Raw genomic sequence first — 284,689 nt, 5'->3', positions numbered from 1 at the left:
TGTTTTACCCTGTCAGTGCTGAACCCAGCCTGACTCTCAGGCTTAAGTCATTAAAAAAACAGGAAAATCACTCCAGGCCATTCTTTCTTCCGAACTGATTCTCTGTTATAAACTTCCTGCTTTTGTTCACTCTCTGCTACCTCCAGGCAGGTTTTAAAAAATTTATCCAAGTGTATAGCTGTTATTTGTGGGAAAATTGGTCTGGCAGGAGCTTCCATGGCCTTGCCTGACATGGAGCACAAAAGGCATGGTTTTGCATTTTCCTTGGCTGGACTCACCAATTATTTCATGTACCTCAAATATATTTTCTCTTAATTTACCAGCTTGGGGGGGTCCATGACCCCCCCCTTTTTTAAGCTTATTTATTTTGAGAGAGAGAGAGAGCACATGTGAGTGGGGGGGAGGGCAGAGAGACAGAGCGAGAGAGAGTCCCAAGCAGGCTCTGAGCTGTCAGCGCAGAGCCTCACGTGGGGCTCAAACCCACGCACCGTGAGATCATGACCTGAGCTGAAGTCAGACGCTTAACCGACTGAGCCAACCCAGGTACCCCCACAACCTTTTGATAGTATTTTTGTATTATGTCGCTATGTGGAGATCAAACTAGGATTTAATTTTTCACAAAAAGTATTTTCTTTCCCCAAACCAGAGTCCCATGAGAATGGCTAGTTCTTTTGTGGTATTTCTGGCCCTGTTTGGGGCACATTTCTATTTCTAGAACTCTTACTGCGAACAGCATTCCTTCAAGAGTCTCGACATTAGGCAAATGTCTGTTTGAAGTTCCAAACCTTGTATACGTTTAAGACAATGTACTCTCTTCTCTTCTGGTGTGGGTATTAACACATACTTCTCTTCATACCTAGGAGATTATCATACACCTAGGAGATTTTCACAGCCTTTAACCGACTGAAAGAAATAGAAAAGTATCAAAAGAATTATAGTCCTTGATAAAAGACTCCTTGATCAATGAGCAGAAAAGATGGCCCCTGCTTGATGAAGCCACTTGGAATGTGATACGATGACTTATTTTCCAAGACTACCAGAGCAAAAGTTTCTAGATCCATTAGCGAGACAAGCCATAATCACAGAGTTTACAGATCTTGCTAAAAATAATGGGGACGTGTATGACCGTGGAATCACTACCCTATTCATCAGTGACTCTCTGAGATGAAAGGGAGAAGGGGCCAGAATGGCCACCAAATGTGTATTATGACCATGCTTCATGAGAGAGTGATAACATTTCTTGTGAATGTTCTGATGTTGTGTAAAGAGACCTGAAATATACTTTTTATGTAATAGTGAAAAACTTTTGAAAACCTCGATTGATGTAAAATTGTTTGCAACATCAAAAATCCCTACAAGAAAGTATTGTAACATTAAAAAGAAAGTTATTCTAAAACAATGACTCATGAAAGAGTGTTAAGTGCCATATGCTTAACTGCTGAATCATTCCAAGAAAATCTTAGTGGTTTGGAACGTTATTTTTATTACTGGGTTAGTGATATTTTTGAAAATCCAAATATGTAATTATATATATTATATATATTATATATTATATGTAATATGTAATGCTTTTAGCAATGCATTAAAATAATAAGTAGCTAACGCTTTTATTGTAAACAGGCTATATTGTGATAAAAATGCCTATCAGTCTGTTATTTTCCTAAAAACTCTAAGCAATACCATTACTCACTTGTGATTCATGTTTTCCTAATAATATTATATTCTGTATTGAGTTATAGTCTGTGGTATTGAGAACAAAGATTTTGCCTCTGGCTGTTATCTAAAAAGGCGAATAGAAAAACATTTTCTATATATTCTTATATAGAAAGAGAAATATAAGGAGAAATCCCTTCAACTATTTTGAACTTCGTGGAAGTTCGGATAATCAGGTGGTGAATTTATCATTACGATTATTTCCCAAACCAAAGCCCGGTGAAAAACAAAATAAACAGATTGCCTTTGAAGCTGGGTTCTATCCATCGCTGGTTGTGTAACTATGGAAATATTATTTAAGATCCTCATTTTGTAATTTGTAAAATAGGAGTCCATTCTATTAACTTCTTCAAAAGATTGTTGGAAATAGTAAATTACACGATATGTGTGAAAATGCTAGGCATAGTATCCAGAAATGAAAGAGTGTTTTTTTTTTACGCTTTTCCCTATATTCAGTTTGTAAATTTCATTTCATTTATTTATTTTTTATTAAAATTTTTTAATGTTTATTTTATTTTTGAGAGACAGAGAGAGAGAGAGCACAAGAAGGGGAGGGCAGAGAGAGAGGGAGACACAGAATCTGAAGCAGTTTCCAGGATCTGAGTTGTCAGCACAGAGCCCGACGTGGGGCTTGAACTCACAAACCGTGAGATCATGACCTGTGCCAAAGTTGGATGCTTAACCAACTGAGCCACCCAGGTGCCCCAACACAGTTTGCAAATTTTAAATACATTATATTTTCCAAAGCAAACCGTGGAATTTTATAATACATTTGATTCCCCACTAAATGGATCTTAACCACAAGGTTGTTTGAACAGACCTTACAGTCTAGCAAGATCAATCATAATAAAAAACTAACAAAATACGAGTTTGAAATCTCGTAGTGAAATGCACTAGCGAGGAATTCACAGATGGAGAAATCTATTGTGAGAAATGACCAATCTAAGTCATTTTGGTGCGAGTGTAATCTGCAAGGAGAAAAGAGCAGCCCACTCTAATATGCCTAGTAAATCATTATCCAGGGGATAAATTGTGCCTTTACGGTGGACCCTGAATGAGCTTGCTCTGCTTGTGGTCGATAGAGTAAAGACGGTGATTGCCAAAAATGTAGCTCTCCCAGTATGAAGAACGGGGCTTGCCTCTGTAGCGTATTTCCAGAAGGATGCTCCCACCACGTAGTCCAACTGAGGACTTCACATTTTAAGGCACTCTATTTCCTCTGAGTCTGGTAAGTTCAGAGTCATGAAATTACTTATGAGTCTGAAAAGATACGGCCACAGGAGGTCAGAGCGGGTGATGGAGGAACGGCCCCTGAAGCTCCTCTGCTCTAGGAAAGCAATGAGAACATGAGCAACGATGATCAGAATAGACTTTTTCAGAGCTCAGGAAACTAACCAAAGACAACAATCCAGGGAATGTTTATTTAAAAAAAAAAAAAAAAGAAAAAGCAAACAAAAACCTGCTTAATCTTGGTAAGAACAGCAAGTTTTGTGGAGTTTTAACAGAACTTTTCCCATTCCCCCTCCGCGCTCTCAGCTCTGTGGTGGCCTTGGAAACACCATACGCTCCTGGGGAAGACGGGCAGCCTGGCAGCGACCCATGGCACAAGCCCAGTTCCCAGACAACTGTCATTATTTTAACCGGCTGTGGTTCCCAGAAGACCCCACGCGTCAGCCTTGTCTCGATCTGAACGGACTCAGAGATCACCGAGAGCAGTAGCTTTTTGGAAGGCATTTGTTGAAATTGATCAGGCAACATTTTCATTTTCCAGTGGCCCTAGGGTGGGTGACAATATGCCCAACAATAGGCCAACCAAAACGGTTACAAGGAAAAGCTGGAGGAGGAAGATATCTTGTGTGTGGGGGGGGGCGGGGGTTAATAAAGCCCTGGCATATTCCTGGGCATCTGGAAGGCTCCGTGCACGTGCAGAACTGTGCTCATGCCCAGGGCTGTGCCCGTGCTTAGGGAAGATCTAAGTTGTGGAAGCTCTCACGGCTGGCTGACCCCGAGACTCTGCTCAAGTACAAAGTGAGGCTGAGGTAGAATTTTCAGACACCTGGCTGGGTCTTGAAGGCATTCGCGAACACCAGCACAGAGCCCGTCAACAGAGACTGAGAGCCTTCTTGCTTCCAGGCATTTAAGGAAATTCCTCTTGAATCATTAGCTGACCGCGAAGCTAACTGAGCACGAAGAATACAGACTTTCAGAACTGGTTCTGAACATTCATTAACAAAGAACAACACACACCGTGTGTCTGTATGGATCTGGTTTCCAGTGTTGACATTACATTATTTAAAATTCCCGTTTTAAACAAAAATCGCTGTATGCGCAAAGGAAGAGGAAGGTAGGACCTATACAACAGAAGAAAAGCCGTCAACGGAGACCACTCCTGAGGAAGCCCAGATACTGTGTTTAGAAGGCAGGGATGCCATTCACGAACCTGCTTGTCCTGGGTTTGGCAATGCCCCCCACCCTCACATCCACCCCCATCAAGAACTTCAGACAGTGAGCTTATTTGAAAATAGAGTTTTCACAGATGGAACTACCTAAGTCACAATGATGTCATCCTGGATGAGGGTGGGGCCTAAGGGTGTCTGTAGGACTCTATTCAACATCAGCAGAATACACAGTTTTCTAAAGAGCATCTGGAACATTCTCCAGAATAGATCATAGGATAAGCTGTAAAGTGAGACCCCCCCCTTTTTTTTTTTAAGTTTATTTATTTATTGAGAGAGCGAGAGAATCCCAAGCAGTCTCCACACTGTCAGCGCAGAGCCCGATGCATGGCTTGAACTCACAAACCATGAGATTGCAACCTGAGTTGAAATCAAGAGTCAGAGGCTTAACCAATTGAGTCACCCAGGAGCCTGAAATGCGACCCTTTTTACAGTTAAAAATACTGAAATGGTGAGATATCAACTCTGATCGTAGGGGAATGGTATTCGAAATCGGCAACAGAAGAACAATTAGGAAATTCACAAATCTGTAGAATGTGTCCAAGAGACAAATCCACAGAGATTTCTCTAGATCAGTGTTGTCCAGGGGCTGAGGGGAGGGGGGGAAGGGGCATTCTGCTAGTGGCTATGGTATTTCTGTTCTCTGGAGTGAAAATATTTGAGACGTATATAGCGGTGATGAATAAACCACTCTGTGAATAAGTACACTGAAAACCACTGATAGGTACACTTCAAAAATGTGAATTTCATGGTGTATTTTAATCTCATTTGTAAAAATGTATGCAAAAAAAAAGGCACAGCCATGAAATAGAGAAACAGACCTCTTGACACACACACACACACACACACACACACACACACCCATATATATATATTTAACAGGAGCACTTATGGCCAGAAATGGACTAGACACAGGAACCGTTTTCACAGGAAGATTACAAGCACTCATATCCTGTATTTCAAGCAATCTGGATTTGGTAACAAAACCCACGACGGCGTTCGTTATGTAACTGTTTGTTTTAAAATATACTGACTTAGTGGAGACAGTGAGACTTTTAATTCCCACTCATTTATGTGGTAGTCATAGCACCTCACCAAAACGTTCCCGTCTTAATCATAACAGGATTTGACATATTTGGGCAATTCTTTACATACTGTTCACATTACCTCATTTCATCCTTGCAACAACCTTTTCAGCTAGACTCAGCACTTTTGTTCTCATTTTATGTATGAGGAAACCAAAGAGCGGAGCATGTGAGGGTCCTATTCAAGATATCATAATACACCATTGATGGAGGCAGTCCCCAGCTCCTGATTCCCATTCTTAAATTACTTCCCAAACACACAGAAGGGAGAAAGAACTCCAGCTAAGAAAAGTGTCCATTAATTTAAACACTTGGCGAGAACATTTCTCCTACTGGCTTAAAAAAAAAAAAATCAAGCCAATATGTGGTTTCATTGTAGTGAATGAAATGTTCCCTCAGCTTTATTTTTAATGCCTCCCTCTTTTGAATGGGTTGAAGAACCTTTCATATCTAGCAGTTTTTACATTGTGAGACAGACTGTTCGTATCATCATGTTACTCTTTTATTTATTGATTTATTAAAAAAAATTTTAATGTTTATTTTTGAGAGAGAGGGAGAGAGAGAGAGAGAGAGAGAGAGAGAGAGAATGTGAGCAGGGGAGGGGCAGAGAGAGAGGGAGACACAGAATCCGAAGCAGGGTCCGGGCTCTGAGCCATCAGCCCAGAGCCTGACACGGAGCTGGAACCCACGAACCGTGAGATCATGACCTGAGCCGAAGTAGGACACTCAACCGACTGAACCACCCAGGTGCCCCATCACGTTACTCTTTTAAAAAGACATTTTGATTCTGGGTAGTTCACAGATGCAAATATGTTAACAGGCTGGAACTTCATCTCTGTTTGTAGAAAATCCCAAGACGCGTGGAGAAGTTATTATGAACAGAAATAGGTCTACGCCTCAGGAGGATTCCTGAAGGGGCATTCAAAAACCCACCAGGAGGCTGCAAACACCCTGTGAAACCTGGCCCAGGGAGGTGATGCTCTGTCCTGCAGACAGAATATTGGCAGGGAAAACTCTTTGAAAGCCGGGAGCCCCGTTGACAAGGGGCTTCCAGGAGTTTCTATCTCGGTGCTTTTTTCCACGCCACCTAGATTCGCTCGGCCGTGCCATCGGAATCTCTGACTGGAAACTGAATGGACCCAGCGTCTGTTTGAGGACTTCTGGGGCCCGATCAGCTGACATCACCCAGGGCCCGAAACCGAACTCCACCCGGAGTTGGAGGTGGGGAATCCCTGGGGACTCGTTCCCATGACTCACCCCTGCTGTCTGCAAACAGCCGCTGGGAGACATGCCTGCTGAGTGTTTACTTACCGCGGTGACCGTGCCCTTGCCACTCCTGAGTGATTTTAAGTTGGACTGAAACAAAAGGAAACTCAAATGAGAACACAGTGTGACAAAGACTTTGCCCTTTTCTCCAGAAACTCCGGATCTCGGGAGAGCCCTGTGCGGTAGCTGCCCTAGGCTGGGCTGGAGATTTGTGTTTACAGGGAACGTGAAAATCCAGGAAACTCGGACAGGGCTGGTAAATGTGAAGGAGGAAGAAACAGAAGCCAGGCTAGTTGGGCATGTGTGTGGGGCGGTTAACGTCATTGTAGTAAAAACATGTTTATTTGTGCCATTCTTAAATAGACAGGTGTTTTCGATAATGCTGAATGAGTTCATTCAAGCTTTTCCTGAAAAAGACTGCTTTAGGTTAACCTTTTTTAAAAAAGGACTTTGTTTTTTTAATTTTATTTATTGATTTTTTTACTGTTTACTTTTGAGAGAGAGACAGACCGTGAGCAGGGGAGGGGCAGAGAGAGAGGGAGACACAGGATCCGAAGCAGGCTCCGGGCTCTGAGCTGTCAGCACAGAGCCCGACGTGGGTCTCGAACTCAGAGACTGTGAGATCATGACCTGAGCCGAAGTTGGATGCTTAACCGACTGAGCCACCCAGGCGCCCCAAGGCTTTATTTTTTTAAGAGCAGTTTTAGAGTCACAGCAAAATGGGGCAAAATGTACGGAGATTTCCCATATACCTCCTGTCCCCCGCATCCCCCTCCAGCCCCGCCCCCCGCCCCATCAACACCCCTACTTGATGGCACATTTGTTACCAAGAATGAATCTGCACAGACTTGTCATCATCACCCTGAGTCCACAGTTTACATTAATGGTCACATTCTATGGGTCAGGACACCTGTGTAATGGCACATATGTACCATTATGATCCCGTGCGGAGTATTTTCACTGCCCTAAAAAGTCCTTTGCGCTCTGCCTGTTCATCCCTCCCTCCCCCAAACCCTGGAAACCACTGATATTTTTACTATCTCCCTAGTCGTGCCTTTTTCCAGAATGTCATACAGTTGGATCACACATGTGTAGTCTTTTCAGATTGTCTTCTCAGGTCACCTTCAGAAGTTTTTGGCTATTAAAAATTCAAGAGTGACAAATTTAGGAACTATTGCTATGAAAGAATAATTAAGACTTGCCATACTTTAGCACGTTATTATTGTAAAATGACATTTTTTTTCCCCCCTGAATGACACAGTTTTCTAAGGCACAGTGGGAATTAAAGAAAGCTGTCCACACCGACTCTGTTCCCAGAGAAGGACAGGAGCGAGAATGTACATGTCGCCCAGAGACAGACAAGAGGGATAGAGCTGTCTGGCTGTAAAGGGGACACTGGGGGGCCCAGAGCCCGGGCCGGAGGGAGGTGCTCTGCAAACAGTGTTAGGGGAGGAGACTTTATAGGCTGGACCATTTGGAGTCTTTGAGTCCCAAGCTCGCAGTTAAAACGGGACATGGGACACACGTAATCCCGCAGGCCGTTCACGCAGTCGGTGTCCTTTGTGGCCAACGGGGCTCCTGGGAGAGGAGCCCACAGAGGCGACACGTAGGACGAAGCCCCCAAAGCGCCCTTGGAGCTGAGCTGTGGTGTTGCCCTGAGACGCACGCCAAAGACTAGTTCTTTCTGAGAAGCGAGAGAACAGAAAAGGAGAAAGACAGAGTAGAAGGAGCCAGTGCAGACCTGGGTTGATCACCTCTGCTGCAGGGTCCGCTTATCTGCGCGCTGGCCACAGAGTAGGACACGTTTCTGCCAGGGTGACTGATTCCTGTTAAGGTTACAGTGAACTGTGTCACCACTGCCAGACACAGAGTATGAAGTGAATTCCTAAGTCTATCTGGCATACACCTTCGGTTAAGTCACTGCAAAGGAGATATTGCATAAATGCTTTCTTGGCTACTTTTGCAAAGCTGTGTTCTCTCAAGAGTAACAGAAACAAAATCTGCCTGTTTTTCATCACGTAAAGCAGTTTAGTTGCCATAATATGGCTTTTGTATATTGAGTCACTTAGCCTCCTCTGCCATTTGGTGCCCCAGTTTGGCTCCTGGATGGGCCCACAGCTCGCAGACTTGAGTAACGCCCCACCCCCACCCAATCTTTCCTTTCTGTTAATAGGGTCCGGTGCCACCTCGTGCCTGCTCATTGTCGGTGGTCACCCAGGGTCAGTGGGGTTAGAGGAGGTGGGAGGGAAAGAAGGGAAAGGGTGAGGAGGAAGAAGAGGAGGAGGTCAGCGGAGGGAGGGCACCGAGAAGGGGACCCGTGGAGGAATCTGCACGATGCAAGGCGCACAGGCTCGGCTTACTCCTGACTGTTCGTACAGCTTCATAACACCCATCGTGGGCAGGCTGCATTCTCTGTCACCTGTCCTCTGGCACCGCTGATCACCGTCCGCCCTTTCCTACTGATCTGCGATTGGTGACGCTGATCTCTGCCTACTGTGTTGCCCAGGGGCCTGTGCCCTCCGGCTCCTATAGGGTCAGCCAGGGAGGCAGGGACGGTGATGGGAAGGGGGGATGTTGGGGTGTTTATTCCCTCCCGACGCCCTGTGGCACCATGTTCCAGAAGTGGCTACCATCCCCTCGAGACACATCTTGTCCGCTCAGGCCCTGGGGTGGCTGTGGCTTCCTGTGGCTGCTGGTCCCTGGTCACGTCACCACCTGCGGGAAGGGCATTTAGATTCCTTCACAGCTGGCACACTGCACCCCCACTGCTATGCAGGCCACTGTCACTTCTGCTGTGAAAAAGTGTCACAGCCAACAGCTCCTGGCCCACAAGGTTATGCCACTCTCTCCTCCTCGGGAACAGCTGGTGGCCAGCAACAGACTGAAGAGGGTATAACCAGTTAAAAAATACTTATTTATTTTTGAGAGAGAAAGAGAGAGAGAGAGAGAGTGGGTTAGTGGAAGAGAGAGATGGAGACACAGAATCCAAAGCAGGCTCCAAGATCTGAGCTGTCCGCACAGAGCTCGATGCGGGGCTCCAACTCACGGACCACGAGGTCATGACCTGAGCCGAAGTAGGACACTTAACTGATTGAGCCACCCAGGTGCCCCACAAACAGGCCCCTTTCCGCAGAGTGAGTCCCCCGCTGAACTCTCTTCGGCAAAACCCTTTGCGAGTGCTGTCTACTTCCTGAATTTATCTGGCTGTCTGTTATCTGTTTAGCTTGAGAGCAGAGACTGCCTGACTATGGCTCATAGATCACAAAAATCGAAGTTATTGTCCAAGGGAAAGTAAATATTCTACTGTTTTGTTCAGAAACAAAACCACGTTTTTGGTCTCCTAGAACGTATTCTTCCCCACTGACATGATAGAAAAGTTGGCAGACTGTGAGTTAATACATAGAAAAAGATGCATTAAGTAAGGACATGTTTTCGGTCAAGTTCACGGTGAAGTCCATTGCGTGGAGGGAAAATCAATGCAGAGCTTGTGAAACTTTCTCCGTTAATATGTGCACAATATCAATATTGCCACCAGACGATTCTGCAAAATTTAATTGGCCAGGGCTGAAGAAAGCTTGCTGAAATCCGCATATCGCTCTTAATTCCTTCATTTTAATAGCAGTGAGGCATTATTAGCCCCGCATGTTTATACAGAGCTTTGCTCATTTCACGGCCTTTCACATAATTATCTCATTTGATCCTCACATCGCCCCATGAGTGACAGAGCACCAACCATGGCAAATATGACTTGCTGGTCCATCTTGCAGGATCCTGAAGGGACTTCCCACAGTAGCTTACATGCTCTGCGGGGACGGACAGATTCAACATCGGTGGGGGGAGGCATTCCATGAAAAAGAATCAATGTTTTGTTTGGAAATGACAAATCCCTGCTTCTAAGTATCACAAACCCTAATCTAGTATATTCCGGAATCATATATGATATATCTGGACTCGTTTTTAAAGCAATTATCCCAAGTTTTTAGAGCAAATTTGAGGGGCGCCTGGGTGGCTCAGTTGGTTCGGCATCTGACTTTGGCTCAGGTCATGATCTCATGGTTTGTGGGTCTGAACCCCATGTGGGGCTCTGCTGACAGCTCAGAGCCTGGAGCCTGGAGCCTGTTTTGGATTCTGTGTCTCCCTCTCTCTATCTGTCGCTCCCCCACTTGCGCTCTGTCTCTTTCTGCCTCTTGAAAGTAAATAAATGCTAAAAAAATTTTTAAAGCAGATTTGAGACTATGGTATAAAAAAGCCTGAACCAAATTTCAATATTTAACAGATAAAATCACACACCATAATGCGACAGGCACCGAAGCATTAAGACTTGACTTGGGTGTGTCCCATAGACTAGAATCTGCCATCAGGAAATACAGTAAAAGTAGATTTGCTTTCAAACAGATTTCCCCTTTGTTTTTTTCTCGATCTCTTTGGATCCGCCGCTGTGACTACTGATGTGGCTATTTTAACTTGGTTATGGCTAAGCCAGGACTGTATTTACACATTGTCTGCATTTCCCCTCCAAACCAGCACGTGTATCTGAATTTGGTGGCAACAGTTGAGAAAGACGTTTGCCTTCGATGTCTTTTGCTGACTGTAAATAAATTGCCTGTAGATCTGGAGACTTCATCATATCAAACCCAGCTCTGAGGAAATGCTGAATTTCGCAAAAGATAACAACAACAAAAAACCCCCTTGGCTGAGTCAACTTCCAAAACAAATTGGAACTTCAGATAACTTCAAAATGAGGAAAGGCTTTTACCAGCTGTAGAGTTACAATGCAGACGGTTGTCACAGTTTAGGCTCTTTATAAAAAAATCACACACAAAAACCTGGGAAATTCAAAAAAAATTATTAAAGTCTCTCTGTGCGTATACTCTCTGTATACTGTATCGTATATATATATGCAGTACTATATATTATATGTATATAACACTACATGCATATAAATATATACACAAACATATACATACATTTAAAGTAGAATACTATAAAAATATATGTGGGAAGTATATAGAGTATATGAAAGTGTATTAAAGTACATAAGATACTCTCAAAACTGTAAAACACTGAATAAAGAAATTAAAGACAACACAAAGAAATGGAAAGACATTCCATGCTCATGGACTGAAAGAACAAATATTGTTAAAGTGTCCATACTACCCAAAGCAATCTCCAGACTTAATGCAACCCCTATCAAAATACCAACAGCATATTCCACAGAACTAGAAAAGACAGTCCTAAAATGTCTATGGAACTGCAAAAGACCCCAAATACCCAAAACCATCCTGAGAAAGCAAAACAGAGCTGGAGGCATCAAGATTCCAGATTTCAAGTTATATTATAAAGCTGTGGTAATCAAAACAGCATGGTACTGGAAAAAAAACGGATGCATAGATCAATAGAACATACTAAAAAGTCCAGGGGGGAAAAATCACAATCATATGGCCAACTAATCTCTGACCAAGGAGACAAGAATATGCAATGGGAAAAAGACAGTCTCTTCAACAAAGGGTGTTGGGAAAACTGAACAGCCACATGCAACAGAATGAAACAAGACCGGTTTCTTACATCCTAAAGAAAAATAAACTCAAAATGGATTAAAAACCTAAATCTGAGACCTGAAATCATGCAAATCCCAGAAGAGAGCACAGGAAGTAACCTGACAACATTCTTAACATCTTTCTAGAGATGTCTTCTAAGGCCAGAGAAACAAAAGCAAAAATGAACTATTGGGACTTCATCAAAATAAAAAGCTTCTGCACAGTGATGGAAACAATCAATAATACTAAAAGACAACCTGTGGAACGGGAGAAGATATTTGCAAATGGCATATCTGATAAAGGGTTAGAATCCAAGATATATAAAGAACTTAAAAGTTTCAATGGCAAAAAAATGAATAATCCAATTAAAAATGGGCGGAAGACCCGAACAGACATTTTTCCAAAGGCATACACACGGCAGACAGATACATGAAAAGGTGCTCAACATCACTCATCATCAGGGAAATACAAATCCAAACTGCAGTGAGATATTGCCACGTATCTGTCGGAATGGCTAAAATCAAAAACACAAGAAGCAACACGTGTTGGCGCGGATGTGGAGAAAAAGGAACCATCGCGCACTGTTGGTGGGAATGCAAACTGGTGCAGCTGTTGTGGAAGAGAGTATGAACGTTCTTCAAAAAGTTAAAAATAGAATTACCCTCTGACCCAGCAATCACACTCCTAGGTATTTACCCAAAGAATGCAAAGACACTAATTCAAAGGGATGCGTGCACCCCTATGTTTATTGTAGCATTATTTGCAATAGACACATTATGGAAGTAACCCAAGCATCCATGGATGAATGGATAAAGAAGATGTGGTATATATATAATGGCATATTATTCAGCCGTAAAAAGAATGAAATCCTGCCATTTGCATTGACGTGCATGGATCTAGAGGGTTTTATGCTAAGCCAAATAAGTCAGTCAGAGAAAGACAAATACCAAATGGTTCCACGCATTTGTGGAATTCAAGAAACAAAACAAATGAAAGAGGAGAAAAAGAGACAAGCCAACACACAGACACTTAGTTCACTACAGAGAAGAAACTGCCGGTTACCGGAGGGGCGGTGGGTAGGCGATGGGTGAAGTAGGTGAAGGGGGTTGAGAGCACACTTCTCTTGACAAGCACCGAGCAGTTTATGCAAGTGCTGAATCACTGCATTGTCCACCTGAAAGTAATATAACACTATGTGAGCGAGGCTGGAATTAAACTTTAAAAAAAAAGAAAAGAAAACCTCAAGGTATACAGAGGCTATAAAAGTGCTTAAAAGTATAGGAAGTCGTATTTACCATAAAAGTATATATGTAATACATGAACATTACTAACCTGTTCAATGTGTTCACACACTAATATCAGTCATATATACGAAGCATTAAGCAGCATATTAAAATATATGCTATTCTAATATATACTCTTTTAAAATATCCTAATGTATTTTTAGAAATGGAAAGAGATCTGGTTTCGTTTCTGTCTGTGTTTCTACATGTGAGGCCCACATTTTGCTCGATTATTCCATCAGCAGTGGTCAAGTCGGTCCCTGATTCTGAGCCCACTTCCCCACAGGGTATGTGTGAGTTTGCCCCCTCGCAGGCTTTCTGAAGAATTAGCTCAGGGTTTGTAATTTCACACACAACAGTCTCCGCCACAAGAGATGCTTGCTAACAGCGGGTTGAGGACCACTGGACAACTTACTAACGGCGGACGGTAGGGGGCAGAGGTGTCCAGGTTTCTCTGATTTGGGGAGCTCGGCCTCTGTGTGGAGTCCCGGAAACCGTTTGGCTTCAGACATTTGCTACGGTCACAACTTTCGTAAGAAGATTTCTGGTCTGTTCTCTTACTTTCCAGCCTCCAAACAGGTAACTTTTTACCATTGTAAAAGTAATACAAATTTATAGAACAAAATTTGGAAAATACCAGAGGTACAGCAGCAGAAAACAAAACCAAACAAACCACTCAAATTCCTATTGTCGAGGAACAAATATTCGATAATATTTTGTCTTATTTGCCTTTATATTTTTGTGTGTGCATGTGCATATATACAAAATATTATAATGCATGAATACAATAAATACAAAAGAGCATTGTATATATCGTTTTCATTCACACATATACAGTTTTTAAAAATGCAGATCACTCTGTAATATTCAATTATAATTTCTGTTTCTTTTGCTGAGTTTTGGTCGTGAACAGATAAAATTCATTACAGAATACACCAGGCTTAAGCACTTTGCAAAAGGGATTAAATATTGCATGACCGCGGGCTGTGTGACGGAAATAGAAGGGGTCTCTCCTCTTCAGCATATCTGGGTCACAGAGACCCAGGCATGATGAGCTCATTACAAACCCACATTCTACGGTATTGTTGCAAAGAGTCTTAACTCAAGCTCAGGAATGTCAAAGTCTCAGCATATCTCACGGTCTATAAACTCTCACTTTATATGCATGTAAGTGTTTTATATTTTGTGCCCGTGGGATTTCCATTTTGAGATTGCTCTAGCCTTTTTCCTACATGTGCCCCACAGTATTTACTTAGAATAGTTTTCAACCATTTTAGTTTTCTGTCCTGTAACTTGGAAAGCTTGACTAATACAATCTTTCAGGCTGTCAAGAACTAATAGTCAGAAATTAAATCAGTTCAGTTTACTCTTTCTCTGAATAAAAATGTGTGAGGAGCTATGATAATCTAATTCATGGAAAAATGGTAAACAATGCAGACTATCAACTTTCTAGCCTGTGTGTGAAATGCCACTCTCAGAAAATGATGGCTAGGAAGTGATGATTTTCTCTGTAACTTTTATGTTCACTAAAAAATAAAGACTTGTTTCTCATTCAATAAATGTTGCTGGAAATCAGATATCCATGTGCAAAAAGTAGATAATATTAAAAAATAAATTCCACCTAATGTAGGACTAAATATGAAAAGCAAAACTTAAAAAATGTAGAAGAAAATATAGAGAAAGTCTCTTTCCATCCATAAGGAAGAAAAGAATTATTATTATTATTAAAAAATTTTTTTTAACGTTTATTTATTTTTGAAAGACAGAGAGAGACAGAGTGCAAGCCAGGGAGGGGACAGAGAGAGAGGGGGAGACACAGAATCCGAAGCAGGCTCCAGGCTCTGAGCTGTCAGCACAGAACCCGACCTGGGGCTCAAACCCACAAACCATGAGACCATGACCTGAGCCGAAGCCAGATGCTTAACAGACTGAGACACCCAGGCACCCCAGAAGAAAAGAATTATTTAAAGCAAATCCTGAATCATGAAGGCAATCCATCAATCAATAAAATACGTAATATGTTAAATATTAGACCAAATGTTCCACAGTAAAGATAACGAGCCACAGATAGGAAGAATAAATACACTGATAGTGTGTATAACCCATAAGAAATTAGTAATCAAACCATTTAAAGTTGTCTAACAAGTCCCCCAGGAAGAGACCTAAAAAGGGGAACAAAAAGTGAAGGAGAAGAAGAAGAAATTCACTGAAGATGAAATTTTCATGGTCAACCGAGAGATGCCATGGTGTTAAAAGAGTGGGGGTGGGCTGGGAAATAAATGGACTGCCCCTTAGCAGAACAGGTGAGTATAGTTTTGTGTAGTTACCAACTAGAATACGTTGCTTGGATTTTTGTATTCTTAAAATCGTTTGTTGAAATGGTCTCGGTCTCTCTTTCCAACAATTTACACAAAGCTACGAAACGGGATTCAGTGCTATGTATGTAAGTTACAATTTACGCGCCAACGGAGAGAACTGCACGGAGTATGATTTTGTTCGCATATTCTCAAAGCAATGTGTTCTTTACCAACACAAGAACCGAGAGCTAAAACAAACTAAATTTATATCAAAGAAAATGGCTGCTCTTGCTATGAGAAAGAAAATGGCTGAAATCTTAGGTGTCTTTGGATGAGATGGGAACAATCGAAATGGAAATAAAGTTGCTTTCTGATTGCAAATTTGTGTTGGAATAAAAGATAATCTCAGAATAGTGGAGAGTCCATGGAGTACTAAGAGCTGATGAGAGGTAATTCCTAGAACAAAAAACACAGGCTAGAACGAATGGGCCAAACGATATTGTCTTGCTTTGGGAGGCTAGGAAGGTGGTCAGGTTAAGGTCTGTAAGGAATTGTCATGGAGGGAAGGCTGCAGAGTGCAGAAAAAAATAAAGAAAAAATCCAGCCACTTGATGATAGCACCATCTTCCGAAAATAAGGCTCTGATCTTATTTCCGTTTAATAACGTTTGATAGCTCCCAATTTCCTATAGTTTCGGTCTCGTACTCTTTCAGTAGCGAGTTTGGTAGCATTGAAAAACCATCAGTGTGATTCCAAAAACCTTTGCAAAGACCATTCCTAAGAATCTGTCCCTCACCTCAGGACACTTTGCATGTTACTCCAGGTGTCCACTGAGCACCCTGGGCAAGAGATATCACCAGCGGCTCTAAGATTTAGTTTCAATTTAAAACAAGTCCTGGGGCGCCTGGGTGGCTCAGTCGCGTCCGACTTCAGCTCAGGTCATGATCTCGTGGTTCATGAGTTCGAGCCCCGTGTTAGGCTCTGTGCTGACAGCTCGGAGCCTGGAGCCTGCTTCAGAATCTGTGACTCCCCCCCCCCCCCCCAATCCCCTCCCCAGCTCATGCTCTGTCTCTGTCTCTCAAAAAATCAATAAACGTTAAAAAAATTTTTTAAATAAGTCCTTGCAATGAACTCATTGGTAAATCCTTTAAAGCCTTAAGATTCAGAGAGAAGATTCGGATCCTGGGTCCTGCAGATGACTCAGTGTTATACAAAGCCTAAAACCTCCGGGTGGGGCCAGGGAGGCATCCCACATCAGTACAATATGGAATTACCTAATCTTTTAATTATTGGTTAGGAAACCAACCAGTTGCGAAAACAGCAAGTCTTTTATGACTTTATGATGCCGTTGTGTCTGTGAGCTCTCACCATTGGCTTTGCAGAATTTCTGTGTTAGTGAAATTGTTGAGATTGCTGGTCAAGATTATTTTGTAAATTTTATTTATTTGTTGTTAAAATAACACAGGCCGCGTGGAAAGGATTATGTGGTGCCATTTAGCAATGGGTTGTGTCCCATTTAAATGCTTTTGCATTGTATACAAGTAATATTAAGATGGGGCAACTCATCCATCTTATCACCTACGAAATGATCACCTACGAAATGAGTGAGGTTCTACCCTGATAACTGACCAAATTTGGAAGTAAAATCTATTAAATCTGCTTGAAGACACATATGCGTGTATTAAACCAAGTGTGAGATAGTTAATTTCCCCGCTATCTAGCTGCAAATTTTTTTCATTTTCCTTATTTACTTTTTATTAATGAAAAACTCTTAACCATCAATTTTAGGTCCACATTTTTACATAGCACCTGACAGGAAATTAGTAAATAAACACCGATAACAGCAATACCCTGACTTCTCCCCTGCAACCTCTTCCTGTACTCTACCTGTTCATCCCTCTTTCTCCCTAGTCCCTGGCAACCACTAATATTTTTACTCTACATAGTTTTGCCTTTTCTAGAAAGTTATACAGTTGGAATCATACACTGTGTAAGCTTTTCAGATTTTTTTTTCACTTAGTAATATGTGTTTACGTTTTCTCCACGTCTTTTCATGGCTTGATAGCTCATTTCTTTTTATTTCTTTTTATTTTTTATTTTTTTTAGCTCATTTCTTTTTAGTGCTGAATAGTATTCTATTGTCTGGGTGGACCGTGGTCTATTTTCTCATTCACCTATTGAAGGTGATTGCTTCCAGGTTTTGGCAATGATGAATAAACCTGCTGGAAACACCCGTGTGCAGGTTTTTGCGTGAACGTTAAGTTTTCAGCTTCTTTCAGTAAATAGATGCCAAGCAGCAATCACGACAGTTTTAAGTAAAGAATGACACATGTCCTGGAAAATCGGGGAAGCAGAAGAAAAGAAAATGAAAACGTAATCTGAGATGGAGTTCTTGGGTTGTGCAATCTGTGTTCGAATCACTGGAAAGTAGGCCAGAGTGGGATCCAGGGAGCTTCTCACCCATGAAATGAGTGTTTTGTGAGCAGGTAGTCTCTCCATCTATTGGGTCAGAGTCTGGATTAGTCACACACTTCAGGTGACAGACCGGTGAAAACGTCGTCAGGGCTAATCAAAGGGTAACAGACATCTTTCCATCATGCACCTATTCACTTCCTGTCCACCGACTACCCTTCTGCATTGTATCGTCAGCCACAGCATTATGCTTGGCATGGAAACAGACACTGTATAAGCGGCAGGATTCTTTTCACATCAGGGGCCGCGCACGGCGATAGAGAGGTTTCTACGGTGTCACACTTTCCAGCATAAAAGTCACACATTTCCCCTAAAGTCATTTAATATTTCAATCCTGGAATACTCCACGATGTCAAACAATCTGAATCCTTTTACTTTTTGTTGTAGAAGTAGGTAAAGAAAACATCGACGTACATAAAAATCCCACAGAGGACCCTTGAAATCAAGCAGTAGATAACACTGCCTGGCAGTCCGTCACAGTGCTGAGGATTTTCGTGATTCAGAAAACATCACAGTCGGGTGAAACCAACAGGACTTTTTATTAAATGTCACTCAGTCCCAGGGCTCGTTATGCGTCTGCGTTCCACTCATGGACTCCAACACTGGGGCACACACACAAAAGAAAAAGAAAGAAAAAAAGAAAAAGAAAGGAAGCCATGTCTCATTTAGGACAAAGATGCACACTTCTCTGTGTTGTGCATTTTTTAAAAATTTCTTTTAACATTTATTCATTTTTGAGAAACAGAGCATGAATTGGGGAGGGGCAGAGAGGGAGGGAGACACAGAATCGGAAGCAGGCTCCAGGTTCTGAGCTGTCAGCACAGAGCCCGACGTGGGGCTCAAACCCACGAACTGTGAGATTGTGAGCTGACCTGAAGTCGGGCGCTCAACTGACTGAGCCACCCAGGCGCCCCCTTCTGTGCTGTGCATTTAAATAAAACATGCACTTCTGAAGCCTAAAATTAGTGGCAAAGGAAATTTACAAGTCCCACTTAGAAGTCCCCTTCATTTTCAGAATCTGTGCATTTTCTTCATGTGCACAGCACACATGTTTCATGGTGGCATTGCTGTGTGTGGTCTCATGGCAGTTGCGCACATAAACACACAAACTGAAAGGCAGGTAAGAGTCCTATCGTTCAGTGAGAAGGATCACAGGGTAAACAGTGGTGACAGCGAGCGGTATTGCCCGTCAGCACAGACGGACTTCTCTCCAAACCAGCAGCTGCTCCCAGGTGACCTGGCTGTGCTGTGCTCCCCCCACCACCTGCCAGCACCTGGCTGTCTACAGTCGCCGGACCCGGCTGTGCCTCTCCTGTCTGGTGGCGCACATGTGAAGTGTAGACGCTAAGCTCCTCGACCCACAGACACGCACCCTTTATCACACCATCAGCATATCGTGTTGCAATGATCAACTTGCTTGTCGCCACCACTAGGCTGCATGCGTCCTGAAGGTTGACCCTGGGTTTGGCGTCCGGTGGTGGTGCTCCATACGTATTCCTGGAATGAGTATGTTGCCATGGCAGCATGAAATCAACGTAATTTTGTGGTTGTCGTTAATGTGAAGGATGTAAATCACAACTGCTACTCTGTAGGCCATGACTAATATTAATTGGTATCTCCATTCCTAATTACACATTCGTGTTCCTGTTGATGTTTCTACAATGAATGAAACGCTGGCTCCGGGAAAATCCCCATTCTTTGGAAACAATGGCAGGAGAACACATGTGTATTCCCACTTCATGCAAGAGACTTCCATGGGTAAAAATAAGTTGTGTGTGTTTGATGATGAATTCTGGAAAAAGAAAAGAAAAGAAATGTCTGTTGTTCCGGGCCCTGAGCTGTTGTTTGAAAGTGTTTAATGGAGACGGATGTTGTTGCCATCACTTAGGGATTGTATATATATTTCAACATTTTCATTCTGTTCCGTTTTCACACTTTCATTGTGTTTGGCAATATTGGGCAGCTGTATGCACACACTGAATTTTGAGCCACAAAAGTAGGGTAAGTCACCTAAAACGCCTACTACGCTTGCCTTCCAGGATAGATAAATCATAGTAATTTCTACCTTAGATTCTTTTCTCAGACCTCCAATAATATTTCTAATCTAATTCTTAATTTCTAGTATTATTATTTATTTTACTTCTATATGGTTTCCTATGAATATCACATGGCTCAAAACTATCATTGGTTGTCATAACCAAATTTCGGTCATTTTGATAAAATCCAACATACTACTTAAAACTCTTCCTTCAAAATAACACAAATTGCAGAAATAGTCTTAATTCAGTGCAGGATATTTTATTTATATTTACATGGTTTACATTGCGAGGTGTGTAGTCAGGAAATTTAAATGATCATAGTTGTGGCGTGATTTCCCCCAAAGATACCGACAGAGAGGTAAAGGAAGGTGGGTTGAAGATCACTGAGCGATTACGAGGTTTTCCTCCTAATAAAGATTCGGCTGATGCCTGTTTTTTTCAAAGTCTGGCAGAGTATTTCACAGTAGTAACAGGCATCTGGTTTTGGATTTCTGTATTTGAAAATTTGCAGTATTTTCAGATCAAACTTGTTGCAAGGGATCTGAATGTGTAAAGTTCGTTATAACCGTAAAACGAGAGACGAGTGGTTCTGGATTCTCCCTGGGCCTGATCTCTGGATGACCAAGGGATTTGCTGACTGTGTCCTTCTCCGGGCTCCGAGCGGTGGGGGAGGCTGGCTGCCATTCACCCCCTGCTGAGAGTTGCATCCACCATCTGCCTGCTCTCGGCTTTGCTTCCAGAACAGCTGCCCGGGTCACTTATTTTGACTAAGATGTATCAGAATTGGAGAGTTTGAAAAATGGATGGAAAATGTTCATCCTACCAAGTCTTAGATGGTCATGATTCGACCACTTCAGAAACTCCAGGAAAACAATCTTCGGTGGTATGGAATCCCGTGAAGTGTCTGCACGACGATATTTGTGTGTTTGGATTCTGTTCCAGTTTCCAACGTTCTTCCTGTTTTCAAGGGACACTTCATCTCTGCAGCACTGGATTTAAAACACGTCTGCAAATTCTTGGACCATCAGGAGGTGGAAACTAACCCTTCCCCTTGAAGATGGTCTGGACTTCGAGACGAACAGAATGAGGTAAAAGTGAACTAGCCCCTAGAAAGCCATCGCATCTTGGCACCCCGACCCCCGGCCCCAATCTCTCTCTGTCTTCTGGGGTGTTTGCTCTTGGAGATGTGCCACCATACTCTGAGGGAGCCCCCACCGTTCGGAGAGGCCAAGAGTAATACTGCAGCTAGTAATGATATGAATGCTACGTGATTAATCCTGGCAGTGAAATATAAGCAGGGTGGGTGTATTTCCTTTCCAAGCAAAACAATGAACACCCCATGTTTCTCTTTTCCTACAACAAATGAGAGGTGCGTCTGGGGTGTATTTACACGGCACAGCTATCTGACGGCGGTGTTTTCATCTGTCTGGGTTCCTGAATGAGTAACAAGCAAACACATATGCAAGTCCTTGACTCACGGACCCTTAATTATTAGGCTTTTAAAGGAAATATGTGGAAACGTATAGGAATGCATAAAAGTAAAATGTGTAGGCGAAATAAAAAATCTAGAGCCTTTCTTCCTGCTGGTTCATCTGGCCATACCCTTCTTATTGTCTCTGAGACAACAACCTTGTGTGTTTGCTGAAAAAAATGCAGGGCACTTAAAGCCATTGAGGAAATTGATTTTTCTTCATGAGCCAAATTTTTCTTTTTATATTTTATTTTCATTTTTAAGTCTACAGAGAAGATGAATTACATGTTAGACAGGTTTTCCATCTTTTGGTACATCTAAGTCGAGGATAAAAAAAAAAATGAAGAATTGGAATGTGTTTCCATTGCCAGGAATGGAATTCATTAACATTTGAGATTCACTAATTCTATTGATCGGTTGCTGGAGGACTTGGTTTAAATTGGTCCACTTCTACCTCTGATGCGTAGGCAAGTGGGAAGCCACCAAAGCAGGAAGGAATGTGTGACACTCTTTATGTTCAGGGTGGAGGAAAGAATGGGCAGGGCCAGTGTTGCCTCTTTATTCCAATTTCTTCTTTTTCCTTTGTTCTTCCTTTTTTTTTTTTTTCGGTCTTTGCTGAGAAACCAGTTATTTGAATCCCCCTCACCGCACTCTCGTGGAACATGTGATTAGCAGGAGACCGTACATTTGCCCTCAACCGCATGCCTGCCAGGAGCATCCAAACGAGCTCTGGCATTGCTTCCAATTTCTATGGGACTGACTTTTCAGCTCCATTAAGACTGATGACAAAGGAACTATTTTTGGTGCCTCTATGAAAGAAACACTCCGGAGCCTGTTAGTTTTCAACCATCCTGCTGTTCGAAGAGAAAAGTGCCAACAAAGCCACTGTTCTCAAACAGCACTGAATTCTCTTACCGCTGTGGGTTTGCCCTTTAGTCTACCCACTTGGCCAAAGGTGCGGCTCATCAAGGTGAAAGAGCCCTGCTGGTTGCCTCTCCAAACCAAGGGACCAAGGTGTGCTGCTCCTTTTGTTATGCGCAGATTATGTATCTTCAAAACGATTTTTTGTCTTCAAGTGTTAAACAGGGGTGACATTTCGGTAGCTCATCATGGGAGATAGTTTGGAAACGCTCCCTCCTCTACTCTCAATCTCTGCTCCCACAAATACACACCGGTGCATATTCAAATTGAGGTTTGCCTAACTTCCCAGAGCAAGTGGAGAAAAATCCCTATGACCGCAGACTAGTAAGACTTCTCACGCTCTCTCTGTGTACCCATAATTCAACAGCATGCGCTTAATAACAGTGGGCAAAACTGTATCGGCTATTAATGAGGAATATGCAAGAGAGAGAATGCATGGGCCCAGAAACCCGGCGAGAAAAGCATAAAGTTGGTGAGAACTGTCAGTGAGAGCAGAATGGATGATTACGAAATCTCTAGCATGATTCCACAGGATGATGTGAGAGGCACAATGGAGATATAATCTGGAGAATACGTCAGTTGGAGAACAGAAGTTGAGGTAACGCATGGTTTAAAATTTGGATGGCTAATAGAAGGTACTGTCTCAGATAAAAAAAAAAAAAAGACTAATGGAAAGAGATTAGAAAGACACAGTACAGGCGAAGAAACCTGGGATCCATTAGGTTAGAAAAAAGAATACCGGTGGTACAGAACAATAACTCTGCTCAAATGATCTGAGTAGTGTTGTGGAGAAGATGGTGGAGCTTAGTAGACTTTGTGTTTCTATGGAGGGAATTCTTTTTTTTTTTTCTAACGTTCTTTCAACAAATATTTATTTATTTATTTATTTTTCAATATATGAAATTTATTGTCAAAATGGTTTCCATACAACACCCAGTGCTCATCCCAAAAGGTGCCCTCCTCAATACCCATCACCCACCCTCCCCTTACGGAGGGAATTCTTTAAGAAGAATCATAAACATTGAAATATATGGGACCATAAAATTTTTTAAAAGTATCTGTTGGAGAAAAACAAGGAATTGGGAAGCCTTGGTAAGTGGCGAACACGGGTGGTGGTCAAGCTGAAGGGATGGTCAGTGAACAGTCTCGTGCAGGGCAGAAAGTGCAATCCCCCCCTTTGCTCCTTGCTGTGCCTTGTCCTGTGGCTCAGCTCCCACATCCAGTCTCCGATGATGTCCTGTTAATTCCACGCATTTTTGTGTTAAACGAACAGCTTCCTATGTGTCGTACACCAAGGAAGTACAGGAAGACCTTGGATTGCGAGCAACTTGCTCTGCGAGTGTTTCACAAGACACGCAAACGTTTCTAATACATTTTAACTGGAGAGATGAGCGACGTCTTACCATACAAGTGGTTTGTGATGCCGAATGTCACACGATCACAAGTGAGACAACGGTTCTTGAAATTCACTTTGATATAGGAGTGCTTTGGACGACAAGCATGTTTCCAGAACGAATTATGCTTGCAAACCAAGGTTTTACTCTACGTAGGGGTCATCCTGGTGAGAAACACAGAGCGGTTTCATGCTGCTATGGGTCTTACACTCAGTGGCAAAGTAGAGAAAGATTGACAAAGAACATCATTTCATGCAGGTATGAGTGCCATGGAGACAAAGGAAAAAGCAGGCTAATGAGGTGGGTGGACAAGGTTAGTTGTTCCATTTTTTTCCAGCTTTAGTGAGGAATGATTGACAAGTGTAAGTGTATAGTTAAGGCATACAACGTGATGATTTGATATATGGACACACTGTGAAATGATCACCACAATCGAGCTAATTAACACACCCACCTCTCCACATAGCGGAGTGTGTGGCTGAGAACACGAAAGCTCTACTTTCTTAGAAAACTTCGAGTACACAATACAGTATTATAAACTCTAGCCATCACGCCATGACTTAATCATCTTATAACTGGATGTCTGTACCCTCTCACCAGCATGTCCCCCTCTCTCCCTCCCCCCCAGCCGTTGGCAACCACTGTTCCACTCTGTTTCCAGTTTCCACAGATAACCCTATTTGTCTCTCTGTGTCGGGCTTATTTCATTTCGCAGAATGTCCTCCAGGTTCATCCATGATGTCACCAATGGCAGGATTTCCTTTTCTGCATGGCTGAATATATTTCATTGTATATATATATATATATATATATATATATATATATATATATATGCCATTGTTTCTCTATCCATTTACCCAATGGTGGACACTCAGTTGGATTCCATGTCTCTGCTATTGTGAAAAATGATGCAATGAACATGGGTGTAGATAGCTCTTTGAGGAACTGATTTCATTTCCTTGGGTACATACTCAGAAGTGGGATTGCTGGATCATATGGTAATTCTATTTTTTTTTAAATGTTTTATTTAGTTTGAGAAAGAGAGCATGAGTGGGGGAGGGGCACAGAGAGAGGGGGAAAGAGAATCCTGAGCAGGCGTTATGCTGTCAGCGCAGAGCCCGGTGTGGGGCTTGATCTCACCAACTGTGAGGTCATGACCTGAGCCAAAATCAAGAGTTGGACACTTACCTGGTTGAGACATGCAGGTGCCCCAGTAGTTCTATTTTTAGTAGATGGGACGTGTGTACATTTCGGCAGTTCGGCCAACATGCCTTGTCGACTGACGGGCTGTATGTGGGTGGGGGTGTGGCCAGAGAAGGGTGGTGAGGGAAAGAGGAGAGGTTTTGTCTTGAGTGACTGAGTGATACTGACAGAGAGGAGGACAAATGTGGAATGAGCAGATCGTGCGTGTGGCAGGGACAGTGCAGAAGGAGCGAAGGAAGATGCTGTCAAGAGGGTTGTTGTGAAAGATGCTTATGAGATATCCATGCGGAGATCTTCCACGGTGTATCTACGTGGATGTCATTATCCATATCATCTGGAACCATATGTATACTTGACATACACATGCATTTCATGTATTTGATATTTAGGACATTAAGTTACCAGATACATATTTGGTATCATCAGGGTACAGAAGGGAAAGAATGAAAACAGCAAAAGAAAGATAGACTGTATCTTCACACATAGAATTAGAGGTCCATAAACTCCTGTCTGTTCAAGAATTTTGCTCCAATGCTTTTCCGTTTTCATCACCGGCATCACCAGTTTCTCCCTTGTCTCTGCCTATTGACATCATCTCCTCTCATTTTCTCTCTCTCTTTTTTTAATCTCACTTTGAATTCGAAACAAATTCTTAGGCCTTCTCTTTCCCTCCAGCTACTGGCCTCCGCCTCTGCCCCGCCCTTTATAGGAAAACTCCATGTTAAAGTGGTCTACCTTCTTGTTGTTCTTTCCTTCACACTCTGACCCGTCGCCCCACCAACCACTCCAATGCACCTGCTGCTGGGCAGTAATGTCCTTGACCTCCATTTTCCCAGGCGCAACAGTCAACTGTCCGTTTTCATCTTATTTAACTCCCTGTTGCTACAGTAAAACAGCTTTCCATTCCTCTATCCTACTTCCTGCTCCCTCTCAGTCCCCTTTCTGGGGTCCTCCTATCCGTCTAACTGCCTGCATTTCTGTCTTCCTTTATATACATTTTTTTATATGTGAAAGATATCTCAAGGAAGTTGTTTTAAATAAAGCTGTAATAATTTGTTACATAGCAATAGAAAACTAATGGGAGGGCCAGTAGATTCCTATGTTATTGGAGTAGAACGGTCAGAAAGTTACAGAGGAAGGACTCAAAGAATCAAATTCTCGCAATTTAAATTTTGGAGGTGATACAGCTATCCATGATAACACAAGCCCAGGGTGAACATAAAAGAGAGATGCTGAGGAAATCCGCAGGGAAAAATTTAGAATATGGGAGACTGAAAGAACTCTGGTTCTTCCAAGAAAGAGAGTGTGGTATCAGATGTTGGGCTTTTCTCTTCCAACGCTCGCCTGCACCGTCTACACCCTGCCTGGCTTCCTGGTCCCTGTAACCCTTCACGGTCTTCGCAGGGCAGCATTTTGTTTTCCTGTCCCTCCTATAATGTTCAGATTAACTTAATAATTGTAACATTTTATGTACTTATTTGCTTTATCAAACACCTTGGAAGCGGCACTGTGCATTGTTTACTCCCGCACATCCGGAGCTCAACTAGGCTTTGCCAGGTGGCAAATTCTCCTAATACTAAGCCAATGTTTATTAAAATTACAACACACTAACACAATTCTAAACTCTTTTTTTTAATTTTTTAATGTTTATTTATTTTTGAGAGTGAGGGAGACACAGAGCATGAGTGGGAGAGGGGCATAGAGAGAGAGGGAGACACAGAATCCAAAGCAGGCTCCAGGCTCCGAGCTGTCAGCCCAGAGCCTGACGTGGGGCTTGAACTCATGAACTGTGAGATCATGACCTGAGCCGAAGTCGGACGCTTCACCGACTGAGCCACCCAGGGGCCCCGATACGATTCTAAACTCTTAATGTTGTATGCTATTTTTCCTCTTTAAATTTAGCCTATTTGTATTAGTTAAGTAATTTACCTTACTTTAAGATTCATTTTGTCAGTTTTGTCATGGTGCACGGAGCTTGATGGCAAGCTGAGATGCACTTTCTGTGTCTATATTCTGTTTGTTGCCCTAACTAGCACATTCTCGATATCATATCATTACCTGCATTACCTTAATTTGGAGAAACAGTGGTCTGGCCAGAGTGACTCATCCTCCACTTTCATAAAAATCAAACATATTACATGCTGTTTGGCAAAAAATGGAGGCACATTTTGAATTTTTTTTTTAAGAGCACACCAAGCATATATTTTTGTGGCTTTTAAAAAAATACTAAGTGAAATTTGATCATAGAAATTTAAATCATACTAAAAGCAAAGCACTTAAACTTTAGATAAATTTGAGTTTCACTACATTGCTATTACAACTTTTCTAACCACTTTGGCAACAATTGGTAGAAAAGTCTAGAAATAGACTATACAAAAAATGAAAGCAAATTCATTTTTGTCATGCGGCGAATTTATAATCCAAAGTTTCTATCTATAATTTTCTGTGCTGTTAGTACATTGATCTCAACAGGATTATTGTCTGTGAAATGATAACAGGGTATAAAACGGAATTTCCCACTGAGACAAAGAAATCTCATTGAATACCTCTGAAAGGTGATATCTACCCTGAAGTTTATTGTAAATATATATAACCATTGGATTTTTTCTCCCTTTCTCTGTAAGCCCTGCTTTTCATGGGGTCACGTATCTGAAGCCCTGAGGCATTCTTTCTGTATCACCAGCACAGAGGTTCAAGTGTATTAGAAATTCAAGGCCTACCATAGTGTGGTGCACATAGCAGGAGCTTAATAAATAGATATACACATATCTCATTCTATATTTATATAGACACTTCTTTCTCCCTTTTGTATCTCAATTGGGTGACTTCAGTCTTTTAAAAATATAAACTCTGATTTACCCAAAAAGAATCTGTGTTTGCTTTACTCTGTTACTCTGTCTTTAGTATTTATAATTAGATGCATTAAAAAAAATTTTAGATCAGTTTTAGGTCCACAGTATAACTGAGAAGAAGGTACAGGGATTTCTCATATACTCCCTACTCCTACAGGTGCACAGTCTCCCCCACTATCAACATCCCCACTAGAGTGGCATGTTTGTTACAACTGATAGACCTACACCGACCCATCATCATCACCCTGAGTCCATGGTTTACCTTAGAGTTCACTCTTGGTGTTGTACGTTCTATGGATTTGCAGAAATGGATAATGACATGTATCCACCATTATAATTTAATTCAGGATGTTTTCACTGTCCTAAAAATCCTGTGTTCTGCCTATTTGTTCCTCCCCAGTCCCAAACTCTGGCAGCCACTGACCTTTTTGTTACTGTCTACATAGTTCTGCCTTTCCTAGAACGTCGTGTAGTTGGAATCATATGGTATGTAGATTTTTCAGAGTGGCTTCTCCCACTTAGTAATATGCATTTTAAGTTTCCTCCACATCTTTTCATGGCTTGATGGCTCATTCTTTGTAGTGCTTCATTATATTCCATTGTCTGGATGGACCACAGTTTATTGATCCCCCACCTACTGAAGGACCTCTTGGTTGCTTCTCAGTTTTGGCAATTATGAATAAAGCTGGAAACATCCGTGTGCAGGTTTTTGTGTGGACGTATGTTTTCAACTGTTTTGGGTCAACCAGTAATTTTCAGAGCTGTCCTGCTTCCCTTCCTCTCTGAGGTTGGTTTTGACTTTTTCTCACTAACTTGAGGTACACCAAGTGCTTCCAAAGCATTTCATTTTTCCTTGTTATAGCCACGTTTCTTTATGTTTCCTGCCAGCAGAGAACTCTGCTTTCAATGAACCAGACCCCACCAGCATGACTTCCAAAGAATTCTGTAGATAAATAACTCCAGTTGTGCAATTACAGCCTCAGAACTTTACTTGGGCCACTGACAGTGATCAATGAGAAGTCTATTCTTATTCGAGCGTATCAACTCTGTGTATTTTTAAATACTCTGTACAATTATCATGTAGTGTGAGTATACATTAATGACCTACAACTGGTCTCAATAAAGAGCTCCCCAACATATACCCATACGACAAGTTTGCATGAAGAACTAACTGCCCAGATTTGATATGCATTTTATACTTCATATGGATTGGAAAGGAGAGAGTTGGTCTAGAAGATCTCAGACCTTATCATAATGAATCACGATGCAATTCCTGGTGATGATTTTTGGGTCTGGAAGCTTGACCTTCTGTTGTAGATAAATACTTACTATTCTATCTGTTGTGCATGCTGACTTTGCTGACTTCCTTCTGTATCCTTTGGATAAGGACACCCTTTCTGGTTTACCCAAGTGCTATCTGTATGTGGATCTTTTTGTCAGTCTGAGCCAATTAGCAATGTGACAATCCAGTGGTTGAGTGTTCATATACTTGATTTTTATATATTGTTCTAATTTTTTAAAAAATTTATTTTAGGGGCGCCTGGGTGGCTCAGTTGGTTAAGCGTCCGACTTCGGCTCAGGTCACGATCTCGCGGTCCATGAGTTTGAGCCCCGCGTCGGGCTCTCGGCTGATGGCTCAGAGCCTGGAGCCTGCTTCCGATTCTGTGTCTCCCTCTCTCTCTGACCCTCCCCCGTTCATGCTCTGTCTCTCTCTGTCTCAAAAATAAATAAACTTAAAAAAAAAATGTAAAAATTTATTTTAATGTTTCTTTATTTTTAAGAAAGAGAGAGAGAGAGAGAGAGACATAGAGACAGAGCATGAGCGGGGGAGGGGCAGAGAGAGAGGGAGACACAGATTCTAAAGCGGGCTCCAGGCTCTGGGCTGTCAGCACAGAGCCCAACACGGGGCTCGAACTCACGGACTGCGAGATCATGACCTGAGCCGAAGTCACATGCTTAACCAACTGAGCCACCCAGGCGCCCCTGTATTGCTCTAATTCTAAGGGCTCTTGCCATGATTTTGTGTTCTGCGCTATTTCCTACATCCGCACATAGCAGTCTGCTTATTGGAAGAAGATAAGTCAAAGGTTTATATGTTAAAAGTTGCTCTTCCCAGGTCTGTTGTTGCTTATTTTTGTTTTTAAATAGAGTTGGCTACCTAGAAGACCTAGCTTCTAAATACAGCCTTTTACATGGCCTTGTGGACCTTTAATATTCAAGCTCAAATATGTTATTGTTTCAATCTACACTAAAAAGATCTGTTGTGTTAACTTGTGGGACTGTTGTGAAAACTGAGTGATGCAGAGTAAATTATTTCCATACATGGAAGAAAATTTTTATTATCGCAGTCCAAACCTTGCCATTGAATGGATATAAACTTGAGGCCCGTATAATGTGAACAAATTGCCAAGACCGTATACCTAATTAGAGCCCTTTGTAAGGATAAAACATATTTTTTAAATGTGACGTGAAATACGAAGCCTCAGAAACGGTAATGTGATATAAAATGGAAGACAACATGTTCAGTTTTATTTCTCGGAATACTTTTCTTCCCAGTGTTGTACATGGGATGATGTACAAGATGATAAGTAAAATGTTAGATGTTCTTTGTATGCAGTAAGATACCCCAATGCCAGGAATCCGTGTCAACAGTGTTGTACAGACTGGAAGGAAACCTCTCAGGAAGCTACTCACACCTGCCACCCAACATTTACTTTCGTATCTGTATCTTCCCCATCATGGAGGAGCATCTGTTGAAGTTGGAGTAGTGGCAAAGAAAAGGGACTTCTGGATAAACTGGGAAGTTTTCACCCTTGTATTTATCTTCATTCCCTCCTGAGAGGGAAAATATGAAATAGATAGATTGCCTAGTGTGCTTGACCTTATTAGGAGGTGTTTTGCATTTATATTGGAGAGTTTGAAAAGGATTAGAGATCGATGCTTAGAAAGCTAAGGACATCCATTCATATTTTAGACTTTCTCCTCAATAGATGTTGACGAAGCTTCTGCACCAAGCACCGCTCGAGATGCTGCAGACGCCATGTGGACGAGAAAGACAAGGCGGGTGGGATGGTGCGGAATATAGCTGGTATCTTGAAGGAACAGCCAGGAGGCCAGAGGCCAGGGGAGAGGCACGTAAAGGGATGGGGTTGAGAGGAGGCTGGGAGGAAACAGACAGGCAGAAGGGACTCAGGCTTAGGCCATTGCAGGAAGCTGGCTTTCACTCTGGAGGAGATGGGAAGGCCTTGCAAGGCTTTGAGCAAAGACTCATAGGTTAACAGGATCACCCTGGCTGTGTGTTGAGAATAGAATCTAGGGGAAGTGACAGAGGTAAGTGATTAGTTGGGAGGATTATTTGGGAAGCACAGGCAAGGACTGTGTGTGATTTGCACATACCCGGAAGCAAAGCGTGTGGTGAGGCAAGGCTGGCTTGTGAACATATCCCGAAGGTAGACCTGGCAGGACCCACACTTGAGCTGGATGTTGGATAAAGGAAGGAGGGAAAGAAGAATTCTTGTGTTTTGGCAAGAACAACAGGGAGGGTGGAGTCCCATTTACAGATACGGGAAATTTTGTATGAGGAGATGTTTTAGGGTCAGAGCTAGGGTCATGGAGAAGGTATAAAATCAGGAGATTTGTTTGGGGCATTGTCATCATAAGTACCTGTTGGACATCCAGGTGGAACTGTAGACGGTCTGATATGCAAGTGAGGAGTCAGAGAGAGATGTCTGGGTTAAATGCGAATGTGGGATCATTGGCATGTAGATCGTATTTAGAGCCATGCACATAATAGAGGTCAGGAGGGGAGTGGATTTGGTAGGTGGAGAAGAGCACAGACCCAAGGACCAAGCCCCATTTTGTCCCCACATTGAACAGGTGCAGAGAGAAGAAGTAACCAGTAAAGGAATGAAGGGAGCAGTCAGTGAGGCCCTGGGAACATGAGCGCTGTGTGCCATTTTTGAAACCAAATGAAGTGGGTTTCCATGAGAGGCAACTGACCCACTGTGCTGAGTGCTATTGTTATTTCATGTAAAATGAGAATAAAAAGTGACCACAGGATTTTGTAACCGTGGCGAAAAACTTATCTGATAGAATGGGAAGACAGGGTTTGGAGACAGCAATATATATACTTGTATAAAGGAGATTTTCACCCATATGTGTAATTTAAGAGACAAAAGAGATGGACATAGGGGAAGGGAAGGAAAAATAAGATAAAAACAGAGAGGGAGGCAAACTGTGAGAGGCTCGTAAATACAGAGAACAAACTGAGGGTTGCTAGAGGGGAGGAGGGCGGGGATTGGCTAAATGAGTGATGGGCATTAAGGAGGACACTTGTTGGGGTTGTTGGGATGAGAACTGGGGGTTGTATGTAAGTGATGAATTACTAAATTCTACTCCTGAAACCAATGATACGCTATGTGTTAACTAACTTGAATTTAAATAAATAAAATCAATTTTAAAAAATAAAGGAGATTATCTGTAGAAAGGAGCAGAAAGTGGAACGATAGAAGGCAAATCGGGATCAGGAGAGGTTTATTTATTTGTCCAATTATTTATTTTTAGTATGCTCGTACACTGATTGGGATGATTTCATAAGAAGAAAACAGAGAAAGAGAAGACTTAAAACAAAAACCATTGCACCTAATTGTTTTCCCAACTTGTTTTCTACAAGTTAATTTTAATTTTATGACAGGAAACATAGAAGTGTTCCCAGGCCCCAATCACTTGTTAGACAAAATGACATCTCTACCGGAAGTTGGATGATCCTAAGGTGGGTGTGTCAGAAATGCTTGAGCGTGATACTAAAAGTCACTTCATCCCTTATCTCAAAGCTGGGAATAATTACCCCGAATAGCGATACTTTCGGGATTTAGTGCACACTTGTAAGCGCACAGAGTTCGATGGTTCAGAGAAGAAGAGTGGAATGGTGTGGACGTTGACATTGGTCTGGGTGAACTTATTAACTTCTCATTCAAAGAAGACAGGCTGCCAGAATGAAGTGGTAAGCATGAAAAATTAGCACAGGTGACCCTTAAAATATGCGGGGGTTAGGGAACACCAGGCCCTCTACACACGCTGAGAATCCACAAGTAACTTTGACTCCCCCCAAAACTAAACTACTAATAGTTACTGTTGACTGGAAGCCTTACCAATAACACAGTCAATTAACACATATTTTGTATGTTGTATGTATTATATATTGTCTTCTGATAATAAAGTAAGCTAGAGAAAGAAAATGTTACTAAGAAAATCATAAGGAAATCACAAGGAAGAGAAAATCTGTTTGCAGTACATACTGTATTTATCAAAAAAAAAAAAAAAAATCTGCACGGAAGTGGACCCATGCAGTTCAAGGGTCAAGTGTAGTTACTCAACAGTGAGAAACAACTAGGTAGCTCAGTACTTCATTTAAGAGAACTGGGACCCCGACCACCGGGCAGATAAACATGAACCCCCTGTTCCTTCATCCTTGGATTCCCCAGCTGATGCTTACGAGCAAGGGCTCCCAAAGCCGTGGTAGCCACTGTGGGTCTCACGCTACCCCCACATACACAAAAGTGTGGTGGCGGGTTAGAGGCAAGTTGTTCTCAGGACTTTGCACAGACTCCTCTTCCTCGGGGAGGGCACACTTCAAATCTCAACCGACGGTGGCCAGACACCAAAGGATGTGAAATCCCCTTGCAGCAACTGCCCCCAGCCATGTGATCTGGGATTTGCCATTTCAGCTGGTGGGTTCCATTACCAAACTGTTTATTGATATGAATAATTAACTTTCATGGAATTTCTTCTATTTAAATACAGGAAAACATTTTCCCCTCCTCCCTATTCCCCCTCGCCCCCGTCAAAAGAACATTAAAATTTAAATCAACTTTTGTTCTTTTCTCTGAAGTCCAAAATTTAGGTCACAGTCTTTTTTGGGGTGGGTTGGGAAGTGAAGGAAGGAAACAGGTTTCACAGTAAACTACCACCATAACCTTCAAGGAAGTGTATTATTCTTTGTGACTACATTTTTTTTTTTTTTTTAACTGACACAATTATGCCAACGTGCATTCCTAACGTCTAGGTTTGTGAGATGTTACTGAATACCTACAGGCTCGCTACAGGAGAAATGAAATCTTAAATTTTGTTACTTACAAACTACCTTCTTTCTTATAGATTTCTTTTAACACAATTTATTTAGCACTAGAAATTTGTTACATAGCTGGAAAGTAAAGGAAAATGCATGTGTGGGTTTTTAAATAATACTAAGTTCACTTCCACTTTCCTACTTATTTACGTTTTCACGTTGAAGGTTAAACAGAGTAACAAATTATATGCAAAACGTGTGCCTGGGACAGTTAACTTTAGGTCATTTATAATTAGCATGTATTTGAAATCTTCAGAGAGCATGTTCTCTATGATTTAGGACCTAGATCATTTTTTTTTTTTTAATCACAGGCTTAAAAAATTCTAAAAGAGACATGAATAACAATTATAAGCTTAGCTTATTGGATATGTTAAGAGTTTGGTCATTAATCTAATAAAGCCCTTGAATTGTGGGGGTCAATCTTTCTCTTGCTTTTCGCATTAAATGCTGTCAAAACAATCAGGTGCTGTGGCCTTCAAAATGCATTAGCCAGGCATTCTGCATCCAAGTGGAAACATCCATAGACTGGACCCATTAAAGAAAAGGACACTCTCAGTTTCCATGTGCTTGGGTATAAACTTGCCTGGAGTCACTCACTGTGTATCCGGTAAACCTACGTGCAGGTATGGGAAGCGTCAGACTTCACAGCCCCATGATGACGGAAAGAAGGGAAGGCATTCACACTGGAGAACGCTAATAAAGAATGTATTGCTTTCAAACACTACAGAAACTCATTGTTTTTTCTTCTTTAAATTAAAGGTTTTGTGTACATGGAGAGTGTGACCACTGGTCGGGGAGAAGTAGTTAGTGTGCTAGCTGGCTTGTGACAGTTAAACATGGAAAAGGTAAAGCTTCTAGACAACTGTGCCACCCGTGTCTAAGAGAAATCAGACGAGGACGTTGTTTATGTAAGGGGCTCAGCAAAAACAAAAAGGAAGAAAAGGAAGAAAAAAGTTACTGTCTATTTTGGAGTCAATATAAAGACTAAATTCTTATAATATGTAACTTCTACATCTTTTCTTGTAATAATGAAATTTTAAAAAGCTAACAGCCAGAATGAGTGCTCTGAAGAACTAGAAAATCATCTGGGATGAGCATGGCAAAAACTAGCAAAAATTATCCAAAACACTTTTGGAAATGCTCAGTTGCTCAGTGAATCGAATTAACCTACCACCGAAAGACTGAATGAAGCTCTGTCTCAGAGGACTGGTCTTGGGGCCTCCTCTCCCACCCAGACTACAGGGTGTATCATGGGGTAAACGGCCAGGGAATTTCTGAAGACGCTTCCTGGAGAGAAGCATTGTCCCCTCCTCTGAATCGACCACAGTAATTTATCTCTTTCTTATGCCAGGGATCATTACCTCCATGTTTTTTTTTTGTTACGACTTAACATACAGTATTTTTCTTTCTTTCTTTCTTTCTTTCTTTCTTTCTTTCTTTCTTTCTTTCTTTCTTTCTAGAAAGAGAGAACATGAGCAGGGAGGGGCAGAGAGAGAAGGAGAGACAGAATCCCAAGCCGGCTCCATGCTGTCGGCACAGAGCCCGATGTGGGGCTTGATCTCATGACCATGAGGTCATGACCTGAGCCAAAGTCAAGAATCGGATGCTTCCCCCACGGAGCCACCCAGGCACCCCTCTGCTTGCCACTTCTATGATCCAATGGCACTTTGTACTGTCCTGTGCCGGTGATAACTTGTTTTCTTCTGTCTGTACAGATAATTCAAAATAGTTGAAGTGTTTACCAGAGAAAAGTCTTCTAGAGAAAAGAAGGACTCCAGGTAATTTAGGACAAGGATGTCCCCAACGATCCACTGCTACTCTTCTTTTTAATTTGATCTAATTTATACAACTTTAAAGACAGGTGTTGCACCCAGATTTTGTGTATGTACAACTGGACAAGAAAATGTTCAAGAGCAAAATTTGGAGAAAAGAATGGAATGTTCTTAACTTAGTGTTTTTCCAAGTAAGGACTTTGAAGACACATATATAGCATTTTCTTACACAGCTATATCAAAAAAGGGTTAATGTAGTAATACCTACAAAGTAGGAAGCGCATGATTTCTGAAAACGTTTTTGTCTTTTAAGTGTAAGAAATGCAAATTTATTAAGAACCTCACGACGGTGCTGTCATTCTGCCCATTTCTCTTTTGATCTGTGAACACAACCTCCCAGGACTGAACTAGTCCAGGGGCAGAAACACGTGTGCCAGAGAGGTAGGAGGGGGGAAGAAAAATAGGGGTGTATTCTCTCCTTTCTACTTGGAACTGTTAATTTAGCTAATCATAAAGATAGTAAATATTTACTTCTTCATCCTTTTTATTGTTATTCCACTTGCAGAGTATCATGATACCAAGTTTTACTGTAAAGGGTAATAAACAGAGAGCTGTGTCTACTGATTTCTTACCTCTACAAATAATAGTGGGATACCAGTCAATGTCCTATGTTCTGGAAAAAGGAAAAAAAGGCCACATGGCAGCCTGAGTAAGGAGAGCTGATAACATGGAGGAGAGGTATATTAAAGCCGTGTCTATAGTAGAGAACAATAGTAGGTCCCTCATCCTGGTGGGAAAGCCAAGGGGCACCTGGGTAGCTCGGTCAGTTGAGTGTCCAACTTCGGTTCAGGTCATGATCTTGAGGTTTGTGGGTTTGAGCCCCGCGTCAGGCTCTGTGCTGACCACTCGCGGGCTGCCTGGGTGGCTCGGTCGGTTAAGCGTCCGACTTCAGCTCAGGTCATGATCTCGCGGTCCGTGAGTTCGAGCCCCGCGTCGGGCTCTGTGCTGACAGCTCAGAGCCTGGAGCCTGTTTCAGATTCTGTGTCTCCCTCTCTCTCTGACCCTCCCCCGTTCATGCTCTATCTCTCTCTGTCTCAAAAATAAATAAATGTTTAAAAAAAAAAATGCTGTGCTGACCGCTCGGGGCCCGGAGCCTGCTTCGGATTCTGTGTCTCCCTCTCTCTGCTCCTCTCCTGCTCATGCTCTGTCTCTGTCTCTCAAAAATAAGTAAACATTTTAACAAACTTGACGAAATAAAGCCAAGTATTCGGGCGTGTGGTTTCACGTCGGGTGAGTCCGGTGTGCAAGGAGCTGAGAGGGGCCGTCGTGTGCCGACGTGGCCCGTGGCCTGGAAGACCTGGACGTGAGGCCTGGTATTGCTGAGAGCCATGGAGTCAGGCCGCGGTATCAGAGACACCGGATGGGGCCACACTACAATAGCGGTAACAACAAAGCTACAGCTCTCAGTTGTCAGTACATGCCTGGCGTCTGCTGAGCTCTGGACCTGACCCCATTAAGTCCTCACAACATACTATAGACTGAAGGTGCGTGTCTCCCCCAGATTCATATCTTGAAGCCTAACCCCCGTGTGATTGTCTTAGGAGGTAAGCCCTTAGGGAGGTGACACAGTCATGAGGGTGGAGCCCCCATGACAGGATTGGTGTCCTTGTGAAAGAGGTCCCAGGGAGCCCCCCACCCCCACCCGTCCCAGCGTGTGAGGACACAGGAGAAGACGATGTCTGTGGACCAGGAGGCTGGATCTCACCAGACACCGACCCTGCTGGAGCCCTGATCTCGGACTCCAGCCTCCGGACCGAGAGGAAGAAACACCTGTTGTTGATGAGCCACCCAGCCTGCGGTGTTCCGTGAGAGCTGCCCAAATGAACTCTTCAAGAGAGTTATAATTATTATTTATTAAATAAATTTGGACTTCTTGAGTAAGCTGAAGAGTCATCTACTAGAGACCTGTCCCAAAGCTTTGCACTGTTTCTAACAGCAGGAGCTGGGTGACACCACCATTGAGCTGGCCACCTGCTTCCACGGTCCCCTGACAGCGAGGGGCCACCCCCAGGCTCAGAGCTGTTCTCACTCCCTACTCCTCACTTCCAATACATGAATCTCCTCAGGAAAACAAACTTCCAGAGAGCTTCTTATTTACAATGGCCTCAAAAGCAGGCCATTAAGAACAGTGTGGAGCTTTGAGGCAGATGCTAACTGATGAACTCTGCAGCCTAATCAGAGTTCCAGAATGGGCAATCATCCTTGTGTGTGAGATGTCAAAATGCTGGTCATGCCGCCTGGTCCAAAGAATAACCGCATCGGCCAGTAGGTGTTCGAGCTAAATGAACGCTTAACAAATGCCAGGCCTGACAGGAGGTGTGCATTTGTGCGTTTACCCACGTAATGATAACAAGAATGTTGTGTCTTATTGGACTTATCTACAGTTTGCAGATAGGAAAGCTGAGGCTCAGAGAAGTTACCGATATCCAGGATTTCAACTAGAAAGTTAAAGAGGTTCAAAGTCTTCAGTATATCTGCTGGTTTTGTCGAGACTACATATCACCCACGATGGCAATTTCAAGAATTTGCCCCATCGGACGAGGAACCCGTAAAAGTCCTTGCTGGTCTCTTTCCTACCATGTTTCTACTTAGCACTTAGCACTCAGCTCCGTCCTCTGGGCCAGCCATGAAGTGACCTGGGGCCGGTGTTAGGTCTCAAAACCACACAAGTTTCCACTATTTCCTCCTCCCCAACTTGTCCAAGGCCCTGTGCAGTACTCCTGTTCCGTAAATGACCATCGTGTGGACCAACATCACTCCTCAACTTTTCCAAGGCCCCGTGCAGTACTCCTGTTCCGTAAATGACCATCATGCGGACCAATATCACATTCAGCAGGCACTTAGCCTTGATTACAGATATGCTGACTCAATCAAATCTCTCACCGCCCAACCGCTTCCCTGTAAATCAAAGTGGATTATATTTCCAGGAAGGGCAAGCCACCATCTCTTCATCTAGTGCAAAGGGGAAACATAGCAACATCCAGCGAGATTGCGAAAAGGGGATGTTCTGTTTCGTTTTCCAGGCGAGTGACCTGTTAAAGTTTCTGGAATGTGTTTTCTTGTTTGTCACAAGTTAAGAGTCACTTGTTCCCCTCTGGTTATGAAAGCGTTGGGAAATCTCTCACCAAAACCAATCGTTAACGTTGCATGGGAAACCGGAATAGTGAAATAAAGATCAATTATGCAGTCTCAGAATGAATGTTCTGCTGCTTCTCCAAGATGAGGTTTGGGTAGTAATGTTTCCCCATCAAGCAGAAAGAGAGGAGCGAGACAGAGAGAAAGTGAGTGAACCCAAAATAACCCATCATCCAATTTACAGATAGAAGGGCACAGTCTGGACCCTTGCCAATGGTAAGGATCACTGCCTGGATCACTTCGCTGTGCCAAGAAGCGGGACTGAGCTTACGGAGGTGATTTTACTGTGATCTTTATGACTACTACTACCATTCCTATGACTGTGTTCAAGCAATTAAGCAAGGAGGCCATTAGGCTGGAGTGGCTTTACTGCCTTGGGGACCTATGCAAGCAAGCCAAAACCCAAGCCAGTCAATGCACTTGAATCAAGAAAGTAAAACCCAAGAACAATCAGTCACCAGCAGCTAAACAGGCTTTCGCAAATCAGGTAACTCTTTACGTTATAGCCAAGCAAATCATTTCTTTGCTTCAGGATCTTTTGAATAAAAACCTTGCCCCTAGCTTCTGTCTATGGAATGCTGCTAATTGCCTTTGGGTCGGCACTGCCATTTTAAGTTTTTTAATTTTATATATATATAATTTATTGTCAAGTTAGTTAACATACAGTGTATATACAGTGTGCTCTTGGTTTTTGGGGTAGATTCCTGTGATTCATCACTTACATACAACACCCAGTGCTCATTCTGACAAGTGCCCTCCTCAATGCCCATCACCCATTTCCCCTCTCCCTCACCCCCCCACCATGAACCCTCAGTTTGTTCTCTGTATTTAGGAGTCCCTTATGGTTTACCTCCCTCCCTCTCTGTCTGAAACTATTTTTCCCCTTCCCTCCCCCCATGGTCTTCTGTTAAGTTTCTCAAGTTCCACACATGAGACGAATGGATAAAGAAGATGTGGTTTATATACACAATGGAATACTACTTGACAATGAGAAAGCACGAAACCCTGTCATTTGCAACAACGTGGATGGAACTGGAGGGTATTATGCTAAGTGAAATAAGTCAGCTAGAGAAAAACAGATGTCATATGCTGTCATTCATACGTGGAGCCTGAGAAACTTAACAGAAGACCATGGGTGGGGGGGAAGGGGAAAAATAGTTCCAAACAGAGAGGGAAGCAAACCCATAAGAGACTCTTAAATACAGGCACTGCCCATTTTAAATTGATGCATGCTCAAACCCCTGAAAAAGATTTTTTAAAATATGCCTCAGTTTACCTTTTCACACTATTAACCCACCACTTTCCCCAACAGGGATGCCACACTTTTTGCGTGGTGGTCCACTAAGGAGAAGCAGAAGTGTCCATATCGGAAAATCCACCTTTTCTCACTGTGCCTAGAAACAGACATCAGTGAAACACAAGGAGATGTCATGTCCAGTGACATTTTGGGAGAGCTAATGTCAAAATGATTTGAGTGAAATAAGGACAAGGAATAATTTCACCACCACACATGCATGGCTAAGGAGTGGTCAGTGAAAACTGATATAACACATGATGAAAATATGCAAGATTATACCATACTTTATGGATTAACCAAGTCACAACAAGTAACTTGAAAATGATAAATGTTATCAAATTAACAAAATTGTTAATTGTTAACATAAATGTTAACAAGTTAACAAAAAGGGAGAGAACCGCCACGATAAACTCCGCCTCAAGACTTACTGACACAAACACGACCGGAGTGTGTTTACTCCCCCACACACGTATTCCTCCACACTCTTTGAGCAGAAGGCACTGAATTCTTCCCCGACTGGTGAGGTGGCCAGACTTTCTAGTAGAGCAGTTCACTGAAATCCCCTATAAATTCCAGAAGTTTGCTCATTTTAGTTCAGAAATAAGACATCTTAATAGACGTCATCCTTTGTAGAAGGAACATCGCTGGAATTGGGTTATTTGCCGACAGTCATACGAGAAGGGTTATTTGGGGCAGATCTGGGCATATGTGACCACAGTTTTTATGATCCTTGAAATACCATCCAAGGAAGAAAGGAACCAGGTAGACTGCCATGAGATGTTAATGGCACTGCTGGGGAGAATGTACAGTCAAGGACCATACATCATCATTCATTCACACATTCATTCATCAAAAATGAAACTTAGATACTACATAACTTCCCTAAATTGAGCACATCTAATAAATTATTTCATGAAGTCACAATTGGGAAATTAGTTATTAATACAAAAGCTATAGCCAGCTGATTGCTTTAAAGATTCAGGGTCTTCTCAGACCGAAGAAGGAAGTGGGGTCAGGCTTTCTCCCACTCTGCAGTGCAAGCCAGACCCCTGGGGACTGAGCCTTGCTGTGGTCCTGGGTGCTGTCTGCTTGCCAAAACGGTCTGGAGACGTTTGACAGGAAGTGCCATGCAGCGATCAAGAAACAAAATGAAACCATGTCAATTTTAGGGTGAGCTCGTGAAAGGCGCAGCATGAGAGAACACGGTAAAACGTCTGCTCCCAGAACAGCTCCAGGACTGCAGCCGAGCCACACCCTCCAATCCCCAGGGATGTCGGACAGCCCAGCGCCCAAGCAATAGGAGAAGGAAAAGAAAAGAGAGCGTGGGTTGCTCCAGAGGAGCCCCCATTATCACAAGTAACACTGTCTTTGGTCTCCTTCCTCCCCAACTTTCTGAGAGACAGTGTTACAATAGATAGTTCCCTTTGGGGAAAGTTGATGTGACGGGGGACAGAGTGTACGAGCGTCCAGCACAGCTGTGGCTCGTGAGAAAATCCATCTGCGTAAGAGCAGAAGAAGGTTCCCAGACGCCAGAGACGCGAGGGGTCGCCTATCAGAGCAGACGCCGCTGCGAGCAGTGTAAGGGCAGGGGTGCAGAGGGAGGGCAGGAAAACATGCAGTTTTTAAGCTAAGGAACCAGAAGAAGTAGGGGGAGAGAATCTTAACAGCTGCTGTTAAATTTTATTCCCAAGTGTGAAACACGGGGGAAGGTGAGAGGTGTCTGAAGAATAATTTTGGAAACTTTGGATGTGTGAATGCCTATGTCATCCCCTGATTCACCACATTAGGAAGATCGATGGTAAATGTATCATTTTTCAAGGATGTTGATTTTAGAATATGGTTTCTTTTGAAGGTGTTATCGGGCCGAGAGCTGGCTTGGCCGGGACACATGTGGGTTTATTGAGGAGAGGTCCGGAAAGAGACGTTCCCATGCACGGTAGTGGCCACAGACTGGGCTCATCACCACCTCCCCCAACCCGGGTCAACGAAACATTTCAGGTGCCCTTCCCCTGTTAACAGCAGCCCTAATTTCCCAGCAGAAGAACGGCGTCCGCTGCTTTTTTGGATTCTCTTGTGACTGCCATTACCAGCAGGGGAGGAGCAAGTTATGATGGTTTAACACTACACCCGTATGATAGTTGGTTTTGAGTTCTGTCATAACCCACGTTAATAGTTGTTAGCAGTCAGGTCTGCTTCCATGGAATATTGCTATTGTGTCGAATTCACCCCCCCCCCCCCAACATACAGCAAAGTCAACAAGTTCAATTAACACGAGAACATTTACTAATTATGACTTAACGAATCAAGTGCTAAGTAAGCATGCCAACCCCGTGGTCCCCATGTTTGAATGTTCCAGATGTTTCATGTCCTCTGCTCTGCAGATAACGCCCAGCGACGGGAGGCGGGGCCGCGCAGGCAGCTTCAGGTGCTGTCCCTGCGTCCAGCCCTCCCTGGACGTTCCCGGAGCGGCTCTGTTAACTTGGCGATGACAAGGGAAAGTAACGACCCTCATTTCGTGCAGCCACCTTTGTGACATTTAACTTCCGTTTAAAATTCTATGTCCGATATTTACCCTCCTTTCTGTTTTCTTTTATTCATCCAAGTTTCACTTTTGCTCTTCTCTCAGGGGCTCCCCAGGAATTCAATGTGACACTCTGTTCTTTGAGATGTTGCTGTATTTTCTATCTCACTCGCCGTAACGCGTTGCAGATTTGCAGGACTGGGCCTTTTTATGTTCTTATCATGATCATGTGGATACTAGTCCAGAAAAAGTAAAAAAAAAAAAAAAAAAAAAAAAGGCAATATTAACCTGCCAAATATTACTGTAAGTTGCAGAAGTTCTGGAACTTGGCAGATAGTGCCATACAAAGAGCAGTGGCCAGGATTTCAAAAGACCCAAGTTTCATTGCTGCCCTTGCCTGTTAACAGGTGTGTCAGCCTCTGTGAGCTGCTGTTTTCTCAGCCTCAAAATGAGAACATTCACACTGACCTCAGTCCTCTAGAGACTTCCTGCCAGGTATTTCTGGCGGCAATGCAAGGCCCCTAGTCAGTCAATGACTGCTCCATCATCCGGGTTACTGGGTGCCGGGAGAACTGGCTGGACATGGGAGGAGGAAGTGGAAATGACACAGACCCTGGAAACAGGAGAAAGATGCAGCTGCCACGTGGTGAGTTAGTCACAAACACACTTCCCAGAAAAAACCGCCACAGAGGCATTTGCTGTGCAAAACCAGAAATACACAAGAATGAGGAAAAGAAGAAAGGCTAGCATAGGTCAATGAATAAGTAAGTGGTAGTTTTTTTCCACGTGAGGATAAATAGAAGTTTTTTATTTTTAACGTTTATTCATTTTTGAGAGACAGAGGGCGAGCGGGAGGGGCAGAGAGAGAGGGAGACACAGAATCGGAAGCAGGCTCCAGGCTCCAAGCTGTCAGCACAGAGCCTGACGCGGGGCTCAAACCCATGAACCGCGCGATCATGACCTGAGCCGAAGTCGGCTTCTCCACCGACTGAGCCACCCAGGTGCTCCAATAGAACTTTTTTAATTAGAAAAATTCATGATTGTAAGATAAGTGATGAATCATTGGGTTCTACTATGGAAATCAATACTATGCTGTATGTTAACTAACTTGAATTTAAATAAATAAGTTAAAAAGAAAAAAAAATATATATATAGGAGAAAAAGACCTGTTGGATCCTCACGTCATGATGAAGGAGCCAGAGACAAGTCTTTCTGCATTTAGAGGCTTCCTCCAAAGCATCTTCTAGCTACTCTCCACCGGCCCATTCACTTACCAAAATATTCATTCTTCCAGAGTCATGATGGAAAAGTAATTTTTATGAAAGAACACTTATGAAATTGTCAGGAATAGCTATTTCTTTTGAGCTATTAATACATTAATTTTATAATGACATGTTTGGAAAGAGAGAGTTAGAGAGAGAGAGATTGACACACGGAGAAGGAGAGAGAGAGAGAGAGGCAGAGACCTAATGTTTCTCATGAAACCAGAAATCAGAACCAAGGCTGGTAAATTGACAGGGTGATGCTGTGCTAACATTGGTGGGCATCCCAGCAATCCACGCTGGTTGCTTTGTGCTCTGAAATTAGCATCACTGGCAGCTGACACGTCCTATATTTCAAAGTCACTGCAGGCACAGGGGTTCTTAACTTCAGTGAAGGCATGGCTTTTAGCAAATCTCTCGCACATGATCAATGATTGTTTTAAAATTACAAGCTGGAGATAATCACCCTGTATGATCCATTAGAGTTTGGGCCTTTTTTCCTAAATGCTTTTAGAAACAGGAAGGGCATCATATTAATTCTTCTCGGTATTTCATTAGTTTCATGTCACTTGTTCCATTAGTTACGTGCTATTTCACATTGCTGTCAATGACACAACGCTAATTTCTTGACACGCACTTCTTTATGGTCCTTGTGAATTGTGCTCATTATGGAAAATGGGCTGAATTTTTTATTGGTTTATCCTGAATGAATGATTATATTGAAATAACTCACGTGTAATTGTTGCCAAGAAGATACTTTGGCAAAAGCATGTATATTTCTAAAGAAATGGTTTGCTGGGAATAAAACTTTACAGTATTCGGTAGACAGATGAATACGGACACCGTAGTCATAGTCACCATAGTCTCTGAAAATCACCTCCCCTGCTATTATCTCAGAAAATAAAGGTAATTTTTACAATCTAATTCAAGAAAATTCTTACTTTTTAAAACTGCTGATACCAGCCACAGTTAAAAAGCTAGAACACAGGCTCCAAAATATTAACGTGAAAAACCTGCCTATAGAGCATATGGACGAAATATAGTGACGGTATGTTTAGAAGGAGATACAATTGATACAGGGCATTAAAACCTTCAATACTAACTACCCTTGAAAACATTCTGGCAGTTGGACGATATATTAAACATAGAGTTGTAACAGGACCCAATGGTTCCGTTCCTAGGTGCCTATCTGAGAAGGAAAATATGTCCACACAAAAACTTGTGCGTGTATTCACAGGAGCATTATTCATAACAGCCAGACGTAAAGACAATGCCAACAGCTATCAGTGGTTGAACGGAAAAACAATGCGGTGTGTCCATTTAATGGGATATTATTCAGCCGCACAAAGACACGGAGTACAGATTCAAGCCTCATCGTGGATGAGCCTTGCAAACACTATGCTGCATGAGAGAAGGCAGACACGGATAGTTACACAGTGTATGATTCCGTTTCCGTGTCATGTCTGGAGAGGTACATCCCCAGAACCAGAAAGGCAATCACTGATTGCCAGGCCCTGGGAGAGGCAGTGAGCGGGGAGTGACTAAAATGGGTGTGTGATGAAAATTCCTTCTCGGGTGATGCAAATATTCTGGACTTAGTGGTGGCGATGGCACAATTTTGTGACTGGATTAAAATCTGCTGAAGTGTATGCTTAAGAGGTGAATTTTACAGTTTATGGATTTTACAAAAGAAATGAATGAATACATCAAAACAACTGAAAACTGATCGATATAAAATAGTGTTAGAATTCCAGTAATATCTTGGTCTTGTACATTTTCCTCTACTTCGTGTTAAAATAAAAGGTAGATTGGGATATGAAGAGCCTTTTCTATTTTCTTACTTTTGTCTGACTTTGCACTTCTGGGTTTGGATCTGGCAGACACAGATGATGCAGAAACAGAGAGAAGTAAAAATAAAGCAGAACCTGATGTTTTGCACAAGGAAGTAACAGAGATTTTGTCTTTTAATGCCTGAAAAATACCATGACATCTCTTTCTATTTTTCTTTTCTGGACCTCACATCTTTCTCACAATTAGTAGGAAAGGATGCATATAATACTGTCTCCATTTGAAAGAAAATGGCCAAATATCCTGCTGTAAAGTCATCTTCATTTGAAGGGCAAAAAAATACATTTTCAAAGTAGAATTCATTATAGTGTCCTTATGAGTTTCAAACTGAATTTAAAAGCTCTTGGGGTTTGAATTCGGTTTAAGCTTGGTGAAAGACAACTTGCTTCTTCAAAGAAAGACATCTACAAGGGGCTTATGGGGTTTTCTAAACATCAAATAGCTCTCGTTTGGATGATTTAATTGTAAACAAATTAAAAATAAGATTTTAATTTACTTTGACCACCCATGAAAATTTGAGAATTCAAAAGCTGGGCTGGGAAAGAGGTAAACAGAATGGAAAACTAGTACATGGAGATTTATTTAGAAATTTTTTGAAACCTATGGGGGGTAATGAAGGAAGACAATTTTCTTTGAAAGATTTTTTTTCTTTAAAAGATAAACCTCACTATGATCAATAAGATTACAATTTCCTTAAAAGACAAGGACCAGTTGGAAGATATTTTATAATTTGAGAGCGATGGAGTTTGATAGCACTTTGATTTGGAACAGACATAACGAAACATGAGTCCACACAATGGCCAAAGTTTTCATATGTCATTTTCCTAGTCCTTAATTTTCCTAGTGATTCAGGGAGGAAAATACAATTTTTTTTTCTGCACACACTTAGAAAGCTCTGGATGGAATGAGAATTTCATAAACAATACAGTAAACTTTAGTTTTTAATATTAGGCTACATCGAAAGAACACACCTGTTAGAAAAATCAAATGTATTATCCAATTATATCCTACCCAATTTGACTTTTTTTATAAGTCTGAAGGAAGAAGGGAAAAAGTGCTAGTTCATTTAACGAATCAGCACATTATTTGGAGTCTGCAGACATCAGAATCAGGTGCTCCTTATGGCCTTCTCAATGACCAAATATCTGGTCCAATCAGGATCTTGAATAAACGAGGTAGTTAACCAATAGACAATATGTACATAAAATGAGTGTTTGCATCGAGTTGTAATTTTATTTATCATTGGCCACATGTGTTAAATGAGAAAACGGACGTGGAGAATCACTGAAAATGGCAATAGTTGCAGACGCATAAAGCATGCAGCAAGAATCCGAGCTCCCTGCGCTTGGCTAATTCACGGATGCAGGCAGGATGCCAGCACCTATTACAGTTCCAGACGAGTAGCAATTAAATAGGTTTTTGTTGAATATTAGTAAAAGCAAAGAAAGATGAGAAATCATTAAAATGCAATCTCTCTACAATCCGAAGGTCCACGTTTAGCCTCTTATATTTACCCCGAGGCACCCAGGGAGGTCTCGTCTCGGTGGTTGAACACAGAGCATGTGTGGGACTGCACTTGGCTCTTTCCTGATATTCCCGGATTGCTTCCTACACGGAGTAAATGTGTGGGGCAACAGAATCACACACACAAAGGGACGAAAGTGTTCAGGCAGTTTCTGCTGACTTTAGGGGACGGTGTAATGTTTCCTTACGATTGTTTTCAATTCCCACCAGATTCTTAGGAAAAGAACGTGCTGTTCATGCAGAACATAAGCAATTGATCATAACATGCTCCCTGCATCCCTACCACCAGGATGAGGCTCCTGGGGGTGCTGGGAAGATTCTGGGGGTCTAGAACAACACACAACTAATTAAACTGTTAGAACAAATAAAATATGTCTTTTGATATTACGTGGATGGGTCTTTTTATAAGGAAAGGGTATGTTGGGACTTTTAAATTGCATTGACATAATGACTGGATACCTAAGTATTTTACTGAGTGGCCATAAATCCCAAATTATGAGTTCCCAAGAAGAGAAAAGTGTGTGTGTGTGTGTGTGTGTGTGTGTGTTAAATTTCCTTAGTAATAAATCAAACAGGTGAAAAGAATTTTAAGCCAGATGGAAATAAAGGGTGATTTGGGAATTGGACGGCATATGACCTTAATATGTCACTGTTAATTAGCCAAAAAAGTCTTATTTATTTTAGTTAAGTGGTTTGTGGTCATTCTTTTCAAATTTTATCGCATAGCTAATAGTGTCATTAATCATGTACTTTTGAGTGAGCATAAATTCAGTACCTTTGAGAATGAAAAATAAAGAGAAAATATACCCCCAAATCCAATGGCAACAATGACTTCTAGAAAGAGAGCTGTTACATGTGACACACTGAAATTCACAATCCAGGACAATTTAAAGAGCTGAATTAAACCGGCTTCGTTGGGCTGCCAGAGTGAAGGGGTCACCTTCTTTGACAAGCCTCGCTATCATTAAAACAGGCAATGTACTCAGCATGTTGCAAGCTGAGCCCTCAGAATGCTGGTGACAGGGGACACGGCAAGAAAATGTATTCCACGAGTATATGGAATTCAAATTTAAATCCTTTAATGTAATCAGCTCAAATATTCCGACTACTCGATTGTTAGTGGTTAAGGCAATTAAAATTCCTTTTGGCCCGTTTTGTATTTTATTTTGCCTTGTTTCATTTTCTTTCTGTCCTACACTGTCATCTGTTAAGAGGATGCTGTATTACATAAACCTGGTAACTGCTTTCATCAATTAAAAAAATGATACCCAAATCTAAACGACTGCTTTATCCTCCTAAATACTAGCACTGCAGACAGCAATTCAATAAGGGGAAAAACAGTAGGTTTGGACTTTCTGTTAAATGTAAATTTTGAGGGTTATTTGAGGTGTTCTTTGCAATTGTTTCATTTAAGGGGGGAAAAAACCCTCTTGAAAATACCAAATCTTAATTGCGTGTGATTACGCCAAATTACATTATCCTAACAATGGTAATAGGACTGACTGATTACGAAGATGTCTTTTTTGGTGAGACTAAGAACATTCTAATTCTAACTGTAGACAAATTAGATACACCAGGGATTAGGCACCCGAAATTTCAGACAGAAGAAGACACAAAATAGGTATATTTTTCTTTTGAGAGACTAAATTCTGAGGAGGCGTGTGTGCAAATGCGTGCGCGTGTGTTAAGCAGGCGACAGATGTCCTTGGAGCGTAACAGACAGACATGTATCTAGCATGGGGCTGTCCACTGGAAAACAAATGGAAGCCACATAAGTAAACGGAAATTTCCTTTTAGCCACATGAAAGAAAGGGAGAAGGACACACAGTTGCAACTAATTACAAGGCTTATTTAACCCAATACATCCAGAACATGGCATTTCAGAAAGTGGTCGCCAAGACAAAACAATCGAGATGTCTCACTTTTCAATGTTCGCACTAAATCTTCCATAACACCTCGATCTGGACTGGCGCACGGCAAGGGCTCCCAGCCACACGTGGCTAGTGGCCGCCTTAGGAGGCAGAACAGGGATGCTGGGGAGCACCTGTAAGTTTGCCTCTGCCATGGACGATGTACAATCCTACCAACACCCCCTGACAAGCCACCCTGCCATTGTACCTTCATTACCCCATCCGTCAAATTGGGATTATGTTTCCAAATTCCGGCCCTTTAAAGTTAATTAGGAACAGTAAAACTTGGCATGGTCTCCAGACCTAAATTATGATTATAATAGTTCTCGTAAGGCTTGATGACCGCTGATTCCTTGTTGCTAAACGTTGTCTTTTTTTTTAACTTTAAAAAAGCGTTTTGTTAAAGTAACGCTAAGTACACGTAAAGAGTGCACTGTTTGTAATTATATGGCTCAAGAGATTTTGATAGACTTAACAAACCCATGAAACTAGAACTCAGATAAGAAACAGAACACCCAACAAGTCCCCTTGATGCCCCAGTCTAGTTACCTAGGATATCCACTATTCTGAGCTCTAAATGCATAGATCAGTCTTGTCCTTTTTTATCCCTTACGTAATATTATGCACTATTTTACTCCTTTGGGTCTGACTTTTTTCATGAGACAGTGTATGTGTTTGATTCACATTATTGTACATAGATAAAGATCATTTATTCTCATCTATCCCATTATTCTAATGTTAATGGGTAGTCTTAGTAGTTTACTTACAGGTCAAAATACATTCCATATACGTTGCATTAACCTCTTCTCATTTGTAGCTACAGAGAAATAAAACATATGATTTTGGGTGTTTCCAATTTTGTATAATAATAAAGATTCCATAATGGGAACATAATATATTTCAATGTGTAAACATAGCTTGAAAAGGAGAAGTAGGATCATGAAGGAGTTGACATCATCCTACAATTTACAGAGAAGTGTAAAGGGTCAAACATAGCCAAGAATTTCTTGAAGAAAACAAAGTGGGAAAACAGGTATAAAGAATCATATTAAGAAAATATAAGTTGACTCTGATGCATTGATATATTAATGGAACAGAATAGAGTGTCCAGAAACAGACTCAAACATTTCTGGTCATTTCCTTATATGATAGGGGTAGCATTGCAGACTAATGGAAAAACAACAGAGAATTCATAAAATATCATATGATTTCACTCATGTGGAATTTAAAAAACAAAACAGATGAACATAGGGGAAGGGAAGCAAAAAGAAGATAAAAACAGAGAGGGAGACAAACCACAAGAGACTCTTAAACACAGAGAACAAATTGAGGGCTGCTGGAGGGGAGGTGGGTCGGGGGGATGGGCACTCAGGAGGGCGCTTGCTGGAATGAGCACTGAGTGTTGTATGTAAGCGATGAATCACTAAATTCTACTCATGAAATCATTGTTTAGTGTATGTTAACTAACTTGGATTTAAATGAAATTTAAAAATTAAAAAATATATTGAAAAATATTTCTTTACCCCCAAGTAATAAAGATACCCTTATATTTTATCTTCTAAAAGCTTTTTAGCATTTAGATCCTTGGTCCCACCAAAAGTAGATTCTGTATGATGTGAGGGATTCAGGGTTTTTTCCCCATATGGATGACCAATTGACCTAGGGTAAATGCCTTTTTTTTTTAATGTTTATTTTTGAGAGAGAGAGAGAGAGAGAGAGAGAGAGAGAGAGAGAGAGAGAATGAGCAGAGGAGGGGCAGCGAGAGAGGGAGACACAGAATCCAAAGCAGGCTCCAGGCTCCCAGCTGTCAGCACAGAGCCCGACGCGGGGCTTGAACTCACGAACCAGGAGATCATGAGCTGAGCCGAAGTCTGATGCTTAACTGACTAGGCCACCCAGGTGCCCCTAAATGTCTTTAATATTGTGATTGAAATGCGTTTGTTAAGGCCATGCAGTTTACCTATGTTAGCAATGACACCAATTAGTTTTTAGAAAAAAGTCAGACACTGTTGTTTACCTGAAATTCATTTTGCATTCTTCTTTGTGAACACAACACTGATTTGGCTTAAGAATCTCCCTGACGTGGGAAGTGACTGTTATCGCCTACACAGGGGTAAGTCCTGTCTGAGGCTCGGCTGCCCGACAAACAGACCCCAAGGCAGAGGGCTGTCTCTGCAGGCACTTACTGGAAAGTGCTCTCCTGACGAACCGCCCTGGGACAGAAGGAAGCAGGCGTGAGCCCCACAGGTGCAGCAGAGGCCTCGGCGGAGCCCATGGGGAGCTCGGAAGCCTGGGAGGCCCTTTGGACGGTGTCCCCAATTCAGGCGATGAGTCTGGCCCATGCACCCCATATGGGACAGGCATTGAATGTGAGCTGCACCCGGGATGGGACATACACTTGGACAAGGGAAGGAGCTCCTGCGGGGGTTCCCGGCTCTGAGCGCCCAGCCAGTGACCCTGCCACATGCTGGGGAACAGAGCCCCTCACTTTTGGCCAGTCCATTCGGGGCTGCTGTAACACAAGGCCACGGACTGGGTGGCTCCTAAAGAACAGACATTTACTTCTCACCGTTCTGGAGGCTGGGAGTCCGCCATCAAGGCGCCAGCGGATTCAATGTCTGGTGGGGGACTCACTTCTGGCTCACAGACGACATCTTGCTAGGTTCCACGTGGGCACGAATCCTACCATGCCCTCTCAAAGGCCGCACCTCCTCCCACCATCCCCTTGGGGGTTAGGCTTCAAAATATGACTTACGGAGGACACAAACATCCTGCCCATAACATTCTGGGGGTATCTGGTCAAGGACAATAGCACCTCAAGGATGCTGAAGAGTATAATCCAGTCCTTCCGGAACTACCTCCAATCTCTTCTAGAAAAATAAGAAATTACGTAGAGCACTGGGGTAGACACACAGGGCTGTTATCTATCCTAAGCAGTAGGAGGTCTTAGCTCTCTGGTCCTGAAGATGGAGAGTGCCAACGTGTGGTACACCTGCAACTTTTTTGTGGCGTGTGACGCAAACCAGTCACAATGGTGGGAAATTCTCATCAAAAGGGACCTTATTCTTCTTGCATAGAAATGGGCACAGTGTCCAGTTCTGACCGACAAGACGGAGAGTCTCCTGGGGAAATGCCCGACACGCTGAAAGCTGCTGGTGGCAATGAACATTTGCCCAATCCTTTGGTATAGCATTTTGTTAAGAGACAGAGAGAAAAAAAGAGAGAGGAGAAGCTAAACGAATTAGGTTAGGCACTGTTGATAGTAGATTCTGAAGTTTTAAAAATATCGAATTATCCTCTGTTTTCAGAACTGCAAATTCTGCAAGCGAGTTAAACACGATAGCAGGGACTTTTCTTGTCTTTTTTTCTCTTTTATTAAAGTTGAACAATATTCTTTTAGCAATATACCTGAAAGGTTGAGGAATATTTTAACGTCTTTTTCAGGTTAGGAGAGCGAACGAGAGGGAACTATGTTGAGCTCTCCCGCAGATGAGGAGGTGGGTAGGAGGAGGCGCCTAATGGCCACAACTGCCTTGTAAATCAGCAGGGAGCATGAACCACGGGACTTGGGGCGGCAGCTTTAACGTTGGGGTAACGAGCCCTGGGCTCTAAGCACCTGCATAAGTGAAAGCAGGCTATACCCAAGACCATCACACCAGGGCTGGGGAATCACAAGCAAGTCGTATCTGTTTCCCCAGCCACATGGCCACGTTACATTCGGTCTCAGGAGTGGACAGTTTGGAGAAATAAGGCAAAATGCTGAAAACCTTCATTTTGGTTTGTTTCGTCTCGTTGTAGGGAAAAATATATGCTCCGCTTAGTCGTGGCGGTGCTGGCCCAGTGTTTGACTCCTACTCGGTTCAGCAAAGATGGATTTTCTTCTTTGGGTTTATTACGTTAATAGTTATTCACTTGAGTAACTGTGTTTCTGAGGCAATTTTGATCATGTCATTGGACACACAGTTAAAGTGAGACAGGCTGACTGGGGCCTTTTTGTTTCTTGCTATGGGTAATTGCTATTTCTACAAATGTCAAAAGTGCCATGTTTTCACAGAGCTGTGAACAACGCTGTCAATTCAAGGGCAGCAAAATGTGAAAACTATTTCCATGCTTTATGGGCACTGATTTAGGAATAAACAATAGGGTTCCATAGTTAATACTCAGTATCGTCTCGTATAAATCTAGTGCTTATAAACCACAGATATCTGTTAATACAAAGGATCCAGAAATGGTAGGACAGCATCTTGATAACTTCTCACCGGAAACAATCACCATTTTCTCCAATTCTTTGTCAGTTTTTGCATAGCAGGCCTGCCGAGTTGTAGTCAACCAAGAGAATATCCTAAATCTGAGTCACGTTTCTACTCAGCTTCTGTGTTTAAAAGATCTTCTTGGAATGTGCTAATGTAATGAAGGGGAAGTTTTGGAGTGGAGATTGTGTCCACAAGGAAATTACAATTACAGGCCCCAAAACTGAGAACCGGTGGCTGTGGCTCAAGTGGTGAAATGATCCCGGAATATGTATTTCTGTGGCTTGATGCTCAAACAATCCACGCTTCAACCAGCAAAGTGTGCGTGCCAACACAGAGCAAAACACTATGTGCTAATACGGGATGAAATTTAATTTCTCTCCTCCATTCAGGGGGAAATCAGAAAAAAACTCCTTTGGATCCAGAGGAGGGGAGTGAGAAGATTTCTGCATGAGGGCATGGAGACAGCTTGGAATTTCCCCTCGAAGCTTTCACTCCTGAAGGACAGGTGACTGTCTTGGGTTTGGTCATGAGCCACGCGGGTCCCACGGACCCTGCTCACTCTTGCTGTGTCTTGGCCGACGTGGAGTCCCTGTGGGCCACTGCTTACACCCAAGGCAGGTAAAGATGTTGTCTAGCTCAATGCCAAGCCTGCTGAAGACCTTATACTATTAGAAGGAACGCAACGTGGCTCGAGAAAGAATGTTCGTAATTATCGTAAGCAGAACTTTTGATCTTGAGGTGACTCCTGCCTGGACCTAATTCTTTAAAGGGTAGCAGGACAAAGAGCCACACTCCCTGATCCTGAAGGTTCCTCCCATGAGGGTGAGAATTTTGAGGGTGCAACCGGGAGGAGATAGAAAGGCATTGGAGAGCTGGATCCATTTACCCCCAAGTATTATTCTTTGGTGTATGTTCTTCGTGCCTCTTCTGCTTTTTGCTTGCTCATTTTTGGTTTCTGATAACTGAAGTGCAAACAAAACGGTACAGAACCTACATCTTAATTTCCACCCATCTTAAAACCTGTACCGGGTTCTGCAGCGTGGGCTGGTTCAGGTGGTCGACCTTGTTGCCATAACACAGAGGTAGCAAAAGGAAGTTACCTCTCTCATGAGAATCCCCCTCTCTGGCTGTGGCAGAGAAGGGCAGAGGGTAAATGGAAGTCACGGTATCTTCTGTTGCTTAAAAATCTTCACTGTCCTACCCTGTTGTTTCAAGCAAATTTCATGCTTTATCTGTAAAACCCAACTGGATAGATTTGTGTGTGTGTGTGTGTGTGTGTGAAATCTTAATCACTTCCAGGGCCCTTTACTCCCACTGGTTTGTTTTCCCTTTCTTATTAAATTTTATAATATGAGCATTAGCTCTTTGCCTAAAAATCAGATTGCAGTTTTTGGCAATTTGCATTTTTTCTTAAGACTTTATCATATTTTTTAAGTTAAAATGTTTGTATAATTAAAGTTATATATATTTTATTTATGGTATGCATATTTGTGCCCAACTTAGAGAGAGCTTCTGTCCTTCATGTTTATAGATAAATGTTTTCTTCTAAAACTTTGTAGGTTTATTTTTAAAAGTTTAATATTTGTATGTCCGGGAATTTATTTTCGCATAAGAAATCTAATGTTATGCTTTTTTTTTTTTTTAAGAATTGGTAGGGAGTGCCTGGGTGGTTAAGCATCCAACTTCAGCTCAGGTCATGATCTTATGGTTTGTGGGTTCAAGCCCCGCATCGGGTTCTGTGCTGACAGCTCGGTCTGCAGCCTGCTTCAGATTCTGTGTCTCCCTCTCTCTGTCCCTCCCCTGCTTGTGCTTTCTCTCTCAAAAACAGATACATATTAAAAAAAAAAAAGAATTGGTGGAACAATTTCTCTTAACAAATTTACTGAATACAGGATTTAATATAGGGTGAATATGCACTCAAATAAATCCAATTACTTTCACTAAGCGAAACAAAAATATAATGCAAAATAAAGCCACAGTAGGCCAGGAGGGTAAAATCTATAATTGTGGGGATTTTAAGCTTTTGCACTTAGCGAGTACATCATTATTATCATATCTTACTAATTAATATCATAAAGTTAATTTTAAGCAAGGAGCTGATAACCAGGAAGAGGGCAGAGAAGTCAATACAAAGGAGGTAAAACTCAGCCTTAAGCGGCTAACAGCAATTTAGGATTAAAACGTTTAAGTAAAAAATCCATTAAATCTATTAAAGTAAAAATATACTGAATTCTGACAGCTTTGTGGTAGAAAAAGATGAAAAGAATTTATTTATTTATTTTTTTATATTTTTAATGTTTATTTATTTTGAGAGAAAGAGCAAGTGAGTGGGGAAGGTGCAGAGAGAGGGAGAGAGAGAATCTCAAGCAGGCTCTGTGCTATCAGCACAGAGCCTGATGTGGGGCTTGAACCCATAAACTGTGAGATCATGACCTGAGCCAAAACCAAAAGTTGGACGCTTAACTGACTGAGCCACCCAGGCACCCGAAAAGGATATATTTTAAAATACTGAAAATGTAAAATTCAAATGGTTTTATACACTTTAAACAAGCAGCAGATAAGAAGACATATTTGATATTTCTGCATTAAAGAAAAAAATATTGTTCATAGTATATAAGGAATACCTATTGCATCAGTTTCCTTCTGCTTCTATAACAACGTACCACAAATTCAGTAGATTAAAAAACACAATTTATTTTCTTATTGCTCCAAAGGTCAGAAGTTCAAAGGGGGTCCCACTGGGCTAAAATGAAGGTGTTAGCAGGGCTTTGTTTCTGACAGCTCCAGGAAGGATTCTTATTGTTGCCTTTCAAACTCCTAGAGCTCATCTATGTTTCTTTCCTCAGGGCACTTTCTCCGTCTCCAAGACCAGCACTAGCTGTTGTGGTCGTTCTTAGCATCCTATTTCTCTGGATGTGATTCTTCTGCATCTTCCCCATGTAAGTACCTTTGTGATTATGTTGGGCCTGACTGATAATCCAGGTTAATCTCTTGATTTTAAAGTCAGCTGGGTACTTCCTCTTGAAAAAGCTTTTGCAAATGTACCCAATTAGACATATATGAGAATGTCTATTGCAACACACTTCAATTGGGAATGAAAGGATAAAATGTGTTATAATATTCACACAATAAAATACCAGGCATTAGCTAGAAAGATCAGGATTAATCGATATGCCTAAATCTTAAAAACAATGCTGATGGTGCAAAGGCCTGTGGACAGGGTGGCAAGGAATCCAACAGAATGAGAAGACAGAGGAATTTACCCCAAAAGAAAGAAGAAGAAATAAGCAACATGCCTGATGGAGAATTTATAGCAACAATCATAAGGGTACTTACCAGACTAGAGAACAGAATGGAAGACATGAGGGAGACCCTTACCACAGAGATAAAACAGTTAAAAAGGAAAATGTGCTTGATGCAATGAACAGCAGGCTGGAAGAAGCGGAGGAATGAATTAGTGGCCTAGAAGACAAAGTAGTAGAAACCAATGAAGTTGAAAAAAAGAGAGAAAGAAGACTTATGCAGCATGAGAATAGACTTAGGGAACTCAGTGATTCTGTGAAACATAATAACATTCATATTATAGGAGTCCCAGAAGAAGAAGTAGAGAGAAAAGAGGCCAGAAAATTTATTTGAAGAAATAATAGCTGAAAACTCCCTTAATCTGGGGAGGGAAACAGATATCCAGGTACAGGAGAACTCTCATCAAAATAAACAAAGGCAGGCCAACACCAAGACATATAGTAGTTAAATTTGCAAATTATAGAGATGAAGAAAAAACATCTTAAAAGCAGCAAGACAAAAGAAGTCATTAACTTGCAAGGGAAAACCCTTCAGGATGCAGTAAAAGCGGTTCCAACACGGAAGTATATAGCAATACAGTCCTACCTTGAGAAGCAAGAAAAATCTCAAATAGACAACCTAACTTTACACTTAAAATAGTTAGAAAAAGAAAAACAAAAACAAATGAAGCCTAAAGGCAGCAGAAGGAAGGAAATAATAAAGATAAGAGCAGAAATAAATGATATAGAAACTAAAAACAACCAATAGAACAGATCAATGAAACCAGGAGCTGGTTCTTTGAAAAGATCAACAAAATTGATAAACCTCTAGCCAGACTTATTAAAAAGAAAAGAGAGCAGACCCAAATAAATAAAATCAGGAATAAAAGAGAAGAAATAACAACCAACACCACAGAAATACAAACACAAGAGAATATTATGAACATCTATATGCTAACAAATGGGGCACCCTAGGAGAAATGCACAAATTCCTAGAAACTTATAAATTACCAAAACTGAAGCAGGAAGAAATAGAAAATTTGAACAGACCAGTAACCGGCAAAGAAATTGAATCAGTAATCAAAAAACTCCCAAAAAGCAAAAGTCCAGAACCAGATGGCTTCACAGGCAAATTCTACCAAACATTTCAAGAAGAGTTAACACTTATTCTTCTCAAACTATTAAAAAAATATAAAGAAAAGGAAAGAAATTTTCAAAACTCATTCTGAGGCCTGATACCAACCGGATAAAGACACCACTAAACAAGAGAGCTACAGGCCAATATTTCTAATGAACATAGATACAAAAATCCTCAACAAAATACTATCAAACTGAATCCAACAACACATTAAAAGAATCATTTACCATAATCAAGCAGGATTTATTCCTGGATTGCAAGATTACCTCAATATTTGCAAATGAATCAATGTGATACAGCACACTAATAAAAGAAAGGATAAGAACCACACGATCCTTTCAATAGATGCAGAAAAAGCATTTGACAAACTAAACATCCATTCATGATAAAAATCCCCAACAAAGTAGGTTTAGAGGGAACATACCTCAACACAATAAAAGCCACATATTAAAAACTCCCAGCTAATACCACCCTCAATAGTGAAAAACGGAAAGCATGTCCGCTATGGTCAGGAACAAGATACAGATGTCCTCCACTCTCACTGCTTTTATTCAGCATAGTACTACAAGTCCTAGACACAACAATCACTTGACACGAAGAGATAAAAGGCATCCAAATTGGCAAGGAACAAGTACAACTTTCACTATTTGCAGATCATATGACACTACCTATAGAAAACCTGAAAGACCACCAAAACACAGCTAGAACTGATAAGCAAATTCAGTAAAGTCACAGGATACGAGGTCAATGCACAGAAACCTGTTGCATTTTTATACACTAGTAATGAAGCAGCAGGAAGAGAAATTAAGGGATAAATCCTATATTCAATTGTAAAGCAATAAGGTACCCAGGAATACACTTAACCAAAGAGGGGAAAGACCTGCACTCTGAAAACTATAAACACTGAATAAAGAAATTAAAGACGACACAAAGAAATGGGAAGACATTCCATGCTCATGGACTGGAAGAACAAATATTGTTAAAATGTCTATACTACCCAAAGCAATCTACAAATTGAATGCAATCCTCATCAAAATGCCAACAGCATTTTTTACAGAACTAAAACAAACAATCCTAAAATTTGCATGGAACCACAAAACACCCCAAATAACCAAGCAATTCTGCAAAAGAAAAGCAAAGCTGGAGGCATCACAATTCCAGACTTCAAGTTATATTATGAAGCTGTAATAATCAAAACAGTACGGTATTGGCACAAAAATAGACACATAGATCAATGGGACAGAATGGAGAGCTCAGAAATGAACTCATGCTTATATGGCCAACTAATCTATAACAAAGGAGACAAGAATATGCAATGGGAAAAAGACACTCTCTTCAACAAATTGTGTTGGGAAAGCTGGACAGTTACACGTAAAATAATGAAACTGGACCCCCTTCTTACACCGTACACAAAAATAAACTTCTAACCAAATCTTGCCATTTGTAGTGACATGGATGGAACTAGAGAGTATTATGCTAAATGAAATAAGTCCTTCAGAGAAAGACAAATATGAGATGATTTCACTCATATGTTGGAATAAGAAACAAAACAAATGAGCAAAGGGGAAAGAGAGAGAGAGAGAGAGAGAGGCAAACCAAGAAATAGACTATAGAGCACAAACTTCTGGTTACCTGAGGGGAGGTGGGGGGGATGGGTAAAACGGGTGATGGGGATTAAGGATGCACTTGTCGTGGTGATGCACCAGGTGATGTATGGAAGTTTTGAATCACTATATTGTACACCTGCAACTGACATTATACTGTATGTTAACTAACTGTAAGTTAAACAAAAACTTAAAAAAACAAGGTTGAGGAACAAAAGAAACCTTGTAGATTAATATCATCCCACTTTTATAATTTTGTGTATGTGTATATTAAATGCATACAAATATGTAAATGTGCATATGGTAATGTGTAAATGTATATATAGTATATATACTTAAATATGTAAAGTATGTTTTCATTTGTATATGTAAATGTTATATACATATAAATACGTAGATGTATATATTGAAATGTAAATGTGTATGTGTTATATACATGCAAATATGTAAGTGCATATATGTTAATATGCAAGTGTATATATTTGTGTATGTTATATAGATCCAAATGTGTAAATATGTTTATGTTCATATGTGTATGTGTCATACAGGGGTAAACTGAAAAGCTGCAAATTAAAGGCAGGGTGACAAGTGACTGGTAGAAACAAAATGGGACTGGGGAGGAAAGATAAAGAGAAAAAGGAAATTAAAAAAAGAGAAAACTATCATGGTGGTTCTTAGGAAATTAATAGCCTAGGGTTCACGCAAAGCTTCTAGCCCCAGAATGCATGAGTTTGAATCCTGCCATCACCACTTCCTAGTTGTGTGGCCTTAGGAAAACTAGTGGGTGGCTGTGGGCCTCCAACATCTTCCCAGAACAAACAAGGGGAATAAATAAGGTTATCTTTATTATTTCCTTCCTTCTGCTGCCTTTAGGCTTCATTTATTTTTGTTTTTGTTTTTCTAACTATTTTAAGTATAAAGTTAGGTTGTCTATTTGACTACTATAGGTCCCGGGGTTGGCCTGCCTTTGTTTATTTTGTTTATTTTGTTTATTTTGATGAGAGTTCTCCTGTACCTGGATATCTGTTTCCCTCCCCAGATTATGGGAGTTTTCAGCTATTATTTCTTCAAATAAATTTTTAGTTTTAGCTCTTACATTTAGGTCTTTGGTCTACTTTGAGTTAATTGTTTACTACGGTCTGAGGCAGAGGTCATACTTCATTATTGACATGTGGATGTCAATTTGTTTCAGGACCTTTTTTTGACCAGACTATTGCTTTCCCATTGAATTATCTTGGCACTCTTGTTGAAATTGTTTAACCATAAATGTAAGAATTTATTTATGGACTCTTGAGAATCTATTCCACTGCAGTATGTGGCTACCTTTACACCGGGATCACACAATCTTGATTCCTGTAGTTTGTTTGAAGTCAAAGAGTGAGCCGCCCAACTTTGTTCTTCTTTTCCAATATTGTTTTGGCTATATTTTCTCTACTTTATCTTAACTAAGCATTTTATTTGGATTATTGTAATTTACATCCAAAGAGAGGTATGTTCTGCCACTGAAGGGACAAACTTCTCAAACCACTGGAGGTAGCTCAGATTGAAAAAATCTACAGTTACGCCTAGTATCTCTGTATAATTATTAAGGATGTCATTCTACTTCTCGAAGAATCCTATTATAAATGCGAAAGTATTTGGTCATCCTCATTTGACATCACATGAGTTGCAAAGCTCTTTCAATACCTAACTAGGGAATTTAGTCCGTCAGAGAACTAGGTGCAATCCATAATCCATTCCAATTCCATGGAGCTATTTGAAATTATCCTTCACTTCAACTTTTAAAGATAAGCTTATCAATCACTTTTAATGTCAAGTTATCTCTCATAGGATATCCTCTATGTGAGTTAAAAAAAAAAATCAATCCCTTTCACCGACTTTCTCCTTTAGGACAAAGGGACAAAGCATGGAGAAAACATGCTTATGTAATCCCTCCTGTTATCTCCTCAATATTCTTACATTTGCTTTAGACTATTATTTCTTACTTAAATATTTTTCTTACTGTTGCAAAAAGAATTTGCATAAAATATGTAAGTTTAGCAAATGAACTTTTGTAAATCCTATCCAATGATACTCAACAACAAATAGTACTCAATGAAATGTTAGCATTGCATTAGTCAAGTATGATATAACAACACTGACAGTAAAATAAATTTAGCAAAGGAGTTCATGTGTAATCAAGCATTTAAAGTGAGTGAGGAATGAAAACCACCCAAGGAAAAGTAGAAGAGTCTCAGTTTTGAGCTCTAAAGCAAGCACGAGATCAGGAATTTATACCTACAGGATTTATACTTGAGTTGTTGGTTTTTACTTTTAACTTTGAGGTTTAAATTTTACTCTTCTCCCTCTCCCTGTCTCTCCCCTACTTGCACGCTCTCTCTCTCTCTCTAAATAAATAAACTTAAAAATTTTAGGCCTGGAATAATTTATGAATATACTCTGTCTTCTAATCCAATAACTGTGAGAAGTTGAAATAAAAAATGTGAAATAAAAGTCAAGAAAAATATTTGAAATTGGTACTGAATGTTTTGTTTATTTAGAAAAAATTTTAAAGTTTATTTACTTACTTTGAGAGAGAGAGAGAGAGAGAGAGTGAGCTTAGGAGGGTCAGGGAGGGGGAGAGAGAGAGAGAGAGAGATGGAGAGAGAGAGAATCCCAAGCAGGCTCTACACTGTCAGCATGGAGCCCAACTCGGGGCTCGAACTCATGAACCTTGAGATCATGACCTGTGCTGAAATCCGGAGTCAGACCCTTAACCAACTGAGCGAATCAGGCTCCCCCATATACTAGACATTTTCATTGTAGATGTGTTTTTGTTTCCTATCTGTCTTTGGACATTTACTTAGTAAGAGCGAGGCTCTTCAATATAACATAGCTACATAAGAAGACATTAATGTGCTTTACTAGGTCTGCTGAAGTATCGTGTAGTATGATGAAACGGTAACAGGTAAATAATATCAAACTTGTCTTCCTGTGGGGAGGGGGTAATTTGCGCCGTGAACCAGCATCAGTAGTGACTCAATCTGACACGTATTCAGTAAGGTTTTGGATCACTACATTATTTCAAGACTCAAAAACTTACTGCAGGAGTTTTCCTTCGCATGAGGTGACAAGTGTTTTAATATGAAAGCAAGAAAAAAAGAGTAGAAGAGAAAAAAAGAAAAGGATGCATTTACGATTTTATCCTTTCTCTTTCTGTATCTGCCCTGTAGGGAGTATTTTTTGTTTCAGACCATTCACCAGTGAATTCTCGACAAGGTCAGGACTGAAAGGAACGATGGTGCCCTGTGTTACAGAAGCTGAAGGAAGCCGCAAGATCACATCATGGGCTGTAGGAGACTCTTAACTTGGCTTTTGAAGAATGTGTCTGTGGACATACCAATTGAATATGTATTAAGTGCCATCATTTTTCAAGTTAAAGGTCACTTCAAAGCAGATGATTTCTCCTCTTACCTCCTTCTCTCCCCACCCTCTCTCTTCACACGTATACACACACACACACACACACACACACACACACACACACATACACACTTACACAGGCAGGCACACATATACGCACAGGCACACACTCACAGGTACACACACTCACACAGGTAGATACACAGGTAGGCGTATACTCACACAGGCGCACACACAGATACAATCACACAGACACACAACACACACACACACACCTACATAGAAACACACACACTCACGCGGGCACGCACTCACACACAATTACACTCTTCCTCCTTCATGTAAGGTGACACATGTAGATGGGTAAAAAGACTTAGTTTGCAGAATTTGTACCATATACTAACTGTTTTAAAGAAATGGAGGGTGGGCCATTTATTTTCACGTCTCTGACGATTTTAGCAAGAAATGATAAGGACTGACAAGGATTAAAAGAATGCTTTGCAACTAACTCGGTCTGGATTACCGAGGAGATTTCATGAGGTTATTCAAACAGTAGAGTAAAAACTAGTACACTTGGACATTATGTCTTGCTCATAAAGAATTAAAAATTCACTACACATAAATATCCTACATGTTTTAAGAAGTGTGGTATTCCACTTGAATAAAATCCACGTCACCCTAAAATATATCACCGAATTATTAGTATGTGACCATATATTTAGCATAAATGCTTTTTGGTCAAAATAGAAACAAGTTAACTAGAGCAGGAACTCAAGCCACAAAACGTGCATCTATCATAGGTAAGTCAGTGCACTGAGACAGCAGTTTTGGAGGCTTAACCCTTAACTACCTGCAAACGGGTTGGTGGTAAAGTTACACTCACCCCAGCTATGTGTTACAATGGAAAATGCACACAAAGAACTTTGGGAGCTAATAATAGCTATTTCTTTTTATTCTGACACTTGATTCTACTATTTAATTGTTACATATAATCCCATTCACAGTAACTGGAAACAATGACAACTTTCCTTTCCACTTTAGCAATTGCCTCATGAGTCAAAGAGTACTAGTAGACTGCAAAAGTAACGATCATAAAAATGCACCATAAATTTCTTGAAGCAATTGTCCTATTTCATGCCTTATTATTAAGTGGAACTTTAAAAAATGGAGCCATGATTTTTTGCTGTTGTTGAATAAAAGGTCTCTTACTCAAATGTACTGCAACGTGATCTACAGGACACAGGATTCCATGTGGGGACTTGTATCATTTGTGGTAACACAGGCAGAAAACTCAAATCTGTGTGCGGGTCCTTCAGCCCTCCCCTTTTCCGCACCCCCCACCCCACCGTGCTTGAGCAAACAACGCTGTCACAAACGACCCAAGTCCGAGCTTCCCACTGGACATCTTGTCTGGATCACTGTCTACAAGAAATGGATCGGGATCCTGTTTCTGACTCACGGTGCTCTAGGGACAGCTGGCTATCCAGATTACCAGCAACATGATGTGGTATTGCCGGCTTTCTTTGTAGTGATCCTTTGACAATCCTTATGTATCACAACCTATGGGGAAGGGGGATTTACTCATTCATGAAGGAATATAGAACATTTTTTGAAACACATCCTTCTTATGGAAAATAGAGTATGGACACTGTGTGATGTGGTAGGTAATGTTCTAAATAATGTCTTATAGCAACTGCAATAGGAGGTTTCTAAAGCAGTATACTGGCTGTCGTATTTTGAATAAATTCCCCTTGTAAATAAGCATAATACTTGCCAAAGTTGAATTAAGACTCAAATTTTGCATCGGGATAATCTGACTGTATTTCTTTGGGCAATTGTAAAGATAAGACAGTATAATTTATTGCTATAACATGCCAATTAAATGACTTCAAAAGAGTTGAGCATTCTTGTAAAATTGGTTGAGACATTGTGCTAACAGTCATATATATACACGTGTGTGTGTGTGTGTGTGTGTGTGAATGATTGTGTTTAATTCTTAAAATTGCTGCATAATGTAAGCAAAATTATCCTTGTTTTATACAGAAGGAAATTAGAGGTTATGAGTTCTATCACCTATTATTTGCAAAAACATCATCTCATTGAATGAAGGTGCACCATCTTGAAAATCTGAATAGGGGCGCCTGGGTGGCTCAGTTGGTTAAGCGTCCGACTTCAGCTCAGGTCACAATCTCACGGTCCGTGGGTTCGAGCCCTGCGTCAGGCTCTGGGCTGACGGCTCGGAGCCTGGAGCCTGCTTCTGATTCTGTGTCTCCCTCTCTCTCTGCCCCTTCCCCCGTTCATGCTCTCTCTCTGTCTCAAAAATAAATAAACGTTAAAAAAATTTTTTTTTAAAGAAAATCTGAATATTTTTACAATAGGCAAGGAATACATATGTAAAATATATAAGAAATATATGAAGCATTAAAATTGTATGTCGGAAGAGTAATATGGTCCCAAAAGACGTGTTTATTATTATCAGCATCTTGTTCCGTTTTTAGTGATACACCGCGAAACGCCGTATCAAGGCAGAAATAACGTAAACTGCAAACACACCAGGCACACAGATCTCTATCCTTAGCAGATGTTCAATGCCCAGAGATTAACTCTGTGGACACTGCAAGACCTTCTGTAGAACTAGGTTATACAGCTACCATATGAAACCAATCCACATCCATTTTCGAGACAAAGGGCCATTTGTGTGAATGTTACATTTCGCTCCAATGCCGACACTACGACTCTCCAGAAGGAACTCTGCTGGTCTACTGAATGATCTGGCCGGCTAATAACCACTCCCTCAGGCCAGCAGAACGCCTTCTGGTTTTGTATCTTGCACGGCACTATAGGAGGAACCATTTCCCTTTCCCCAGTCACACGAACGCTAGAGCTGCTGGCCTCTTTAAGCATCTTTCCTAATAAGTCCTTAATGCAAGATAAATGCTATGGAAGTTTCATCATCATGTTATACTGAAATAATTGTTACGCTGAAAGAGTATCTGAAAGCCTCCAGAATTCTTACTGTTGTTGCACGCTTCTCAAAATAAGTGTGCATCCATGAACTTATCAGTTACTACAAAATGTTTAATATGAAATGCTAAAAAGTATGAGGAAGAGGAAAACATTCCACCACACCGGGACAGCATTAATCAAGTGAACAACTACATACAAACTTTAAAACTAGGATCCTTTAGGGGCGCTTGGGTGGCTCAGTCAGTTAAGTGCCTGACTCTTGATTTCAGCTCAGGTCATGACCTCACAGTTTGTGGGTTCAAGCCCTGCATCCTCTCTCCCTCTCTCTTTGTCCCTCCCCCACTTGTGTTCTCTCTCTCTCTCTCTCTCAAAAATAAACTAAAAAAAAACCCCCCCAAAACAATGATCCTGCCATGTTAGATTAGAAGTACCTGAACATTTATCCTTGTTAATGCGTATTAGATAGTCTTCTAAATTCTCACTTTTCAGACTTTATCATAATTTATATGACCAGTTTTCTATTGTTAAACATTTACATTATTATTTATTTTGTACTCACATTATATACTGATGAACTTCTTTTGATATAAATCAAAATAAGTATAAAATAAATAAAATTACACCTATTTCTCTTTATTGTTTTCGAGTATATTCCTAATAGTATTTCTGGGCGAAAAGGTTTGAATATTTACTGCTTCAATGTATACTGACAACTACTATCCATCACAGTTGTATTAATTTGCAGCTTTGCCACCAGAGTACATGACCATTTTCCTGCATTGTTACAAATATGGGGTATTACCCTTTTTAATCACATTAGTTTGCCAGTGAAAGTTGTGTTACACTGATGTTTTAGTTTGCAGCTCTTATTGCTAAGACAATAGAAGGTTTTACATTTGAATGTTTACATTTGAAACTTTGTTTTACATGTTTACTTGCGTTTGCTGTTTCTTACATGTTCATTCCATGTTGATATTTTTCACGTGATTTTTATGGGAGTTAAATAGAGGAAGAAAGCTGACATTGTGCACATTGTAGACTTGTTTTCTATCATAATCTTTGCAGACACATTGCGAGCAATGAACTCAGGGACAAATTACATAGACCAATGGTCAGGAAAGAGATGGTTAGTAGAGCCCATTTGCAAGTGACTGGGATGAAAATGTAGAGACTCTTTTTTTTTTTTAAGACTCTTTTTTTTTAAAGATTGCTTTATTTGGAAAAAAAAATCCTTTTCCTTGAAAAAGACTTTAAAAATCAATGTATGACCCATGTTTAACCATCTTATTCAGTATATTTAAAAGGAAAAAGCCAAATAATAATAAAAATGATAATGCTGGTAACAGTTGACATTTACTATGAGTGTATGTGTAAGGCACATAAGTGCCAAGCTCTCCTTATTCTCAAAATGATCCATGAAACAGATACTTTATCCACATTTTATAGTCAAAGAAACCAACTCTTATAATGTAATATGTACAAGATTACTAGACCAGTGTATATTTTACCACAGTTTTACTCTGGCTGAGATGGGGGAAAATGTGTATAAATTTACCTTCTGTTGTCAAGGAAGAAAGAGATTTCCTAAAATAAAACCCTGGAATTAGTGTATTAAGTTGAATTCTTTGTAACGACTCCTTTTGTAGGTCATTAGTGATTGAATATCAGTAAGTTTATATGGTTCAAACTAATTCATTTGAAACTGTTAGAAACTATGTGGAAAAATGCGTGCAAACAACCTGTAGGAGAAAATTTGTTATGGGAATGTCATTATTAAAGCCCAGTGCATGTATTTTATAGTGGGCAAAACTCACTGACGGGGCACACAAATTTTCCAAGCACTGAAAAGAGTTGTCTTTTTTTTTTTTTTAATTTTTTTTTAACGTTTATTTTTTATTTTTGAGACAGAGAGAGACAGAGCATGAATGGGGGAGGGTCAGAGAGAGAGGGAGACACAGAATCTGAAACAGGCTCCAGGCTCTGAGCTGTCAGCACAGAGCCCGACGCGGGGCTCGAACTCACGGACCGCGAGATCATGACCTGAGCCGAAGTCGGATGCTTAACCGACTGAGCCACCCAGGCGCCCCAAAAGAGTTGTCTTTTTAGAAAGATTGCATCCTGCTAACGTCTTGTTGAGCATTCAATGACCACAAATGTTTCTATTCTTTTCATCACGCTGGTAAAAATTTTTTTGCCTCCTCACCATCAAACTTTCTCTTCTCACTGTACCTCACCACTCTTTCCCCACACCCAGCCCTACTCTCTCTCTCTCCTTTTCCCTGCTTTCTCTCCATCTTCCTCTCTGCTTCTCTGCCTCCCTTCATGTCTATGGGTGTTGACTGAGGAACTACTAAACAGTATGCTCAATGCTCAGTTCTCATACGTGGTGGCTGATGGGATAGTCTTTCAAGGAGTTTGTTTATGAGGCAGTGGAGAAGAAAAGAGGTGGCTTGTTTTCATTAGATATAAAGTCGCTTTGGAGTGGCAGTGGATGATGGTGGGGGGTGCCTCTCCAAAGGATGTGACTTTGAAACTGGGATGTTGGAGGGGAAGGACCCCCAGGAGAGCATAGCTTTCTCATTGAACTTACAGAAACTTGATTTCAAGACTGCTAAAATTAGCCCGAATTAGTGGGGCAGAGGACTGGACAGCACCATGCGTATAAAGGAAATTAAATTCTTAACTAAAAATCTTCCCACAAAGAAAACTATATGTTTAGATGGTTTCACTAGTAAGTTTTATCAGACATTTCAGAAAGAAATAGTACCAACGCTACTCAAGTTCTTTAAGATATTAGAGGAATACAGACTAGCTCCCACTCATTGTATGTGGTTAGGACCAATCTGATATCAAACCCTGACAAAGACATTTAGAAAAATTATAGACTAGTATCACTCATGAACCTAAATAGCAAGATCTTAACAAAATACTGGCAAATCAAATCCAGCAAAATGTAAAAATAACACATCTTGACCAAGTGGCTTTTATATCAGGAATATAAAGGCATTTGACTTTCACAAATCACAAATAAGCATCTTGTTAGAAAAAAAGAGAAGTTCTGTATGATAATCTAAAGAGATGCAGAAAAATGATTTGCCAAAACCCAAGAAAATACACATGATAAGCACTGTCAGCAAAGGAGAGATACAAGGGAAAGTTCTCAACTGATAAAGAGCACCTACTAAATTTGTTCAGCTAACACCTTACCTAAAATCAGACACAAGGCAAGGATGTGGGCTCTCACCGCCTCCCTTCAGCATTGTGCTAGACGGCTGTGTGATGAGGCTTAGTAAAGTGAAACCATCATCGCAACAGAAAATGAAGAGGTAAATTGTATTTATTCCCTGGGGTCATTATCATTTATATATGAAATCCTTGGAAACCTAAAAAACATCTCTCAGACTAATAAGTGAAAATAGTATGGTGGCAGGGTGTGTGGTCAAGAAACAAAAGCAATTGTATTTCTGTAGTGTGGCAGCAAAGACTTGGGAACAATTGTAGATATGAAGGGACTTTTTTTTTCAATGTTATTTAGAGTAGCATAAAAATCATAAAGCATTTGGGGCAAATTTGGCAAAATGTATAGAAGACCTCCCCACTGGAAACAACAACACTTTGAAGAGATACAAGAGATAAGGAACCACATAAGATGAGAGTTATACCATGTTCAGGGATTGGAAGATTCAATGTCATTCAGATGTCAAGTATGCTGTTTCTGGTATGTATCTGGAGATAGAGAAATGACCTCTGAATAGTTCCATGGACCCAAGGGACCCCACAGGAGAGGGTCCTGACCCTCTGACCCCCTCTCTACGAGAGCTCCATGACAGTGCTTCAGGTCCTCAGGTATGAAGGCAATGGTTCCCAGCATGTCTGGCTATTCCTCATAAGGTTCCCATCATGTATGCCTACTGACGTAAATAACTGTGTGCTCCTTTGACAAAGCACTGGAGGAATCATTACTGTATATACTGTATACTGTATATACTGTATATACTGGCTCATGCGTGTTGCAGGGTCCTGCATAATGGAGACCCAGCCTCTCCTTTTCCACTTCTGAAAGTTGTCACGCTCACATGTGATATCAAAATACACTCTAAGATAAGGCAAATGACTTCAGAATAGAGAGCCTGTAAGTCCCTTGTGTTGAATTTAATAATGATGGTACAACACATTAGAAGCACCTGGAATGTTTGTTAAAACTGCAGATTCCTGGGCCACGTTATCTGACCTACCAATGAGAATATGCGGTGGCACCTGCCAGAAGTGGGCCTTTTATGTAATTATTTAAAAAATTTTTTTCCACGTTTTTTATTTATTTTTGGGACAGAGAGAGACAGAGCATGAACGGGGGAGGGGCAGAGAGAGAGGGAGACACAGAATCGGAAACAGGCTCCAGGCTCCGGGCTCCGAGCCATCAGCCCAGAGCCTGACGCGGGGCTCGAACTCACAGACCGCGAGATTGTGACCTGGCTGAAGTCGGACGCTTAACCGACTGCGCCACCCAGGTGCCCCTGTAATTATTTTTAAATGTTTATTTATTTTTGAGAGAAGGAGAGTGAGCAGGGTGGGGGGGGGGGGGAGAGAGAGAGAGAGAGAGAGAGAGAGAGAGAGAGAGAAGGAGAGAATCCCAAACAGGATCCGTGCTGTCAGCACAGAGCCCGATGCGGGGCTTTTGAGATTTAACAACACCCAGTGCAGAGACCTCGAGTGGTGGTCAGGCAAAGCCGATTTGTGTTGTAGGAGAGCAATTTGTTCACAGTAGACCCTGTGTGGTACCAGGGTAAACGGGGAAGTACGTTTAGCCCTTTGAGGAAGGAAGTAGTTAGAACTAAATTAGGTGCTATTGCTTCCTGGAGTGGAGAGCAGAGCCCTAGTCTGAGGGGCAGACGTGACACAAGAGGCTGCATAAAAAGGGCCAAGTGGCACGTGTTTATTGAGAACAAAACCCTGAAGCAAGGACGGGGCTTAGGAGGTTCTGGGAGGCAGGCCCGACCCGGATATTCAGCCTTCTTGTTCAGTCACCAGGGAAACGTTTTCTTTGTACATCAGGGAAACTCCCTACCTCCAGCTCTTCATCTTCCACAAAACCCTCAAAAGCACTTTTTTTCCTCCTTCCTCTTTGCCTTGTGTCACTCATCCGTAACGGCTGTAGGTGAAGTTACCGGCCAGCACACTTACTGTCCCCCACCTCACGTCTACGCTGGGGATGAAGACCCGTCCCCGGCTCGCACGCCACAGTCTTGATCTGCTTCCGTGCCGACTTTCACGGGCCACATAGCCAAGGACAGGCAGGTTCCTCCTGGCTGGAACAAAAGGGTATCATCTCCACCACCGCTTCCTGCCGCCGGTGCCTTCATGTGGCCGAGGAACACAGCTCAGGTCTCGATTTCCAAAAGCCACGTGTGAGGGATGCCAACCTCACAGCCCACGCCGGCTTACTCACGGATGCCTCTCGTCCTGATCAAGCTGTCGGGTGCAGAGTGTGTTAGGGGGCATTACTGACCATCGTCTGTTTATGACACAGGGATGCTGCCCAAGGAACTAGGATCGGGAAGTGTTTCACAACGTCTCAGAGCATTTCCGAATCATCATTTAAAACGTGTGACAAATCCTGGTACTTCAAGCTCTGTGTTCAACAGTTGGCATCTTGCATTCTGATCATTGGACGAGCACTTCCTCCTGAAGGGTTGGTTTTTGTAACCTCCTTTGGGTGAGTGATGTGTGCTTGCGAGGGCTCTGTAGGGCGTGTTTCAGCAGTTCCACATCCTAGTTTCTTACGTACTCTGTTTATGCCACATCTGTAAAGACTTGAAAAACAGAGTCCCTCTCCTGGAGATGACTTTACAATTTCTTCAAGTCTAACGAAAGCTCAAGGAGATATTTTATAAAACAAAGAAATGGCGTAAAGTTCTAATTCACTTGAAGTGTCAGTTTTGCTCCGGTGGGGTTACTGATGTTTTCGGTACTGTCTCGTGTTCCAGTGGGAAAAGGAAGTGAGCTACCCATTTCCTTCCGAGCTGTAGGGCTGGCTCCATCAGAAACTAAAATTAGGACCTTGTGTAAACCATCGCCTGTATCTGGGCTTCCAACACACTGGTCAGAAAACTAAACACAGAATGGATCAGAAAAGGGGCCCCATGTAAGGGTCCTGCCATCTCTAAAATGCTTACCTTCCATGAATCAATTGAATGCACGGTGTTACCCTAAGTTTGTACCGGGGAGAAATCTTTTGTGAAAGTATAAATCCTCATTATAGCTTGATTCTTTCCCGCGTCTGGCTGGATAGGGTTTTTGTTGAATGGACTGAACAACAAATTACTTTGGCTTGCTTGGCACGGAGAGATGAACTCAGAGATGAACCTGCCACATGGAAGGCCTTCTCTGTCACCCCCAACCACGGTCTCTGCGCGTGGGAGGGCTTAAGAGCCCCACATGTAGATGGAAGAAAAGGAGGTTTGCCTAGCATCTGCAACTAGATGTGCAAATCGGCCAGGGGCCTCCTCGTCTGGACCCTGTTTCGCTCGTGGGGGCCGTGGAGGAGCTCTGAAGGTCCAGTCAGCTCTGTGTGCTGATGCATTAAATCTGAACAGAAACAAAAGGGGTTTTGCCCGGCTCTCTGTTGAGCATAAACAGCAGAGTGAGCGCTCATGCACCTTCATTATTGATCACGAGCTTTCTTACGAATTTCAGATCCTCTGAGGGCGCCATGAACTCTCAGGTGACAGACCAAGTGTGGTGGGGTTGATGTGTTTGAGCTGATAACAAACCCAAGAAGGTTTTCCTGTTTTTAGATTTCATGTTCTGGGCGTCTCCATCAAGGGCACAAGGCCAACACACCCGTTAAACATTGAAGTTTTCGATAAAGGAGTGGTTTGTTAAAAACTACAAAAATGAAAGAACCCGGGCTGGCTCATTTCTGTTTTACTCGTTTCCTTTCTTTTTCTGTTTTGGAAGGCTGTTTGCTACAACTCACCGAGCAGTTGAGTGAAGCAAGGGCAGAATTTCATTTCAAGTGAAGCTGGACTGAATTGCCCCTTTGGAAACTCCCCAAGTACAGGGTAAAGAATGCCCGGCATGCCAGGCCAATGACAGAGTGGGATGTGACCAGTTCCAAATGTTCTCTGCTTTGCCAGTGCTGGTGCTTTGCCAGTGCTTGGCCACCCCAGGAAGTGGCCGTTAAATATAAAATAGGCTTTTAGCCTGAAACAGAATCTCGATATTTCCTTCCTGACCCTCTTTCATGCGAATACTGTTTTAGCAACACCATCAGTGGGTGGGTATTATGCTTCAACTATTTTGCCTTGACTTTTCATGGTAAAATGACCAGTTATGAACATAATTCATACTCTGCCACAGAAGATGTTTTTTGATTATTTGAAAGAAGAATAGTAACTTTGAGACCCAGGAAACGATGGAAACACATTTCTCTCTTTTTATCCCATGTTGAATAACCAATCACTTAAAAAAATTTTTTTTTTAACGTTTTATTTATTTTTGAGACAGAGAGAGACAGAGCATGAATGGGGGAGGGGCAGAGAGAGAGGGAGACAAAGAATCCGAAGCAGGCTCCAGGCTCTGAGCCATCAGCCCAGAGCCCGATGCGGGGCTTGAACTCACGAACTGTGAGATAGTGACCTGAGCTGAAGTCGGACGCTTAACCGACTGAGCCACCCGGGCGCCCCATAATCACTTTTAAATATATTACATTTCTTTCCGGTTTGGATAAATACCGTTTTTAACTCTGTGTGTACATGTGTGTGGATACATGTAGGTACGTATATTTTACATAAAAGTTACATCTAAGCATAAATGTTTTATGCTTAGATTTTACACTTGAATTTTACATATTTTAGATTTGAATATTTATATGTATATCTGTGTCTAAGTATTTATATACTTATATTTGTTTTACATCTAAGCATACATATTTATATTAAATATACACCTGGGTACATGTAGGGGACCCCTTATTGTGTTTATACATGACCACATAGGGATATTATGCATTCATACACTTCACAAATATTTATTTGTTGAGCACCTACTTTGTCGAGCACTGTTCTAGATTTGGGGGATATTTCAATAAAAGTTCGACCAACGTCTGCTCTCCTGAATCTTACGTGCTGTCACTTTCAGCATCCTGGACTTAGTGTTACTCTCTGGGATCAACAAGTACATCTGTGGCTTTATTATAGCCACATATAGGATTATTACAGGAGATAATAGATAACTGGCATTTTTTCGAGCTCTAGTTTTATTGCTATCAATTATGGAGTGCAAGACACTTTTGTCTCGATCAATTCCATTTGCTGTTTTATAAGTACAATCTTTATCGGGAAGTATCCTGTGGCATTTATGATTTCTGTTTTAGATTTTAATAAATATTTAAAATATTACAAGCACATAAAATTCAAATAACTGTATAATTATTTCTCTTCTAAATTAATTTGTTCACAGGGAAGGTAGCACAGGAAATTCTATACTCTGTATTTCTAGTTCCAGAACTCAAAGTCAATTTTTTTCTTGCGAGTAATCTCTGTTCATATCCATCATGCTATGTTGTTTATTTAATTATGAAAACCGTATAAGGCAGGTTGTAAAAACATATAAATGATAACAAGAATGTTAAAATTGATGGTAAAACAAAAGTGGAGACATGTAAGGGCATACCTATACGACTAAAATGCATTCCTGATCATGGATATTCTTAACACTGTGTTAGTCCTTCTCAACCACAGTTGCAGATTAAAGTGATTTAGGCAGCTCAAAAGTATAGATATCCAGACTCTTCACCCTTAAAATCTGACTTGACTGGTCCTTTGAGGTGGGGACTTTGCAAGGTTAGATTGTTAAGAATTTCAAAAGCAGCTCTAATCTACGGCCAAGGCAGGAGACCCTCAACCGTAGAGCTGTCTCTCAGTTTCTGAGATGATCAGGCTACTTAATTAACAATGTTTATAAGGTTAAGATAAGTATGACATTGTGGCCCTAGAACTAAGTAGGTTTTTCCTGGGGGATACTCATAGAAGGACACCCTGTGACATAATGAACCACATTCTCTCTGTAAAAACATCTGTAAAAGATATGATGAAAAGAACCATTGAGCTCTTTTTTTTATTATTCTTATTTGTTTTTTAATGTTTACTTATTTTTCAGTGTGTGTGTGTGTGTGTGTGTGTGTGTGTGAGCAGCGGAGGGACAGAGAGAGAGAGAGAGACACAGAATCTGAAGCAGGCTCCAGGCTCTGAGCTGTCAGCACAGAGCCTGACATGGGGCTCGAACCTGCAGACCACAAGGTCATGACCCGAGCTGAAGTTGGACACCCAATCAATTGAGCCACCCAGATGCCCCTGAGCTCTTTTTTTATAATGATTCTGATTGGTGGCACTGCATTTTTCACTGCTATTAAATTTTCTCAACTACTGTGCTATTAAAAATAGAGAAAACATAAAATAGGTGTAAGCCTGTGGAAATGTACAGCACTGGAATTTACAACGTTATTACTTATGGCACATTTCTAGCAGACATGGATTGGATACAGACTAATTCTCACTGTATTGACTCTGCTATATTAAGCGAAAGGACACCCATCGTTAAATTAATGAGGGAAACAACCTATAAATGTAATTAGGGAGGAAAGAAGGATAAAATTAAGCCCAATAAACGGTTAGAAAAGGGTTTATTTTTAGTAAAACTTGGACACTTTACAATAACGGCGATAATGTTTTTAAGCACCATTAATCTTTGTAAAGGGCTGATACCAGTGGAGACTGAAAACAGTTAAGTGCCGAAGCCTGATCTGTGTGTTTCAACCATAGTCTAAGAATTAGATTTTATGAATCTAACCAGTAACTTAAAAAAATTTTTTTTAATGTTTATTTATTTTTGAGAGAGAGAGAGAGAGACAGAGCACGAGTGGGGGAGGAGCAGAGAGAGAGGGAGACACAGAATCCGAAACAGGCTCCAGGCTCCGAGCTGTCAGCACAGAGCCCGACGTGGGGCTCAAACCCACGAACGGCGAGATCATGACCTGAGCCGAAGTCGGACGCTCAGCCATCTGAGCCACCCAGGTGCCCCTAACCGGTAACTTTTTATGTCTATTTGTAATCACTTAAAAGCATAAAGTTGAACAAAAGTCAAAATGGCTGCACCACTGCTTCAGTGAAGCCAGAATTTAAAGTAACCTTTTTGTTTGTCTGGGAAAATCTTAGTCTAAAGGAGTCATGACCACTACACCAGCCCTGCAAGAGATCCTAAGAGAGACTCTGTGAGTATAAAGCAGGAAAGACTACAACGGACCAGAGGACATCACCATAAACATGGAATCTACAGGTAACACAATGGCACTAAATTTGTATCTTTCAATGATCACTCTGACTGTAAATCGACTAAATGCCTCAGTCAAAAGGCACAGGGTATCAGAATGGATAAAAAACCAAGATCCTTCTATATGCTGCCTACAAAAGACTCATTTTAGACCTGAGGACACCTGCAGATTGAAAGTGAGGGGATGGAGAACTATCTGTCATGCTAACAGAAGTCAAAAGAAAGTCAAAGTAACCATACTTATATCAGACAAGCTAAATTTTTAAACAAAGACTGGGGGTGCCTGGGTGGCTCATTTGGTGAAGCATCCGACTTTGGCTAAAGTCATGATCTCATGGCTTGCGGGTCTGAGCCCCACGTCGGTCTCTGTGCTGACAGCTCGGAGCCCAGAGCCTGCTTTAGATTCTGTCTCAGTCTCTTCTCTGCCCCCCCCCCCCAACTCATGCACTGTTTCTCTTTTTCTCAAATATAAATAAACATTAAAAATAAATAAATGAATAAAATAATCATTAAAAAATAAAATAAAGACTGCAACAAGAGACGAAGAAAGGCATTATATCATAATTAAGGGATCTATCCATCAAGAAGATCTAACAATTGTAAATATTTATACCCCCCCCAACGTGAAACACCCAAATATATAAATCAATTAATCACAAATATAAGCAAACTTATTGCTAATAATACCACAATTATAAGAGATTTTAATACTCCACTTATAGCAATGGACACATCACCTAGGCAGAAAATCAATAAGGAAACAATGGCTCTGAATGATACATTGGACCAGATGGACCTAACAGATATATTCAGAAGATTTCATCCTAAAGCAGCAGAATACACATTCTTCTCGAGTGCCCATGGAACATTCTCCAAAACAGTTTACATATTAGGTTGCAAAAAAGCCCTCAATGTGTACAAAAAGATTGAGATCATACCATGCATATTTTCAGATCACAACGCTACGAAACTTGAAATCAACCCCAAGAAAATAATTGGAAAGACCCCAAATATACGGAGGTTAAAGAACATCCTATTAAGGAGTGAATGGGTTAACCAGAAAATTAAATAAAAAATTAGAAAATACACGGAGACAAATGAAAATGAAAACATGATAGTCCAAACCCTCTGGGACGAAGCAAAGGCAGTCCTAAGAGGAAAATACACTGCATTTCAGGCCTATCTCAGGAAGCAAGAAAGGTCCTAAATGTAGAACCTAACCTTACACCTAAAGGAGCTAGCAAAGGAGCAGCAAATAAAGCCCAAAGCTAGCAGAAGAAAGGAAACAATAAAGATTACAGCAGAAATAAATGATATAGAATCCAAAAAACCAGAACAGATCAATGAAACTAAGAGCTGGTATTTTGAAAGAATAAACAAAATTGATAACCCCCTAGCCAGACTTCTCAAAAAGAAAAGACAGGGGACCCAAATAGATAATATCACAAATGAAAGAAGAGAGATCACAACCAACACCATAGAAATGAAAACAATTATAAGAGAATACTATAAAAAATTATATGCCAAGAAACTGGACAATCTGGAAGAAATGGACAAATTCCTAGACCCTCACACACTACCAAAACCCAAATGTGAAGAAATAGAAAATTTGAACAGACCCATAACCAGCAAACACATTGAATTGGTTATCAAAAATCATCCGACATATAAGAGTCCTGGGCTACACGACTTCCCAGATATTTAAAGAAGAGTTAATACCTATTCTTCTCAAACTGTTCTAAAAAATAAAAATAGAGGGAAAGGTTCCAAACTCATTCTATGAAGCCAGCATTACCTTGATTCCAAAGCCAGACAAAGACCCCACTAAGAAGGAGAATTACAGGTCAATATGCTTGATAAACCTGGATGCCAAAATTCTCAACAAGATGCTAGCAAATCGAATTCAACAGTACATTAAAAGAATTATTCACTATGATCAAGTGGGATTTATTCCAGGGTTGCAGGGCTGGTTCAGTATTCACAAATCAATCAACATGATACACCACATTAATAGAAGAAAGTGTAAGAACCATTTGATCTTATCAATAGATGTAGAAAAAGCATTGACAAAATGTAGCATCCTTTCTTGATAAAAACCCTCAAGAAAGTTGGGATAGAAGGAACACACCTTAACATCTTATAGCCATATATAAAAGGCCCACAGCTAATATCATCCTCAATAGAAGAAAACTGAGAGCTTTCCCCTTAAGATCGGGAACAAAACAGGGATGTCCTCTCTCACCACTGTTGTTCACCATAGTGTTGGAAGTCCTAGATCAGCAATCAGACAATGAAATGAAAGAAAAGGCATCCAAATTAGCAAAGATGTCAAACTTAATCTTCACAGATGACATGATACTCTACATGGAAAACTGAAAGACTCCACCAAAAAATTGCTACAGCTGATAATGAATTTAGCAAAGTCACAGGATATAAAATCAATGCACACAAATTGGTTGCATTTCTATACACTGGAAATGGAGAAGCAGAAAGATACATCAAGGAATCGATCCCATGTACAATTGCACCAAAACCCATAAAATACCTAGGAATAAACCTAACCAAAGAGGTAAAAGATCTGTACACTGAAAACTATAGGAAGCTTATGAAAGAAACTGAAGGAATGGAAAAAACATTCTATGCTCATGGGTTGGAAGAACAGATATTGTTAAAATGTCGATAATGCCCAAAGCAATCTACACATTCAATGCAATCCCTGTCAAAATAACACCAGCATTCTTCAGACCACTAGAACAAACAATCCTAAAATTTGTATGGAGCCAGAAAAGATCATGAATAGCCAAAGTAATGTTGAAAAAGAAAACCAAAGCTGGAGGCATCATAATCCCCGATTTTAACTTGTATTACAAAACCATAATCATCAAGACAGTACGGTATTGGCACAAAAACAGACACAGATCAATGGAACAGAATAGAGAACCCAGAAATTGCCCCACAAACATATGGCCAACTAATCTTTGAAAAAGCAGGAAAGAATATCCAATGGAAAAAAGAGTCTCTTCAGTGAATGGTGTTGGGAGAACTGGACAGCAACATGCAGAAGAATGAACCTGGACCACTTTCTTACACCATACACAAAAATAAACTAAAAATGGATGAAAGACCTAAATGTGAGACAGGAAACCATCAAAACCCTAGAGGAGAAAACAGGCAGCAACCTCTTTGACCTAGGTCACAGCAACTTCTTACCTGACATGTCTCTGGATGTAAGGGAAATAAAAGCAAAAATGAACCATTGGGACCTCATCAAGATAAAAAATTCCGCACAACAAAGAAATCAATCAATAAAACTAAAAGGCAGCCAATGGAATGGGAGAAGATATTTGCAAATGACATATTGCAAAAAGGGTTAGTATCAAAAAGCTATAAAGAACTTACCAAACCCAACACCTGAAAAGCAAATAATCCAGTGAAGAAATGGGCAGAAGACATGAATAGACACTTCTCCAAAGAAGACATCCAGATGACTAACAGACACATGAAAAGACGCTCAACATCACTCATCATCCTGGAAATACAAATCAAAACCACACTGAGATACCACCTTATCGGTCAGAATGGGTAAAAGTAACAACTCAGGAAACTACAGTTGTTGTCAAGGATGTGGAAAAAGGGGAACCCTCTCGCACTGCTGGTGGGAATACAAATTGGTGTAGCCACTCTGGAAAATAGTGTGCAGGTTCCTCAAAAAATTAAAAATAGAACTACCCTACAACCCAGCAATTGCACTGCTAGGAATTTATCCAAAGATAGAGGTGTGTTGATTCAAAGGGGCACATGCACCTCAATGTTTATAGCAGTGCTATCAACAATAGCCAAATTATGGAAAGAGCCCAAATGTCCATAGACTGATGAATGGATAAAGAGGATGTGGTGTGTGTGTGTGTGTGTGTGTGTGTGTATAGTATATATATATACTATACACACACACACACACACACACACCTATATACACTATATGTATATATAGTATATATATACCATATATATATGGTATATATAGTATATATATATATATGCATGTGTGTGTATAGTATATATGTGTGTGTATATATATGGTATATGTGTATATATACACAATGGAATACTACTCAGCAATGAAAAAGAATGAAATCTTGCCATTTGCAACAACATGGATGGAACTGGAGGGTATTATGCTAAGCGAAATTAGTTAGAGAAAGACAAATATCACATGATTTCACTCATATGTGGAATTTGAGAAACTCAACAGATGAACATAGGAGAAGAGAAGGCAAAATAAAATAAGATAAAAACAGAGGGAAGCAAACCGTAAGAGATCCTTAAATACAGAGAATAAACTGAGGATTGCTGGAGGGGAGGGCTGTGGGGGTGATTAAAGAGGTGACTGGCATTAAGGAGGGCACTTGTTGGGATGAGCACTGAGTGTCATATGTAAGGGATGAATCACTGGGTTCTACTCTTGCAGCCAAGACTACACTGCAAGTTGAGCAACTTGAATATCAATAAAAAAATTTAAAGTAAGCTTTTGATTGCTCTCTTCCACAAAGCTCCCCTCTTCCCTTCTCTGCCTCTGTCTCAGGAACCTGGCACCACCCTAGAAAAGACTAACAAGGCAGTCAGTGCTTCTACAACTCCTGTTGAAACTGACTAGCTCCTGCATTTCCCTATTAACCCCCGGGGCCCCTCCCTCCCTGGGCTTGCAGGTTTTGAAGATCACAGGCTGCTGCAGCCGCCTTTACCTAGCAAAGCAATAAAGCGACTGTTCCTCTTTATCTGGAACTCTGCCTCTGCGTTCTATTTTGGTTCTGAAGCACGGAGGTCAGTTTTCGACAACACATTCCTACATCTTTTGATGTCAGGGAGAAAGGATTCCTGGCAAAACCAATTAAAAAGCTGAGATTGTTTGGACGCATTAAATGCTCACCGTTAAGATCATGAAAACCAGCCTGTAAAAGTTTAACATTGTGACCTTCAAAAGGGCATATGCTACCATACAGAAATCACCATCCTTACTCATCGATGACTAGGGGATCCATTATCAGTGGTCTTATGTCTGAAGACGGGTCACTGATCATCTCCAGCATCACTGTTTCCATGCTGCTGTGAACCTGCTGTCCAGCCTGAATTGTGAGCACTAGCCAACCCCCCCTTCCCCAACCCCAGTGTCCAGTGTTTCAGGAGAATGGGGTTAGAAACCCAGACTGGAAAGGTTGCCACACCTTAATGTCAGATTTTTTTTTTGGTTTTACAAAATGTTTGCTGTAAAAGATATTGCCAGTATCTTCACATGTGTAAAAGTAATGAGATCTCAAAATCTATGCTAAAAATTATTTTCATTTCCACAAAAATCTGGAGTAAAAGCCTATTAAGCCACCCTAACACTTTTGGAGACTACGGCTGGCTACTGAAAGTCCACGTGCTTGGAGATTTTAGACTCTTGAGAGAAATGATGAGTTAAACAGGTACAGGTACAGGTAATAAAAATGTGGACTATCAGGACTGAAATTTTTGGGCAAAGGAGAGACAAGTGTGCCGTGTTTTGCAAGGTGAACATCTAAGTTGGGAGGGACATTTTCTGGAAATCAAAAAGTGGAAAACAAACCATAACATTCTTTTGGCCTACCATTTTGTTATTATTATTATTATTATTAATTTTTTTTAATGTTTATTTATTTTTGAGAGAGAGACAGAGAGAGACAGAGTGTGAGTGGAGAAGGGGCAGATAGAGAGAGAGGGAGACACAGAAGTAGAAGCAGGCTCCAGGCTCCGAGCCGTCAGCACAGAGCCCCACGCAGGGCTCAAACTCACGAACCGCGAGATCACGACCTGAGCTGAAGTTGGACGCTTAACCGACTGAGCCACTCAGGCGCCCCATTGTTATTATTATCTTTAAATTTTCACTGTTATTTAAAAAGTTGAATGTTACTCTTAAAAAAAATTTTTTTTTTTTAAATAGAATGCTTTTCTGTGTGACAGGGTCGAAGGACACTTAAATATGCTTGAATCCAGTTCTGCGTGAGGAGTTCAGAAGGGAAAGATCCAGACTACTCAGTGGCAGCCTGGTAAGTAACCACATATATAAACACAAACCAGTGTGGACGCTGACCACAGCATTAGCAAACATAAATACAAGAAATGAGTGAAGACAAATACCAGAGACAAACGGCAAAAAATTGAATCAATTGAAGGCCACTGATTCACTAACGAGAAAGGAAGTATTGGGGAAAAAACAGCAGGAAAAATCATAAAACCACTAAAAACGACACTAAAAACCACTAAAAACGAAAGGGAGCACGAGGTACTGGTGAGCCAGTGTATTACTGCTCCATAGGTCTCAGAATTAAAGACGACGTCCCTGTTGTCGGTCATCCCAGCCCTGGTCCTCCCCCCGGGGTGTCTGGCCTCTGGCTCATCTGCTCTCATGTCTTGCAAGATTACAGTCAAAGTGTGGCTGGAGCTGTGGTTTCCTCCGAGGCTGGACGGGAGCAGGGGAGGAAAATCTGCTTCTGAGCTCCGTGGCAGTCACACTCTGTTCCACACAAATTCCAGAGTGAGGGCTTCTGTGTATTGTTGCCCACAGGACGGAGGCTGTCCTAGTCTGCTTCCCATGTGGTCTTCTCCATAGGCCAGACCCTAACCTACAGCTTGTTTCTTAAAAGTGTTCAAGGGAAAGAGTCCCCTGGCAAGATGGAAGCTACAGTCCTTCAAAACACGATCAGGTACGTGTGATCAGGGAAACTCCCCCCGCCTTTGCTGCTTGTTTATAAAGGCAAATCACAGGACACACCTACAGTCAAACAAGGGGATTATGCACAAAGGATTCACAAAGGTCATCAGATTCACAAACGCTAATAGTCTAGGATTATGGGCCACCTTAGAGTCTGTCCATTGCATACATGGAGGGAAAACTTTCAATAAAGTGTTAACAAACGTAAACAGCAGTATGTGGAAAGGACTATACACTATGCCTGGTGGGGTTTATCTCAAGAATGGAAGATTGGTCTAACATTAGAAAACAGAGAATATTAATTCTCTTCATTGACAATATGAAGTAGAAATATCATATGACATCTCAGTAAATGCACTGACATAATTCCACTTTCATCAGTGATAAAAGCTGTCTGCCTAATAAGAATAGAAGTAGTCTTTTTCGATGTAGTAAAGGGCATCTAGGAAAAATGTATAGCTTATATCACAATTAACAGTGACAAACTGGATGCTTCCTAGGGAAGAACAGAGGTAAAGCAAACATTTTTTACTCCCGGAACTTCTGTTCATCATTGTGCTAGAAATCTTAGCCAGTACAACAAAGCAAGCACAACAAGTAAGAACCATAAAAATGGGGAGGGGAGGAGTACAATTTTCATTCACACATGATATGATATTATATGTATATGTATATGTATATGTATATGTATATGTATATCTATATCTATATCTATATCTATATCTATATCTATATCTATATCTGTATATAGTGGCTTTATGATTTTTCCTGCTGGTTTTTCCCCAATACTTCCTTTTTCATTCGTGAATATATATATATATATACACACACATGTATACTTATATATATATGTATATATATATACATATATGTATGTATATTTCTAGTAGTTTTGTAATATTTTTCTTAGGATTTTGTATATATAACATATATGCATATATATATAATATATATATTATATATACATTATATATATATATTGTATATATTATATTATATATATTATATTGTATATATTATATATATGTATATATAATATATATGCATATATATATAATATTGTATATATTATATTGTATATAATGTATACATTATATACAATATATTATATACAATATATAATAATATATACAATAATATATTATATATATAAATAAATATATATACAGTATAATATATACAATAATGTATGTATTATATTGTATATATTATATTGTATATATTATATATATAATGTATATATAATATATATGCATATATATATAATATATATAATATATACAAAATCCTAAGAAAAATATTACAAAACTACTAGAAATATACATACATATATGTACATATATGTATATATGTATATACATATATGTATATATGTATATAAAATGTATACAAAATCCTAAGAAAAATATTGCAAAACTACTAGAAATATTAAGTTAATTTAGCAAGATCACAAGAAGAAAATCAATATAAAAACAAAGTGTTTCTTTGTGTTAGCAATGAACTATCAGAAATTTAAAAAAGATCCATTCACAATATGAGCAAAAATAAAATACTTGGAGATTAGTTTAATAAAAGAGACACAAGGCATGTTCATGAAAGCATTTCTGAAAGAGAAAGGAGGACAAAATAAGTAGAGAGATATACCATGTTCATGGACTATAAGGTGCAATAATACTAAGATTTTAATTTCCCCCAAACTTATCTGTGGGTTCAATGCAACCCTAACCATAATCTCAGCAGAAATTTTTGTAAAAAACTGACAAGCTAATTTGATATTTATGTAGAAATGCAAAAACCTACATAAGCTAAAACATTTTTGAAAGTGACGAAAAGTCAGAGAAGTCATGGCACATGATTACCAGATACAACAATAATTAAGACAGCATGGGAAAAATAGGCAAATAGATCAATGGAACAAAATAGGTCATCCAGAAGATGAGTCACACTTAGTTCTGTTGTGGAACTGGGTGGCTGACCCTGGATTCAGTCCTGTGACTTGCTTTAGCCAACAGGAAGTTAGCAAATGTGATGCTAACAGAAGAAAAGGACATGCCGATTATGCTCGCTCACCTTGGCACCTCTGTCATGAGAGCTTGCTCAAACTAGTCTGAGAGAAGATGAGGGAGGGACACAGGGCCCAGATACTCCCAGATACGTCCCAGAGCCAGTCAAGAAAACAGCTCAGCTGAGACCAGTTGAAATTGCAAACTCACAAAGCCATGACTTTTATAAAAGCTTACGGTTTTGACGTGGTTTGTTAATACGGCATCATTTTTCAGTGGATAACTGATGTACTTATAACTTATCGGCCTCAAAATTTCACCTCAAAGGACTTCTCATTCATTTTAAGAAATCGCTAGTGTTACTGAAGGATGTGTGTGTGTATGTTCTGGTTGGGAAGTTTGGTAACTCATATTATGGATTTTGATTTTTTTTCTCCACTTTGGTAGCTCAGTCAACTTTTCTAGTAATGAAGCAAGTGCTGCTCCAGGATCTCAGATATCAGATATGAACTGTAGAGCGTATTATGTGTAAATATTTGGATTTTAGTAAAATTTCCTAGATATTAGTAGGATTTGTTTTTACCAAATTCCAGTATTCTTATCAGATTGCTTCTAATTTATGCAAGAAAATGGTATTTATCCAACAGGAGAGTTTCCATCAGATGGCAGTTGACATTTCCGTTCATGATCGAGACTTTTTTTTTGAAATGTGGGATCTGTACACTTATTGCCTCTCAGATTCTGTTAAAAAAGTCATGAGATCATGACTGGAGCCGAAGTCAGATGTTTAAGTGACTGAGGCACCCAAGCGCCCCCAAAATGTGTCTATTCTTACATTTCTCTTTTAGCATTTTCTTCTTAAAGCCTGCTGGTGACATTCCAAAAGATATTTTTTTAACCACATATTTTAATTTTAGAAACTGTGATAGGAATTTTGGGAAACCACATGACCTCTCTGAGCTGCAACTGACTATATTAGAATCCTAAATGGTACTACATGATGGGAAAGAATTCCAAAAGTAACCTCAAAGAATGTATGACATTCAGGAATAATCTTATTCTTTTTTGGGGGGGGAATAATCTTATTTTTGAGATTATTTCATGACCTGAGATTTGTTCAGAGACTGAAAACAAAGAGGTGCCTGGAGAGGTGCCTGGGTGGCTCAGTCGGTCAAGCATCCGACTTCAGCTCAGGTCACGATCTCAAGGTTCATGGGTTTGAGCCCTGCATCGGGCTCTGCGCTGACAGCCCAAGAGCCTGGAACCTGCTTCGGATTCTGTGTCTTCCTCTCTCTCTGCCCTTCCCCCACTCATGTTTCTCTCTCTCTCTCTTTCCCTCAAGAATAAATAAACATTAAAAAATATTTACAAAATTGAAAATAAAGCTATGGACTAAAACCACAATTTGCCTCAGTGGGGTAAATTGCATGTCAACTTAAACTTTATTTTTTTCCATTCTGTTGAAATATAATTAATTTATAGTAAACTACACATAGTTAAATTTCAAACTTTGAAAAATTTTGACAGAAGTATGCACTGTGAAACCATCACTGTAATCAAGATACCAAACACTTGCATCTACCTCAAAAGTTACTTCAGGCCCCTGGGCCATCTCTCCCTCTCTCCAACCCTGTTCCAACAATCAATGATGTGTTCTCTGTCATGAGGGATTAGACTGCATTTCCTGAAATCTTAACAAAATTCAATCATAGAGCAGCAATAGTGTTCTGTGTCTTCTTTCACTCAGCCTGGTTATTTTGAGATCCATCTACGTTGTTGTATGTACCTTTTTTTTTTTTTAATGTTTCCTTTATTTTTGAGAGACTGAGAGAGACAGAGTGCAAGCGGGGGAGGGGCAGAGAGAGGGGGAGACACAGAACTCGAAGCAGGCTCCAGGCTCTGAGTTGTCAGCACAGAGCCTGATGTGGGGCCCGAACTCATGGACTGGGAGCTCATGACCTGAGCTGAAGTCGGATGCTTAACTGACTGAGCCACCCAGGTGCCCCCGTTGTTGTATGTATCTAAAGGTTGTTGCATATTGGGACACCTGGGTGGCTCAGTGGATTAAGTACCTTGACTCTTGATTCCGGTTCAGGTCATGATCCCAGGGTCATGGGATTGAGCCCTGTATCAGGCTCTGGGATGACAGCATGGAGCCTGCTTGGGATTCTCTCTCTCCCTCTCCCCCGCTTGTGCATGTGCTCTCTCTCTCTCTCCCTCTCTCTCAAAATAAATAAATAAACATTAAAAAACGTTGTTGCAAATGATTACTGAGTGGTTTTTAACAGAATGAATATACTGTGTTTTGTTTACCTATAAGTCTACTAATGGATATTTGGGATGCTTCCAGTGTTTGGCTATTACAAACACAGCTGCTACGAACAGTCGTGTAATAAGTCCTTTTCTAAACATTTCCTTCTTTCTTGGGTAAACACCCAGCAATGAAAGGGCTGTTTCTTATGGTGAGTGTATGTTTACCTTGTTTAAGAACATGTCAAACTGTTTGCAACCTCACCCGCAATGTATGAGAGAGTCAGGGTTCTACAACATCAGGTCAGCTCTTCTGGCCATTCTAGAAGGTGGCTGGTGGTATCTGACTGTGGTTTGAGTTTGCATTTCCCTACTGACCGATGACATTCATCATCCTCTTGTGTATTTTGGGGGTTTTTACGCATTTGGTGGTATTTTTGTACCTTATTATGTGAAGGACTGTTCAATATTTTGTCCACTTTACTGGGTCATTTGTTTTCCTGTTACTGAATTGTAAGAATTCTTTTTTTTTTTAATGTTTATTTTTGAGAGAGAGAGAGAGAGCGAGACAGCACAAGCATGAGGTAGGGAAGGGCAGAGAAAGAGGGGGACAGATGATCTGAAGTGGGCTCTGTACTGACAGCAGAGAGCCCAATGTGGGGCTCGAATTCACAAATCACAAGATCATGACGTGAGCTGAAGTCAGACACTTTATTTATTTAAAAAAAATTTTTAAAAAATGTTTATTCATTTCTGAGAGAGGGACAGAGCATGAGCAGGGGAGGGGCAGAGAGAGAGAGGGAGACACAGAATCTGAAGCAGGCTCCAGGCTCTGAGCTGTTAGCACAGAGCTCCACACGGGGCTTGAACTCATAAACCATGATTTCATGACCTGAGCTGAAGTTGGAAGCTTAACCAACTGAGCCACCCAGGCACCCCTGAAGTCAGACACTTTAAACCAACTGAACCACCAGGCACCCCTAAATTGGAAGAATTCTTTATATAATCTAGAGAGTAGTCCTATGTTTGATAGTTGTATTGCAAATATATTCTCATGCTGTTAATTCCCTTTTTATCTTGATGGTATGGTTTTAATTCTTTTGAAGAAAAATAGTTTTAATTTTAATAAAGTTCAAGCCATCAATTATTTTTTCTTGTGAGATTCAGATGTGTGTATGTGTGTGTGTGTGTGTGTGTGTGTGTGTACCCAAAATCCTACAATTTTTATCCTCTCTTACATATTCTTTTAGATATTTTAGTTTTGGATTTTTTATTAATATCTGCCATCCATTCCATGTTTTTAAATGTGTGGTTATGAGTCAAGGGTCTATGTCTAATGCGCTGGTCTTGTTTGTCAAAATGACGTTCTACTTTTCATTGAATTGCCTTGGGATCATCGCCAAAAGTAAGTTTACCATATACGTGTAGGTCAACTTCTAAATGGGTGGTTCTGACACGGGGGGCAATTTTGTAGACCTCTTGGGCATCCCTCCTTAGATTTATTCTCAGGCATTTCATGGTGTCTTGTCCTATTTTTTAAAAAGAAATCTTGGATAAATGGTTAAAGTTATAGATGAAACTAAGAGTGGGCACATGGATAGTCTACATATATGGATTTAACAAATATGTTTGTCCTGATTTCTTTTTTTAAATTTTTTTTAATGCTTATTTATTTTTGACCGAGAGAGAGAGAGAGCTTGAGTGGGGATGGGGCAGAGAGAGAGGGAGACACAGAATCGGAAGCAGGCTCCAGGCTCCGAGCTGTCAACACAGAGTCCGACGTGGGGCTTGAACTCACAGACCATGAGATCATGACCTGAGCCCAAGTCAGGCGCTCAACCGACTGAGCCACCCGGGCACCCGTTTGTCCTGATTTCTGATCACTAACTTGCTTTCCGTGAATCTTTAAATCCCCAAAGCCATGTCTTCCAGCTCCTGGAGAAAGGCTCTGTCTTGCTGCATTTTCTTGGGTTGGTGTTTTTCTAGTTGTTTCCACATGTTGGTTCTTCTCTCAGTTGTTCAATTGGTTGGAGCTTCTTGTTTAGATTCTTTGCTGTTGTTGTTTTTTAATGTTTATTTAATTTTGAGAGAGAGAGGGAGACAGAGTGTGAGCGGGAGAGGGGCAGAGAGAGACAGAGGGAGACCCAGAATCCGAAGCAGGCTCCGGGCCCTGAGCTGTCAGCACAGAGCCTGACGCAGGGCTTGAACTCACGAACCATGAGATCACGACCTGAGCTGAAGTCAAACACTTAACCGACTGAGCCACCCAGGCACCCCTTGTTTAGGTTGTTGATCTGCTTGTCAGTCTCCGGCTCTCGAGGGGTGAGGTGGCTGAGAAGCAGTCTCATCAGTGATGTGCCCCGGGGTGGGGGGGTGGGCAGGAGCACGGCCAATCAGGACTCTTGTCTCTTCTCACTCCTGCTCTTCAGCTTTCCTAGCCTCAAGTTTCCTTTAATATTGAGGGGCTGTTTTTGCTAGTGGCTTTTCATTTCCTGGTTGTGATGTTACGTTCCAAGGTGGTTCCTCCTCGCGTAGCTTAGGGTTGGTGATTGGTTTATTTACACAAACTGGGCGCCTATAAGCCATTGCAGCTTTATGTTCGTCCCTGGGTACTTCACTTGAACTGCTTGCTAAGTCCTTGTTTTTGCTGGAAATACCCCATCCAAAAATGGGTGCCAAGGAACCTGCCATTTGATGGCTTCAGCATGTGATGGCACATACTTGTGCAACATAGAGCCAGGTTAATGCCAAAACTGGTACCCGATGTTAACATGGAACCTGGGAGGACACGTAGCTTGTTCAAATGCACTTGCCATTTGGGCACCAAGGGACGTATTTAGAATCAGAAATAAGTTTGTACTTTGTAACATCCCACGCTTTTTTGTCTCTTCAGCTTTCCAAAGTAGGTAGTACTAATACGTGTCCATGAGGGCTGTCACAGATTGCATCACGACGACCGGTTCCCAAGTCAAACACAGAGTCACATTTGGCAAGTGTAAAACCATAATTTGAGCTACGTCATAAAGGGGCCAGTTTTTGGTAACTGGACTCCAGCCCGTTCTCCATTTGTTGCTGTGAACTAATATTGGACAACGGTTGAAACGCGTCAATTAAAATTGCTCACAGCTCTCTTTACCAAGAATCTCTAAAAGCCATAAAAACAACATATGTCAGCTTCTAATAAATGGCAATAATTTTTAAATACTCCCTTTATTTACATAGAATATTTACTATTTGCTGTTTTGGCGTTTGTTTCTTTACTCAAATTATCCATGAAATGTTCAATAAAGATAATGTTTATGATCTGATTACTATTGTAACTCCATTATTCTAAAACGGATTCTGTGGGTCTTTACGGAAGGTCTTATAAAAGGAATGACAAGATAATTGTTTGATTGGCACATGGATGGTAATGACTAGAAAAATGGCGTTGACATAAAGAAACCCATTAAGATACATGGGGCGGTTGGATACAGAAAACAAGTCAGTTATAACACCAGAAGAGTGATATCTCATTAACCCTCAAAAACAAAACACTTTTTTTTTTTTTAAATTTCCCTAGACACTAAACCAAAAGCTACTGGTTTTTAAACCCATCGGGAAGCTCCTCTCCCTTCCCTACTTGCCTGATAATATGCCCCAGTCTATGTCAAATCTTGGTACTTACTAGGCTTTTATAGCAGATGAGAAAATAGTAAAGTTAATGTCCCTTAACAGGCATTTCATTTGTACCCGTTTCATTCTGAGTATGACAAATCCATCCAATACACTCAATCTTTACACAAAAATGATTTAAAATGGACGATTAGATGGGCACAGTAATTGAACTTTCCCCCTCGGCTATGAGAAAATCATGTCTCTAGTAATAAAGACTCTTTAAAACAACTGAATTTCAACACAAAGAATGACCTTAGAGACTGAGGGGTTAATTTCTCATTTAATTTCTCCATTTCCCCTCACTTGTACCCACCATTTGGAGTCTCTCAACCCAGCGTCTGTAATATCTTTTCCCTTAATGTCTGCACTCTGCTACTTTCCTGGTGGAAGACAGCCTTGTCCTTTCAGCCCTAGCAGACACATTATTCTACTTCCAAGTAGGTGAACGTGGCCACATATATTCTTTGTAGTTAGCGTGCTATGTGCATTTGACTCTAAACTACGTAGTGGGGGAGTTCTTCACTTTTAAAAGCGTGGGTTCCTGACTTTACTCTTTGATCTTTATAAAGCCATATGGTTCTCCTGACCTTGGATAATGTGAGAGATATTGAGCAATTGAGGATGTGCAGAGGCTGTTGAAAATCTGTCAGGAAATAACAGAGCACTAGCATGAAGGATGAAGACCACCAGCATGACCACTAGGATGGAGACCACCAGGATGGAGACCACTAGGAGGTCCACTAGGTTGGAGCTTGGAGACCACTGTCCTCACCACCCAAATCATCTGCATCTCAATTCCTTTGGATGCACCTGCAAGTGATCAGAATTGCTAGCAACAAAACAAAATATCAAACACAGTGCTTACTTTCCACTGCTGGCTTTTCCCCCTGGCTGGTCAGCAGATCACCCATGGGTGGTGGGGGGAGGGCGAAGGCACAACCAAACCGGGTGACTGAGGGAATCTGGGACCCTAAAACCTCCTTTCCTGGGTAGGTGAATAGAATTCAGTTCAATATGTTGAAATTGATTTGTTTAATTAAAATGGGAAGGTCCTCAATTTCAAGGAGTCTAGGAAACCCAATCAAAACTTCTCTTGAGTTCTTTATATTTTTTATCTAATTCTAAATTTTATTTTACTTTAGTCATAGCTTCTGTAGTTTTTAGTACAGGAAACTGCAAAATAAATTTTAAAAATTGCGAGAAAGTAGCACTACCCAAATATCAAGTATATACAAAGAATCAGCTTGTTTCGCTCGTCTGTGTAGTTTGGCCAAAGCTGCGGAAGGGCATCCAACATAGAGTATTTTATGTTTTATTTTTCTATTCTATGAACGGTTGACAATTCTATCTTTTCTGTCCAGTGGAATTGGATAGAAAATATTCACATGACTAAATTTTTGCATATTCTATGCACTTTGTTTTTTCCATGTCCATGCCCAAATACTATTCCCAAAATAAGCCGTAATGTATCTCTCTGAACAAAATCATAGAAATGTTATACGGATTTGAGAGTTACTTTATGTGTAGGAACATTAAGAAATTCTTTTGTTTCATATATATATATGCTTATAAAACAGAAAAGAGTATGACTGTGTTTTCCTATTCATTTAGAATTGTTTCTCAAAGCTTCAAAGGCAGGTGGAGAGGTCAAATACCCATATTAGTATTTTCATTTAGTGGCAATTTTTTCATTTCACAGTGAGTAAAATATTTGAAGACTGTGATTCCATGGGTTACTGGTCTCAGGTCAAAAATAGGTGCCATGCACTTTTACAGGCGTTTGCTACATAACCATCCATCTATAATGTACCCTTAATCTTTCCTCTATGCCTTCATGAGTCTCGACAATGAATATGCCATTCGCATGAATTTTGAGGGCCATCTGGATACCATGAGTGCCTGGTACGGCCAGAACACAAAAAGTTGTGTTATTCCTATCACACCATAACCAACATCTTCCACACTTTGCTGAATAAGGGAGCTAAGGGGCTGAAGGCATTTTTGCAATCAGAGGATAGCTTCGTAATTTACGAAATTGTTTTCAAAACTATTAAGGCCTATCATTTCTAAATAGCTTAGAAAACATTTGGACGTGGAAGCATGTGGTCTAGGAGGGCTTAAGGGACGGTGTCCTTTAAAGGACTCAACACAGATAACTACTGTTAGTGACTGACAGTGCTAGGGACACCTGCTTGGAGGCTCTGTGTACATTTCTAATAGGAATCCTCTTGGGAACATGCACATTGACATTGCTATAAATCCACGGTCTCCCACTTTGGTTAGAGCGAAATACACTGTTATAACCTCTTTGGTTCTCAGTTGGAATGGGGCTACTGATGGCTTTTAGCAGAGAATGGCTCAGCAGTAAACCACTGCCCACAGGCTAATGTGTCTGAGAAAGTGGTTTCAGAAAGTGACAGCAGGAGATGACTGGAAAGAACCAGATGCTCTGGGAAATAATGATGTAGGCGCAACTGTCCCTCCTCCAGCTACACCTGCTCACAAGATGAGAGGCTGATAAACAGTGCGAGGGGAGGCGAGCAGGAAAAATGGTAGGGTTTTCCATTGCTTCAGAATCTGCTGAGGAATATTCCATCTGCCTTTTACAGTTTCTACATCTCATCTCCAGATCAAATTTGATTAACTGCCAACTCAACCTCCAGAATCCACCTGTTGGAAAAAGAAGGTCATATTATGGGCACCCTCAACCAACTGAACCGTGATTTTGCCAATTCAGCAAAAGAAATGGGTTCAATTTTCATCAGACTGTAGGATTCCTCTCAGCTCTGATTTCTGTATACATTCCATATCTCTAAATTCTTTAAACTCAAAAGAATGTCCTTATGAATAAACTAAGTTCAGAGGTTATTTCTTAATAGGTTATTTCTGTGTAGTAAGGTTAATATATGAAATTCTTCATTTTTTTTTCTTTCCCCACTGGAAAAATAATGGTCCACAATTTGTCTTGAACTTCAGCTCTGTTTTGTTGGCTATATGAGGCTGTTTCTGGAAATTTCATTGTAAAAATGAAAACATCAGGTATTTGTAGGTATACAAATTTCTAGTAAGTCACTGGGTGAGTGAGTTAGATATTCTCACAAATAATGTAGGGGCCAAGGGACAGGCTGTCCTAAGACGGGCAACTTTGGCATAAAGATTATTGTGAGATAGAAGCAATCAAAATCCAGCAGAGTCAGGAAAAACTCTTCACCTTTCCCTCAACTGCCTAAAAAGAATCTGGACAGAGGACCCGCTCCAGGAAGAGAGCTACCATCACAGATAGCTGCATTATGATAGGAAGCAGGTATGCTGGACAGAGAGGAGCTTAGCAAGGCCACTTGGATCAAGGTCTCTTTGTCCCATGGTTTCTGCGTGGCTCGGCAAACATTTGTTTACCAAACATTGGCCCTTTTACATCTTCCTGTGGCTTGCATTCCTTACCTTTTAAGTTCCAGGTCTCTACCGCCTTTTCCTTAGTTCAGAATGACATGTATACCTCATTTTGCTTGACTGTCTTTGGAATGTTTCCATGTCTGTGTGAATTCCCCATACGTATGAAATTAAATTGGCTTTTCTCCTATGAATTTGTCTCATGTCCATTTGATTTTTAGTCCAGCTAGAAGGACTGTGAGGGGCAGAGGAAGTTCTTCCTTCCCGACAACAGTCATCTGAGATGATATAAAAGAAAGAAAACAAACTACTGCGACATAATTGCTCATGGTCTATGTTAGGTATAGCATGGAAAAAGTGTTTATTAAAAAAATTTTTTTTAATGTTTATTCATTTTTGAGAGACAGACACACAGAACAAGCAGGGGAGGGGCAGAGAGAGAGAGGGAGACACGGAATCTGAAGCAGGCTCCAGGTTCCAAGCTGTCAACACAGCCTGGTATGGGGCTCAAACTCACGAACCGTGAGATCATGACCTGAGCCGAAGTTGGACACTTAACCGGCTGAGCCACCCAGGCACCCCTGGCAAAAGGCTGTCAGAATGGGGCAATTTGACCAGAAATGTGTAATAAGCACTTTCTTATGCAAGTCTCTTTTATATCACACATATAAAACAGAAGATCAATACAATACAATAATATTTCTAAGATGTTGTTACGAAGGCTGGCCAAATACCTTTCGTTGTCATTAAAATTATAACAAACCTGGCATCAATCATGTTATAATGTCTCATTTTTAAAGAATGTGGGATCAGAATTAATAGGTTTTGAGCATTGTCTATTGCTCTGCAGTAAATTATTCCGAGATCTATGTACCTCTTTCCCAGAGGCTTTCTATAAAGAGAAAGAAATGCAAAATGTGTAGAGTCTCTTGGTTTGGAGATGTATAAGCCTCTATTCTATGTTTTGATTAGAGAACAGTGAAAAATACAGTCTCTTGGTGCCTCATTAAGGGAGTTTCAATCAGACGTTATCTTTGTACTGGCCTCAGATTAAATAAGGGAATTGTGACTAGACGGCTCCCATGACTGATCAGTGAGATTAATGGTATCGAATTGGGTCAGGTGTCCCTTTCCCAGCACATCCCTCTTATAAAAAGCTGTCAGCTGGTCTTCTGCATTAATTTTTTTTTTTTTTTCAACGTTTTTTATTTATTTTTGGGACAGAGAGAGACAGAGCATGAACGGGGGAGGGGCAGAGAGAGAGGGAGACACAGAATCGGAAACAGGCTCCAGGCTCCGAGCCATCAGCCCAGAGCCTGACGCGGGGCTCGAACTCACGGACCGCGAGATCGTGACCTGGCTGAAGTCGGACGCTTAACCGACTGCGCCACCCAGGCGCCCCTGGTCTTCTGCATTAAACTGAGCCTTGAGCTGTGGGCAAACCCCTGCCCCTACCCCTTTGACTGTATGAGCACGCAGATTTTGTGGGTTGGGGCCAGGAGCAGCTCTCCTGAGGTGAGCACAGAAAGCGGCAGGAACAACTTCGAAGACTTACCACAGTCGCCTTGAAGAGGCACCACCTAACAGACTATTGGACTGACTCTTTGTCTCTTCGTATCTTGAAACACTCTTCTCAAAGAAAGTCCTGGTCAGTCGGTGAAGAAGATCCCTAATTTTGCCAAATCCTAAAACGGCGCATGTACAAATTCATTTAAAGTTTTATGTGATTCGTTACGGAGTTGGTGCTGTCATGCCGTCGTCATGAACTATTGGTTGGCAAACTGACAGGGCACATTCTAATGCTGAGATAGAGGGTACCATTAGGGCACTCCCCATATGTGCAAATGCAGCTTTTGATCATCTCCCTTCCTACCTTCCTTGCTTTTATCTCATAAAGTCAAATTCACTCACCCCGCACTACGACCAAACACTGAACCCTGTTACTTTCTAGCCTTACGATACTGAAGGAACAAAATATTGATGCTGGGGATTATTTAAAGAGATATAATTGTTCAGAGAAAATTGCTTGAAAGATGAAATTCCTCCTAAAATCTCTATTTATAACAATTTGTAATCTTCTTTCTAGCTAATTTCATCCAGGTGTGACTGTCCTCATTCATTATTACCACTTGGCACTTTTAAACTCGGTGGGATTTATTTTATTCCTATCAATAATTATTATTCACGTGGGCATTCACAGTGAAATTCATTCTAATGGGATTCATTAATTTATGGAGGATGTTCTCGAGTCTTCAGGCAAAAACTTAACAATTATTTCATTTCCTACTTTTAAAAATGAAATTCATACGCAGTTAATAATGTAATTAGTACGGTGTCTGAAAGACGTCAGAATTCACTGCAGCCCTATGGAAGGCAGCAAGTTACCTCTTTTGAAGAATGGGTTAATATGCAGTAAGAAATAAAATACTCATCCAGCTTTAAATTCTACTCAAAACCACAAAGCCTGGAGCTTCAATATTAAATAATGACTTTATTGCTTTGCCTAAACCATTTTTCCCTTTTCTCCAATAATTTTTTTTTGTATTTTATTTTTTAATTCACCGAAATCATAGAAAATAACTCCAGATCTGTAAGCCTAAGGTGGTAATTTTAAAACTAGTTGAAGGGAAGGTTTAAATTACTCATGTTCTTTTTCACTTGTTATTTTTCTTTGGGAAACAAAAGCAAGGAGGGGACAGTCGGGATCATTGGGCCCAATTTACTGGGGAGACGAACCAGCTCGTGCTCGGGAAGACGCGGCAGGTGAGTGGCAGAGCGGATAGCCAGGCCTTCTCGTCCAGAGCAGGGCCTTCCCCCCAGCCTGTGTCCTCACCGACTGTAATATTAACTTATTCTCAGGGGTTCTTCAGTCGGGCTTTTCTCTCTATGTAAATGTAAAGTTAATAATGCAAATTTCTCGGTTAATAAAAGGCCTGTTGTTAAAATCTGCCTTCCACTTTAAAAACTGTGGAATTAGGAAATCTAGTAAGTTGGCATAATTTGTGTGTGGGATACCCATGGCTCCCTGGCCTGGCCCCCAACTTATTTCCAGTGATGTCTTCTTCTCAGACACTCTGAGATCTAAACGGGATCACTCCGAAGGCCTGAAGGTGGGTCCCTCTCAAAAGTATTTGCAATTCTGAAGATGCAATCTTCTTTGAGGAATGCCTCTATAGTGATGGCATGTCAGATAGTCATGTCTGTAATTCAGATGAAAAGTCCTGCCTGTGGTGTCCGCCATTTTGCCACATACACTTATTCATCCGCTGTTTACATCCTATCTTGTTTTCCAAAAGGATTCGTGGCCATACCACAGCCCAAAGGAGGCCAGTGTTTCTGCACAGGTTTAGGCAAGCCTTCTGCAACATTTAGAGACTTAAGGACATCACGAGGTATGAAGCATCTAGATATTTTTAGTCATTAAGTAGTACTAAGAGCTACAGGACTGTCCCTATGGCATAAATATAGAAAAAAGGATGAATAAGTTATGAAAACCACAGGCAAAAAAAAAAAGTACAGTTAAAGAAAAATAACTACAAAGAGTAAGAAAAATGGCTAAGTATCCAAATGGCCATGATAAAAAAGAAAAAAAGTTCTGCTTATACAAAAATCAATTCAAAGCCACATACTCTAAGTCTAATAAGCTCCTTTATACTAATACGTAACAACATTTTGTCTCTCTTAGTAAATGTTAATGCAATGCAAATGGTATTTCTCTATTTTAAATAAATGTACTCCTCTTGACTATAAATTAATAGAAATAGATCCAATTATAAGAGCTTAAAATATCCCCTGTTTTTGTTTTTAACCAACTTCTAAATTTTATAAATATTAAAATCTAGGAAGAAAACAGAATACATTATTGGGTCAATATCTTACCATAAACATCTCAAATTAATTATTAACTTCCTACAATCAACTAATTTATTTTGATACACTAACACATAAAGGGTTCCACATAAATTATTGTTAATTACATCAATTTCATCTCTAATGCCATATATTTTCTGTTGAGCTTTAATTAGAGCTATTTATATGTGTGCTATTATAAACATATTACATATTAGTGTTTTTGTTGTTGTTGTTGTTGTTTTCCGAGAACGGCAGCCATGAAGGAGGAACATGTAATCGGAAATCAAGAAGTAGAATAAACACCGTTTAATTCACCAGTGTTAGGAGCGGCAAGAGAACGTAAGTTGTTCGGAAATTGGTTTACTTTCCCTTTGGCCAATGTTTTGTCAGAGCCCTGGGCCCCAGCGTCCTGGTGAATTGCCTGCGAAGTGCTTCTCAAACTTCAACATGTGGAACGAGTGCGTGGGGAATCTGGCCAAAATGAAGATTCTGATTCTGAGGGTCCGTGGTGGGACCTTTGCATCTGGAGTTTTAACCATCTCCCAGGTAATGCCAAGCTGACTTGCAATCACAATTTGGGTAGCAACGTCACGGGGTGAAGTGTCTCAGATGTGGTCCTTGGCCACAAGCAAGATGAATTAGATGGCTTGTTACAAAATAAATGCAGAATAGAAGCGCTCACCCCAGACCCAGGGCAGCTGAATTCCCAGCTAGTTTCCGAGCTGGCCCTCCGCGTGAAGGTCTCTGCACATTGAGGTTTGAGAAGCACTGCTCCCAAGGGGATTGCACAATCTGTGGCTGGACGTGTGTGTGTGTGTGTGTGTGTGTGTGTGTGTGTGTTTAACGTTTATTTATTTTTGAGACAGAGAGAAACAGGGCATGAACGGGGGAGGGTCAGAGAGGGGGAGACACAGAATCTGAAACAGGCTCCAGGCTCCGAGCTGTCAGCACAGAGCCCACCGCGGGGCTCAAACTCACGGCATGACCTGAGCCGAAGTCAGCCGCTTAACCGACTGAGCCACCCAGGCGCCCCTGGACGTGTGTTTTAAGCCTGAATGTTACCTGTGGGGGTCAAGGGCCACTGCTCACAAAATAACCGAGTGAGCCCAAGGCTGTCAAAAACTAACATAAACGATTACTGCCTGAGACCAGTCACCACGTCATTAAGTTTTTAAGATGACTGTGTCACCTTGTCTCTTCACGTGGTAACGCAGACTCTGGCTCCTGGACCAGTAGCCTTCAAACTTCAGCGTGCACAGGGCCACCTGGAGAGCTCGGTCAAACCCACCCCCAGAGCTTCTGGGAAAGCAGAATTTGTGTTTCGAGGCTCCCCAGCGATGCCGATGCTGGTCTGGGGATCACACTGGGTCCCAGATTACTGCATGATCTTCATCACTCACGGCACCTAGAATGCCGATGTCCTGCTGCATTTATTTATTCAGTGCAAGTATTGTTTACAAACGGGTGCGTTTATTGAACACAAACTGTTTGCCCACATGCTGAGATGGCCCAGGGGTTTAAAAAACAACATAAGATACAGTCCCTGTTTACCGGGATTTTGCAGTCTAAGTAGATAGAACAAGTTAACATATAAAACCAGTCCAGGATACTTCAAGGGAGCGCACCGCAAAGGGTTAAAATGAATGAATTATTCCCGCTTTCGAATTCAGTGTGGGCTGAACTAGCTTCTATTGGTTTAATGAAAAACAAGGCATTAAACGTATTCCTGTTTGCAGTGATAGCAAATTGAAAGGACATTAGTTCAATATTTGCAGGTTCTTTGGCCTTTTCCATAGAGGCAATTATACCTCTTACAAATAATGATTGCTTTGTCCTTCCTTTCCAATCCTTATGCTTTTAATTCATTTTATGATTACTTTCTCTTTCCGTGTGACTTTTAAATTATGTAATATGTCACATGGTTCTAAGACAGGCGTGCTAAAGCACATGAGCTGAGGGGCGCCCTTTCGTGTCCTACTCACACGGAGTTCTAAGGGAATGACTCCCCCTCCAGTTTTGCTCTGGGGTGCTGTCCATTTGGAATCTGCTATGAGAGGGGTTGAAAGTGTGCAATAACAATCTTGTTCAAAAATAAATAAGTATGTGTATATGTGTTATGCCTTTTATATTGACACTTAAAGATGCACTAAGCAAAGTCTTTCGGTCACTGTCCCCAGGCCATCTGGCTCCTTCTCTAAGCAGCCCCAAGCTAGCCCTCTAGTCTCCCTGCTTCTGTGCCTTTCTAGAATTTCCACATGCCTCTTTAAGCAGATATGAGTGTGTAATGCTATGTTAGGCCTTCAAAGAAAACGTTTTCATAAAATACACATTGTCTTGTGTCTTGTTTTATTCACCTAGAAATATATGTATCCTAGAGGTTTTCCCTCTAATACTAAGCTCTTTTTTATTCTTTCAAACTTTCCACTCTGTAATTCAGCACTGCACAGATCCATCATAATTTACTTTGCCAATCTCTTATTAATGAACGTTGAGGTCGTTCACGATGTTTTGCGATTATAAGCAAGACCACAGTGAACGACCTTGCGTACGTGTCCCATGGCATGTATTTCAACTGATAAATGATAAATCATAAGAGCTACACTGCCAGTTCAAGGGCACTTAAGCATTTGCGATTTTGATGGGATCATCAAAATGACCACCCAGGTTTGCAGACGCAAACGCAGGGACGGACATGTCCCTTTTGCCAAAGCCTCACCGTCAGGGCTTACATCCACTTGGCATTGTGCCCATCGTGGGAAAATGGTGTTTCAGAGGATCACACCTTTCCTTTGCTCGTGGTCTCCGTGGAGTTCAGTATCTTTCCTTCAGGGCCACTGGTGTTTTCCTTCCCACTGACTCTTCACTCATCACCTTTCCTCAGTTTTCTTTAGACTTGATCTTTTCCTAATAAATTGTTTTGTTTTGTTTTGAAAGATAGAGACAGAGAGAGAGAGAGAGAGAGAGCGCAAGTGGGGGAGGAGCAGAGGGAGAGGAAGAGAGAGAATCTCAAGCAGCCTCCACGGTCAGTGCAGAGCCCAACTCGGGGCCTGATCCCACGACTGTGAGATCATGGCCTGAGCAGAAATGAACAGTCAGATGCTCAACTGACTGAGCCACCCAGCTGCCCCATCTAATTAACTTTCTGTCTTGTTTTTAGGAACCTTTAATTTTTTGGGGGGGTACCATTTTTTTTCTTGAAATATGAACCCAAACATTTTTTTCAGTTCTTGGGTTGTTTTAATTTTGGATAGGAAGAGCTTCCTTTTTAATGTAGTAGGTTTTTAAAGGTAATCAAGTTTGTCAACTTTTATTTATGTCCACTAGGTTTTCCATATTAGAAAAGGCCTACTTCACTCGTATAAAGGAGTACTATTTGTTTTCATAAATTATTTTCGTGGTTGCATTTTTTTCATAATTAAGTCTCTATCCATTAGAAGCTTCATCTGGTCTACATTCAGGGATACGCATCACATTTCCTTTTGTTTTCTTCAGATAGCTACTGGTTAGTCTTAATGACTTAAAGGCTCTTACGCATTGTTTCCTTGTCAATCACTGGTAATGGTTTCCTGTGTCACCTCCATTTTTTCTTGATCAGCTTCAGCAAGGACTTACGAGTTCTCTGAAAGGAACACAGTCTTGGCTCTGGTGATCGCTCTGTGGCCCATTTATTTTGTATTTTATTAATTATTCTTTTACTTTGTTTTTTCATTGTTCGACCTTTTGAGTTTTATTTGCCGTGGTTTACCTACATTCTTAATATGAATGTTTAGCGCATTGATTGTAAGCCTTTCTTTTTTTTCCCTAATATATGCACCCATGATTTAAAACTGAAAATGAAACCCCATAAGCATGTCTTTAACTATCCACAAGTTTTGAAATGGTCATATCATTTTAAAATTGCATTCAGTTCAAGATATGTTTCAAATTTTGGTGTAATTTCTTCTTTGATCTGTGGGTTATTGAGAAGTATATTGTGTCTTTTCCAAATGTTTAGGTGTTTTCTCATTTTTTGGTTTCTAGCTTAATTCCATTTTCTTCATGAATCATGTTTTGTATTATTTTAATCCTTAGCAATAATTGGAAACTTGATTTGTGGCCCAGAGTATACTGTGTTTTTGTGTTTTATGTGTGCTAGAAAATGGTATGTATTTTATGACATAGATATGTCAGCTGGGTCTCCTTTGCTAATATCTTTTACGTCCTTACGGGTTATCATTTTGTGTCTGTTTATTGTATCATTTACTTTGAGGGGTGTGTTAACATCTTCTGTGATGTGGATTTGTCTCTGTTCTCCTTTAGTTACTTATTTGTATCATGTATTTTGAGGCTATGCTATTACCTAGCTATTACATAAATGCTTCAAGGGTATGCATTTAAGTTAGTAACTGTTACATCTTCTTAGTGAATTGTACATTTTGACATTATGAAATGTCACCCTTCATCCCTAACACCACTTCTTACCTTGAAGTCGACTTGGTCTGAGATGAATCTAGCTACACGGCCTTTCTTTTGTTCAATGTTTCCATGACAAATATTCTCCCATCCTTTTACTTCAACCTTTGTTTGATCTCGTGTAATCTTTTGTAGAACCTTTATGTAATCTCTAGGTGAGTCTTGAAAACAACAAAGAATTTCTGTGTGAGTGTGAACACGTATGTGTGTGTGTTTCAATTCAGTATGACAATTTTTGGTCTTTTAAGTAGACCATTTAAAGTAATAACTTTTACATTTAAAGTAATACATTTAAAGTAATAACTAATGTATTTGTGCTTAGATTTACCACCAAACTATTCACTTTCTATTTTTATGCTCTTCTCCCTTAGAGTAAATATTTTAGACCATTTCTACTATTCTACATCCCATTCGCTTTTTCATTTCTTCCTTGCTTCCCCCTTTCTTTCTTTGTTAAATAAATTTATTTTTAAATTTCATTTATTTATTTATTAAATTTCATTTATTTATTGTTTATTTATTTAATTTCATTCATTAACATGCAGTGCAGTATTGATTTCAGGAGCAGAACCCAGTGATTCATCACTTACATTTAACACCCAGTGCTCATCCCAACAAGTGCCCTCCTTAATGCCCATCACCCATTTAGCCCATCCCCCTCCGGCCCCCTCCCCCTCTGCCATCAACCCTCAGTTTGTTCTCTATATTTGAGAATCTCTTATGGTTTGCCTCACTGTCTATTTTTAAAGTGCTTTTCCTTCCCTTCCCCTATGTTCATCTGTTTTGTTTCTTAAATTCCACCTATGAGTGAAATCATATGAAATTTGTCTTTCTCTGACTTATTTCACTTAGCATAATACCCTCCAGTTCCATCCATGTTGTCGCAAATGGCAAGATTTCATTCTTTTTGACTGCTGAATAGTATTCCATTGTATATATATACACCACATCTTCTTTTTCCATTCCTGGGCTCTTTCTACAAGTTGCCCATTGTTGACAGCAGCGCTACAAACATTGCCCCATTAGCTTTTTATCTGAACCATTTCTATTATTATTTTGAAGATTATCAGACACTATAGTATGCATTCTTGGCTTATGGACACACAACATAAACAGGCACTTTTACCCCTTTCAAGACAAGGCAAAGATCTTATGAACTCTTACTCCATTTATCTCTCTTCCAAACTCCTAAGCTATTTTGGTGTTTCCTTTTGATTCTAAATTTATTTTGCAATCCAGAAAATATTATTTTTAAAATTTTATGTAGTTGGTATTTATGTGGCTTGCCCAAATCTTTACCCTTTCTTCCTCACACCTTCTGGCAACTTTATGCCTTCCTCTGGGACATGTTTTCACTCTTCAGTATTTCCTTTAGTGCAAATTTAAGGGAGATAAACTGTGCCAGGTTTGTATAAGAAATAATAATTATGTGACCTTCATTAATTAATTTTTTAAAATGTTCATTTATTTTTGAGAAAGAGAGAGAAGGGGAGAGAGAGAGAAAGAGAGAGAGAGAGAGAGTGAGCGGGGAAAGGACAGAGAGAGAGAGACACAGAATCTGAAGCAGGCTCCAGGCTCTGAGCTGTCATCACAGAGCCCAACATGGGGCTTGAACTCACAGACTGCGAGATCATGAGCTGAGCTGAAGTTGGACGCCCAACCGACTGAGCCTCCCAGGTACCCCTACCTTCATTTTTGAAGAGCATTTTTGGTCGGGTATATGATTCTAGATTTGGAATGTCTTTCAGCACTTCAAAGACATTGTTTTCTTGACTCTCGTGTTTGTTCTCAGAAGGCAGTGGTTCATCTGAAGGTAATCTGTAGTTTTTTTCTGGTTTCTTTGAGGCTTTCTTGTCCCCTTGGTTTCAGTGAGGATACCATGAGGTTACAAAGCACTACCTAAAAATTACATAGTTATTTACTTGCAGTTCACATACTAATTTAACTGGTAGCCTGATTTGCTTTTTCATTTAAAGAAAATTACGAGTCTTTATTTTTTCAAATACTGCTTCTGTGTGGTTCTTTCTCTTCTGTGTTTCATTCACAACATTTTTGGCAAATCTATCTAGCAGTTTTGTAGTCCTCATTTTTTTTTCTGACTCTAACTTATTTTTCCCCATTTGGTGAGCCCCTAATTTCTGCTGTTATATTTTTCAGTTTTAGATTACCATTTGCTGCTTTTCCATAAAATCTAATTTTTTTGGTGAAGTTATTCATCAGGTCTTTTATTTCAAGGCCCATGAAGTTTATATCCATATTCTCTGCTTCTGTTTTCTGTTGCTTCTTGCGGTATGTATGTGTCTTTCCTTCTCGACTGCCTGATTATTATTAATCACATTAATAATGTGAAACACATTGGAAACATGTAGAATGATTTGTCATCTCCTTTGGAGAGGACTGTTCTTTGCTTCTTACAGAGGGTTAGTGACTCTACAAACCTGAAAAACATCTTGCACTTTCAGGGAGAGGCATGACCTAAAGCTGGCTTGGTATTTTTCTAAATATGCCTTATTTCTCAGGTGTGATCTTTGAGGTCCAGATCCAAAGCCAGGCATCTACCAGAAGTGACCTCCATTCTTGGGGCCCTGCTTCACCATTCATGGTGTGCAAGCACCTGTCTCTCTGACTCCTGAGTGCATATTCTGCTGAGCAGAAGATGCTTCTCGCTGTCAAATTGCCCCAAATCCCAGATCACTTCTTGGGGATGCCTTATCATCTCAGATCTTGGCATGATGGTTTTTCATAGATCTCTGATGACTTAAGCCTGATTCCTAGGATGTTTTATCCGGCTTTCACTGTTCTGTTCATTAGAAGAGTTGTCCTGAATATCTGAGTCCACCATCACCATAAGCATAGCTGCCTTTTTCTGCCTATTTGAAATGCCATCTTTTTAAATATATGACATTATTATATAAACTTAACCAAGTTTTTAGATTTTCCTTTCTGTTCCATAAGTTTTTCTGTCATATATGTGGCAGCAACCTACTGTTTTGTTTACTGAGGCTTTCTAACATGTTCTGATACCTGTTGGGATGATCGCTTTTCACTGTTGTATGATTTTTTAAATTAGTCTTCCTTAGTTCAGGTTTTTGTTTTCCTTTGTTTCTCTCTCCATGAACTTCTGAACATGGTTAGCTAATTCCCACTAAAAATCTGTTGTTACTTGAAGGGAGGGGATAATCTTTAATTTCCATATTGAATTAAGACAAGACATCTCTGTGATGTTGCATATTTTTACTTAAGAACATTGCTGATCAGCTGATATGACTGTAATTCTTCAGTCCTTCAACAGTTTTAATGGCTTTCTTCATAAGGATATTGATATTTTAGTCGTGCTAATCGTACGTAGTTTATTGTCCTGATGTCGTTGGGAAAGTGATATTTTCCTATCATGATTGGGCGTTTACAAAATGAGACCTATTTATTCACCATGTTGGTTATGTTATACTTTATACTTGATCTGTTTTGTGGTGTAGTTGTTAGCAGTAAAATTACCTTGGCTTTTGCTTTAACTAAAGCACTTTTCTTTTTAAAATAATTATAGACTCACAGGAAGTCGCAAAGATAGCGCCCTGAGGTCCCGTGTACTTTTGTCCAGTTTCCCTCAGTGGCTACGGCTTACATAATTATGGTGTCATATCAAGACCAGGGGTTTGCCATTGGTACAATGTGTACGCATAGCTCTGTATCATTTTATAACAAGTGTAGTCTGTGTAACTGCCACCGCAGTCAAAATATACAGAATGTTCCATCACCACAAATACCTTCCCTGTACTATGCCTCTTATAGTCATAACCTCCCACCCGTCTCCACCTTCCTCAGCTCCTAGCAAACACGAATTTTCTCCCCATCTATATAATTTTTGCCATTTTGAGAATGTTCCATAAATGGAAACATATATGACCTTTTGAGACTGACAACCTTCGCTCAGCACAGTGCCTTGAAATCCATATGAATTGTTACACATAATGAAAAGTGTTCTCCTTTTTAGAGCTCAGTAGCATCCCATGGAATAAATGTAATGGTATTTTTTTTCTTAGCCATTCAGCTATTGTAGAGCATTTTAGCTGTTTCCAGTTTTTTGATTATTTCAAACAGAACTTCTGTAAAGATCCATGTACAGGTTCTTACGTTGGCAAAGGTTTTCATTTTTCTGGGACAAATGCCCAGGGGTGGGACTGATGGCTTGTATGCTATGTATATATTTAGTTTTGGGGGAAAAATCACAGAGGGACTGAGTCAGTTTGAGGGAAGGGGAGAAAAAGTACATCCCTTTGCCCCCTCCCATTTATAATATAATTGTCTTCAGTATTTCCTCTAGGTACACCAAGAGCCACAACAGATAGCTGTAAGTTTCACCGCACCTGTCAGACATGATTTTGGAAACAGAACAGGGGAAGGAAAGGCAATTGTATCTACCCATATTTTTGCTTTCTTCCTCTTTGATGTTCTAAGTTTCCTTCTGTTATCTTCTTCCTGTTTAGAGAACTTCCTTTAACCATTATGTTAATGGAGGTATTCTGGAGGTATAATTTTCTTTGTCAGAGGATGCAATGACTTCCCCTTCAGCCTGGAAGGACATTTTCACTGGGCCTGGGATTGTAGGCTGACCATTCATTTCTTCCAGCTCTTGGGAAATGTGCCACTTCCTTCTGGCCTCCATGGTTTCTAAAGAGAAATGTGTGATAGTTTCCAACTGTGTTTCCTCCACAATAAGGCATCTCTGTTCTCTTGCTGCTTTCAAGATTTTTTTCTTTGTCTTCAGTTTTCAGAAGTTTAACTATGACGTGTCATGGCACGGGTTTCTTTGGTGCCTCCAGATTTAGCTTATTGGTCTTCGGCCAAACTTGGGGAATTTTCAGGCATTATTTCTTTGGGTTCCTTCCCAGGCAAGTGTCAGATCTCTTTTTACAGTTCTGCAGATCCTGGGGGCTCAGTGTGACTTGCTTTTCAGTCTGTTTTCTGTCTGTCATTCAGACTGGGTAATCTCTCTTGGTCTGTCTTGACGTTCACTGGCTCTTTCTTCTGTTCTCTCCATTCTGTTGTTGAGTCCAGCCACTGAATCTTTTATTTCAGCGCTCATATTTTCAGGTCTAAAACTTGCATCATGTACCATGGATCTCTGCCTCCTCATATGGCATTGGGGGTAGGGTGGGTCTGTCTCACTTCTTCCAGGGGAGGCGGCCAGGCTGAAGGGCACTTGTGTCGCAGGGCAGTGGTGGGAGCTCCGGCTCCCTGCTGCTGACTGCTCTGGCTGCAACACACAGAGGGACCTCCACCTGCCCTCCCTCCCCCCACCCCCATGTGGCTTCAGTGACATCAAGAGACGGGGGAACCTTTATGCCACGTGCAGTGGTACAAGTCCTGACTCCTTTTACTCTCTCGTTGGAGTGGAACAGTTAGTAGCTGAAAGTTTTCGTGTGTGGTTGCCCATTTCTTAGCCCTTTGCTAAGGCAAGTATGCTTTTCTTGGGGCTTTTTGTCTGCATCCATTGGTGTCTCCAGATTGCCAACTTCTCCATCACATTTTCCAGTATACATCTTTTCCCTCAGGTTCTGATATCCTTAGGCATTCTGACTTCTATTTTTCACAGTCTTTCACATTTGTTTCTTACATAATGCCCACAGTATTTAGCTGTACCTAGCGAGGTGTATAGGGAAAACTGTGTCAACTCCATTTTTTCGAGAACTTTCTTGATACTTTGGGTATAGAACTATCTTAGCTGAAATTCATTTCCCCAAATATTTAGATTTAAAATGCAACAGCAGTTGGAAGGTTATGCCACCAAAAAAGGTCCTCTAAATTTCAAAGACAGCGGTAAAATTGCTTAAGAAATTTTGTAGATTTATGCATTTTGTTTGCATTTTGTTGCAAAAACAACCAAGTTGTTTTTGCTGCTGTCAATTTCACTCTCTTCCTCGCACCTGGTGCGTGTGGTGTTCAGTTCTCATGTTCCAAGGCAGGATCTTGGAAGAGTCAGCAGGCCAGCTGGGGCCCTACCCCACAGCAAGCAGATAAGCCCCAGAAGAGGGAAGGAGAGGCTGAGTGTGTGTCTGAGCCCTCTGATTTACCTCCCTGCCAGTAAGAACACATTTTGATTTCCACGTGGGCTTAGGGGAAGGCAGTGTGTGCAATTTCATTTTGACGCGCATGTACTGGGCATTTCATTGTGACAGGCATTTTGCTTGCTGTCTGGAGATACAAATGCAATAAGAGACCAGAGCTCCTAATGTTCCTCAATGAGCTTTCCTGAGCAGCAGGCCACACACGACAGGGTAGGGAGTGACCGAGCCAAGCCTAAGATAGGAGAAAATAACAGCAGCAAGGAGAAAATAACATAGGACTTCATCACTGAAAGGGTAGGCCCTCTTCCCAAATTGGGAGAACCTAGAAGCAGGGAAAACCATGTTCAAAAACAGACATCATTTTAACTGTAAGTTGGCAAAGTTTTTGTTTTTGTTTTGGTGACTTTGTTCAGTTTTCCTTCCAGGAACTACCCAACCAGCCCTGCTTTTAGTGGCCTCATGTGGACAGTTAGCACCTGCTGAGAGTTTAGCAGTCTTATAAATTTCTTTTTTTAAAAAATATTTATTTATTTTTGGGGGAGAGAGAGCAAGCATGGAGGGGCAGAGAGAGGGGGACAGAGGATCCAAAGCAGGCTCCGCACTGACCGGTTCACAGCCGCGAGCCCAATGTGGGGCTTGAACTCACCAACTGCTAGAGCATGACCTGAGCTGAAGTCAGATGATCTCAAATTTTTAACTAAGGGGCTGCAGTCCAGGAGATAGTGAGCTAGTGAAAGACAGGTGGAGTCAGTATCCTCCAGTGTCTCTTATTTGGGAAAAATCCTGGGTTGGGGAGCAGTGGGAGGGTCGAAGAAATCTTTGACATAAACCACAATGTTTATGAAAGAGCTGCACGTAATCAGGCAGCTTTTTCATTGTTACTAGGAAGTGCTAGCTGCCAGCTCCAGGAACAAGGATTCAGATATTTTTGACAGAGAGAGAGAGAGAGAGAGAGAGAGAGAGAGAGAGAAACAGACAGCATGAGCAGGGGAGGGGCAGGGAGACAGGGAGAGAGAGAATCCCAAGCAGGCTCCGTGCTGTCAGTGCAGAGCCCGATGTGGGGCTTGATCCCACAACCCTGGGATCATGACCTGAGCTGAAATCAAGAGTCGGACACTTAACTGACTGAGCCACCCAGGCGTCCAAAGAACCTGTATAATAACTAAATGGGAAAATAAAGCTGCACTCAGCTCATTCAAGAGTCCAGCTTCCCATGCCCTCAGTTCATTGATAAAAAGTTGGGAATGATGTTGATAATCTCATGGGCACCTGCACTGTTTGTAGGAGAAGCAGCTGTAACTATTCAAAAGCACAGCTACTAAAATTCTTCCAACGCTTCCATTCCAGATGAATATCATGCTTTATTTATGTGGCAGGATTCGCTAGCGGTCTGCTGAAGCTACGTTTAGGGTGTTCTTTTAATTCACAAAATAATTACCATTTCTTCACACCAATAAATCCAAGTTCCTCCAAGCTTCTCAATTTCCAACCGATAGAGAAATTATTCATTTCTTCTGCAAAACACAATCCATTAAGGACAGTAGATAAATGGATTAAATTACATAACTCATTTAAATTTGTGTCTCAAAGTAGCATTTTCCCCCCCATAGGCTCCACGACCATATTTCATTTGTGGTCACTGGGAATGCGGTACCGTCTGCTGCTGCCTTGTTTCCATCACGCCATAAAAGTGGTCAGTTATTACCATGGTCACTTGATGATTTTGGATGCTCAGTTTCTCCCCCTGTACTGTTTCCAGGTCTGCACTTAAATTCATGCACTCAGGTGAAGGTCCACAGAGTCTAGCAAGGATCTTTCATCACATGAAAATCTGTTCCATCCAGGGTTCCCAGCGAATTCAAAATTCTAGTATGACTTCCAATTTATTTTGAAGCGTATCATTGATTTTATAATAATATTGTAGAATATTTCATACTTTTCAAAACTGCCCAAACTCTGTATCCATTTGCTGCCACAGTAGCTGCTAACAGAAGGAAATTAATTTCCTTTTTGTTTTTAGCCATACAACAGGGCTTAAGGGTAATGCCAGCTGAGAATGAAGGCACACCCTTCATTCTTCGTAATTCCTTTCCCCAGCAACCCATCATTGCATGAGTAATATGCTTCCACATTCTATGATCCACGTTATCTCTGGTCTGTTGGTCTCTTATGAAAGGAGAGAAGAACAGGAAGTAAGTTGTCAGAAGACCCAGGTTCTGGAAGGCTGGTCATCCCCATGCATTAGCCTCATGACTGCAACAAGTCACTTGCCTTCTCATGAATGGAGCTTCCATGCCTATAAACAAGAGAATGACCTCCATGTTTCCTTCCCAGAGTAGTAATGAGAGCGGAGTCACTCTTGAAATAGAAAATGGAACTGTCCCTAGTGGCCTTTGGGAGCCAGCGGAGACCAAGCTAGGTACAGAAGCAAGGATGCTGCAAAGTTGAACGTCTGCATTATTTGTGACCCTGAGACTGGCGATCCATTTCCTCAGGAGGGAAGAGGTCTTATGAAATGTTTGCTTTGGGTTTCTTTGGTTTTATCTTCAGTAGTAATGCCCATTTCCACATCCCCTTTGATGAACAAAACTATACAGACATTCAGTACTTGGGTGAAGTTCCCTTTCACCTGACCAAACTGCGTCACATCTAAAATGTTAACGTTCTCTGAGGTTACGTCACCTAACATTAAACAGATGTGAATTTAGTACAGTTAACTCTCCTCTCCCAAATATCACAAATTTCACAGCGTTCTCTCTCTGAAATTACAATCCCCAGAAGATTCAGGAGACACTAAAGAACATTCAGCAGCCAAAGGCCACTCTCAGACACAAATACAAAATGCACACTGGTGTTATTCCACGTCCCTGCGACCATCACCAGTGCTTTCTTTTCCTTTATTGGCTCTGCCCTGACGTTCAGGGGAAAGTGGGGACTAGCAGAGTAAGTAATAAATCACACAGAGTCGTCATTTATCTATTGGATCTATTACCATTCATATTTAATGTAGCCCATACTTGACTTTTAAAGGTTGCTTTTTTTTTTTTTTTTAATAAAAGAGCTCAGCTTCCATTTTCAGTGACATCCACAGAGTGCACCGTGTCCCAGAATTTCGCTCATTCTCTGTCTGTGTCGGTCAGGCACACATTTGGATTTTGAGTTGCCCTGAGCACTGGCTGTGGTGGGTGGGGACTTAACTCCTTGGCCAAGTCTCCTGAGCGCTTAAGTGCTTTACGCTCCAGTGTTGATGGGTTTGAAACCCAGTCTGTTCCTTGTTCTGTATTCTCTTTCTGGGAAGTACAAGGAGGTGGTCTTACAAAAAATAAATAAAAATAGGCAGCCCTCCCTCCAAAGAAAAGCCCCCTCCCCGCCCCTGCATTCAACTCATCATGGGGCAAAACCATAAGTTTCTGGCAAAATATCTACTAACTCCCAGATAGATTATCTGCTGGACATTTGTTTTTCTTCTTTTTGGAACAGAAACACCCATCAAATGGAAGAATGGTTCAGGATAACTCTTAGCTGGGAAAGGGTCAGAGCACTTGATATCATATCTTTATAGCCTCTCTCTAACACCTGATTAAGAATGGTGAGTCTTCTCTTCTTTTCTTTCTTTTGCCTTTTTACAAAGCATTTGCTAAAGTGTTTATGTATTTTCATGAATTCATAGGTTTTATCACTTCAAGGTTCAGGTCAGCCTCTGTGATATAATAGGTATGTTTATATCTGGCAATGGAGATATTTGGTCACATAATAGCAGTTTGACTAAAATGATTTTGTAACACGTAAGCTGGTTTTGGGCCCATGTGCCATGCTTTTTGTTAGTTCTTACCTTGCACTACAAAGGCTCCATAACTCAGAGACAGTTAGTGAGAATCAAGGTCAGAAAACTGCTAGTCTCTCTTGTGTACAAACATAACATGATTTGGATTTGTAATTCAGGACAAAAGAGAATTTAAAAGATGGGCATTTAAATGAAAATGTTAATCCATGAGGTCTCAAATTCCATCAGCTATAGATAATCTGTCTGCTCAGAAACCAAAACAGCCTTTATATACCCACATCAGAGTTCTCTGCCTTAATTCTGAAACAATGGGAGCTCATTTCTACTTGAGTTGTGTGGCAGACTCTGCTGTCTGCCTCATGGGTTCCTGCCCCACTGTCATGGCCTTGTTCCAGCCTCACCTCCTCCTGGAAGGCCTCCAAGATCCCTCCAGTCACGTAACTGCTATGATCACCCATCTAGAAAGCAGTAATTATTCAAGGATGGCATGAACTGTTCACATTTCCTTTTGCAGACGATCACCCACTGGCCGCATATGATTCTAGAGTTCAGTCAGTTCACAAAGCTAACTACAGGACTGCAGTCACTCGTAAATACTCAGTATTTGTGTTGATTAATTTATTTTACAGAGTGAATCTTGATATACTCAAGAGATAGCACTGCAAGTGGGGAAAAATCATTTTAACGTCGTAGAGGAGGCGAAATTTCACCTCTGCCCTCGAAGGTTTTCACTGGGGCTTGAGAATTCACACAAGACAGATCGGCAGGAGGCACGCTCACAGGGTCATTTAGTCTAAGTTTTACGTGACATGCAGCCTTCACACGGGATGAAGACCCAAAGAAGAGGCAAAAACCAAAGGCTTTTGCACCAGGCTGAACAAAGGGAGGAAGTTTTGGAAAAGTGACTAAACATTCAAGGATGCTAAATGAAGACGGGATCATATAAACAAGGGCTGTTTGTACAGAGTTCTCTCGGCTTCAACTGCCCGTCCTTGGTGACGGGGACGTCGTCCATGTGGGATCTTTTCTCCTGCTTCCAGGAGGAGGAAGGGGAGGTCAGAGCATCCTTCTTGGACCTGATGTTTTCCAAAACAGTCCTTATGCCCGAGTGGCACGTTTTCGGTGGCATATCCTGCCACCGTAGAGAATGTGGAAGTATATCAATTACTTTTCTTTGCCCTCTTTTGTGTCTTATTTGTTTTTTATCACTGAATGAACATGTGCTATTTGTGGATACTGTCTCTTGCCACACCACCTCAATTTAAGTTTGAACCCAGTTAATTCTGGCCAGTAGATTTAATTTGCTCTTGACTTGAAAGTGCCTCCACGTCGTAGCCAAGGGCTATCTGAAGCCCCTTCCGTCTCATTCTGAGGGTCATGGTGAAGCACAACTTGCTCCCCCAGCGGGTTCTGACAAGATTTCTGGAATGAGGAGGACAGATGTCCAGGCTGGAGGTTCTGCCTTGATTGGACATCTGGCCCCAAGTCTTCTGTGGAGCAGGAGCCCTGAAAAAGTCTCTCCAGGGATCTGGAAGCCAAACCCTATCAGGAAGCAGTCCTCCCGGAGGCCGCTATGAAATGCCCTGACCGTGGGGCTGTTGTCTGCAAGCCCGAAATGGAACCGCTACCTGGTACAGTCCTTCCGACCACCCGTGGTCGCCCTGGACAGCCTGTCCCCACTGGCTGTGCCTGCGGCTGCCCTGTCACACTCATCTTGTCTCCAGAACTTTCCTTCTGGGCATGTAGGACTAACCTAAGAGCGTGGCCACATGTGCCCTGTGGAGGCTTCTGGTTCTCCAGTCATGTCTGATTTCTTGTGAAGACAGACACATAGAGCTGGGCTCCCTAAGCCAATATGGGCACAACCGTGAGATCAGCAACATCGGAGGAGCCTACTGCTTTCTACCTCTCCCAGGGTAGGTCTTCATGCCAGGTACAGAGTAGGAGGTGAGTAGTGAAATTATGATCATTCCTGGCTCTGGGATCTGACATCATACGGTCCACAACCCTCTCTGGTGCTGACTTTTATGATGCCTATTAATTCCTATTTTATGCGATAGCTGTGGAGAGTAAGTAGGGTAAATCATGTGAAACATTTAGTACAAAACCTGCCATGTGGTGAGTCTTCAAATTTTAGTTTTCTTCCTTAAAATACAGCAATACAAAGTAACTGAGTTTACTTTTAGAGTTAGCATTGCAGCTTGGTTTCTTCTGTATTTTTGTTTAGGCTGGTATTTATTATCATTTATGTTTTGCAGCTTTATTGAAGTGTAACTGATATTCCATTAACTGCACATATTTTAAGTGTGAAATCATTCTCATAATAAAGATAATGAGCACATCTGGCTCCCGCCAGATTTCTTTGTGCCCGTCTGTGGTGCCTCATACACCCCCTTCCCTGCTCCCCTCCCTCACCCCTCTTCAGAGAGCCACCAATCTGCTTTCTGCCACTGTACGTTAGCATGCACTTTCTGTGTTTATAGAAATGGAGTTACACAGCCTGTACTCTTTTTCGGGATCACTTTTTTTCACTCAGCATAATTATTTTGACATTCATCAACTTTGTTGGGTGCATCAGTGATTTTCATTTCTGAACAGGATGCCATTGTATGGATATGCAATGTATTTATGTGTTAATCTGCTGATGGACATTTGGGTGGTTTACAGTTCTGACTATCACAAGTAAAGCTACTATGAACATTTGTAGATCTAAATGTAAGAGTTAGACGCATAAAGATTCTAAAAGAAAACATAGGGGAGAATTAGCGACTTTTAATTTGGCAAATATTTCTCAATTATAAATAAAAAGCAAGGATTATGAAGGAAAACACATCAAGAAAGTGTGCCTATCAGAAACAAAAACTTTTGCTCCTCAGATGACACTTAAAATGAAAAGGTAAGCCACACACTAGAAGAAAATATGTGTGAAAAATGTATGTACAAGAGAAAATCTGTATCTGGAAAATATAAAGAACTCTTACCAGAAGACAAAATAATTAGACCAGAAGACAAAATAATTACAAAAAAAAAGGCAAAGATTTGAAAAGACCCTTCACCAAAGATTGTATAAGGATGGCTAATTAACACATGAAACAATGTTAAGCATATTTCATCATTATGCAAATACAAGTTAAGACCACAATAAGAGGTCCCTACATGCCCACTATAATGGCTAAGTTAAAGAGTGATCATACCACATGTTGATGAGGATGTGGGCAGCGGGAGCTCTCTGCTGCTGGCGGGCACGTAAAATGGTACATCTGCCTTGAAAAATGTTTGGCAGTTCCTTAGAAGTTAAACATAAACCTAGCATATGACAAAGCCGTTCAATTCCTAAGCATCCACCCAAGAGAAAAGAAAGCATATGTCTCTCCTAAGACCTGTAGCGTTAACTTAAAAGGAAATAAACTGAGCTCAACCTACAGAAACCAACATCTTGAAGAGTGATGGAGGCTTCATAATACACCCCAGTCCCTCAAAGGGTCATTTAAAATTTTGTAACAAGAGAACACCTTCATTTTCATCTGTTGTTTTTTAAAATGTGGTAGAAACCAAGAGCTGTTAGAAATTATGCTGTAAAGGGAAGAAGTGCTATGGAAACAGAAGGAAAAAACCCCAGGGGTGCTCAGTCGGTTAAGTGCCAGACTCTTGGTTTCGGCTCATGATCTCACAGTTCGTGGGTTTGAGTCTGTGTTGGGCCCCACTCTGACAGTGTGGAGCCTTCTGGGATTCTCCCTCTCCCTCTCTCTCTCTGCCCCTCCTCTGCTTTCTCTCTCTCTCAAAAATAAATAAACTTGAAAAAAAGAAGGAAAAAACGCCAGAAGACACTATGTAGCACTAAGAAATGGATTTCAGAAAGATATATGCTCGTAAACACATCAACAAATGAAATAGCTTTGAGACATATATACTAATCCCATAGTGTTATTCAACTCAGTAGTCCTAAAATATCCAAGGGTAGTTTGCAGATACAGCTCATTGGGGAAATACACTGTGGTAGAGCAGGACTGACTTCAAGATGAGGTCTGGGTTCTAGGTCCAGCCATGTGACCTTTGGCAAGTCACTGGCCTGGCCAGCATTCAGCTCCGTGTCAGGCTTGTATGAGCCCTACAGTGTCTTCCAGTTCAACGATACTGGTTTTCCAGTGAACTGGCTCTCCCTTTTGTAAAATCTACCATTTGGGGTATCACGTTTCTAAGGACTGAAATCTTTGGTCATTGGTGCTGTTTCTACATCATTATAACATCATTGCTGCCACCAAACTGAGGAAGATGGGAATTGCCACTGATACCTGGAATGGCCATTTCAAAGACAAACTTTTTAAAGACAATCTTAAATACATAAGTGCTTTATATAGAAGCCCTACATGATGTATAGAAGTAAACTCTGATTTGGCCTATGCTTTGAGAACTTTGGAAAAGGTATGTTAATTCAATATATATATATATATATAATTCAACATATAATTGAATATAACCATGGATAGTATATGAAAGACACAAAAGCATGGGTGCCTGGGTGGCTCAGTTGGTTAAGCATCCAACTCTTGGTTTCGGCTCAGGTCATGATCTCAATGTTGCGTGAGGTCAAGCCCCTTGTCGAGCTCTGTGCTGACAGTGTGGAGCCTGCTTGGGATTTTCTCTCTCTCTCTCTCTCTGCCCCTCCTCCATTCACGCTGTCTTTGCATCTCTCTAAAAAAAATAAATAAACTTAAAAAAATATCTATACAAAAGCAGCAAACCCCTTCACTTGTTTTCAGTCATTCATGCACTATATTAAGCTGTGTGATTCACACCCCAATTGACAGCTACTAAGTAAACTCTTCTAGAAACATGAAATCTTAGTCTAATAATTCTCCCCATATGTTTCTGGCAAATAAATAATTGAGGCTTAAGAGAAATGGTAGCTCTGCTCTCATTTCAAAAGAACAAAGACTTAGTATCCATTTCCACTCTTAAAAGGATTATTCACAACACAGATCACTTAACATTGAAGGAAGCCAGTATTAAGATTTCCTTTTAATCTTACGGTGCTCGTAAAGTAGTTCAGGCCTATTTCCACACATCTGCAACTTAGATGTAGACGCACCACGTCCTCTAAAGATGTAACCCTCCCATTCTCGTGCTTTAAAAATTTCCAAAGGACTGCCAGCAGCTGTTTGGGCCAACTCAACTGGCTAATCAGCCGATGGCATTGGCCCAAGTCGATGGAAAGAGGAGGACAAGTCCGTCTTTGCTGTTGGACAGCAAGCAGGACAGGAATGAGACACCACCACGCGCCTGGTCATTTTGCTGAAAGCTCGCTCGGGCAATCAGGAATCTGGGCAAACCATGGGAAGCACAGTTCCTTCTTCATTAAGAGGAACCATGACAGAACAAAGGGCACCGTTGAGTGAGGCGGAGCCCAGGAGGCAGGTGGTGCCTCCACCGTCCCCGTGGCCCTGCCCACCCTCCCGAGCACACCCGGAGGCCGCGGCCCCAACCAAGACACCAACATGCCTTCCTGAAGGACAAACAGAGCAACTGAACGAGGCCCAGATACGAACTGGTCTGAGTTTCAGTTCTCCTGATATAAAATGAAGAAAATAAAGACACCTTGAACACATGCAGGCATATTGAGAAGACTTTTCTTTGACTACCTGCTTTGACGACCCCAGAGAGCCCAGCAAGCCCGGTCGGCACCTGCTTTGTGTCTTCGTAAGAAGGACTCACCTCCATTTCTGCCCCCGCCTCCTGCCTGGATCACTTCCGTGAGCGTTGTTTGTTCGGCATGTAGCCTGTCCCCATTTGGCAGTAATAATCTCTCTAAGTTTGACAAGATTTAAGTAATTTCAAATTGTTTTCAAGGCTTGCTTTCAACTCATGTTTTAAATCGCAGCATACGAAGCATGTAAAACACTTGTTTCAATGAGAACATGATGCTTGCACTTAGTATTTACACAATATGAAATAAATCATGTCAGAATTAATAAGGTCTAATTCTATTAATGTCAGAAAAGATTAACGTAGGTTCCTTCTTCTAAGCAGACTTACCCGATTCTCTTTGAATTATTCTTGACAGTGTTAAAATTAGACTAAGCCTACAAATAAAATAGGCCAGCAAATAAATTGAAGTAATAAATTAAGACGCTGTGTAAATAAAGGTATCTGTGGTAAAAGGAGAAGATTTGATTGAAAACCCTTAGTAGGTCTGTCATCAACGATGCACTTACTCGTCTCTGTCCCGGTGCTTCTAGCTGTCTCTGAATTGCGTTTGTTTTCTTTGTGTGTTGTGTATTAAATGAAATTCTCATACTTGGGATGAGAGAGTTAATGATAATTAGAAGAGGCATACCAAAGCAAGGGGTGTGATTTAACAACAATGACAAAAGAGGTTTCGCTCCTCGGGTGGGAAGCCATCCTGATTCGAGGGAGCTAAAATGTGCACATAAACCTCGTGAGTTTGCGTGGTTAGAGAGAACGTGCACGGGGTGGTGGGGCGGGGGGTGGTTGACTGGAGTTATCCCTTTTATTTCTATCTTGGTTTCCTCCTACAAATTAGTGCTCATGGACAGGTGTTCTTGTAAGAAGAGGGAAAAAGAAGAGGTCTCTGATTTAACCTTTTGCTGACCTTTTTCTATCCAGCCTTGTAAAAGCACTGCTTTTAAACAACAACAAAAAGTTATTACCTAAAAATATGGTTAGTACTCCCACGGGTAGTAAATGATATTATTCCTATAATTCACTGAGAGAAACACAGATCAAGCTGGAGGCAGAGGGCAGGACTGGCAAGGAAAGAGAAGAGGCAAAGTTGTCTGAAACAGTGTAGGACAATGTAAGAACAATATATGGGCTTAAACTACCATGTTCTTAAAGAACAAATATTTAAAATAAAGAAAGTATTTATTTATTTTGAGAGAGGGAGAGCAGGGGAGGGGCAGAGAGAGAGAGAGACTATCCCAAGCACGCTCCACGCTGTCAGCACAGAGCCCGACGTGGCGCTCGAACTCACGGACTGTGAGATCACGACCTGAGCTGAGATCAAGAGTCGGACACCTAACTGACTGAGCCACCCAGGCGCCCCTGCAATACCGTGTTCTCAAGGGGCAGAGTACTTGACAGAGGGTATTATGGATACAAGCACATTAGCTATTATGCATTTATATTATTAAAGGTATGTACTATTTAAGCTTAGTGTATATGGTGTTTATTTAAATTTCCTGGGGAACTTGGTGTAAGATTTATAACCCGTGAGCAGAAGTTAATCAACTCAGAGGAAAGTTTTTTTTCTAATAATGAAATAGAAGTAAGTCATCTTTTATTTCCCCCCAAGGAACATGGTTTGGAAACTGTGGGTTAATACACGGATCCAAACGTTCCGCGGAAAGGAATGAAAGGTGGACCACAGGGATGATCACTGCCAGGTGTATGTGGAAGTTCAACTTCATGATGTGCAACGGCAACGTCAACTCTCCCCGAAGGACTCAACTAGCACCGGGGGGGGGGGGGGGGGGGGCGCGTCGGTGGGGGGGGCCTGCCGGGCTGGCAGGTGCGAGCCGGGAAGCGCTCTCTCCACGGAGGAGGTGCTGCTGGGGCACTGGGGTCCGTCAGACGTTTACTCCGAGCACAGCACTATTCCCGAAACTCTACGTGACAGGGAAGGACACTGGAGAGTAGCCCGGCCCTCATTCAACTTACAAACAGATAGAATAGAGAAGACTTAGTGTATAAAAATTTGTGATGAGAATTAGCAAAAATGACTCCCGCAAGCCAGTGCCGGGGATGAGGCGCTGAGGACAGTTGCTGTAGGGAATTTCAAGGTTAAGGCGCTTTCGGACATGATGGAAAATTAGGATGAGAGCACACAGATGGTGAGTGAGCAGGGAAAGCTCCTAGAAACACATATTTAACGTCAATAGAGTAAATAAATGATGCTTCCTGAATGGAATGTGTATCTGTAAAGTGACGTTCCACACGGGGGTTTTATAGTAGAGCCAGACTGGAAACAATCCAGACCTCCAATAACAGAAAAACAGCATAAAAAGGAATACTTTACTCATATCATGTAATTATGTAGTAACTGATAATTATGTTTTCCATAATAACACTATTTGATAATTTAGAAAAATCTCATTATATAGACTAAGTGAAAATAAAAATCAGGATACAAAACTTTATGTGAAGAATATTATTACTTTATTTTAAGCACGCAAGAATTATTTCTGGATCAAAACGTCAAAGTGACCACTGCCTGCAATCCCCCCCACCCCATGTCCATGCACACACAGCACATATGCACATATAACGTGTCCGTGTTGTGTATACAGACATTTGCACGTGTATACACAGGCACACATCACACAACTATGCATGGCCACACCACGCGCTCGTACACATGTACACACAGCATGCGTGTACACAGGCCATGCACACACAGGACACACACACACACACGTGCATACAAATACACAGCATATTTCACACGCATGTGCACACCACTAACTTTATCTTTAGACTTTTGTGCCAGGGACTGGTGGGGTGGATTGCGACTTGACCCCTTTGGGCAAAATTGGGTTTGATAGGAACGCGGCTGTGCTGTCTGGTGATTGGGACAGGCCACCCGTTCCATTCCTACACACCCGACCCTATGTGAATGGGAATGGACCAAGGCAGGGGCACTTGGTAGACTAGTACTTTGACAAGCACAGTAGCCAAACCGAATGTCCCTTCCAAAAATGGACACGTTTGGGTAAAAATAAAAGACAAACAGAGAAAAGGAAGACCAGTAGCTGAGGGTAAAAGCATAAATAAATGGGTGATGCAATGAGGCAAATCTAATGTATTGATGCTTTATGAGAGGCTCAGAGAAAGAGCTGACGTTGTCTTGCTCAATTGTATCAGATCCCTGCAGGAGTGAAGCTTCATGATGCCAAGATCACCACTGCTCTGGAAACCAGAAAGGTCAAACAGAAGCCAAGAAAACCCCAAAACCCCAAAACTGGTGACATCACTGAGGGAGACGTTTTGGTCACATGATGGTGATGAGCTCTGACAACTGTTGGTGACTCAGTGGGACTCTACCAATGGGATGCTCTGCGTGCAATCCTGGTATTGTTGGGGAGACTGTGATTACTGATACTGGTGGTCACGTGTGCCAGGAAGTTAAGCCAAAGTCACCTCAGGCTGTAGTAGTACCGATAACATTGTTAGTACCAATGGAAACACCAAGGGAAAATAACTGGCCTCACCAAGAACCAGATTTAGCGAACCATCAGCTGACTTCTGTGCTAAATGGCACTGCAAATTGGACGAAATGGCACGAAATGGCACCTCTTTTCTAAGAATAAAATTATTTAAATTCAAGTTAGTTAACATATGGTACTGGTTTCAGGAGTAGAATTTAGTGATGCGTCACTTACACACAACACCCAGTACTCATCCCAACCAACAAGTGCCCTTCTTAATGCCTGTCACCCATTTAGCCCATCCCCCCCACCTCCCTCCAACAACCCTCAGTTTGTTCTCTGTATTTACGAGTCTCTTACGGTTGGCTTCCCTCTCTGTTTTTATCCTATTTTATTTTTCATTCCCTTTCCCTATGTTCACCTGTTTTGTTTCTTAAATTCAACATATCAGTGAAATCATATGGTATTTGCTTTCTCTGACCGACTTATTTTGCTTAGCATAATGCATTCTAGTCCCATCCATGTTGGTGCGAAAGGCAAGATTTCATTCTTTTTGATCTCTGAGTAGTATTTCATTGTATATATATGCCACATCTTCTTTATCCATTCGTCAGTCACTGGACATTTGGGCTTTTTCCATAATTTGGCTATTGTTGAAAGTGCTGCTATGAACATTGGGGTGCATGTATTCCTTCAAATCAGCGCTCCTGTATCCTCTGGGTAAATTCGTGGTAGTACAATTGCTGGGTCACAGGGCAGCTCTATTTTTACTCTTTTGAGGAAACTCCATACTGTTTTCCAGAGTGGCTGCACAAGTTTGCATTTTCAACAACAGTGTAACAGGGTTCCCCTTTCTCCACATCCTTGCCAACATCTGTTGTTTCCTGAGTTGTTAATTTTAGCCACTCTGACAGGTGTGAGATGGTATCTCATTGTGGTTTTGATTTGTATTTCACTGAAGATGAATAATCTTTTCGTGTGTCTGTTTGCCATCTGGATGTTTTCTTTGGAAAAGTGTCTTCTATTCATGCCTTCTGCCCATTGTTTCACTGGGATGATTTGTTTTTTGGGTGTTGAGCTTTATAAGTTCTTTATAGATTTTGGATACTGATCCTTTATCCAATATATCATTTGCAAAGATCTTCTCCCATTTCATTGGTTTTTGTTGTTTGTTTCCTTCACTGTGCAGAAGGTTTTTACTATGATGAGGTCTCAATAGTTCAATTTTGCTTTCGTTTCCTTTGCCTCTGGAGATGTATCTAGTAAGAAGTTGCTGTGGCTGAAGTCAAAGTGGTTGCTGCCTGTTTTCTCCTCTAGGATTTTGATGATTTCCTATCTTGCATTTAGGTCTTTCATCCATTTTGAACTTATTTTTGTGTATGGTGTAAGAAAGTGGTCCAGATTCATTCTTCTGCATGTCACTGTTCAGTGTTCCCAGCACCATTTGCTGAAGAGACTGTCTTCTTCACATTGGATATTCTTTTTTCCTTTGTCAAAGATGAGTTAGGCATACATTTGTGGGTCCATTTCTGGGTTCTCTACTCTGTTCCATTGAACATCTGTTTCAATGCATCTGTTTGTGTGCCAGTACCATAGTGTCTTGATGATTACAGCTTTGTGATACATGTGATACAGACTGAAGTCCAGAATCGTGATGCCTCCAGCTTTGGTTTTCTTTTTCAACATTACTTTGGCTATTTGGGGTCTTTTCTTGTGCATACAAATTGGCAAGGAAGAAGCCAAACTTGCACTCTTCGCAGACAACATGATACTCTATGAGAAAGCCCTAAAGACCAGCAAAAAGCTGCTAGAACTGATACATGAATTCAGCAAAATTGCAGGACATAAGATCAACATGCAGAAATCTGTCGCACTTCTATACCCCAATAATGAAGCAGCAGAAAGAGAAACCAAGGAATTGATCCCATTTACAATTGCACCAAAACCCATAAAATACCTAGGAATCAACCTAACCAAAGATGTAAAAGATCTGTATGCGGAAAACTATAGAGAACTTATGAGAGAAATCAGAGAAGGCACAAAGAAATGGAAAAACATTCCATGCTCATGGATTGTAAGAATAAACATTGTTAAAATGTCCACACTACCCACAGCAAACTACACATTCATGTAGCAATCCCTAACAAAATAAACACTAGCATTCTTCACAGAGCTAGAATAAACAGTTCTGCAAAACTTCTTAATAAGGTCCAAACAGCAGTAGATCAAAGGGGAAAAGGAATTATCAAATTAGTACAAAATACGAAAAATTATGGCTTTATAGGATGAATCGCTTGTTTCTTTAAATTAATCCCTACGCAACATTGCATCCTCCAAACATTAGGCATATGCAGAATGATACCATCGCTGTATCTTTCATATAAAATTTATACTAACTGTAGATGCTAAGACAAATGTGGTCATTTTTCTGTAAGAAAGCCAGAGACTCAACATCACTAAAGGCGGGCGAAGGGGAGTTGTGTAGTAAAGGACCAACCATACCCAGAGAGGGTGGGCCTTTGCCCTGGGCTCCTAGAAGGTCATCTCTAAGCCCCTGGAATGTCCTGTGTGATAGAACTATCTCTGTTTACCTGGGGCCTTGGCCACACTGATAGCCTAAGTGTAATTTTTCATGGGGGCTATGAGCCATGTGGTATCAGCTCAAGTTCAACCTTGAACACCAAGGTTCTTTCTGAACACCAAGGTTCAGAAAGCTTCCCTGGTTGGCAAAACTCCATGTGTATTGTCACATGTCATTGCCGGGAGAAGCCAGCCCTGCCCACAGTTCCATGGGACAGGACGGCGGGAAGCTCTAGGCCTGGGAGTATGGTCACTGCTCCCAGACCACTCTTCTGCTGGCTGATTTTAATCTCTATCCCTTCGCTATGACAAACCACAATTCTCAGTATAACAGCTTTCAGTGTGAGTTCTAGCAAATTATCAATCCTGACTGTTGTCTTGGGGGGAATCCAGAACTTACGATTGGTGTCAGAATGGAGGAAAGCAGTCTCACTTTGGCAGAGTGCTGACTCTGCAGAAATACACACAATCATTTATGGAGTATTCGTACCAAAAATGCATTAAAGTTGAATGTAACTGTGAGAAACAATTAGATCCAGAATGTGCGACAGTTAATGAAAACAAACAGGCTGAAACTTTAATTATGTCAGCAATCTGAAATCAGGTGCCAAAAAAGTGGAAAGAACTCTTCTAGTCTAAAGAGTTCATACATCATTCAGTGAAAGAGAGAAAATGTTTCTCCTAACCATGGAACGAAAGTCTTTTGTTTCAGACACTTTAGGCCAATGTGAGTGTCATGTCCATCCCTGGACCACTGGGATGGACCAGTGGGTTGCTGGTATGGCCTGATGTAAACCTGGATTTGGATGCAGTCCTGGCAGAGTTGATGGGGCTGCTCTGGTTTCTTAGTCTATTCAGAGACCACCGCCGAACTGAGATGAAGTTGTGTTTCCTTATCACCTATGTTCTATGCAGGAAAAGAGTAACAACACTGTCCAAGGCATACACATACTTTGTCCGGATTTTGGGTGCAAACACAGCAAAACAGTAAATTTAGGCCCCTTTCTTCTGAAACTCAAGTTGGACTACAAGCATGGAGATATGTAGAGAGTTTGGACTTCAACTGCAGAGACCTAATTTTGCTTTCATATAGCTCCTCATGACCCACATACCCTTAAGAGATGACGGACAAATAGTAGCTCCTTGTAAGCCACTAATTAGCCCTGCTTGGAATATCACTTTCTATATTTTCTACATACTCCTGCCTGAGATATTGTTGATGTGGATGGAAAATATCTCCAGCCATGAGTACCATGCTTCATCATGAAAGATGCCCCCTGTCCAACCACGGGTGGTCGAGAGCAAGATTCAGATGTGTTTTTAATTTCTAGAGCCAATCTAACCAACTGGAAACATCTCATTTACTTTCTGGTATTCAGTTTTTTAAAAGTTCTACTTCCTTGGATCACTTTCTATTTGATTCTGTTATTTTTAGAATCACAGAATTGAAGCTTCAGAGGTCATTTCAGTGGCCATTATCAATCAGGATGTGGACAACACATAAATCAAACCAATTACATACCCTTCTGCAGACGCTGGTGGCAAAAGGGCAGCCCTCTCCTTGAGCAGGGGTGAGAGGCACTTCTGAGAGCAAGGATTGACCCAGACTGTGTTTGGCCAGGGAGGCTACAAGTCAGCACTGGCCAATGACTGTTAGTTTTGACCTGGCCATGACTTTCTCTGGAGTTACCAACCCATCTTGATAACTGCCGCTTTTTCTCTACTTCCTTTTCGTGCCACATAGAGCTCCAGAGGTTAATTGATTTGTCTGTATCTCTTAAGTCACGGAGACATCCTATTGCTAGAGCATTTCCTAGAGTTTCAAGTACACATTTCTGTATTTTCTTAGTTTGTATTCTGCTTTACAGTCCTTCCTTTCATACAGGTAAATGAATACTTGAATTAAAACTCTGGTTAAACAGACAAACAGTAAAAAATTGCTTTCTTGAGAAAAAATCATATTGCCATCCTTCTAAGATTACATGCTACTGCCAGCTCAAGACCCACCTGTGTGCAGGCCAGGCTCCTGACTGTCGATTTCTTTGCTCAGCGATGCCTTGTCGCTCGAGAACCGGTCTTACTTGCCTTCTTGGTGGAATACATGATGTGGTGTCATTCACATTCCAAAGGCTCCTTATTTCTGGATAGCCTGCAAAACATTTTCCTTAGACATTATTCTCAAAATTCACATCGTAAGGCTGCATGGCCTAGAAAACAGATCGGAGGACCGATGTGACCCGTGTGTCATCACATACATGACACAGCCTAACTTGTTATGGACACTCAGATGATCTTGGGATCTAAAATCTTAGGATTTTAAAAATAACAGAAGAAAGCAAAAGTGATTCAAGAGAGTAAAACTTTTTAAAAAATTGAAAGCAAGTAAATGAGATGTTTCTAATATGTAAGATTGGATCTAGAAATTAAAAACACATCTGAAACACAAGTAATACTAAAAACAAAAGTGAAATTAAGAAGGAAGGAAATCACTTAAAAAAAAAAAACAGCAAGAATATCTCAATTTAAGTGAGTCAAATACTTGGTGAGACCATACCCATGAAAGAATCTACAGATGATTAGCAAATGAATATAATGTTTTAAACACATGAATCTAGGACTGCAGCGAGGAATGCTGTGGTTAAGACGTTGAAGTCAGAAATGATAGGTGTGTTGCCAGCAACGCACAAGTCCAATAGCTTTTAAGGAATCTATGGCATTTACTTCACAATATAATATGAAATTAAAATACAATGGCCATTAATCTGAAGTATTTTGTTAGAAAAGAAATCCAGATTTCGGTCATAGCAGTTTGGGTAATTTTGTCTCTGATTAGCCTAGGATAAACTGGCTTTATTTTTTAATTACAGAAAATAGGCTTATTTTTCTTTGTTTTGATAAAGGAAAAAAAATCAACACGATCAAGCCTTAAAATATTGTCTGAAATTCAATACTAGGACTAAATATGCAGACTGAAATAAGAAATCATAAAAGTGGCCCATTTTCTTTTATTAGTGGATTATACATTCCCTATAAATTCTCAAAAGACAAGTAAATACCAATTTGTAATGGTTCACAGCTACAGAATGGAAAGCTGGTCATAAAAGAGAATGGAGCAGACATATGTAGCGTTTCCACGGGAACACTGAACAGAAGGATGAACTATGGGAGCAAAATCAATTCTGGAAAAGGCTTCCTAACCTGTCTAGGTGAACATCAAACAGTGGCTTCTGCATCTGACAAACCTCAGTATCAATATTCACCACACAGTAGACTGCCACTCATTCCTTACTAGCATGACACAAAGTACAAAATACGAAAACCATTTCAATCTTTAGGGGAAGGATCCATTTTACCTGTAACTCGCTCAATCCTCTCCCTGATGTTCAATAACAGTTTATCCTTTTAAATGGTACTTAATTTAGCCTTAATTTATTGCCTGGTGAATGACGGTGGGCAAAACTGAATTCAGTAAGAACCCATCTTGCCTTCTTAGTCTGCATCCTTTCAAAGATGTTACAGCACCGATCACTGTAGCATTTTTAGCTTTACTTTTTCATGCAGTTTATTGAATGAAGACTACTAGAAAATCAAAGAATTAGTATAATCTGTTTCGAAAACCATATCAGGCTTCTGGTTGAAGGAGGAGGCATGAAGTGATCATGGGAACAATCGCTAAATGGATCGATTAAAAATGCATATATCTAAAGATGCCGGGAAGCATCCAGAAGCAGAGAGAAACGGGGAGAGCTGAAGCTCGAAAAATGAACTTGGAAGAAGGACGGAAAGATGTGATTTTGCAGTGCAGGCTCTGTGCTCGGCCTCTGTAGCTGTAAGTGCAGAAAAATGGTGGCGGGAGAGACCACGGTCCCGTTAGTGGACGGTGCCAGGCAGGGGCACACAGGGCTGGAAGTGAAGTTGGAAAAAGTCAAGGGAGGATTCAGGGCAGCATGAGAACCATAGGAGGAAAAGAATCTATAATGGGTTAATGGGCCCCAAAGATTAAGAGGCGATGTCGCACCTAGTAAATAAAAACAAGATAGTAAGAATAAGGGAAAGTCAAGACGTGTGAAAGATGCCACAGGACCTGGGCACCAGGGAAAGAAACTGACAGTTCAATACAAGGGTGGGCTGACAAAATCAGGACGATTTCTCTGAATTAGTATAAAAATAAAAGAAGAGGAGAACTATTTTTAAAACAGATGTATGTAATAAAATAGGAGTATTAAGCAGTTACATCCAGAATCCTGCTTATCTGTGCCTCTGTGTGTATGTGTGTGGGCATAGAGATGGACACAAATGCATTAAGAAAACACACGAGAAAAATCGCTGAACGGAAAAATTAAAAACCGCCCCATTAAAACCATACACAGCCCCCAGCAAAATGAACGCGATGGTTTAAACAGAGGCGTGCCTTTGTGAAATCTGAAAACACTAGGGCTGAAAAGACTCTAAGAGATTATAGAAAGAAAAATATGTTTTCCTGCAGAAACACACAATTCAAAACATGTTCATGTCAACATACAACATACAAGTCAATGCACAATAGAAGGGAAATAACGGATTCCTCTCATGCCTCAAAAATACTGGTGGCCAAGAATACAATGGAATATGCCCTTCACATTGGGAAAGAAAATCATTTTCATCCTGGAAGTTTATGCTCATGAGATGTGAAGACTGAGAAGAAAATCAAGATCTCTTCTGACATGCAATGACTCAAAACCCTGACCCCATGTGCACCTTTCTTTCAGAGCCTGGTTAGCTTTCCCCTGTGAATATCCCCCTTGCTAACCCTTCCACTGGAGCTCTCTTCGGTCATCTCTAAAATCTGTTTCCTCGAGGTTCCGGAAGATGGCGGCGTAGAAGGATGCGGGGCTCACAGCGCGTCCTGCCGATCACTTCGATTCCACCTACACCTGCCTAAAGAACCCAGAAAACCGCCAGAGGATTAGCAGAAGGGAGTCTCCGGAGTCAAGCACAGACCAGAGGCCCACGGAAGAGGGTAGGAAGGGCGGCGAGGCGGTGCGCGCTCCACGGACCGGCGGGAGGGAGCCGGGGCGGAGGGGCGGCTCGCCGGCCAAGCGGAGCCCCCGAGTCTGGCTGGCAAAAGCGGAGGGGCCGGACGGACTGTGTTCCGACAGCAAGCGCGACTTAGCGTCTGGGAGGTCAGAAGTTAACAGCTCTGCTCGGAAAGCGGGAAGGCTGGAGGACAAAGGGAGGGAGAGCTGCTGAGCCCCCGGACGGCAGAGCTCAGCTTGGCGGGGAACAAAGGCGCCAGCGCCATCTCCCCCGCCCATCCCCCAGCCAAAATCCCAAAGGGAACCGGTTCCTGCCAGGGAACTTGCTCGCTCCGCGCAAACACCCAACTCTGTGCTTCTGCGGAGCCAAACCTCCGGCAGCGGATCTGACTCCCTCCCGCTGCCACAGGGCCCCTCCTGAAGTGGATCACCTAAGGAGAAGCGAGCTAAGCCTGCCCCTCCTGCCCCCGTGCACCTTGCCTACCCACCCCAGCTAATACGCCAGATCCCCAGCAACACAAGCCTGGCAGTGTGCAAGTAGCCCAGACGGAACACGCCACCCCACAGTGAATCCCGCCCCTAGGAGAGGGGAAGAGAAGGCACACACCAGTCTGACTGTGGCCCCAGCGGTGGGCTGGGGGCAGACATCGGGTCGGACTGCGGCCCCGCCCACTAACTCCAGTTATACACCACAGCACAGGGGAAGTGCCCTGCAGGTCCTCACCACGCAAGGGACTCTCCAAAATGACCAAACGGAAGAATTCCCCTCAGAAGAATCTCCAGGAAATAACAACAGCTAATGAACTGATCAAAAAGGATTTAAATAATATAACAGAAAGTGAATTTAGAATAATAGTCATAAAATTAATCGCTGGGCTTGAAAACAGTATAGAGGACAGCAGAGAATCTCTTGCCACAAAGATCGAGGGACTAAGGAACAGTCACGAGGAGTTGAAAAACGCTTTAAACGAAATGCAAAACAAAATGGAATCCACGATGGCTCGGCTTGAAGAGGCAGAGGAGAGAATAGGTGAACTAGAAGATAAAGTTATGGAGAAAGAGGAAGCTGAAAGAAAGAGAGATAAAAAAATCCAGGAGTATGAGGGGAAAATTAGAGAACTAAGTGATACACTAAAAAAAAATAATATACGCATAATTGGTATCCCAGAGGAGGAAGAGAGAGGGAAAGGTGCTGAAGGGGTACTTGAACAAATTATAGCTGAGAACTTCCCTGAACTGGGGAAGGAAAAAGGCATTGAAATCCAAGAGGCACAGAGAACTCCCTTCAGACGTAACTTGAATCGATCTTCTGCACGACATATCATAGTGAAACTGGCAAAATACAAGGATAAAGAGAAAATTCTGAAAGCAGCAAGGGATAAACGTGCCCTCACATATAAAGGGAGACCTATAAGACTCGTGACTGATCTCTCCTTTGAAACTTGGCAGGCCAGAAAGGCTTGGCACGATATCTACAGTGTGCTAAACAGAAAAAATATGCAGCCGAGAATCCTTTATCCAGCAAGTCTGTCATTTAGAATAGAAGGAGAGATAAAGGTCTTCCCAAACAAACAAAAACTGAAGGAATTTGTCACCACGAAACCAGCCCTACAAGAGATCCTAAGGGGGATCCTGTGAGACAAAGTACCAGAGACATCACTACAAGCATAAAACATACAGACATCACAATGACTCTAAACCCATATCTTTCTATAATAACACTGAATGTAAATGGATTAAATGCGCCAACTAAAAGACATAGGGTATCAGAATGGATAAAAAAGCAAGACCCATCTATTTGCTGTCTACAAGAGACTCATTTTAGATCTGAGGACACCTTTAGATTGAGAGTGAGGGGATGGAGAACTATTTATCATGCTCCTGGAAGCCAAAAGAAAGCTGGAGTAGCCATACTTATATCAGACAAACTAGACTTTAAATTAAAGGCTGTAACAAGAGATGAAGAAGGGCATTATATAATAATCACAGGGTCTATCCACCAGGAAGAGCTAACTATTATAAATGTCTATGCACCAAATACCCGAGCCCCCAGATATATAAAACAATTACTCATAAACATAAGCAACCTTATTGATAAGAATGTGGTCATTGCAGGGGACTTTAACACCCCACTTACAGAAATGGATAGATCATCTAGACACACAGTCAATAAAGAAACAAGGGCCCTGAATGATACATTGGATCAGATGGACTTGACAGATATATTTAGAACTCTGCGTCCCAAAGCAACAGAATATACTTTCTTCTCGAGTGCACATGGAACATTCTCCAAGATAGATCATATACTGGGTCACAAAACAGCCCTTCATAAGTTTACAAGAATTGAAATTATACCATGCATACTTTCAGACCACAATGCTATGAAGCTTGAAATCAACCACAGGAAAAAGTCTGGAAAACCTCCAAAAGCATGGAGGTTAAAGAACACCCTACTAACGAATGAGTGGGTCAACCAGGCAATTAGAGAAGAAATTAAAATATACATGGAAACAAACGAAAATGAAAATACAACAATCCAAACGCTTTGGGATGCAGCGAAGGCAGTCCTGAGAGGAAAATACATTGCAATCCAGGCCTATCTCAAGAAACAAGAAAAATCCCAAATACAAAATCTAACAGCACACTTAAAGGAAATAGAAGCAGAACAGCAAAGGCAGCCTAAACCCAGCAGAAGAAGAGAAATAATAAAGATCAGAGCAGAAATAAACAATATAGAATCTAAAAAAACTGTAGAGCAGATCAACGAAACCAAGAGTTGGTTTTTTGAAAAAATAAACAAAATTGACAAACCTCTAGCCAGGCTTCTCAAAAAGAAAAGGGAGATGACCCAAATAGATAAAATCATGAATGAAAATGGAATGATTACAACCAATCCCTCAGAGATACAAACAATTATCAGGGAATACTATGAAAAATTATATGCCAGCAAATTGGACACCCTGGAAGAAATGGACAAATCTCTAAACACCCACACTCTTCCAAAACTCAATCAGGAGGAAATAGAAAGCTTGAACAGACCCATAACCAGCGAAGAAATTGAATCGGTTATCAAAAATCTCCCAACAAATAAGAGTCCAGGACCAGATGGCTTCCCAGGGGAGTTCTACCAGACATTTAAAGCAGAGATAATACCTATCCTTCTCAAGCTATTCCAAGAAATAGAAAGGGAAGGAAAACTTCCAGACTCATTCTATGAAGCCAGTATTACTTTGATTCCTAAACCAGACAGAGACCCAGTAAAAAAAGAGAACTACAGGCCAATATCCCTGATGAATATGGATGCAAAAATTCTTAATAAGATACTAGCAAATCGAATTCAACAGCATATCAAAAGAATTATTCACCATGATCAAGTGGGATTCATTCCTGGGATGCAGGGCTGGTTCAACATTCGCAAATCGATCAACGTGATACATCACATTAACAAAAAAAAAGAGAAGAACCATATGATCCTGTCAATCGATGCAGAAAAGGCCTTTGACAAAATCCAGCACCCTTTCTTGATAAAAACCCTTGAGAAAGTCGGGATAGAAGGAACATACTTAAAGATCATAAAGGCCATTTATGAAAAGCCCACAGCTAACATCATCCTCAACGGGGAAAAACTGAGAGCTTTTTCCCTGAGATCAGGAACACGACAGGGATGCCCACTGTCACCGCTCTTGTTTAACATAGTGCTGGAAGTTCTAGCATCAGCAATCAGACAACAAAAGGAAATCAAAGGCATCAAAATTGGCAAAGATGAAGTCAAGCTTTCGCTTTTTGCAGATGACATGATATTATACATGGAAAATCCGATAGACTCCACCAAAAGTCTGCTAGAACTGATACATGAATTCAGCAAAGTTGCAGGATACAAAATCAATGTGCAGAAATCAGTTGCATTCTTATACACTAACAATGAAGCAACAGAAAGACAAATGAAGAAACCGATCCCATTCACAATTGCACCAAGAAGCATAAAATACCTAGGAATAAATCTAACCAAAGATGTAAAAGATCTGTATGCTGAAAACTATAGAAAGCTTATGCAGGTAATTGAAGAAGATATCAAGAAATGGAAAGACATTCCCTGCTCATGGATTGGAAGAATAAATATTGTCAAAATGTCAATACTACCCAAAGCTATCTACACATTCAATGCAATCCCAATCAAAATTGCACCAGCATTCTTCTCGAAACTAGAACAAGCAATCCTAAAATTCATATGGAACCACAAAAGGCCCCGAATAGCCAAAGTAATTTTGAAGAAGAAGACCAAAGCAGGAGGCATCACAATCCCAGACTTTAGCCTCTACTACAAAGCTGTCATCATCAAGTCAGCATGGTATTGGCATAAAAACAGACACATAGACCAATGGAATAGAATAGAAACCCCAGAACTAGACCCACAAACGTATGGCCAACTCATCTTTGACAAAGCAGGAAAGAACATCCAATGGAAAAAAGACAGTCTCTTTAACAAATGGTGCTGGGAGAACTGGACAGCAACATGCAGAAGGTTGAAACTAGACCACTTTCTCACACCATTCACAAAAATAAACTCAAAATGGATAAAGGACCTGAATGTGAGATAGGAAACCATCAAAACCTTAGAGGAGAAAGCAGGAAAAGACCTCTCTGACCTCAGCCGTAGCAATCTCTTACTCGGCGCATCCCCAAAGGCAAGGGAATTAAAAGCAAAAGTGAATTACTGGGACCTTATGAAGATAAAAAGCTTCTGCACAGCAAAGGAAACAACCAACAAAACTAAAAGGCAACCAACGGAATGGGAAAAGATATTTGCAAATGACACATCGGACAAAGGGCTAGTATCCAAAATCTATAAAGAGCTCATCAAACTCCACACCCGAAAAACAAATAACCCAGTGAAGAAATGGGCAGAAAACATGAATAGACACTTCTCTAAAGAAGACATCCGGATGGCCAACAGGCACATGAAAAGATGTTCAACGTCGCTCCTTATCAGGGAAATACAAATCAAAACCACACTCAGATATCACCTCACGCCAGTCAGAGTGGCCAAAATGAAGAAATCAGGAGACTACAGATGCTGGAGAGGATGTGGAGAAACAGGAACCCTCTTGCACTGTTGGTGGGAATGCAAATTGGTGCAGCCACTCTGGAAAGCAGTGTGGAGGTTCCTCAGAAAATTAAAAATAGACCTACCCTATGACCCAGCAATAGCACTGCTAGGAATTTACCCAAGGGATACAGGAGTACTGATGCATAGGGGCACCTGTACCCCAATGTTTATAGCGGCACTCTCAACAATAGCCAAATTATGGAAAGAGCCTAAATGTCCATCAACTGATGAATGGATAAAGAAATTGTGGTTTATATACACAATGGAATACTACGTGGCAATGAGAAAAAATGAAATATGGCCTTTTGTAGCAACATGGATGGAATTGGAGAGTGTGATGCTAAGTGAAATAAGCCATACAGAGAAAGACAGATACCATATGGTTTCACTCTTATGTGGATCCTGAGAAACATAACAGAAACCCATGGGGGAGGGGAAGGAAAAAAAAAAAAAAAAAAAAGGCTAGAGTGGGAGAGAGCCAAAGCATAAGAGACTGTTAAAAACTGAGAACAAACTGAGGGTTGATGGGGGGTGGGAGGGAGGGCAGGGTGGGAGGGAGGGCAGGGTGGGTGATGGGTATTGAGGAGGGCACCTTTTGGGATGAGCACTGGGTGTTGTATGGAAACCAATTTGACAGTAAATTTCATATATTAAAAAATTAAAAAAAAAAAATCTGTTTCCTCTCATCACTCGCCTGCGTCTCACCCAACCCCATTCCATGTAGCCTTCCTTTCTGTGTGCTCCCTGTGCAACACCCTTGCGTTTCTACGTCTCAGGGCGTCACTCTTCGTCTGGAAGCAGATCGCCATTCCACGGGCCTGTCCCAAACCTTTCCCGTGGCTTCCCACTGCACTCAGGAGATAACCACAATAGTCAAAGTAGCTAATGACAAGCTGGCAGCATAGCTGGGACCGAGCCTTTTCTAGAAGTGGAACCAAGTTCTCCCAAATCACCTGAGTCCCATAGTTGCAAACATGATGTACCATTTCTGTTATTATTATTTGGAGCACATAAAGCGCTTTCTTTTTGCACCATCTTATCCATGATCCTTACTCTGCCCAATGTATTGCTCGCCCAATTCTTATTCTAAGTCTTGCGCATTCAAACTTCCTGTCTTCCACTCTACTGGGCTTTTCATTAAAGCAGTACTCGTGCCCATTTTTGACAGGGACATCCAGAATATCGCCTGATGAAAAGAGTGCTGAAGAAAAGGTGGCTGAAGAAATAAATCATCTGCTCTATTTGAGATCAAGATTGCTCTCTTTGAAGAACATTAGGACGTGTGTTTTTATATGAATTGAAAACCAGACCATCTTGGGAAGGTTAGGGCTAATTTGAACAGCATATTGGCAAGATTCAAAACAGTCAAATGGTATTATAAAAATACTTGAACTTTACTTCCTTTTTTTTTTTTTATCATTTCCCCATCTTTCTCTTCTTTCTTTTGGTAGTTTTTGGGCATTTTTAAATTTAGTCATGATACATAGATTTGGCACTGACTCCAGTGACTTAGATAGCCATGTTCATCAGAGCTCTTCAGAGAAACAGAACCAACAGGAGGTGTATATTTGTTTAAAAAGAGTATTTATTTTAAGGAATTTAAGGCTCACGTGATTGTGGAGTCTTGGTGAGCCCCAAATCTGCTGGGGCAGCAGGCTGGAGACCCAGGAAAAAGCTCCAGTTTGCAGTCCGAAGGCAGTCTGCTAGAGAATCTAGGACAGCTGATGCTGCTTTACTCCAAGTCCACCAGTTTAAACGAAAATCTCATCCAAAAACACCCTCAAAGAAACACGCGAAACAACGTCTGCCAGATAACTGGGCATCGAGGCCCAGCCAAGTTGACGTACGGTCTCATTCTTACGATCAGTACCGCCAAATCACTGAAGCATGAGTTGCTGACATCACGGCCCTTCAACCCTGAACACTGCCTCATCAACCCCCCAAGAACAAAGCCTTACGGTGCGGTTATCAAATTCAGAAAACTGGTCATGATACAGTACTAGTATGTGATAAAGGATTACATTTGTATTTCGTTAGTTGCCCTATTGAAGTTCTTCGCCGGCATTTTGTTCCAGTCAACATGCAGTCAGGTATCACCTGTTTCATTGAAGCCACCACGTCTCTCTAGTCTTTTCCTGGGACAACCCCTCCATCTCTGCCTTTCCTGACACTCACATCTTTCGGGGCGTATTTGCAAATTGTCCACAGACTCGTGGATCTCCGATTGCTTCTTTCTGACTAGACTCAGGGGCTGTTGCTTTGCTGGCAGTGATGTTCCCTGAAGTGTGTGCACTCAGCCCGTCTCACCAGAGACACCCCACTGTCCCATTCGGCGTGGGAGGTTAGCTTCAGGCTCTGGGCTGTGGTGCTGTCTGCAAGTGTTCTCCAGTGCAGTTACCAGTTCCTGGTGCATGAATAAGCAATCTCTGGGGAGACAACTTGAGGCTCTTTGATTATCCTGTTCCCAACCAATTTTACCCAGTGGTTTCAGCATTCATTGATTACTCTTGCCCGGATCAATTATTTCTACTGTGGTTGCTAAGGGGCAATGCGACTACCGCCATCATTCCTTCTGCATTTATTAGCTGGAATTCTACCATGAATAAGGAAGGCTTTCTCTCCCTACCTCCACCTTCTGAAGATAATTTAGTAAAATTAAATTATAAGATAGTGTATAAAACTTAATCAGTTTCATAAAGATTATGCTATGGCTAAACCAGGACAGACAGTAGATCTATGCCTGGATGGATGGGTACGACCAAACCATTGAAGCATGAGTTGTGTCACGTGGACCCCAGATGGAAAACTCAGTCTGAATTTAGTCCTGGTTCTACTGATAACATGCAGGGGATGTGTTAGTTAGGGAAATCACTCACATCTCTAAGTTTTAGTATTTGTCCTTATCCAATCAGTGTTTTGGGCTATTTAATATTAAAGCTTCCTTTTAGTTTTAATAGCCCATAGCTCTTGAAAAAAAATTCAGTCTTTGTGTGGCCTAAAGGATCTGTAAGAGAGGAAATTCCCCCTTCTCAGTCTTAATAACAGCCAGCTTGATTAACTGCAATTAGCCAAAAATTGGCAAAGAATTCTTAACCCCGTTAAGCTTATTTTGGTTCTCATCAAACTTTTAAATTCACTTACTTTCCTGTTCCCTTGTCTATTTGAAGCTTATTTTCATAAGTGTTTCTCTTTGGCAACCATATTTGGAAAATGCACAGATTGAGCACCAGTGTGGGAGGAATTACACAGCTAAAAAACATTCCATGAAATGAACACGGGTATTTCAGTTTGCTTCAGGATTAATTATAGCCTTACAATTCCCACATGAAAGCAGTCTGTGGGTTAGAAGGTTGGGCTGAGAGAATTGTCATCCCAGTCATGACATTCAAGGGGAGTGATTTACTCAAACAAAATCTGTACCAATTTCAACCTAAACTTTTTAAAAAGCCATATAAGCATTAAGAAAAATGGCCTTAGATATGTTCGTAGCAAATTCTGCCCTATAAATTCTAAAACAATGAGAAAAATGTGGTTGAAAGCTGAAGGCTGACAAAATGTATAACCTTAGGAACCGTTCAGGAATGGTAATTTTAATGTCGTTACTAATACTTAACAAGAATCTACAGAGCGGAATGAAAAATCATTCTGCGGATAACATGGGGAATGTAAAATAGTTAAGCATGTATCAAAAGTTTAAAGTTTCAATTTCATAAACACAGATATATTTGGTTGTTCCTCTTGATACTGTTTGGAGAATGAATTACATATACGATAGAACAATTTGTTATTTTCATGCTTGTCATTCTTAAATTGTAAATTGTAAATTGAAACGTATTGAGGAAGGTTTATAATTCCACTGTGATTTTCCTAGAAATAAAATATTAAAAAAATACATGATATATGGTCACTTTATCTATATCTATCATCTGTTTGATATGTATATGCATATGTGTACATAAATATATCTTTATAAATATATGAGCATAACAGACCATTTTTACTGAGTACTTCCTCGGAAAGGGGTGCTAAGCACTTCACATGAACGATGACTTTATATAAATTACATCATTTAATCTTTTTAACAATTCTAAGATATCTACTACCATTCTCCCATTTTGCAGTCAAGGAAATCAAGTCAAAAGTGATTGAGTGAGTTGTCCAGAACCAGACTATTAAGAAATGGTAGACCCTACTGGAGACACAGATCTTATGCAGCAAGTACTGTGTTTTTGCAGCTGACCCTTCAACAACACAGGGGTTGGGGGGTGCCCACCCCTCACACGGTTGAAAATCCACATGTAACTTTTGACTCTGGAGAAACTTAACTTCTAATAGCCTACTGTTGACCCAGAAGCCTCACCAATAACATAGCCGACTGACACATATTTTGTATGTCATATGCATTATCTTTACAATAAAGTAAGCTAGAGAAAAGAAAATGTTAGTAAGAAAGTCATAAGGAAGAGAAAGTATATTTGCAGTACCGTACTGTGTTTATTTAAAAAAAATCTGCATTGTAAGTGGTCCTGTGCAGTTCAAACCCATGTTGTTCAGGGACCAACTGTGTTCTTAAAATTTAGTTAATCAAATGACTTGATATGGATGCATTTCACTTTTTCTTCCAAGGCATATTTAATACATATATACATATATACATATAATTTGCATGTCTTTATATTTACATACATGTGTCTGTATTTACACTGACAAAAAACATCGTGTACAAATCCACCTCCATCTGGGTTTCAACATTATGAGGAGCCCAGCCTTGCCACGCGGGCTGTCCTGTTTCACGCTCTGATGGGCTGTGGCTGCACGCTCTGGCGAAGCGTTGTTCTTTTGGTCATTATTAGCCTTCAGAGCCTCTAAGGCCCAAGGCTACGGGGCTGTGAAGCAAAACTCTTCCTAGAGATCTGTTAATGTAACTGTGTGAGAGGCTGCTCTTACTCGGCCCCATGCTTCCCAGGTCTTACTACTGTGCTGACTGCAGAATACACTGGCTGTGAACTTGAGAGTCAAACAGAATTCTTGGGGACTGAAACCCAAACTCAGAGGAGTTGCCTTCTGGCTCTGAGCCTTCCACATGCCGTCCACCATTCTATCAGCTGTTTTAGACAACAAGGCACCTGACAACACGAGCCAATGCTATGGGTGTGAGCCCCCTGTCACCTTCCTCTGCTATAAAATGAGGTGTTTGTTGGTAGTGATTAACAAGACATTCTGAAGGTCTATGAATGTTGATTCTTGAGTGTTGTGGCGAGTGAAGGAAAATTTCTATCAATATTATAAACTAAAGTTTCTCTCTTCATTATGAAGAGTCCAGTGCAATCAACTTGACACAGAGTCGATGGCTGGTCCTTCGTGGAATGGTGTAATAGCAGGGCACTCAGAATTGGTCTCTCCTTTAAAACTCATCAACCTTGGTGAGTGAAACTGAATAAATTTACGGCCATTATTTTAGAAATTGATATAAGTAACTCAATTGCTTCTCTATTTTGTATGCTTCTCTTTCTCTCCACTCCCTCTCCCTCCCCCGACTCGCCCTCTTCTTTTCATTTAATTGTTAAAGCACTTCTCTGAAAGCTATCTAACCTTGTCAGAAAGCTTCCACAGCAATTTAAGGATTAGTACAAAAATTGGAGCTCCTGGATTCTTTTTTCAATTCTTATTTATTTGAATAAATAAACAAGAGTGTGAGTGGGGGGAGGGGCACAGGGAGGGAGCCCCAGAATCTTGAGGCAGCTCCAGGCTCTGAGCTGTCAGCCCAGAGCCCTATGCGGGGCTCGAACTCATGGACTGTGAGATCACGACCTGAGCCGAAGTCGGACACTTAACCGTCTGAGCCACTCAGATGCCCCTGAGTGCCTAGATTCTTGATCTGGTCATGGTAGCACCAGCTTTTTGTTAGACCAATCTCCCCCAGGAGTTATGAAACGCGCAGTAAGTTTGAGAAGTAGAAATCCAGGAAGGAAGATTTGAGGGCAACCGAAGTGGACGACACCCCTCCCTTTTATTTAGAGCTTTTGATCACCAGAGACCTAATTTTATATTGCAATTAAAAAGACTTGAAGAATACCTCATCAAACAGGCATGCAAAAATGAAAGCAGTGTGGAGCCAATTGGGTACAGTTAATTTTTAATTATACTCTCTTTCTGCTCTGACTGTATTTATTGCCAAGCAGCTGTAAGGGTAGAATCCACCAGAGGGTAAATCACTGGTTCCCTGTGAACAGGAATATTGTTATAGTACATCGTTCAGAAATAGAATACAAGTGAGGCACACAATTCAGAGCAGCCTGTTTTTTCCTCCTGAAATGTCACAGTAATACAATCCCATGTTGACAAAGTCAGGGTGCACAAAAACGTGCGGGAACCGTGGCTCTCAAATTTCCCTCCCTTCCGCTTAAGGAAAGGTCCTGTTCCAATCAAAAGAAAACACTAGTGCCTGCATTTAGAAGGAAACAACACTAGTTAGAAAAACAATCTTCCAACGCCTTTATATTCAGCTCCAGAACCATCCTTTATCCCTTAAGAAATAAAAGGGAAATTGGTGCTTTTATGAGAGCTGAAATAGATTCCAAATCCTACACATATTCAAGGTTTCGATCCTTTGTGCCCCAACACCTCAAACCTGCCCCAGGACCCTACCCATCTGTGACAGCTGGCAAGACACCAGGCTGGCTGCATCCTTCTGAGATGATGCCTCCTGAGGTGGGCAAACCCAGGGTTTGTCAAAGATGCTATCATACGTTTGGGTGTGCTGACTCCTATGCAGTGAGAAATGGGACCTAGGATAGCTTTCGGATCTATTGATCATGGATAAAATTATGCATAAAAATAAAAGCAAGACAATGACAGCTGTTGTCACTGCAAACTCTCTGAAAATACAGATTCCAGGATAAATCTTTTGGAACTACACGGGTTCTCAAATACAAACAAAAAGAACTACAGTCAGTTCCCAACAACATGGAAATCAGTCAAGCGTGCAAGTTCCTTGGGAGACGCGTTGATGCACTGATAAAGTGTTGATGTTTAAGCACAGCAGCATTATAAGATTCTTACTGTATTTGTACAGTGTTATACCTTATTTATCAAGGGCAAAACAACTTTTTTTCAGTTTCTCAAAGACACACATAAAATCTTAATCATCACTTTTAACATAAAATGAACCCAGCACGCTTCACCTCTCAGATAAGCCTCAACACAAGTGCCTACATGAAAGGTAGGACTTCCCACCGAACCCCACCCCCGCCCCCGCCATGTTCACATTGTTTTGTTTTTTCCCATTCTGGGGTGGCTTTGCTGCTTGGAAGAACTGTCACAAGGGAATGTTTTATGTTTTATTTTAAGTTATATTTAGACTTGTTTTTAAGAAAAATCTGTAGCACAAGTACTGAACATTAGATTGGTGAATGCAACTAACTTTTACTCCTATAAGGGTGTTAACTTTTTAGTTTACTTTTAAACTATTATCTTAAAGATGGACAGAGAGAGAGAGAGAGAGAGAGAGAGAGAGAGAGAATCTCAAGCAGGCTCCAGACTCAGCACAGAGCTGGATGTGGGCTTGATCCCAAGACCCTGGAATCACCTGAGTGAAATGAAGAGTTCAATGCTCAACTGACTGAGCCACCATGGAGCCCCAACTTGTTCTTTTTCAACCCTGTGTGATGTGTACCGAACTCCCCAGATTGGGTATTTATTAGGGGAGCTTTGGAGTGTTTCCTTTGTGACTGTTAGATCCAGGGACCATTTGGTACATGTGTTTCTAATTGACTCGCACTTAGCTCATTGGAGTCTGGTTTTGTGGAGGAAATGTGATGTCCAAGAAGGCGCTGGGAGGCACTTTTCTTGGAAAAAGGAAGTCATGTTCCTTTATTTTATAGTTTACAAACTGACTTCTAAAGATTGGCATTTACTTCTCATGTATGAAATCATAAAGTTCAAGTACGTTCTGAATTTGGCAAGGCGCTCTTCCATTTCTGACGAGGATGATGTCAGGGATGGGCTGTAAGGAAAAGAAACTGCAAACACCCCTGGACCAAGGAACCAGAGACTGCATTCCCAGGATTCCTTTCTCTTGGAACTCCCTTCAATTGAGGCCAAATCCCTTGTGTACAGACATGTCTACGCACGATGTCCTATTTCCCAGTAAGGCTACAACAAAGTTATAGCCTCCGGAAAATATCTGTTTAATATTTTAAAAATTCATTTCATTTTTTCCTAAAGATTGTATTGCTGCATGGCATCCTTCCAACCTTCAATACATAGTATGTTTAAATTTTGATAGTTCCACTGTAGAAAATAAGTCATGTGTGCTTCTCAGTATTATTGGAGACCAACCCAGTTAGTTGCATGTAAAGTTCAAAGCCTTCAGAGACACAGATTTTGGTTCTTCCTGCCTTCTTGGCTATGTGATTTTGAACAAAATGCTTTATGTATGTGTTTCAATGTCTTCATCTATACAATGGGGGGTGTTAATGCTCACCTGTAATTTTGGCAAAAAATAAAAAAATAATAATAAATAAGTAAAGGAGATCACGCCTAAAAAAAAAAAAAAAACAAATAACAGCAGGTGGCATACTAGTGACTTAACAAATGCTAATTTCCTTCCTCCTTAGCAGGAAATCTCCCCATCATTATTGACAGCCAATCCATACAATGAGTTCTGCTGGATAACAAAAACCACTTCTAATCACGGTTCTGGAAGTGAAATTCCTATGGCAACTGAGATTTATTATCTTCTTGGAGAATTCAAAGTGTTCGATGCAGAGTGAAACTACATTTCGAACCAGAATTTCAACATATTTAATTAAAAGTTTTAATCATGCATGATAGACTTTTTGACCTCCTTCCAAAGAAGAAAAAAACTGGAGAGCTTCTAGCCAGCTTTTGTTTCTGCCCCCTCGGCATTTCTTTCATCACTGCCGTATCTTCTGAGCATCTCATCAGCTCTGACAACACGGCCCAGGTCTGTGTGCTAATCCACCAGAGCATGCTCATTCCACCACAAATCATCTTTTGGAATGAAGGGAAGGTTAAATATATATATATGTGGGTGTGTCCATAACTTAAACAAATCTTCAAAATCCATCTCCAATGTTTAAATCTTAAAAATGTCCTTCATTTACTATCTCACCCAAGCATGTTAATAGTCTATGCAATATTTTATTATGTTGAAGCCACAGTGGAATTGGGCAGGTGTTTGGAATCCATAAAACCAGGGAATTTATCCCAAGTACATGTTGTTATATCTGATGAGGGAGCATAAGGAAACCTGACAGTAAAGCACAAGCTAACAACCCCCCCACCCCCTCAGGTGGGAGATGTGTGACTTCCCTCAGGCTCTCCGGGCTGCAGAAGAACCGAGAGAAAACAAATGGTTAACTGATAGCGATCTCGTGCAGGACGGGGGTCTCCATCAGTTTAGAAATGTCTTAATAAGTGACAAGAAAAAGGCAGTCTTATCAATAGCCTAATCTCCAAAAACCTATAGACTCAGTTTCCTGGAGCCCCGGCATCACCATCCCCTCCATAGTGATGTGAGGAACAAACTAGAGCGTAGTGGCAGGTAAAACTAAATTTCCTTATAACCTGCAGCCCATTGACAAATACTGGAGCTAGGCAGAGCAACACATTCTTCCAGAAACTCCTACCGTCTTAATGTTAATGCTTTGCTACAGAAAAAAACACCTTAGTTTGATAATAGCTCGACCTCCAGTTTCTTAGGAGTCCTCTTTAGCAAATGAAAGTCCTTCTGGAGGCCTCCCTTTGGCCTTTACCTCCTCCAACTCCATAGTATGTAAACAGTCACTGTGCACAACCCCAGGGCAGCTTTTCCTGCCCACGGGTCGTGTCTCCTGCTTTAATAAAATCACCTGTTTTTTGGCACCAAAGATGTCTCAAGAATTCTTCCTTGGCCATCAGCTCTGGATCCCCATCACTCCAAAACCCCGTCAAGATCTGTTCGAACACGTCAATATCTGTTGGGGCATCATCACTAACGGTGCTGCTGTGACCTTGCTTGGACCCCACTGCTGCGCCACACAGCCCTCTGCTGTGCCCAGTCTGTGGTCTTCAGTGACAGCAGCCTGAGTGGAGGAGTAGGCAGGAGACATGTAGGCAGGAGTAGTTAAAAAACAATCACCTTGGTGGTCTAGTTTGGGTTTCTATTTGTGTATTTTCCAATTATATGTGCTCATCTCTGTGCGTTCCATATTCTCAGACCCTCCTGACCAATGGTGGGGTATCACCTTTGTGTTGAGCCTTATTATTATCATTGCTGAATTTTTGCTTTTCAGTTGTCTGAGTTCACTTTCAGCCCATTCCCTCACCACCATAATTTGGAGGGAGAAGTATTAATGAAATTTTCTTGGCAAACCGACTTGTTTATTCATTAGCTTCTCTTCTCTTCAAGTTGCTTCTCTCTGTCCGCTCTCCTTTGCTACATCCTCTCGCCCAGCTTGCCCATAGCGTGGACTGGGAGAGGGAGAACCGAAGTGGTACGCACCAGTTTTCACCATGACTGTTTTCTCAACAGCTAAGGAAAGCCGGGGAATCACATACATGGTTTAGAGCAAGATTCTTCGACCTTGCACTACTGACACTCTGGGCCGGGTGATTCTTTGTGTGTGTGTGTGGGGGGGGGGGGGGGGGTGTCCCGTGTACCGTACGGTGTTTAGCGGCATCCGGTCCTCTACCGCTAACCGTCTGCGACAGCCCCCTCCCCCAGCACGGGAACAGACGATGTCTCCAGATATTGTCACTCTCATGTGTGTGGACAAAAACCCCCTCTCGCTTGAGAATGGCTGGTTTAGAGACATTGTCTGCTAGTAAAGAAATGACATTCAGAAAGGATATATTTACATGTAGTTACTTGAACAGCTTGGTATCAGATGGTATGGAAAATAATTTATGATTACCAGTAACTACAATGGCTCACTCACCCGAGCACCTGCCATGCCCAACATACTATGCCACATTCTGCACATACATAATTTTATCCTTAAAAGAACACTAAATGCCTTGCAGAGGTATATATACATCTAGGCAGGGTGTACAGAGAACTTCAAATTCTGTTGGCTTAGAAGTTACATGACGCATCCATTGGCAGACCCTCATATGTTTTCCTCACTTTTTTCACAATCAATTGATCTGTTTTTTTAAAAAATATTTTCCGCCATTGATTTCTAGTAGAATGGGTAGTCATGAAATGATACTTACCTTAAATTCCTTCTTTGAAATAAGTCCTGCCATTTTATTGGATTTTCCTGTGTTCTCATCAGTGTTGGGCAATGCAATTAATTGATTTTCTTTTCTGTGGACGTCAACTTGTGTATTTAAATGTATTCTTGCCATTTAAACTGTCACTTTAGGAAGTAAAATGACAATGGAGTTTGCCTTTGGCCCGTGGGGATTGTCAGTAGAATGATGTTACTTTGTTACACGGATTTTCTTCTTCACTGATGAAAATTGATTTTCAGTATGCAGTGCAGGATTTTCAAAAGAGAGAATTGCACAGTGAATACAATTACCATTTTATATGTCTCATGACTCATTTTACACTCACAATCTTCATGTAGTACAGAAGAAGAGAGATTTTTATTTTCATTTAAAAAGTCACATTTATCTAAGAATATTCCTCCAGAATACGGTCATGTTATCAGAAAATCTGAGAGCAACTTGTCCAGCTGAGCGAGTGAGAATTCATAACTCACTGTCAAGTCACTGATGCACTGGTAGAGGCTGAAATTAAAACCGCGTCTGAAGACAGATTGACATTCAAGGCCAAGTTTCTACCATCGCCTACAATTGATGATAGAATTTTACCGGACAGGCTCATCTGGACAACTTGAAAAATTATTTCATATCCTGAACTCAAATGATTAATAAGTATTTTATTCCTCTCAATAAATCACGGACTTACTGAAGATAAATGAACAGCCTTCTCTATGTCCAAAGTGCATCAATAAAGAATTCTGTATGTTAAAGAAAAAGTGACTCCCAAGTTATAAATGTTAAACATGCTCTTGCATTCCTAAGGGAAGACACCTTCTCCATCACAGCCCCTGGGTCTCGTTGGGCTGCTACCACCACATGTAACTGGGAACTAGTTCCAATGGGCTGCACCTCTTTGGCTTCTCAGTCCCTGCCTAGAAAGACATAAAACTTGGAAGAAACAACAGAAATTGTCAGCCACTGGATTTCCTGCATCATTTCCACCTACGTGCAAAAGCGTGTGGTGTGCTCAGGCAGTTTTTGGTCTTACGTAATCCAAAGAAGGAAAAAGAGAGTACTATGGCTGTATTTCTGTTTCGAATGTGACATACACCAGACAGAGATGCATCTTTTAATAGCAAATGAAGTAATAGTGAATAAAGGTCTGGATGGCGTGACAAGCAAGCAACACTGAACAGGACAGTTAATCAAAAGAGCAGAACTTTATGAGATCACATAACGGTCTCTAAAAACCCGTGGCTGTTGTTTTGAGCAAATATAATTTGAAGTGATTATTATTGGTCAAGAATTCTATACTATGCTGAAAAAGGAATATTTAATAATCTATAATACATTTCACATTTATTCACATAATATTTTCCACATATAAGAGAGTGTGCTAAGCACCTTCAAACAAATCACTACATAAGACGGTCACGATATTTCATTATTCACCAGCTCTTCACGACTCAGCTGAAAAAAGACTCAAAGTAATGGATTTTTTTTTTTTGCTGCTCCAGAAATTACAATAGATAACATACAAGGTAAAACCTGGTCTTCATCAAATATATTGAAAAGATAGCGGGAAGTTAGTTTCACAAAAGTTCTGAACAATTAAGTATCATATATTTATTCAGTAAAAAACAATTTAATTAGACTTTAGGACTATATATGTGCTGTTTCCTGTGACTGTCACTGGGTTTAAAATAATGAAGAAATCAGATGAGCTCTTCTCTGCCTCTGTGAATGGTCTATTCCAAACTGAGAAGACAAGCCTAGACACATTAACAAGGAAGCAGGATGGCCATCATGTAACGTGGATGCACTACAATGAAGGGACTCAGTGGGCTGTGAAATTAGTACAAAGTGTCCCAAAGGACTAACTCCAGACTCAATATTATTTCCAGTGGAGCCTCTTGGAAAAGCAAACATGTGAACTGAAACTTGACGTAAAATGAGGGTCTGGGCACGTGAACATTCCAGATAGAAGGAACGGAAAGTACCAAGGCCCTAAATGCAGAAAATTGCTAGAAGTTCTGAGAAACTGGGCGTAAACCAGTATGTCTAGGTTCAAGTCACTCGGGGCCCTCAAAGATTCTATTCTCGATGTATTGGAGACCACAGAAAAATAGAAAATTTTCTTTTGGGAAGCTCATATCGTCTACTGTGTCAAAGACGAATTTTGAGGAGCAGACACACCATTCAGCGGCTGTTTTATGTAGCACAGGTAAGAGATGACAGTGGCTACATCTAGCATTAGCAGAGATTCATAGCGAAGGGAGTTTATTGGGAATTATACTTGATATCAGTTACTGAGGCAACTCGACACTCAAGAGGCCTACTTCAATTTTTTTAAATAGTTATTTTACTTGAATGAGCTACTACCTTCGGTCATCCAACATTTGCCTAGTTTTTCCATGTCTATCCACTTTAAGAAACATATTGATAAGTTAGTCTGGGTTCACGCCGAAGTAACAAATACTTAAAAGATTATATAACAGCACTTATGAATTAGGAGCTGAATCTACTTAGTGCTGATGCAAATTTATAGTTCAATTTCAGCAGGAGCTACAAAACCAAGAAAGCCAGACATGGTCTTCTTCCCAATTCCTGACCAGATGAAGAAAGAGAAGGATAAGTCTACTGTAGGCGTGGAAAATTTTTTCTTCTATCCTTCTAGGTTCTTTGGCTGATCTAATAATTAAACTGACACCAGACATTTAACAGGAGAAAAACCAACTTTGTACATACAGGAGAGCCATAAAACTAGCCCCACAGGCAAGTCAGGCAGTTGAGACTTGTATTCCATTCTGAGCTAAGGAGAAGGGGGCAGGGGTCTTTGGCTTCAAAGGAAAGGAAGTCACTTCCCAGGAAGATGGGAAGAGCGGGTGTTTGGCAAACTGATGCTTGTCATGCATGCAGAGACAGTGACACACACAGAAGAATTTGAACTCCAGGCCCTGCCCAGCTGCCCCCAGATTACCACAACTGGTCCAGACTCTTTATAGACATCTCTGGTGCTATCTCTCTTCTTGAGCCAGGCTACCTATCTAAATTCTTTGGGGCAGTTAAGGGGGAGGTAAAAGCTTTTCCTGAGTCTTTTGGGCTTTGATTATCTTCAGCTCAAAATAATCCACACACCAAAGTGGCACATTTTGGGGATGTTCGTTCTGAACCGCTTCAGTACTCTAAGAGGTGGTATTTCTTTTAATGAAAATTTTGAGTTTGGTCTTAAGTATTGAATATAATTTTGCCAAATAAAGAGAGATATAAGATTGAAAAGACATGAAGATTTAACAGACTATCGCGTATCAGGGAATGAAGGAAAATATAGGTGGCTAGGTTCTATGACAAATGAGGGAGGGTAGCAGGACATAAAGCATAAAAGTTGGTTGGCCCAGCCTATGACAACCCCCACATTCCATGCTGAGGAGTTTGGATTCACTGGGGAAGGGCAGTATTTGGATGTTTTTAGATAGGAGAGTCAAATAATTGAATCTATATTTCAAGAAGATAACGCCAGGACAAAATGGGGAATTGGCACATGCTGCTAGACTGGTTCTTACCCCCAAATGAAGCTTGAAGAAGCTACAAAGTTAGAGAACAACATGGTCTGGGCAACACACACACACACACACACACACACACACACACACATAGTGAAAAACAAACTCTGGTGGAGAAGAAAGCCCGGCATAAACTGTTGTGTGTATGGATTGCAGGGAACGAGGTGTTATATTTGTTGGCTAGACAGAGCAGACAAATTGCAGAATAAAAAAAAAATCCACTCTTACTTGGCCTGAATCTTACATTGGGATGATTATTGGTATCCAATTATTACAGGAATTGGAAAGAAGAAGTCACCCTAGGGTAAGCTGCTGAGGAAGACAGGTTGACCAGCTGCCTTTGGACAGGTCCTCCTGAAAAATGTCCCCCCACAAAGGCAAAACGCTGAAGGAACACAAACTAAAACAAAAATCTGCCTGTCAATTCTGCATCCCCTTAAAAGTTTAAAAATAACACACTGGCTAGACAGATACACCATAGCAGAGATAAGTTATCAGCAGCGCTCTGTGTTCTTTGGCACATACTGCCTTGGCCACATTCTCTCCATTCTACTGGGTCTCACCTGAAGGCACACAGACTGGGGCCTGCCTTTGTCCCTCCTGCAAATACTTTACCAGACATGGCGGTGAGAGCCCCAGAGAAAATGGGCTCACAGGCCCATGGCTAAAATCTGGGGATGACAACCATAATGGAAATGACAATACGTGAACCACATACGTCTATAAGCCTGGCAGGTTGTAAAAGACAAGACAGTTTAGAATAAAAAAAATTCCTTGCAAAGTAAAGATGGGTATTTTTCATCTGAAGAAGAAATAAGAGTTTATCAAGTATCAAACAGAACTATTAAGCACAATGTATAGGGACTGGAATCAAAACAGCACGCACTGGGGCAAAAGCAAGATTGATAAAGCTGCGGAATGACTGATGTGAAGCACACAATTGAGGAATCCTCAAATAAAGCAGCAAAAAGGGATAAATGTTCCCAAGCAGAAACATCAACATCTAGTAAGAGAAGTCCTGTAAAAAAAAAAGAAAGAAAGAAACACTAAGGCGAAGAGGCAGAGTTAAGCTCCGCTATGCACACAGGACACTCCCGTTGACCAAAGGCCCCATGCTGCACACTAGATCCGGGACTCACGCGTGTCGGAGCTGGAGATCTGTGCCTTTTGCCCAACGTCTCCCCCTTGCCTCCCCCCATCTCCTGATAACCACCATTCTACCCTCTGCTTCTGCGAGTTCCACTTTTTTGGATTCCACCAACAAGGGACATCACACAGTATTTGTTTTCTCTATCTGATTTGTTTCTTTTTTTTTTTTTTTTTTTTTAATTTTTTTTTTAACGTTTACTTATTTTTGGGACAGAGAGAGACAGAGCATGAACGGGGGAGGGGCAGAGAGAGAGGGAGACACAGAATCAGAAGCAGGCTCCAGGCTCTGAGCCATCAGCCCATAGCCCGACGCGGGGCTCGAACTCACGGGCTGTGAGATCGTGACCTGAGCTGAAGTCAGACGCTCAACCGACTGAGCCACCCAGGCGCCCCCCGATTTGTTTCTTAACACAGTGCCCTCCAGATCCATCCATGCTGTTGCAAATGACAGGATATCCTTCTCTCTTACGGCTGTGTTCACTGACTTGCTTGGGGTAATCATTTGGCTCTATGTGTGTGTATACCTGCATCTTATAGCATCATATTCCACACCTTCAATATACACAACTTTGTCATCGATCTCTCAGTAAAGTTGGAAGAAAAGGAAGAAAGGAAATAGTTGAAGACAATAGGACGACAGGCTTCTTGGCTTTTCAAATAGTGGGTTTCGAATCGACAAGGCACCAGACCCTAGGTTTCTGATTCTGATTCAGTAGGTCTGTCTTTGGGCCCAAGAATTTGCATTTGGAGGACAGTTGAATCCTTCTGGCGACCATAGTTTGAAAACCACTGTTTCAAAAGAGGTGAAAGTTCTCTGATTTAAATGGCTTATATATTACTAAGGAGAACTGAAAAAAAAATCTGCACTAAGAACACATTAAAAGAAAACTGAAGAACATATTCTCCAACAATCATTTAAATGCTTCAGAGATAAAGAATGACCACCGATAAAGGTGAAAATCAGATTGACAAAACAGGAGCCAAGAAAATAATGAAGCGACATTTTAAAACTTGGAAGGAAAAGGCAAAACTTTGAATCTGTAATTTTATAGCAACTCAAATTGCTTTGTGAAATAAGGTCATAATACTTATTATCTCAGTTATACAGCGGTTTTGCAGTTTGCATCAAAGACCGTTTTAAAAAACCCTTCTGGATCCAGAAGGCTTCTGTCTTCTGCCAGCATCCGTGAAACTGCGGAAGGCTAACATCTTAGCTTATGGGTAGAATCTCAACCCTCACAGTTCTCAACATATATAAGACAGTTATTTTTGTAGAACACCCCTCAATTCGGTCATGTCAGATACGTTCTCATTACAAGGTTCTGGAAATTCCTGAATTCCTTCAATATAAACAAACAACAAAAAAAGCTGCAGTAAATATTATGTATTATCCAAAATGTCTGACTCATTTGCTTTATGATTAGAAACAAGTCAAAACTGTTCACTCTCACTGCTTCTGTGTTAGAAAGGAAGTTAGAACAGCCATTATTTGGAGATGATATGGTCCTTTGCATACAAAAGCCAAATAGTCAAACAAAAATTAGAACAAATAAGAGTTTATCAATGTTGCCTAGCAATAAAGTTACAAAAAATATGGTATCATCTACACCAGCAGTAAAAAAGTAGAAAATATAATACTAAAGATATCTCCATTAGCACTAAAAAATACAACATTTCAAAGTACTGACTGAAGAAAGAAGACAAAGCTCTCTCTGGAGAAAACATTTATATTTACTGAAGGAACTTAAAGATGGAGGGACATTCCACGATTACTTGGTATTATTATTAGTTACTAAGTATTGTTAAATGACGATTATCCACATTTTGTGTGGTCAATTCTATGATGTCCTATCAAAATTCCAGATGGATTTTTTCCCCCACATTGACCATTTACTTATTTATTATTTAACATCTGAGCAAGTGCAAGTGTTCTTAGTGCAAAGATTTGACAAAGCTTTGTGGTGGATATACAGCTGGGTGTATTTTTGTTTATTAAATTAAGATTTTCTTTTCTTTAAAAAAATTTTTTTTTAACATTTATTCATCTTTGAGAGACAGAGAGAGAGAGAGAGAGAGAGCGTGAGTAGGGGAGGAGCAGAGAGAGAGGCAGACACAGAATCCGAAGCAGGCTCCAGGCTCCGAGCTGTCAGCACAGAGCCCGATGCAGGACCCGAACTCACTGACTATGAGGTCATGACCTGAGCTGAAGTCGGACGTTCAACCGACTGAGCCACCCAGGTGACCCAAGATTTTATTTTCTTAGAGCAGTTCTAGGTTCACAGCAAAACTGAGGGTAAGGTACTGAGATTTCCTTATATAGGCTCTTCTTCCATGCACGTACAGCCTCCCCCACTGTTGGCCACCCCCAACCAGAGTGGCACTTCCGTTACAACTGATGAACCTACTCCGACAGTCATCACTGCCCAGAGGCCACAGTTTACCTTAGGATCCTTCCCTGGTGTTGTGCATCGTAGGGAGTTGGACAAATGTGTGAGGACAGGGATCTATTATAATATCGTACAAAGTATTTTACCTGTGCTAAAAATCCTCTATGTCTGCCTGTTCATCACTCTCCTTCCTCCAATCCCTGGCAACCACTGATCTTTTTACTATCTCCACAGTTTCACCTTTTCCACAATGTTATGTACTTGGAAGCGTGCAGTATGTACCCTTTCCAGATTGGCGTCTTTCACTTAGTAATAGGCATTTAAGGTCCCTCCTTGTCTTTCCATTGCTGGATAGCTCATTTCTTCTTAGTGCTGAATAACATTCCATTGTCTACTCACTCGTCACCTACTGAAGGACATCTTTGCTGCTTCTAAGTTTGGGCAAATATGAACAAACCTGCTATGAACATCTGTGTTCAGGTTTTTGTGTGGACGTAGTTTTTAACTCCTTTGGGTGCCTGTCGAGGAGCACGACTGCTGGATCACATGGTAAGAGCTTATATAGTCAGAACCTACCACACCATCTCCCGAAGTGGCTGTGGCATTTCGCATTCCCACCAGCAGTAAATGAGACTTTCTGTTGCTCTACATCCTTGTCAGCCTCCACATTCCGGCTCCACCTCGCCAGCATATGGTGGTGTCAGTGTTCTGGATTTTGTTCTTTCTAATAATTGACTTTTCCAATGTTGAACCAGCCTTGCCTATCTGGATAAATCCCACTCGGTCATGGGATATAATTCTTTTTATACACTGTTGGATTCAATTTAGTAATATTCTGTTGAGGATTTTTCACAACAGTGTTCACGAGACATGTCGGTCTGTAGTCTCCTTTTCTTTAGTATCTTTGATTTGGATAGAGTTTGATGTATTCTCTCTGTTTCTGTCCTGATAGAGGTTGTAAGAGAATTGTATATTTTTGTTTGGTAGAATTCACCAGTGAACCCATCTGGGCTCAGTGCTTTCTGTTTTGGAGGATTTATTAATATTGACTCAATTTCTTTAACAGGTATTTAACCTATTATATATCTACATTACTATCAATTTAACGGATAGAGGACTTTTCAGATTGTCTATTTCTTCTTTATTTGAGTTTTAGGAGATCTTGTCTTTCAAAGAATTGGTCCATTTCATCCTGGTCATCAAATTTGTGGTCAAAGAGTTGTTTACGATATTCCTTTATTATCCTTTTACTGTCCGTGGGGCCTACAGTGATGTCTCCTTTTTCATTTATAACACTAGTGATTTGTGTCCTCTCTTTTTTTCTTAGTTAGCCTGCTTAGATCCTTATCGATTTGATTGTATTTTTAAAGAACCAGCTTTTTTGTTTTATTCATTGTCTTTCCACTTCATTGATTGCTGCTCTAATTCATATTATTTCTTTCTTCTGCTTACTTTGGATTTAATCAGCTCTTCTTTTTCTAGTTTCCTAAACATAAACTTAGGCTACTGACTTTATATCTTTCTTCTTTTATAATATGCATTCAACATTTAAAATTTTCCTCCAGTCATTGCTTTCATTACACACCACAAATTTTGATAAATTGTGTTTTAATGTCCATTTCTTTTCTCTTGTGATTTTTTCTTTGACCCATGTGTTTAGTTAGAAATGTGTTGCTTAATCTCCATGTATTTTGTTTTTTTGCAGATATTTTTCTGTTCCTGATTTCTGGCTTAATTGTGTTGCGATCTAAGAGCAGACATTGCGTGAGTTCTGGTCTTTTGAATTTTTGAAGGTAAGTTTATGGCCCAGAATGTGACGTATTTTGGTGAACATCCCATATGAGCTTGAGAAGAGTGTGGATTCTGCTTTTGTTTGATGAAGTAGTCCTTACGTATTAATTTTATCTATAACTGATGATGTTGTTCCATTAAACTCCAGGTAGGTTTTTTTAAGGAAAAAATACTGTATATAAGTGTTTTTTTCCCTCATGCCCATCTCTAGGTATCGTTTCCATTCTTGCATTACTTCAGTGGTAACCAGCATGGCCACCTTCTTCCTAACATATTAACAATATCTAGAAACGATCACCAGTGCATTTTTGAGGGAGCATGATGTGAAAAGGTGTTTGTCGATGTAGGCTTGTAAATTTGGGTTCTTTTTTTTTAAATTTTTTTTAACGTTTTATTTATTTTTGAGACAGGGAGAGACAGAGCATGAACAGGGGAGGGTCAGAGAGAGAGGGAGACACAGAATCTGAAACAGGCTCCAGGTTCTGAGCAGTAAGCACAGAGCCCGACGCGGGGCTCGAACTCACGGACAGTGAGATCATGACCTGAGCCGAAGTCGGACGCTTAACCGACTGAGCCACCCAGGCGCCCCAATTTGGGTTCTAATATGAGGGCGATCCATTTCCGGTGGGGTCATTAAGGAAACACTGGGAGGAAGGAAACAGTCATGTTTGGCAGTGGCATCCCCGCGTAGTATCAGCTGTCACTCACATGGTAATTAAACGTCAACTGTGCATTGTTTTCCCCAACTGCTCCTGATCCGAGGGTCCTCCAGCTGGTTCTCCAGGTGGAAGTGTGGTTGGTCTCTCACTGTGCCACTTTTCCTGCTGGCAGATCTGATGGTGTCGTTTTCTAGTTGTTGACAACAGCGATAACATAATCTACCTATAGGTGGATTATGATGGGAACCTTGCTGAGGTTTGGGATTCCCTATAAGTAACTCTCTCTCTTTTTTCTTGTATAAAAATGTTAACTAAATATTTTAAACTATTTAAAACCCATATTTGACATTATTTATTATTAATGAAAATATACAAAACTTGTGACAAATTATTTTTATAACTTATTCTAATATTAATGGAGAGGGAATATTTGGGAAAGTACTACTCTACACTGAACTATTTTATTTAGAACTATCGAATGCTTTTAGGCAATGAAGTTTAGAGAATTTTGAGCTATCCATGTAGTTATCTTTTAAGAGTGCTGGGAGAAGTTATGCTAAATAACAGGTTTTTTGAGCACAGGTGGTGACATGTTTGATACTTATTGAAATTCATCTCTCTTCAAGACGGAGTTACTTGAGAGTAGAATTTTGAATGCATCAACCTGGTTACCTTTGTCTACTCATCTTTAAACTGGGTAGGTGTTCAATAAAAGTTCAATGAAGTAAAACAACATCCTGCCATTGGCCACTGCCTCATTTGGGGGGAGTCTGCCAAGGAAAAATGTACATCAGTTGATTTAAATCAAGATACTCTAAGAATTTGCTAACTGGCTTACATCCGTCAAATGAGAGCTATTCTATCCAACTAAAAGCATCAGTTATGTACCTACTGTGTGTTTCACACAGTAGGATCATCAGGTTGACACACCTCCTCAATAATTGCGACCAGATGGCATTAGCTGATATAAAAGAGCATGTGTTTTTCCCTCTCCACCACCCCACACACAAAGTAGAAAAATAGAATTCTCCATCATTTTTTTTTTCTAACAGGGACATGTTCAGATGTATTAGTCAAACTTGGAGTCCCTCCAACACTAAAGCTTACATCTATATTTAGAACTAATGAGCTCTCTGTATGTACCAGACTGGAAAGCACATATTCTCTCCATTAGCATCAAGGCACTTTTATTCGACATAAATCTATTGCCAAAGAGAATATTAATGTTCCTTACTTAGTGTGACTGGCTCACAAAACTAACTCTTTTCTTAACATGTTTGGGAATAACACAAATATATCCATCATGGAAGGACAGTGAGTTTGTCGAGAAAATGGACTACAGATAATCACAGAGATCTTCATCAAATGGGGCTTAGAGGTCTTCCAGCCCAACACTCCTTGACTGTTAGAATTCCTTTCAAAATACAAGGAATTATGCTTTCCTAGGTGATAACCCAGCACCTAAATATCTTCCCTGGCAAGGTGCTCCTATCCCCTTCCCCCTTTTGCTAGCTCTGACTGATAACTTCCCTGGCACAAAACCAAACTCCTTTTTGCTATTGCCTCCCAATTACTTCCAGATTTACTCCTTTGCACACACGGATTGATAACTCTTTCCTAGGACTTTTTTTTTTAAATACTTGGTGATAACCACTACATATCTTCCCTCTTGGCTTCCTATCTATCCCCTGGTGTCCCAGTCTTCTCTTCTCCAGGTGGAAAACTTCAGTTCATCTACCCTTCCTCACATGCTCCCATTTCAAGTTGCTTCGTCCTCCTGGCCACACTCTTGTTATGTTCCAAATAACACAACTGTCCTAACAAGGGAGGGCATCATGACTTTTAAAGGAAGTGAAGTGTGGCAGAAATGTGAAAAGTGGCTGCAGGGGAAGGGACTCAGTCCCCGACTAATGATTATGGTTGAAATAAATGACTAGTAAAACAGCACAGTTGATTTGGAGAAGAGAGTAAAATCCATGACTATTTTGCTAACAGAATCAAAGGAAGTCATGGTCACTCTGATAGGATGAAGCTGGGGAGACAAAAAACTCAAGGACTCCTTCAAGTCTATCTTAAGAGGTCACTACAAGAAGATACCACCACTTTTCATTGGAATAAAAAGGGTAGAGGGGCACGCGGCTGGCTCAATCAATTGAGCATCCAACTCTTGATTTTGGCTTGGGTCATGACCTTGAGGTTTGTGAGATGCAGCCCTGTGTCGGGCTCTGCACAGATAGCATGGAGCTTGCTTGGGATTCTCTCTCTCTCCCTCTCTTTCTGCCCTCCCCCGCCCCCACACTCTCTCTCAAAATGAATAAACCAACTTCAAAAAAATGTAAAGGGGAGAGTAAGTTTACCTATAGGAGGAAATGCATATACATTGAATATGTTTGCTCAGTGATGTTTAATAAAATTGCTGGTAGGTAAGTTTATAGAGCAACTGCAATGTCTATATGCTTCCTTTTAGTCGGTGGTGATCCCCAAATTTGGAACAGAGTGCTTTCATCCATGTGTTCTCCAAAACCAATTTGTTCTTCTGAAGTGAAAATCCTTATTTTATACTCCGGGATCTCTGATTTAGGGGAGGTAAAAAAATCTCTGGCAAATTGACTTATACAAAACCATACAGTAATGTAGATTTTTAAGACTTACAAAGCAAAATTCTCATGTTTCTGAGATGAAGACATTGGGTCGGCCGACATTCTGTGCTTTCATGCGGTTTTCTTTCAGGTGGCCAGATACCCTGAGAACTCAGGCTCCAGAACTCCGGCTAGCCAGAGAATTTATATTTGAACTCTCTGTTAGTTTTGTCTGTTGGCCAATTGTTAATTTTATTTATAAATGTATGGTTTATTAAAAGTTCCTCTTGGGGCGCCTGGGTGGCTCAGTCAGTTAAGCGTCCCACTTCGGCTCAGGTCATGATCTCACAATTTGTGGCTTCTAGCCCTGCACTGGGCTCTGTGCTGACAGCTCGGAGACTGATGCCTGCTGATCGGATTCGGATTGTGTCTCCCTCTCTCTGCCCCCTCCCCTCCTCCACTACTCATGTTCTGTCTCTCTCTGTGTCAAAAATAAGTAAACATTAAAAATAAAAGTTCCTCTTATAATTTAATCTGTTTTGCTTGAACTTTCTATTTCTCCCTCCCAGGCCATCTAATTTTTGCTTGTACTCTATTAGAGGCAAAGTTTTAGACTTTCTTTTATAGCTTATAATCATATCAGCACAGGTACATTTTGGCCTACAGAATTTCACACAGTTCACTGATTTAAAAACGCTGCTGACTTCTTCTTATCGAAAGTAATGTTTCTTTTGAAATCTCAAAATGAAAATGCATGGAAAACTGCCTTATTTTGCACATGGATTTGAAAACCATAGGACCAAAGGTCAAGATACCATCACCCCACCCAGTATGAGATACACCTGTCCTTTATTATCTGACATTTTCATTTTAACCGCTTTAAAGTCCCACGTCCAGCTATGTTTTCCTTACATTTTTGAAACATCAGATTTCTCAAATTGTTCACTCCTCTCTAGTCTCTAGGACTATTAGATGTTTTTACATTTTCATAAATTCTTATCTCTGTGTGAGAGGCCTTTCTTTGAGTATATGAAAAACCCACAGCGAACATCGTACTCAATGGTGAAAGCTTGGAAGCTTTTCCTGCAGAATCGGGAACAAGACAAGGAAACAAGATTTTCCCTCTTCGTTTTCAACATAGTTCTGGGGGTTCTGGCCAGAGCAGGAAAAGGAAATTAAAGACATCTAAATTGGAGAGAAGAAGTAAAATTATCTCTGTTCACAGATGTTATGATCGTATCTGTTGAAACTCTGAAGACTCCACAAACATCTTTAGGAACTGGTAAATAAATTCAAAAGTACAAGATACAAAGTCAACACACAACTCAGTTGAATTTCTCTACACTGACAGCAAACCATCTAAGAGAGAAATTATGAAACCACTGAAACTATAATAGCATCAAAAAGAATAAGACACTTAGGAATTAGCCAAGGAGGTGAAAGACTACGATACAAACTACAGAAGGCAGGTGAAAGAGATTAAAGAAGGCAGAAATAAAGGGAAGCACGCTCATCACAGACTGAAGGACTCTGCGTTGCCACGATGTCAGCCCTACCCAAGGCAATCTGCAGGCTCAATGCAACCCCTATCAGAATCTCATGGTATTTTTTGCAGAAATGCAAAAACCCATTCCAAAATTCATAGAGAATCTCCAGGGACACCAAGCATCCAAATCTTAAAAAAGAACAGGAGCGCCTGGGTGGCTCAGTTGGCTAAGCATCCCACTTTGGCTTAGGTCATGATCTCACGGTTTGTGAGATTGAGCCCCGCATCAGGCTCTGTTCTGGCACTGTGGAACCTGCATGGGGATCTCTCTCTCTGTCCCTCTACCTCTCTGCCCCTCCTCTGGTTGTGCACATGCGCTCTCTCGCTCTCTCTCTCAAAATAAATAAATAAACTTAAACAAAAAAGAACAAAGCTGGAGGACTCATACTTTCTGAGTTCAAACATTACTCCAGTAATTTGATTTTTGATTACTACAGGAATCAAAATAGCGTGGTCCTCGCACAAAGGCAGATATATACAGGCCAACCTCACAGAACAGGGATTCCAGAAATAAACCCTCACATGTATGATCAGACAATTGTTGACAATGGTGTCAGTACCATTTAATGTGGAAAGGGCAATCTTTTTAACAAATGGTTCTGGGACAACTAAGTATCCACATATAAAATAATGAAGTTGGATCCTTATCTGACACCAAATACAAAAATTAACTTAAAATGCATCAAAGACCTAAATGTAAGACCTAAGACTATAAAACTATTAGAAGGAAAACATAGCGCAAAAGCTTTATGACACTGAAGTTGGTTGTTTCTAGTTTTTGTGAGTTGTGGTTAAAGCTGCTGTAAACATTTTTGTGCAGGTTTGTGTGGGAATATGTTTTCAGCTCAATTGAGAAAATACCTAGAAGTGTCATTACTAGATAATATGGTAAGAAAATGCCAAACGTAGGGCAAACGTTTCATGACCCTGGATCTGGCTTGACTTCTTGGATATGATACCACAAGAAGAAACAGACAAATTGAACTTTATGAAAATTTTAGAGGTTTTGAATCAAAGGAAAAAATCAACAGAGTAAAAGGGCAACCCACAGAATGGGAAAAAATACTTGCAATTTGTGTATCTGATAAGGGATTAATAGTCTCTCTCTATATCACATTGTGCTTATTTATTCCTCTGTGGATGGACACAGGTTTCTTCCATGTTTTAGCTGTATATTAACTGACTCAATCTTTAATTTAATTTGGCTGAATGTCACAAAATATTTAATCATAGCTACCAAACTAAACTCTCTATAAGCAGGCTTTGACAAAACAGTGGAGCAGATCAAGTGTCTACTTGAGTTACTCTGCTTCCTACTACCCTTTATCTCTGCCCAGATGCCCTGAAATCTCAGGATGTGAGTGCGTGCATGCACAATAGTCGCCCAGTCTGGGGGCCCGTCCTGTCTCCTGTTAGCTCTCTTCTTTGTTACCTCATTTTTGCCATTACCATGGAGTAGGGGTTCACAAAACACCTTTCCTGTGTCTAATTTCTGTAATGTATGGTTATTTTATTCATGATGATAAGACACTAATACAAAAACTGAGCACATTTTTATTGAGTAATTGCTCTGTGTGCTTATTTGTCTGCGGTTACAGGTAGTTAGAGGCAGCGTCAGATCTGACCCAGGCTGGCTAGCTCCAAAGTTCTTGGTCATAAGCACTGAAAGAAGATTAAGGAGACAGAAGGGCCTTCGAAGAACAGCTTTCCACCCCAAAGGCCCATTTTAATTCTGAGAATTCTAAAATGTTGGCAAGCCTCTGAAAGCAAATACTGTGGATGGTCATTCATTCTATTTCTGTGCACTGAACACCCGAGGTATATTCAAAAGGAGGGTGGTTGTGAAGCGGGTTTGAATGAGAAGGGAAAAAGAAGTTGACCGTTTTGCAGCTCTGAAAACAATGGTAATCTTGAGGGGTGGACTGCATTACAAGTCTCTTGTGAGCTGGCACGCCTGTTTATAGGAGTATGTTGTTTAAAATAGGCAGTGATGTTAGTCATACGCTTTATAAACGTCCTCTTATTTACAAAAACAAGTAATTTAAAAAAGTAATAATTACTTCTGATCTTTCCTTGAATTTCTCGAAACCGTCACTTCACTGTTTTATAATTAGTAAAAAATCCTGTGAAATTATGCATAACTCAAGACTTTAAAAACCATTGTTTGCCTAGACTTTGAAATGTTATTCGGGACTGTCATTTAAGAAATGGCCTTGTGTTTAAATATGAAAATTCGCAAGCAGTTAGTTCTTTTAGTGGACTAATTTCTGTTGTATTTAAAACCAAAATTAAACAGCACAGCTATTTCAGTTTGAACGGCAAGACTTATGCTCTAACATAAATAAATTCCTAGGAAGTTTCCTAAGGAGATTCTAGCTGCTTTTCCTATGCACACATTACCTTGGTCAATTTCCACAAAGGGCTATCGGGCTGATGATTAATAACCTGAGATTTCTCTAAAAAAGCTTCGGTGCAACTGATATGGAGGACACAATGCTGTCGATTGGGTCATTGATTTTTTTAAACTTCACCTTCCCTTTCACACCTACCAAGTTATTAATCAGTTGTAATGGCTCCACTAGAGATATGCTAATTAATAAACCCTTCTGATTAACTCCTTGATATATCCTTGACCCAATTATCATTACTGCAAAGTTTTTAAAGTCCTTCATCATATTGTACAAGTAATCTATAGAGTTCGATGGCCACCAAGGAACACACGGCACCATTATTTTTCAGACATGAGGGGAATGAGCTCCATTTGGATAATATCCAACGTGGTCCCGGGAGGCTAATAAAATGAACAAGGGAAAGTCGTTGCAGTTCGTGTGTTTACAGAGGTAAAGAAACAGCACTGACGCGAGGGGGCCCTGGCTTGGGTTCTTTTACCAAGACCCTGCGCACTCATGCGAACTCGAGCAAGCAGTTAATCTCTCTGGGACACTCCTTCCTTGATGGGAAAAATGAGGGCAGTTCACAGTATGATTTCTAAAGCACCAGTAGACATTGACCCAATCCTGGGGCAGCTTGTGTTCCTGCACCCCAAGAAAGCTCTCATAGCAACAGAGCTGGGCTAATGGTTACCAGCGCTCAATGTTTTAATTCTTTGTGACAGGTACCATCTCTGATGGTCCCAGCTGTGAAGCAATTTCTTGTACAAATACTGGATAGTCCATAGAGTTTTCAGGTGGGTTCCAGTCTCACGGCATGGCTTAGACAGGACACCCCAGGACAGGACTCTGAGAGTCACTGTTGCTGCCTCTTCTATGGTACCCAGAAAACACAGGTTCTCTACTGCAGAAAGTAAATCAGGCTCCAAGACCCTGGAGGTCTACACTGTAACCCTCTGACTGAAGCTTAGTAGAGGTCTTTACAGCAGTCTGACGACCCCGGGTACCATAAGGCTCATGCCAGAGGGTCCCTATACGTGCACGTTGAACCTGCTTCAAAATTCTCTCTCATCTAGGCTCCTCTCCCAGGCACCTGAAAACAGGTTGGGGAGTAGTATTTCTGGGTTCAGACTGTACTGGCTGCAAACCAAAGAGCCTCACCCCAAGAGCTGTGTGCTTCATTCTTTGTGTTAGGAGACACCAGACATAGATGTGTTCTTTCCTTTCAAGAGGGTGTCACCCCTGAACCAATGCGACACTGTGTGTCAACTATGCTCAAATAAAAAAGGAAAGAAATTTTTTTAAGTAAGTGATGTCACAGAATGTTCTGTGCACTAGGCTCATGAACTCTTTACCAGTACCTGGGACCCTTAATCTTTAGTGGAACTTACTTCCCACCATAGGGTCGCAGAATATGGGTCTCCAAAATATGCCACTTTGGCAGAAGGATTGTTTTTTATTTTTTTTATTTTATTTTTATTGTTTTTTTTCAACGTTTTTTATTTATTTTTGGGACAGAGAGAGACAGAGCATGAACGGGGGAGGGGCAGAGAGAGAGGGAGACACAGAATCGGAAACAGGATCCAGGCTCCGAGCCATCAGCCCAGAGCCTGACGCGGGGCTCGAACTCACAGACCGCGAGATCGTGACCTGGCTGAAGTCGAACGCTTAACCGACTGCGCCACCCAGGCGCCCCAGAAGGATTGTTTTAAGTGGACCACAACTGAGAAGAAACAGAACAAAGCTTTCTGCTTTCCCCTACAAATCTGTCAAAGTGTCCCCCTCCCCTCTTCTCTACCAGGAAGGACAGAAGTTAATCACTGGAGACACCTCTAGATCCTTATGAGCCCAGAGATGACACCAGAGGAGTCTACACAGCAAACCGCACAAACTAGGCCTTATCTCCCACTAGTTCCCCCAGAGACTTGTCGCCCTACAGTTTGCTGCCCTGGGAACTCAAAATTCTATTCCTTTGTGTCGTCACTGCTCTGCAAATTTGTTGTTCTTTGGCTAAGATGCTCTGTAAGCCCGAGTTCTAACCACCCCTTTGGGTGACTCATCACTGAATACGCCTGTGTAGGCATGATGCACGTGTTAATAAATGTTTCTTCGTTTTTCTTCTGTTCATCTTGTGTTCCTCTACTGTATCGTCCGGTCCGGAACGAGACGTCCTAACTTACGACATCATCATTTGTCTTCGTGGTAACTGCTCACCCACTCTGTGTTGACTTTCTCTAGATGCGCCAAGCAATACCCTTATGGCTGTCCCTCTAGCTCATACCCCTGAGCACCTTGCCTGTCACCCGGGGCCACAGACCCCCTAGCTGCCACCTGGCATCTGCCACTTCAGAATCCTGCCACTCCTGGGGGTGCTGGGCGGCTCACTCTCTGTTGCCCTGCCAGCCTATGGAGAGCCGACTCTGAGATGGTCTACAAACGGACGCACGGCCCCTGGGGAACTTCACTGTGTCTGGGGCAGAAATGTCCCAGGGCCCTCCAGGGACACAGAACAGCTGGCAAGTTCTCTGTCTTTGTGTAATTAATCCTTCCTAAGGTGACCACCTCCTGGAGCTGTCTTACGCCTCACTCCTAACTCTGCCGAGGCCGTGCTAGTATCTCCATCCAGCTCAATACCTGTGTGCTAGCATTTCTTCCCCCCCATCCGCCCTTCCCCCCCCCCCCCCACCGAGCTTTATCAGGTATAATTGACAAAAGCTGTATACCTTTAAGGTGTAAAACGTTATGTTTAATATGCATGTGCATTGTGCAATGATTACTACAATCATGCTAATTAACATACTTGTTACCTCACATACTTAGTATTTTCTTTTCGTGGTGAGAACACTTGAGATCCAACCTCTTAGCAAAGTTCAAGGGCACAACACGATATTGATAAATATGGTCATTGCACCGTGCATTGGGTCTCCAGGGCTAACTCATTTGATAACTGAAACTTTATATCCTTTGACCAACATCTACTCTCAGCAACCACCATTCTATGTGATGTATATACATACACACATCAGAAAATTATGCACCTTAAAAAAGAAGGGATCCTTTGGGGCACCTAGGTGGCTTACTTGGTTGAACGTCCAACTCTTGATTTTGGCTTGTGGGATCGAGCCCCACGTTGGGCTCTGCGTTGATTGTGGAACCTGCTTGGGATTCTCTAGCTCTCCCTCTGTCCTCTCCCCTGCTCATGCTCTCTCTCTAAAATATAAAGTAAAATAAAATAAAATAAAATAAAATAAAATAAGAAGAAAATCCTGCCATTTGTGACCACATGGATGAACCTGGAGGGCATTATGATGAGTGAAATAAGCCAGACACAGAAAGACAACCACCGCCTGATCTCACTTCTGTGTCGGCCCTAAAAACGTTGCACTCGTGGAAGCCGTTGTTTCTTTTAAACTCTAGGCAGACAGACGTGGCATATTAGCTCTTTACTCCTGTAGTGCACGCTGTCAATATTAAAACTCCACTGCAAAGCTGCGTGGAAGTTTAGCAGAGACACTATTTTAATCACATACATTTGTCATCATTATTGTTGTTATTACTATACTTTGGCGCCCTTTTAACGTTGCCCATTTTTCCCTTTTTATGCTGTATTCCAACAGGCAAGGCATACAATCCTCCATTTTCCCTGTCTCCAAATGAGTAACACACATTAAACAATACCTGCTTTTGCTTTGAATTTTTGCCTGAGTTGACACAGTGTGGTGAGGACCGATTCCAAGAAAAGGTTTCTCCTTTCTAAAAGAAAGCAGAGATGGGACCTCATTTTGTCACCAGACTGGCAGGGGGACAGAAGACAATGTTTGTTTTTCCTTCCTCTCTAGGATGCCAACCTCCTTCGTCTCTAGGGTTCAGTGGCTTTAGAGAGGCCTTGTTAGCTCTTATTCAGGTCCCAAGAGCTATCACTGCAGAGGTGAATACAGCAGAAGGAACATGCATTATTGTTGCAATGTTGTTTGGCAAGTAAAAACCAACCTGAAAATGGTACTGAGATCAGAAAACACGGAACAGAAGACTGAAAGGCTCTTCAGGAATGAAGGGACAGCTGGGCCAGATGGACGACATCATCAAGGGCCACGTGAAAGAGATTCCATATGGCTGGCACAGAGGTGAAAAGAAAAATCTCTTATCCGGGAAGATGATCTTTTTCTTTCCAGTTACTTCTGTCTTATACCACAGGTCTCGGTTTCAGTGTCTCCGTGATCTCCTTTGTGTGAACCCAAGTGGTTCTGGGGCCGTTAGACTCAGGCATCAAAACCCCTGGCCTTCACCGCAGCAGCTTTTGGTCACTAATTCGGCCTTGGCTGCTTGATTTCTAGGATAATACACTGACCCTTGATAAGGAGAACCCATTGAACCAAAGCTCTAAGAGTGTCCTAGCATGTGATTTGAGGAAACCAGCCATTCCGTGGGTTTTGGGTTCTTATCTGAACCTCTTCAAGAATCGAAGAAGCCTCTGAGGATCCTGTGAAAAGCAAAACAGAGTTCCCAAGGCAAATACAAAGATAAACCCTGAGCGCACTCACTCACCTTGTCTTGTGAGTAAACACCTGAACCGTATTGCCTCTCTGCAGCCCTCCAATTCACCGATTCTCAGAATACGTGCTACACAGGAAGCAGAAATGAATTGTCTGTACACATAGAGAATGCATATCACATTCTCAGCTTTGTAGGCAATGCCTCAGCTTTGTAGGCATTTAACAGTAACTAGGACCCTGCTGCTGAACTATGCTAGCCACTACAGAGGGCTCTTTCCCCAGGTACGTGGTGTCCTCACCTGATGCTTTTACACATGTGGCCCCTCAGCCTGACTCACGCTAGGGCCCCTCTTCGAATGCAGAAATGTTATCTTCATGACCTCATGGGGCTGGACGTGGAACCCTATACTTGTGATGCCAAGGAATGGTTTTTCTACTTTATGACCGTTTTGTAATAGTGACTTTGCAAAAGTCACTATTAGGTCAGTCTCAAAATTCCATAAGCAAATCCTGTGCCTCTTGTAAAGGTAGAGTCTGAGAAGAGGTCGAACCAAGAAGGTGTTTCACTGACATGCCGAAATGTCTTGTACAGAAAATTTTTCATAACAAAATTGCTGACACATGCTTATGCTCATTTATAAACTGTGTTTTACAGCAGCTAAAATTCATTTCCTTTTCTTCTTCTCTCCAAAGGACTCTGGCAAAGTTAACAGAAGGAAAAAAAAAAAAGCACCTTGTAAGACAGAACCGATTATTCATTATTAATAAAACCCGAAAGCCAATTCCCCATGAGTCACTCTTTTTGCAAACTGCAAATATTTCGACATGTGCACTTACAAACTGTAAGTGCTTTGATTTTTGGCGAATGTTCCAGAAGAGATGAGAACAGAAAAGAAAGAATCAAGATAACAGGAATAGAGAGGCTTTGGGGACGAAAAGCATTTGTTTCTGCACATCATCTCCTCCTGCATTATGCACATGACATCCTGGATGACCGCTTTACTTGGACGGAAACATCACTGTAAGCAAGTTACGGCAAGAAAATTTTATAATCTGAAGTACCACACCGTCGATGAGCCATGGACTTAAGGACGATTACAAGGGCTCACAAATATCAGAACGGTAATTTTCAAGGCATTAAGAAATTAATTCTTCACTTGTTTCCTATAGAAACAAGAGCCTCTTTTTGTGTATTAACGTCATCAGCCTAGACATGTACGCAGAAGGAGAGAGTCATACCAGAGGCCTAAATATAGCCAGATATTGAACTGAAGTTCAGGGGCTTGGAGCAGGATTTCACGTCACTCACTGGAAGGTAGATGTGGTTCAATTTAATTGCAGGTCATTCATTTTAATTAGATTGTCATGGGAAATTAAGGGATCGTTTCTGCATAAGCACATGGGCTCCTCCAAGACTTCAAATGAAATTAGAGTTCTTTTGGCGTGCAAGGGAAATGCTTCCTGACTTAAAAGGTCAAAATTAGTGCCGTATGGACTTCAGAGCAATTGGTAACCAATAGCTTTAACCATTATGATGATCACTGAAGATAAATTATGGGGAGACAGAAAAATAGCAAAATGTTGTTCGATTTTTGTTTCGTGTTACACATGTTAGAATCTGTTTCCTTACAATTTCCTAAAGCCTTTGTCCTTGGGATTAACTGTACAAGTGATTTCCTAGGTTTCCCTGTTTTCACAGCGGATTCTAAAATAGCCTTTATTTTTTCTTTGCTTGTGTTTCACTCATAATCTGTTCTTGTAGCTCTTAAAAGATTAACTGAGGCATATTTTTAAAAATGTTTCAGTTTATTTGAGCAAAAATCAATTCTAATCAGGCAGAACCAAACAGGAAGCTGTTAGGGGTGTTCTTCCAGCAGGAGCCCGGGAGAGACTTAACAAAAAGTGTGAAACAAAGCAAGGAAATTATTGATCGGCTGTAACCAAAAGCTTAGTACTGTCTGTTTGTGACTAGGCCCTGAGTATTGTGACTCTACCTCTGATGCATCTCCAGGTTTAGGTACTGGTTTGTTGTCCTAGGCCACCACAGCATGCGAGCCACCTCTGACTAATGGTCCCCTTGTTCAGTTTAACACAGCTTATCTGTAATCACTAAAGCTAGATTTTAGAGGATACTGTTGTGGGGTGCCTGGGTGGCTCAGTCAGTTAAGCACCCGATTGCAGCTTGGGTCATGATCTCCTGGTTGGTGAGTTTGGGCCCCATGTCGGGCTCTCTGCTGATAGCGTGGAGCCTGGTTGGGATTCTCTCCCTCTCTCTCTGCCCCTCCCCTGCTCACACACCCTCTCTCTCAGAAATAAATAAACATCAGAGGACAACACTGACCCGTATGCATTCTACTATCTCACCAGCAGGACAAAATACTAGAAACACATTATTAGGAATAAAAAATGGTAAATATAGAATCATAACGGTAGTAAGATATAAGTGGTAAATATAAAAAAGATACAAAATCCAGGAACTCTGCAATATGCAGATGATTATTATCCCACTGGCTAGGGAATCTCCCATTTTCAGCATGGCTCATATAAACCATTTGATAAATGATACATTTTATCTGTTTACTTGCTCTAAGTTTCCTTCAGGCAGTCATGACTGATGACACATGACAAAGAATTATTGTGACTTCATCTCAAATCTACAAATCCTCCTGGCTCCCAATGTTTACCTGATTCCTACCGTGCCTTGCAATCTGCTTTCCTCATAAGCTACAGTCATTTAAGTAGACACTAGTGAAGCTTCTTTTTAAATCCCCGTGCGCTTCTTTTAGAAATGAACTTGAGTCTGCACGACTACGCCTTCTAAGTTAGCCACGTGTATCCTTTTTTTGGCCACGGCATGGACTCAGGCTGAGAGCCTCAGTGGAAAGTCTCAATAGAAACGAACAGAGTAATTATATTACTTAAAAATGAGCGGAGTAATTCTTCGCTGATTACTTCCTACAAGCATAACTAATCTAATGTTTCACTTCCCATGCAATAATGGTTGAAATGCTAATTGTTAAGGCCTTATTCGAACTTAATTGTTATTTGCCTCAGCTGAGCTCATTAATTATTAGCCATCTCGCTTTCCATTTTTGAAGAGAGAAGCTCTATTTAGTGGGGGACCTGGAGACAGTGCCGGCCCTCCGTCCTTGGTTCTCCGTCTGGCTTACAGTCTCAGACCTCAGGGTGGGGAAGGAGGGTGACAGAGGGTCCCGGGCTGGGGAAATAAAGACCACAACGTTAGCACACCGTGTGCGGACACACGCCGACCTTGTGATATTGCGCCTTGTGCCCTCGGTCACAGAAGCGATCTTCCAAACACGGCCTTTTACCCAAAGCTGCTAACTTAGCAGACCCCCTCCTCCAGGTTTCTTCCAAGGAATACAGAAGACGGAGGTGGACAACGGGGCGGGCACAGAATGGAGACGGAGGAGTTCTGGGCCCCTGCCTGCTTTCCCCCCAAGACAAGAACACAAAGACACGGACAGGGCTCCACCTTGAGCACCGGCCACCCCAGCCCCGCTCCGCTGCGAACACGTTGCACGCCCCAGCTCGCTCGCGTGCATTTTTAGCAGCACGCTTCCTCAGCCTTGACCCCGTAGTCTCAGCGCTTCTAATCACGGGATCGAGCTTTTTCACTGATGGACACTTCTCAGAGGAATCAAAGGACTACAATTTTTTTCCTCGTATAAACTCTTCCAATTCTGTCTCATTATTCCTTATCATATCCTTCTGCCCCTCATCTATCTCCCTTTCCAGCATTCACACCCAACAGATATTTGTAGACATTTATTATGTCTTTCCCCGGTCGTCACTTAGGAGAGTTATTCATACTGCATTCATTTAAAATGTCTTCATAAATCAATGCAAACAGCCCCTTCATCATCTTCATTGCTTTTCCCTAAACTCCCGTCAGGTCTCTGCATGTCTTGCGCACACAATTAGGCATCCAAAGGCCAAATAAATACCCTGATAGATGGGCACACCGGATTCACTGGGAAGGTGCTTTGATTTTTTCTTCACTCAAGGTGATGGTCTTGCGGTGCCAGTTTTTACATTTCATGAACTCCCTGGAAACAGTCTACCATTCTGTCACCTATGAGACTTTTAATTCCCCACAATCACACGGTTGGTTAGACAGGCAAGCGCTTCTATTCCCAGTTTAGAGATAAAGATGCTCAAACATAAGCCAAGGCTCGGGGATTATGGCTAGAGACAATTTCTATTATACTTGCGTTCATTTCAATCCATAAAAATATATACACATTGATACTTTTTTAGTAAGTGGAATCATTTGAAAATATCTAGGTAAATTTAACAGAACCAAAAGATTATGAAAATGACAAGTTTTTATATTACTTTTTGGAGCCAGTAATATTTTTGATAAAACCAAGTTTACAGCCACATAAAAGCCAGAATAATTCTAAACCCAAGAGTCTGTCACAGCTAAAGGAAACTCCTTGCTTAACCATTTCCTGACGTACACTATTCCTTTTATTTTGAAACACATCTTATCTCTTCACATCCTTGCTTTCATCCTGCTATGGCCTGCACGTCTGTACTCTGCCCCCCCACCCCCCATTTATGTGTTGAAACTTAATTCCCAAAGTTATGGTGTCCTTTGGGAGGTGATGAGGCTACGAGGGATCAGAGCCCTTATAGAAGAGGCCTCGGAGAGCCCCCTTGCCCCTTCCCACCATGTGAGAACACAGTGAGAACATGGCGGTCTGCATCTCTGAAGAGTATCATCCCCAGAACCCGCCCATACTTGTACTCTGGTCTCAGATTTCCAACCTCCAGGCTGGGGTGCTTTGTCACAGCAACCCAAAAGAACCCCCACGCCATCGCAGTCCCCAGACACACACACACACACACACACACACACACACACACACACACGTGTGTGTGTGTGGTCTAAGCCACATCACACTTCCTTCAAACAGTGCAACCCCAGCCCAGGACATGTGGGGAAGAAGCGGACGGTGGAGAAACCAACACCTCATGGAGACAGGGAAGACGAGGGCTGGAATCTCGGCATCACCATCCGCTGCCCCAACACTCATTAGTGAACGTGCTAGTTTGACGGAGGCATTAGCATCCAGTGATCTTACTTCAAATTGCAAATCCTAAACTGTGGTTAAGAGCCCACTGGTGCAGACACAGAAATGACAGGCAAGTCAGGGACCCAGGGAAGCTTCTCCATGATGATGTGAGCAACAGGACATTATTGTTGGTTGTCCCCAAACATCCTTCCTTTCCTTACTCTGAAAAATGCTATTCAACTGAATTTGCATGTATCCAAGCAGAGCATTTGCCTTTCCAGAACTTTAAGGCTGGGCAGCCTTCAGATAAGGATAAATGAAATGCTCCTGGCATTCTGATAGCCCTTTGGATTTAGGTTGGACAGGTCCTGACTGCTAAAAGGCAGCAGCAGAAAAAATAATACTACTAATAAGCTCTGTGTTTATTTCCTTTGACCAGTATCCGTGGCCACAGATCTTCTCAACAATGACAAAAATACCTTTTGTGGTAAGAAAAATTATTTTCTACATATATGTATGGAATGAAAAGACAACACATTTGATATTTTCATTCAAAAGTAGCATAAGCACATTTTAATTCCTCTAGAATAAAACACTTCCAAACTAACATATAAATGCTAAATTTATCTACTGAAATTTCAGCCAATTATAATTACTCTACACAAACAGCTTTACTTCTTCAAAATGAGGACCTAAAACCCCCTCCAGCTGAAATGCTAGTTTTTTCTAAGCTGCTAACCCACAGTTCCAGTTGTGACGAAAATTCAACATCGATATTCTGACAAATTAGTTTATATGAATCTAGTCAATTTTATTCTCTCTTCGAGAAAATACTAACAAGGAAGCAAATAATAAAAATCCTTTTTATTTAAAACATGTGAGTGCACGTGTGTGTTTACATAGAGGAGAAGGTGGCAGAAACATTTTAAAAACATATAGCATTTACACTGCAGGTTTAGGGCACAAGAAGACTTAGGCAGGGACATACTCACTAATAGTAAATACATTTAAAATACTTACAGCTGATTTTTCCCAAGCACCAGGCATAATGCCTAGTCTGTATCATGGTAGCACCCACCTGTGTTGCATGTGGCAACAGAGTGTGGAAATGTGGCTAGTTCAAATTGAAATGTGCTGTCATTGTAAGACACACACTAGATTTGGAAAACATGTAATGAAAAAAGTAAAATATGTCAACAGTTTTCATTTTCATTGCATAGCGAATGATAATACACATTGAGTTAAATAAGCCAAATAAACTTAATCTCATTTGGTGTCTTTTCTCCTGTAAAAAAATTTTTTTTAATATTTATTTATATTTGAGAGAGAAAGAGAGAGAGACAGAATGCAAGTGGGGGAGGGACAGAGAGAGAGGGAGACACAGACTCTGAAGCAGGCTCCAGGCACAGAGCACAACGTGGGGCTCAAACTCATGAACGACAAGATCATGACCCGAGCCGAAGTTGGATGCTGAACCGACTGAGCCACCCAGACGCCCCTCTCCTGTTTTTCACACGCTTCCTAGAAAGTTTCAACTCGTGAATGTGGCTGCCATCATATCTCTATGGGACGGGGCCGCTGGAGTGCTTCCCTCACTGTTTCGCAAACAAGCTCACGAGACAGGCTATTGCAGATCGCGTGGTCCCTGCTGTCCCAAGGGCGGGGCTCCACCATCAAGCTTTGGACCCTGTGGCTCCTGGGCTCCAACGCTGAGTAATGCCAAGGCACTGTCATCAACGCCGTGATCCCTTCAGTCGTGTAGCTGTCGTGCGGCAGCATACTTCCTGTACCAGGATAATTGGGTCTGATTGCCGAAATCAGAACCACACAACACAGACGCGAGTCACGTGCTGTACGAGGTACCTGTGCAGTTTCACAATTCCCCAGGTCCTGCTTCACGCTGGTGAGAGCACTGGACGCTTAACTCCCTCCACCAACACACCATCCTTAAAGACCGACCGCTCCCGTCTCTCCCAGATTAACCACTTCCCAGGACGACTGGGGACAGGATGTCCCTTCCCTTCGGAAGAACCCTCGCGCTGACAAGTATGGCCTGACTCACTGGACCCGAGAAGACAGTTCCTCCCACGTCCGCCGGGCCTGCCACGGAGGTGCCGCCTGCTGAGTACTCCCTGCCGAGGTTCTTCCCGGAAGGCCCTGGCTGCAAGAACCTGCCCGCACTGGAGCCTACGTTCCCTCACCTCTTTGAGGGACACTCAGTGGCGTTTTGAGCTCCAGAACACGGGTGGGATGGGCCAAGGTCCTGTGGTTGCCCTGCACATCGGTTTTTCTCTCTGCTCTTCCTTAATTTCTTCACACATGTTACTCCTAACAGTCCTTCCCAATAGAAGCCTGTAAACAAATTTCAGACATTGTTTCCTGAGGAAACAAATCTAAAGCAGACAAACTCATAATCACTTGGCAGTGGGTGATTCAGGTGCGTTGATGAATGACTTAAATGATGTCATACCTTGGATGTTGACCTCTCAGTAGAGGCTGACTCCCGAAGGCCGCCCTAGAATAAGATCAGCCTTAGCTACACTCACATTGTGACCATGATCCAATGAACAGCAGAGCGGTGAGGCTGCTCTGAGATGCCATCGCTCTAAGCCTCCTTTCACAGATGGCGGAAGAAGGATTTATCTGTCCTTGTAGACACTTTCTGCCAGAACCATCTGTGTGGATGACATCTTTCTGTGGCATTCCCGAAGCATCAAGAATCTGGACATTTGGCCCATTTCTCCTCAGTTGGCCTCTTCTAAGAGTCACTGTTCCATCAGGTGCTTTGGGCCCGTTTTCCACTACTGGACCCTGGTCACTTCTCTCACATGCAGTCAGCACCTGCTCTGGGGGGACTACAAGCTCATATTCACTGCAGACGAGGTTAACGCCTGTCAGCCCAGCTTAAACTGTGGATCGCCACTTTCCTCATCCTATGAATCAGAAACTGGTTCCCTCGATGACTTCTGCGGGTAAGAAGGGTGCCTGGGAGCGCCCTTCTCAGGTCCTGCCTGGGAGCACTGTGTCTGTCGTTCCTGATTGCGCTCAACTGAGCTCAGGGGTGGAGAGGCACCTCTTCCCATGAGATCTTTATCAGCAGTAAGTTCTTTTGGTGAATCATCTGATTGGTCCTGCCACGTTTTCAGAGTGCAATTTATATACAGGCAGTTTATCCAGGCTTCCCAACATATTCCTCAAAAGGAGAAAGAGAGGAGGTACCTGGGTGGCTCAGTCGGTTGAGCCTCCTACTTCGGCTCAGGTCATGATCTCCCAGTTCATGGGTTCCAGCCCCGTGTCGGGCTCTGTGCTGACGGCTCAGGGCCTGGAGCCTACTTCGGATTCTGTGACTCCCTCTCTCTCTGCCCCTCCCCTGCTCACACTCTGTCTCTTCATCTCTCAAAAATGAATAAACGTTAAAAAATTAAAACAAACAAAAGGAGAAAGGAAAAGACCTTTTCCACCAGAGCTGTTTTATACAGATAGGACAAGACAAGTTCTCTCTCTGTCACAACAGAGACAAGCTCTCTTCTCTGTTCCCGAGGCCTTGACCCAGCGGCATCAGTGCGTGTGGCTTTCTGCGGACCTCTGTGCTCCCCAATACCTAACCAGTGAGCTTAACTGGGTTGCGTCCTACGTCAACGGAAGACCAATGGGACTTTAAGAAGCTCTTTCTTTTTCCTAATGAAAAAAACCAGAGATCACTGGTCCAAGTATCTGATAATGAAGAGAAAATCGACAGCATGGTTTCCATTTGTTTTCAGACATGCGCTTACAAAGAAGTACATGTCGCTCCCACGAGATCTTCCACAGGCTTCAAGGTCTTAGATTTTTTTTAAGTGTCACTTTGTCTCCCGGGGAGTTGGTCCCCTGAGGACTGTTTAAGGCTAGCTCTAGGGTGGAAAGCAGACAGATAACTGGAATACTTAGTGCAGCACACACGGGGTGATTCCAGCAAAACCCGTCCATTTTCTGCAACCTTGTCTGATCCTTGCCTGATGAGCTGTGACACTGCGGCTCACGCAAGTGCTCTGGGTGTGTTCTCGAGGTTGTGTAGGCACATCTACATATGCGAACCATCTTCTCCGCCCAGTAAACCAGGTTTACGGTCCAGCTGGCCAAGGCCACCGCCATCAGCCGCGAGGAATCCCCGCTAACAGCATGGCCCTTTATCCTTCTCCACAGGCTAGAAACCTGGAATCATCTTAAGCTGTTCCTTTTTCCCTTGCTCCTCACATGTATGAAAGCTCTCCTGATTTATTTCTCCTATACAAACTCTCAAATCTATCAACTGTTCCCCATTTCTTCCACTGCTACCTGCTTTTAAGCCTTCAGCTCTAGTTTCCCCATCGCTAATCCATGACCTCACTTAAAACTTTCCTCACTTACCATCGGAGCATCTGTCCCAAAGGCAGATTTGTTTAAGACACTCTTCTCCACTGAGCACAGCCTTTCATGGCTCTTCATTGCTTTTAGAGAGAAATAAAGCAAAATTCTTAACTTCTGTCCCTTTGCCTTTTGGCCTCGACTGATGTCTCTGCTCCCCTCACTCCTGCACTACTGCAGTGCTGGCCTTTTTTTAAAATTTTTTATTTTTATTTATTTTGAGAGAGAGAGAGAGAGAGAGAGAGAATATCCCAAGCAGGCTCCGCGCTGCCAGTGCAGAGCTCGATGCAGGGCTCAAACCTACGAACCGTGAGATCAGGACCTGAGCTGAAATCAAAAGTCGGACACTTAACCAACTGAGCCTCCCAGCGCTGGCCTTCTCAGTGCCCCAGGCACACCCTGCTTGCTTCTGCCATTCTTCCCTCTGCAGGTGCTGTCCTGAAACCCTTAGCTGGCTGTTCCCCATTTGTCCTTCAGATTTTAGGACAGATATACACCCGGGGAAGCCTTTCCTGTCTTGGTAAGTTTTCTTCATCACCATACAATTTCATACAATAATTGTCCTCTCCCTACAATAATTGTTGCTTCACCTTGTATTTATACAGCCTGGGCGGGAACTGTATGAATAATGTCAGTCCTCTCCACTAGAATGTTCTTCACGAAGGCAGGTAACAAGTCTGTCCTTGTAGACTAAGCACAACTACTGAACCGGATTCTTTCCCAAGATCCTATGATTCTGCCTTAAGCAAATGTCGTAATACCAATGACGTCTCCAGTATACTCTCTGAAGCACAAAATAGAGAACGGTTATGGGTCACGAGCGTTACCAATATACCGACTTCTCCTACATGCTAGAACCTGAGGGGAGCAGAAATTGAAACACCCACACCATATTTCTCAGACGTCATTTCACATTTAACTCTGAGATCTATTTTCCTAACCAAATTAACATTTCTGAAAATTAAATTCTGCTGCTGTTGTGCTTTTTATAGGTTTCTAGCGGGGCTGTCACGAGACTGTACATGACATAGACGTGTTTGAATAACTCATATACTGCATATGATAACTGTACTTTGTCCCGTGACTCTCCCCCAGGATATCTGGCTGGAAATTCCTTGCCTTTCAAGGCCTGGCTCAAATCTCAGCTTCTCATTAAGACCATTCTCTTCAAACACCATCCCTACCGAAGAATGTTAATCTCTTATCATGCTTTACCATTTTTTCCTTAATTTCTAACATACTACATAATTTACTTACTTCCATATTTATTATTTATCATCTGTCTTCCTCAGCTAGATTTGTACTTTATTTTATGATATATGCAGGCATTGCCGCGGTGCATAAATGGTGCTTAATAAATATTGATTAAATGAATGATAAATGATTCTGTTTCAAAGATAAGTCTACAATTAATATATGAAATAAAACCATTTTAAAAAAATGTATTCTCCCTTCCTAATCTATCCCAGACTTTCCCTGAACCTCCTATCATCTTTCACTATTTAAATCAGGGCACACTCAGGGATCAACACACTTTAATCTCCACCGTGTACCTGTGAAGCACGTGCCAGGCCTCACAGTCGGCTTCCTTAACCAGCCGCTTCTCTCTCTTGAAGGTTAGAGCCCAAACTGACAGAGGCTTCATTTTTATGTGACTACACGTTAAGTCACGTACATTGGCGTTTAAACAGTTGACTAAAAGATCAAGAGCAGCCACAACAAAAAAGCTCAGGAACAAACCAGAGCGGTTTTTACATGTCTTCTTAGAGAGTACCCAACCAAGCCTCCATTAGCCAGCTGACGCGGCCGTCACAGAATACCCGGGCTGGACGGCTTCGAACAACGGACGTCATTCCTCACACTTCTGGGGGCAGGAACTCCAAGACCAAAGTGTCTGCACCAATGCTACCTTGAGGGCTCAGCCCTCAGGACTTCATCACCCCCCAAAGGCCTCACCTCCTGACACCGCCACATTCAGGGTTAGGGCTTCAACACGGGAATTTTCAGGGGACACCAACATTCATCCGTAATACAGTCTAATAATGCTTCTGGTGACTTCATTAGCTCGCTCTGACTCTTCTATATTACTTTATAAATATTTAAGTAAAATGTATTAACGGTGAGGTTCATCAGGGAGTCAGAGTAATGAACAGGAAGTCTGAAATCTGCACCTGAAATTGCTGATTTTGCAGTTTTGCTTTTGAGTAGGAAAACTGGACACAAATCTTGGGTCACTGAGTTGTTAACTTCGTCATGTATCCTGTACTCTTGCTTTGTCCTCAAAACGACATCTCAAATCTTCCACTTAACACTCCCATTGTCCTCCCAGACCCTGTTGCATGACCGTGAATAATTCATTCTCCTGCTTTAACCTCCGTAGGATCTCCATCCGCAACCCTCCATTCCACTACCGGGAACCAGAGCAGTAAGGCTTTCACAGACCCCCACACCGACGAAAGCTTCCACGCGTCCTCTAGGGAAGCTAGCAGACAGGCTCGTGGCTGGCACGTGGTACATCCTGAATACACATTTGAAAGGATTCAACAATCCTTTTCATCATGACTGTGCAAACTGTCTCTAAACATTTTAGCCAGGAATGGTGGAGAAACTTGACTCCGGTCATAAGAAAGAACAGAAGTCTGCTGGAAAAAACATTGGGGGCTCTTGTGTTTTGCGGACCTAGAGATGAGGCTGGCAAAACCAGTCCACCTCTCCCTCTGCCCTGAACAGAGAGGTGATGCCTGAGAGTGAGCAGGAAGCAGTGATACGAAGACACTGGGTCTCATGTTGTCGAGCTGCTGAAGCAATAGTGGCCATCACACTCTTGTGGCTTCTTAGGAACAAAGCATTCCTTTTTTTTTAACATTTATTTTTGAGACAGGGAGAGACAGAGCATGAACGGGGGAGGGTCAGAAAGAGAGGGAGACACAGAATCTGAAACAGGCTCCAGGCTCTGAGCTGTCAGCACACAGCCCGACGCGGGCTCACGGACTGTGAGATCATGACCTGTGCCGAAGTTGGACGCTTAGCTGACTGAGCCACCCAGGTGCCCCAGGAACAAAGCATTCCTAACGGAGACAGTTCTTTATTCAGACCTAAAACGCTGTAAGAAACAAGCTGGTGCAATCTAAAACTTTCTTAGTGAACATTACAAAGAAATACACACACAGAAAAAAAAATTCCAAAAATACTCTGAAGTGATTGCTGTGAAAAAAGACAAAAGACTTATAATCAAATGTCAGGGAGAGTATGGACGTTGTAAGGGACACAGCAACTATTTTTAGTATCTACGTTATATCTAAAATGACTTGTCACATGTTAGCAAAGCAAGACCAAGGTTTATCACAAAGTCGATGCACATATTAATCACTGATCACTAGCAGTGACCAATTCTGTATAAAAACTTTGCCTACTTACCTAAATGGGCATGTTCATCCTCATCCCTTAATGGCCCTCACTGTTTTTTGGGTCAGATATTTGAAGACACAGTTAACCTTAAAGACATGTGAAAGCCCTGGGCTATGTTCTGAGTTACGGCCAAGGTGTCATGGCCACAAGAAATGTGATTCATCTGAAGTTGTTTTATCAGAGAAATTATAGGTTCTTCTTTCTACAACTAGAATGCTTGAGCCCTCCGTCAAAGCAACTTTCCAAAACTAAGACTGAAAACTGAAATCAAAGTCAGAACAAGTTGACACTATGTTATATTATAATTCCAAACAGGAAATAAGCCATTAAAATAGTGATTGATGATAACAGCTCTGTTCTATTTGGCTCAGGGGCAAATAATAGGTTTCAAAGGTCTGAAACGCACATGTTCTATGTTCTGGCTTCCCTAGTACTGATGGTATAGTCTACAAAAGGATATATAAAAGCAAGTAAGTAAGATATACAGGGAGATTTTCAATATTAGCTGAAACCATTTTGACTGTTGAATATACCGATAGCTAAGTTGGAAAGGGAAGATTTTCTGCTACTTTGAGAACCATTTTCCTCTGACAGTAATTCAAGGCAGCATCTGTCATAGACTCTAAGTCTAAAGTTCTCTGTTGTCCAGCAAGAGAGCGGGATGCAGGATTAAAGTGAGAGATGGCTAATGTCCAGGAAAAGACAAGAGCCCTGAATAAGGGTCCCTGCCCCGTTTTTATCAGGATCAGAAGGCTTACAAACATGGCGATGGACGTGCACAAAGATACAATGAATTTGTGAACATTAACCTGTGGACGTGAGGGGAAGGGGATCCCGAAGATATTTGGGGTTAGGGGTTTAGGTTAATACAAAACAAAATCTGGGTGCTGGGCAGTCAGGAGGAGGGTTGTTTACAGAGGACATGAGGCATCACCTCTGTTTATCTTAGCTAGCCTAGGCGATGAGACAGGGGGGAATAACCTCAGGGTTGGCAAGGCACCTGTTCTTTTGTTAACCATCTCTGCTCTGGGCTGCTTTTCCTGCAATGCAGTGGTCCATAGTCCAATTTACCTGTTTACCTAACTTGGTCCTTTCCTCCTGTGAAAGCAGCTATGGTACTAAATTGGGGGTGCTTCCACCCTGAATATCTAATCTTATTTATTTCATATACCTATGTATTGGGCACCTTTGTGCCTCTATTTCAGGGCCCTTTGCCCCTCCCTCTACTCTGGGGGCTCTACACCCCCTCTCTGTTCTGGGGTGCCAATCTTGTTTACCCAAACTCGGGTGTGAGCATTCTATGGCTTTGTATCTCTTTATGCCTTGTTAACCCATTGGTGCAAGCTTAGGGAATTCCTAAGCTTATTCCCCACAAGCATCTTCAAATCTAAATGACTGACAAGCACACACATGGAGGAAAGGCAACCTCGATAAAATAAAATGAACACCGGCCTTCGAGGATCTGGGAATAAAACTGCTATCATTGCTATTGACTCTTTGGTATTTAATGTCTCTGAACCCATTTGCTTTTCCAGAAGGCAGGAAAGCTCAGTGGAGTAGAATTTAAGCTTTAGAATCAGACATCCCTGCTCCTTCACTTAGGAGCTCTGTGTCAGTGGCAATTCCAGTTAATGCGTTTAATCTTCTAGTTCATCTGTGAAATGGGGATAATAACACTCATCACAGTGGCACCATGATGACTGAATCTGTAATGCACAGAGAGTATGTACTGTATGTACTAAGTGGACAGGGTGCACAAGAGTGGCTGAAATGAAAACATGATGCAGTCATAGTGTGTTAGTCTAGTATTACATATTATAACATACTATGTTGAAATATATTTGTTTCTTACAACGGTAGTGAAGTATAACTACACTATGCTATAGTGACAGTATTAGAATGGAGGGTAGCATGATCCTGTTTGACTGAACGGTAAGGTCTGAAGTGCAGATCCAAGCAACTTTCCAGTCCCTTCCATCACATGCTCTGATGTTTTTACTGTGTTCATGGAGACATTGTAGTGCATACTAAGAGAGATTTAAGAGAAACCTTTCGGGACTGGTCACTGTCTTCCAAATGAGTGATGTTCTGTCAACAGCAAGAGCAAAGAGGCATGGATACATAGTGTGGATCATTTCTGAAGGAGAAGACCAGAAAAGAGGTTGATTAGGTGAGACCTGGTGGATGAAATTCCCCCCGCCCAGTGGGTCAGAAGGGGGCAAAGAAAGGAAATGTCATGCAGAAGTCTGTGGTTTCGAGGATGTGGTCTAGAAAGGATAAGGACCTTGACTGTGACTGATGGTTCTATAAGAGAACAGGGGACAAAACTAGAAAATTCAGGCTGAGATAAGAGTGTTAAAGCTCATTAATCTTGGCACTGAAAATTCATACTCTATGAGGTTTTCTTGGTTTAATCATAAAAGAATTTAAGGGCAAATACCACTGTAGTGCCAGTGTGGAACAGAAAGCATACAGACTCCTGAGTCAGATTTGATTGAAAACCTACTGCTGCTTCCTGTTAGTTGTGTGAGTTTAGACAACTAATTCCAGTCATATCCACAAAAAAGAGGAATACACGTATGACACAGAATTATAACAAGGATTAAGTGAATTAGTAGGTATCAATCAACACTAATTCCAATTTGTTCCATTTAGCAGGGAGATACATCTTGCACTTACAGTGCAAATCTAATGTCTGAGACACAGATATTGCACTGAGACATAAGCAATAACTTTTTAAACAATGAATCTGAAAACTTTTATTCAGGTTTAAAATATGACGTATCTATCAGCACTGGTGTTAGAAAGGGGGTAATGGAATAATTACATGCTAAAAGTGTCCCTTACTGTATTTCTGCCAGATTGAATTAATTAGTATTGGAGCACCGGTGTTCCACACTATACCACAGGCTCTTAGAAATATCACTTAGCTACTCAACTTGGCTTTTGTGATTAGTCAAAAGTGGGGATGGCTGGGGATACAAAGCCACTGAATCATAAGTGACCTCACTGCAGAGGCACGAACACAATAGCTTCTGAAGTGAAAGAAAATCATGATGAGCTTCTGAAAAGGTTTCTGCTAAAGCAGCTGTCCTCACATTCAGTAGTTTGATGGCAATACTACATGGCATTAATTTCAGCCAAGCAAATGATTAACTTCAACCTGTCAAGATAATTAAGTGATGGAAGAAAATCAGCCTGTCAATACTAATTTCTTATTAATTTCTCTAGTCAGGTAAAATTAGTCAAGACTGGTAAAATCTTAAAAAGTGGGGAATCTTTTTTAAAAAAGTATAACCACATGTACATATTAAATTATGTAAAACATCTAACGCGATGAAAACAGACCGTGGACGATGCTTGCTAAAATCTTAATGCATGGAGTTTAAGTGGCAAAGAGAGATACCTGATTAATGCAGGACTGTATACACTTGGTGTTGTGGAGAAGAGGTCCAGGAAGAGAACGAGACTGTGCAATGCCAGTTAGGTTTTGAGGTATGAAATCAATTTCAAAAAGAACAATCTGACATCATATACGTTGGCTATAGTTAGTATCTGCCAGAAATAAAATAAAAACAGAGACAACAAATCTATCACTTGGGTGGGCTAGGGTGAGCCCAGCTACATGATGCACACGGGCGGCTCAACCAGAGAGTTCGAGGTCTCATTCACTGGTATGAACTAAGATTCATTTAAGCAATGATTTTTCAATAATGGAGTGGAGCCCAAACTACCCTCAATAAAGAGTGCAGTAGTAAGCTTAAGCGTTATTTCAGTAAACCTTTGAGAGAGGGTTTAGAGAAGTGTTGAATCCTGAGGCCCCAAACTACACTCTTCATTTAAATTTGTCAGCTGAGGAGAAGAATGAAATGTTGGCATTCTGTCTGTTGAGGAGAGGGAGAAAGTGAGAGGGAGAGAGAGAAAGGAGAGGGGAGGGAGAAGGAGAACAGGGAAGGGGGCGGTAGGAAGACCACGGTAGAAACACACTATCTTGTTCTCTTGCATCACCGCCATGGCCATGGGAAGAGTCTATGTGGCTAGCTTGCTGATTTCAGGAGAATGAGCTACTTGGAATGGGGTGGGAATGCCCCAGAGGAGCCCTGCGTGACCAGCTGACTCATACCTAAGTGACAGAGGCATGGCAGAGCCCAGCCAAGATCAGCACACCCACCCGGCCAAGCCTGGCATGTCTCCTCAGCCTCAGCTGACGCAGAGGTGTGTGACAGCACGGGACTCTTGTGCACAGCGAATGTGGGGCTGGCTTGTGAAAAGGCATTTTATGGCAATGGTTGAATGATTCTTAGGTAAAGATCCAACGCTATGAGGTTAATGAATCTAGAAGCTGCGTAAGATAAATGAATACATAAAATGCATTTACTTAACATGAAAATGTAGATGAATATGCATTAGCACTGGAATAAACATTATATGTGATATGCTTAGAAATCCAATATAATACGTGAAAGTAGTAAAATATTGCAAAATAACAAGGTAATTTGATTCTAATGTCCTAAAAAATGCATATACATATAAAAGAACACATAAATGATGAAAGCATTAAATGTATTCAATACAAACAAGGATAATTCAAAAATAGAGCTCTTTGATCAGTATCACTTTGTTATTAAAAAAATATGTTGTTTGCAAAAAAGCACAAAATTTTTAAATTTGTTTTCATTTGCGTTAAACATTTTTATTTATTTACTACAATGATACTTCTATGGTATCCTTGAATATAATTTATTAAAACCTCCATTCCTGTAGATGTTCAGTAACTTATATAGATGCATGATAGAGTTTACATTTGGTAAAATACACTGAATAATTTCCCTTTAGCACAGATGCTTTATTATTAAAATCTGCAATGTGGCTAATAAGTTTTCTGGGTAAAATAATCACAATCCATGACCCAGGCTAGATTGTCTGGCATACCTTCTCGTTCTAACAGTCTAAAATCTATTCAACTATTTCAGATGTCTCTTTTTGAGACTGACCATGAAAAATGAGCTTTATTCTTCCGTGGAGAAGGCATTTACCCACTTCATGCTCTTAGTCAGAAGGGATGGAAAGGAAGGGGTTTTGGGACACTGAGTTGACTCTAATAAAACGTCTATCTTTATTCACTATCAATTTGGGTTATCTGATGAAAACGTGTATAATAAAAATGCCATCCATTTACAAACATTGGCCCAGGGAGGTCCTATTTTTAAAACAAAATTGTCATCTATACAAGCTGGCGTAAAAGCCCCAAAAGAAATATTAAATAAATTATTCAAGCAGGCATTATAGAAATCATTAGTGACATCTACATTTTTAAGATCCTTGCTCCTTTATTAAAACAAAAAGTTTGCTTAACCTAGAGGTGATAGTTTTTGCAAACCCATCAGTAAATATTTTTCTCCCTTCATTTCCTCTTGGAATCTAAATCCTGGTCTCAGAGTACCTCTGGAGATCTCTGAGCAACTCTTCAAACTTTCCAGATTGCTGGATTCATGAAAAGGCACGATGTGACCTAGGAGCTGCCATTTGCAAATAAAGGTTCTTGTGACTCTACCATACATCCTTCCTCCTTTTGGTCACGGAATCTCCATCTTGCTCTGGGGAGTGTCCTTTCCTCCGTTTTGTGCCACCTTACACGCTCAATCAACATGTATAGTCCACAGCCATCTGATTCTTTTCCAAGGAATCTGAATCCCATGGAGGAATGCAGGGAGTGACAGGTGACTGATTCCTAGCAGTGCCCCACTAAGGCTGCCCATCGGTTCTGGCTAACCTGGTTCTGATTCTTCCAGTTAGTCAGGTTTGTCTTCAATTAGATGAGCTACATAAGCTGACATCTGTCTGCCTCTCAAAACTTAATTACAACATCTACTCTGTTTCTCATTAAACTTCAGCCATCTCAGTCTCCTATTCCGTCCCCACAGGGCCTTTGCACTTGCTCCTTCCCGAGAACAATGCCTGCTGTGCCAGCTGTCACGGCTCCTTCTTGTCCTTTGCTCCCTAGTTCAAACATTATTCCTTCAGAGAGGCCTCTTCTCATTATATTATACAGCAGTGTGCTTCCCAGGCCACTGTCACTGTTACTCTCTGTGATGGCTCAGCACATTATGGCCCTCAGATGAAATCAAGCTCACCGCCTGTTGTTACTGTTGTTTTTTAATGTTTTTATTTATTTTTGAGAGAGCACAAGTGGGGGAGTCTTTTTAAATTTTTTTTTAACGTTTATTTATTTTTGAGACAGAGAGAGACAGAGCATGAATGGGGGAGGGTCAGAGGGAGAGGGAGACACAGAATCTGAAGCAGGCTCTAGGCTTTGAGCCGTCAGCGCAGAGCCCGATGCGGGGCTCAAACTCACGAACCACGAGATCGTGACCTGAGCCGAAGTAGGATGCTTAACCGACTGAGCCACCCAGGTGCCCCAGGGTTTTTTTTTTTTAAATAAACTTTTATCGGAATGCAGCTGTACCCATTTGTTTGGTAGCATCCGAAAATGGCAAAGTGGAGCATTTGTGACAGTATGTCTTGCAATGCCTCACGTATTTTCCATCTTGTCCTTAAAAGAAAAAAATTTGCTGGCCCCTGCTTTATTCTCTTTATTTCTCTTTTTATTTCCTCATATAACTCATCCTCATCTGCAATGGTCTTGTTCATAGTTCAGCTGATAAGTATCTGTCCCTACTACCCGGCACTGAAGAGTTCTGGAATTGGGCTACTAGCCTGCTTTTAATCAGTTATGTGTCTTTAATGCCTAATCCAATGCCTGTTGAGAGCGGAACTCAACCAGCATTTGTGGAATCGATGGGTGAGTAAATGAGTCTGCCTCTCGTCAACCTGTGCTCAGTGAGTATTAGCCGCACCACCCCTAGCATCCAACAAGCGCTGCCAGTGAAACGTCCACACTTTCCTCTCTAGGGCAGACCCGCTCGTGCAATGCCTGTTTCACAGCCCTAGTCGACGTACCAGGAACAAATTCACCCCAGGTACAGTTAGGGGAGTAGGAGTGGGCACTCAGCTCAACAGCAGCCAGTAAGCAGACCAGCCAGAGCACGAGGACCACAGGCATAAAGAGGAACCAGATCACAGGACCCGTTACACATCTGTGGGTTTTGTTTTGTTTTGTTTTTGAGAATTGGAAATTGGAAATGTGGCTCAGGAGTCGCATTTGTCTCTCCTGAGAGTTGTGCTCTATGCATTGTTGCATTAAACCCACTTTTTATCTGAGCTAGTTTGAGTGTCTACGTGTCATATGCATCCAAAGCAAAAAACTCAATATATCTAAGTTATACCGAGCAAGACGTAATAAATACACATAAATAAATAAATGCAGGCTAACTAACCAAACCAGCTCTACTCTCACGGAAACACGGAACGTGTGCCTTACGAACGAGCAGCCGCATAGCTTGACGACACGCTGTAGGAGGCAGCGATTGCAAAACCCCGACACAGTGGCAGACGCCCTAATGAAGACCAGACTGTCTTTCTGAAGCAATCCGTACTAATCAGTTACTTAAAGGTGGAATCCCATGTCATTAGAGTGACTAATAATAGGAAAATCTGAGCATGCTTATGGTAGCATTTTTGCTTTATCACTACAGACATAAAACAATCTAACCATCTCATTTCTGTTAAAGAAGTACAAAGAAGTGTGGTTTCATTACTTTTTTTTTTTTTCTTTTTCTTTCTGGGAGTAGTTGCCTTTACTGCAGTTAATGTGAAAGATTAAATGAGTATGGCAATGAAATAAAATTCGCGTAATAAAAATGTATTAATTAAACACCCAATTTGTGCCCTATTTTCTTCTTGTGTCTAGAGATCTATCAATGAATAAAACTGTCAAAAATATATATGGTCATAGGTGTTAAATTGGGTCACATAAAACTCATGTCATAGGAACATTAAAAGACATTTAGATATTTTGGAGAAAATATAAATTATAAGACATTTAAAACCAACAACAGTTTGAACAAACTGCGATTTACCCCTCACCATGAAGGCTAGATGGTCTAGAAAACAATTAGTAGAAGAAAATTTGGCGGGGCGCCTGGGTGGCTGAGCGTCGGACTCCTGCTTTCAGCTCAGGTCACAATCTCGAAGTTCGTAAGTTCATGCCCCACATCGGGTTCTATGCTGACAGCATGGAGCCTGCTTAGGATTCTGTGTCTCCCTCTCTCTCTGCCCCTCCCCAGCTCACACACACACACGTGCTCTCTCTCAAAAATAAATAAACTTCAAAAAAAGAAGAAAGAAGAAGGAGGATACTTGTCATGTAACATTCAAACTTTCTGTAAAAATAAGCTAGACAAAAATTTGTTTTATTTCTCACTTTCTATTACTATAAGAAAATATCTGCCAAATATTTTGTATATTATTCTGTAAGAGAGAACAGGATTTTGTCACTGTTATGTTAACAATATTTTCTTTTCTAAGTTTTGTCATCCAATTTGCTTGGATGACAATCCAGTTCAGATTTTCTCCTTATATCAACTATCTCATGTCTGTTCTTTTCTAGTTATATTAGTCTTTTCCCTATTTCTTATATAACCCTGTTATTTTACCAATTTTCTTTGTTTTCTTTTGTTTATGTATTCTTGAAAACTGCTTTGATCTACTTCTTGTCCATCTTTCATGTAATCGTTTCTTTTTTCCCCAAATAAATCCCCCAAATTATTTATTTTTATATTGTTTAAACACACTCCCCTCAGACTTGTTATCCTGAAACAAATAACTCACATATTTTGTTCAGATATAGTTCTTCAAAGAGAGGTAATTTCCATGTACTAAGTTATAATCATTCATAACAGTAAAAACATGACAACAAAGTATTTCAAAATCTGTAACACAATTTTGAGGTGGATCCAGAGGCTTAAACGGTAGATCATGAATCAAGTTCAAACAGCAGTCATCAGACAACACAACTACATTTTGCAGTCTACATATGAAGCCCGCCTAATTTTACCCTTGTGATCACCAACCGTGGAGAGCAATGTTGATTCCGGATAAATCTGATACACATGTACATCAAGTCTGTTAAAAAGTATTTGAGTGAACTAATGGCGCAAACACACCCTTTGAATGTGCCCAGCACACGAGTGGCACAGGCAGGGCATGGGCATGGGCAGTGGGTCTCAAGCCTGAGAAGGCTTCCTGAACGGCGGGACTCATGAACTGAGTCTTGATTTGGAGACAGCGGTGATGGAGAAGGAGAGTAAACACCGGTGGGAGAAAACAGGAATGTCAGACTATGGTAGATTCCACGAAATGTAATTAGTTCAGGGAGGCTGGGGAATGTGGTCTCTGTCTGAAGTGGCAAGAATTCCAGGAATCAGATTATGAAAATCCCCCTGAGCCACAGAATGGGTTCTCTCCTGAAGACAGAGAGGATCCAGTGAGGTGTCTTCAACCGGGAAGAGTTGCGTTTTCAAAGAGTGGTGGAGAAAGACTTGTCAGTTTTCTGGCTGGAAGGCTGATAGACTGGTTCCAAGGTAGGAGGCTAGGAGGAGCAGGGAGGTTCTGAGCTGAGCAGGGGGCAGGCTCTGGAGGAAGCAGGCGGGAGGGCTGTCTGCTAAGGCTGCAGGATGGTGGGCAGGCACCTGCGTTTCTGCCTGCTGATTCACTTCCTTTTGCCATTCATTTTGACATACTGTAAGCATTTCTTTCGTCAAGTACATGTATTTGTTTAATTAATTATCACGACAAGGGCTGCTCTGGACCTCTTGCCAATCTTCCACTTGCTAATGAGGATCCACTGCTTATGTTCTTATTTTATTTTATAACTATAATACTCTCTACGCATTCTCATCGCCAAACCTGAACATATTGGCAATCTACTTTAAATATAAGCCTCGGGAATTAAGTTCAGAGGAGGAAAAGAAAAAAAAAGGGACAGTAGAAACTGAATGGAACTCCTAGATGTGCTGGCAAGTTGAACAGAGATGAAACTATGCTTAAACAGCATGTCTCAGTCAGTTTTTTTTTTTTTTTTTTTTTTAATTTTTTTTTTAACATTTATTTATTTTTGAGACAGAGAGAGACAGAGCATGAACGAGGGAGGGTCAGAGAGAGAGGGAGACACAGAATCTGAAGCAGGCTCCAGGCTCTGAGCTGTCAGCCCAGAGCCTGACGCGGGGCTGGAACTCACGGACCGCGAGATCGTGACCTGAGTTGAAGTCGGACGCTTAACCGACTGAGCCACCCAGGCGCCCCTGTCTCAGTCAGTTTTAACACATGTTCAAGGCTGTCCCCACCTCTCAAGAAAGTCAGGCTGAACTTAACCTGATACACAGCAGGAAGGAGAGGCCAACTAGGCTTCAGGTGGGAGTAATTTCTGAGGGATCCAGGCCATTTGTTTTCCTACTTCTAAACAGTGAAGGTTGTGGACTGGGAAACATGGAGGCAGATAGATGCTTTCATGTCCTTGGGTGTGCACTCGTGAGGTGGGTTGCCAAGGATTTGGTTTTTCCGTGTGCAAGCCTCTCTTTCTCTCTCTCTCTCTATATATATATATATCCCATAAGGTTACAATTATCACTAAGTTAATTTACTTTTAGAAACCAGATTGTCTCTAAGTTTCTCAATTTATTCCGAACGTCCATCCACTTTCTTATTTTCTACACTAACTCGAGAATCTTTTTTTTTTTTTTTTCTGGATCCATTACTACCTGCACCTAAATGATTTCTTGCACTCAACATGTTTCAAAAATATTTATAAGTTTGTTTTGTTTTGTTTTTTTTGAGTAGGCTTCACGTCCAGTGCGGAATCCAACGCGGGGCATGAACTCACACCCCTGACATCAAGACCTGAGCCAAGACCAAGAATCAGATGCTTAACCGACTGAGCTACCCAGGCGCTCCATGTTTAAAAATTATTGACAACACATATGAATATATCTATAACACTAAAAAGTCCCAGTGATTTGCTCTTCAACCAATTTAATTAACAGTACAGGTAACATGTATGGTTCTCTATTACTCCTTCTACGTGTATTGAATTTCTCTCAGGAGAAAAGAAACACTATAGCTCGCGTGAATTTATTATTTTTTCTTACACCGTACGTTTCCAATGCCTTAAATGGCAGTTTAGATGGGCTTCAAAATACACAGGATGTGAAATATTTTTAAAACAAATTTTCTCACAACATGCTATGGAGTGAACAAAATTATTTCCTATTACAATTTTGAAAAAAAAAATCTTTATTGTAGGTCCTGAAGTAGGAAATATAGCTCATGATCCTGCAGTCTAATAAAGATCACAGTGGGCTGACTGTATAACATCTCGATTATTAGTTCTTGGCAAATTTCTCTCTAGGGTACTATTCTAAAGTTGTAAATGTCTACATCTTGAGTCCTGTGGCATCGAACAGAGATTTTACATGACGTTTTTCTGGAATCAATAAAACATCAGTGCTTAAAACTGACTTTGAGAACCACAAGATTTTGGAAGATCTCTACTACCTCAAGTTTTTATTGATGTTATTAGTAGTCAAAGCATTTAATGATGACCTATTTATGAGGCATTACATTAGGTAATAAATAAATTTATAGAAACTGGTGACCTATATTCTGAACCATATTCATTCTGTGAATCTAGATTCAAATATCTGACTCTCTCATGAAAATCTCCATATGTTTCTCTTGCCTATATGACAAAGCTCAGTATTTCCAATTCTGAACTCACTAATACACTCCTTAAAACTTAACTTGTGGGGGCACCTGGGTGGCTCAGTCGGCTGAGCGTCTGACTTCGGCTCAGGTCATGATCTCACAGCTTGTGAGTTCGAGACCTGTGTCGGGCTCAGTGCTGACAGCTCAGAGCCTGGAGCCTGCTTTGGATTCTGTGTCTCCCTCTCTCTCTGCCCCTCCCCTGCTCACGCTCTGTCTCTTGCTCTCAAAAATAAATAAACGTTAAAAAAAAAACCAAAAACTTAACTTGTGGAATTGAGATTCCAAGCGATCATTCCCAGTTAGAACACTTATCTTCTTTGGAAAGAAATCGTTTATTTGGGGAAAATAGCACATACGCACATAAAAAACTATTCGGCATAAACTTCAGTTCAGGAAAACACTATGCGACTGTTTCTGAAGGGCTGGCATGCATACCAGCTGTAGTCTGTGAGAAGATGATTGGTGGAACACAGTCCAATGCTTCATTTCATTTCTGTGTCTATGCTTTCACAACGAGTGTATACTATATCTAGGGAGGACAATTCAGAAATACCAAAATTCAGGGTATTTTTATATTTCCGACTCCTTCATTCTCTATTCCAGCTCCACGAGTAACAAATCTTTGTGGGTTTCAGACCCAACGGGCTTACAGTTGCCATATTCTAATCTGAACTCCCCTGGGTGGTCCCAGTGCTAGTCCCACACTCTAGTCCTTCATCATTCTTGGCGTCCGTGAGTTCCACAGTCTTGGCCTCCAGTTCAGGTTCTGTCATTCATCTCCGTATTGCATTTATGTTTGTCAATTTCAGGACATTTCATGCTTCAAAAATCTTCAATGGATTCCCGTTGAATATATGATAAAGACAAATTATTCATTTGGCGTTTCTGTCATTCCCTAATTTAGAACTGGCTTTTTAGCTTCCCCTGGTTTTCTACCATAACATCATACACCTTATGATTCGGCCACACTGGACTCCATTCCTCTGCCCGAGTATTTGGGACCACCTTGCTTTTTCTCACCCCATTCCCTCACCCTTGAAACACCATCTTCTCTTTCTGCGTATTGAAATCTGATTTAATCATCACACTCCAGTTTAGAAGTCAGCTTCCATGAATGTTTTTACAATCTCTCCTCTGGCATTCTCCAGTACCACGTTAATCACTTTGTGAGAATATTTTCCTCTCTGCATTTTGCTGAGACATGGCTGCTTCTTCAACTAAATTATAATTTTAGGCAAAGACCGAGCATTATTCTCATTCTTATTTCCCATAGTTCCTACTTTATATTGGATGGACATATGAATCAATGAATGAATAAAAGATTACATTGTTATTGACAATAATGAAGGGCATACAAATACCTGAGAAAACCCTGAGCCAGTTTATAGTTTTGAAAATTGTATGACGTGGTCATTCGGAAAATAAATGGTCAAATTATAGATTAAATTGATAATAAATTCTAGACTCCATTGATAATAATAACATTGTGGTAGAAACAGATTTATGAGATGCTCTGAAATATCATACCTCTCATAAGTATGTAAATTCCTAATTTCTACAGTTAAAAAGTGGTTGCATTCGAGAAATAATAGAGATGAACAGACATAATTCCAGAATATTTCTTTTACATTTTCCCTGCAGAACTTGGTAGATGTTATTGTGGTTCTGCTCAGCAAGATACGGTGTTTCATAAAGGCAAAAAAATAATTTCTTCTACACCACATTTTATCTGAGTTAGGGTTAGGATGTCCCATTATTTTAATATCAATGAACATTCACTGACTATCTACTAAGGCTAAGGCACGGTGCTGGGCAGAGCAATCCGGTGGCAATCAAGGCAGAGCTCCAGCTCTATCCTGGCCTTCAGGAATTACAGGTGCAGACTCTTATTGTCCATTCTTATAAATGCTGTAATAAACGCTAGAGTTCAGGGAGGTAGGGCAGGATTTCTGGAGGAAGTGATATCTAAGATAGTGAAAAGATTAGGAGTCTAATGATATTAATGAGCAGCAAATAACACTCCAGAGAAGAAACAGTCTTTATGGGGGCCTGAGGTTGAGACCGAACGCGAAACGCTATGAACAAACAGAACAACAATCAGGGACGGATATGAGTTCAAAAGAACACTGGGGCAGCAAGCTTGTTCAGAACTGGTACAGCTTGTGGGTAAGTACCGCAGACACCATCCTGAAGACACGGGCCAGTGGCGTATAAGTAAATTCCCTGGGAGTGTACTGTGGAAAGATTAGAGGCAGGTGCTATTAATGGGGGGGGGGGTGAGGGGACAGTAACCTGGTTGGTATATGGTGCTGACCCAAAATAGTGACAGTGACAGAAAGCAGTTAATAGAGTTGAGAGATAGTAAAGGGTTTAGAGTCAAGCAGATTTGGCTACTGATTTTCATATTAAGGGTAGAGGGAAGAAAGTGGGTCAAAGACGAGGCTTAAATTTTGTCATGAACAAATTCGTGTCATCTGGACTTGAGGGAGAACTTGGGTGAGGAAGGGAAGAAATAACCTTCACTGTTTAGCCTACTCTTGTTTGGGGCTCTCTGTTACACTGTAGCATGACCAAGAGCTTTCTAACTGATACAGGCCACGAGGAATAACATGCACGCATATATCTCCCCACACACCCCTCTACCAGTAACTGTTATTAATAGCTACAGCATGCACTTCTAAAAATCAGTAACAACAAACAACAACAACATCGCTACTGAATTTCTAAGTAAGGCTACACAGGATGGGGTGGGGGGAAGGACCTGGGCGTTGGAATATCAAGAAACAATCATACCCTTTCTCAAGGTGAAGCAAAGTGAGATCCTGGAGGGATAGGGGGACAATGGAACCTGGGGATACAGTCCTTCTGGTTTCTGGGGAGATCTCACTAATTAGGCTGCTTCCTGTGGTGAATAAAAGAAAAAAAAAAAAAGAAAAAAAAAACCCCACCCCCACCCCCCAACCAAACCCAGCTGAGTTTCTAGCTACATATGTAGAAGGTATATATAAATAAATGTATGTACAAATCAGTACACAAATGTACGTAAATGTGTATACACATATTTGTATTATGAAGGGTATACTATGTTTATACTTAATATTGTTATTAAGGGGTTGTGGTGGCCTCAAGGCAGGCAGGCAGGCAGGCAGGGATGGCCTGCGTAGCCCTTACGGGCAGGTCTGAGAGCTGAGCCCCCCGCCAGCTTCTCCCCAGCAGCAAAGCCGACACTGGCTTCGCGTGTTAAGCCTGAGGAAACTTCACGGGATGAGGCTGAGGCTTTCCCTCCATTGTGACTAGCGTGCACATTTACACCCACACTTTTTCTGCCCACACACCTTCAATCCAAGCCACTACAGCTTTCCGCCCTCTCAGCAACTGGCCTCCCTCTCTCCTGCGCCGTTTTCTAAGCCAGGCTTGTTCTCGACCCCTGCGCAGTGATATCACAGCCACCAGCAGCCACAGGTCAACCTCCAAGTGTCACAAGCAGGACCCTGTCGGTGACAGGAAACCACGTCCTGGGAAGAAGAGAAAAGGCTGCCTTCAAAGGAGTCCCCGTGCACTCGGAGTCCATGAGCCAAAAGGATATGCAGAGATGCTTCAACATTTTTCAGGGCTGGTTTCTTGGTTTTTATTCAGCTCTGGTGCTGACGGACAGGGACTGATACCGACGCCCGAGGGCAAAAACCCCACTTCCCTTCAGGAAGGGGCATGTCTGACCATGATGCCCAACAGGGTGTAACCTTAGACTCTCTGTTTGTTGTGCTTTTTATTCCTTTATTGTTGTTGGCCTTGTGCTGGGTTTGTTTACCAAAGATTTATTTTATTTAGCTGAACACTAAAAATGGAAAACTTTGCACATAAAAAAAGAAAAAAGAAAAGAAAAGAGAAACGGAGAGAGAGGCAGGCAGGCTCTGGGCGAGGCGGGGCTCGGTCTGGAGCGCCACTCACGGGGCTCACGGTTCCATGGGCGCCGATGAGGTTGGTGATGGTCAAGGTGCCAATGCACTGGAGTTGGGGGAGGGGTGAAGTGTCCCACAGGACACACGTGTTTTTCGATTCGTAAGTAGAATAAATTTCATTAATAAAGATCTTCCCACACATCCAGAGCAAACAATTAATGGGTTCCAAGGAAAAAAACCCCACATACAGTGGAATTAGAAGCATCCCAGGATAACAAAGAATATGTATAAATATGTACACCCATAATCACTGCCGTCTCAGGGAAACTTTTTTCCTTCTGCCCCTTCCTGGGCATCTTCTGCTTCCTGATAGTATTCTTTTTTTTTTTTTTTTTAACGTTTATTTATTATTGAGAGACAGACACAGAGGACAGCAGGGGAGGGACAGAGAGAGGGGGAGACACAGAATCCAAAGCAGGCTCCAGGCTCCCAGCTGTCAGCACAGAGCCCGATGTGGGGCTCGAACCCACAAACCGTGAGATCATGACCTGAGCTGAAGTCGGGTTGCTCAACCGACCGAGACTGAGCCACCCAGGCGCCCCAATAGGATTCTGATCCTCATCAAGATGAGGGGTTCTTCTTGTCAAATCATCGATGTCACTGAAGCGCATGAAAGATTATATGGCTTAATAATAAGGATCTGAAAAAACACTAAAGTGAATGCGAATTTGAAGGCGGATGTGTCCTCCATATAAACCCTAATGTCGGCGTAATCCACGTGAGACTATGACAAAGCTAATGCTTGTGGACTTTTTTTTTCTTTTTTTTTTTCAGGAAAATCAAGTCAATGGGTTCCTTTCAATTTATAAATGAAGGCGTCGCATGGCCCCTGCTAGAGCCCAACACCGCTATCCCCGTCCATCTCCACGGTGCCCGTGTGCCGGCTGACGCACGCCCACTCCTGATGCGGGCAATGAACGGCGGCCAGGACTCCCCTCGTATTCACTTCTATGAAAAATACTGCAGGAATAAGCCATTTTTGACTCTCATAAAAAATAAAAAAAAATACACTTTGACATTGCCAGCAATGAATCTTTCTGAAAACTATCATCTTAAGGGTCACGGGCAACCAGTTTTCTTGTCAAATTCGCTGAAATTAAACTGAAAAAAAAAAAAATCCACTCTTTTAAGGGAAAGCCATGGGGGAATGCAGCAGGCTAACAGTGAGACGAAACCAAACTCCATCGTTTTGGGGGACAGGTTGCACTGACTGCCTCCTCCTCTGGGATATACAACCTGCCTCCCTCCCTGCTCTGGTCCCTTCACTTTGGAGACAATGGATCCTCACTGTGAATATTTCATGGGAATCTGACTCTCCTTTATGGCTTGGTCCTATTTTTCTTCCGGTTTCTTTACAGCTTTCACTGGTGATAAAATACGTTTCAGGTTGGACATACAGTAGGGAAAGCAGTCTTTCCCAGGGCTTGAGTCTGATAAAATGAGTTCAATTTTCCTACTGGTTTCTCTCGAGAGACAGGCAGCACCTACCTGTTTTCAGCACAGGGATAACTGGCACCCAAAGACTACTGTAGTCACAGTTATGCCAAAAGAAATTAAAATCAACAATGACATAAGACGTATTTACTATGGGAATATGAAATTTCAGAACAGAAATCTGTGCAATTTAACACACTGTTCACTGTCAGATAATGAAAAAAAAAAAAAAGCTAGAAGTTCTACTCGCATAACTAACAGTCATGTGTACTGAAGACTTGCAGGGACTTTTCCTAACATGGTGCAGTTTCAAAAGCAGAGAAGAGAAAACCCCATCTGTTGCTGAAGGTGGAGGGGTGAATTCCTCAGTTATCATTTAGAAGATAAGCTGTGTGAGGCCCGTGGGAGCTTCCTCCCCTGTAAGCACATATATGTGAGTGGCTATTATAGTGTGGCTCTGTCAGGGGAACTTAGCAACGAGATAAAGTAACAGCTGTATATTTTGTAGAGAAGTTTGCTTAGGAAGGCAGTTGCCATGGGAACGCCCGGGACTAGCGATTGGATTTTGTGTTGTACGAAAGTGATGAGTTTACTTTGTCTGGATTACGTGCTTCGCACTGGCAACTTCTGGAGGGGGAAAAAAAAGAGAGAGAGAAAGAATAGTCTTTTCCGGACATTTGCATATTAAAAAGCAATCCGCGTCATTTTCGAAGAGACGAGGCACACACGTTCCTGCCAGGCTTCTTCATGGAGGAAGCACATGCTGACACCAAAAATCGCACGTTGTGAGAATTCCTATTTCCAAAGACCTCTGACCGCTTTGTGCTGTGGGTCCATCTTATTCAAACGCGTCTCGTTCAACTCCAAGTCCTCAGAAATTTGCCTAAAATACTTGCAGCTGGGAGATGTAAAAAAAATCTTATGAATGAGCAAAAACGAAGTGAATTATACTCCGTGGGGAAGTCTCTCAATGAAAAATCTGGTAGACAGGCTCTTGGTGGGGGTCGGGGGAGGGAACGGGAAACAGATGCTGGCTGATAAGAATTTGCTTATTTTAACAGGGAGACACCAGTGTATGTGCTGGGGTTCCAGTGAATGGGGGTCTGGCTCCACCATTTTCTCTCTGCAGGTGGCAGGACGGCAGCGAACTGAACTATCCTGATCAGAAGATGAGACGCATTTTCCTATTCCTTTTGTTCCGATGCAGGAATTCAAGATGGCCGTGAGCCACGGGCGGGGGGCCTACAGAATAGGAATTTATCCCACAGTCCCACAGAGCCCGCCAAGGCCAAGGCTGCCCGCCACCAAGGAATGAACACCAAGGCAAGTTCACGCTCCCCTCCAAACCCCACCCCTGCCCTGCCCCCCAGGCTTCCAGGGCAAGCCTGAGTGAGAAAACCTGTTTTGCAGATGCCTAGACAAGGCTGGATGAGATCTGACACATCGAGGGGATTATTTATCTCGTCCTGAGTGTAGGAAAAGATCACCTCCCCACCAAGACCAAAAATCTTTTTGTTAAAGAGAAACTCAGAAAGGTTATGGGAAGACAGATGGAGAAGGGGCAGATTTTTTTGAAGTCAGGTCACTGCAAGGACTAGGACACTTGAGCCTACAGACCTTCAACAGTTTAGCAAAGTCTACCTTCCCAGGACGTGTCTTTTTTGAAGAGCAATAAAGTGGTTGAGTCTTGCTGTCTGAGCTTGGTTTTTCCTTTGAGATAGGAAGTGAGCTCCACAGTTATCCCCTCTTTATCCTTCCTTATTTGTTTCCTAAGTGAAAAATTTGGGAGATGATGGGAGCCTCCTTGAATTTTTCTGTTGACATTTTTCAGGGCTTGCTGGCATGACTGGAGGTCATTTTATAGGGAACTGCATCCTATTGGACCAGGGATATAACAGCAATTACAATGGGTGACATTGATTTAATGTGCACATGCGTCCACCACTGGGGCTTCTAAGTACCACTGCACTGTTTCTTTGGAATGATACTGCAAAGCCAGCGCCACTGTAATCTCCCCTTTATAGATGAGGACACTGAAGGAGAGGCCCTGCAACTTGCCTAAAAGAGGCTCATTTTGGAGCTGGAACTTGTCAGGCTGCCACCCTGAAAGCTGAGATCCTGAGTCCATAACTACACTGGAAGGTGCCCTCACCTCCCACAACTCAGAGGACATCCTGGGCCACCCTCCGCACCTAAACAATCACCTCGTCCGGACTCTGAAGACCAAAGCTGCCGTGTACAGCTAAGAGTCGTGGAGCGTATCAGAGCTCACTCTCCAAACCGTATTATCCCATACACTTCTTGTTACTCAATTTTGCTATTAATCGGGAAACTACTCAGCTATTTGGAAATGTCTTGAAGGTCCTAATGTACTCAACACACCATGACTTAATTTGACTGTTGCCAAACTATGTTTTAAAACTATTTCCAGTTGGGGCACCTGGGCGGCTCAATCGGTTGGGCGTCCGACTCCGGCTCAGGTCATGACCTCACGGTTCGTGGGTTCGAGCCCCGTGTCAGGCTCTGTGCTGATGGCCCAGAGCCTGGAGCCTGCTTCGGATTCTGTGTCTCCCTCTCTCCCTCCCTACCCTGCTCTTGCTCTGTTTCCCTGTCTCTCAGAAATAAATACACATGAAAAAAATTAAAGAAAAAATAAAACTGTTCCCAGTTGAAGTCCTTAAAATATATGTGAAATAAACAAAATCAGGGGTACACAGAAATGGAACATAGGGACTATAAGAATATAATTTAAAAAAATTAAAATTTACCCAGAGTCCTCTGAGTTTCAGAAAGTTTATCTATGGATAGGGTAACAAGCTATTATTTTGTCTTCACTTTGGATGTCGAAAGGAAAAAATAAGTTTATCTTGGAATAGAAATCACACAAGCTATATAATGAAGGGCATGTTCTGTCAATGCTTTGTAAGCCCAGGGTTTTGCCAGGAATTTAGTAAAATTTCTAGAAATTTCTTCCACGCAGAATCTTTCAAAAGGAGCTCTTGCTTTGAGGCTATAGCTCAAAATCCAAGGCTTCAGGTCAAAAGGATCAGGACAGATGATTCTGTAGTTTAGTAATTCTGGAGATCCACACATTTATTTCAATAGCTGAAAGTGCTATAATCTGACACTTTTTTGCATAATCTCTTATTTAACAGCTTTCTATCAAGCCCTGGAAAATAATTTGACATTTCCAGAAACCCAATATTGCTTCTTAATACAATACTGAAACAAAAATTTTTTTTAGCTGAAATACCAATATAATGAAATATGTGCTCCAATTTGGAAATAAGCAAATCAAAATTATACAGATGAAAATAAATGTAGAGTATTGATTTTAGCAGTAATAGCTAGCATTACTTTCAGGGAAGTTCTCTTTTCTTACTCTGTTGCCTTGACTTCACTTACCCTCCCGTCCCCGTTTCACTGAGTACGAAAAACTAGGAAATGGCTGCGGATTCAGTAGGATTTCCGAGCCCAAGAGAACACGGTGAGCCAGAGCTGATGCTGAACTGTATCCACCTGGGAAATGCCTTTAACTCTTCTGTTAACAAACCCCACTCACAGCAACACCACAGCTGTAGTAGCACCGACGTGGCACCCTGCCTAGGTGCTAGTGGATGAGGCCCATTAGCTCTATGTCTGAGTTCTAGAAAGAACCGAGTTTTTGTATGTATGTATGTACGTATGTACGTATGTATGTATGTATGTATTTATTGTTAAGAGAGAGACAGCAAGTGGGGGAGGGAGAAAGACAGAGGGAGACAGAGAATTCCAAGCAATGTTCATGCTGTTGGCGCAGAGTCTGATGTGGGGTTCAAACTCAATGGAACGGGAGATCATGACCTTTGCTGAAATCAAGAGTCGGATGCTTAACCGACTGAGCCACCCAGGCGCCCTGAAAGAATCCAGTTTCTAATGTGGTGGAGGTGAGTTGTGCCTATAAACACTCGAGATGTATGGTCTTGTTGAAAGCAAGGGTGTGCAGCTCAAAAACATCACTCACAATTGACCAAGTCATTCTCGTACTAAGGAAGCTCTTTAAGAAATAACGCCAGACTTCACGAGGTGGCGGCTGAACTCTAGAATGAACTGCCAAGACTGCTATGAGTGTACATGCTGAGATTTTAGGAGACTCAGATATCTAGCACTGCTTGTCAAATCCAGACCAGTTCTGACATGGTTTATTTCCTAAGGCCCCCCCATAGGACTATCTTTCTTCCGGCTCCCACTACATAGACGTCTATGGTAAAAGTTCGATCGAGATGTTACTTTCTGTTGAGATGGGAGAGGAATAGAAAGAGAGAACTAAGTTTTATGGTATGAACTTCTGGGTCACCAAATCCAATATTTGTTTAATTTCTTGCAGATTTTTGAGGTCGTACCACAAGTATACTTGAAATTCAAACTAACGTTAGCTCTGAAGAAATGTAAACTTGGAGATCTTATGTCCCCATAAGAAACTACTTTTAATACAAATAACATATTTTTTGAATATTTTGAATATGCTATTAAAAAGGTGTTTTAATTAACCAGACATGTTTTCATAATCGTTAATGTTGTTTTCCATTATAATTACAGTGAGAGTATCGGATTATCTGTCTACTCCCCACACCGCGGCCTCTTACTGGGAAACGACACTTGCACAAATCCACATGGTCACATGGGTGACTCCCAGCACCTGTGATGGTCTTGTGTTTAGGCAACAATCACCTCAAACGGGGCCCACCTAATTAGACCAGGCCACCGACAGGTTCATTTCCAAGGAATCACAATTGGGGCTAAGAGGCTTATCCGATTTCTTGACCATATGCTGGATCCTTACCATGTTTGAAGCTTCTGGAAGCTTTGATCTCTACCATGTGGATGAGTGAAGACAGTGGCAAAGACACAAGCATGACGCCGACCCACAGAGGATGTCTTTCCAGGACCTTTCATTCCAGATGGGTCATTAAAATAACTCAAAGCATCTGCCATTCAGGTTGCCTTTCTTCTTCTCCAAGTGTTTCATTCTGAAAATAAATAAATATGTTTTAAAAATGTGTAAGTATGGGGCACTTGGGTGGCTCAATCAGTTAAACATCCAACTTCTGCTCAGGTCATGATCTCACAGCTCGTGAGTTCAAGCCCTTCATCGGGCTCTGCACTAACATCATGGAGCTTGCTTTGAATCCTCTGTCCCTCTCTCTCTTTGCTCCTCCTCCAGTCTCTCTCTCTCTCTCTCTCTCTCTCTCCCCCTCTCTCAAAAATAAACATTAAAAAAAAGATAAAGTGTGTTAACTATGATACAAAAGGGTTTTGTGACATAAAGAATTATCAGAGACTCATGAGTGCAAATTACCATTAGAACAATCTGGAAGTAATGCCTCATTGTAAATTATCCTCAAAAAATTCACATTATGTCTTAATGAACAGCACAACAACAAATGTTCAGGAAAGCTAATTTGTAAGAGACGAAAACATCAAAACTAAAAGTAATTCAAATGTGACATAAATATACTCACAGGACAGGAGACGGTGGAAGAGGTTTCAGGGTTTATGCAGGAAGTATTTCCCTCCTTTCACTCAAAGCACTAACAGCTTTAGGAAATCAAGTAACGCATTTCTGGCGGGCTTAGCAACGTCTTTATCAAATAATTTTCCCTGTCTAATAGTGACTGTGAATTCGCATTTGGTGGTAGGTGAGAAGGGAAGTATGTACTTGTCACGGAAGGTTTTATCACGCGTATCCCCAAGCTATGGGAAATTGCTCACTTATTTTAATCTGATGCACCATGAAGCCACCACATTTTTGCCTATTATCTGTGACAGACTATAGGACACTTCTGTTGCTCACAAGTTTTAAATGCATTAATATGCCTTTTTATAGCTTGCTCCCTTGGCACATGTGAGTTTTGCATGTTGAAGCGTTCACGCAAGATGCTCTTAAGGGACAAAAATGACAAGATATTCTATCTAGCTTCCTGTTAAAGAACTTCTAACAGAAGAGTCAATTATTTTTTTATTATCATGTAACAAAGGCCTACCAGACATAGGTCTAATCTTGTCTGTGCTTGATCATACAGCTCTCACCCAGGGCATCTCCAGACTGTTATGAAATACAAAGTCTAAAATAAGGTTACCTAATATTATTACTTTGGGTTAGTTGTCTTGGAATAAAATAAATCAGTTTGCTTTTTAAATAAAAAAAAATTTTTTTTGGAGAGACAGAGCTAGTGGGCATGCGCACAAGGGAGGGGCAGACAGAGGGGGAGAGAATCTTAATGGAGAAGGCTCCGTGCTCTGCATGGAGTCCAACGTGTGATCACACGACCCTGGGGTCATGACCTGAGCTGAAATCAAGAGTCGGATGCTCAATCAACCAAGTCACATTTAGGATGAGCCCCTAAGTGAAATTTTTGATAAACAAAAATTTCCACTGTTTTCAAAAATACTTACTTGCCAAATAAAAGATCTTTATTTTATCTTTAATTTCTTGTCTAGATAATTTGTAACCTAGAAATAACTTTCAGTGTAAAGATATTTGCAAGACTACAGCAGAGAGTCTCTTTGTTTTTCCTGAACCATTTGGAAATAAGCTGTCAGCACGATGCTCCGTCACTTGTAAACATTTCGGTGTGTAATGCTCACACACTAGAACATTCTCTTATGTAACCAAAATGCAAATGTCAAAATCAGGAAATTAATATTATACATCATCACCATCTAATCTATTCATTCAAATCTTGCCAATTGTTCCAATAATACCCTCTGGGAAGGCAGAAGATCTAATTCAGAAGGCATGTTGTACTCAACTGTTCTGCCTCGTAGTCTCCTCCGATCTGGATTAGTGCCTCAGACTTTCCGTGTCCTTCCTGACCTTGAACATTTGAAGAGTACATGACAGTTATTTTCACAAACCTCCTTGAGTTACAAGTGTCTCTGGTGGAATCACTTAAGAAATGGTAGACTTCTCACTTACTGCTTTCCTTTTTCCCTTTTCTTGCTTCCAAGATGAAAAATCATAAAATAATTTTAGATAAGGAGCACCTGGGTGGCTCAGTCGGTTAAGCGTCTGACTTCAGCTCAGGTCGTGATCTCATGGTTGATGAGCCTGGACCCCAAGTCGGGCTCTGTGCTGACAGTGCAGAGCCTTCTTTGAATCCCCCGTCCCTGTCTCTCCCTGCCCCTCCCCCTCTTGTGTTCTCGCTCTCTCAAAAATAAATAAACATTAAAAAATTTAACAAACGGGCTCCTGGATGGCTCAGTTGGTTAAGCGTCCGACTTCAGCTCGTGTCATGATCTCACAGTTCCTGAGTTTCAAGCCCCGTGTTGTGCTCTGTGCTGACAGCTCAGAGCCTGGAGCCTGATTCGGATTCTGTGTGTGTGTCTCTCCCTGTCCCTCTCCTGCTTGTGTTGTCTGTCTCTATCTCTCTCTGTCTCTCAAAAGTAAATACATAAACGTTAAAAAATTAAAAACATAATTTAAGTAAAAAATATTTCAGTTTCATCTCGACTATCTCCCAAATATGAATAAAACTCACATATGGACTTATAATAAAAATATGAATTTGCAAAATGGCAATCTGGAGTTGAAGACTCCTAAGGAGATCATGCAAGTCCTAAAAGCATTCAACACAGGAATACCCACTGGATTTCCCCGATGACCCAAAATCTCAGACCTTGGTACCACTTCATTGTCAAAAACTGACGGGAAACTAAAAGTAATGAGATATGCTTCAATTATAACCAAAGATAAATGAAAATTCCTATTCTCATCCTCTTTCAAAATTGTCATGAGACTCAGAACTGCCTAACCTGGGCTTAGAAGACAAATCTGCTTTTAATTTCATCGGTTTCCACTTCTGTAATTGGAAGAATTGATCGTGCACACCATTTTTAAAAGCCTTACAAATGTGCTAAAAATATTATGGCCACTATATGTGCTTCCATACGCACTTGGGTCGGTTTACAAAGCACTCATTGGATAAGTGAATTACGTTTTAAATACCTGGAAATAATAAGTTAACGTGGAATTTCTACATTTAAAGAAATCTCTTCAAAAAGACAAGGATAGTTATAAGAGAATCTGTTGTTTGAGAATCGCCGCAATATACTGAGTCGCTCACACCCACTGGAACGGTTCTTGTGGGAAACAAAAGAAACGAAACCAGAAAATAACAAGTGTTAACAAGAATGTGGAGGAATTAAAATCCTGGTGCTGCTGGCAGGGCTGTAAAGTGATGCAGCAACTACGGAGAACGGCGCGGTGGTTCCCAACAAATCAAAAACAGATTTGCTATATGGTCCAGCAATCCCAGCAAACTGGCTCCCACAGTGGCCGTCCTGTTCTGCGTTCGCAGCAGGGGTGAACGAGCGTCCCTGCTGCCCCAGGAGCGCGCCCCAGTCTGGTGCCCTCCGCGGTTTGGATTTCATCATTCCGCAGGTGCGCAGGCTTTCCTCACTGCTGTTCTCACCTGCAGTTCCCCGATGGCACAGGACGTGGAGCATCTTTCCGTGTGCTTATCTGCCATCTGTATGCTTTCTTCGGCGAGGGATCTGCTCAGGTCTTCTGCCCATTTTTAACCGTTTTGTTTTGTTTTCTTATTGGTGAGTTTTAAGAGTTCTTTTTCTATATTGGATGACGGTCCTTTATCAAATGTGTCTTTTGCCAAGTGTGTTCTTCCAGTTTGTGGCTTGTCTTCTTTTGTTTCGTTGTTTTTGTTTTTGCTTTTTTTTTTTGTAATCAAATTTAACATATTATGCAAAAGCAATACTTACTGGGAGGAAGAGGGTCAAAGGCAGTAAAATTAAACCAATATCATGGTACTGCTGATGGCTTTTAAGTATGTGCTTGTATTTCTTCTATTAATGTGAGTTACAAATTGAAGTGCATTTCTGTTTTTTTTTTTATTCTACATGTGTATGATTAGACTAACCTTGTAAGCAAAAGGTCACACTATCTGCTATCAGTAATACCAATATGCTGGTGACATTCACTCTTCCTTGGCTCTTGACTATGCCATTGGGTCCGCTGCCCCTGGTTGCCTTCTATTTAGCTGAAAGACCAGGGAGCGAATGGAAGTCTTATCGCCTTCATTTGAAATTGGGAGAATAGATTGGCTAAGAGGTCATTTCATGTGTGCCATGTACAAAAGTCATGGATTAAAGACAATTTTCAGTTTCATGTTTTACTTTCCTTTCAGTGCACTGACCACAGGAGAGAGAAGAACACCCATTGTCTTCAGGATCCAGGGAGCATTGGGAATCCCTCACAACACCCCTGGGTGCCTCTGCATACAGCAATAATAATTAGCCTACTCATCCACCCAGTAGATCCAGTGAAACTACGTGCATGACACTTTTTCTTTTCCGAATAGGATTGGGTAGCTCCCTGTACTACTTTCGGTCTCTGAACTAGCACAGACAGCATTACCTTCCCAGAAGGAGTTCATACACCTGCATTCATGGTTATATTTTTTTAATTCGTTCATTTTGCTTTGACAGCCATGACTGCATGTTCTGTGTTTCACCAATGAGCCCAACAGTGAACTGAATCATCTCCTTTTTCCAACCCATGAGTTTAGCCAGCCTATGTAATGCAGTATTTCATCATAAAGGAATAGTTCCGATCATTTTCTGTTAGGTTTGTGGTTGTAGACACGGTCAGGCCATTCACAGAAAAACAAAACACCAGTGAAAGAAATCTCCTTGTGGCAGGCATGGGGGGTGGGGAGGTGTCTACGATTTTGTGGAGGCAGCTCAGTGGACAGAGGCAGCAGGCTGATCTGTATTTAAGTTTCAGGCTTGTTGTGCGTTGTTTGAAAATGTTATGCTTACATTGATAAGAAAAATAATTAAGATAAGACTTCCTGAAATAGAGATATTTTTGAGTTTTCCTCTAGACTCATGATGTAACCCTGAAACCCCTGTGGTATTTCAGGCTAATTTAGATTTGCAGTATTCCAGGATGAGCTCATCTCTGGAGCATCAGTTTAAGGGAAAGGCCTGGATAGGAGACGTGCAATTATCTGGGAGTCCAACTCCCCAGTCCCCGCCATTGTGAGAAGCAAGAGGTGCTTTCCTTTTGTCACTGATTTTGTAAGGACTGGTTAATACTTATTATCATAAGTTTTTGCAAGGAATTGTCCTTATTTCCCTATTTTTTAGCACTATGAGTACATATAAGCAAAGAAAATAATGGTATGGAATTCATTGCAGAATTTAAATCATCACACAGGAAAGGAAAGATTTGATCTTTTGCTCAATAAAAAGGAATCTGTAGAATTGAGATCCTGGTAGATAGATACTGAGGTGTGGTTCTAATGGATACAATATCTTTTAAGGGAAACAGAATGAGAAAAAAAAATACCCTGAGGTTCTCAATGGTCTATTTAGAAGGTGATCAAAGGAAATAAATGATTATATTTTCAAAAGTAAATTTCTAGCTGCATAATGAAAATAGTAAATATCATATCTCACAGCAAAACTAAAAATAAAAGGATAGATATTAAATCATAATTCTCACCACCTCTAGGATCTTAATGGCTGGCAATGAGTATCATATGTACAAAAAGTGGTCATAATTTAACAAATTTGGAATCTGCCTAAGAAAATGAACCATAAGGAGGGCATACCAACTGAAAAAAATTTCAACAATAAGCAGAAACGTCACATAAGTCCTTAACAGTTGCATGCAATCAAAAAGATATAAATATTTGGGGCGCCTGGGTGGCTCGGTTGGTTAAGCATCCGACTTTGGCTCAGGTCGTGATCTCACGGTCCGTGAGTTCGGGCCCCGCGTCGGGCTCTGTGCTGATGGCTCAGAGCCTGGAGCCTGCTTCCGATTCTGTGTCTCCCTCTCTCTCTTCCCCTCTCCTGTTCATGCTCTGTCTCTCTCTGTCTCAAAAATAAATAAACGTTAAAAAAAAGATATTAATATTTTTTTAAATTTAAAATAGGGGAAAAAAGTAGGAACCTCAATATTTTGCCCACAAACAGTATTTTCTCAAAATATACATAGCGTTCTGCTAACTAATGGAAAATACAAAGAAATACTTGTGAATATAACATTTGAAAAGCAAATGAGTTTAGGTACTAGAAAATAAAATGAAATAAACCAAAGGAGATTATTTTGAATGGAAAAGTACAATTACATTAAAATATACTGAGTTATAATTCAAAGCAGAGCACTTAAGACACTGCCTCATTTTTACAGTGCTCAGCTAGGAGAAGACGATGAGTTTGAAGACAATCATACACAGGTACAGTGTTATTAGTTCAGAAAGATATCAACAACTCCCATACATGCACTGTGTGTATCTGAGAGGTAACACGCTTGGACGTGTTGGGGACACAGACAAAACTTGGGATGTTCAGGATGTCTCTGCAGCAGGCATCTTTACCCCTGGCTCATGCTCAAGGAAACAGAGATCATGAATATTCAAAAACTCAATTCACAAAGCCAGTAAATAAACACAAAATACACATCGAATTACAATGTGGCAAACCTTGGGAATGGCTGAAACGACCCCAAAGCCATTAGCAAGAATTATTTTGTGTATATGCACAGACAGCATGCATTTGCAATCAGAAATACCATATTACTGGGGTGCCCGGGTGGCTCAGTCGGCTAAGCTTCTGACTTTGGCTCAGGTCATGATCTCAAGGTTCATGAGTTCAAGCCCCAAATCGGGCTCTGTGCCGACAGCTCGGAGCCTGGAGCCTGTTTCAGATTCTGTGTCTCCCTCTTTCTCTGCCTTTCCCCCACTCACACTCTGTTTCTCTCTGTCTTTCAAAAATAAATAAACATTAAAAAAAATGAAAAAGAGACAAACCAAAAAACAGACTCTTAACTATAGAGAACAAACTGGTGGTTTGGGGGTGGGTGAACTAGGTGGTGGGGATTAAGAGTACACTTATGATGAGCACTGAGTAATGCATAGATTGTTGAATCATTATATTTTATACCGAAGACTAACATGGCACTGTATGATAACTATATCGGAATTAAAATAATTAATAATAGTAATAATAATAATAATAATAATAATACAGATCTTTATATTGAGAATTCTTTTGTCTTTGGGATACTCAGGGAAGTTCCAGAAGACCTACCACAGCAAAGGGACCAGATTGGAAGTTTCATACTAGATGTTACCTTGGTGTGGGTCGGAGGAAGGATGGGTTGCAGGAGCCCAAATTGGCTAATTCCAAAAGGATAGGAGCCACTCCAGCCCACTGTGAAGGGAAGTTAGAGGGTCAGCACAACTGAAGTAAGTTCAGTCACTTGTTACTATTTTCTTCATTTACAGGTTTGGAAAAAGAGGTAAGAGAGATTGGAGAGGCCAACTAAGGCTGAGAATGATTTAAGAAACCACAATAACGTTGTATCGTGCTGCGAATAGCGTATGTTTCCAAACCTGTGATTAAGTGATGTGGCAGTGATGTGGGGCCATGGCCTGCAGCCCTCGCTGCAGTTATGAGGGGCACTGACCTCCTGTGGTCAAGATGGTGAGGCAGAAGGTAAATGTTTCCTACACAGTATCTATTCTCTTCCTCCACAGAACCTCACATTGATTCAGGGCAGGATGCACACATCCAGAAGATTAAACGTTCCGTCTCTTTTTCGTCTCGTCATGGCATGTGGCTATACTCTGGCCAACAGGGTGCAAGCAGAAATGTGTGGGAATTTCAGGAAGACTCTATAAAGGGAGGGGGATCAACCTTCTCCTTCCTCCACCCTGCTGCCCAGAATGCTCACGTGATGGACGAAGGCCAGCAGCCACACTGAGCCATGAGGCCCACACTGACGGACCGAAGCACAGAAATTGCAGAGACTTCAAGGCTTGGGGAGCAGCCATACCATCTCTAAACTGCCAGATGAAGGGCTTTTTTTTTTCAATGTTTGTTTACTTTTGAGACAGAGCACGAGCAGGGGAGGGACTGAGAGAGAGGGAGACACAGAATCTGAGGCAGGTTCCAGACTCTAAGCTGTCAGCACAGAACTTGACAGGGGGCTCGGACTCACAAGCCATGAGATCATGACCTGAGTCAAAGTCGGAAGCTTAACCGACTGAGCCACCCAGGTGGCTCCGATGGGCTTCCTTTCTTGTGAGAGATGGAAACATCCATCTTTTCAGAATCACTGCTGTTTGGGGCTTCTCTGTTACATTAAGCCACGTGCAATTCTGCGTGATAGGAAGGGGCATGGAAAGGGGGTTGGGAAGTCACTCTCGGGCTTAGGACAAAGAAAGGAGGAAGGACTGGGAAAGCATTTCTGGCCACGTCATCCCCTCCTCCGGGCTCCATGTGAATTGCCAGGAGAGAGGTGGGAACTTTCACCCTGAGTACCTTCTAGGGAAACAACACACCAGAAGGGCTCATGTTGTTTTAAGAGTCTTCATCATGTTCTGTCGTTCTGCACGCAACGCAACCTTGAGCTTTCTACGACTGGTGACTCAGTGTCCCCAGTTTGTGGACATTGCCCCTACAGGTCACTGTTGAGCAGTAATCCAGATGTGATCTGATCCACAGAGACTTGGAGAAGCACGAGAGTCCCACCCACCTCTAATGGAGGCGGAGCGGGTGAGACTCAGGATGCCGCACAGCTACCCAGCGTCCCGGAGGCAGGGCTCCAGCGGAAGGAAGCGATGCCCAAGGGACTTCAACAATGGTGGATCCATACAGAAGAAGGAATATTATTCAGCCGAGGGCAGGAAGGAACTTCTGTCACTTGTGATGACAGGGATGAACTGGGGGAAGGGGCATCATGCTAAGTGAGACAAGTCAGACAAAGAGAGACAAATGCTGTGCGGTGTCACTTACATGGGGAATCTAAAGGGGAAAAAAAATTCAAGTTCATAGAAACAAGAAACTAAAATGGTTGCCAGACTCTGGTGGGTGGGGAAAATAGGGAGAGGCTGGTAAAAGGGTATAAACTTTCAGCTGTAAGATGAGTAAGGTCTGAGGATCTACAATAGGGGACGATAGTTGACAACAATGGATTGTAAAGCTGAAATTTAGCGAGAGTAGCAGAACTTAAATGTTCTTATCAGAGAGACACAGAGAGAGAAACCTGAGGTGACAGATGTGTTCATAAATTGGATGGTAGGATTCCTTTCATGTTACGTGTATCAAATCATCATGATGTACATTTTATTTAAACAAAAATTTTTTATTTATTTTTAGAGTGGGGGGGAGGGGCAGAGAGAGATGGAGGGAGAGAGCCTCCCAAGCAGGCTCTGCACTGTCAGCACAGAGCCCAACACGGGGCTCAAACTCGCGAACCACGAGATCATGACCTGAGCTGAAATCAAGAGTCAGATGCTTAACCCACTGAGCCACCCAGATTTCCCCCATGATGTACATTTTAAATGTATTATAATTTTGTCGGTTCCACCTCAAAAAATCTGAAAGAAACATAAAACAAACAAAAGCTGCAAACAAACAGCTAACGGCCCCCGCACAGTGGTTATAACTATGTGACGCCAGGAGGCAGTTCCACTGGTGGTGGCGGCTGTGGGAGCAAAACCACGTGGGGGCAACACGGCCATCTCACTGCAGGCATGTGGTTGTGTCTTCAGTGATTTGCAGCCCTGACAGCTGGGGCACAAAGATGGGACCCTTTCGTTCTCACGCTGTACCCAAAATACAGAACAGGGACACGGCTAAAATCAGGCACAGACACACAGGTCAGCGAGTATTTCCGTAATGCTTGTTCTACATAAGAGACGTGAAATAAGCAATCGAAAAGCACATTATTAAAGCCAAAAACCAAACAAAACAAAAAAATGGGGGAGGGGCTCAGAGTAATCCTATCAAAGGCACGCTTTTTCATTGCCCCGTTCTGTACTCTGCTTTGTGAGCACACGTATTTCCTAAAGTCGACGTGCTTTTTATTCGTACACCAAAGAAGTAAATGTCGCCCTCGCAAACACGTTACTGCTTCCTCCTCGAGTAAAATCCTGTGTGCTGCCACTGCCTTGGAACGACAGGTCTGAAATATCTACACCATCTGGAGCAAACGGTTTAGCTTCCAGCTGTATTCGTTTAGCTCTTCATCTTGTCGAAGTGGAAAAGCTGAGTGTCGACGCAAGTGCTTCTTTTGGACAGAGCGAAAGGAGGTTTAATCTGCACTTTGTATATACACAGAAAGCCTAGACTTTGAGCTAAAGGCATTTCCCCCATGCCCAATGGAATCACTTCTCATTCTTTCCCAGTAGAGTTGCCTGAATTTATGGGCCAGCTATAGCCATCCCTCTCAGAAGGGATTACATTGCTGTGGGGCTTCAGAATTTCTGAAATGCTTTGATCTGTCAGAATCTGTGACACGATGCTCCCTGTGAGGCCATGCTGCATGGATTAGTCTAAAAGAAATCATACTGGAATGGTAAACTGCAGAGAAGAAAACATTGATTTCGATTCTCAAGATTTTTTTTTTCCCCAACATTTGGAAACAGACTTTATTTTCCTCAGCTTGGACAGCGAGGCAGGACAGCATCGCAGATAAGAGCATAGCCCCTGCATGCAAGCCGCTGGGGTTGAGTCCCCATCCTGACGCACACCTCTTAAGGCTCTTCTGCAAAACGGTACAGGATTAACATCTATCTCAGAGGGATACTTGGAGGGCTAAAGAAGATGACTTAATATAAAACATCAGAAACAGTGACTGGGTAAAAAGTAAGCACTCTATTGGTACTTATTCATATTAGGGAAGTTGCTTTTTGGCTGTTGTTTTTAAATATGATGCTATCCTAGAAAGAGTTCACCTATGCAGGCTCTCAATATACATCTTTAAAAGAAGGGAGTAGGAAATTGAAATTTCTGAACATAGTACAGTTAGCTGTTTTACCCTTCTTTTGTTCCTATTTAAGTTTCTCCACATCGTATGATGGAGGTATTTTTAGTCCCATTTTTACATAAAGCAATAAAGAATATGCAACTCATGAGGGGTAATGTACACACTGTATACTAAGATTAAATACAATACAAATACTGTATAAAGAGAGCTAAAATTCTGTAGTTCCAGAGGAAAAAAAAAGTTAGATATTCTAAAACATGCTTGTCAAAGCTAAATTAAAAGAACATTCTCAATCATCCATTTAACTACCACGTATATATAATATTTGGCACATTTTTAAATGAAATAAATAAAATTAAATTTAAACTATTAAAAGAATTGACTCTATATTCTTATGACTTTCACTGGTAAAAATTCAATAGGGCCTTTTTTTCTAATAGATTGGAAGACTTAATATTCTTTTTTTTTCTTCCAAAATTTTATTTAAATTCAAGTAGGTTAACATATAATGTAGTATTGGTTTTGGGAGTAGAATTCAGATTCATCACTTGCATGTAACACTCGGTGCTCATCCCAAGTGCCCTTGTTAATGCCCATCACCCATTTAGCCCATCCCCCACCCATCTCCCCTCCAGCAACCCTCGGTTTGTTCTCTGTAGTTAAGAGTTTCCTATGATTTGCCTTTCTGTCTGTTTTTATCTTGTTTTATTTTTCTTTCCCGTCCCCTCTGTTCTTCTGTTTGGTTTCTTAAATTCCACATTGAGTAAGATCATATGGTGTCTTTCTCTGACTGACTTCTTACCATCCATGTTGTGGCAAATGGCAAGATTTCATTCTTTTTGATCACTGAGTAATATTCCATTGTACATATATATATACCACATCTTTCTTCATTCATCAGTTGATGGACATTTGGGCTCTTTCGATAACTGGCTATTGTTGCTGGTGCTGCTATAAACATCAGGGTGCATGTACCCATTAGAATCAGTATTTTTGTAGCCTTTGGATAAATACCTAGTTGGCGGGTCATAGGGTAGTTTTATTTTTAACTTTTTGAGGAACCTGCATACTGTTCTCCAGAGTGGCTGCACCAGTTCGCATTTCCACCAGCAGTGCAAGAGGGTTCCCCTTTCTCCGCATCCTCGCCAACATCTGTTATTATCTGAGTTAGTAACTTTAGCCATTCTGACAGGTGTGAGGTGGTATCTCATTGTGGTTTTGATATATATTTCCCTGATGATGAATGATGTCAAGCATTTCTTCATGTATCTGTTGGGTATTTTGTTAAATAGAGTTATTTTTCATCTTAAAAAGGATTAAACAGTCCAAAGTCAAAATTACTCTTCACAAAGCCATAGGCGGCCCCGAAACATAGTCAAAATATCTCATTTGGGTGCTGCATTCTGTGAAGTATTCTTTTGGAACACTAAAGTCTGAGTTGGTGAGTGGAAAAAAGAAAAATTGTACAAGCGGGTAACTGATCACTTAAACCATTGTTCCTTTATGACAACAGTAAGATCTTGACTCAGGAAGTAGAAGTGGTTTTAAAATCTAAAGTTTCCTCTTGCTGGTAGGACAAAGTTTATTTTAATTGTCTGTACAGTTCATACAGGGTAACAGATTTGTTAGTTACAGAAAACATTAAAAGAGCTACTAAATAATACCTTGAAATAGAAGGCATTATGTTCTACATTCTGGGCATACATTCAGTACTCATATGATAGGATTCATTTTTTCCCTCATATTTTACATGTTTGCATTTATTCACCCATTCCTTAAAATATAAATTTAATATTTCCAAGAAAATTCTGTTTAAAAATCGTTATTTGATTTTCAATCTGCCAATTTTACCTTGTCGTTTGGTATTTATTTAACAAAAATACTGTGTTTTAAATTACATGACTATCTGGTATACAATGGAGGGTATTTAGATTTCAGAGCCAAATGTGGCATTATGATTACCGTCCCATGTTTCCACGCTGTGCTTTGAGAAGACCCACATGATTTGGGTCCACAGAGATGTTTCCTGTTTGCCGTGCCTCTTTCGGCAATTTCATGGTTTATTCGCCAGCGTCCATTTGGGCCGGCTCAGCTTCTGGGGGCACAGGTGGCCGACTGAAGTGGCAATTAGCTGAAGGCCCTGCTGCTTGAAGGTGTGAACAGAAATTTTATGACCACCTCCGAATGCAGACACTCGAGGTTGTGTGCCAAAAGTCTAACTGAAGACTATGGAAATCTAAAGCAGGCTTTTCAAGACTCTGATGCTTATAAATAAACAAATGGAATTCACACATCATGCATGCATTTTATGTGACATGCTTTACAAAAAATAAAGGATGACATTTTCAAAGAATTGAGAGCCTTTGATCATATTTTTAGGAAAACAAGACATTTAGGATGTATTTAAATTCTGTTTTACTCATGCAAGGAGCAGATATGGATTATCCACTGGCTGCTAGGTGCTGGGCTATCTACCAAGGGGTGGCAGGTGAACTGGGGGTGGTTCATTCTTTCAAACCCATCTCATTTTAGTAGAAGTGTATCTAGGATTACCTGAGAACTAAGAATCAAAATACTCAAATGAAGCAAACATACATAAAATACTATGGGCAGTCAAATCCGTGGGTGCAAACATTCATGGTTTGTTTCATTCATGTAGTATCCTTCTAAGACAGCACACTTATTTTATTCAAGAGCAAGAAACACTTTGTGTTCAATAATTGATTCAAAGTAAATGGTTTTGAGCATGGTATAAAGAGCATCCTATAATTGTGCTTTCTCTGTAAAACAAATTTGACAATTTCCTGTCATATATAAATTAATGATTACTTCTAACACCAGAGTTTTTTTGTTTTAAGTTTATTTATTTATTTTGAGAGAGACAGAGACAGTGTGAATGTGGGGGGGGCAGAGAGAGAGGAGAGAGAGAAGATCTCAAGCAGGCTCCCCACTGCCAGCTCAGAGCCTGATGCGGGGCTCGAACCCATGAAGCCGCGAGATCATGACCTGTGCCAAAATCAAGAGTTGGATGCTTAACCAACTGAGCCACCTGCGTGCCCCCACAACAGAGTTTTTACTGGCATGTATGTGAAGTCTATGTTGAGTAAAACTCAGGAACCAATCTACATGGATTTTGACTCTAATGTGTAGGTATGTATTAGTGTAGCTTTATGAAAAAAAATTCTGTAAGACTAATCTAATTCTCCCTAGTACTGTGCCATTCAAAACCACAAACAAAACTAGGAGGGGCCATGAAGCTTGTGTCTGATTTCCAAGGACTTGCGGTGATATGATGTGAAAGCGTTCATCAGCATAGTTGGAAACATGTCTTCAAAGGGAAGATAAGATACTTGGTTTTGGACGATGCTAAAAATGTGGACAGCAATCAAGAGAAGGCCAGGCCAAAATGTTAAATTTTTAAGAGAGTACACTGGTTGAGGTAAAAATTCATCCAAACTATGATATATGATGGTTATTAGCTCAAAACAGTCTAATGAAAATTTTTCTTTTTCGTAAATAAGTGTGAAGATTAGCTTGCCATCTTTCTGTAAATTTGGCTTTACACTTGTTTGAAAGCAGATAGATAAATATACTTATTTGAGGATACTTCCTGTCATGTGACTCTTATCTAATTTATGGACTGGAGATTGGGTATATTTATGATCAACTACTTTGGTGCTCTGAGAAGAAAAACATTCAATAGTGATTCGTAATTCCCACAGAGTTTGAAAATGAAGCCCATTTAAATACAAGCTTATCAATTTGTAAGAAACAGAATGAGAGATGGAATTGGAGAAAATACATATAAAAACTGAGTCTTAGACATGATGTCCAAATTTCAGACAATTTCATGTGTTGTGGCATTTAACTGACTATGAAAAGCCTGCCAGTGGTTTGATTTCCTCGATGAATCAACCACACCAAATAGTTACATTATTTTATTAGTTTCTTGTCAAAACATGATGGTGACTTTCTCCATACTATACAGACTTTTTAAACCTATAAAAATATTTTAAGATACAATGACTACAGAAATTTACATTTAGGAAGTATGGCATATAACTTGAATATTTAGTCACGAGTAAAGAAGAAGTTGAAGCTATTGAAGACAGAACTTGCCACCGGAAACATGAATGAATGTTGGGCTTCTGTCTTCAATTTTACAGGTTAGTGACTGAAAGTTAATGGGAGTCTCCTGGTTTCATCTATGGCCAGAACCGGAAGGCTATTCCAGGGAAGCCCAAAAGAGCAGGCAGATAAAAGTATTTTTCTATTGTTTTATATATATTTTTAAGAGTAAAAGGTAAACTTAGAAACTTAAAATTGTTTTCCAACAAAACAGTTGTGTTTGACTCACACTGAGAAAACAAAGAACTTGGTCAGACTTAATGTCATTCCAACTCAAAAAGCAAGCCCCATTTGGATTTCAATGTTTGCCAGATACAAAAGATATCCCCATTGATATTAAGTATTGATACATACACAGATAAAGTAGAAACATGGATGTGCATTGCCCAAATTAGTAGTGTTGTGATCACAGCAGAAGCTAATTTTAAAAAATACTAAAGAATTAAAAACCAGAAAGCTAAAAAATGTCAAAGTTTAAATACCCAGGACTAGCAGTGCAGTTTTATATTTGTATAAAGTTCCTGCCTATCAAATAATACTATATGATGGCCATAGTAACACACGTGAAGTTCACACTTTCTACATTTGCTCTTCTAAATGTGGAATAAGAAGTGTTTGTACCTTGTATGAATATATAGGCTAAATGAAAAATATGAAGATTAAAAGTTAAAAAGTTTTTTTTAATTTTTAAAAATTTTTTAAAAATATTTATTTATTTTTGAGAGAGACAGAATGTGAGTAGGTTAGGGGCAGAGAGAGAGAGAGACAAACACAGAATCTGAAACAGACTCCAGGCTCTGAGCTGTCAGCACAGAGCCCGACACGGGGCCCGAACTCACAAGCTATGAGATCATGACCTGAGCCGAAGTCGGACGCTCAACGGACTGAGCCACCCAGGCACCGCTAAAAGTTAAGAAGTTTTTAAAAGTGTATGTTTCTAGTGAGTTTGCCCATGTCAAAAAAATGTGTGCTATTTACAACACCTATTCACATGCACTATTATCATGGCTAGAGTCCATGAAAAGTTATTGCTCAATTGCAATGAAACACGATTAATAGTGCAATCTATTTTGTTTATTCCATGTGCTTATTTATTTGAAAACCAGATATTGAGCACTAAGAATGTTCCTTGTAATGTTCTGGATTGTCTCCTTGATTTCAAATGTCTTAATTGGGCTGCTACTATAAAGATAGTAAAAATAATTTTTATTTTCTGTACCATCAACATAAAATTTTGTAAACCTCATAAGTGTAAGAATTTTGTTGTTTACTATGTTAGTTTACCAAATTTACATGTCAGTAGTGTACGAATTTAGATGTTTCATATGCCTATCCATATCATGAAGGGATTCAATGTATTGTAAAGAGTTACATTTCAATTGCAAATTCTAATCCGGGATTACACGCACAGTTCTTGGTTCTCACTTATCGTCCCGGTTATAAAATTAACATAAAGCCCAAAGGATAAGTGCTTCTTAACTACATTTCATTCTGAAAATATATCATTAAAACATCTTGGGAAACCAGACAACAGATAAGAACAGAAAGACATCTAAACATCTTTTTGGATCCATTTAAGTGTTTAGATTCGATTCAAAACCTGTGACTTCAATTAAGCAGAGAAATTTGTCCAGAAAAATGGGAAGTTGAATGGAATAACTGGGTTGAAACATACTTCTTTCTTTTTTCATTCTCAATAATCACGTTCTTCAAGTATAATTGAAATAGATGTGAAAGTAACAAGTTTCCCATGCAATATACAATGGAAAAGTCTCTGTGATTGATAGGTTAAAGAGCGAAATTTCTAAGTGTGAAATAAAACCTAGAAGAAAAAAGTAGCTAGCATATTTACATATAAGTAATGCCTTCCAAGTTCTTTAAAGTATCTCATCTGAAAAGAAAAACCTATTAGATGTGTTTTTATTCCTCTTAAACAGAAAAAAAAACAAAACCCTGTGAATTGGTTAAGTGTTTTGCATAAAGGGTAATGGCTAATAAATGATAATGTCACAATTTAAACACAGGTGTGATGGGCTCAGTTATCTTCTCAATGGAAAGAGTCCCTGGCTTTGACTGGACTGAAAACTCATGCCTATCCACTTCTACTGCATTGTGAAATGATGACTTTTTGGGCTACGCCCCTCTATGAGGGATCACTGCTATTTAGTGACTGATAAATTTAACTAAAACAATATCATAATATGATAATAACTGATTTAGGCATTGGTAAGAATCATCAATTAATGCTAAAATGAGTGGCTGAAAGAGGAGTCACAAGATTTTTTAATATCTCTAAGTATCTAATGACAGAAGACTAAATAGTAACTTTTCAGTGGAGAAATCTGGTCTGCATTATTTAACCAAATAATCAAATTCACACTGCAGTAATGGGGTTAATGGACAGCATTTGCCTTCTAAAAGGATGCACTAAGAAAAACTCAGTATCATTTTTGTGGTATTCCTGCCAAGAGTATGGAACCTAAATCTAATCATGAGAAAACATCAGGCAAAGCCAAGAGGGACTCATTACAAAATGTATCCAATATTTTTATAAAATATTAGTATATTAAAATCTATAAAGATGTAGAAACTGTTCCAAATGAAGTGAAACTAGAAACATGATGGCCAAGTGAAAGCAATCACCCTGGGTATTGTCTATAGGTGACATTACAGGGACAACTGGTAAAATCTGGACTAGGCCTGTATATTAGAGAGTAGTATCATATCAATGCAAATTTCCTGAGTTTGATGGTTATACTGTGGTTTTGTGAAAGAATGCTATTTTTTAGGCAATATACAGGGACTTGTAGGGAAGGATCATCATATATGCAATTTCCTCTTAACAATTTCAGAAGTATCACATGAAAATGTATGTGGAGAGGGAAGGGGAAAATGTAGTAAATGTAAATAAAGCAAATGTAGTAACATATTAACATTTGAGAACTCTGAAAAGTGTTTGGAAATCCTTTATACTATGTTTGAAACTTTTCTGTAAATTTGAAATTATGCCAAACTAAAAAAGAAATGTAAGTACCTATCTAACATAGTGTTTAGACTGTCACTGATTATAAGCAAGTAAAAATCATGTTTGAAATTTCATAGGAAGCCATAAAAAGCATGTAGGTAAAGTTCAAATAAAACATCTGACTTGAAAAAAAAATCAAATTTATATACCTAATATGCCAGCTCCATTATAATCACTACTGATCATCATTTCCTAAAAACTTGCCAACCACTTCTGCAGATGTTGAACCTTTCTTCTCATGAAATTACGGGGGAAGGAGACATACTAAAAAGAAGACTCATGACAATATGAATAATAACACAGTGTATGGAGTTTTTACTAAAAATAGGAATGGGTTAAACATTTTAATCTACTGTTTCATTGATGTCTCCAAGAGGAGGTACTACTGTCTATGTCTCTAAGATACTACTACTCTCCACATTGTATACGGAAAGCAACAGAGTCTTAGAGATTTTGAATAGTTTTCAAAGGTCAGCTGTTTGGTAAACTGTAACGGGGGAAAGAAATCCAGACAGCGTGACTCCAAAACTCACACTCCCTGCTGCTGCAAATGCCTTCAGTTAAGAACTTCATCCTGACTCTTTCTCACTTGGGATACGTTTCTATTTTCTGAATGTTCAACTGTGTCTTCTGATATAGTTATTTCTTAAATTAGTAGTATTAATGATTCCTCAAATTTCCACACTGAGATTTTATTTCAAAATATGACAAGTTCTTGAAACCTTATGGTCTTTTAACTTTATTTAACTCATGGTGAACTTTTAATTGCAGAATTTGTGTGTTTCTTACCCATCCTTGGTCTAGTTTCTTTTAAACTATATCAAACTTCCCATATCCTGTCCTCCGCCTCACCAAAAAGCCTGTGGTTATTTAGGAATTTGAGACAGGAACTATACGGAGTTGATCAAAGTTTATTCATTCAGCTTTTTTAGGGTAAAAAACTTTAAAAATATAAAATGCACCCACTTTAAGGATACAGTTTAAGGAGTATTTAAAAATTTTGTTTTTAATGTTTATTTATTTTGGAGAAAGAGAGAGAGAGACAGAGCATGAGTGGGGGTGGGGAAGAGAGAGAGGGAGACATAGAATCTGAAGCAGGCTCCATAGAATATGAAGCAGGCCTCATAGAATCTGAAGCGATGCTCGAACTCAGAACTGTGAGATCATGATCTGAGCTGAAGTCGGAGGCCCAACTGACTGAGCCACCCAGGTGCCCCAAGGAATATTTTTTTAAATACTTTATTTTCTAGAGTAATTTTAAGCTTACAGAAAAAAAGTACAGAAAGTACAATGAGTCCCCTATGATTTCCCTGATCCCTGACAAAACTTCTCTATGAAAATCTTGCATTGGTGTGGTGTATTTATCCAAATTAATGAGCCAATTGGCTAAAGTCCATAAATTAGGGTTCACTTTTGTGTTGTACAGTTGTAGGGGTTGACAAACGTCATCTATCCACCTTTCCAGTATCATACAGAATAGATTTATTCTCCTAAAATTCCCCAGAGCTCTGCCTGTTCATCCCTCCTTTCCTCCAACCCCAACAGCCACTGATCTTTAGACTATCTTTACAGTTTTGCCTTTCCAGAAATCGTACTTTGGGAACCATAGAATATATGGATTTTCATACTGGATTCTTTGACTAACAATTTGGATTTAAGGTTTGTGTGTGTGTGTGTGTGTGTGTGTGTGTGCGCGCGCGTGTGTGCATGTGTCTTCTCATTGCTTGATAGCTCATTTATTATACTGTTGAATAATATTCCACTACATGGATATACCACTCTGTGAATCTAAATGCATATAAGAATAATCCTATTTGCTCCCATGTTTTAGGTAATTGTAAATAAAGCTGTTATAAATGAAGAAAGTTGTTTTCAATTTCACTGATTTCTGCTATGATTTTTTTCTTTTTCTTCTGCTTGTTTTGTATTTAATTTGCTCTGCCATTTCTATTTTCCGACAGTAGAATCTTAGATCACTGAATTTTAGATCTTCTTTTCTAATATATGCACTCAACGCCCAAAATTTCCCTCTAAGTAAGGCTTTTAACCACATTCCACAAATTTTCAAAAGCTGTATTTTTTTATTACATTTAATTCAAAACATTTCAAATTTCTCCCCGGATTTCTTCTTTGAGCCACGTGTTATTTACAAGTATGTTTTTTAGTCTCCGAATACTTGGGAGATTTTCTAATTATCTTTCTATTATTAATTTCAAGCTTAATTCCATTTTAGTATGGGAGCATTCTTCACATGATCAATATTGTCTTGACCTTTGAAGGTCTATTTTATAGTCCAGTGTCTCATCTATCCTGGTACCTGTTCCATCAGAGCTTTAGAAGAACAAGTGATATGCTATTGTTGGATGAAGTTCTATAACTATCGATTAGATACAGTTGATCCTTAGTGGTTCTGAGTTCAACTACGTTCTTACTGATCTTCTGCCTACTGGAGTTGTCAACTACTGAGAGAGAGGTGCGGACGTCTCCACATATGAGAATTTCATCTATTTTTCCTTCCAGTTCGATCAGCTTTTGCCTCATGTATTGTGATATCAGTCAAATGCACTTACATGTTAAAGACTGCTATGTTTTCTTTGAGAACTGACCCTTTAATCATTACATAATGCCCTTCTTTTTCCCCGATAATTTTCCATGTTGTGCTCTGTCTGGACATCAATTTATTTTTTCATTCATTGATTCATTCATTGATTCATTCACATATTTATCGAAATACATCCACTCTGGGCACAGAGCCTATGGCAAGGCCTCCTTCACTGGATGTCTGATTTGGCCCGCAGGGAAGAAGGGACTAAACAAAGAGGGGCTGGGTTTAAGATATCAGAAGGTGACACATGGGTTGATTGTCAATGACAGAAATTATGATCACATGTTCTCAAGTGTATAGTTTAAGTGGAGCCTTTTATGGTGAGAACACAGACATACAAGTCTGCTCCCTGCCCCATGCCCCCAAAGAAAGAAAATAAAAAGGTAAAAGCAGACCCCCTCTGAACTGTGGGCATAGGCTGTAGGGAACAAAGGAAGCATGAGAAAAAGTGCTAACTTATACTATCACGTAAATTCTATACCAGAATCTATTTTTCAACCAAAAAACAAAAACAAAAAAGAAACAATGTCGCTCAGGTTAAGTCACTGATAGTCTGTATACATTAAATAGGACAAAAAAAAAAAAAGCTTTTTAAAAAAAAACTGGGGACCATTTTAAAACCAAGAAAATGACCCGGGAACCAATGTCAGAACTGGTATCATTTTACTGGAAAAATTATTCTTATTGAAGTATAGTTGATATACAATGTTATATCAGTTTCAGGTGTACAAGGTAATCATTCAACAATTCTACACATTACTCAGTGCTCAGAACGATAAGTGTACTTACCAATAGTCACGATATAGCATTATTACAGTATTACTGATTTTATTCCCTATGCTATACTTTTAATCTCTACGATAGATTATTGAAAATTTAAATAAATGCCCTTTAAAAGGGCATTTTTTCTTATAGTTTACATTCAGTGATTAAAATGAACTCATGAATATTCAACTGAAGTAGTAAAAGAGTAATGTGCTTAATGAGAGAAATAAATCATATTCTTTGATTATCCTCATATGATTCATTAAAAAAATAGTGCACTTTTGTTCGAAGATGCTTAAAAGCGTTTATATAAATTTGAAATAGGGTTTCTTTATATACTTGTTTTTCAAGGAGGGACCACTCACTTTACCTTTGTAAATTTGACTCTCAATTATGAAGAACTTAACCTGATTAAAGTAAGGCTTACTTTGGAAACACCTGGAATTTAAGAAGGCAAGATTCTACACATTGTCGTCTGTAGAATAATTATTTGTATTACCGAGGAATTTGTGCACTTCAGTTTTATGAGAGGATTTAATTATTTTCAGCTGTAGAAAAGCTTCTAAGAAGCTCTTTATTAAAAAAAGATTAATATATGAACTGAAATGTTCACTCTAAAAATTCAAAGCACAAAACTTTTAAATTCATGTAATAATGCTGACATCCAAAGAAAAATATAACATTATACATATTAAAACTATAATAAAAATTGCATGATGAGATAAATCTATTCATAAAATTATAGTGCTCACTTACAACTGCCTCTTTAGGGAGTAAATTGATGTCACAGTATAAGTCCCTCGGCCCTGGACCATTCCCCTGAAATTCCTCCAGCAAAAATACATACATTTGGCTTTGGTAGATTTTTAAAAAATTCTTTTGTTCTGAAATTATTTTAAACCACACAAAAATGTAAGGGAGAGCAGAATGAAACAGTCTGTCTGTTCCTCACAAGCCCAGGCCATCGCAGCATGCATTGCATAAATACTTTAGGATATATAGTGAGAATTCTGCCTGTAGAATTTCCGGTCCTTAAGAATTACTTAATACAATTATTCTAACAGGGATCAATAGATATTTGTTGCTAATATCACGACAAAACCAAAAGTACAAAAAAATCACATCCCAACCAATCGACATCGGAGAGCTGATAGTAAGGGGTATCAACTAGGGTCAGCCCCAGATCGATACCTCACGAACTTCACAGCTTTGGCTGTTCTGAACCAGGCTCGGGACAAGACACAAGGATCAAAACAGAGAATATGCGTGTGTGGTAGCCTGGTTAAGCTTTTGTTCCTCCATTTGACAGCCCGTAACTGCAGTGGCATGACGTGGGATGGAAGCGGGCTGTCTCCCAGCGAGGAAGTTCTTGCTGCTACTAGAAGAGGGTATTGTGGGCAAGCAGAAATCAAGGGCAGGTAATGAATAACAGACAAGTCTGTCTTCGTCAAGTTAGGCGTGGAATGGCTTTAAGACTGATAATGGAGAGAGCATGAACTTCGTCCATTTACCTGTCCGTGCAACAGGTATTCACTTTGTGTCTACCCATACAATGCTGAACACGATGGGGGTTCTTCCTTTCTCCTGAAGACCCATATTCCAAATGGGATGGAGTAAGAGACAAGTGAAATATATGAAAATACTGTGTCGTAGTTGCTAATGAATGAGAAAATCAGGTGCTGGAGGGTTACACGAGATAACTACAGAAAGGACCACCACACTGAACAACTTCAAGAGACACGCGGGCACAGAGCACCATTCGTGTTGCTGTGGTAGCTGCCATTCTCGTTTCATGTTCAAATGAGATGAGTCGCTCACATGACCATCATGTACGTGCCTTCTCAAGAAGTGGCATCTCAACTGAGACCTGAAGACAAGTAGGAGGTGGTCAGCAACAGGTTCTGGCCAGAAGGGTGGGCAGGAGAGAAGGGTGTAGAGAAAAGGGGGGTCGGAACTGTGCCCGTGGAAACACAAGATGTTCTCTGTGATAGGGATGTGGAGGGAACGATGAAATGACAGAATAGGAGACCGGAACGGAAAGTGGAGGTCAGGGCACATGGATTGCTTAGAACGTGTTAAGAGATTGGGCTTTATTCTAAAAGCGAGGGGGGACTCCTGAAGGGGTGTGAGCACCAGCTCAGTGTGGCGTATGGGCTTAGGTCCTGGAATGGCCTGGGAGATAAATACTTTTTGCCCAAGGTGAGGTGGGGAGCCAGAAAGAACTAGAGGCCTCGGGACCCGAAGGCTGATGAGATGAAGGAGACACAGACAAAGCAAGGGCCGGAGATAAAGCCCAAGTTGCTCACTGCACAAGTTGTGTGGATGGGGGTACCACTGCTGTGCCCAGGGGGAGCGAGACAGAGGGGTATGCTTTTGCACTCGCGGAATTTCAGGTGCTCGTCAATCACACACAGGCTGGTATGTGACACTCAGAATTGTGAGTGTGGATCTCAGTGCTCTGTTTTGCCACATCTGGGAAGTTTGGGAATAATTAAGGGTGCCCAAGCTGCAAGATACACCTCAGAAAGTGGAAGAAAATGAGGCCGAAAGAGATAAACTGATGCAAGAGTGCCTTGCCAAGCACTGGATCAGCATTCTGTTGTGGCTGTTAACACTCAACATGAACTGTACCCTTCTGAGTTCTCCTTTGTTCTGTGCTCCCAGACTTCCTTGTCAACAGCAAAATAGTGAGTGCTTCCAAGGAGGGACATTCAAAAGAGATACAGAAGGCAGCCGTAGCCCAGATCACAGGCATTTCTGGACCGCAACCCGAGGTCTGGCCAGTGGCTCCAGGGTGGTACTGAGGAGAATACATTCTGGGATAAAGCAGCTGTGGTCGTTTGCTGCAGCTTCTCTGTGGTTTCTGCATTTCCAGATTTCCTTTGGGTTTTTTGTTTGTTTATTTGTTTTTGTTTGTAACTGAGCAGTACCATCATCAAACTTGCACTTAGTAATGGCTCATGGGTCACGGGAAAAGGTGTAAGACTTTGGCAGAGAATTGTGTGCTCATATCTAGTTTTAACGTTTAGGTGTTGGAGACTCATTTGATGAACCGTTTTGTAAGATGGGAAACCGTGAACTGATAGAAAGTCCTGGGATTGGGATGACGGTGGGCTCGCTGTAACTTTAATGGAAGTCTCATAGGATGCAAGACGCGTTTTTATCTGTGGAGCTATCTAGGTTTCAAAAGCATGAGGAAACAACATAGGTGACTGATAAAATCTGTAAGTGACATGATTTGGGGCAAGCATGTTTACATATTGGTAGGACAGTATAAGGATTGGGATTTTAAAAGATGTTATATTTAAATATTGGGCAGAAGCCAGCAAAGTGAGACTGAACAAGTATATGATCTTTTTCCCCCCGTCCTGAGCATATATTTGGTTTAATATTTTATTTGGTTGAATATTCTTCCCAATCACAATCTGAACTCTCAGTAAATGCTCATTTTTGTCAACGTTTGCCCAATGCTCTTTAGGAGAAATGCTGACTAGCTTAACAGCATCCTTGTCCCAGTGTTTCCTGTGTCAAGATGCTGGGGCATTATCTGTCATTCTCTCTCATATACTTCTTTTGTGTCCTCAGACAAGGGAGGATGCTACATTCTTAGTCTCAGTATCGAAATGCAGCTTAAAAGTGACGCACCATCAGTAATTTGCACTAACGTTTGTCGCACTTTTTGGAACCTCTTCTAAGGAAGTAGTTTGAAATATGGATGGGGACAAAAATATAGGCATGCCTGTGTTTTCCAAAACAAGCTATGTAAAAAAAGCTCTTTTTAGTATAGATAACCAGAAAGAGCAGGAGAAAGTCACAATAGATACAGCAGATCCTCTGAAAGACACGTTATGCCCTTATCCAAGATGGCGGCTGGAAGAAGTGCAGTGCAAACGTTAGTGGTATATTAACAGTTTTTAGAGAATACAGAGTTACTTATATTTTGTCTTCAATTACAATTAAGTAAAGTTTTAAATTCATAGGGAAAAATACTGGAAGGAAATATATAAAGTTATTAACACAGTATTTGCTAGGATACAACTGTGACTATTTTAAACTTTTATCTTATCTAAAATATAAACATAATATTACACCTATACGTATATACTTTTACTCCTATCTGTGTACAATGTAGTGCATTATTATATACGTACTGTGGCACAGCCTAAATGACACAACCCTACGGAGCTCTGGCAGCAGAAATCCCCCTTCCTCCACCACACGTTCTCCTTCTGTGCCCCATCTTTATGCCATTATTCAATCCTGTGTATGCTTTTATGAACCTGCCAGTTTTCACAATGAAATTCCAGTCTCTGTTGAGGGCAAAATTTAGGTTTTCTTTTCTTTTTGCTTTTAATGTTTTATTTATTTTTGAGAGAGAGAGAGAGACAGAGTGCGAGCAGGGGAGGGGCAGAGAGAGAAGGAGACACAGAATCCGAAGCAGGCTCCAGGCTCTGAGCTGTCAGCACAGAGTCCGATGCGGGGCTCGAACTCATGAACTGCGAGATCATGACCTGAGCCAAAGTCCGACGGTTAACCAACTGAGACACCCCGGCATCCCGGTTTTATTTTCTAAGGCCATATTTTTGCAGTGCTTTGCACAAAATGGGCACTCTATAAATACGTGTTAAACAAATAAATTATGTGTTGAAACCATACATTGATGCAGAACATTTTGACTGAAAAACAACTATCCTGGTAAGTGACACACCCAGCATGTGCTTCATTTCAATTACCAGCAAATTTCAATTTCAGTTCAGTCTGTTTAAAATGAAAAAAAAGTAAATCAATAAATCAATAAAGGAGAAAATGTGGCCACTCCATGGTAGTGTAATTCAGTGGTCATTTGGCCTGTGCAGAGCCAATCAGAAATTTTTAACAGACTCTTAAGGAATTTTTTATTTTAAAACCTTAGGAGAAAATTTTTATCCAGAGACTGAGGAGGAAGAAAAATTCTAAATATCTACGTGGTCATATGCTGAACTACAGGTTCATCTTGAGTTCCTGAAGTGTGGGTTAAATTACACGAATCTTCAGAGTATTCCGACAACGTAGCCTGATGCATTTTCAAAAAATTAAGCAAATATTTACAAAGTGAAAACAAACATGCGCAGCTGTCTATGACAAAGATAGATCACAGGCTATTCCAGTGACTACATGAAATATTATATGTATCCCAGTCTACATAAGTGGAAACAGTTCTGCAGGAACATGTATATTTCCTTATGTCTTCATAAATGTCCATCCGGCCTTTGCCTTCCCTTCCTCTGAGACATGCAGTCTGAGTTATGCAAGTGGCATCAGAGCCCAATAAGTGAAACCACATTCTTCAGATCTAACTGCCATTAATCATTAGTGATCCTGGGTCAATAAGTATCTGGCTTTGATAATATGAGATGTAATATGTTTCGCCAAAAGACAATGGAATTTCTGAAGAAGAATAACCTCCCTTAAGAGTACAGAGACTGCAAGATAGAACAGAGCAGATGATAAGCAAAGTGGCAAGAGAGATCTACATGACAAGATCGGTTAACCATGGACAATGTGAAAACAAATACACACACACACACACGCTTCTTAGAAACAGAATCAAAAGATTTTGATAAATTCATCAAAGAGGAGATACTTAACTGGAACTTTCCTTGGGTCTTAATACCCTGAATAAAGGGTCTCGACCCTTTAGGAGCTATCTGAGCAAAAGCCTCTTTAAGATTAACATTTTCATTTGTATTACAATTGCAATGTTAATTTTACAGAATGGAGTTTTACTAGGCTGAGCCACATGAACACACGCCACGCTAACTTAGATCATGGCCAAGAACCAGTTAAGACACTGTTAGCTGATGCCAGGGATGGAGTTTGGTCAAAGCTCAAATAGGGACCGCTCGGTAAGCACCTTTACCTTCATGGGGTGTGGAATATCGGTGTTTTGGAATTAACAACTTAAGGCTAAATCGTGTTATGGTTCTATGACTCGCTATATATAATGCTGGCCTGTTTTACTGTTAGTGGCCATAATTTTTCTTGTGTTTCAAATAAGGCAGCAGAATTGATAAGGTTCAAAACATTTGACCTGCCATATGTTAAATTCTATTTTGTAATTAAATTATGTGACCAATATTGTGGATTCTGTGTAAAATAGGTCACCTTGGCAACAAAAACTTGTATTTGGGAAATTAAAAGTCCATATCAAACACCTAACAGAACACAGCATACGATAGGTGTTAATATGACGACTGGGCTCTTTTGGATGGCAAAGGTCAAAGACACACCAGCTCTACAGAAAGATGTGTGCTGGGCGGAGTTCAATGAGGATGTAAACTTAGGGGCACCTGGGTGGCTCAGCTGGTGAAGCGTCCGACTTCGGCTCAGGTCATGGTCTCACCGTTCCTGGTTTCGAGCCCCGCATTGGGCTCTGTGCTGACAGCTCAGAGCCTGGAGCCTGCTCCCTGTGTCTCCCTGTCTCTCTGCCCCTCACCCGCTTGTGTGGTCTCTATCTCTCTCCCAAAAATAAACATCAAAATGAATTTTAAAAAAGAATGTAAAGATTTATAAAGACACATGAGGAAACATTTCCATGGGCTGGAACCGGGGCATTGTCCATTCACACTGGGACTAGAAGGGCAGCTGGAATGAAGCAGCTTATACTGGCTGTTCCTAGGGGTCCTTCTCCCTGAGTGGTCTGCCCCCCTGATGAATGGCCAGCTCGTTTCTGCACCACTCAGTCCTGAAGGTCGGTCAGCTGCAGGCAGGTCTTTGATCCAAATGTCCCCTGGCTTCTCCACCATGGTCTCAAATCCCTGTCCATGTCGGGGCCACTCCACCAGGGGTCCTCTCCTCCAGAGAACAAGCCTGATGGGATAGTGTGGTCTCAGCAGCTTGCTCCCCTATTAAATTGTAATTTCAGAGCAGACCCACCACAGCCTGCTGGCTGGAGACCCACAGCTGGCTTTCCCCGGTCCCTGCCAGTGAAGTAGGGCAGATATCCTTAGCTCTCTCTGTCCATACACTGCCTTATTATCTCCACAGTATTTACACAGTGCCCCGTTCCAAAATAAACACAGCTCCACTCATTAAGTAGTTAAGTCCAAAAAATTTAATACGTTTATATCCTAACAACCTAGATGCCCCTGGAAAAAAATAACACACATAAATTGAAAGAAAAATATTATTTTATCTTATAGGCAATTACCATTTGTGGCAAACGTGCACCTGTTGGGCAATTTCTTAATCCTCATTTCTCGATTCACGTTTTCGTCGTACATGCTTTTTATCACACCTACCATCTAGACTCCTGCTTTGCAAAGAGGGGACGTTACTGAAAGGATTGTAGCATGATGTAATGTTGAAACTATTAATTATTCAAGCTAGTAGCAGAGCAGTGTTGGACAGATGTCAAGTATCTCTGTGTCCTTCAAAGCTGAAAACATCTTGCGGTGCCCCCATGAGTCGGCTGGGTCCCCAGGGGCACCTTGATGCAGCTTCTGAACCACGTTAAGATAAAGATTGCAACACACAGTAACTTAAGTATGAGTAAATGAGCATTTTTTTTTTTTTTCTCGGAAGGGGTTAGTGGGCCGGGCAAAAAATGCACATCAGGGATAGCTCAACTGAGTTACTAGGAACATGGAACAGTGATAATACAAGTTGTGAGAAAAATTAATAATGGAAGAGAAGTCTATGGGCCAGTTCAGTGTCGAAGGATGGAGGGTAAGAGGTGAGGCAAGTGCACACGTCAAGAGCTCAAGGAAGCCAGCCAGTGGCCTGATGGGAAGGGGTGGCCGCAGAGTGTGGCCGTGAGCGAGACTGCTCTCCCGGGGCTGTAACTTTTGGGTCAGTGTGGGGGAGAAGCCCATGGGGACTAGCCCTCTAAGCTAGTACAAGGTGCTGAGGACTCAGCATGAACTGGCTGCTGTCTGAGGGACGACAGAAGGAGACGGGGCTGGGGAGGATGCTGAGACGTGCTGCGAGGGACGACGGAAGGAGACGGGGCTGGGGAGGATGCTGAGACGTGCTCCGAGGGACGACGGAAGGAGACGGGGCTGGGGAGGATCCTGAGACGTGCTCCGAGGGACGACGGAAGGAGACGGGGCTGGGGAGGATGCTGAGACGTGCTCCGAGGGACGACGGAAGGAGACGGGGCTGGGGAGGATCCTGAGACGTGCTCCGAGGGACGACGGAAGGAGACAGGGCTGGGGAGGATGCTGAGACGTGCTCCGAGGGACGACGGAAGGAGACGGGGCTGGGGAGGATGCTGAGACGTGCTCCGAGGGACGACGGAAGGAGACGGGGCTGGGGAGGATGCTGAGACGTGCTCCGAGGGACGACGGAAGGAGACGGGGCTGGGGAGGATGCTGAGACGTGCTCCGAGGGACGACGGAAGGAGACGGGGCTGGGGAGGATCCTGAGACGTGCTCCGAGGGACGACGGAAGGAGACGGGGCTGGGGAGGATGCTGAGACGTGCTCCGAGGGACGACGGAAGGAGACGGGGCTGGGGAGGACGCTGAGACGTGCTCCGAGGGACGACGGAAGGAGACGGGGCTGGGGAGGACGCTGAGACGTGCTCCGAGGGACGACGGAAGGAGACGGGGCTGGGGAGGACGCTGAGACGTGCTCCGAGGGACGACGGAAGGAGACGGGGCTGGGGAGGACGCTGAGACGTGCTCCGAGGGACGACGGAAGGAGACGGGGCTGGGGAGGATGCTGAGACGTGCTCCGAGGGACGACGGAAGGAGACGGGGCTGGGGAGGATGCTGAGATGTGCTCCGAGGGACGACGGAAGGAGACGGGGCTGGGGAGGATGCTGAGATGTGCTCCGAGGGACGACGGAAGGAGACGGGGCTGGGGAGGATCCTGAGATGTGCTCCGAGGGACGACGGAAGGAGACGGGGCTGGGGAGGATGCTGAGACGTGCTCCGAGGGACGACGGAAGGAGACGGGGCTGGGGAGGACGCTGAGACGTGCTCCGAGGGACGACGGAAGGAGACGGGGCTGGGGAGGATCCTGAGACGTGCTGCGAGGGACGACGGAAGGAGACGGGGCTGGGGAGGACGCTGAGACGTGCTGCGAGGGACGACGGAAGGAGACGGGGCTGGGGAGGACGCTGAGACGTGCTCCGAGGGACGACGGAAGGAGACGGGGCTGGGGAGGATCCTGAGACGTGCTCCGAGGGACGACGGAAGGAGACGGGGCTGGGGAGGACGCTGAGACGTGCTCCGAGGGACGACGGAAGGAGACGGGGCTGGGGAGGATCCTGAGACGTGCTCCGAGGGACGACGGAAGGAGACGGGGCTGGGGAGGATGCTGAGACGTGCTCCGAGGGACGACGGAAGGAGACGGGGCTGGGGAGGATGCTGAGACGTGCTCCGAGGGACGACGGAAGGAGACGGGGCTGGGGAGGATGCTGAGATGTGCTCCGAGGGACGACGGAAGGAGACGGGGCTGGGGAGGATCCTGAGATGTGCTCCGAGGGACGACGGAAGGAGACGGGGCTGGGGAGGATGCTGAGATGTGCTCCGAGGGACGACGGAAGGAGACGGGGCTGGGGAGGATGCTGAGATGTGCTCCGAGGGACGACGGAAGGAGACGGGGCTGGGGAGGATGCTGAGATGTGCTCCGAGGGACGACGGAAGGAGACGGGGCTGGGGAGGACGCTGAGACGTGCTCCGAGGGACGACGGAAGGAGACGGGGCTGGGGAGGATGCTGAGACGTGCTCCGAGGGACGACGGAAGGAGACGGGGCTGGGGAGGATGCTGAGACGTGCTCCGAGGGACGACGGAAGGAGACGGGGCTGGGGAGGATGCTGAGATGTGCTCCGAGGGACGACGGAAGGAGACGGGGCTGGGGAGGATGCTGAGACGTGCTCCGAGGGACGACGGAAGGAGACGGGGCTGGGGAGGATCCTGAGACGTGCTGCGAGGGACGACGGAAGGAGACGGGGCTGGGGAGGATGCTGAGACGTGCTCCGAGGGACGACGGAAGGAGACGGGGCTGGGGAGGATGCTGAGATGTGCTCCGAGGGACGACGGAAGGAGACGGGGCTGGGGAGGATGCTGAGATGTGCTGCGAGGGACGACGGAAGGAGACGGGGCTGGGGAGGATGCTGAGATGTGCTCCGAGGGACGACGGAAGGAGACGGGGCTGGGGAGGATGCTGAGACGTGCTCCGAGGGACGACGGAAGGAGACGGGGCTGGGGAGGATGCTGAGACGTGCTCCGAGGGACGACGGAAGGAGACGGGGCTGGGGAGGATCTTGAGACGTGTTCCGAGGGACGACGGAAGGAGACGGGGCTGGGGAGGATGCTGAGATGTGCTCCGAGGGACGACGGAAGGAGACGGGGCTGGGGAGGATGCTGAGACGTGCTCCGAGGGACGACGGAAGGAGACGGGGCTGGGGAGGACGCTGAGACGTGCTCCGAGGGACGACGGAAGGAGACGGGGCTGGGGAGGACGCTGAGACGTGCTCCGAGGGACGACGGAAGGAGACGGGGCTGGGGAGGACGCTGAGACGTGCTCCGAGGGACGACGGAAGGAGACGGGGCTGGGGAGGATGCTGAGACGTGCTCCGAGGGACGACGGAAGGAGACGGGGCTGGGGAGGATGCTGAGATGTGCTCCGAGGGACGACGGAAGGAGACGGGGCTGGGGAGGACGCTGAGACGTGCTCCGAGGGACGACGGAAGGAGACGGGGCTGGGGAGGACGCTGAGACGTGCTGCGAGGGACGACGGAAGGAGACGGGGCTGGGGAGGATGCTGAGACGTGCTCCGAGGGACGACGGAAGGAGACGGGGCTGGGGAGGATCTTGAGATGTGTTCCCTCTCTCTCCTGTAACTCTGTGGTTGCCTCTCTAATCGCTTCCTTTCCGTCAGCAGGAGCATGGACCCACTGACACGCGACTTCCCGTTACTCTTACAAATGATGCGTTTTCCTGCTCAATAGTCTCCCAATTGCAGAACCCAAGGGGCTACCCTACCAAATTCTCAAAACCCTGTCTCTGCTTGCTGTTTCCTCTTGGAACACACTTTCTTCAACTGTTAGATCCTCAAGTATGCGATTTCTTTACAGGTCAGTGTTAGCCCTCTTCTCAGTAAATGCAGCCCATCCTCAAATGGGCTCCTTTCACCTACCAGCCCTTTCTCCAGCCAGGCTCCCACCTCACACTCCACATGCAGTCACGCTGAACTCACGGGCATGCTTGCCTGACCACGTTCTTTTCTGCCTCTGTGCCTTCCCACAAGGTACTCCCTCTCTCCTGGACTAGCCACATGATCCGTGCAGCCCACTCAAAGTGCCAAAGTGGAGCTTCTTGTCCAAAAATTGTTAAGAATTTCAAGATGGTGCCATCAGAGCACTAAACAAAGCACAGGTCCTTTCTTCTTTTTTTAAAATTTTTTTAATGTTTATTTATTTTTTGAGACAGAGACAGACAGAGCATGAACGGGGGAGGGGCAGAGAGGGAGACACAGAATCCAAAGCAAGCTGCAGGCCCTGAGCTGTCAGCACAGAGCCCGACGTGTGGCTCGAACTCATGGACCGTGAGATCATGACCTGAGCCGAAGTCGGAAGCTCAACCAACTGAGCCACACAGGCGCCCCCGCACAGGTCCTTTCTAGGTGCCCCCCCAGGTCGCACACCCTTGAAGCCAACCCTGCTTCACTTTCTCTTCACCCTTCAACACTCAGCCCAAGCACTCTCCCCCGCCACCCCAGAAACCTGCCTGGCCACCTGTCCCACCCACCTAAACCCGCTTCCTCCACGCTCCCACTCTTCTGCACACCTGGACCCCGGTTCTTGTCACTGTAGATGCTGCCTTCCTCACTGACCCATGATATCCTTTTTTTTAAATTTTACTTAAAAAAAAAGGTTCTTTTAGTTTACTTATTTATTCAGAGAGAGAGAGATAGAGAGAGCGCGCACGAGCAGGGGAGGGACAAAGAGAGAGGGAGAGAGAGAATCCCAAGCAGGCTCTGCACTGACGGTGCATAGCTTGATGCGGGGCTCGAACCCACGAACTTGTGAGATCACGACCTGAGCCCAGATCAAGACTCAGATGCTTAACGGACTGAGCCGCCCAGGTGCCCCTGACCCATGATATTCTAGCACAGACTGTGTATCTCTGTATCTCCAGCACTTTGGCCCATGCTTAGCAGAATTCAGTCCCCAGTGTAACGGGGAGGGGGCAGGGAGGAGAAGGAAAAAAGGACAAGGATATTTGTTTGGACAATGAGAAAAAGAGGAAGAAAATCCAAAGATATGATTCCCTGTTAGCTGCACGGTAATCTGAGGAGGCAGGATGGACAGGAACGTTCGGAGTTGGGGGGAGTTGATCACACAGCACAGAACCGGTTGAAAATGCAACAAGTCTGGCCTCTACCAAACACCCTTGTTGAATTTGCTTTGAAGTTTACACATGAAATTCCAAACGAGAAACAGGGGCATAGCCTTACATTTAGGTTAATTTTACTAAAAGCAAAACTAAAAACACAGCTTCTCAGGTGTGGGCCTGTTACAAGGAGGGGATGACGCGTGTGAGGAAGAAGAGGGAGTAGGTTGGAGAATGAGTCACAAAATCGTCTAGCATCCACTTCCACCAATGGCCCCCTGCCGCCCTAAGGACCTTTCCAGGTAGGCAGAGGTGTGGTAACTGGGATGCCACCCCCCCCCCGCCCCCGCCACGGCACACCACCGCACGCATTTCTCGGGCCGTGATGGTACTGCTGGACCAGCACAGAGGCGCAGCTGGTGCCAGAATAATCTATACCACACGCAGAGCATCGTGGTGATCTCCTTTGCACTCAGGCTCACTTCCATGGCATCCACGTCTCGTGAAACCCGTGTTTAAAAATATCTTGCGCTGGATCATCCTGCTGTCAAACTGGCTGCAAGGGAGCGTCTCCACTCTTTAATGAAGGAGCATACCGTTGCCAGCACAGAGTCCAACATCATCAAAGTTCTCAGAGGTGTAGTTTTATGCAACATATTTGTCTGCAGAACCAGGGGCGGGGTTGGGGGGGGGGGGAACCACAGGCAAACGAGCTGAGAATTGTTAATGTGAGAACGGTTATAAATTGTGTGCATCATGTCACATTTTTTTAATTGCAGAAAATAATCGGAATCAAAATAAAGGAAGACAAGAGAAACATACGACTGTCAAAGGCGCATACTGGCTTTCTCTGGATGGTCCAGAGTCGGGGGCAAAACCAGGGTAGATGGTGGCTGTTGTACCCGCCTCCACAGTCCGTGAATGATCGCTGCACAGGCCGCGGGGCAGACTCCCACGGCCACAAGTGGCCTGGGACTGTCCGTGTGTATACTCAGTCTCTCAACGATAATTAATTCCCAAGAAGGCCTCATAAGTAGTTGTATTTAATGCCAAAGGATCAAAGGGTTTACGATATGATGGGAGAAAACACAAAAGGGCCCAGTATCATTTTTGAGTGCCTGCTCTGCTACAAGAACTACTTATCGCACCTATGTTTATATAAGTGAAATGGAAAACAAATTATATTACACCATCTTGAGGTGGAGAAATAGACCCACAAGAACAGACAGAAAATGGCAGAGTAAGGTTTTCAAACGTGCTGATTTCATTTGGTGGAAGAGGGCTCTGAAAGCTGCACGTGTATATGATTCACCACGAGAACGTGGGCGGTCAGGAGTAGCAAGGAGCCCAGCTCAAGCTTTCTTCAAGAACAGGGGAGATGGCCATCCCAGGGCAAGGCTTACAGGGGGCCCCACAGCTGGATCCAGGCACGCCAGGAGACCACCACGGCGCAGTTTCCCTACACGTTAGCCTCCTTCTAAGGCTGATCATGGTTCTTCTGTGGCGGCCAAGTGCCAGACCACAACCAAACACCCCCGGGAAGGCAACAGCCCCCCCAACGTCTAGGAGCGGGAGGAGACAGGAGACACAGATACACACAGGCAGAGAAGCTTCACTCCTGTTTCCACGCTCCCCAGAAAGCACTAAGAAACTTTATTTTTCCCCACGAAGGAGAAACGGACACTGGAGATGCAACGACAGTGGCCAATACAATAAAAGAGGAAGACAGCCTTCTTGTATTAGCACTTACACTGTGAGATAGTGAAGATCATACTGTCAACAACGGGACACTGTCATCTCACAGAAGTTCCAAAGCATCGATTTTCATGGTTTCCTCAAAGGTTTAAGATATGTGATCTTAAATCGTGACACTTTAGTGTTTTAAGAGATTAACATTATTCTGATGAATAAAATAAATTCATGTCCAATGCCTCCCCCCACCAAAAAAAGAAAGCAAAATTGACTTCGTCTCAGGTCATGATCTCACGGTCCGTGAGTTCGAGCCCCGCGTTGGGCTCTGTGCTGACAGCTCAGGGCCTGGAGCCTGTTTCAGATTCTGTGTCTCCCTCTCTCTCTGCCCCTCCCCTGTTCGTGCTCTGTCTCTGTCTCAGAAATAAATAAACGTTAAAAAAAAAATTAAAAAAAAAACCGCCAACAATTTCAGAAAAACCACAAGTATTTTTGGTATGTTTCCTTTCAATCTGATATGTGTATATATTATTATTTAAAGCACCAATCCTCAGCTGTATTTATGTATCCTAACTCTTACGTTATAATTCACTCCCATTGTAATTCATAGTAATGTGCAATTCATTGTAATTTGGTTTTTTCATATTATTTCTAACACTTTCAAATCAATGCTTATTTCAGTCGTTCTTAGTAATACTAAAATTGAACGCTATAGGGTTTTCTAACATGGCTGTGACCACAGAGAATGTATTTTTACAGAGTCCTGACTGTTGACGTTTTGCAGTTTCCATGCCCGTTTATCCAATAATTAACTGGAATAATGATTTATAATACTAAAATGCCAGAGTTCATTTTTTTTTGGTTACGTTAACTTTTATTATTATTTTATCGCATTGTGTTCTAGAAAACACGGCATGTGAAATTCCTGCTTTGGGGAAAACGGATCATTGTTTACACAAAGTACGAGATGTTCCTTGGATGTAATGGCATCTCATAACCTTTTGTGACATTTCCATGGGGCATAGAAACGACGTTCTGTCCCTGAAGGATCGTGTTCACAGGCTGGGGTTTCGGAAGTGGACCCCGAGATGGGGTACTGCATGTATGTTTCTATTAGGGATCAATGGCTGGGAGAGGTAGGGGAGGAAGCAGGAATGGGCCGACGGCGGAGTCAGAGTGAACGTGTATGCAAGTCCGAACAGAAGGAGGTTCTGCAGCCAGCACTAGCCACGAGAGTTATTCAGAATGGAAGGGACAGACCAGACCTTGTCCTCCCCCATAAGTCCCTGTAACTGGCCGCCCCCAGGAAGGCTGTCTGGATAAGGGACTCTGCAGATGAGGCGAAGCCTGGAGGAGCTGACCAGCAGGGACAACAAGTCTACCTCAGAAGGGCACTGGGTCTTCTCCGTGCCGACCACCGTGTAGAGCAGAATATCCTCATGAATTGCATCAATCAGACTTTCTATATTCTAGACTCAGTGAGTATTTATTGTGTCAACTGGATGAATCAAAAACTGGGGAAAATGTGTTGAAGCTGCTATATTTTCATCAAGGTCACCTTATATTTCTTTTTAAAAACATGCTCATCTCGAATAATTTAAGCTAAGAAGGTAGAAAATAGGGAAAAAATTCCCATGTACTCTTCCCTCAGTGTCTCCCTCACAACCACAATACACTGTCATGAGCAGAAGGCTAACACAAATAAAATGCTACCCACTAATCCACAGATCTCATGTGAATCTTGCCAACTGCCGAACTATCACCCTTGCTGTTGTTCGAGGAGAGAGAGAATCCCCGATCCCCACGCCTACTGAGTGTCTCGGGCCTCTAGTCCTCTCCAGTCTGCAGAGATGATCAGTCTTTATTTGTCCTTCAGGACCCTGAAATTTGGAAATTTGAAGTGTACTGACCAGTCATGTTCTAGAATGGCCCTCGAGTTGGGTTTGTCCGACACTGTTGATTAAATTCAGGAAGAATACCCCAGAATCTGTGCCTTTCTCAGTGCGTTAAATTAGGAGCTATGTGGTGTTGATAACTTTCATTCCTGATGATGTCAACTTTGATTACCTGATGTACAATTTTAATTCCTGACTTTGTCATTAATAAGTACCTTGTTTGGTGATATTTTAGAGTATGTAAATATTGTTTCTCTTTATACTTTGCTAATTTTAGCATCTCTGATGATTCTTCTTAATTTTTTTTAATGTTTAATTTATTTTTGAGAGAGAAAGACAGAGAGACAGAGTGCCAGTGGGGGAGAGGCAGAGAGAGATGGAGACGCAGAATCTGAAGCCCGATGCAGGGCTTGAACTCATGAACTGTGAGATCATGACCTGAGCCAGAGTCAGATGCTTAACTGACTAAGCCACCCAGGCGCCCCAGCATCTCTGATAATTCTTGACTGAAACCAACTTGATTGTGGTGTTTGTAAATGATGACATTCTATTTTCACCATCATTCCTTGTATGTTTATATTGTTGGACTTACACTGTAGGAAAAAGTTTTCCCTTCTCCCCTGTTTATTTATTTGAGTATTTACATCAGGAGAGACTTATGATATATCCACTTCTTTATTTTACAAACTATAATTCGTTACTGTCAGTTACATTGTAGGTCAAACTGTCTCACATTTTCCTTGCATTTGTAAACATTTTGGCCTACAATTTTCTAACATGCTCTTAAGCGCAACAATGTATGCTTTTTCAGTTTTCCCAATCTTACTGACCCAATAAATTCTACTAATAACAATGAAACAAATCTCTGCATGTATTTATATGATACAGATTAGCAAAGCCCATTTGCTCTTTTACCTACACATTTTCAAAATGTTATCAAAAGTGCAATGAATTATTACGTGTACACAGTTCTTGCTTCAATGGTCTTGACTCACTACCTGCTCATTCTGCATCTGTAAAAAATACTACCCCTTCTTCTAAAAAAAAAAAAGAAAAAAAGGCATCAAAGAACTAGAATAGTACAGATAAAACTGATCCATTCAGGTCAGTTTTTTTTTAAAAAATTTTTTTTTTTTTTTAACATTTATTCATTTATGAGAGACAGAGAGTGCAAGCAGGGTAGGGGCAGAGAGAGAGGGAGACACAGAATCCGAAGCAGGCTCCAGGCTCTGAGCTGTCAGCACAGAGCCCGACACGGGGCTCGAACCCATGGACCGCGAGATCATAACCTGAGCCAAAGGTGGACGCTTGACCGACTGAGCCACCCAGGCGCCCCGTTTTCTAGTTTCTTTTTTTTTAATTTTTTTTTAATGTTTTAATTCATTTTTTTTTTTAATTTTTTTTTCAACGTTTTTTATTTATTTTTGGGACAGAGAGAGACAGAGCATGAACAGGGGAGGGGCAGAGAGAGAGGGAGACACAGAATCGGAAACAGGCTCCAGGCTCCGAGCCATCAGCCCAGAGCCTGACGCGGGGCTCGAACTCATGGACCGCGAGATCGTGACCTGGCTGAAGTCGGACGCTTAACCGACTGCGCCACCCAGGCGCCCCATGTTTTAATTCATTTTTGAGAGACAGAGAGAGACAGCATGAGCAGGGGAGGGGCAGAGAGAGAGGGAGACACCGAATGAGAGGCAGGCTCCAGGCTCTGAGTTGTCAGCACAGGGCCTGATGCGGGGCTTGAACACACAAGCCACGAGATCATGACCTGAGCTGAAGTCGGATGCTTAACCGACTGAGCCACCCAGGTGCCCCCCACTCCCCGCAACTCAGGTCAGTTTTAATCAGAATTGTAAAATCAGTGATATAAAAATAAATCTAGCAAAAATAAAATCTAGTTATTAAAAAAAAAAAAAGCTTTCATGTGAATTGTAACAAATTGTAACATTTATCAAGAGTAAACATCCTCATTATTTTTTGAAAGTTTGTTGCCTCAAACACTACTGTGTCTGGCACCAATAGTGTAACCCCTGCTCTGTTCCTATTTCACTTGCCTGTGGTTAACCAAGTTATTCGTTCTCCTACGCTAATGCAATTTCCCCCATAGCCGTGACATTCCTCTGGTCATTTTAATAAGAGGAAATCTGCAATCCATGCCTGTGTCACCATCTGACTTCGAGCTCCTTATGTTTGTTTCTAACAAATTACTATCAGTTAATATACAGACGATTTATGGTAGTGATAAGAATGAGCCTGGGAAGGATATGGTTTGAGGTTTATAAAGTAAACTCAGCTGATGTTGGTCCTGACTAATAAATCAACATCTAATGCTCTGCTATCAAACACTAATTAATTCTTCCTTTCCTCCCTCATATTAATTTAGTGTCATTCCAAGTCTTTAGGGGAGAGTGCTTGCAGCTTTCAGCAGGAACACTCGAATGCCTTGCCAGAGATTTTTATTAATTGCAGCAAATGCAGTGATTTTGGACAACCAAATTTAGAAAAGAAAGATGAGTTTGGAAGACAGTTCTCCCCTTTGGCAAGTATGATATTTCAGGATCTCAATAAATCTTTTTGAATCTAATAGAACTGGAAGTAATTTTTCACATCTTTTCTAATACTCAGATATTCTGGTAATCCAATTACAAGAACCCTCATATTCCAACATTCATATTAACACTAATTTTGAAATACAAAATAAAATAAGTTCAACAAATTAGTTCAGTAACTCTAGCCATAAGAGGATATTTCACTCTAATGACAAAGACATATTTGTACATAATTTATATTAATACATGGCTCACGTATTCATCTAAATATTTAAAATTCTGGTAGCCAGCTAAATCTCCTGTATATAAGTATAAATACCTTTCTGGGATATTTTAAATTTTTCTGAGTTTACTGATCCGAAAGACCATCTATAAATCGTATGATAGAATCTTGCTGAATACTATGGTGTAGTGAGGGATTAAAGAGAAAGTCAGGGTTCTATACAGCTTGAGTGGCTGGTAATTATCAGGTAAACTTAAACGCCTTGGCCATTCATCATACTCTGGTATGCACGAAATGTGAAACATACTCTTTTTGTGCTTTCTGCATGTCTGTCACAGAAATGGAAATCGTACAAGGGGAGGGGGGACCCAGTGAGTGGTACACTCTACGTCAGATGCCCGCACGAGTCTGCAGTACTGCGATCTCCCTGAGTCCACAACCACACACAAGTCAAGGCCAGGACTTGGAGAGGGGGGCAGTGAATGGAAGAAGGGCTGCTTCATGGAGAGGAAAAGCTTTCCTTCGGTCCAAATCAGGAGAACTCTGGGCTCTCTGTCCAAACCAATGCTAGCTCTTGGGTGTGCAGAGTTTTCATTTTTTTTTTTTTTTTCAAGCAATTCAGAATTTTAGGAGTGCACAAAAAGTTTTCAGACATTTCGACATACTTGGAGAGGAGCCCCTACTACAGTCTCTCTCAAGACCTGAGTGAACCCTGGGGCTAGCATGGCCTGCTACGGAGGTGGGGGAAGAATCAGAGGCCCGCAGTCAGCCACAACCCTGGCCCTGGGCGCTTTGGTGTTAAATATCCAACCTGCCTGAACCTGGTTGGGCTATTCAATTCAAACTCAGGACCCATGGCTCCCTGAGGATGGCAAACCAAGATGGGCAAATGGACTTGGAAAGATGCTGTATAAACTATGTGCCGAAAGGAATATAGTTGCTTAGGGAGCCTAAGTTAGTTTAACATCACCAAGGTAGCATTCAGCACACCCTGAAAGGTAAAGCAGCTTCCAGATGTTAAAAATAGGATCAGGGAAAAACTCACCTACTCAGCAAACTGGGCTCAAGGTGTGTAAAGTTCAAAGAAAGACCAACTACTGTAAAAGCTGTTGGTCAAGGGTCACCAAGCCTCTTAAATGACAAGGTGCTGAAGGGTACTGCAGGCATACGCTTTGCTAGAAACTGTTCATTTAAAAAGAAGATGCTCGGATAAATCAATTCTGTTAGGAACCTTCAGGAAGGCAGGGAAAAGAATATAAAGCACAGATCAATCTTTCATTTAGGTTTCGGTCTAGAATGTTGGACATGACAATATGTGAACACGTTTCACCTTTTAGCTGCTATTTGATTAGCAAACAGGCTTAAGCTTTCTGCAGACGTTATGTGGAACTACGTGTTATCTCTAAACACCCACGGAATCTTGTACCCACTCGGCAACACTGTGTCCCTCCTCGATGCCGACAGTGATACATCAAGACAATTCTTGTTTAAGAGGATTCTCTTCAAATCTAAAGTTACTAAGAAAGTGTTAATATTTCTAGTACCCATGGGTTATATTCAAAACAGAGACTCCTGGAGGGAAATTTGGCTCAAAGGCTCTCATTCTCATGACCTTAAACTGCCTTTAAGAAGTGACATATCGGGGCGCCTGGGTGGCGCAGTCGGTTAAGCGTCCGACTTCAGCCAGGTCACGATCTCACGGTCCGTGAGTTCGAGCCCCGCGTCAGGCTCTGGGCTGATGGCTCAGAGCCTGGAGGCTGTTTCCGATTCTGTGTCTCCCTCTCTCTCTGCCCCTCCCCCGTTCATGCTCTGTCTCTCTCTGTTCCAAAAATAAATAAACGTTGAAAAAAAAAAATTAAAAAAAAAAAAAAAAAAAAAAAAAAAGAAGTGACATATCGTGGGGTGCCTGGGTGGCTCAGTCGGTTGAGCGTCCGACTTTGGCTCAGGTCATGATCTCACGGTTTGTGAGTTCAAGCCCATGTCAGGCTCTGTGTTGACAGCTCAGAGCCTGAAGCCTGCTTCAGATTCTGTGTCTCCCTCCTTCTCTGCCCCTCCCCTGCTCAGACTCTATCTCAAAAATAAACATTAAAAAAAAATTAAGAAGCGACATATCAGATACATTGTTAGAATTTCCAGCACAGTTTTGGATTTTTTTTTAAATTTTTTTTTTTAACGTTTATTTATTTTTGAGACAGAGAGAGACAGCATGAATGGGGGAGGGTCAGAGAGAGGGAGACACAGAATCTGAAACAGGCTCCAGGCTCTGAGCTGTCAGCACAGAGCCCGACGCGGGGCTCGAACTCATGGACCGCGAGATCATGACCTGAGCCGAAGTCGGCCGCTTAACCGACTGAGCCACCCAGGCGCCCCTGGATTTTTTTTACAGCATGTAACATTGAATGTGACGGAGATACTTGCATTTTTCTTGTATCTTCCGCAAGGGCATTAGGGGGGAGCTAGTACCTTTGTTTCATTATTGTTTCATCCCCTACAACAGCATTTCACAACATATATTCCTTGATGTTAGCAGGGTTTCTGAGGAATGAAAAGATATCTGTTCATGTAAGAAAAGGGGAACGGTGTCAAGGAAAGTCAAACAAATTTTAAAAATGTTAATTAATACCTCATGACTTCAAAAGTTGGGTAAGTTGTGATGTAAACTCCAACATATTTGATTCACTATTGCAGCGTTTTGCCCTTGACACAATAAAGACAGAATATTTTCTTCATCCACTACGACCCTGTGCACCCTGAGCTATCACCCCCTCCTGTACCCAGAGGCAGGTAATCACTGCTTTGCTGTCAGTACATACAAAACTTGTGCTTGCTTTAGAATGTTATGCCAGCGTAATTACAATGCACCCTCTTTTGTGTCTGTCTTCGTTCACTCATGGAAATATTTTTGATACACATGCTATTAATAAAAATAAGGCATTTACTTTATTGCCCAGTACTATATTCTATTGGGTGAAGAGACCACAATTGCTTGATCCATTCTTCTGTGGTTAGTGGACATCTGGGTTGATTTTGGTTCAAGCTATTAAGTACAAAGCCGCTTTGTACAAGTCGTCAGTGGCACAGTTCCATTTCTCTTTGACAAATACCGATAGGACTGTTGACTTACTTGTTCATTGTACAGCTGACGTTTGAAAAGCATTCAAATAATTTCCTATTCCCACCAGCAATGTGTGAGATAACCTGTGTGACATCCTCACTAGCACTTAATGATAATAGTCTTCTTAATTTTAGCCATTCTATTGTGTGTATTTTATTTCCTAAATTCAAAGAATTTTTTTCAGTTCTAAAGCTGCCATTTGAAATGGAAATAAAAACTTTATTATTCTTACTTCTTGTTAATACTTACTTTGTCTCATTCGTTGAAAAGGCTTTTATTAATTTATTAAGAATACATAGAATTCCTGCTTTAAAATGTTTGTCTGTTAGTTGAAACATTGGGTTCATCTCAGAACAGGCTCTACTGACTTCCTTTTCTTGTGAGAATGGGTTCTGTTTTTTGGATTCTGTGAGGTCTATTACTAGTGGATTACATCTTGGGTCTTATGAATCTCAAGGAGGCTCTTGATTTTATTATATTTCTCAGATGAATATTGTTGCACATGTGTCAGCAGATACTTTGGTTCTGTTTGAGCTGCAGACTCTATTCCTTAAAAGGCAACTCCGATCTGAGTCAGATCATTTGTCTTCAGTCCATCCTACACATAGGTTTCAGAGCTCAGGCAGGGATGTGGGTAGAAAGATTTGGGTGATTTTCTCTAGCTCCTTCTCTCATGGGATTCTCTCCACCTCTTCAGCATGTGCTTCCCAGCCTCACTTGTCAGATGTCCCTAGCCAGGAAGACTGTGGGTGTCTTCCTTGTCCACTGCACCCCTGCCACCATGCAGGTTACAGAACCTTTATAGCTCCCAGTCTCCAATCCTCTCAGAAAGTGTATACTCCTCACCAGAACCTTTCTGCTGGTGTCCTTTCAGGTAGTTGTTATTTTGTAATATGTCTAAGATTTTCAGCAGCTTTTTTGCAGGGGGTTATGTGGTAGGGGCTTAGTTGGTCATACTTAGAAACTAACATTCATTCATGTTGTAGCTTATATTTTCACTTTTATGGCATCATTAAGGAACAGAATTTCTTAATTTGAATGGAAACCAATCAATTTTTTCACTCTATGGTTACTGCTACTTGTGATCTCTTTACCGAATCCAGGTAATTGAGATTTCCTTCTATATTTTCTTTAAAAAAATTTTTTTTAACATTTTATTTCTTAAGAGACAGAGAGAGAGCACAAGCAGGGGAAGGGCAGAGAGAAAGGGAGACACAGAATCCAAAGCAGGCTCCAAGCTCTGAGCTGTCAGCAGAGAGTCCGACGCATGGCTCGAACCCACAAACTCAAGATCATGACGTGAGCCAAAGTCAGGTGCTCAACCAAGTGAGCCACGCAGGTGCCCCTCCTTCTATATTTTCTTCTAGAGGATTTGGTGTTTTAACTTTCTCATAAAGAACTATAATTTACCAGAATTAATTTTTATATAAGGTATAATTGATCAGAATTTTTTACCAGTGAAAACACTCCAATAGCTTGATTTTTAAAAATACAGTTAAGTAGCTATAGTTCAATGTAGCTAAGTATCTACACAGAAAAAAATTCTAAATAAATGCTAAATATAAACCCATAATTTGTAAATTCCACTTATGATTAGCGTTAACTCAAATTATCTCCACATTAGATACAAGAATCAAACATCAGCTTGTCACCAATTAATCAGTCTTCAAGTGAAGGTACCAACTATGTTAGACTGTTAAAATGACATCAACAAAAATGTTTCTATCAAATTAACTTTTCTCATGCAACTAAATTAGATTTCTCAAGTCAAGCGTGTAATTAGAATCCTTTTCTCTCTGGTGTATATACTTTACACATTAAGTGCGCCTGAAATAGTTCCTATTTTGTGAATTAAAATGGAAGAGTAAGGCTTTAGTCCCTTCTCCTTATGAATGAAACTCTAAATATGTAAGAATTTAGCAGCCAATCTAGACACTTTTATTCAGTCTCTTAAAATAACTAAAATTACATTATGTCCACCAGCTTACAATATATCTTTAAAGTACCCTATAATCTGTAGTATCTCCTTAATTATCTTTTTAGACATCTCTTTCTGCGTACAACAGAAAAAAAAGCAGAGAAAAGAGTAGAAATAAACAGCTAAGAAATAAGACTCATGATCAGAATGTTAAAAAGAGAGTAATGAGATGTTACGCTAATAAAATCATGACTTTCATAATATTTACACTTAAAATTTATTAATATGTCTACAAAAAGCTTAGCTTTGTAGGGGCGCCTGGGTGGCTCGGTCGGTTGAGGGTCCGACTTCAGCTCAGGTCACGATCTCACGGTTCGTGAGTTCGAGCCCCGCGTCAGGCTCTGGGCTGATGGCTCAGAGCCTGGAGCCTGCTTCCGATTCTGTGTCTCCCTCTCTCTCTGCCCCTCCCCCATTCATGCTCTGACTCTCTCTGTCTCAAAAATAAATAAACATTAAAAAAAATTAAAAAAAAAAAAAAAAAAAAAAAGCTTAGCTTTGTAAAATACTATTTTTTCCACAGAACTTACCATGTATGTGAAATGCCCAGTGGTTTTCTTGGCATTACCTCTATTCAATTTTAAGCTATCTACAAGCAGGTTTCCTCTCTTACTCATCCCTCTTTCCCCAGCAGTAATATCTTTCCAAAGTATGATGAATGATGTTGATTGTATTGTAAAAAGAAAATTGACCCAAAGACTGAAGACGGAAAAGGTTCTACAACCTGACCCCTAGATGTACGGGGTACTCTGTGATAAAATAAACCAGGCACTTTACACGTGTCCGTTACGTCTGCTGAGCTCTATCCCAAGAATTCATTTTGATTAGGGAAGAAGAAAATTTTAAGTCAGAGCACGTGTCCATACTACCATTACGATTTTAACGTTTGGTGATCCCTGCTCGTTGTCATGGATCACCGAACAGCACTGTAAGTGGGATTTAAAACAACAAAACCAGTGACATGTGGTTAAATATCACTGAATAATTCAAGATGTAAGCAAGAAATGTACCCCATGCCACCGCCTGGGCAATGTTTTGCATTTCCTGTGCTCTCCTCCCCACCCCTCACACCTGTAGTCCTTCTACCTTTGCTTGACTTTATGGGAAACATGACGTGACGGTTGACGTCTGTGCACCTGGTGTCAGCAGGTGCCCAGGGGCGCGGTCGCACCTCCCTCCGGGTGCCCGGGTGGGGGGTTCGCGAGGGGGCGGGGGGGGGGGGGTAACACCTGACTCGGGGCTGGGAGTGAATCGGAACGGCCTCCAGCAGGCCGACGGGCCTCGTCCAAGAGGCCGCCCCTTCCCCTTAGGAGTGACGACCCCTCCCCTCCGGGCCAAGGTCACCGGAGCGCCCGCCGCGCCACCTACTTCACCCGCCAACTCCCACGACGGTTCTGCTTGGGCAGCAGCCTGACAGCCTCGCGCGGGAGCCACACCCTCTGCTCTCGAGTCTCCAGCTCCACCGCTCCGCCTGCGTCAGCACAGGGGCCCGCTCCTCACATAAACCTCAAAGAAACCTTATCTGCGACGGAGCGGGGCCTTGCAGGCCCGCCGCCTGGCTGCGGGGCGGAACCGAGGGCAGACACGCCCGGGGCGGGGCCACGCGCCGGCCGGAACCCGCAGACCGGAAGTCCGGCCGCCGCGTCTTCCGCCCGGCGCGGCGGGAAACTCGGGCTGGGCAGCGTGGCGGCGGCGGCAGGTTTTCCGAGGCTCGCGGTGCGGGCGGAGGGCGGCTCCCGCGTTCAACAGGCTGTGCAAGGAAGCGGACTGGTTTTGTACACGCGGAACTTCCTGCCTGCCGGTAATTGGATCGGAGGATGCACCCCTGGTCCTTGCAGGCCGCCGCAGCCCAGCGGTTTCCCAGTGTAGCCCCGTGGCGGCTGAACCGCAGTTTCCACTCGGTCAGCCCCGTGTTTTTGCGCAAAGCGACACACCATCCGGGAGAGGCCCGGGATGCTCGCGGGATCCAGCGTTTCGGCATCTTGAGTAAGTCAGTCCTCAGCACGTTCTCGTGCGGAGCCCGGGATGGGACGCGGCCCACACGGGAGTGGAGGATGGCCCTAGGCGACGGGATTTGGTGTCAGGTGAACTGATTGCGGATCTCATTGAGATCCCCGATTCCATGAAGGCTTCACAAGGCACGGCGCAGGCTTCACAGGTCTGGTGCGGTGCTTGGTCTGCTGTTGCCCCTGTGCGCTTGACCTTTGCTGCCAGACCCTCATTCGGTACGGGGAAGGTGGAGTTGGCGTGGGTTTAGCGGTCGGTTTTTCCAGGACAGGGGAGAGGCTGCAGGACGGCCTGGGCTCGCAGGAGCCCGGCGCCGTCTGACGCTTTTAAAGACGTGGCCCTGGGGTCCCCTGCAAGCAGCTCTGTGTCCTTCCCTGAGCCCGTCACCAGGTTTGCTGAGGTGGTGGTGGGGTCGGGGGAGGTAAGTGGCTGCTAGCTGCTTCCTCTCCTTCACTGAAATGTCCTGGAGCACCTGGCCCGGCTGAGGCAGGCTGTGCTCGGCTTCCAGCTTCTGCAGATGGACTTTTGCCCCCTCCCCAACCCCCCCCCCCCCCGTGGGCTCTCTGGCTCCCCGTGTGCTCCGTAGTCCAACCATGTCTCCCAGATCCCCAGCCGGTCCTCCAGTCCCAAGCGGGGAAACTGCTCCGCACGTCCGACTGCAGGTGGAAGAGCAAGAGCCCCTCCCCCGCTTGGGGGCAGTGCCCTCAGTTGCCCGGATCCCGTGACACGATGTCATTGCCATGTGCATGAGCCACATGCTGAAGCCTGGCAGCCCCCAGGCTTTCTGTCACATCACAGGTACCAAGTGAAGGTGGTTAGATATATGTACATTTTTAAAAACCGTTTAAAAAAAATACGATGTTTCTTTGTGGTGGGAACAAACCAGAATGTGGTCACAGAAGGAGTAACAGCTGAATCAGGAGAATTGGGGCGGATAAAGTCCTTGTGCCCTTCTGCAGACATTTTTCCTACTCCGTATTTGCGGCCCGTAAAGAAGAGCGTGCGGCTCAGAACCGCTGATGTGATGTGCAGAGCCTCAGCCCAGGAGCTCCTGGCCCGGTGTCTGGCCTGTCCTCTGCCATTGGAGAAAGGGGAGAGCAACAGGTGTGAAGATCAGCTTCATCAGTGGTTGTGCAAAGACCCAGGAGCATTTGCCGATTCAGCTTCCTTGCCTCTTTACCTTCCTCACACGTGGATTCCACTGCCTCTGTCTTAGATTGTTGACCTGGGATGAGAACCTCGGCACTGTCAGCCCTCAGAATGAAGGACAGGGAGCAGCTGCAGCTGTCAGAGGCAACAGTCATCTCTGACAGCACCTGAAGCACCTAGAAAAGCTGCTCCTGAGTTCAAGGGAGGAGGAAGTTGCCTCTGAGCCCCATCTCTGTGCACCGCTGCACGCGGTGGACATTTGAGCTGCCTGACCTGAGACAGAGAGGGAAGTCTCTCCAGAAAATTTCTGCTTTTACTCAAAATTCAGTGAAACCTTGGATTGCGAGTAACTCGTTCTGAGAGTGTTCCGCAAGACCCTTTCTAGTAAGTTTTAGCTTGATAAACGAGCGACGTCATGCGATATGAGTAGTATGTGATGCCGAACGTCACATGATCACAACTGAGCCAATAGTTCTTGAAATTCGTTTTGATATACAAGTGCTTTGGATTATAAGTATGTTTATGCTTGCAAACCAAGGTTTTACTGTAATGTTATCCTCAGATGCTTGATGCACTGTTGGAAATATAATTATTAATCATGGAAATAAACCACTTGAAAGTTAAAAAAGAAGGATATAAGATAATAACAAATGGGTCAATTCTTCAAGAAGACATAACAATCCATTAACGTATATGCATTTAGCAACAGAACATCAAAGTATATGAAGAAAAAGCTGATAGACCTGTAAGGAGAAAGATAAAACCACTACAGCTATGCCAGTAATTGACAGATCAAACAGGCACAAAATGAGTAAGGATCTAGTTGAACAGCACAATCAGTCCACTGGGTTTCAACTCCTGCAGATTACACATTTTTTTTCAACTTCACATGGAACATTCACAAAGATCATATTCTATGGCATAAAACATATCTTAAGTATAAAAGGATAGAAACCTTACAAAATAGGCTCTCATAACCCAATGGGATCAAACTAGAAATTAATATCAGAAAGATGGCTGGAAAACCGAAGATACTGGAGATCTGGCAACACATTTTTAAAAACTATGTGGGTCAAAGAAGCCTCAAGAGAAATTAAGAATATGAGAAACTAAATAAAATTAATTTTTTTAAAATTTGAATTAAAGTTTGAATTTGAGTATAAAACATCCAGAAATATGGGATGCAGTAAAAGCGATACATAGAAGGAAACATACAGCAGTGAATGTGTACACCAGAAAGAAGACAGATCTAACATCAGTAAGGTAAGCTCCCACTTTATGAAACCAGAGAAAGAAGAGGCATGCAAATCTAAAAAGTGCAGAAGAAAAGTTAGAGCAGATACGAATGAAAACAGGAAAACATTATAAAGAGTCCATAAAATCAGAACCTGGTTCTTTTTATTGATGAAAATGTCAATAAAATGGTAACCCTCTAACCAGGCTAAGTAAAATAGAAAAAAGAGAATGTAAGAGTTACTGATACCAGAAATGAAGTAGAGCTATCACTAATGATTTCATGGACATTAAAAGAATGGTAGAGGAATATTATGAGCAATTCTATGACCTAAAATTTGATAAATTAAATGTATGAATTCCTTGGAAGACACAATCTAACAAATTTCCCACAAAGAGATGTGGGTAATGTATTGAAGAAATGGAATTAATCTTTCCAAAAAGAAAGCACTAGATCTAGATGGTTTCACTGGTGAATTCCCCCAAACATTTAAAAAAACAATACCATTTATCAACAATTTCTTTCAGAAAATAGAAGTCGAGGTAATACTTCCTACTCATTCTTTTTTTTTTTTTAAACTTTACTTATTTTGAAAGAGAGAGAGAGAGGGAGAGAGAGAGAGAATCCCAAGCAGACTCTGTGCTGACAGCACTGAGCCCGATGTGGGGCTCAAGCTCACGAACTGAGATCATGGACTGAAGTGGAACCAAGAGTTGGACGCTTAACTGACTGAGCCACTCATGTGCCCCAGTACTTCCTACTCATTCTATAAGGCCAACATTACCCTATGCCATAACCAGATAAAGACATTACGGTAAAGGAAAACTACAATATTTCTTGTAAGTGTAGTAGCAAAATCCTCAATATAATATTAGCGATGGGAATCCAAGAATATGTAATAGAATTATATACCACAACCAAGTGAGAATTATTTCAGGTATGCAGACGTGTTTAAAGATTTGAAAATCCATCATATCAACAGGTTAAAGAAGGAAAATCTTATCGTCATGTCAGTTGATGCAGAAAAAACATTTGGCAAAATCTAACACACTTGTTCATCTAAAAACTCACTGAAAAGTGTGAATAGAGGTGGATTTCCTCAACTTGATAAGGAAAATCAACAAAATAATTTATAAGCTAACATCATACATAATTGTGAAAAACTAGAAGCATTCTACCTGAGATCAGGACAAAGCAAAGATGTTCCCACTCATCACTCTTTAACCTTATATTTGAAGTCCTGCCTAATGCAATAAAACAAGAATAGGAAATAAAGGTAAACAGGATTAAAAAACTAAAATTGACATGATTATTGAAAATAAAAGAAATCCAAAAACTCATGGAAATGATAAGTGATTATAACAAGGTGCAGGATATAATGTTAATATACAAAAATCAATTGTTAACCTATATACCAGCAATAAACAGTTAGAACTTGAAATTAAAAACATCAAATTATTTTAGCACCAAATACGAATTATTTTAGCACCCCAAAAAAGGGTGTACATAGAAATAAATCTAACAATATATATAAGATCTATTTCAGGAAATATACAAAATTCTGATTAAAAAAAATCAAAGAAGAACCAAATAAATGGAGAGCTATTCCAGGTGTAGGAGTGGGAAAAATATTGGAAAGCTATTTCCAACTTGGTATATAGATTCAATGCAATCCCCCCAACATTCCAATAAGTTGTTTTGTAGATACCAAGAAACTAATTCTAGGGGCACCTGGGTGGCTCAGTTGGTTGAGCGTCTGACTCTTGATGTCAGTTTGGGTCATGATCTCATGATTGTGAGATCAAGCCCACATCAGGCTCCACGCTGAGCATGGAGCCTGTTTGGGATTCTCTCTCTCTCTTTCTTTGCCCCCCCCCCCCCCCGCTTGCACACACGTTGTCTCTCTCTCTCTCAAAATAAATAAACTTAAAAAAAAAGAGAAACTGGTTTGAAATTTTACACGGAGAGGAAAAAGACCCAGAATAGCCAATATAGTATTGAAAAACAAAGCTGGAGACTGATGCTACTCAACTTCAAGACCTACTATAAGGCCAAAATGATATAGACATTGTGGTATTGGCAAAACAATAGATAAGTAGATCGATGGAACAGAATAGAGGTCCCAGAAATAGATCTACTGATTTTTGACAATGGAGCAAAGGCAATAAATACGGTGGAGCAAAGGTAGCCTCTTTAACAAATGGTTCTAGAACAATTGGACATCTACAGTCAAATCAAGACACAAAGTGTATACCTTTCACAAATAAAGTGGATTATTGACCTAAGAACAAAACACAAAAATTATATGACTTATAGAAAATAACATTGAAAAAACCTTAAGTGACTTTGGCTCTGGCAATCGCTTTTTAGATATAACACCAAAAGCATGATCCATTAAATAAAAAAAATTATGTTAGATTTCATTCAAGTTTGGAATTTACGATTTTTGACAGATACCGTTAAGTGAATGAAAAGACAAGCCATGGATTGAAAGAAAATATTTACAAGTCACATATCTGATAAAGGATTTATATTAAAAATATATCAAGAAATCTTGAAATTGAACAATAAGAAAGCAAGCATCCTCACTAAAAAATGGGAGATCTATACAGATGCCTCAACAAAGAAGATAAATAGATGGCACATAAAGCATCTGAAAAAATGTTTTATATCATGTAATTTCAGGGAATTACACATTGAAACAATAACGAGCACCACTACGCATCTACTAGAATGTCCAAAGTCTAAAATGCTAACACCACCAAATGCTGGTGAAGAAGCAGAACAAAAAAAACTTTCATTTATTGCTGGTAGGAATGCAAAATGGTACAGCCACTTTGGAAGATAGTGCTTTCTTACAAAACTAAGTGTATTTTTACATGTGTTCCAGCAATAGTGCTCCCTGGTATTTATCCAAATAAAGTGAAAACTGAAAAATTCATACAAAAGCCTGCACATGAATGTGTGTAGCACCTTTGTTCAAATTGCCAAAAATTAGAAGCAATGAGGGTGTCCTTGTATAGGTGAATTGGTAAATCAGTCCTGGTCCATCTATACAATGGAGTACTATTCAGTGATACAAAGAAATGAGCTCTTAATCCATGAAGAGACATGGAGGGGCCTTAATGCGTATGACTGAGTGAAAGAAGACAATCCGAAAAGGCTCCGTACTCTGTTACCAACAACATGGAATTCTGGAAAAGTAAAAACTATAGTAAAAACTAAATTATCAGTGATTTTCAAGGGTTAATGGGGGGAAAGAGGAGGTCTATACGTGAAGCATAGGGTGTTTTTAGGTCGGTGATGCTATTCTGTATTATACTCTAATGGTGGGATACAGGACATGATGCATTTGTTGAAACCCTCAGAAATGTACAACACAGAGTGAACCCTAATACCCACCATGGGCTTCAGTTAATACCGAGGTATCAATGCTGATTTATCAATTGTAATGAATGTGTTACAGTAATGCAGGATGTTAATAATAGAAAAAGCATAGAAAAGGGGAGGAATACACGGGAACTCTGTACTACCTGTTCAGTTTTCTATAAATCTAAAATTTCTGTAAACAGTAATGTCTGTTAATTAAAAAAAAAAGTTTAGTGCATAGCTGTCTCTTTCACCAGTGAAGCACAGTTGATAATCTCAAAAAAGTTGATGTTGTCAGATTTTAACTTTTGTTTTTCTAGTGAGTATAAAATATATTATGGTTTTGAGTTCTGTGCATATCGCTAAGACAGAATATATACATATCAAAAATACATGTATTCGTATAAGAATGAGTACTCCTCAATATTTGGTTGTCATATGAATGCATTATGTTAGGCTTGTTTTGTTTAAATATTCACTTACTAACTGATTTTACTGTTTGTTTGATCTGCCAGTTACCAAAGATCTGTATGGAATCTCTAACTATGATGATGAATTTTTCAATTATTCCTGTATTTCTAAGTATAGGATTTCGTATTTTATTGGTTAATGCAAATATTTTATTAAATTCTTTTTTTTTACTACTGTGATTTTGAGAGACAGAGAGAGACAGAGCACGAGTGGGGGAAGGACAGAGAGAGAGGGAGACACAGAATCCGAAACAGGCTCCAAGCCCGGAGCTGTCAGCACAGAGCCTGACGCGGGGCTCGAACTCATGAACCGCGAGATCATGACCTGAGCTGAAGTCAGACGCTTAACTGACCGAGCCACCCAGGCACCCCTCAAATTTTTTATCATTATTTGATAGCTCTAACTTGAGTAAGTTTTGGCCTAAGATATATTTTACGTGATAATATAGTCATACCAACTTTCTTTTGTTTAGTATCTGCCTTATAGTTGATACAACCTTTTTAAAAATTATTTTTCAATCTTCTTTGTCCTAAAGTTTTAGGTTTGTCTCTTGTAAATGGCATATACATAAATTAGTTGATTTATCCATTCTGACAACCTTGTCTCTTAATTGGAGAGCTAAGTTTATTGACGTATATTGTGATTATAAATATATTCAGAGTTTTGTTGAAAATAAAGTTTTTGGTTGATAGCTTCCATTTTTGCTGATGAGGGGATACGTTTAACCTTTTTGATCTTTTTTAGGTATTCTTTGTTTTGCTTTGTCTTGTTTTATTCCACTTTTTTTTTTTTTTTTTTTAATGTTTATTTATTTTTGAGACAGAGAGAGACAGAGCATGAACAGGGGAGGGTCAGAGAGAGAGGGAGACACAGAATCTGAAACAGGCTCCAGGCTCCGAACTGTCAGCACAGAGCCCGACGCGGGGCTCGAGCCCACGGACCGCGAGATCGTGACCTGGGCCGAAGTCGGACGTTCAACCGACTGAGCCACCCAGGCGCCCCCCCCACTTTTTTATTAATACCTTCTCTCTGTCTTTGCGGTTTAATGTTTCCATGTACTCTGACTAGTTTTGCTTTTTCTATATTTGTGGTTTGGAATTCACTGATATCCTGAACTGGAGTATTAACACTTCCTAGAATTTCCAGAACATTCCCAGCCATTCTCTGACAGTCTCCAGTCGTTCTGGTCTCTCCTCCAGGAACTCCACGTCCAGCGTCAGATGGCTTCCTGTAGTGTCTGTTTCTCTTAAACTCCTGTTTTGCGTTGCCAGCCTCTGTCTCTTCTGCTGTCCCGAAAAAATGTTTAAATATACGTTGTATTTCTTTAGTTCTTTCTTCATCTAGAGGAACTGCTCTTAAACCTGCTGATTTTTTTTTTTTTTTTTTTTTTTTTAATTTTCATTCATTTGCTTTTCAGGCCTGGGTTTCCCTTTGGTTATTTTCAAAACGTTTCATCATTTTCATAGACTTTTGCTGTTTAGTCTCATTTTGGTAACTTCTTTACCTTGCCTTTTTGTAGGTCTTGTGATTTTCTTTTTAACTGTAATCTCGGTTTTCCTACAAGTTTATAGTGAGAGTATTCTGCAGAGTGAGTCGAAGTGCCATACCTTCAAAAGGAATTGCATTTTCTTCTATGTATACCCTTAACCTGGGGCCACAGTACGTTGATTTTTCCTTTGGAGGTAAATCCAGCACTGAATTTCACATGTGGCTTGGCTTTTTTCTTCCCGCCTGGGTCAAGGCCCTGTCCTGTTTTATCCTGCAGGGCAGGTTCTGCTTCAGCATGCCCCTGCACAGAGGCCTAGATTTCTGGGTCCTTTAGACCCTATATCTGAGTCATCCCCTTCTTTAGCTTCAGTTTTTAAATCAAAACTCACGTCCACCAAGTTTTATTCGATATCTTAGAGTGAAATCAAGTGTCCTGCTTTTCTTTTGGATCCCATTTGTACGTTGGTTTTCAGTTTTTCAGACTGCTTCCCTTCCTTGACAGCTGACGAACGCAGTGTGTGCCTGTGTATATGTGTGTGAGTATGTTTAAGTTTTCTTCTGACATTTTCAGTGGTGTTTCAGTGGAAAGGTTTCTGTTTAGGGCATCTGAAAGCTATCCTTTCTCCTGTCCTTTCTGTTGTTACATTCCTCCCTCTTTTCCAAACTCCCCATCAAAACTGGCCTGTCCTTCTAGACATAGATGAGTGCTTCAGATGGTTTCCTCTTGCCCCTCATGAAAGTGGACTTCTGCTAGCACTTTTAGGCAAGGTCGATCAATCTGTGCAATGCAATTCTAAAGCAGTTGTCATCACTTAAGGAGAAAGCAACTGGGGTACAAATCTGTAGGATCGGTCATGTGCCTCTAGCAGCTTCTGTCTCCGTGCAGCTTCCCCAACCTCTTCCATAAATCTGGGTGCAAGGATCATGTGAGACACCGTATGTGAGGCTGCTTGGTTATACACCATTCCCCCAACATGTGCGAGCTATTTTGGTTTTTCAACTGAAGACCTTATAGGTCCGAAAACCATATGAGCCAAAGCCATGAGAAATAGGGACAGTTTTAAGGAGTGATGTAAATTTGTAAGTAAAGAATATTTTTTTTGATCACTGGGGTTTCAGTGCCTCTCTGAATTAGTCTATACACTTTATTCTGTCTCTCACACATGTGCAGAGAAAATGTTTTGCACCATAAATGCATTGTCTGTCCTCATGGATGTTTGTAAAAGACAGCAAAAGAAATCTCCTTTGTAATGCAGCTTTCCTCAGCATCAGCACTGAAATGGAATCATAAACCATAGTTAATTTCATTTCCAGAATTTTTATAATAGTAGGACAGCTGTTCAGCATAACTTTTCCTGTTGCTTTTCAATTTACGGTACATATGATAAAATAAATTTGGAAGTAAAGGCCAAGAGGCTTGGATGAACTTTATGAAATTTAATTTGGCTGTGTCAGGGGCTTATTTTTCATTGGAACATTTTCAGTCTCATGGACACTGTTTTTGAATAGGTACCAGTTTCTCAAACCTGGTTTAAGATACGATTTTAAAACTAAGCTGAATGGCAGTAATTAGGTGAAAAGCTGGTTTGAAAGTCTTCTGTATTTTCTCATTGGTAAAGTGTTTGGGAAAAGGGTGGATTCTGTTTTTATAAGCCCACTACTTAATGTTACCCATTTTGATACCAAAGTGTAATTTTTCAAATCAAATATTATACTGTTAAATATTCAGATATACCAACACTAATATTTTGTAGAAAAATCCTATCTCTATTCCCATTGTTGCATGTTCAAATATAAGAAAGTCTTGAGCCCAGAGTATTGAAGCCAGAGAGATAAAGTCATTTGTTCAGGTGTCTAAATGGAAATTAACTTAACAATGGGATCGATTGTATTCATTTAGTGTTTCAGCTTGACAGATTATAATTATAAATGCATGGCTTCCATTTCTTGTATCTGTAAATAATGGCCGGAAGTGAAAAAGGATGCAGCTAGTAAAGATCAGATTAGACCACTAATTCTTCTTAAAGCATTTTTCAGAAAACAGAATTTACATTATTCATGGTGCTTAAAATGCCAAGGAACAGCCAATCTTTAGTCTCAGCTGGGCTCCAACACCTGGTTTTTAACCACACCATTTTTTAATTCTTTTTTGGTAGGATGATAAGCATTTTGAAACTCAGAAAGCTTCCTTCCATGAATTTTAAGTGTGGGTGGATCTCAGAATACCAATGATACAAGTATGTTGAGAAATTACATTAACTTTAGGGTTTTATGACTCAGTCTCCCTTTCAGAAAGAATCCTACCTTTAATTACTGTTTGTTGAGAACACTGAATATTGCAGCAGTAGAACAAGAAGTCCGATTGATAGGGAAGATCTCTCCATCTATGTCCCCATTGCAGGGGACATAAGATCATCTCTCAGATTTGAAGTGAGAAAACTTTCTTTAAGCAGGAGCCAACAGCAACATCTGTGCACAACTAATCCTGAACCTGAACCAGCTCTTTTCCATATTTTAGAATATGCCCATTTCCGCTCATCTTAACTTTTCATTTCATAGGCTCTGGCAGCCACGCGCGGTGAGAGGGACTACTTTGTAATCATTTTGATTTATCTATAAGCAGGACGTTTGCAAAATCCCTTAAGAAACTCATCCTCACAGATTTGTAGCTCAATTAAGTAGATTCAATTAGTCAAGATAGGCTGGCCGAGGAGTATATAAGGCTCAAATCCCAAAAGATTCTAGGATTTTGTGCAGTTCGTTGTTAACAGAAAACCTCATTTCCTTGCAATGATACATCTTCAAAACATTTGGAAAGCAAACTGCATCTCTGACAAATGATGTAAGTACAGTTGGGTTTTGCAGCCCCCGATTTTCCCTACGCCCTGTCTTTGGGAACGTGGGTGTAGGGTCAGGACACAGTCAGTTTCCTCATTATTTGATGCCCAACAGATGGAAAGCTCCTTTAGCTCATGTCTCGCCAGGTGTCGAAGTAAGAGAAGCTCAGGTGTCTGTAACCCACTGTTGTTGCCCCCACCCCAGATCTTCTTGGCGGGATAAAAATGATGGGGATTAATATCTTTTTGAGGTCCTGTTTGGTTCCAGAGACAGTGCTAGCTTTTGTCTGCTTTGCCTAATATGATTCTCAACACTACCCTATAAGGAAGGTCCCCCCCCCAAAAAAAGGCCGAGATTTTTTTTTTAAGTGAAAGTTGGGGGAAGGAGAGATGGCAAAGAGGAGGAGGAAAAAGAAAACTTTCTCAAGAGCACACACACACATCTGTTCTGTGGCATGTTAATACTTTGTCCAAGGTCATGTGGCTAGTAGAATTGCCAGAGTGACTAAGTATGTGGTTTGTCCAACACCAAAACCTGTGTGGTTTACTGCTAATGCTACATTACCTAGTGCTCAGGAGAGCCTGATGAGAGTCCTCTAACTTGTGGACACAGAAGGATATATTTCTTTGTCTCCCTTGCACTTAGACGTGGTCATATACTGAGGTCTTGCCGGTGGAATACGTTCTCACTTCGTGGTCTGTCCACTAAAACCTTTCTCACAGAATCCTCACCTTCTTTCCCTATTGGAAGGCTGGATGAAGGGCCCCGAGGTCCTAGGGGAGAGCAACACTACACAGTAGGAGGGGTCGGGATCTCTGCAACATTACCTAGAAGGTTGTCTTGGCCACACGTGCCTGAGGAGCTGTGTGAGCAGGAAGTAAACTTCTACTGGGTGAAGGGCAGGGCACTGACGTCATTTATTAGAGCGGTGAGCTCACCCTGAATGCAGACCCGAGGAGAGGGGGCAGCATTGCACATCCCAGCCTCCTCTAGCCATGTTCCCACCCCCATTTTTTCTGTGACAACAAAATCTAATCAGGTCAACTAAACCCTACCAGTGTTCTAGCCTCTCACGCATAACAATGCCCCTGTCCCTAAAGACTTAAGACCTGAAAATTTCACACCAGGAGGCATATCAAGGAATGGGGTCGGGGAAACAGCCCTCAGCACATCACAGTGTGTAGGCAGTGAACCTGTTTACATAGTGGATGGCTCAGTCCTGTGCACATTCCATTCCATGCTCTGCCAACACTGTAAAAGACTAATAAGGAAAAGAAAATGACCACTCCATTTGATCCTTAAAACTGTATTGTGCATGGATGCAAGCACAATGCACGGTCATTTATTATTAAATTTAAAGCTGTAGGAGAGAACAAACTCCTCACCTTCCCAAATAGAGACAAATACTTCTAATCTCTATGGAAAAGCAAAAGAAACCGGCATCTCCAAAGAGTGTGCCAGTGAGAGATTCATCTCCTCATAGATTTCTATGATCACAGGCCTCAAGTTGAGTTCTCGAGCCCACATATTATAATACCCACAGCAGGATAACATCTCTGTGCTGCTGTTACAGTTATTAATGCAGTTACAATTGAGAATTCTGTTGGCTGCATGCTTGACTAAGGGTATGAGTTTATCTTCACGATATCCCTGGAAGGCGGGCAGGTGATGACTTTTATTAACACCATTTTAGTGATGAAGGAGCCAGAAAAGAGGAATGCAAAGGCATTTCCCAGCATAATGTCGCAAATCTAAAGCAAAATTAAGTCCAAAACTCAAAGTATTTCAATTGTTAGTGTACGCTTAGGCAGTGATTCGCATCCATACATTTTTTGGGGACAGAATCCCTGTTGTTGAGGAAGATTTTCTCCAAGATCAAAAAAGAAAAAAATGTTAATGGCTTGGTGGTAGATTTAAAAGACTTTATGACTTTTTTTTGGTGCCTAGGCATGTCCTACTAGGGTGTGACTGTGAAGCAGAAGGGGAAGGACCAGCCTGAAATACATTTCCTACAAAGGACATTTCAGCCCTGATCTATTAAACATGTAGGCACGTTTGCCAATATTCACAGCATACCACTGTGAGTTCATTTCTGTTCTTGTGGCATTGGAAAGACTTGGTGTGGTAATTTAGAATTATTCAAGGAAAGGAATCCCTGCCCAAGTTATACCTAAGATTACATGGCCCCCATTTCAAAGACTTGCTACGCATGTAAAGTAAAAGCCCCCCTTTTTAGCCTGACTTGCCTCAGTCCTCCATCCCCAGGGTCTCTTATTCCTGCCGCATACAAACATATTCCGACCTACACACCATTCACCCTATTTCTTACCCCGTTAACTCCCTGAAAGTCCTCTGTCTTCATGCATTTAATTTTGTTTATTCCATCCACTGGGAAGAACTTTATCTTCACATGAATCTACATGCCAGAGTCCCTTTTCATCCATAAAAGACCTTCTCTGAAATATCGCAGCTTCTCTTGAATCACAAAATTGACTTTGTGGGTCATTCACTTGCTCTCTTGCTTCCCATAAGATTTATCAATGGCTTGTGAACCCTTGGAACATAAAAACTGTCATGTTCAGTTTTTTTCCCCTGACAACTAGCATTGTGTTTTGTATGCAGCAAATATTCAATAAGTGCTTCTCTTGTTTAACCATTTTTTTTTTTTTTAAGTTTATGGATTTATTTGGATAGAGAGTGTACAAGCAGGGAAGGGGCAGAGAGAGGAGAGACAGAGAGTTCCAAGTAGGCTCCACGTTGTCAGCACAGAGCCTGAGGTGGAGCTTGATCTCACCATGAACTGTGAGATCATGACCTGAGCTGAAATCAAGAGGTGGACGCTTAACTGACTGAGCTGCCCAGGCACCCATGTTTAACCAGTTTTTAATGTAGCTTCAATTTTTGTTTTTTTACTTTAATTAATTAACTTTTTATAGAGAAGAGATAGAATTCGATTTGGAATGAGACATGAGTTTTTTATAGGATACAGAAGGGTAACAGAGTCTAGAAAATACAATATATATTTGGTGGCATTCGTCATTTTGGATCAAGGATTTTTTGTTTGTTTTGACTGTTGCTTTATTTATTTTATTTGATCCTCTCTCCGTTACATGCATGTTAGGATTTCAAGTTTTCCAAAGAAGTTAACACATCTGATGCTATTTTCTCTAAGTCTTTATGCTGCACTCTCTAGGAAACTATTTAAAATTACATCCACATGCCAGTAATGTGTGAGAGTGACCTTTGAGCCCCTTTTAGAAAGGTGAAAAGATACATTCTTGTTTCCAAAGGTATAGTTACATTAAAAAAATATAAATGAAAAAAAATGAAAAAATAAAAAGGATGCCTAAGTTGAACTTTACTAGGTAAAAAAAAAATAGCCAAAATCATTAGTGTTAGAAGAAATGATCATTACAATTTATTGGAATTAGAACAGCTGCCATCCCAAAAGGCATATTGTGAATATATAAGAGATTTCAGAAGTTTGTCCAGTTTATTATGTAATCAAGATAGCACTGCACTGGGTGATTCCCACACATTTAGACTTTTGGGACACTCTGTCCCTTGAGATTTATATAAAATTATTCCCATCTCCATCCCATATTTAATGGAAAATTCAGTATTCATGTTCAAATTCATATGTCCAAGATCTCTTGGGTTGGGATGAGATTACTCTAATGAAGGCTATTGTACTTGTCACATATACTTATAACTCCCTGTATTATTATATTTACAGATTTTAGTTAAATGTAATCATTCCATATTCAAAGATATAAACATCTATCAGAGAAATAAGAGTTTACAGAAATAAAGTTTGTTGTTGAAGTTGCATTCAATAGGCTCTACCTATAATTTATATAGGCAAAAAAAAAAAAAAAAAAACCCAACTAGTATAGGGGAAGGGTTTCTGGTAGGATTTGGGGTATTTAAGAAGGCAATCCTTAAGATATGGGGATACCAGGCCACACAATAAATCTTCACTTCAGGGTGTTGCCATCCACATGATTATGCTGCCAAAAATCTGTAGCTATTATTTTTCTATGTAAATTCCAATTCCTGGCAGGAAGATGAATGGCCCAAATTAGAATAAGGGTCCTATAACTAGAAAGTCTTTTCCTGTTTTAGAACGAGGCCAGGTAGGAACGGAAGGAGCTACTCTAGTCTGCTTCTGTGCAGGTGCAGTCTTTCTTGGAGAAAGGGAGCTACTGTGTCTGGAGAGCTTCCTCAGGAGGTGTCTGATAGAAAGATGATTTGGTTTGCCTCCTCACTTGACAGATGAGGACACAGACTCCCCTCAGAGCTGAGTGCCATGCTCATGGCCATGAGCTGGAGGCTGAGATTCAAGTGGAAGGAGGCCTCTTAATTCCCATTCCTTTACTGTGTCTACCCCACCTGGAGATGCATTTGGGACCTTTTATTGCAAAGATTAGAAGACTGAATAGAATATGAAACCTTTGGGAATTTCAGGGAAGGAATTCTGTTTTTTGAACTTGAATCTGAAAAGGTTTTCAAGTGTGTATAACACATATAAGGTAGTTCAATTTCCTTGTCCTATTGCCCATACCACCACTGGACCTGAGAAGCCACAGGAATAAAAACTGTTAGAGGAATAAAAAACATCACACAATACAATTTTGTTAGGTGCCCAGACTTTAAATCATCATGTAGAAGTTCAGATCGTTACTTACGTATCTGATTAGTTTCCTGGTCCTGATCTGATGTGCACCGTGAGTTTGAGACTCATGGTCCCAGGCCACCTGCTCATGAACTTGGGTCTCTAGAGCAGCAGCAGCAGCAGCAGCACTGTCAATGGATAAAATGTTAGAAGTGCAATGTTTTAGGCACATCCTAAGATCTGCGGAATTGAACAGTTGGGGTCAAGGCCCAGTTCTGGCTTTAATGGACTTCCTGGTAATTCTGGTACACATTCAGGTTTGAGAACCACTGCTTCTAGCTATTGATCTTCTTAAAAAAAACAAAAACAAAACGAAACAAACAACTACCCTAGGCCTAGCTTATTTTACTTTTTTCTTTTCTTAAATAATTTTTTTAAGTTTATTTATTTATTTTTGAGAGAGACAAAGAGTACAAACAGGAGGGGCAGAGAGAAAGAGAGCGAGAATCCCAAGCAGCCCCCAGTTTGGGGCTCCATCTCATGAAACTGTGAGATCATGACCTGAGCCAAAATCAAGAGTTGGATGCTTAACTGACTAAGCCACCTGGGCGCCCCGATTTTACTTTTAATTGAGAAACCATATAGAGCACATTCTATATGCCCATCATTGTTATAAGTATTTTAGAAACAGTAACTCATATGGTCCTCATAACAGCCCTAACACATAAAAACAGCATCTCAGTTTTATATTGGGAGAAACTCATCATACTAGGAAGTCTAACACTTGCCTTATTATTTTTCCTTTATCATCCTCCAAAATAGTTGTTTGTTGTTTTTTTTTTTTTTTTGCCTTCCCAACCACACTAGAACAAACATGTGACAACAAAGAATGTGATCAATAAAGAACTATTAAAATGAGTGAACATAAGAATGAATGAATGAATTTCTTTTATACAGAAAATTATCTTTATAGAATCCTCAAAAGGTCATGCCAGGTCATGCTGTAAACCTTTTTTATGACTCTGTAATACATACTTTTACATGGCTCTGTGAGGAAAAAGAACCTCAGTTAGGACTTTTCCACATTGCACCTACCTGGGCAATAGCTCTGGGTGGTTAAAAAGACAGAGGAATCCAAGACCTATATAGCAGGTGGACTGCTAGAAAAGAGGCTGCAAATAAAATTTATTCAGATCTGAGAAATAGAATCTCATTCAGTTTCAGGACTCAGGAACAACAGGTAGAGACACAAATAAAAACCTTCCTTTTGCTTTGCTACAGGCTGAATGCTTGCATCTCCCCAAAATTTCGATAGTGAAACCTCACCCCCAGCATAGTGGTCTTAGGGGATGGGGCCTGTGGGAGGTGGTTAAGTCATAAGGGTGGAGTGTCCTTATGAAAGAGACCCCACAGAGCCCCCTCACCCCTTCCACCATGTGAGGGCACTGTGGGAAGATGCCATCCATGACCCAGGAGGCAGTCCTTCACCAGACACAGAACCTGCCAACACCTTGATCCCAGACTTACAGCCTCCAGAAGTTTGAGAAGTAAATGCCTGTTGTTTGTAAGCCAGCTTTTCTACGGTTACTTTTGTTATAGCAGCCTGAATGGACTAAGGCACACTGATAAGAGACTTGACACGACATGGAAGCTGATGGTCACACCCTGGTATCTCACTTGTAACCAGCAGAAGGCAGATGATGAAGGCAAGAGTGTCATCTTCAAATAGGAGGGCCTTTTATATTTGGAGGGTAGTGAGACCTCCACCGAATGTCTGTAGCAAATGTAAGAGTTAGTTTGTCATGATCTGACCCATGTCCTATCTGAATAGAACATGTAGTAGCAGAGTTTTCTCGCTCCTACAAGATTACAGACTGTGGGATTCAAAACTATGATTTGAGACTAAGAAGATACAACAGAACATACTGGCCTAACAGAAGCTATTACCACATAAGAAATACATGCTCTCCATTAAAATATAATGTCACTGATTGAGTTTAACAGCAAATTGGATTTGTCAGAAGAAAAGTCAATGCACTTAGATATGGGTCAATTTATATTGATAAGTTTGAAAGAAAATGAGAAAATATAGTACCCACTATATTTCTACCCATGCTCACATCTTCAGGACACCTAACTTCTAGCAGAGGGAACTCTTCACCAGGTCTCCTGACCTGGCAAGCCACATCCAGCAAGATAGGTTTGAGTTATGTACTTACTTTTTCACGGTCATCCAGCAGCCTGAGTCTTAGTCCCCTCTGATGTTAGAAAAGGGTGTGATGTGATGATGCACGAAAGTTCTCACGTGACATTGGCCAGAAAGCGTTGAGTGAAGTGACAATAGACATTCCTGGACAAGACCAAGACCATTACTCAGGTCGACTTGGGGACAAGTTGGTGTGAACTTGGCATTGTTACTTTGCCAGCCTGCTCATCTGTCTTGATGACCAACTTCCACCTATCGAGGATTTGCATGCTTGCCTCAATAGGCTCTGCCAGATGAATCCCAAAGGGAAGTAATTCTAAAATAACACTGAAGACAAGCACATCTAGGACAGGTTCTCATGTGAATTAATAGCAGAACAAACAAACAAAAAAAAAAGAAAAAAGAAAAAAAGAAGGAGGAGGAGGAGAGGGAGGAAGGACAAAGAGAAAGGAAAGAGAGAAACTTTCCTGGAGGCTTGCTTTCAATATATCATCTCATATTTTTCCTGAGTACATCAATATACCAGTTACAAATACAAACAAAAATTTATGAATTTCATTGGATGAATACTTGAATGCTTGAAGTAATAACATTTGCCATGTAAAGTGGCATCAGATTCCTCTTCCACAGAGGAACTCTCCAAGCAAGAAAATTGTTGCCCAAACAGTGAGTCATTTCATTGTATGGCTGTGCTGGCATGACCCTACTGAGAAGGTGTTCAAGACTTTAGCTTTGGTTTAGAAGTCACTGATGGGTTGAGTGTGGGCTCAGTTTTTCTGCTGCTATGCTACTATTGACACGCAAGTTGCATGCTGAGTTAATTAGCAAAAAGACCAGAGCTTTGAGCCTGTTTCAGATATTTCTAGTTCTCTCCATTTTATTTTCACTGATAAATTTTATTTTTGGGTCTTGAGCCAAAGTTTATTCACGTATGAATTATTTGCATAATAAGATGCATAATAAGATTTTGAGGAATAAAAGACTTGTGAAACCCTAGGAATCAATTACTCCCAGTAATCCTTGGTTAAGATGTGTCCTTTAACGACTAGGTGGCTCAGTCAGTTGAGCATCCAGCTGTGGCTCAGGTCATGATCTTGAGGTTCGTGAGTTTGAGCCCTGTATTAGGCTCTGTACTGACAGCTCAGAGCCTGGAGCCTGCTTTGGATTCTGTGTCCCTTTCTCTCTGCCCCTCCCCTGCTCTCTCTCTCTCTCTCTCTCAAAAATAAATATTTAAAAAAAAAAAAAGATGTGTCCTTTAAAAACTGACAAAATCCCCCTTTTCTATACTCTTAAATTCTATATAGCTTTCTGTTCCTTAACTACTCATTTTTTTTGCTTCTCAATAAACACGAGGAATGCTTTCTGTTTCTTGCTGTAAGTTAGTGCTATTTATATTTTAGAAATTCCAGAGCCCTTCACATGTCACTTGAGACCCAGTGGCAAGAATGAATTACCCTGAACTGTGTCTCTCTTTCCTGACAGGTCTGCCTGAAAAGCAGCTTGCCTGGAGCTGAATTCATTGTTATTTCACTATCTGAGAGCTAGCTAGCAAGAGACAGTTTTACAAATTTTTAACATAAGGCATAAAATGAAATTCAACAGAAACTGATTTTTCCTTTTTTAAAAATTCCTGACTTTGGCCAAATTTAGGGACTGACATATTTTCAATTGCATAGTGTACATACTGTTGTATTTCTTTGACATTTAATCTTATAATCATTGCTCTAGGGAGAAATATATTAAGGTTTATTGGCAAACACATTTCCCCTAATTTCCTTTTATCCTAAAATAAAAAGATAAATTAAGACTTAGCACACATGTTAGCATTTAGTATTTGGTATAGCTTTGACCTTGCATATCCAGATAATGATTGGTATCCTGTAGCAACCGATTATACTCCATGCCTCAAAACTGTGCAATTTTAAATTAGTAGAACGTCTAAACTTAGGAGTTAAAGTATCAAAAAATGTTTATTTTCTAGATTAATGAAATCATCTAGAATATCTGAAGTGAATGTTATCTAGAGTCAATTTTATAAGCTAATATGGAAGTCCCTATTCTTTCATTCATCCTAGAAATAAATCTACGTTCTGATTATCTCTGTAATAATTATGCAACTCGTGATACGATATTCATTCACAATAATCGATCCAGCATTTCCTCCTGATTTCTCTATTCTTGAGTCGGCCACAGGCAAGCAAACACATAGTTGAGATGCTGAGAGTTGTCCCTGTGCTCTGGGGAATGTCAAAGGTAAACATTTTTCTAAACATTAGCACATAAAATCCTCCTTTTACATCGTATGTTCATGTTTCTGAAGGGAGAATTTCCGACCCTGGTAATATTTGAATCAATAGAACCTGCAATTCTTTTCCTATATTTGAAATTTTATAATCAATTCTTATCACAATGCTTTTTCAAGTTAATAATGGTAACAATGGAATTGTAATAACTAACACTTACTCCTTGGAATGTGCCAAACGTCATATTATGCACTCTTTTTCCTTACTTAATTCTTACAACAACCATGTGAACTTGGTGGGTCCGTTTTGCAGGCAAAAAAATATATATGGAGGTTTTGAGAGATAACATTATTTATCATCACAAAGTGAGTCCGTGGCAAATCTGCGATTCAAGGGAAGACATCCTTAACCCAGTGCCTGAAGTTTTCCACACCAAGTGCTTTCGTTAATCATCCATTTCAGGGGCGCCTGGGTGGCTCGGTCGGTTAAGCGTCCGACTTCGGCTCAGGTCATGATCTCACGGTCCGTGGGTTCGAGCCCCGCAAGGGGCTCTGTGCTGACAGCTCAGAGCCTGGAGCCTGTTTCAGATTCTGTGTCTCCCTCTCTCTGTGACCCTCCCCCGTTCATGCTCTGTCTCTCTCTCTCTCAAAAATAAATAAACATTAAAAAAAAAATCAAAAAAAAATCAGCCATTTCATAATAATAAAAAATAATAATCTAATAAAAAGATTGGTTTAAATTCTCCTTTTAAGTACTCAGTGTAACATGTTTCTTAATAATCATAGCATAGAACTCTGATCTCATCCTAGAGTCAAATTTACCTTTTACTAAACCAGTTCATCTTGATTTCATCATTGTATGATTTTTCTCCAACACACTTATTTCTCCACTTTCTGTTATTGCAGCATAATTCAACCTACAGACGTATTTTGCTGAGTTACTAAAAAAAAAAAAAAAAAAAAAAAAAAGCTTTCTAGGGGGTTTCCCTGGCACTAAGGAGTAGCACCTTCCCATAATCCATTCTCTACAGCCATAGGTGTCCTTTTAAGATACAAATTTGATGTCAAATACCTACCTAAAACAGTTCATTGGTGTTCCGTGGATCTTAGGATAACACTACAACACTCAAAATGGCTTACGTGGTCTTCTGTAGTCAGCCTTCATGAGTCCCCTAAGCTCTTTTTCTTCTAGCCCCAATGGGGTGCTGGCTTCTCAAGTCAATGTTGCTTTGACAGACCTCCCACATGGGCATATACTCTTCCTTCTACCTGGATTGCTCATTTGTCTTCTTCCATTGTTAACCTACACTCACCCTCCAGTTCTCAGCTAAATTGTAATTTTCCCTACAAAATTTTCCCTGACCTCCCTGAATATTTCAAAACCCTTATGACAATTTGACATAGCCTCATGTTTTTCTCTTTTTAAAATTTATTTTAGAGAAAGAGAGAACACAAGTGGGGGAGAGGGACAGAGAGAGACAGAGAAAATCTTAAGCAGGCTCCATGCTCAACGTGGAGCCAGACATGGCGCTCGATCTCATGACCCTGGGCTCATGACCTGAGCCCAAATCAAGAGTTGGTTGCTCAACCGACTAAGCCACCCAGGCACTCCTTGCCTTGTTTCCCTTATCAGTATTTTTCACAGATTTGTAAAATCTGCTCCTGTGCTGTGGGCTCCATAGGGCATTATGTTTTCCTCAGACTCCAGATCTAATTCACATCATGTACAGTATTTCTTTTTTTTTTTTTAATTTTTCCTTTCTTTTCTAATTTAAATTTTAGTCAGTTAACATCAGTCCAATATTGGTTTCAGAAGTAGAATTCAGTGATCCATCACTTATATACAACACCCAGTGCCTATCACAATGCCCTTCTAAATGCTCAACACCCACCTGGCCCATCTCCCACCTACTTCCCTCTCTCAACCCATAGTTTGTTCTCTATTAGTAAGAGTTTCTTGTGGTTTGTTTCCCTGTCTTCTCTCCTTCCCCCTTCCCATATGATCATCTGTTTTATTTCTTAAATTACACATACTAGTGAAATTATATGGTATTTGTCTTTCTCTGATAGACTGACAAATATTTCTTCAATGAGTGAATACCACTCAACAACGAGATTTAGAATTTCTAAGCCCTAAGAGTTAAATGCTTGTAGATTATTGACTAGTCAGCCCTTTAAAAAGTTTAACTAAGATGAGTAGAGACACCCAGAGATCAAAGTCCATACATTTTCTTCCATAATTTCATCACAAAAGCTTCATACCTTGTATGGTTATTGCCATGTATTCAAAGCATTGTATATTTTGAATAACTGCTTTATTCATGGATGGATTATTTATGTTTCTTAAATTCAAAGCATGTAGAGTGCTTGTATGTATCTTTTTGTTATGAATATTTAGCTTAAGTTCACTGTGATTGGTAAACATATGCTATGAGATTGAAATCCTATGAAGTTTGTTGAAACTTGATTTATGTACTTACAAATGTTCTGTTTTTAGGGTATGTGCCTTGTGTACTTATATTTTGCAGAATATGGCTACAGAATTTTATAAATATCCACAAAATTAATCTATTATTCATATTGTTAAAATTTTCTCTGATTTCTCAGTTAAAACTTTTATCTGATTGTGAATTTGTTTCTTATGTAATTTTGCCATTGCTTTCTCTATATATTTAGTGTTTCTAATTTTTCTTCATATTGAACATTATAATTCAATCCATATTTAAGTGCATTGATTTTTCTTCTGTCACATCCAATCTGCTGTTAAACTCATACAATGAGGTATTTCACAATTGTATTTTTTCTAGAGATTTCATTTGTTTCTTTTTTATAGCTTTGTATCTTTGCTGGGATTTTATGTTTTTGTACTCATTGTGAGTATATTTTCTTTACATCGCTTAACATCAATTTTATACTTTTTAGGTCTTATCCTGCTCATTTCTACATCTGGGTCATCCCTACCAATTTACTTTTTTCTTAGTATGGGTTACATTTTCTTGCTTCTGTGTAAAGCTGGTAATTTTTTATTCCAAATGTTGTAAACAATGTATTGTAGATTACATGGATTTTGGTATGTGCCTCTGAAAAACAGCGCATTTTACTTGTGGCAGCTAGTTAGTTTGACTAAAATCCAACCAAACACTGTGTCCCTGTGGTGACCAGCAACTGAAGTGGGTTTTTGGTGCTTTTAGTCTTAGCTTTGCTGTTTGGAGTTTCGTGTGTACTCCTGCTCACTTTCTCCAGTGCCTTAAGAGAGCTGCATTTTTATATTTTGTTCAGAACTTATAATTATTATATGGAAAGGAGTTGGCCCAATACAAGCTACTTTGCTATTAATGGAAGTGGAACTCTGCTTTATATATTTTAAGATAATATTATTAGGTGCACGTAAATTTAGAATTGTTAAACCTTTCGTGATTATGAAGTAAGTTAATGACATGTTATTCAGAATTTTCATTAGTGACGATATGCTGTTGAGCGACCCCCTCAGTTTTTGATAGCTTGAAAATATCTTTATTTCACCCTTTTCCTTGAAAGATTTGACTTTTATTTTCTCTTTAGCTTCCTGAAGGTACATAACTTTATAGTATCGTTGTTACATTTCTAAAAGTTATTTGTCTTTTCTTACAGGGTGTATTTAAGATTCTTGTTTTTCGGGGTTTTTTTGGGGGGGGGCTAGATTCTTGTTTTCCCTAATATCATTCAGTTTCCGTATAATGGATGTAATATGGATTTTTTTTTCTTGGTACATATGCTGCTTGGATTGGATTTCTTGAACATGTGATTTCTTTCTTGGTTATAGAAGGCTATGATCTTTTCAAGTATCACCTTTGCCCATTTTCTTAATATCTTTCTGGACTTTATATAAAAGTTAACTTTCTCGCTCTTTTTATCTTATTCCTTTCACATTTTTACTTCTTTACCTCATTTTATTCCATTGTGTTTAACTTCCTTAGATTCATCTTTCTTTACCCCCATAATTTTTCTGTCTAGTCTTCTGATAGTCTTGTTCATTATCTATTTTTTCAATCATTACATTTATCAGCTCTTAACATTCAGTTTTGTCCTTTTTCAATTCTGTTTGGTAATTCTGTAAGTTGAGAAAAAAATCGGTTGCTATTCCAAATCACACGTGCCAAAAGTAGTTAAAGATTTCATGTCAAAAACTAAAAAGCTCATGGTAGCAAATTTGATATGTACTTATTACATCTGAAGTAAGGAAATATTTTTTAAGCAAGAAACAAAAAGTACTGATTATGAACAAAAGAACAGTATTTTGGATTATATTAAAATTAAGAAGTTTTATTTTCAAAAAAATTTTTAAGTTTTTATTTAGTTAAAACTGGGAGAATAGATTTAACATATTGATATTTGATACACAATACACACAACTGAGAAAATATTGGCATCAAGAATATATAAATGCTTCAGACTAATACAAAAACACAAAAATATAATAGGAAAGTGGCCCAAAGATACGTAGTGACATTTCACAAAAAAATAAACAAAACAAATCACAGATAGGCAATACCAATATAAAGAATTTTCAGCATCAGTGGAAATTAGAAACATACAAATCAAGGCCACAATGAACTGTCACTTAATTGGCATCTATTTTAACCTGAAAATGAAAAGTATTAAAATATGAATAAATAGGATATTTTATATGGTGCTATTGAGAGAAAATTTGTATATGCAGTATGGGACAAAATTTGCCATTTATGTTCAAGTAGAATATTTCTTTTTCACATGAACCATCAATTCTACTCCTGATAATGTATTCTGGAGAAACCATTCCACATGTAAAGAAAAGACATCTGCACACATATTAAGAGTTTCAAATAGCAAAATTTCTGAAAATCTTTTGATCAATCTTTTGATAAGATAGTGGATTAAAAAGTACTTTTTTAAAGGAAACAATAAAGCAATCTTTATCTATCCATACTGTAGAATATCAAGCAACCATTAAAAAGGAATATATACCTGTATTATACATATGTTGACCAATGACAGATAGATACATAGGTACATACATACATTGATGTAGATATAGACATGACCATTGATGTAGACATTTTCCATAACATATGGATAGCTGTAAGAAAGCAGGGGATAGGGGTAAGAAAGCAGATTGGATTAAAAACACATACATATACATAAAAATACAATTCTGTATTATATACATGGTACATTATATAAAATATATGTAAGGTAAAACTGTTAATAATGGTTCTATTTTGACATACTCTAATCTTCTTTAAAGTAATTGATGCCTAGTAATAAATGGTTCCTGATTCATTGAAGCATGTCTGAATTTCCAAAATCTAGTACATCTTATTTGCTTGAAACATCTTTTAAACCAATTTGATCTCTTCAGAATTTAACTAACCTAGAAAATTGTTATTTCTACACTTTCCTTCTCATGCATATGTTTCATTTCTTTCTTCCTTTCAAACTTTAGGGCATTACTTTTGGATTGATATTAAGCAATTATATCTTCTAGTTTTTGAAGTATTAGGTGTGGCTATTTTTAAATTAAAAATTACTCAGCAAGATTCAACATTGGAAGATGTCAGCAGACCCTAGGGTCCCCTCATCCCATGAATACAACTAGATAACTATCAAATTATCCTACATATCCCAGAAATTGACCTGAAGACTGGCAGAACAAACTCCACAACTAAAAGTAGAGAAGAGGCCACACTGGAGAAGATAGGAAGTATGGAGACATAGTTTAGGGGAGAAACAGATTCTGGCTGCTGCACAGAAGTGGGAGCGGGAGCTGTGTTCGCAGAGAAGGGCTACAGACAGATGGGCACACAAGGGAGTGCACAGGGAAAACTAGTCCCCATAACAATTGGCTTGGAAAGTGAGAAGGGCCAAATTTCGTGATGTCTGACAATAAGCAGGGCTTAAAGCCTAAAGTTCTAAAGACCAGCAGGCCTGGATTAGGGAGAGCCCAGAGGGCACTGAGCCTGCTCTTGGAGAGAAGGCGACAAACAACCTGTGGACATACAGTGCAGAAACAGTGATCTGAAGAGTGCCTGGGGTGGTGTGCTTGGGTGGCTCAATCAGTTAAATACCCAACCCTTGGTTTTGGCTCAGATCATGATCCCATGGTTCATGGGTTCGAGCACTGCATCGGACTCTGTGCTGATGGTGCAGAGCCTACCTGGGATTCTCTCTCCCTCTCTTTCTGCCTCTCTCTCAAAATAAATAAGCATTAAAAAAAATTTCTTTTTTAATGAAGAGTGCCTGGAGCACACAGTGGGGAGGTTATTTGCTCATCTCAGAGCATGTCCCAGAGAGGCAACATTCATGGAGAGACCCCTCCAGGAACAAAGGAACTGGCCAATGCTATTTCCCTTCCCTGACCCTCAGGGTAAGTGTAGGGCCACCTGTGGGAACCAATGTAGGGCTGACACTGCCTGCCTAACTTGCTTCCACCGAGCCCCATCACCCCACACTCCAGTAGAACTGCACTTCCCAGGCTTGCTTGCGTCAGTCCCAGTGCAGCAGTCCCCATCCCCAGAAGACTGGCCCCAAACCCTTCTCACACCTCATTTCCCAATGTGAGTTTAGGGAAGTCTCGGTTCTGGTGGGAATGGTGACAGGTCTCATTTCACAAGCAGATCAGAGCAAACCTACTTAAAACGCACCACATTCAGGCCAGGGACCAAACACTGCCCACAACAGGCAAAAAGAGCTCTGCAGATGACTGGTCTGAAGAATAAAGCAGCCAGGATAAAACAGTAGAACATGTCCAGCATACATTGAGGCATTTCTTGAAGCATCAGGCTCTGGGGAACAAGGTCACTCATGGCAGGGCACTATAAGACCTCTTCTCAATAAAGCCATTACCCTCAAGAACAGGAGATGTATCTGAATTTCCTAATACAGAAACTGGCACAGACAGAGAAAATGAGAAGACAGAGAAATTTATCCCAAATAAGAAAAGATCATAGCCAGAGATCTAAGCAAAACAGATATAACTAACATGACTAATGAAATGATCATAAGGACAAGAAAAAGAGTGGAAGACATGAGTGAGACTCTTAATGTAGAGATGAGGAATAACAGCAGAGATAAAGGGATCAATAAATGAAAAGAGAAGTATGCTCAATGGAATGAAAAGCAGGCTAGAAGAAGCAGAGGGATGAATTAATAACCTAGAAGGCAGAGTAATGGAAAGTAGTCAAGCTGAACAGAAGAGAGAAAAAAGAATTAGGCAAATACAAAGTAGGAAACTTAGTGACTCGGTCAAATGTAATGAAATTCATACTATATGATTCCTAGAAGAGGGAAAAAATGAGCCAGAAAATTTATTTGAAGAAATAATAGCTGAAAACTTCCCTAATCTGGGGAAAGAAACATATCCAGATACAGGAGGCACAGAAAACCCCAAGAAAATCAACAAAAGTAGATGCACTTCAAGATACATTATAATTAAACTTGCAAAATGTAGTGATAAAAAAATTTAAAGGAGCAAGACAAAAGACAGTGACATGCAAGGGAACCCCATACAGTTAGCAGGGGATTTTAGAGCAGCAACTTTCCAAGCTGGAAGGGGGCATGATATATTCAAAGCGCTCAGTTGGAAAAATCTGCATGCAAGAATATTCCATCCAAGAAGTCTATCATTCAGAATAGAAAAGATAAAAAGTTTCCAGACAAACGAAAACTAGAAGCATTCTTAACAATTAAATAAGTCCTACAAAAAATATTAAAGGGGACTCTTGAGTGGAAAGGAGAGGACAAAAGCAATAAAAATGGATATTTCTGTGAAAAATTAGCCAAGGAACTCAGAAAATAAAAGAATGTAAAATAAAACAACATACACCTAAACTATGGGGAAGAGAGGAGTAAAAAATGGGTTCAAACGTAAACTACCATCAACTTAATACAGGCTGCTATATACAGAAGAGGTTATATACAAACCTACTGGTAACTCTGTATCAAAAACCACTAATATGTAAATAATAAAAAGAGAAAGAAATCCAAATATATCACCAAAGAAAATCAGCAAAGCATGAAAAAAGAGAAAGATAAGAAGGAATCAGAGAAAATCTTCATAAACAACTACAAAACAATAATTAAAAAAATGACAATGAGAGCATGTCTATTAATAATTACTTTGAATGTAAATGAACTTAATGCTTCAGTCAAAAGGCATAGGTGACAGAATGTATAAGAAAACAAGACCCATCTATATTCTCCCTACAAGAAATGCATTTGAAACCTAGACACCTGCAGGTTGAAAGTGAGGAGATGGAGAAACATCTATCATGAAAAGGGATGTCAAAAAAAAAAAAAAAAAAAAAAAAGACTGAGTAGTGATACTTTAATTGGACAAAATAGACTTTAAAAGAAAGACTGTAAAAAGAGACAAAGAAGGATATTATATGATATAGATGACAATCAAGATGTTATAATAATTGTAAATGTTTATGCACCCAACATAGTAGCATCCAAATACATAAAGCAATTAATAACATATATAAAGGAACTGATTGATAATAATGTGATAAATGTTGGGGACTGTAACACCCCACTTACATCAATGGACAGATAATCTAAACAGAAAATCAACAGAGAAACAATAGCTTTGAATGACACACTGGAACAGATAGATTTAACAGACATATGCAGAACATTCCATCCCAAAGTAGCAGAATTCACATTCTTTTGAATGCACATGTAACACTCCAGAATAGATCAGATGTTAGACCACAGAATAAACTTCAACAATTTCAAGGTCAAAGTCATACCATGCATCTTTTCTGACCACAATGCTGTGAAACTAGAAGTCAACCCCAAGAAAAAAGCTGGAAAAACCACAAATACACATAGGTTAAATAACATGCTACTAAATAATTAATGGGTCAACCAGGAAATAAAAGAAAAAGTTTAAAAAGTACATAGAAACAAATGAAAATGAAAATACAATGGTCCAAAAACTTTGGAATGCTGCAAAAGTCGTTCTAACAGGGAAGTTTATAGCAATACAGTTCTACCTCAAAAGCAAGAAAAATCTCAAACAAACAACATAACCTTACACATAAAGGAGCTAGAAAAGAACAATAAGCAAAACCTAAAACCAGCAGAAGGAAGGAAATAATAAAGATAGAGCAGAAATAAATGATATATAAACTAAAAAGAAATGATAGAATATATTGATGAAACCAGGAACTGGTTCTTTGAAAAAAAATCAATACAACTGATACCCTTCTAGCCAAATGTATCAAAAAAAAGAGAGAAACGACTCAAAATCAGAAATGAGAGAGGAGTAATAACAAAAACCACAGAAATAAAAAGAATTATGAGAAAATATTATGAAAAAAGGCCATCAAAATGGACAACCTAGAAGAAATGGATATATTCCTAGAAAAATATAAACTACCAAAACTGAAACAGGAAGAAATAGAAGATTTGAACACATTCATAACCAGCAAAGAACTTGAATCTGTGATCAAAAAAACAACAAACAAAAGTCTAAGACTTAATGATTTACAGGTGAATTCTACAAAACATTTAAAGAAGAATTAATACCTATTCTTCTCAAACTATTCCAAAAAATACAAGAGGAAGGGAAACTTCCAAATTCATTCTATGAGGCCAGCATTACCCTGATACCAAAACCAGATAATGACATCACTAAAAAAGAGAACAGCAGACCAATATCCCTGATGAACACAGACACAAAGATCCTCAATGAAAGACTAGCAAACCTAGTCCAACAATACATTGAAAAAAATCATTCACCATGATCAAGTGGGATTTATTCCTGGGTTGCAATGAAGATTCAGTATTCACAAATCAATCAACATGATACGTCACATCAATGAAAGAAAGCATAACAACCATATGATCATTTCAGTAGATGGAGAAAAAGCGTTTGACAAAGTACGTCCATTCATGACAGAACCCTCAACAAAGTAGGTGTAGAGGGAACGTATTTCACCATAATAAAAGTCATAGATGAAAATCCTGCAGCTAACATCATCCTTAATGGGAAAAAAACTGAGACCTGTTCCTCTAAAGTCAGGAACAAGATGAGAATATCCATTCTCACCACTTTTATTCAACATGGCAGTGGAAGTCCTAGCCACAGTAATCAGAAAACAAAAAGAAACAAAAGGCATCCAAATTGGTAAGGAAGAAGTAGAATTTTCACTATTTGCAGATGACATGATTCTATATGTACAAAACACTGAGGATTACACCAAAAAAAAAAAAAAAAACCTGCTAGAATTGATAAACAAATTCAGTAAAGTCAGAAGACACAAAATCAACGTATAGAAAACTGTTCCATTTCTATATGCCAATAATGAGGCAGCAGAAAGAGAAACTAAAGAAACAGTCCCTTTCACAGTTGCACCAAAAATAAAATGATTACTAGGAATAAACCTAACCAAAGATGTGAAAGACCTATACTCTGAAAACTATAAAAGGTTGATGAAAGAAATTGAAGATGACACACAAAAAAAGGAAAGACTTTCCATGCTCATGGATTGGAAGAACAAAATTTAAAAAAAATATACTACCAAAAGCAATCTACACATTTAATGCAATCACTATAAAAATATCAACATTTGGGGAGCCTGGGTGGCTAAGTTAAGCCTGTGTCAGGCTCTGTGCTCACAGCTCAGAGCCTAGAGTCTGCTTTGGATTCTGTGTTTCCCTCTCCCTTTGCCCCTTCCCTGCTCACACTCTGTCTCTGTCTCTAAAGTGAAGAAACATTAAAAAAACTTTTTTTCATACCAATAGAATTTTTCACAGAATTATAACAAACAATCCTAAAATTTGTATGGAATCACAGAAGACCCCAAAAGCCAAAGCAATCTTGAAAAAGAGAAGCGAAACTAAACTGGAGTCATCACAATTCTGGACTTCAAGCTATAACACAAAGCTATAGTAATCAAAACAGTATGGTACTGACACAAAAATAGACACATAGACCAACAGAAGAGAAAACCCAGAAATAAACCCACAACTATATAGTCAATTAATCTTTGATAAGGCAGGAAAGAATATACAATGGGAAAAAGATAGTCTTCAACAAATGGTGTTGGGAAAACTGGACAGCCTCATGCAAAATAATGTGACTGGACCACTTTCTTTCACCATACACAAAAATTAATTCAAAATGGATTAAAGACCTAAATGAGAGATGTGAAGCCATAAAAATCTTAGAAGAGAACACAGGTAGTAACTTACTTAACATTGACTGTTGTAACTGTTTTCTAGATATGTCTCCTAGGGCAAGGGAAACAAAAGCAAACATAAGCTATTGGGACTTCATCAAAATAAAAACCTTTTGCACAGTGAAGGAAACAATCAACAGAACTAAAAGGCAATCTACTGAGTGGGATAAGATGTTTGCAAATGACATACCTGATAAAGGGTTAGTATCTAAAATATGTGAAGAACTTATAAAACTCAACACCCCAAAACTAAATAATCCAATTAATAGGCAGAATACATGAGTAGACATTTTTACAAAGAAGATATCGAGATGGCCAACAGACACATGAAAAGATGCTCAACATCACTCATCATCAGGGAAATGCAAATCAAAACTGCAGTGAGATATCACTCACATCTGTCAGAATGGCTCAAATTAAAAAAACACAAGAAACAACAGGTGTTGGCGAGGATTTGGAGAATGGGAAACCCTCTTGTACTGTTAGTGGGAATGCAAATGGATGCAGCTCCTGTGGAAAAGAGTATGGAGTTTCCTCAAAAAATTGGAAATAGAAATATTCTATAATCTAGTTATAGAACTTTTCGATATCTACCCAGCAGAATACAAAACTAGTAACTCAAAGGGATACATACACCACTATGTCTATAGCAGCATTCTTTACAATAGCCAAAGTGTGGAAGCAGCCCAAGTGTTCATCATTTGTGTATATATGTGTATATATATAATGGAATATTACTCAGCCATAAAAAATAATGAAATCTTGCCATTTACAACAACATGGATGGAGCTAGACAGTGTAATGCTGAGTGAAATAAGTCAAAGAAAGACAAATACCATATGATCTCAATCGTATGTGGAATTTAAGGAACAAAATAAATGAGCAAAGGGAGAAGAAGAGATCAAGAAACCTACTCTTAACTATAGAGAATAGACTGATGCTTTACAGAGAGGAGGTGGGTGGGAGAAAGGGTGAAATAGATGATAGGGATTAAGGATAACCACTGAGTGATGTATGGAAGTGTTGAATCACCATATTGTACACCTGAAACTAATAAAACACCATATGGTAAAATATATTACTAAGCAAACATTTGTTAATCTCAGAATTTTAGTCATGGATGTAGTTCCAATTGGTCTGGCTATGAGAAATTTCAAGCAACAGCATTGCTCAAGAATTAATATATTACAGGGGCACCTGGGTAGCTCATTTGGTTAAACTTTTGACTTTGGCTCAGGTCATGATCTTGAGGTTCATGGGTTTGAGCCCCACGTCGGACTCTGTGCTGACAGCTCAGAGCTTGAAGCCTGCTTCAGATTCTGTGTCTCCCTCTCTCTGCCCCTCCCCTGCTCACGCTGTGTCTCTCTCTCTCTCAAAAATAAATAAAAACATTAAAAAAAAATTTTTTTAAAGATATGTTCTTAGACACAACAAATAAATTGAAAGACTGTCTACAGGAACAGGAAAAGTGAACCTATATACTTTTGTAATACAGAGTATAATTTATAATTGTAAATATTAGGGGAAAATTTGGCTAGAATAATTCACTATTTAAACTTTACTGGTTTGAAAACCCAAATTTATCTTGAACCATTTTTTCTGAATAATTTCCTCAGAGTAAAAGCTAACCCCACATTTTTGGATGGGGAACTTAGTGTAAGTATCATTTCCAAAATAAATGTTTTGATGAGTTTAAAGGTTAAAGAATCAGAAACACATGGACTGAGTTTTCCAATAAATAAATATAAAATTCAAGGAAATTTGATTTGCTAAAGCTTGTTTTATTTTACCAAATACAGAGCATTTGAAAATCACTTAAAATATTGGACCCAGTTGAGCACCACATAGGATACGTGTTTGTGTGTGTGTGTGTGTGTGTGTGTGTGTGTGTGTATAAAATGATGGCTAACAGGAATGTCATTAGTTCTCAGGTATTATTACTATTATAGATCCATTCTTTCTTATTTAAATGCTTTGGTTTCCTCTTATTAATTCAGTGCAAATCGTTTGATTACCCACTGTTACACACTTAATTTAAAGGGATTAAACAATGGACTACAACTTACAATATTTTAATTCTTATTAATTATTTTTTAAGTAATCAAGGTACTCACAAATTTAAAATGGTAGAAAATCCTTGAATTCCACATCTCTGTGAAGTCATTTTACTAGTGTTTTCTAATTAATTTGAAAATTTTGTTTTTGGCCAATCTGACAATTAAGATATATAATTTGTTTTATATATGATTATATATAGTTTTATATATTTTATGTATAATTCAATATTATAATTCAATTTTAGCATGGAGATTGAAAACTAAAAGACAATGTTATTTTTGGAAGTCTTGTTATAATAATCCAGGTGACTGGTAAGAAGAAAAGTGCTATCTTATGACTCAAAGGTTGTTTGTTGATTCTCCTTTGTTTAAAATTTTAAGCCATCTTCTGGATAAGTAAGCAAAATAATGTAAATTTAAAATATCTGAAATTGAATAAATTTAGGGAAATCTAAGAACTAAGATGTGGCATCAAACAGTATCCCTCATTTTGCAAAATATTTTCCATGAGACACTTGCAGGTGCATCTCATACACACATAAACACACATGCATGCACACACACACACACACACACACACACTGGCACATGCTGATTTTCTGAGAAAGTAAGTACTGATAAACACTGCAAACTCTACCTTAGAGGAAACTTTAAAGGGTCTGAAAACTCCTGAAGTAAAAATAAAAGCGAGGAGACCTAAACCTGATGTTCAACTCCATTTCATCAACAGCTTTCCAGACTTATTACATATCAGAGAATTTTTTCTTGAGTAATACCTAATGTTAAATCCCAGAATTAGTTCCTTGTCCATTCACTATGGTAATGGAGCCAGAGAATCCTATGGATATTAATTAACTGGCTCTGTACTTTGCTGAAGCATAAAAAAGCTATATAATTGGTTCAATAATTTTTGGTGTTAGTAACATAAAAAGGAAACTGTAGGAAAACACACCTTCATAAAATAGGAGCTATATCACTGTGTTTTCTGGTCATAACTCCTAATTGAGGTTGGAGCTTATTGAAACATTGCACCTGAGAATTATTTAGAGTTGAGTAAGTACTACAAGGTGCAGATATATAATTAGGTATTACAGTCAATTCTTTTACAGATAACAGTCAATTTTAACTTACAGAATAATTTTCCTGTTGTTTTGCCTTAGTTCAAAGACAGTACATGCTCATTCATCATGTGCAAAAATGAATAAAAGTACAAGAAATGAACTGAAATCCACCTTAAATTTTATCACATAGATGGATATGCTGATACATCGTAGAAGGTGGTACTATATGCATGAGTATCAGATATGTAAATATATGATATCAGTGACCAATTCTTTACGTTCAAATGCTTATAGACCTTTCTCTGCGCCTATCTACACAGAGATAATATATAGATATTACCCTCTAGGCCGCATCATATTTATGTGTGTACTCGTGTGTGTATCTATGCATGTGCATATATACATAAATATGTACGTATTATACACACGTATTTGTAACATACTCTTTTTTTTTAATGTGGCTGGACTCATGCCACTGCCAGGCACTCATACTCTACTTCCTCAGGCAAATCACTCTCCCTGACTCCAAAATTACTTTTTAATGTTTCTGCACTGTTTTCCAACTATCTCCCGACAAAAATACAAACTCAACAGATGATCTCATCTTAATTTTTCAGAAAAAGAAAACATCGAGCACATCAGCCAGTGAAACTCACTGCGTCCTTTGAAGTCTACGGAATGCTTGCATTGGTGTCTATACTTCCCGCTTTCCAGTTTGCACGAAAGAGGTGGGTGTACACTTTAGTGCCTAAATCAGAGCCCTCCCCCTGAATCTGCTTTTCCCCCACTGTCCTTTGTGCATCCCCTCCGTCTTCCAAACTTTCTAGTTATCTGCTATGTGTTAATAAGCATACTCAAGAAGCAGTATGCCTTTTTTAAAAAGTGAAGCCCCTTTTAACCCACAGCATCTTCAGATGGAATTCTCCTCTTTCCCTTGTCTCCAGAGTCAAATTCCTTGAAAGCTTTGTCTATTCTCACTCCACTTCTTCACTCTCCAGTCACCTTCAATATACTCTAATCTGGTCTCTGTACTGAGAATTGTTTTTTTCAAAAGGACAGAGGGAATGATGCTTTTTCAGCCAGCTCTTCCAGCAGTATTAAAACACTCTCTCATTTGTAGTGTCTTTCAAACAGTTCTCATGCTCAGCTTCTGTAATTTCACACTCTCCTGATTGGCATCCCATCGCAAGTCCCTGTTTATATTCCTTTCTGGCTCCTTGCCAGCCTCCTGACTAAGACATGATGAAGTTCTGTAAGACTTTCCAAGTCCTCCTCTTTTGCCTCCCTACATTCTCTCCCCGGATGTTTCTTTCCAGCCTCTGGTTTCAATTACCCTCAGCATGTTAATGCTCCCTGCCCCGGACTCCTCTGCTGAGGGCCGTATCATAGATCAAAATGCTTACTTGACATCTCCACTCAGATGTCTCAAAGGCTCCTCAAGAGCAACACAATCAAACAAGAATTTATGAGAATCCGCACCACACTGGCTCTCTCCCACTGTTACCCACACCGGTCACGCTGCCCTTTTGGCCCAGACCCCCCAGCTCGCTTCCCCGGCCTTCAACCAGTAAGGTTGGTGGACTCTAATCCTTAAATAATTACAGGTTTATTTTGTAAAAAACTACACAGTGTCTCTTTTCCTCTTAGTATATAAGATTAGAAAGCAAGCTGAAAAATAGAAAGTATAACTCCATAGAGAAATGTTATCAATTTTCCACTTGTTTGGCATCCTGCTTGCCAAGAAGTATTTCCAGTTTCTTTCTTATGTTTCCTATTGGGTCTTTCAAATCTATCCTCCATTAAGGAAAAGGATATTGTGTATGTAAAATATATGAATTATCAATGTTGTTTCCGCTTCCACCAGTTTCCTTTTCTGTTTAGTCCCTGCACCATTGTGGGTGAAAAGTATGCACAATGCAATTGTATTTTGTAAAAGTTTATTTATTTTGGGGGGGGGGGAGGGTCAGAGAGAGAGAATACCAGGCAGGCCCCATGTGGTCAGCGCAGAGCCCAGTGTGGGGCTCAGTCTCACAAACCATGAGATCATGATCTGAGCCAAAATCAAGAGTCAGTCGCTTAACTGAGTGAGCCACCAGGGCGCCCCTGCACACTGCAACTCTTAGGCTACACGGCTGACATGTTAAGGGGTGACAGTTTTCCATCACAGTAGCCATGTCTCTAAAAAAAAAAAAAAATTCCAAATCGTGCTAACAGAACTCACTAAACTTATGTTATGGTCGATGTAAGTATAAGTAGATGCAAAGAATCTTGTAAAAATCATTCTTTTAAAATATTTTTGTCGATAACATCGTGTTTTATCATTTTAATGCAAATCCCTATCAAAATACCAACAACATTTTTCACAGAATTGTAACAAACAAACCTAAAATTTGTATGGAACCACAAAGATCTTGAATAACCCAAGCAGTCTGGAAAAAGAAAAACAAAACAGGAGGTATCACAGTTCCAGATTCAAGTTATATTACAAAATTATAGTAGTTAAAACAGTATAGTATTGGCATAAAAATAGACACATAGATCAGTAAAACA

General features: G+C 41.1%; 1 long non-coding RNA gene and 1 pseudogene across 2 annotated transcripts; both read right to left on the bottom strand.

The window, feature by feature from the left end:
• Positions 1-41,436: 41,436 nt before the first annotated feature.
• LOC132695150 (uncharacterized) lies at positions 41,437-247,765 on the bottom strand. 2 transcript variants are annotated; one of them, XR_013556582.2, is made up of 4 exons: positions 247,567-247,765; positions 200,952-201,138; positions 126,354-126,495; positions 41,437-43,137 (listed from the first exon to the last, which is right to left on the bottom strand). It is a non-coding gene; the product is annotated as an uncharacterized LOC132695150 (long non-coding RNA). The 2 variants fall into 2 exon arrangements; XR_009617758.1 differs by lacking the exon at positions 41,437-43,137 and adding an exon at positions 109,793-110,332.
• LOC132695437 (eukaryotic translation initiation factor 2A-like) lies at positions 71,227-97,690 on the bottom strand (annotated as a pseudogene).
• Positions 247,766-284,689: the final 36,924 nt, after the last annotated feature.

Source organism: Panthera onca, chromosome B4, assembly GCF_046562875.1.
Source record: "Panthera onca isolate mPanOnc1 chromosome B4, mPanOnc1 haplotype 2, whole genome shotgun sequence".
Taxonomy (NCBI): domain Eukaryota; kingdom Metazoa; phylum Chordata; class Mammalia; order Carnivora; family Felidae; genus Panthera; species Panthera onca.
Note: the sequence above shows the minus strand (reverse complement) of the source record. Positions and strands in the feature narration are given on the sequence as shown.